The 288358-nt window shown below is 37.4% G+C and overlaps 3 protein-coding genes across 7 annotated transcripts in view; all 3 read right to left on the bottom strand.

The window, feature by feature from the left end:
• The window catches only part of LOC149844926 (5'-AMP-activated protein kinase beta-2 subunit protein), an 18700-nt gene extending 13944 nt beyond the window's left edge, over window positions 1-4756 (bottom strand). The window contains exon 1 of the mRNA XM_089997389.1: window positions 4601-4756. The gene's annotated coding sequence lies outside the window, so the exon portion shown is untranslated. The remainder of the gene's footprint in view (window positions 1-4600) is intronic.
• A 31296-nt stretch (window positions 4757-36052) lies between these two features.
• Window positions 36053-88911, bottom strand: ARA6 (Ras-related small GTP-binding family protein). The gene is made up of 8 exons (XM_089995380.1): window positions 88711-88911; window positions 87041-87117; window positions 81805-81888; window positions 81557-81651; window positions 81185-81290; window positions 78887-78976; window positions 78590-78676; window positions 36053-36493 (listed from the first exon to the last, which is right to left on the bottom strand). The coding sequence occupies exons 1-8, from the start codon at window positions 88733-88735 to the stop codon at window positions 36464-36466; spliced, it is 594 nt and encodes a 197-aa protein (XP_089851506.1). The 5' UTR covers window positions 88736-88911; the 3' UTR covers window positions 36053-36463.
• A 28681-nt stretch (window positions 88912-117592) lies between these two features.
• LOC149844924 (phosphoglycerate kinase, cytosolic-like) lies at window positions 117593-256245 on the bottom strand. 5 transcript variants are annotated; one of them, XM_089995374.1, is made up of 13 exons: window positions 255732-256245; window positions 255535-255623; window positions 250913-251180; window positions 250296-250639; window positions 243970-244255; window positions 239893-239960; window positions 221443-221694; window positions 205294-205369; window positions 190752-190828; window positions 190609-190658; window positions 159561-159645; window positions 119629-119727; window positions 117593-117980 (listed from the first exon to the last, which is right to left on the bottom strand). In XM_089995374.1, exons 1-13 carry the CDS (start codon window positions 255829-255831, stop codon window positions 117753-117755), a joined length of 2022 nt encoding a protein of 673 aa, XP_089851500.1. In that variant the 5' UTR covers window positions 255832-256245; the 3' UTR covers window positions 117593-117752. The 5 variants fall into 5 exon arrangements, with proteins under 5 accessions (XP_089851500.1, XP_089851503.1, XP_089851501.1 ...); XM_089995377.1 differs by having other exon boundaries at window positions 119637-119727; XM_089995375.1 differs by having other exon boundaries at window positions 221443-221652.
• Between the last annotated feature and the right edge of the window lie 32113 nt (window positions 256246-288358).

Here is a 288358-nt window from a genome sequence, read left to right as displayed (position 1 = left end):
CTCGCAGAGTTACAAGTCAGGATTTGGATCCGAAACGGTTTTTTCCAAGTCACCGAGCAGGCCAACCATTCTCCAGCTTACATTGTCAAATGCCTTGTTAAGATCAACCTTCAATACGGAGAATAGCTGCTTGTTCGAACAAATGGAATTTATTGCCTCGTGTAATAATGGTCCACTCTAGAATTCTTTGACCCCAAATGGTTGTGAAATGCACCTTTCATCACACCGCTTAGGCAGCTAGCAAGTACCTTAGTCAAAATCTTATAAATACTGACCAAAAGCAAAATAGGCCAAAACCTGTTTGTCTTCCGCCCACCCTCTTTAGAAATGAAAATGGCAACTGATCTATTGATTTCCTTTCGATATGGATTCTTCTAGGAAGTAAACAATGTCTTCCTTGCATATCAGACAGAACTTCTTACATATGTCCATAGGGAAGCCACCCAGTCCAGGAGCTTTCCCCTTTGTGAGTGACCATATAGCTCCTTTGCCTCGGCCTTAGAGAAAGTCATTTCTAATGAGCCCACCTATTGGGGATATAGGTTTGAGTAGGGTAAAAGAAGACACAAAACGAGAGAAAAGAAAATATTTTTAGGGTAAATGAAAACCTAAACCAAGAAAGTAGATTTTAAGGAACAAAAATGAATATTGTGGGTTTTAGGAGAGAATATCAAGAGAAAGAACAAGAGAAATAAGAAAAGGAAAGATAGAAGAAGATAGAACAGAGAAAAGAAGCAGAGAAGCCTTTGATCTCACCCGGATAAACAATCCAAAATCAAACGCGCTCTGATAGCATGTTAATCGGGCAATGCCACCAGCATAGAAGGGGACGAGAGGAAAAGAGGAGAAAGGGAGAGAGGCTGCAGCAACTCAAAATGTCAACCGGCCTTGACGTGTGGGATTCTTTCTCTTATTATAATGAATAATAACTGATTTCGTTAAAGAACAACATTACCCCTACCTCTAATGTGTAACACAATATATGAATAGGGGTAAAGAAGGAATGTAAAATACAATACAAATAATGCCTTTCATGAAGGGACATGGATCTGGTTCCAGTTATAAATCTGGATCTATATCCATAACACATCACGTCTAAATAGTCCCCTTGTCTGATACCTCTAGAGCTAACAAATTTCTTCCCAAGAATACCATTAACAACTCGAAAAGAGGCCGTAGACACACAAAACATAATCCGCTGGACCCAGACTGCATTGAACCCAAGAATAATAAGTGAGCTTTCCAAGAACTTCCAATTAACACGGTCATATGCCTTAGATAAATCAAGTTTGACACATAAAGCTGAAGTATGTAATCTCATGATGGAATGCACAACTTCATGAGCAAGAAGAATACTATCCCTGATATCTTTTTCTTTCAAAAAAGCTCCCTGGTTATAAGATATGATCCTCGTAAGAATACCTCTTATCCTAATGGCTATCACCTTAGAAATGATTTTATACAAGAAATTACATAAGGAGATTGGTCTAAAATACCTGAGACTTTAGGAATAAGCACCACATGAGTAGAATTGATATTTCTAACAAAATTATCTTTCTAGAAGAATCTTCCAATTGTCAAACACAATTCTAAAACGAAGAATCTTTAGTAAGCCACATAGAGTAAAATTTAAATGGAGAAGCTTTCTTTCGCAAGACACAAGAATCAATGTAACAAATAAGAAGACTGTGATCTGCTATGGTTCTCGGCAAAATCTTAAGAGAACTACCCATACCAATATCCTCCAACCACTGGTAGTTAACAAAGCATCTATCAAGTTTACATTGGACATTGTAAACACCCTTCTGGATATTGGTCCAGGTAAACTTATGTTGAGGATCCAAAATTTCAAATAGGCCACCTGCTAAAATAAAATTGAGAAAGTGGGAACAACAATGCACGATAGGAGGAAGACCCATTTTTCAGACACATTAAGGGCACAATTAAAGTCACAAATCACCACCCAGTGGTCCTTAAATGCATCCATTGTAGCTAACAAAGAATTGAATTGCGGCAGACAAAAGCCATAATGGACACTTAAATAAACTCCACCCAACATGAAGCAACGGTTTTTTAACTAAATCTAACGTTGAGAACCAAATATAGCCATCATTCACATGAATATCATTGCATGACACTCTAGCTGGATTCCAAAAGCAAAGAATACGCATTTGTTCCTCATGCAAAGCATCATGAGAAAATTTAAAACCCTTGTACCAGTGACTAAAAAACTTGAATCTAGCTGGCGAGATCATAGGCTGAAGAATGAAAAAAATGCCTGGTCTATGAGATCGAATAGCATTAGAAAGCTCCCTGTGAGCGGAATCCTTAGCAAACCCTCTAATGTTCCAAGAAAAGATCCTCATTAACGAAGGTTCAGTCCTAGAAATGTATCAGATCTTCTGACCCAAAATACCCCTTGTTAAAAAGTGATGTTTCAACTTCCCCTTATTTGTTGTCGCCATCCACCATGAAAGATCTTCCCCATGCAAAAATCCAATGATGGCAAGTTGGCGCCACCAAATCAATGCTTCCTTCCCTTAAAAGCGAGTGTAATCCAATGAAAGAGAAATCTGCATACACTTGAGACTCTTGACGAATGCTACAGCCACAACAAGCTTCTTCCTCATCCAAAGTCCATCGAGTGCATTCACAACATCGATCCAACTACAAGTTCATCCATAACAAGCCATAAAGGATGTTATCACTATCTAGATTTTAGACAACAGCCACGTGGGTCGAAACCACATCCTTGACACTTTTTTGTGCTATTGTTTTGCTTCTCTAGTGAGCCAACACAATTAGGCACATTGACACCCTCTGAAGGCACAAAATTTGACTCCTTATACGCAATAGAATTGACCAAAGTCCCCCTTTCGATGTCACTGATACCAAGAGCCACTCACTAATATCAATACCCATTCATCGTGAGACTATTTGATGATTTTTTGTGTTGTTCTTTGAATTTATAAGAATACAAATTGCAAGTTGTGATTTTCCAGAAACATTGTGTGCCACCAGGCAAAATAAAGCTTTCCACTATACTTAGATCGTCCCCAAAATAAGAGGTTGAAGCATATTGCTACTTCAAATTCTAAAGGTTTCTCTATAGTATCATCACATACTTCTTCAAGATCAGATTGACTAACTAATGGAGATTTTGCAGCTAGAGGTCACTCTATATCTCAAATAGTGGATGCTTGCAAAAGCTACTTCATGTGCAATCTGGTATTGTTGCTCGTGTTGCCACCTTAGCCTTGCCTTTGTTTATGTTTCTAGATACATTTGCTTGTTTTACATTCAAGAACATCATTCAATAAAACCTCTAATGTTTCCTTGTTATGCTATTGTGTAATGTACCATATTTTAACTTCTATTAATACCACTGATGCCACCACATTAGAAGTAAAAAAAGTTGGTAGCCTCAATTCATGTTTTTCATGTTCCAAAAATCAGATATATTGAAAAGCGAGGTTTGAATCTCTTAGTTTTGCAATTGATCATGAGCGTGAGATGTTCTTCGCTCCCAATAATTGTCAAATATAGGATCACCATGCAAGAAGGTAGACTATGATAGGTCATATAGTTAGAGACATATACCACTTGGGTTATTTTATCTGCTCTCAATCATATCTGCATTCATGGCATCAGATACACCTTTTAAATTATCTTCCTTTAGAGGGATTTTGTAAATCTAGTGGTGCAATACACCATTTTTCCATAATGACAGCATGAAAGGAAAAATTAATGCATGTTTGTTTAGAGATTCTTTTGCTACATGTTATTTTGCCATTGTTCATACCTCATAGACATTTGCAGACTGCTTTAACTGCATTGGAGATGGCCTCATATGTAGTAAGTTACACTTGTGAAAAATTATTAAGTCAATCAAAAATTACATAATAATTATTATGTTTCTTAAAGCATAAGCGTATCCTCCATGTTCTTTTTCTTGTCCCTCATCCCTATTTTCGGAAACAACAAAGACTTCGTCCTAATTTTGAGGAAAAATAAAAGAATAGAAAAGATGGTTTTCCTTTTACTATGGGGAATAAGAAAAAATTGTCATTAATCTTAATTATTCTTGTAAGAAATTATTATTGCCTCCTCTCCCTTCGGGAATAGAGTTTCCCCCTCGTGTTTTTTCTATCAATGTTCTCTGCATGACTAGAAGAAAAAAGCAAAAAAAAAAGGTGTGGGGGAGATCTCACGACTAATTTTTCAAGCATGCATGCTTCAAAAATTAGCTTTGTTAAACTACTAAAACACACATAATCATGCATATCCGCACTTAATTACACGAACACAGAGAGCGATAATTTGACATACATTATCTTCATATACATACCCACACATACAGAGTGACATACGCTCGTACATAAATGCACTGTAACAAAATGACACAACAAATTGATATTTTCCGGAGAGAAATTAAAATTTATTGAACTAGCCAAAAGGAAACAAATGAAGAGAAATAGATGAAGGGGAAGAAAACAAATAAACACACACACCGTAAAAAACGCATGGGCAGTCAAACCGGGAAAGAAGAAGAAGAAGAAAGAACGAAAAAGAAAAATAAGAAGTGAAGAAGAATACATACCGGTGGTTCGAAGGAAGATGAATTGCTGGAGGTGGCTCGACGGTAGGTGAGTCAACGGTGGTAGCACGCCGGAAGATGGGTCGCCGACCGGTGGTGGAACTCCGGCAAGGTAGGGGGAAGAAAGGGCAAAGGGGAGGAGGAGCCGTGCCCTAACCCCAATCGTGACTCCCCTACCCTCCTTTATACTACGTCTTAAAAAAGAAAAAACTTTCTTTGCCAAGTGAAGGCTTTGACCCCTCATTTGACCAAACCAAATAAGGCGTGTGCTTTGACCTTGAGGCATCCACCTCGTAGCAAACCATGCACCACGTCAACCCAATTAATTGGGTTTGGTACGTGGGAGAGAAGATGAGGGTGGGCCCCACGCCGTGGGCTTCCTCGCGGGACACTTTTTCTTATCCCAGGTCTATTTCGCCCTCCCTATCGAAACAGCGTGGACGCCATGTCGTGGGCTATCAGCAGATAGGAGAGGACAGGGCACACTGTCCTAGTCCTCCCCTGTCCGCAAATGAAATGCCCCCCTGAGATGTCGATCCCACGCAAATGCATGACGCACAGACAACGTGTCCTACAGCATTCACGGGTCCGTACGTAGGAGCATCCTGTGGCATTTTTGGCCCCTATGGAGCGGTGCCGTCCAAATGGCGCAGGACACCCTTTTATGAAAACAAAAAAAGGGGGGGGGGGGGGGGGGGACCTCCCCTCTCAAAGGGGAACACCCTCGCCCCCGTGCTCCTCCATCCTCTTTCCCCCTCTCTGCTTATCTCAAACGGCGGTGTGGCCGATTGTGCATGCTCACTCTCCATGGCGGTGTGTTCTCTCTCTCTCTTTGTTGTTGAGTGAACCCTAACACAATGGTTAAGGAGTGTTAAATTCATTTTTTTATATGCTTCAGATTTTATGGATTTTGTAATTTAATATATATTTTTATAATCTATTGAGTGAATAATAATAATTTTTTTTAGCATGCTTCGTATTTTAAGAGTTTTGTATTTTAATTTTTATTTTTAAAATTTATTGAATGAATAACGTTAAATCTAAAAAAAAAAATTAGGTATGCTTTAGATTTTATGAATTTTGTATTTTAATCTTTATTTTTATAATTTATTGAGTGAATAATGTGAAATCTAATTTTCTTAAGATATATTTTAGATTTTAAGAATTTTACATTTTAATTCTTATATTTATAATTTATTGAGTGAATGATGTTAAATCAATTTTTTTTAAATATGCTTTAGATTTTAAAAGTTTTGTATTTTAATTCTTATTTTTGTAACTTATTGAGTGAATCATGCTAAATTTAATTTTTTTAAGTATGTTTTAGATTTTAAGAATTTTATATTTTAATCTCTTTTTCAACACCTATTGAGTGAATGCATACTATCTGACACATATTGTATATTTGTCAAAGTTGTCCTAGAAAATGAATCAAACACTATACACATGAATGGTAATATTCTAAGAGGGTTATCACAGCAAGACCAGGTTAAGATAAAAGTTAACAAAACAAGATGTCCATGTCTGGCATTGTCCACTAATCAAACGGGCCATACATGAAAATTTTAGGTTTAGCCCCTCACATAGCCATGTAGGGTGGCTTTCAAAAAAACAATATAATGATTGACCTCTACTAAGGGACAACACTAAATGGTATTTCATTAAAAAAATATATAATTTATAAAATGGTGCCTAACTTAATCAGCTCTTTACAAATATTCACCTAACGTTTCAATTATTACATTTAATTTCTTGCTTTTAAAAGTTAATATTTCAAAGACAGCCCTGACCTTGACTTAGTAAAGAAAAAACCAAAAACACCCTCATTTTTTAAAATCATTTATGAGAGAAATAGATAAGGGTTGCTCCCATCTGATTTCTAAACCCACCTGAGTATGGTGGTGGGCGACTCTTTCTGCTTCGTCATGGAAGAGGGTTTAAGCGGGAAGAGGAGACATCATATACATTGTTCCTAACAACAGGAGAAGGTACGTTTGCTTTCTTTCTCAATGCCCACAAATTTGTTTTCCTTTCTCTCACTTCTCCTTCATTCTCTAGACATACTTGATTTGTAGTTGTACGTGTAAAGATGGATAGAATAGATGGTGTCTCTCAAGAGGAAAAGAATTTGACCTCGCGACCCATCTTGCATTTATCATCCTTATTCAGTTATTTGTCGTCTTCATTTGGGTCATCTTTGATTTTGCACCACTCTCTGGACCACTTTCTTGATAAGGATAATGGTAATTCGGTAGTTAAGGATAACACTATCCTAGATCAATCTAGAAGAGATTCAAGAAAACCTAATTCTAGTATCAATAAGAATTTGGTTTTCGCTAAAGTCAAAGGTATTCTAGAAGATAGTAGAAGTTCAGAAGATACAAGAAGTTCTAAATCTGGTATAACGTAGAAGAGTTTATAATATTAGAAGTGTTTGAAATATCAAGTTGAACCAATTTTTTATTTTATGATAAAATGATAATCATTATCGTTGAGCATTAGCATTTTGTAAGAGTGTTCATTCTCGGTATTGTAATGTATTTTTTCATATATAAAAATACGCTCGACCTCTTGATGTATAAGAGAGAAAGTTGAGCTTCTTGCAGTGTTTTAGAATTCTTTTATGGTATCAGAGCCTGCAACCTTAAATGAGTCATCAATAGCCTCTTCGTCGTCCCTCCCATCTCCCATGACCCAATGGAATGCCATCGCCAGTTTAGTCTCGATAAAACCGAGTTGAGACAATTACTTGTTGTGGAGATCTCAACTTTAATCTGTCATGATCAGCCAGGACCTCCTCAAGTTCGTTGATGGCTCTTGTCTTCAACCAGAACCATTCATTATTACAGTCGATGGAGGTAAGACCCAAAATCCAAATTACCCTATTTAGATTCGTTCTGATCAATTAGCTCTCAGTTGGATTAAAGCCACTGTGATTAAAGTTGTTCTTGGACAAATCATGAGAACAAAAATGGCTCGTGAAGCCTAGCTTGCTTTGGAAAAAGCATATGGATCTCGAACCCCTTTGAGACTCATGCTTCTAAAAAAGGATCTGACCTTTATTAAGAAAGAGAGTATGGGCTTGTTGTCATATCCTGACCGCATAAAGTTTTTTGCCAACTCTCTTGCCGCTGCCAACCATCCTGTTGAAGATGAAGAATTAGTCCAAATTACTCTGAATGACCTCCTCCTTGGGTACGAAAGCTTTGTGACTTCTGTCACTACTAATCCGGACCTGTATACTTTCACAAATCTATATGATTTGCTGCTTAACCAAGAAAAATGTGTGCTTCTAATTCATGTCAAGCCCCTTGAAACCCCTGAACTGCAGCAAACCGCCTTCACAACATCTAGGGGTCGGGGTCGGGGTCGGGGTCGAGGTCGTGGCCGTGATTTTTATTGCAGTCGTGGCAGGCGACAAGAAAGAAACTTCTAGTCAAACTCTTCCACTAATATCCCTGACTACCAAAATCAAGGTGGTCGTACTATCAATATTATGGCAAACAAGGGCATATTTCTAAAAAATGTTGGAATATCCCTAAAGCTTTCTCAACCATGTCTCTTCAGCAATCCACTGATTCCTATTGGTACCCTGACACCGGTGCTACGAATCATCTCACCAGCATGGATGATTAATAACTCACCCATATATCTCAATATCATGGGGGGTGAGCATCATGGTTGATAATGGTAAGATGATTCTCATCTCTCACGCTAGTGATCTTACATTGACAACTCATGGATCTTCATTTGATTTAAAGGATGTTCTTCACGTTCCTTCTATTACAAAGAATCTTTTATTTGTAGGTTAGTTTATCGAAGATAATGATTCTATTCACTCCTTCTAAATTCCTTGTCGAGGATCGACAGACAGGCAAGATTCATCTCTAGAGATTAAAATCCAGTGTGGGACTATATCCAATCAAATTTGATGATAGTATGCAGGTGGCGGCATATGATAGCAGAACAACCTCTTTTGACAAATGGCATTGACGTCTTGGGCATGTTAATCAGGAAATTGTCTCTTACTTAAACTCTCATAATTCTATTTTTGTTCTTAAAAATAATAAAATAAAAGTACATGAGAGTTGTCTCATAGGCAAAGCTCACAAACTTCCTTTTGGTCACTCTTGCTCCTCTGCAACATCTCCTCTTGAACTTCTACATGTAGATGTCTGGGGCCTGCTCCAGTTGCTTCTCGTGAAGGCTTTCGCTTTTATCACCTTATAGTAGATGATTTTTTTTTCTCTTAGTTTTTTTCGTTGCACACTAAGTCACAAGTGTTTGAGTGCTTTAAGTCATTTAAGCAAGTCACCGAAAAACAATGCCATTTGGGATTTTCAAACTGACAATGGAGGTCAATTTATTAGTCGTGAATTTGAATGCTTTTTACGGGATCATGGTATACTTCATCATTTTTCATGTTTGTATACTCCTGAACAAAACAGGCTTATTGAGCGTAAACATCGGCATGTCATTGAAACCAGACTTAGTTTGTTACATACTGCCATTGCCTTATACCTTTTGAGTCATTGTCTTTCACATCGCTTTTTATATTATTAACCGTATTGTCACCCTTGTTCTTGATCGTAAAATCGCATATAAACTTCTTTTTCATAAAACTCTTACTATCATCATCTTCGGGTCTTTGGTGCCCGCTGCTACCCTCTGTTAACACTCTATCATACTTACAAGTTTCAGCTAAAGACCACTCCCTGTATTTTCCTTAGCTATGCCTCTCGTCATAAGGGTTACCTTTGTTTTGATCCCTCTTATCATCACACCTACATCTCTCAACATGTTTACTTTGATGAATCCATCTTTGGACCCATCATTCAGTTTTCCTGTTCCTCACTACCTAACCTTTCTCAGTGGGATCTTTCTTCATCGGTCATCCTACCTCCTCCTAAAACTATTTCACCGCCCCTTCCCCCACCGATGGCCCCGTTTGATATCGCTCTGCCTCCTGCTTTGCCATGTCCATCCTCTCCTATGAGCCCCACTCCTGCTCCTGATCCATCTAACTCATCATTGTCTATGAACGCCTTTCCTGAGCCTCTTGTGAGTCATTCCTCTCACCATACTCACCCCATGATTACTCAGTCCATGACCAACTCTCTTAAACCTCGCATCTTCACCACCACATGCTATCCCCTATCTCTTGCTTGCTTTAGTTTTGTCCTCCTCATACCCGAACCTTTCTCGTTTAAACAGGCTAGCCTTGACCCCAAATGATGCACTGCCATGACTGAAGAATTTCATGCTCTCCAACGTAACCACACTTGGCATCTTATTCCCCCTCTACCTCATTATAATGTTGATGGCTCTGTAGCTCGCTATAAAGTTGGATTAGTTGCAAAAGGTTTTCATTAAGAAGATGGCATTAATTACTTTGAGACCTTTAGTCTCGTAGTGAAGCCCACCACCATTCGTGTTGTTCTTGCTCTTGCCATTTCTTTAGACTGACCGATTCATCAGTTGGATTTTAATAATGTCTTTCTTAATGGTCTCTTGACTGAAGATATTTATATGGCACAATCTTAAGGTTTTGAAGATCCATCATGCCTTTGTAAACTTGATCGGGCATTGTATGGCCTCAAACAGGCTTCGCGTGCCTGGTACCAACATCTCAGTTCCTACCTTTTGACTTGCGGCTTTTGTATCTCGCTTTCGGATACTTCCTTATTTATTTTTCGGAATAGAGGCTTGGTTATTTATTTACTTGTCTATGTTGATAATATTATTATTAGTGGCAGCTCTTCAAGTGCTATTCAAGGGTTAAATTATTTCTTGGGTATTGAAGTTCTTTATGAATCCTTTGGGATTCTTCTTTGTTAGCATACATATGCCCTTCAATTACTCCAACGTGCCTCCATGATTGCAACTAAGCCGATCTCTACTTCATTAAGTTCTACTTCTTGGTTGGCCAAGGATGATGCTACTCCCTTTCATGATTATACTTTATATCGCAGTGTTGTGAGCAGTCTCCAATATCTCACCATCACTTAGCCAAACATTGCGTTTGTCGTCAATAAGGTTTGCCAGTTCATGCATAGTCTTACGGTCCTGCATTGGTCAGCGGTCAAACACATTCTTCAGTATGTTAAGGCGACTATTCATCATGGCTTGTTCCTTGCACATACTTCTTCTTTAAATCTTAGTGCTTTCTTTGATGCTGATTAGGCGGACAATATTAATGATTGCAAGTTCACAAGTGGTTTTGTAGTTTTTCTTGGCTCTAATCTGGTTTCTTGGTCCTCCCACAAGCAACGGACTATTGCCCAGTCCAGCACTGAGGCTGAGTACAAGTCCTTGGCTTGTGCAGTTGTTGATCTCCTTTGGCTCAAGTCACTTATCACCGAACTCAACTTCGACACTTTCTCTCCACCAACTCTTTGGTGCGACAATCTAAGAGTGTTATATCTCGCAGCGAATCTTGTCTTTCATGCACACATCAAAAACGTTGAAATTGACTTTCACTTTGTTCGGGACCATGTGCAAAAGGGACATCTTCAAGTGCAGTTTATTAATTCTTGACTAAACCTCTTCCCGTTTCACAGTTTACGTCCATTCGCGAAAAGCTCAATGTTGTTGAACCCACGCTGAGCTTGCAGAAGCATTATAAGGATAATGGTAATTCGGTGGTTAAGGATAACACTATCCTAGATCAATCTAGAAGAGATTCAAGAAAATCGAATTCTAGTATCAACAAGAATTTGGTTTTCCCTAAAGTCAAAGGTATTGTAGAATATAGTAGAAGTCCAGAAGATAAAAGAAGTTCTAAATCTGGTATAACGTAGAAGAGTTCATAATATTAGAAGTGTTCGAAATATCAAGCTGAACTGATTTTTGATTTTATGATAAAACGATAATCATTATCGTTGAGCATTATCGTTTTGTAAGAGTCTGTTTATTCTCGGTATTGTAATGTAGTTTTTCATATATAAATATATGCTCGACCTCTCAGTGTACAAGAGAGAAAATCGAGCTTCTTGGAGTGTTTTAGAATTCTTTCATTTCTAATTCAGCTTTATTTGCATTGAATCATGCCAACAGAAGCAACAATAAGCACAAGCACCCATCTCCCCGTCTATCCACCACCACCCACCCAGCTGATATAGTGCATCGACGATGACGCAGACGGGTGGAGGAGGGCCTGGGGCGGTGCGCTTAGCGAGGAGCTCGGCCAAGGGCTCCACCATGAGGTGCGAGCAGAGGAACATGTGCTGTCCCTGTGGGGCGGGGGGCAGCGAGAGCTTGAGTATGCGGACGAACCGGTGGTTGCAGGAGGTGGAGATGGAAGCGGTGGTGGAGCAAACCACTCACCTCTCTCTCTCGTAGATGGTTTTAAAAAATAAGGGTGTTTTGGTCTTTTCCTTAAGTCAATGTATCTTTGAAATATAACGACTAAAAGCATTCGGTTAAATGCAAAAATTGAACTGTCAGGCATCTCTTTGTAAATGGCTGTTTAGCCAGGCGCCTATTTGTAAATTATTTAAAACTATAATGAGTTGAAAAGGAGATCTAACCCTATATAAATAAGGCTGTTAAGAAATTGAGAAAGATCATTATCCATGGAGCCGTCGGTGAGCTATGTCGTAGGGACACGCCATTTTGGATGCGTGTCCCTGGTGACATGATTGGACACGTTGACTCCAACACTGACATGTATGACATTATTTTAACATTTTTAAATGATGCTTTATTATATTTTAAATTTATTTCAATAAAAAACCTCTCTTTAATGTTAAATATTCAAAAAATAGTTATCTATTAATTACATTTTTTTTTAAAAATTCAGCCCTTGTGTCCCGTTTTTTGAAAAAACAAACAAACTCTTCAGTTGAACCCGAATCCCGCATCCTCGAGTCCCCGAATCGTTGTGACATAGTGGGTGAGTATAAAAAATGGTAGATGGAGATGCCATCGATTATATGTATGAAGCGCTCAAAAGAGCAAAAGAATCCATCAGGGGAGCTCATAAAAACAATCCCAACAAGTATAAAGTTGTTATTTTTTTTTATAAAGTTTAGTTCTTAATTTTCATGGCGTAAGAAAGTAAAGATGGATGAGGAGATCCAAAAGGGGATTGACATTTCTACTTTGAAAATGATTCCAAAAGGAGAATGAAAAGGACTTGGCACTATGGTGAATCAAGTATCATGCTAGATCTAAAGTTCTTTTTTCCTTTTTATTTCACACGAGAAACCACACTCGAGATCAAAGATGTGCATGTGCTGGTTTCACCCTATCATACCTACAATCACTGTCTCGATAGTATAAAACTCCTGCTATGCACACCCAATTGTGTTGCTTTTATTATGTTTCCTTTTGTAATATAGGGATTACATTTGCTACCTTGGTGGGTAAGAAACCCTCTAGGTAGAAGTAGAACTCATAGGGGGAGATTGTTTTTGACCAAATCTGACCTCGTGAATGTGTTCAGCATTGTCAAAATATTTGAAAAGCTCTTTGAATCATATTTTTTGGACATAAAACAAATTTTTTCGAGGTTTAAATATTTGGTACATTGCAGGCCATTGATTTTTCAACCCTCGTAAAATCTGACATATATTAGAAAACCATGATCCACAGATCAGTTTCTACTAAGCTTAATATATAGATCACATTTGGAAGGTTAGATGTGAAAAAAACTGAAAAAAATAAAAAATATTACACTTTTAATTTGGTAGTACGATACTAGCTAAAAACATCTTCACCTTTTACAATGCTCGAATGAGGAATATTCAATGGATCTTTTCCAAAGTTGAAAAGCCCTAATAGTGAATTCAAATTGCGAGAGGAATGAGAGGGAACTTGAGGCAGCGAACACAAAGAAGAGAAGATATCAGATCTAGATTACATAAGAACTGCAAAGAGAAGTCTATTGTTCCTATAGAAATGAGACCTAGGTCATGTCTAAGGAAAAAAAAGACCGTGAACTCCAAGCTGGCTCTCCAACTTGAATTCGATCAGAATCGAAGTGAGAACAAGGTGGTTGGGTCAGTGCAGGGAATCGTGAAGGAGTGTATTATTGGTACAATTAAATCTGACAGAGGCTATGCTTGTCTTTTTCTTGAAAGAAAGATATTATTAAATCAGTAAACGGTGAAGCAAGCGATGAGGTATTGTTTGGGCCCAAATCAGTACAGGAGAACCAAGTAACCGGAAATTTCGGATACAGAAACACTAAATTGCAGAGAGACTCCCCTGCAAGTTCGCGGTTAGTGCAGAAGGCATAGCTTAATCAAGTGTCCGGCAACAGCTCAACCGTGCTGTCCCTGACCACAAAGGATGGCAGTGGACTGGGGGACAATGGGGCTCCGCCCCGCCTCGCCCCGTTTGGACCCGGGATGAAGGGCATGAAATGGGGATGGAGGTGGGGATGAAGGTTAAAATCTATCCCCGTGCGGAATGGAGGCGGGGATGGACTTACGCTTTCCCCCGCCTCGCCCCGTCCTCAATCCATTAAGGGATGACTATAGACTAAGGGGAAACGGGGCCCTACCCCGCCTCGCCCCCATTTGGACCGGGGATGGAGGATATGAAACGGGGATGAAGGCGGGGGTGGAGGTTAAAATCCATCCGTGCGGGGATGGAGGCGCGGGGATGAAGGTTCAGATTTTAAAACGGGGCAGGAGTGGAGACCTTGTCCCCCGCCCCAGTTCACTGCCATCCCTACTGACCACCACTCAACCGTGATGTCCCTAACCACAGCAACCTCTCAAACCATTGCCCGACTGTTGCCAATCCAGGCCAACATTGCATGAGATCATTTTCTAAGTGCCCTGTCTGCAACAGTCCATCGGAGTGACTCAAAGATTCTGCACGCCTCTAAAGATTCGATCATTCCTCTCGCACCAAATCAGCTGCCAGGCCGAAAGGATCCAGACACGCCAGATAAACCTCCAACGTTTGACAGAGGCCATGTTTGTCATGGCTTGGACAATGTCATCAGTTCTACCAGTTCTCCATGAAAGTTCTTTCATGGGACGTTCATGGTTTGGGCTGCTCTTGGAGAGAGAGAGAGAGAGAGAGAGAGAGAGAGAGAGAGAGAGAGAGAGAGAGAGAGAGATTCTGTTTTGAGTTAGTAACACGGAGTTCTGTGATCCGTGTCTATTATTTGTTTATGCGATACTAGACGTGTGAGTGTTGAACTCTTGTGGGCTTGTGATTAGGCGATGACTATTTTAGTGGAACAAGGTAAGGAGCTGTTTTGTGATCTCTGGTATTTAAACTGCAAATGCTTATATTGATAGAAGGCCTTTATGGAATTATTTGTCTGCTCTTGTATTATAGAGGTCCCTTGGCATGTGTTAGGGGACTGAAACACGGTTAGAACGACAGGAGAGGAATTTGCTCAGCAGCAACCACCTTGGGAGCTCATGAATTTAACTTGATTGATTGATTGATTCTTGTGAGTTGGTAGAAGTCCCTACTGAGAGCGGCCAATTTACTTGGACTAATGACCGACAAGGAACTAACTTGAGAGCCAGCAATTTAGATCATGTGTTTGTGAATAACAATTGGATCCAAACTTTCTCAAGTTCATCCTTAACTATTCTCTCAAGACCCATATCGGATCACAATGCTTTGGTATTCGAAATGCACAATGAGATACATCACATGGCTCCTATTTCAAGTTTTTAAAATGTGTCTCTTGAAAGTGAGGTGCATGGATGTCATTACAAATGCATGGAACACTCGGGTTCTCGGGTGCCCCATGTTTCAGGTTTGCAAAAAATTGCAGCAAGTGAGCATGCTCTAAGACAATGGAATTGAGATTATTTTGGAGATATTGAGATCATATTGAATCAAATCGAGGAAGATCTCAAAGTCTTACAAGCAGCAGTAGATGAAGGTGATATAGAGGCCCTCGATAAGGAGGTAGCCTTACATGATGAATTAAATAGACTCAGTATTGAAGAGGCTTTTTTGAAGTAGAAGGCTAGATGCAAATGACTTCAATAAGGGGACCCTAATTTGGCTTATTTGCAATATCAATTTAAAGCTAATAATCACGAGAATAATATCAAGTTTCTTTATAATGATAATCAGGAGAAAATCGACTCCCTAGAGGAAATGATTGGAGATGCCACCAAATATTTCGAGTTGTTTACAAAGAGCCAAACATGCAAGGTTAGATTCGAGGGTGTCAGTCTGAGGAGGAGATTAACAAGCCTCATGAACCAATCTCAAGGTTGGAGATCAAGCAGGTGGTGTTTGAGATGGATGGAGACAGTGACCCTACCCAGATGGTTTCTCGGAAGTGTTCTTTCACAGTTGCTAGAATTTTATTAGTAAGGATATTTGTGATGCTATTGCTGATTTCTTTAGATTAAGTAGCATCCTTAAAGTTGTTAACATGGCTAATACTGTCTTAATTTCCAAGTGTGTGGGTACAGCACGCTTGAGCGAATTTAAACCTATTAGTATGTAATTTTATCTACAAAATTGTCACTAAGATTATGGTTAATTAGATGAGGGCTTTCTTTTAGAGAATTATTTCTAATCATCAGAGGGCATTTTTACGAGGGGGATATATTCAGGACAGCATTATTTTGGCATATAAAATGGAGGAATGATTAGCCGGTAGTGCTAAAAAAGGTGTTCTTTAATTTTAAGTTGGATTATGCAAAGGCTTATAATTGAATCGACTAGGATTTTTTAGATAATTCTCTATATTTTTCTGGATTCAACAAGTGGCAGACGGAAAGGATCATGATTTGTGTCAAAAGCACATATTTCTCGATGGTGTTAAATAGCAAGGTGGGACCAAATTTTTCAGCAGATGGGGCATTCAACAAGGAAATCGATTTTTTCCTTAATTGTTATGGAACGCCTCTTAAGGAGGCTTTTTAGGGAAGAGATTAATGGTGGCACCATTCCATGTTCGATCGAGCATTTCAGATGGAGTCATTCATTTTTTAAAGATGATGCATTGTTCTTTATTAGATACCAGCATGACTTAGTGAATTTTTTTTTGGAGGTGATAGTGGGGTTTGAGGCCAAGTCTGAAGTGCTTATTAGTAAATAGAAGTCAGTTTTTGTGCCGTTTCATCACTTGAATATTCATGTGCAGTTGCTTAGACAAGAATCAGGTTGGTTGGTGGGAATCTCCCTTTCAGGTATCTTGGTGTACCATTATTTATGGGTGCACTAAGATCCAAGATGTGTGAGCCACTGCTGGTGAAGTTTAGGAAGAGTTGAAGAGCTAGAAAGGGCACCCATTATCCATGGTGGGTCAGCTAACTTTGATAAGGTCAGTCCTCTCATCTTTTCCAATTTATTGGATGATGAGTTTTGGTTTACCTGTAAAAGTCATTAAAGAGCTTCAGCAATTGATGTGTAAATTTCTTTGTTAAGATGCGGGGGAATATGTTCATCGCATTCGTTGGAATTCAATTTGTAAACCAAAGACAGGAGGGTTGGGCATCCGAAGTTTGGAGTTCAATCTGGCCTACCAAATTAAATCAGCTTGGGCACTGAGTATGGGAGAAACCTTGGGTCCAATTGATGAAACCCAAATACCTACAAAAAATCCAATATGGTTTCCTTTTAAAGTCTCTTCTGGTTCATGGATGTGGAAAGGAATCTTATGGGCAGTTCATGCGATGTAAGGGGAAGCATTATGGGAGGTGGGTAATGGTGATTCTGTCACTACAAGGATGAGGGTCAATAGCGGTGACTCTTTTTCAGCAAGAAAAAATCTTCTCGTTATTGATAAAGCAATAATGACATGAGTTTCATCCCCACTAATTGATAGGTAATAGCGGCGACATAAATATCACGTCGTTATTACTTTACCACAGTTATGAATCTTGCTCGTATTATTTCATCAATAATGGCGAGCTGGATTGGGCCTTGAATGCCTTGCCCCTGCACACATCTCTCCATTAAAGACATATCTATAACTGTGAGATTATCTGGCTGTTTTGCTATTATGGATTAATAACGGCGAGATCTGAGTCTCCCCGTGATAGGGTTTACTCTAACGCAAGAGTTATATCGCTGTTATAGACATATGTATAGTAACAAATTTCGCAGCCATTAAATATATATTGTCGTTAAAATACCTTAATGACAATATTTAATGGCCACGTAATGTTGTTGTTATAGATCAATAATGGCGAGATCTGGATTGAGCCGTTATAGGGTTTTACTGTACAATGGTGACAATTATGCCGGTGTTATAGTCGTATTTAAAAAGGGCCCGATGCATCCTTTTTATATTTTTCTCTTTCTCTCTCTGCGATCTATCCCTCTCCCTTTCCTTCCCTATGTTGGACCGTCGCCAAAGCTCTATCACCGCCGAAGGCCGGAGCATCGCCGAGCACCCCCTCAAATCAGGTGCACCCTTTCCCCTATACCCCCTCCTCTCTTGAGCATAGGGCCTCACCTGAGTCTCTCTCTCAATGGATTTCTCATGGGCTATTGAGATTGATTTGGTTTGTTGGTAATGCTTTTGATAATGGAAGATTTCAATGCTTTGAGATGATTCTCTTTTATGTTTCAGGGGATTTAAGGTTTTTATGTGAACCTTTTTTTTTTTTTTTGAGAATCTTGTGATTTGAGGAGTTGATAGTGGAGGGTTCTTTTTTTTAGAATGTCCATTCTGACGCCCTTCCAATGCATGTCCGATGCCCTTCCCTCCCTCGGTGTCTAACAACTTTCATCATCCTCTCTCATGTGTTATATGGCCTGTGTGTGTCACGCCGGATGGCTCCCATCTGACCCTCTTGATCGCTCTTCAGGTGCGTTTGTTTTGCTTCACAATCTCAAGAGCCCCCTTGCAATTCTGATTATCATGTAAATGAGAATACAACCCAATTTTTTAGGCAAATGAGGGTCATTCTCTCGTTTGCATGAGTCCAAATCTCATGATACGTTATCAAACATGACCTTCGTGTGATGCTGGAGCACCACTGACTATTGGGCATCTCTGTGTATCTCTTTGTACACTCGCAATTGGGATAAGTTGAGATCTAAACCGACTGAGTAGAATTGAGCTCTATTCTTTCCCAGCTTTCTTTGTTAAGAAATATCAACTTCAGCCTTGATTATCCCAGAACAAATATATTGAGTTCAAGCCTGTTGCAAGTTTGAGATTTGGTTTTATTTACTAGTTTTATATTAAATATAGTGCTTTATTAATTTTAATATGTCAGTTTTGTTTGGGGTGTCTATTCTAAGATACATCATTGGATAGACATGCTTGATTAATGAACTTAGTAACTATAATAGCATTATAAGAAAAACCACACAAAATTATGTCTAGTTAATGAGCTAAGCAGCTACTTTACAACTTATTCAGGACAACAAACAAAAGAAATAAACAATTTGCAATAATTAAGTGAAGAAAAAGTGAATGTGAAACAGTAAAAATTTACAACTTCCAAATTCTTTTCTAAAGAAAAAGGTTTATTAAATAAGCAAACAAAGACACGTACAGGGAAACACTTTATCTATCTATCTATCTATCTATCTATCTATCTATCTATCTATCTATCTATATATATATATATATATATATATATATATAATCTAACACTAGATAGATCCAACCTTATGAAAATGATTAAAATATCCTTAAAAGTAAGGTACTTTTAGAAATGCATGGTTACTTTTTTGCCATTACAAGTCTTTTAAACTTGAGTATAATTGAAAGGTCAAACAACAAATTGATTACAAAAAATGCAGCTGATAGACATGCTTTTGTTATTGGCAACTGAAAATATAAACTTAAAAAAGGTTTGCAATATGTAAAAAATATCGGTATATAAAAATATTATAAATACATGTGTGTTTGAATAATATAGAAAGCTTTGATTATATATATATATATATATATATATTTGAAAGGCAAGTCGAGGTTATTTTTTATATATACATGTTTATGCGGTCAGATCACCATATACTTTGAAACATCTATAAATGTTTGGATACATCTATGAAAGTGCATGCTAGCTTTTGAAAAAACAGCTAAACATAAAGTAATCATCTTATTAAAAAAACTTGGCATAAACTAATCTCCACCTCTACATTCTACAAATTTAAGAAATTACATAAAAAAAAAGAGAGAACATTTATCTAAGCAGTCTAAAAAACCCCCAAAAAGGTAGAATTTTTGAACCCATATCTATACGAGCATGTTTATTGACTCATCCCTAAATATCATCACTATATTATGTGTTTATTTACTCATGTGTTAATCATCTTGAGACACCTTGATTATTCTTCAAAATCCAATACCTTATAGATGATAATTATTGACTCATTCTGATAGAACTACATTATAAGAAATAGAACTAAATTCTAAGAATCATGAGAAACTGATATTGCCAAAAACGTCATAATTCATATTGACATAGTGAAACCCCTATAATTTAAAAGTAGACAACAAATTTAGGGCTATTTGATGAACATGACAAACATGAGAAGAAAGAAGGGAGGGGGTCGACCTCCTCACTCTTCCCACTTAACCTTGGGCGAGTCTGGATCTGGGATCCGACCTGTGTGGGATGAGTTAGGGCCTGAAAGTCCATTCTTAATTGGTTTGGACATGACTTGTATCCAAATCTTCACAAAGGGATCCACAACTTAAAAAGAAACTACCTTGATCCCGTATACACCCTTTGATGACCCAAATGAATCATAACGGGCCATCAGATCTAAACCTAGAAATAAAAATAAAAATAAAAATAAAAATAAAAAATTTACAAGGATTAAACTTTAAAATTTTAATTATGCAAAAAATCTAGTCTTTAACAAAATGTGTTTGAAAACATGCTAAAAAATGGAACTTCAAAAATTTCCAAAAATATGTGTTTTGGTCCTGCACTTTCATTTAAGCTGGGTGTGAGCCAAGCCGATGCGTTCAGATTCACTGATGTTCATTTCCTAAACAGGTCTTCATTGCATTTTCTTTGAGCTCACTTAGATGCACTGCATCAGGAATTAATGATTGTATGAACATGTTCATTTTTTAATGAATGAAAAGAATAAATGATTGTAAAAGCATGTTTATTTTTTAATGAATGAAATAAATATATGTATGAGCATATTTATTTTTTAATGAATGAAATGAAGTTATATGAACAAGTTATTTTCATATAGATCTCACAAGGTTTCAGAGGTTTCAGTTATATGAAGTTCGAAGATTTGGTTGTGTGAACTTCACACTATGTATGCAAAGTTAGTTTGCGAAGTTTTAACCATGAAAGAAGTCATAGAAATAGTTATGCAAACTTCAAACTATATGCAAATTTAGTAGAATATTTGCAAAGGTTCTATAGGTTTTAGTTATTGAAAGTTCACATATATAGTTATGCAAACTTTATATTATGTATTCGAATTTAGTGAAATATTTGCGACGTTTCGAGGTTTCGGTTTAACAGGAGGTTCACAAATATAGTTATGTGAACTTCGTGAAGTCTATAAAAAAATTGTGTGAATCTAACTTTTAGTATGATAGTATGATACCCAGAGGGCATATAATATATCGTGCGAACCTCAGGAGGTTCGCTATGCAAAGGTTAAAATGGTTATTTTAAATTCAGACATTTGCGATTTTGGATATCGGGTGGATTTCTAAAAACTTTTAAAAAGCACCCGCTTTGTTGTACAGTTTGGTCATTTTCCATAGAAAAAGCCACAAAACATGTGTGCAAACGCCACATAGAGACATGCATAATCTCCAAATATTGAGTATTTTAAAGTTAAACATGTTCTTTCACAATATTATAAAATGCACATTGCAACTTGTATCACAATTGACAAAAAATAGTATTGTATAAATCACAAATTTGATCTTTAAATTATAAGAAATTAATTTCATACCATAATAAATAAAGATACTAATAAAACCACAATATCACATAACAAAAACATCGAAAACTCGAGAATTACGATATAATTTGTTAATGACATTCATGACTAATAAGAAAATAAAACAAACTCACAAGTGACAATACAAAGTTAGTTAAGCAAATTTAAAATGGTATAGATCACCTTATTTGCCTCAATAACCGGAAGTCCAACCCCTATTCGCACTAAATTAGGCTCTGGAGTGAAGAACAGCCAAAACCTCCAAAATCTCAATGCTTGGGAACTCTAATTCCTCTAAAATGGAATAAGACTATGACTTTGTGTTTGATAGAAGAAAAAATGAGGGGTCTAGTGCGAGTTGTTCTACTCCATGTTGGGTCGTTTGAGGAAGAAATCAAACGACCCAACATGGGAGTGGGCATTTTACAAAGACAAGAATGATTTGAATTCTGTTAAAAAAACAAAAAAATTTGTATGATATAAAGAATCAAGAAAAATCTAATTGGCATAAAGACAATGTCAGGACATGTGAATTAAAAAAAAGTGCACCAAAATAATGTAGCAGTGATGGATTGAGAGGGCTGTCACTGGACGGAGGAGTGATATCTCATCACCTTTCTGTGTTCTGATACAATATTAATGCCATCATCTTTTCACTCTCAAAAAAAAAAAAAAGAGAGGGCTGTCACTGGTTTAACAACAGTAGTGATGACCTCATCCTTACTAGTGTTATGGAAAGAAGTCCATCATCAATAATTCGATACTGCTCCTTTCCATAATACGTTGAAACTCTCGCGCTAAAACTGCATAGAAACTGCCAACGGCCAAAAAAAAAAAAAGAATCTAGATGGAGCTTTCCTCTCCTGCCCTTTTTCTTTTCTCCCTCTCCTGATATTGTTCTCCCTCTCCTCACGGTATCCAAAGCTTCATCGGCTTCCCAATTTTCCTCCTGTTAGCATCAACAGCAAGCTTCAGTGCCATCCTGCTCGGCAACAAGCTCAGCCTCATCTGAGCTTGATTTGGGTGAATCAATCATCAGTGGAGAAGGCTTTGCTCTCTCTCTCTCTCTAACTTAATCATCGTCCACCTCTTTTGCATCTGTTTTTTTCTCAGTGGGCTACGTTTCTTTTCATAGATTTTTTATTCTCTTGTTGGTTTTTCGTATCTTGATGAATCAGTGTTTGGTGTTTTGTGTTTGTATTTTTTTATTTTCCTTTGGGCTTGTTCATTATATTGACTTGTCCATATTAAGAAGAAAAAACCAATAATGGATGTACTTTCTTGATGGTCTGGCTAGCAGATGTTGATGGTTTCTTATAAGATTTATTTCAGTTAAGCCAACTTGAAAGCAGAAGCATTGATATTCATTATTCATGAACTCAGTATCATCACCTTTCACCTGATGACATCCTAATTGTAGACTCAGATACTTCACGGTTTGAGCGGGGTAAATCTGCTAAGTCTTGACAAAATTTGGGTTTGTCAGAATTTATGATGAGCTGAATTGGGTTGGGTAGAATCTAACTTAGGTTTGGGTCAAGGGAATGATTACTCAGTTCAGAAACTCAGAGGAGGTCTTCTACAGAAGCCGATAAAGGTTGGATGCACCACAAGATCAGCTTAGAGAAGTGAAGACCGTCAGAAACTCAGTTTGACCGCGGTGGTTTGGATTGACCATGACAGCAACCTAAGTACATTGAGCTAGACTTACTAGAGGTTAGCACACCAAGAAAAGAGAGAGGGGCCCACCCTTAAGAGAAAAAGAGGTGAGAGGAGGAGAAAGAACCCAAGAGAGAGAAAGAGACATCCTTAAAGAGGACTAGAGAAGAGAGAGAAGTTTTAGAGAGATTTAATTCTATTTTTCATAATCCCTTCAAGCCAAAAAACAAAGCCTATATATAAGCCAAGAGGGGCTCATAAAACCTTACATAAATGCAAACCTATTTTTAGATAAAACCTTGTAAGGGTTAGGCTATTTTTAGTTAAGCCCTTCTTGGAGTCTATTTCTAGTCTCTTGCATCTCAAAAATAGACCAACTCTTAGGTCTACCATCTTTCTATCTTTAAGGGATCTTAAAACATATTGCATGTTTTTTCTTGAGCTCTAAAAATAGGAAAGACACCGTTTGCATGGATGCCACTAAGCCTTCAGTCCAAATTTAGGAGGGGGCATCCCATGAGTGGGCCCCATCGGCTCAAGCTCTTAGATAATTGGGTTTGGATCTGTATCATATATATGTCAAAATCCAAATTTAGTAACCTCTTGTTCTTATCTTTGATCCTCCTTTTCCTCTGGTCATGAAACCCGATAAATTTTTCACATCAACAAACACCCATCTTCCTGAAAATTAATTTTAGCTGGTCTGTTTGTTTAATCAACTATTCTATATGGCAATAGCTGCATCTTTTCAGATTTATAAGCAACACCCACCAGTTGTTGACAAATATGAGATTCTAGCTTTTCAATTAAACCTCTATGGAAGCATGTAACATATTACCCTCTAACAAAGCTTGTGCAATCTACTTTGCGCAAGGATTATGGAAGAAGCATGCGTACATTCTCTTGGAATTCCTCCTGAGAAGTCATTGAAAGAAGCCTTAGATATCTAGCGATCTAGCCAAAACCACCACAATGCCGACTTCAACACTAAAAGAAAACATTACAAGCAATTGTTTCTATACCTGAAAATACATGTTTGATAGAAAATTAATTATTTTTTACCTTTGTCTTCTTGGACACAGTACATTGGTTTCAGATGCATTATATTGTGTATTTGGGTCCATTGAGCCATTCAAACCTCACGTTAACAGATGATGAAGTAACTTGTGGATTGTTATCTGTCTTTTATGCCATTATATATATATATATATATATATATATATATATATATATATATATATATATATATATATATATATATATTTGCTTATTCCTTTCCTTTTTTAAGATTAAAATATTTTAATTGTTTAATCATGATACTTAGGCTTCACCGCCTCGATACTTTAAGTGTCACTTAAAAAATGTACGCTTCTCCTTGCTTCAAACACTTTTAACAAGTACATGTAACATTAAAGTAACAAACGGTGTTTGGTAGGAGCTGTTACTGCACATAATCACCTGCTGCTACAGAAAACAAAGCGCCAACAAGAAATACAATTATAATCCATTACAAAGCACCAAAAAAAAAAAACCCGGGTGCAGCCCATTCCAACGAACACATTTACTGCAGAAAAATGTTTAACTGCAGTAAAAACGCAGTAACCAGTGCTCCACCACCTTAGCTGAACTCAGCCAGCCCATGTAAAATATCAGTTCACTCTGTTTCTGTCAATCCAGTCCAATGCACAGCCTGGCCATTTGAAATGTACAATGTATGTGACTTCCCACCTTAGCTGATCCAATAAGCTACCGTTAATGCTCATACTTGCCATACTAATTTTCAGCATTTCCCTTTCCGATCCAGATGTGATGCCACCAAGATGTCTTGTGGAAAAATAACAGCATCCCAATTGATGTGCAAATCACCCCAAGCCCGATCAAACAGGTGCTTCAAGAGGTCACAATCCTAGAATAGGTGCAAGAGTAACTCCTCATGCAAATAAAGAATGCATCGACTTGCAAGAGAGTACCCAATCCCCCTCCACTCCCACCACGACTTTTGGGGGAGCCATTGAGGAGAAGGGTTACCTAAAGCCTTATAAAAAGAGGAGGTAGAGGAATTACCGTCACTTGTTAATGTCCACATTGGATAATCCACACACTGCGCAATTGAGAAGTGTGATATTTGACCCATAAGTACGGAGCACTAGAGGTGCACACGAGCTGATTTTGAGTCGATCCTAGGCTGTTCGAACTTGGCTTGCTTTAAAATGACTCTGTTCAAGCTCGGCTCGAGCCCGAGCTTGAATGGCATTGTCCAGGCTCAGCTCGGTTTCGAGCTCGAGCTCGAGCCGAGCTTAAATGGTATTTCAAAAAGTTGTATTCCGTGAAGGGTTTTTGAGAAGATGGGATTCAATCCCTGACATCCCTAAACGTTGCACAAATGACCCATTATTACTATATATCATTTGAATGACCCATTATTACTTTAGATCATTTGTTTTGTTTACTGTGACCCAGAAGAAGATTACAAATAATAAAACTCCCTTGGATTATAATACAGTGAAAAGGTATAGGGCGCAATATTCAAACTCAGCACCTTTTGAATAACCTTGACTTTATTTTGAAAACTTGTCATATATATATATATATATATATATATATATATATATATATATATATATATATATATATATATATATATATACACACACACACATTTACACGAGCTTAGTTGAGCTTTTTGACCCTAACCAAGTTCAGCAGATTGATCAAGCTTGGCTCGTTTATGCACAAGTCTAGACTTGTGTTAAAACTTGACTCATTTATGTTCATAGGCGAGTTTGAGTCGAGCCCAAGCCAAACTTGAGCTAGCTCGGTTCGTTGTGCATCCCTTCTGACCACTCTTGAAAAGCCAAATCCGATGGGTTTCTTCGGAATACAATGTCCCATGTGCCAACTTCATGCGACCAAAACAAGGTGGTGTTACCATCCCCAACCCCCACGCGAACAAAAGGAGAAATATAAGCAAGAGTCATAACTCATCCCTTTCAAATGAGAGGGTGGTGTATGTTCCCCCCCCCCGATGATTCACTGAGTCCCACGTCTGTGTTCGGGGCTTTGAATGAGCACCACGTATACAAGCACATGGGGCTCGTATTCCCGTGTATGTTGACATAACTTTGCATTGGACTCTGGTGTTGTTACAAAGACTTAAGTACCCTTTCTTGCTATTCTTCTCATAAAGTGATGGTTTGAGAAAATGACAAAAATACCCTTCATTCAAAAAAGAAAAAACAAACAGTTCAAAAAAAGGACAAACATGTCCTTCATCCAGAAAGTCGAGGATGATGTTGACTCTTCAAAGTCTTCTTCTTCTTTCTCGGTTCAAAAAAAGGACAAACATGTCCTCCATCCAGAAAGTCGAGGATGATGTTGACTCTTCAAATTCTTCTTCTTCTCCGTAAAACACTGTAAAACCCTCCCTTTCTCTCTCTAGAGAAGAAATCAAGGGAGGCAAAGAGTTCTCTCTGGAGAAGGCCATGAACATCAACCCTCTCACTCTCTCTCTCTCCCTTCTCTCTCTACTTTTGTGCACATCCAACAGACGATCCTACATTGCTCTATCAAACACCGACTAACCTGCACACTGACTGTAGCATCGTTCAACTTAAAGACTTGATATGTATAGAACAATACAAAGATGTTTCTCGGATTCATTGGAACCTGTTATTTCTTTTTCAATGTGCAGTTGGCTCTTATCATTTTCAGTTGCTTTTTAGATTGTACTTTCAATTCTAGTGTATTTTAAATCCATTGATTTGTATGTAATCGGAGCTCATTTCAATCTAAATTTTTACTACAACTTTATGCATATGTCTTCATGCTCTCCACCAAAAATCAGATCATTATGAGTTTGTTTGTCTTACTTTAAAAATTGAGGTTCAGAACCTGTTATTTTGCACCGTCAGGATTTTAGCAGAATCAGGCCCAACTTGCGGAAGTGATTTCTCCCTAATCAGGGTTGATCTTTTCAATCCGTAAAAAGGGTTGTTTTCTAAATTGAATCTAATTTGTCTATACCAAATTCCAGCGATTTCTATGGTGTTTTCATACCAGTTTTTGGTCAAAAACCACAACCCTGACACCCTGTGTTATTTTAACAACTTAGATTTTGATCCATTTTGTCAGAATTTTATTTCCCTAATGAGAGATCATTTTTCAATTTTGTAAAACGGGTTCTCTTTGTTTATTTGTCTAGTTCATCTTTGTAAAATTTCAAAATTTTTCATGATCAATTGTTATTTTATTTTGATTTAATACCAGAACCCTGTATCCAGATTTTGTAAATGTTCTGATTTTGGCCCCCATATCATGACTGTTGTAGCCCTCCTTCAACAAATCGCTATTTGATTGACAATATTCTTCAGCAAATCATTGTTATGATTTTTTGGGGTCTCTAATGTGTCCCTACTACGATTTGTAGTATTTTCGGGTCTCCAACGACCCCTATAATGATTTATAGTGTTGTCCGGTCTTTTAACAACAATTTATAGTATTTTCAGGTCTCCAACGACCCCTACAACGATTTATAGTGTTGTCCAATCTTTTAACTACGATTTGTAGTATTTTTGGGTCTCCAACGACCCCTACAATGATTTATAGTGTTGCCCAGTCTTTTAACTATGATTTATAGTATTTTCGAGTCTCCAACGACCCCTACAACGATTTATAGTGTTGTCTGGTCTTTTAACTATAATTTATAGTGTTTTCGGGTCTCTAACGAGACCCACACTGATTTATAGTGTTGTTGGACCTCGCTATAGTGATTTGTAGTATTTTACGCTAAACACTTCAGCGATTTGCGATACAAATCGTTGTATATTGCTACCAAAATTAGGACCAACTTGTCAGGGCCATATCTCCCTAACCAGAGATTGGATTTCAAATCCGTAAAAAATGGTGTCTTTGTTATGAAGTCTAGTTTATTTCTATAAATTTTCAGTGATTTTTATGGTCATTTGTATCCCATTTGGATAAAAAACTATACCCCTATCAGTTTGCCTTATTTGAATGACAGTTTTTAGTTCATTTTATAAGAGTCATATCTCTCTAACGAGAGATCATTTTCCAAATTCGTAAAAAGGGTTTTCTTCCTTTATGTGTCTAGTTTATATCTGAAAAATTTCATAACTTTTTATGCTCATTTGATATTTCAAATCTGTTAAAAACCGAGACTGGTTACAAAATTTTAAATTTTGTAACAGGTTCATTTCATGTTTGGAAACAGTGATTCTCGAAGTCGCCATTTTCAAACCAAAATCGATTTTTCAATTCTGTAAATTGGGTTGGTTTTTTTATTGAGTTAAGCAACTTCTCCCTCAAATTTGGAAGAAATCGGGTCTATTTAGTCTCTGCAATATCCAGTTTACTGAAACCTGTCTGTTAAAATCCAATTTTCTGTTTCTGAAATTAATGCTCTGATGTTTTGATTATAACTCTAGTTTCAGAAATGATTTTGATATTTTGTAAAAAGGGAGTGCTTCCTTGCTGAGCTGTGAGTCCATGAATTCATTTTAAGCTAAACTTCGGTTGTTTAAGACTCCCATCTATCTAAAAATGATCTTTCAAATGCTTTCACAAAATCATGCATCATATATGTTTATTTTGTTTAATTTTCTTTATCTCTGAGGCATGAAAGGCTAATTTTGGATGTATTCTTCAATTTTTCAATAATTGAGGACTAATCCATAAAGGCCTACACTTATTTCTAACAAGTTTGCTCATTTTGCAGGATTTTCTATTTTTGTTATTTCTTTTTCAATTGTTGTAATAAATCAATTAATGAGAAGTTTACTTTATGCTTAGATTAGAATGAATGAACATTTCATAATCAATATGTTGCATTTTTATTTTCATTTTCAATAACACTATGGTGAAACACGAATGACACAAGCACCATTCTAATAAAAGGTGATTAAATCCTAAGTTGACGATACCAAATTTTAAGTAAAAAACCATAACCCTGTTACCACAACAAGGTGACAAGTTGGTCTTCCGCAAATCGCTATAACGATTTATAGTGTTTTTGAATCTCACTATAGCGATTTGTAGTGTCTTCCGCAAATCGCTATAGCGATTTATAGTGTTATTCAGTAAGCAAATCGCTGTAAATCGCTACCCGAATTAGGACCAACTTGTTAAAATTTATAACTGATTATACATATTTGATATTTTAAATTTTTTAAAATTCAAGACTGGTTACAGATTAATCTTATTTAACCATAATTAAACAAAATAGTTCTGGTTTTTTATATATTTGAAATATCAAATAAATATATAAAGTTATAAAAATTTCCAGATATAAACTAGACAAATAAAGCAAAAAAACGCTTTTTACAAATTTAAAAAATGATCTTCCGTTGGAGAGATATGACTCTTGCAAAATGAACTAAAAATCGCTATAGTCGTCACGCGTAAATCGCTATTTGAATCAAGACCAACTTGTCGGGGGCGTATCTCTCTAACTGGAGATCGGATTTCAAATCTGTAAAAAACGGTGTCTTTCTTATTGAGTCTAGTTTATTCCTATCAATTTTCAGCAATTTTTATGGTCATTTCATACCTATTTTTGGTCGAAAACCAAGACCTTATCGCACTCTATATCGTTTGAGTTACTCATGTTTTTAGTTCATTTTGCAAGAGTCATATCTCCCCAACGGAAGATCATTTTTCAAATCTGTAAAAAAGGTTTTTTTGCTTCATTTGTCTAGTTTATATCTGGAAATTTTTATAACTTTATATATTTATTTGATATTTTAAATATATAAAAAACCAAAACTATTTTGTTTAATCATGGTTAAATAAGATTAATTTGTAACCAGTCCTGAATTTTAACAAATTTAAAATATCAAATATGAATAAACAGTTATAAAAAATTTTAGATATAAACTAGACACATAAAAAAAGAAAACCCTTTTTACAGATTTGGAAAATGATATTTCATTGGGGAGATATGACTCTCGCAAAATAAACTAAAAATATGTGCAACTTAAATAATATAGAATAATAGGGGTCTGGTTTTTAATCAAAATGGGAAAACAAATGACCATAAAAATTGCTGAAAATTAACAAGAATAAACTAGACTCAATAAGAAAGACACTGCTTTTTACGGATTTGAAATCCAATCTCTAGTTAGAGAGATACGCCACCGACAAGTTGGTCTTGATTCAAATAGCGATTTACGCGTGACGGCTTACTGAATAACTCTACAAATCGCTATAGCCGTCACGCGTAAATCGTTATTTGAATCAAGACCAATTTGTCGGTGGAGTATCTCTCTAACTAGAGATCGGATTTCAAATCCGTAAAAAGCGGTGTATTTCTTATTCAGTCTAGTTTATTCTTATAAATTTTCAGCAATTTTTATGGTCATTTCATACCTATTTTTGGTCGAAAACCAAGACCCTATCACACTCTATATCGTTTGAGTTACTCATGTTTTTAGTTCATTTTGCAAGAGTCATATCTCCCCAACGGGAGATCATTTTTCAAATATGTAAAGAGGGTTTTTTTTATTCATTTATCTAGTTTATATCTGGAAATTTTTATAACTTTATATATTTATTTGATATTTCAAATATATAAAAAACCGAAACTATTTTGTTTAATCATGGTTAAATAAGATTAATTTGTAACCAGTCCTAAATTTTAACAAATTTAAAATATCAAATATGTATAAACAGTTATAAAAAAATCTAGATATAAACTAGACACATAAAAAAAGAAAACCCTTTTTACAGATTTGAAAAATGATATTTCATTGGGAAGATATGACTCTCGCAAAATGAACTAAAAATATGTGCAACTTAAATAATGCAGAATAACAGGGGTCGACTTTTTAATCAAAACGGGAAAACAAATGACCATAAAAATTACTAAAAATTGACAAGAATAAACTAGACTCAATAATAAAGACACCGTTTTTTATGGATTTGAAATCCGTTCTCCGGTTAGGGAGATATGCCCCCGACAAGTTGGTCCTAATTCAGGTAGCGATTTACGTCGTAAATCGCACAGCGATTTACTGAAAATATTATAAGTCACAATAGCGATTTACACATAATGATTTACTGAACAACACCACAAATCACTTTAGTGACTCATGAAATACACTACAAATCGCTATATGTAGTGTTATTCAGTAAGCCGTCACGCGTAAATCGTTATTTGAATTAAATCCAACTTGTCGGTGGTGTATCTCCCTAACCAGAGATCGGATTTTCAATCCGTAAAAAGCGGCATCTTCGTTATTGAGTCTAGTTTATTTCTGTCAATTTTCACAAATTTTTATGGTCATTTCATACATGTTTTTGGTCAATAACCAAGACCCTATCACACTCTATATCGTTTGAGTTACTCAGGTTTTTTGTTCATTTTGCAAGAGTCATATCTCCCCAACGGAGATCATTTTTCAAATCTGTAAAAAGGGTTTTCTTTCTTTACTTGGCTAGTTTATATTTGGAAATTTTTATAACTTTATAAACTCATTTGATATTTCAAATCTATTAAAAACCGGAACTGGTTACAGAATTTCAGGTTCTGTAATAGGTTCATTTCCTGAAATTGAACGGTAACTTTCAGAAGTCACCATCTTCAAACCAGAAAAAAAAAAGAAAAATCGTGAGAAAGGGTGTTACAAAAACCTTTAGCAAGAAACAACCGAAGGAAACATGAGCACCATGATTAAACAAAACACTTTATTGCGTCGGGGGAAGCCCCCAAACCCCCCTCATGTAAGGGCAAAATCTCTGAATCAGGCTCCACAACTCATCAAGTTGAACCATGCTACAGTCAGTGTGCAGGTCAGTCGATGCTTGATGAAGCAATGTAGGATTGTCTGCTAGATGTGCACAGAAGTAGAAAGAGAAGGGAGAGAGAGAGGGTTTATGTTCATGGCCTTCTCCAGGGGGGATTCCTTTCTCGGATAATCCTGCAGTGCATCAAGTTGAATGATGCTACCCATGCTGGGAAGAGCCCCCATACCCCCCTCTTGTAAGGGAAAAAACTCTGAATCAGGCTCCACATTTCATCAAATTGAATGATGCTACCCATGTTGGGAAGAGCCCCCAAACCCCCCTCCTGTAAGGGCAAAAACTATGCTACCCACGCTGGGAGAAACCCCCAAACCCCCCTCCTGTAAGGGCAAATACTCTGAATCAGGTTCCACAACTCATTAAGTTGAATGATGCTACCCACGCTGGGAGGAACCCTCAGACCCCCCTTCTATAAGGGTAAAAACTCTGAATCAGGCTCCACAACTCTTCAAGTTGAATGATGCTACTCACGCTGGGAGGAGCCCCCAGACCTCTCTCTTGTAAGAATAAAAACTCTGAATCATGATCCACAACTCATTTAGTTGAATGATGCTACCCACGCTGGGAGGAGCCCCCAAACCCTCCTCCTGTAAGGGTAAAAACTCTGAATCAGGCTCCACAACAGTCAATGTGCAGGTCAGTCGGTGCTTGATGGAGCAATGTAGGATCTTCTGCTGGATGTGCACAAAAGCAGAAAGAGAAGGGAGAGAGAGGGTTGATGTTCATGGCCTTCTCCAGGGGCGATTTCTTTCTCGGATAATCTTACAGTGCAGAGACTGTGTCTTAAATAATCATCTTCGGGGCACTTAAGTCTTTACAACCACTCCTTTTCTAGAATCACCATTTTTTTTTTGCACCAATGGAGGAGAGGGTACTTAAGTCTTTGCAATCGCATCAAACTCCAACGCTAATTAATGCTGACAAACATGGGGATACGAGACGCACATGCTTACATATGTGGTGCTCTTTGGCCCCCCCGAACATGAGATGTAGCTAACTACCTTGTTAGGGGGGGGAACATATAACCTGCTTCGATTTCAAATCCATGAACCCCTCTTCAATTTTTAGTTTTCGGTCCAATTTGAAGGCCAACCACAAAGCTCTTGTTTTTCAATAAAACTGTGATCATACTTCCCATTTTGCAGATCATCCACAATCATTTAGCAATCAACGCCTTATTAAAAGTATGAAGGTTACAGACCCCCTAAGATCGAAAAGTTTAGAAATAGTGGACCAAGGTGTGAGAACCCTCAATTTTCCTTGACCATATGAAGCATTGAAAGATAGTTGTGAATTGTTTTTCATCTTTTTTTGTAACCAAAAAATTTGCATAAAATGAAGCACCATAGGAGATATGTTGAATCTAATCAAATTTATGTGGCCCACCCATGATAACAAACGTGATGTTTGGATCTTCCCCCTCACTTGATCCTCCAATGTTCTCCAACATAACTCCCTAGAGAGACCCAAATGTAAGGGCATGTCCAAGTATTTCATAGGGAGGTAATACCTTCACAGTCAAAGATGCCAGAAACCAACTGTTGCATCTCTTTCGTGGGATCATTTAGCACTAGCACCTGACTTTTACCTTTGTCCATGTGCAATCCCAATATCTTGGCGAAGCATCTAAGAATCAACCACAACGACAACATTTTTTGTTTTGATGCTTCCCCAAACACCAAAAGATCATCAACAAAGAGGAGATGAGACATAGTCACACTTCGCAAAATCCGACAACCATGAAACTTCTCCATAGTCTTCGCAGAAGATAACATAATCGAAAGAGCCTCCATTGTCATAATGAAGGGTAAGGGTGAGAGAGAGTTCCCTTGGCCTAACCCCCTCCTAGGCTTGAAAAAATCACCCTTCCTTCTATTAATTGACACCGCAATAGATGCCACACTAAGAAGACCCTTTATCCAAGAGTGTCATTTTTCACCCCACCCCCAATAACTTCATACATTGTAATAGAAAGCACCAATCAAGAGAGTCAAACCCTTTGTAAGATCAAAACACAATGATATGTTGTATAACTGCTGGGGTATGCCCAACCCCAGCTTGCCTATAAAAAAAATAATAATAATAAAGTGACACACACCAACCAGGGCTTCGTTCATCAGTTAGGGTTAACATGTGAACATCTCCAAGCTGATGTAATTAGGGGTGGCAATCGGGTCGGGTCGGTGGGTCGGGTTAATAGGTTGGCGGGTCATAATACATCAACACGAACACGACCCGTTTATTAAACGGGTCGGATGTGGCAAACACAAACACGACCCATTTATTAAACGAGTAACCCGACACGACACGATTAACCCGTTTAATAAACGTGTGGGGTCGACACTACACAATTACATGACACGGTGACCCGTTTATTAAACGGGTCGACCCGATAACATAGACACGATAACCGACCCGAGTAACCCGAATAACACAATTAACAAAAAAAATACATATACTTTTTTTTGCAAATCTCAATATGGAATTCAAGCATATAAACGGGTTGCGGGTTGACGAGTTCGTGTAAACGGGTTGACCTGCCCGCCTAACCCGTTTATTAAATGGGTCAAACGGGTTGGCGGGTTGGCATACCCCTAACATGAACATGACCCGTTTAATAAACGGGTTAGGTGGGTCAACCTGTTTACGACACGAACCCGTTTAAGCCAAACCCTAACCCGGCTAAGAAGCGGGTTGGTGGGTCGGGTCAGATTTTGCCACCCCTAGATGTAATGTGACGAGTTCAAAACCCACTAGTATATGTCCTTTGTCATGAGTTGAAGCTGAGTGTACTCTCCAGTGGGCAGGGGACATGGGTTTTACCTTAATGAACTCGATGAGATGAGGACAGAGCAGTCGCCAAAGAAGTTGAAGCAACAAAAGTGTTAAGGAGACGAGCCAAACGTCTGAAAATTGGCGAGGAAGATGAATGTGTTCCCCGGATGCGCTTACAATGAATACGTGGAATAGAGAGCCTTAATTTGCACTTGGGACTAATCGCACACCGGTGCATGGATCATTTTGATCAACGGACACGATGCAACCTTTCGATATTGTTTATTGGATTATGCTGTCACAGGGATACAACACAACACAGACGTCGTTTGACACCATTTATATTTTTTTACCTTTTATTGTACCGTATTATTCAAAAATGTCTTATTTTTCATAAAGATCTTGCATTCATGTCTCGGGTCCATATCGCATCCGTATCGGCATCCATGTGACATAGGACTTCTGTCACCTTTAGAGCGAGGAATTTATCCCAGCAAGAACTAACGGGTTCTTCTCAGTTCTCACCAATCTTACGGAACCAACTTGTGCAATACTTTTAAAGGCCCCCACACAACTGGTCCATTTCTCACCTCCTGCAGTTCTCTGCAATCTTACGATATAACGTCGACTTTGTTCACAGGCGGGATGAACAATCACATCCCAAGGCTAGTCTGGTAACCAACTCAAGGAAGAAGCATTCTCAAGTGAGGATCACAATCACAACTTGCACTTTCTCATGTTTTTACTAAACTTGAGAAAGTGTTGTGATCATGATCTGCAATCACAGGAAGCTGAGAATCCAAAAAGCACAAGATGTTTTTTTGAGAATGAAGAATCACAGCATGTTGCAAACATGGTTTACTCGGACGTATGCACCAGACAGTTTAAAAATTTTGCACGAAAATACGAGCAGCCAAAGAATGGCCAGCTCAAAAGGGGTTGAGATCAGGTAATATTGAAAATCGCCACCAGTGGTGATTTTTCCAATATCCACCCTCATTATGGTGGTATGGAGCACCACATGGGGAGTCCTTTTAGGCTCCTCTCAAGGGCATTTTCGTACCATTAGGGTTTTGGGTGGTACGGACATGCCATGCCTCCGTACAGGATGTGTGGTGGATATGGAAAATCACTAGTAGTGATTTTCAATATCGCCTGATCCCAACCCGCTCAAAAGTAAGTTCTCCTTGGAACAAAAAGTAAAAAGAGGAGTCCCAAATTATTTGCCCCTTTTAGTTAGTAATCCTAAGCATATAAATTTCCATTGGTGATGTCAGAATTTCCCAAAAAAGTTCCCAAATATTTTAAGCCGCACTTACAGTAACACAATCCTTCATCCCCTCACCATAATTCATGCACTTACAAAACCATATAATAGCATTCAATTATGCAGACTATTATTAATCAAAATGATAAAAGAACAGCTTTTCTTATTTTGATTGCAAGTCAAACTAACCCGTTGAAAACAAACTGAAAAAGGACACATACATCATGAAGAGATCTTGGTAAAACAACAAGTCCTAGACTGATTTGACTGCCACCATCTCATTCGAACTGCAACATCCTTCCAAGAGTTTACATATTTTCAAGGACCTTTTCTCAATATACAGTAGTGAATGACCAATTTGCATAGCAGTTCCGTCTTTAATTATGTATACAGATGAAATTACACAAGTAGCCCCATTAAACACCACAGGAACAGCAGGCATCCTGCAAGTTTGTATGAACTATGACAGAGAGTGAACTAGTCGGTATTTGATGCTACCTTCAAATGACAAGTCATGCTGATCATGTGCGGGGCAATCGCTTTGCAATTTCCTGAAACAAATGGCAATTGGAGGTTATCATAACAAAAGCTTAGTGATCAGTTCTATCCTTCCCACAAGTTTTATCAAATGCTAATGACTATGCTATTTTGAGTATTTTAAGAATATGGAAAGTGTTCCAATAATACAACGTAGAACATCTTGAATATGATAAATATATATGATGTACAAGGTCACCAATAACCTACACAATTTTAAGGCTTGAACAGAAATTATCTGTTTGGAACTTGGCATACTGAAATATAAGACGGAAAGAGTGTGTATGGTGCAAACCAACTTCTACAGAACCTAGTCTTTAAAGGACAATTACACGTTACATACATTTCAGTTACAAACAAAAAGATCAGCATCATCTTCATGCATGCTTCACAGAAATCAGATTAACCTGGAAAATTACATCATGGGTTGCAAAATGGTTATATACAGATTCAGATCAATTTTCTCAACTGTACCTGTAACAGAAGCAAAAACAATTGAAGAAAACCAAAAATATTATAAAGGAATTATAAATACAGAAAAAGGAACTAGATGTGCTACCGATGGTTAACCTCAGCTCCTTGCTATTGCCAGCAATTCAGGCAAGCCGTGAAGAATGCATGGAAGCACATAGGGAAAACAAATAAATGTACAGCAAAGTGAGTCTTATTCCTTTCCATCAAATGTTCAGTTGGTAGCATCTAAAATATAACCCTTCCAGTCTCCATATTATATGCCCAGCCACATTAAACGACATTAGTTGATCTTTTCTTCTTTAAAGCAACTATTAGGTTTAAGGCATACTGTGGCTGACTTTGGAAGTAGTGGTTGATATTAATTTTCAACTACAGGCTACTGTATATTTCTTGGTGACCTTGATTTTATAGCCCAGCAAGAAACAGCGAGAATTGCATTGTCTACTACAGAGGCCAAGTATCAAGCCATGGCACCGGCTACAGCTGAGATAGTGTAGTTACTGATGGCTCCTCAAAGACATGGGAGTAGTAGACATCTACAACATTATATTGTGATAATCAAAGTATCATTTACATTGCCAAGAATCAAGAGTTTATTGAGTGTTCCAAACACATTGAGTTAGACTGCCAATTTATGCACCAGGAGCACTTTAATGGCACTATTACTTTGCCGTATGTTCATTCTGGACATATTGCTGATCAGTTTATTAAGTCACAATTGATGGCCCAATTTCGCACTCTTGTTTTGAAACAAAGGTTTCCCATACACCATCTTGAGTTTGAGTGAAAATTACAGCCAGATTGTAGGGATACAGTTGACATTTTGGGTTTCTTTAGTACCATATTTTAAATGGTAGTTAGGACATTTTAGTCATTTTTTGAGTTCTTTGTGTTAGCTACACTAATAAAGAGGTTGATATGCATGTATTAGTATCTCTTCTTTTTGTGAATAATTTTTTTACATTGATTGGCCTCCACTCTTGTTTCCCTCTAACCTCTCCTCTCACCTTCCCTTATTGTAGACCTGGAAACAGATTAGGATATCCCTAATGTATTATGACCTTTACAAAATGAGGCTTCTTATGCATGACAAATTACAATTATTCCCCTAGGGCTTATAATTAATAATAAAGCATCATATAACGATTATAATACAATACAATCAGCATTTATATGAACTAGAACTGATACAAAACAAATACAAAACAGACGTTCACTTATGCACCAGTGCAAAAGGACAAAACCGTCTTTGCATGTGTAAAATGATGATTCTGCCCCATTATGTCTAATAATTATCTGCCACTTATGCATGACAGAATTGATGCACAAGAAAAAAAGAGATTCATAAGATAGAACATCATATTGCAGACATAATTTCAAAGGGGCCATCAAAGGAAACACACACATTTAATGAGTTGTGCATGTTTAATAATTATCTGTCTTTGCATGTAATTTTTTTTTTGTAGTTTTTTATTTTTATTTGATTTGTAATAGGTCTGCCCATTAGGGGCATTTTTGTCTCTTTTTTATAGCCATTGGGACTAGCCCAACTAGTTGTTGAGCTAGTAGCTTCCTTCTCCCATTCTTTGTATATTTATATGGGATTAGCCCAACTAGTTGTTGGGCTAGTAGCTTCCTTCTCCCATATTTTTTTAAATGCTTCTCTTAAGTATTTTGAGATAAATAAAATATTATTTTTTATGTTGGTTGTGCTCTTTTGAGTGATTGTATTGTGACTGCCCATAATGGCTTGTGTATTTCCCTTTGTGGTTTGTGTATTGCCCATAGTAGCCTGGTGCTTGTGCATTCTCTTGTTTGCCTATTAAGACTTTGTTATTGTGATACTCTTTGATATTTCGTTACAGATAACCCTATCAATTTGAACAGGGATGCAAGAGAGGTTTCTCATAAGCTTCTTTATTTTGTAGGACCAATTCTCCTTTATTCATGTAGTCTTAGATTATGCATTTCAAAAGAATGAAATTCTTAACATCATAACCCAATGTATGGCAACACTTTGGATGGATTACTTCTAGAAGTTCAAGATAACTACTTTATAATAGACTCCATACCTTGAAACTGAGTTTATTGGATCTTCATGAACTTTCTATCTCTGAACCATCTGCAACTTTAGTTTTGATTATTACCATTTTTCAATCATTAGGCTTCCAACTAACATGTTCTTGAGCAGCAGCACTTCTTGACATATTGTGTTAAACAATGCTTCAGCAACATTTGCTGGATGACTTATTTTCAGTGTTTGGGTGATTTTTTGTCGCTCTTCTCCTTTTCCTGTATATAACTTCTCTTTTCCCTCCAAAGAAAAGGCATACGAAAAAGGAACACCTCTCATAGTGTCCATTTGTGTCAAACTAGCCCCTTTGACAAGCTCACCAAAATCAAAACCTGAATTATCAGGCTCTTCAATGGTTGTGCAAAGCTGTCCACGATGATGGTGAGGCATGGGCTTCTTTAATAGGTTTTATCACTTGACAGCATGGTCCTCGCTAAAGAATGATAAGGTCATGAGTACTTTCATCCTTTGCTTCAAGTATATGAATGACTAATTATTGGCAATACACAAATGTTGTACCTAAACCTCTCTATAAACATGTTACTTCCATTCAACATTTGAACTTATAAGTTCAAGGTTGAAACTTTTGAAGTCGACTCCCAAAAAGTGATTATCATATTAGGTTTAATCTCTTCTTAAATAGAGATTAAACATCTGCGTCAAATTACAAAAAGACCCACAGTATAAAAGACAATAACAAATAAGGGACAATAATACACAAACCCCAAACTGCCCTTATAAACATGTCTCAACACTCCCCCTCAAGCTGGAGCATAGATATAAATCATGCTCAGCTTGTCACAACAACGAGAAAAACTAGACCTCACCAGAGCCTTGGTGAAGACATCAGCTACTTGAACTTTGGAAGATATATGATCTGTGCAAATATAACCAGTCTGAACCAAGTCACATACATAGTGACAGTCAACTTCAATATGTTTAGTCCTTTCATGAAATACTGGATTGTTGGCAATATATGTAGCGGCTCTGTTGTCATACATCATCAACATAGGTAGGGATACTCATCTGAAGGTCGGTTAGAACTGATTTTACCCACATCATCTCAGCTGCAGTTTGAGTCATAGCTCGATATTCATATTCAACACTCGACCTGGCTACAACAAATTGTTTCTTACTCTTCCAGGTAATTAGATTTCCTCCCACAAAAACACAAAATCCAGTTGTTGACTTTCTATCTTCAATGGACCCCGCATAATCTGCATTAGAACAACATCCAAGGAGAAATTTTGGTTAAACAAGAGTCATTTACCAGGAGATGACTTTAAGTACTTGAGAACCATCATAGCTGCATCCCAGTGAACTTTAGTAGGTTTATCCATGAATTGAATAATTTTACTCATTGCTAATTTTACTCCATGAAATGTCAGGTCTAGTAACAGTCACATATAACAACTTACCCACCAAGGGCCTAAAACTGGCACTATCCACATATTTAGACTTCTCATCAAACAAATGAGTTTTAGGATCCATAAGAATGCTAGCTGGCTTCGCTCCTAGCATTCCAGTCTCTTTTAATAAATCCAAAACATACTTCATTTGGGACAAAACTAAGCCCTCCTTGTTTCTTGCCAACTCGATACTCAGAAAATATCTCAGGGGACCATGATCTTTAGTAACAAAATATTTCTGAAGATGAGCCTTTGTTGCATAAATATCTTGGGCACTGCTCCCTGTCAATATGATATCATCAACATGTACCACCATAACAACAATTCTAGCACTAGTTTTCTTAATAAACAATGAGTGGTCTGAAGCTGACCTGACAAAGCCAAAAACCGACATTACCTCATATAATTTGTGAAACCATGCTTGAGGACTCTACTTCAGGCCATAAATAGCCTTCTTCCACTTGCACACCTTCTGATACTCCCCCTGAACCTCAAAGTCCGGGGGTTGCTGCATGTAGACTGTTTCGTGCAAATCCTCGTACAAGAAGGCATTCTTTACATCCAACTGACATAAGTGCCATCCATAGTGAACAACGACAGAAAGGACGAGGTGAATAGTGCCATGACGAGTAACTGGGGAAGAAGTTTCAAAGAGACGCCATAAGTCTGAGTATAGCCTTTGGCAACCAACCAGGCTTTGTACCGTTCAAGTGACCCATCTGAGTTAATTTTAATGGTATATACCCATTTGCAACCAACAATATCGGCATCAGCAGGGGGATCAACCAAGTCTCATGTGCCCCAAGAGCAAAGGGCATTCATCTCATCTTGCATAGCTTGCAACAATTTGGGGTCTAAAAGAGCTTGACTGTGATGGAGCGGAACAGAGGAGGCAGACATAGCGGAAATGAAATTCTTCATGAATGCACCAAGATTAACTTATGAAACAAACTGAGAAATGGGATGAAGGGTGCATTGTCTCTTTCCTTTGCGCAAAGCAACAGGAAGATCATCATCAAGAACAGGAACTTCAGTATGTTCAGGGATACTCACCTCAGGAGAAGTAGATAATGGGGGCATTGAGGTAGTGATGCAGGGCAGGACCCGATTGGGCCCATCGTGCCACCCGATCCGCCACAAAGGACAGATGATCGGCTTCGCGTGTATGACCCCCTTGCAGGGACGGAGCCACGACGCAGGGAGGTACCCCTGCGCATCTACTCCAGGCGTGGTGGAGTTCGCACGTCACAGAACCAACAACAGATGGAAGTTGACCCGGATCGCGGTTCGGATCAGAGTCTGGACCCGCGACCCGGGTTCAGTAACTAGCCTTAAAAGGTCCACGCCTAGGGTTGCGTGGGCAAATGATTTTTTGGAAAAGCTTCAACCGTCTCTTCTTTTTATTCTTTTGCTTATTCCTTGTTATTTTTTTATTCTGTTTTCCTTCATTCCTTTACTATTGGCTGTTTGCCCCATTGATTATTGGAACTTATTGAGAATAATAAAGAGTTTGTTTGGGCCACACTGATTCACGGTGGGCTTCTGATTTCATTCCTCCTCCGACATGGACTGCATCAAAGTGGTATCAGAGCTCCGGCGTCCACCTTCATCAGCGAGATGACTCTTGAAGCGGGGACCGATCCGGCACGAGGCGAAGAGCGTGAGGAGAGTGGCAACGAAGATCCAATGCTGCGTGTGATGGATGTGCTGACGAGAATCCAAGAGAACATGCTGCGAATGAATAGGGACATCGTCGGCCTGTCAAAACGGCTAGATGGGTTTGATGAGCGCTTGGTGGGCCTCGAATCACTCATAGAACAACCCGCAGCAGCAGGCGCAGACCTGGTGGACGACGTTACTGCAGGCGTGACCCCCAATCTCTCTGAATCATGTCACCCGACACAACTTCAGCATGGCCGTGCCATCTCGTCCTCATCGGCCCTGATGCCCACCACAGGTCTGGGTATTTCCAGCTACACTCGTTAAGTGACCTCTCCCCTACGGGAGTATCACAACCAAGACAGCTCAACCATGGGGCTGCGTCGTAGGTTGGACAGGCCTTGCAGGGTCCCAGCGTTCCCCTGGGTCCACCTGCAGGGTCGGGTCTGAGGTATCAACACCCTACGATCACTTCACAGGTTGGCCTGGGTCAGCGGGACCCCAACATTACGTTGGGTCCACCGATAGACCCGAGCTCGTGGCAACCGGTCGCACTACAGGCCGGGTCGGACCAACAGGGTCCCAGTGCCTCGTTGGTGGCTCGGCCAGGGAAGGAGATCCTGTACCCCCCTGGCCCCGTGCGTGGGGGCCCAGTGACAGCGTACCCACGCACTGGAGCAGGAGGGCCCTTGTTGAGTGGATCGAACCCAAGAGGGTCCGGTCCAGCCTTCATATCTACAGGGCACAGGCCCGATTCACTGGGACCGTCCGTTGGGTCTCAAGGAGCGGATCTGAGTCCAGAACCCCTTCACCCAGCTTACCCAGTTGGGTCCAGTTCGCGGGCTGCCCCGAACCAGATTCAACCCGTTAGTTTTTGTCCCCATAATGGATCTACTGTCGACCCAAACCCATATCGGACCCGGACGGAGCTCCAGTTTGGATTTGAGCCAGGTCAAAACCAGACTCATAATCTTATGGATCGGGGATCGAGTTCAAACCAAGCCTATTATCCCCACAACTCGAACCTCGATCCAGCCCATCTATATCTGCGTCCGACAAGTAGTGTAGGAACGGGCCCGATCCATATCCCATCGGGCGAGTCAACCTATCAAGATAACCACCAGAACCTGTACCCAAACCCACTACAGCACCCAACCCAACACCATATTCCTAACCCACAACCATATTATACCAACCATACCCTCCAGGAACCCGAACCCTCCACCCTACCTTGGACTTCCCATCATCCCAGTACCCCAATACCGGCCGCAGATGGTGCCCGCCCACGGGCAAGCCAGACCGAGGCAATGTCAGCAGGAACCGGCGCGCCCTGACCGCCGACCCCTCATCGGTAGAGTTCGACAACACCAACATCCCGGCGAGCAGTACCGCACTACGGACAATGAAGCAGTATGGAACGACGACATCTTCTGGAACGAGCATCCTGCAGGAATGGTGGAGCCGCGACAACAGAGAGCACCAGAACACTCCTCCACTTACGGGGTGAAACTGGATCTTCCGAAGTTTGCAGGGCGATTCGACGCAGAGCAGTTCTTTGACTGGTCTTATGCCGTGCAGTTCTTCTTCGACTATCACACTGTCGTGTCTCGCTAGTGTCTACTCGATTGAGAGGCCTAGCACAAACATGGTGGGTGGAGCTACAACGATTGAGGGAGCGGCAGGGATTAGAGCGCGTACAGACATGGGAGGAAATGCAAAGATTGATGCAGTCAAAATTCGTGCCTTTGGATCACGCCGAGCGAGCCTACAAGGAATACCTAACCCTGCGCCAAGGCTCCCGAACTGTAGCAGAGTACACTGCGGAGTTCCATCATCTTTCCCTGAGTGTGCAGATCGAGGAAACAGCCCGCCAGCAGGTCACGAGGTACATTTCGGGTCTCCGTCCTGCTATCTCTGATGATTTTAGTTGTGTCACAGTTGAGACATTAGATCAGGCCAGCAGTTACGCCATGAATATCGAGGACAAGCTGAAAAGGAGGCAAGAATATAGGACTTCCCGTAGTGAACCCATGAAATGAAATGGGGATCTTCGAAACACGAGCTTAGATTAACAAGGGCAAGTGTCAAGAATGACACTAAAGCATAACCCTTAAAAAGGGTATAACTGGAAAGAAAATAAAAATAAGAATGTATTCTTTATTGATATGAAAAACCAATTGCTTAAGAAGCATTGGAATAAAATACAAGAGGGGCTGCTGAAAGAGGACTCAATAGAGCTGTTGGACACAGTCCAACAGCTCTATTTAGAGCTGTTGGAATGTGTCAGTCCAACAGCTCTATTGCCAGTCAAGTCTGGACAGGACTTGACTAGCAACAGTCATTCTAGTTCAAACTGAACTAGATGACATAAAGACAAAAAATAAAAATAAAGAAAAAAAATTACAGAAAAGAAAGAAATGAAAAATGTATTTATATATATAATAATATAATATTATTATATATACATATATGTACAGTTTTACATTTTAACAACCCACCAGTCGACCTAAGTCGGGTTTCCCAACCAGGGGAGCAAGCTCCCCTAGTGATTCAAAGCCTAGAGCAGACTTTAGCAAACCTGACCAGTCAGGCCCAGCTTTCCACACCCGGTCCAAAGCCAAACCTAGTGAGTCGACCCTTTGTTGTTTTAGATGTCAGGAGTTAGGGCATGTCGAGTCTAAGTGTCCCACCGTGAGCAAGAACACCCATCTTGTTGAAGGAATTGTTGAGTCCGCATCTGCAAGTGAGAGTGATAGTGACAACAAGTCATTAGTTGAAGACGAGGATGAGAGGGAAGTTATAGAGTTCGACGGTAACGTCGAAAGTTTGATGTCCATTCGTCATGTGTTGACCACACCCCGAGAACCGGCCCCATCGAAATGGTTAAGGAATAACATTTTTAGGACCCGGTGCAACTGTGAGGGTCACGCTTGTGATGTTGTCATTGACACCGGAGCATGCGAGAACATGGTGTCTGAGAGTGTGGTTTCTACCTTGAAACTCAACACCGAGAAGTTGTCCCATCCCAATAAGTTCAAGAAAGGAAACGAGGTTCCCATCACTCAGCGATGCCTAGTCCGGTTTTCCATGGGGGAACACTACCACGACGAGGTGTGGTGTGATGTAGCCCCTATGCACGCGTGTCACATCCTTTTGGGACGTCCCTGGCAGTTTGATCGCCAGACAACTCACGATGGCCGCAAAAACACACTCTTTTATCTTTAATGGCCATAAGATAGTCCTTCTACCTATCAAGGAGACCGGTTTTCCCACCGTGGACAAACCTGAGCGAGTCCCCCGACTAGCAGGCCTCTCGTACCGACTTTTCTTCAACCATTGTCAGGAAGATGGCTATTGTTATGCCCTGGTGGCAAAGCCCGTGATGAGTTCGTCAGTGTCCATTCCCGCGGACGTTGCCCCTCTTCTAGAGGAGTTCCGCGACATTATGTCGGATGACCTACTTGATGGATTACCTTCGACGAGGGTAGTCCAGCATGCCATTGACTTTGTGCCAGGGTCGAGTCTACCCAACCTCCCCGCATATCGCATGAACCCCTCCGAGCATACAGAGTTATTAAGACAGGTTCAAGAATTACTGCAAAAGGGTTTCATTTGCGAGAGTGTTAGCCCTTGTGCAGTACCCGCCTTATTCACTCCTAAGAAAGATGGGTCCATGCGCATGTGTGTGGATAGTCGCGCGATCAATCGCATCACAGTCAAATACCGTTTTCCCATTCCCCGTTTGGACGCTATGTTTGATATGTTATCTGGTGCCTCCATTTTCTCTAAAATATATTTAAAAAGCGGGTATCACCAGATTCGTATACGGGAAGGAGATGAGTGGAAAACGGCATTCAAGACACATGATGGATTGTACGAGTGGTTAGTCATGCCATTTGGGTTATCTAATGCCCCAAGTACCTTCATGAACATGATGACCCAAGTCTTACGTTCGTGTATTGGGAAGTTTTTGTTGTCTACTTTGACGATATTTTGATTTATAGTTCATCATTGTCCGATCATTTGAGTCACCTGCGTCAAGTCTTAGAAATTTTGAGGAAGGAAAAATTGTATGCCAATGCAAAAAAGTGTGAGTTTATGACGTCCAGTGTTGTGTTCTTAGGTTTTATTGTGTCATCCGATGGAGTCAAGGCCGACCCCGCAAAAATCCGCGCGATTGTCGATTGGCCTACCCCAAAGACTATAGGAGAGATCCGTAGCTTCCACGGGTTAGCCACTTTTTACCGACGTTTCGTGAGAAATTTTAGCACCCTCATGGCCCCCATCACGGAGTGCCTAAAGGGTACTAGCTTTCATTGGACGCCCACGGCTGGAAAGGCCTTTACGATCATCAAAGAAAAAATGACCAGTGCTCCTGTCTTAGCCCTCCCTGATTTTAGTGCAGTCTTTGAGGTTCAGTGTGATGCCTCCAAAGTGGGGATTGGCGCAGTCTTGAGTCAGAATCGTAGACCCATTGCCTTCTTTAGTGAGAAGCTGACTCATGCCAGGTGCTAGTATTCCACTTACGATGTTGAGTTTTATGTCGTGGTACAAGCCCTTCGTTATTGGAGACATTATCTCATTTATAAGGAATTTGTCTTGTACACGGACCATGAGGCATTGAAGTATCTGAATAGTCAAAAGAAGTTGAGTGCTCGTCATGCCAAGTGGGTCAGCTTCTTGCAAGAGTACACCTTTTCGCTTCGCCATCAATCTGGTACCCTGAACAAGGTGGCTGACGCTCTTAGTAGGAAGAACAACCTTCTGATGACTATGTCAGTGCAGGTCATTGGCTTCGAACAATGCAAGGAATTATACCCCACGGACCCTGATTTTCACCAAGTCTGGGAAGGGTGCATCTCTTCATATCGCACCCTCGACCCCCGTTTTTGTATTCATAATGGTTACCTCTTCCGTGGGAACAAATTATGTGTGCCCGATTTCTCCCTTAGGCTTCAGTTGATTTCTGAATTACATGAAGGAGGGTTAGCAGGGCATTTCGGGCATGATAAGACGTTCGCTCTCTTAGATGAATGATACTTTTGGCCCAAAATGCGCAAAGATGTTGTCAAGTTCATCCAAGGGTGTCATGTGTGTCAAGTGTCCAAGGGTCATCGTCAGAATAGTGGTCTGTATACTCCGTTACCCATTCCTGAACGGCCGTGGGAGCACGTATCCATGGATTTTATCGTGGGCCTCCCCAGAACACCACGTCGTTTTGATTCAATTTTAGTAGTTGTTGACCGGTTCTCCAAAATGGCTATCTTTGTCCCGTGTAAGCGAACCACCGATGCCTCTTTAGTCGCGTCCTATTATTTCAAGGACGTTGCTCGTTTCCATGGTCTACCCCACACAATCACTTCTGATCGTGACACGCGTTTTATGAGTCACTTTTGAAAATCGTTATGGGCCCTGTTGAAGACTAAGCTTCAGTTCAGTAGTGCGTATCACCCCCAGACTGATGGCCAAACCAAAGTTGTGAACCGCACCTTAGGAAATTTGTTACGGAGCCTAGTGGGGGAAAATGTCAAAACTTGGGACCTCATATTGCCCCAAGCCGAATTCGCATATAACAACTCCATTAACCGTTCTACTGGTAAATCTCCGTTCCAAGTAGTGTATGGTCGGTCACCCACCCATGTCGTTGACCTAGCCCCTATGTCAGATCTTTCAGCTCCAGCTCCGGATGCTTTTGATGTCGTCGAATATATGCGTGACATTCACAGACAAGTCCGTGCCAAACTTGTCGAAAGCTACGAGGCCTACAAAGCTTTCGTAGATCAGGGTCGTCGTGATGTCCACTTCCAGGTCGGTCAACTCGTCTGGGTGTATCTGCGTCCAGAGCGTTTTCCTGTAGGCACCTATAGCAAATTAAGTCCTAAGAAGTATGGCCCTTTTAGGATACTTCAGCGATTGGATTCGAATGCCTACCTCCTTGAGCTGCCCGATGATTGGCATATTTCCCCTATTTTCAACGTGGCTGATCTATATGCTTACTGTGGCAACAACAAGTCGTCAGAGTCGACTTCTTCCCAACCAGGGGAGAATGATGCAGGGCAGGACCCGATTGGGCCCATCGTGCCACCCGATCCGCCACAAAGGACAGATGATCGGCTTCGTGTGTATGACCCCCTTGCAGGGACGGAGCCATGACGCAGGGAGGTACCCCTGCGCACCTACTCCAGGCGTGGTGGAGTTCGCACGTCACAGAACCAGCAGCAGATGGAAGTTGACCCGAATCGCGGTTCGGATCCAAGTCTGGACCCGCGACCCGGGTCCAGTAACTAGCCTTAAAAGGCCCACGCCTAGGGTTGTGTGGGCAGATGATTTTTTGGAAAAGCTTCAGCCGTCTCTTCTTTTTATTCTTTTGCTTATTCCTTGTTATTTTTTTATTCTGTTTTCCTTCATTCCTTTACTATTGGCTGTTTGCCCCATTGATTATTGGAACTTATTGAGAATAATAAAGAGTTTGGGCCACACCGATTCACGGTGGGCTTCTGATTTCATTCCTCCTCCGACGTGGACTGCATCAGGTAGGTGGCAACCTGTGAGTGTATACTATAGGAGGGTTTTGGTAGCGAGACACAATAGAGGATGGAGCCAAAAGTTGAGGAGGAAAAGACTCTAACGGAAAAGGAGGGTTTTATGATCAGAAACAGGTTTTAAACTTAAAAAATTATACGAATTTCCACACAAGTGTCTAGATACCCCTGAATCAATGATCCACCTTGGCCAGATAGGCCATCACCTGCAGAGCATACAACATCATCTACTGGAGAGCTCGAAGTAGGTGGACGTAAGGCCAGAAGCTAAGAGTCACTGGATCATTGGTAGAATTAATATTGGAAGAATCTACATCTGATTTGACCACTTGAGCCTTGAGAGCAGTTTTAGTCGTCGAAGGAGGAGACCTGCCATGTTTGTCAAAGCATCTATCTTCTAAATTACCAAATCTGCCACAGAAGGAGCACTGAAACTTGCCCCTGCTTTTGGTACCACTACCTCTTCCTCTGAAATTCGGGACAATTCCTCGACCACGACCAAATGAAACAGATAGAGCAGAGGATTGGGTTTCCGATTGAGAATTAGGAAGAGACATAGCAAGCATGCTCAATCGATTATATGCATCAGCAAGTGTAGGAATGTCTAATTCTGTCAACATTTGAACTTTAGCCACCGAATACTCTGATGATAGCCCAGTAAGAAATCGAGCCACCATGGTCTGCTCCTGATGAATCTTCTGTTTGTTGCAGCACAAAGGTCTATGTGCATTCAGCCGCTCAAACGCAGCCTTTACTGATGCGTAGTATTATGCCAATGTATGACCCCCTTGCTGCAGTTGATAGATTTCCTGTTCTACCTGAAGAATACGACTCACATTAGTTTCTTGTGAGTATGTATCCCTCAAGTTATCCCACATCTGCTTGGTTGAAGAATAATAAATAAGACTATCGGCAATATGTGGCTGCACACTATTCATAATCAAGGACATAACTATATCATTGTCCTCTTCCCACGTTGCATATTTTCCAATTTTTTTTTTTTAGGTTCAGACTCCAACAAAATATGCTTCCTGCGATGACCTGAAACTGATATCACAAATGTTCGAGACCATCTTGCATAGTTGGTCTCATCTAATTTTACTGATGTACCATACGAAAAAGGATTTGCGAAGGCTTTATAATTTGTCGAAGCCTCTATTTTCTGCTCCCCTTTTTGTGAATCAGCCATTACAACAATAGTTAAAATATCACAGCAGCCACTGGACCTTCACACGGTCTGAGATCATATTTCAGATCAGATATAACTCCAAAAAAATATTACTATAGTCAGATGTCACCAAAAAAAATCCTAATGCACTAATAAAATCTGATGGAACAGATTAGGCAGACGCAACTTTCAATGATCGGCTACTAATAAAAGGATACAGCACGTCCAAACTGATAAAATTCAACCGTCTTTAAAAAAAAATCATCCACAACACAGCCCTTCCTGACCTCACAAATTGATCCACCAACGGATATGATCTTAGATCTCAGATCAGACAAAAAAAACTGATCTGCTACACACCACAATCATGCGGAACTTAATCCACCGACCTCTATTCATCTGATCTCTTTCAACTTTTAACAACCTTCGCAACTTTCAACATCAACATCAACATCAATGATCAGATCTGATCCAGATTCCTGTCACGACACCATACCTATTTTAATGGTGCTTCGGCTGACAGAGACCCAACATCAGATCTGACTCTTCCTTGACAGACGTCCTCCACCCAAAATAAGCAAACCTAATCGATGATGTAGAAGGCTAGGGCACCGCCCAAATCTGCTGCTGCTGAAGAAGATGAGCAGACGTCAATAGGCTTCAGGTGGGAAGGACCTCACCATGCTCTGATACCATGTTGAAGTCGACTCCCATAGAGACTCCCAAAAAGTGATTATCGTATTAGGTTTAATCTCTTCTTAAATAGAGATTAAACATCTGCGTCAAATTACAAAAAGACCCATAGTATAAAAGACAATAACAAATAAGGGACAATAATACACAAACCCCAAACTGCCCTTATAAACACGTCTCAACAGAAACCATGTAGAAGATTCTCCTTCCAAGCAACCAAGTAATGAACATGGGCTTAGAGATCAAAACATTAAAATATATGAATTTCAAAGGAGCCTCAGCAGAGATGCCATCAGTCACTTGACAGGAAATCCCCAATGGTATAGATTATTTCTCACTCATTGGTGTTAATTGAGAACTTAGCCCCTTGACCATGTTTTCAAAGTTCATCTTACTATTAGTCACATACTTTTGCCATTGTTTAAAACCAGCCTCTACAGTGATCTTGGAAAGTCTAGTATTTTTTATTAGGTCCCTTCATATACCAATACTAAGATATGAACTTAGAACATATACATAATCAAATCCAGCCAGTCATGTGTAATAATTTTGAAACCATCTAAAGGTACACTAAAGCATAACTTATAGCATGAAAAACTAAAGCTTGCAAGTAGACTCATCCTTAGTTTTTTCGCCTATTTATTCAAATTATGATATTAACTCTTCACTTGGACAGTATTGCTGATACACGATATTATGCATTTTCTAATTTAATTTCCATATGTTGTTGATTAGAAATACAACAATCAATAACTCATGAACTAAATATGTTATACTTGTGATCATACTCATCTTTGAGACAAAATCTTATTTTTGAAATAATGCATTTTGCCCGTATGCAAGTTGGCTACACAAAATCCTTCCCTAGAACGGAAAAAAAATTATGACACGAGACTGTTAAGTTGTGTGTGTGTGTGTGTGTGTGTATATATATATATATATAAACACCTATTAAAAGCATTTTGGTCATTTCAGTCCTTGTAATAGGTTGTGCACATTAGGGGCACATTAGTACTTTTATTTAATTTTGTTTTTTTGTCCTGTTTTATAGGGACTATTTGTGTAAAACCTGTAATTTTTAAGGATTATTAATAAATAAAGAACTCATTTTTATCCCCAAATTAGAAATGTGTTTCTAGCTTTTGAATTTCATTTATTGATATATTACATGTTCATTTGTTCATTTCTGGCCAATCAGGGCATAATTTGCATTTATAGAACTATTTCGGGCTATAAATCACTATTTATATATAAATTATATTTAAATTTATGTCACATGGGTGCGGGTGCGAAGCAATTTCAAAATTTTTGGACAAGGAGACATGGCTATATATATATATATATATATAACAATAATAAGATTATAAATTTTAAAGCAATAAGTTGACCAGTCAAAGTTGACAAAATATATATATAACAATAATAACAATAAATATATATATATAACAATCACAACAACAACAACAACAACTACGCCTTCATCCCAAAACAATTGGGGTCGGCGATATGAACCAACAAAGAAAATCATTATGGGTCTTCCACATGAATCCTTCTCCTCCATTCATTTCTATCCAATGCCATGTCCTCGGTGAGGTTCCAAGCATTCATATCCTTTCTTATCACCTCCATCCATGTCTTCCTAGGCCTACCCCGACCTCTTTTAACTAATATATTTTCCCATTTCTCCATCCTTCTAACTTGAGCATCATTAGGCCTTCGTCGAATATGTCCAAACCACCGTGAACGATTCTCTCTCATCTTATTTTCAATGGGTGCAACGCCTACCTTCTTACGTATCTCCTCGTTCCGAATCTTATCTTTTATTGTATTTCCACACATCCATCTCAGCATACGCATCTCAACTACACTTATTTTTTGAATATGATGTCTCTTGGCAGCCCAACATTCTGTACTATATAGTAAAGCGGGCCTAATAGTCGTCCTATAAAACTTTCCCTTCAACCGCAATGGCATTCTACGATCGCACAACACTCCAGTTGCACTCTTCCATTTCATCCACCCAACCTTTATCCTATGATTTACATCTCCATCAATTTCTCCATACTTTTGAATGATAGATCCGAAATATTTGAAAGAATCATCCACCGGTATTTCGTGCTCATCAAGCTTCACTACACTCCCATCACTACTTCGTTGCTTACTAAATCGACATTCCATGTATTCTGTCTTACTCTTACTCAACTTAAAACCTCTTGCTTCCAATGTCTGTCTCCATAATTCTAACTTAGCATTAACCCCAGCTCTAGACTCATCAATCAAAACAATATCATCAGCAAACAACATACACCACGGCACATTTTCTTGAATTGATCTCGTAAGCTCATCCATCACTATAGCAAATAGGAAAGGGCTTAAAGCAGATCCTTGATGTAACCCAACCGTTATAGGAAAATTGGTTGTCACTCCTCCACAAGTGCGGGCATTGGTTACTACTCCTTCATACATATCTTTAATTATACTAATGTACTTGAGAGAAACACCTTTCTTCATCATTGTCCACCAGAGAACGTCCCTAGGTACTCTATCGTAAGCCTTCTCCAAATCAATAAAAACCATATGCAAATCTTTGTTCCTCTCTCTGTTTCTCTCAATAAGTTGTCTAAGAAAATGTATAGCTTCCATAATTGATCTTCCAAACATAAAACCAAATTGATTCTCCGATATCATGACAATCTTCCTCAACCTAGACTCAATCACCCTCTCCTAAAGTTTCATAATATGACTCATGAGTTTTATACCACGATAGTTTGTGCAATCTTGTATATCACCCTTATTCTTATATAGAGGCACCAAAGTACTCTTCCTCCACTCATTAGGCATCTTATTTGTCCGCCAAATCTTGTTAAAAAGATTTGTCAACCATTCTAAACCTTTCTCTCCCAAGCATTTCCAAGCCTCGATAGGTATACCATCTGGGACAACTGCCCTTCTTGATTTCATTTTCTTCAAAGCCTCTGCAATTTCTTTCTTTTGAATCTTGCGCATGAAGTCACGATTCATCTCATGAAAAGGAATTGAAAAGTCTCCAAGATCCTGAGCATGACTTTCATTAAATAGCTTATCAAAATAATCTTTCCATCTCTCCTTAATCTCCTTATCTTTGACTAAAACCCTTTGCGTTTCATCTTTGATACATCTAACCATACCCAGATCCCTCGATTTCCTATCTCTCATCTTTGCAAGCCTATAAATATCCTTCTCACCCTCTTTGGTATCCAACTTGTCATAAACCTCCTTATATACCTTATCCCTCGCGTTCCGAACTACTTTTTTAGCTTCCTTCTTTGCTATCATGTACTTCTCCAAATTTTCATTATCACGATTTTTACTTAGATATATATATAACAATCACAAATGAAGAAAAATAGACTCGATCAAAGTTGACTGAGTCCAAAATTAATTTTAATAAATGGACAAAAATAGACTCGATCAAAGTTGATCAACTCTAAAATGTAGACGGACTCGGCCCCGATGCGTTGACCGAGTCCGACACTTCGTTGACCATGTCCGCCTCGTGTCCACACCCGTGTCGGGTACAGGCGATGCGGGTGCGTCGACCTTTTAGCCGAGTCTGTGTGACTTAGATTTAAATATATTTTTATAGTGTTTGTAAACTATTGGAGTGTATTTGTGCGTTACGTGGTTCTTGGTAATGGTTTATAGGGTAATTTGTCATTTTTGGCTAATCTTGGTATAATTGATATTTTTTTATTTATTTTGGTATTTACGATCGCACACGAATGGTTCGTTGTATTGCTTGGGTAGCGGTCTTTGCAGACTTCGAATCCCCTCGATCTTTTGGGTTTCGATTCATAGTTCATCACATTATTAAGGTAAGATACCTTAACTAAACTTGTAGAAAGCATGTTTATGCATTTATCTTATAAGCATGATGTGTGGCGTTAAATTCTTAACTTAATTGCAAATATAAATTATGCGCAGACACCACACGTAGTTGTAGATATCTAAGGGTGCTATGGTTGCCTATATGTTTAACTGATTTAAGTGCAGGACATACTAAAAATACGGTACTTATGCTAAGTATCAAAATGACTATAAGCCAGTGTGCATTAAATGCAATTGAAATGCAAATCGGGTAAATGCCTGTGGTAAGTATACGTGATGCAAATGCATTGCACAATAACTTATTTTATTGTATGCAACACTTTCATGCTCACACTTCACTTAGTTGTTGTATCTAGGACTCTTATGTTTGTAGTTCGGAGATCATGTTTGTCATGATTGTTGTTAGTGGAATATAGAGTGTATTTGTTGCAGGTACACCTGTGTGTGGATTTGAATGCTCGTACACTTATGAACGCATAATATGTACGCAATGTGTGTCATCATACTTTGAATTGTACACACTATATTGTTTTTTGTGTTTGTATGAATTTGAAACATGTTGCACATATAACTGTAAGAAAGTATGCGGAAAGGTATAACAAGAATGCTTAATGCATTCACACGGTCCAATGAATGGACAATCACAAACCCACGATGGGGAATATAGAAATAGTCCACTAAGAGACAACACAAGAAGTCTTCAAAGAGGCAACACATAAAAAAATATATGAAATTTATTGAATAAGGGCTTGAAAACCCTAAAATACAAGAGAGTGGAACCCCCTATTTATACAAAAGGAGAAGTGGAAGCCATTGGGGGCTCCCACATATGGTCATTGGAGCCCCCAACGGTCATATTTATGACCGTTGGGGTCCAACGACTACATGTGGGACCCCCCAATGCTTTGATAAAAAAGCAATTACAAAAATAAAAAATAAAAAATTAAGTAAAGAAAAATATCTTATTTAATGAAAATAGTTGTTTCTAAAACAACTATGTGAAATGACTAAAATACCCCTGTCGAGTATTTCACACACACACACACACACACACACACACACACACATATATATATATATATATATATATATATATATATATATATATATATATATATATATATATATATATATTAACACCCCCCCCCTCAAACTTTACGGGGAGATGACCGAAAGTTTGCGAAGTAGGAAAATAATACGGAGAGCTTTAGTGAAGAAGTCCCAGTCTTCAAAGAAAAACTTCATCTTTATGGTATTTCAGAAAAAATCGTGCAACTCTAAGTCTTCAAAAAAGCCTTTATTGGTGATCATCCCCAAGTCTCTTCATTGGTTATCTCTATGATGAGGGCATCACATCTTAAAGATCCTGCAGAGAAAGAACAAACCAAAAGAAGACTCAAAGTATACAAGAAAATATATATATATAAAACCCAAGAGTTGCAACAATAATATATTGAAAAGCAAGAGTGGTTTAAACAAGATAGTAACAATTTTTCAAATCATTAGATAAAAGACAGTATTCCTCAAGGACGATGGTAAATCATAATTATCTTATTTAAATGACATGATCCATTAAGATGAAATAAACACTTATGCATAAAAATTATTTTAGAAGAAATAGTGGTCTTCTAAAAAACATACTAATTTCTAAAAAAAAAGTGTCTATTAAGAGACATTTCAAACAAATCCCATAAAAGGGATATCTAAATGGAAGATCATAATAGGATAATGAATCTTTATTTATCAAAAACTACTTAAGCATTTCAATATTATGTGAAAAAGTCTTCAAATAAAGCAATGTATAATGTCTACAAAGAGACAATGCATACGAAGAGCACCAACTTCCACAAAGGGATATGTGCACAAAAGCAATGAATCTTTATTAAAAGAAGAAGAGCAAAAAGCTCCATGCATTAGAAAGAGCTACTTAACTTCATGTTAATACATACATTATACATAACTTTTATGCATAATTGTGAAAATGTCATCAAGACTAAAAGAACATCAAGTTCGAAAGATGACTTTAATGTGAAAATATCTTCAATAAGATCCAGTCAGAAGATGACTTGATTAACCCCCAAGAATCACAAGGAGGCTAAGTGCATGCAAGCACTAATTTCTCATAAAAGGATGTGCACAAGGGTATATGAAAGAGTCCACACATTATATAGTTAAAGTATGTTCAAATCAATAATGAAGAGACAATTAATTTTATCAATAATGAGACACATTGTGTTTCCTCATAAAGGCATGCAATCAATAATTTAACAAGTGTGCACAAAGGCACATTGCATAAATGGAAACACACATGCTCAAAGGTATAAAAAATAAGAACTTTTATTGAAGTGAATAGGAGCTTTGCTCGAAAGCTTAACACCACAAGCACTTAGTGTGCAAAATTCACAAATCCATTATAGGGTAAATGCCAAAAGGTAACAGTGATTTCCAAATATGCATATTATTAATGAACTTTTATTGATAAATAAGGATCAAAAAATCATTACCGAATTCAAAAGAAATTTCACGTGACAAACGCAAATCAAAACCAAATTATAAATTCTCATAAATATGGAATTTTGCAAATCTCAACAATTCATCCTACTACAAGCAATCACCTCATTAGACCTCCAAAACCCACAAATCAAATGTATAAGCAACTAGAGCAAGAATATAAATATAATGTCACTAAAGGGCCAAAGGCACGCATGAAGGTGTGGATAAACACCTCTTGTCTACATATAATGATACTTGAAATGAATGCATCAACGACTAGAACAAGAATACAAAAGTCAACCATGGGCTAAAAATCACACATAAAAGTGTGAATAAACATCTCTTGTCTACATATAATGACACTCAAAATCAAGTATGTTCAGCGACTAGAACAAGAGTACAAAGTCAACAATGTGTTAAAAGTACACACGAAGGTGTGACTAAACATCTCTTGTCTACATATAATGACACTTAAAACAAGTGTATCAGCTACTAGAACAAGAGCAAACAACCAACAATGGGCTAAAAACACATACAAAGGTGTGAACAAACAATTCTTGTCAACATATAATGACACTTAGATGAGAGGCATAAAAGGAGAGACAATCGAGGCAAGAAGGCTTGTAAAAAATATCAATTTTTCAATATATCAAGAAACACTATAGTTTCAAAAGTTAGACATCCATCACAAGTACATATAATTAAGAGCATCCATAATAAAATCAATCGCCAAAGAACAAACGAGTGATACCATGCACTCACAATCAGAGATCATATAACATGTCTTTTAGAGTCAAACTACAAGTTGACAATCTAAAAAGACATAACACAAGGTACACATAACTCACCCCAACAAACATCTCTATAATAATAATAAGACCAAGAAAATTGATGCATTATATCAAGTTTGTGATGGACAATACAAATGCCATAAGAAGGCAATAAGCATTTGCGAAAATCATTTTTCAAATAGGTGATTTTATAAAGAGAGTCGATTTGAAAAAGTTAAATCAAAGATTCAATAATGGTAGATAATCAATTTTAGATAAAGCGCAATCATATGCACAACAATATGCCTTATGACAACAATTTTGCATAAACATGGATCATGCTTAACATAATCAATTCTTCAAAATGAAGTTAAAAAAGTATATTATGAGACAAACACAACAAGAAATATTAAGCAAATAATACATATAAAGTTTTTAGAAGGACCTCTTATAACATAATTATTTCTAATCATGAATACTTGAAAGATAATCCAACAATTTATATAGAGGCTACGAAATTATGCCAATCATTTATTCATAATGCAATCTATTTTATGTGAGTATGACACATTTTTAGAGAAAATTGAGTTTTATAAAATGTATTCAAGACATCCAAAAATCAAACTAGAGATGAACAAAAATCTAGGATCATTCTCAAGCATTATTAATCTAAGAATTAGTTTTGTATTATAAAAAAACATCTTAAAATTATCAATTGTAATGAAATATACAAAAATACTCATTACAAAAGATAACACAAGAGAGTTTAACCGAAGCATATGAATAGATAAAAGAAACCATATGAGAGACCAAATGCATACATTCTCATAGAGAGATCAAAAGCACTCATGCAAAAATTAAAGTCACATGTCTCATTCAAAAGACATGCTTCCAATCAAGTTTAAGTATATATGCAAGTTTAAGCATGTATATATTTTATGAAATAAACATCATTATCAAATTATTTTAAGATAAGAATACGATTGACGAACCATCTAGAATTAATAATTCATGATTATATATATACATATATATATTAGAGTTATTTTCGAAAAAGCTTTGAGATTCAAACATAATATATATATATATATATATATATATATATATATTTTTTGTTTCCTTAAAACAAGTTCAACGATGATTAAAATACTAAAAATTTCAAAAACATACATTTTGTTTTTTATTTTAATCATACAAAATATATATATGATTACATATATATATATATACAATGATAAAGAAAAACAAGTGTTTTTCTCATGCGTAATGCATGGGCTAATACTTGAAAAATATAAAAATACATGCCAAGTAACTCCAAGGAGAAGAGAGAGAATACAATACAAGGATGTTGCTCAAGTCCTTTCCAACCAAATCCCCTTGTAGCTGATAGAGACGTGATAAAACACTCTTTTGGCAAGTGATGAAACACACCTAGCCAAGTAAGGAAACACTCCTTGCAAGAACAAGGTGATAACACACCTTTGCAAATGAAGCACGAAAATCGAAGCAAAAGCTTTTCAAAATCTAAAAAAAATCGTAGCTTTGATACCATGTAAGAAAGTACGCGGAAAGGTATAACAAGAATGCTTAATGCATTCACACGGTCCAATGAATGGACAAGCACAAATCCACGATGGGGAATATAGAAATAGTCCACTAAGGGACAACACAAGAAGCCTTCAAAGAGGCAACACATAAAAAAATATATGAAATTTATTGAATAAAGGCTTGAAAAGCCATATACAAGAGAGGGGAACCCCCTATTTATACAAAAAGGAGAAGAAGTGGGAGCCATTGAGGGGCTCCCACATATGGTCGTTGGAGCCCCCAACGGTCATATTTATGACCGTTGGGGGTCCAACGACTATATGTGGAACCCCCAATGCTTTAATAAAAAAGCAATTACAAAAAGAAAAAATTAAATAAAAAAAATATCTTATTTAATGAAAATAGTTGTTTCTAAAAAACTATGTGAAATGACTAAAATACCCCTATCGGGTATTTCACATATATATACTTATATGTGTGTGTGTGTAACGACCCCAATCCATACCCTTTAAAAATGCAGAATATTTTTTTTTTCAATGCGGAAACCTTCCCAGAGATCTGGGGTCCTCACAGTTCCAATTTCCATTGGATAGCCCAACCACCACAAACGAAGTTGCAACCATCATCCATAAGAACCAAACAAATTCCTTTATTTATGAGTAAGAGAAAATTTCAAAGACAAGGTTTTATCCAACTGAAAATAAAGCAACAGCTGGAAAGAAGCAAGAAGAATTTAAGAAAGAGTCACTATGTCCTCTGTTGAAGCGGTCAAGCTCAAGTATGACTCTCATCCATCCTCAGATGCATGTCCAACTTCACTGTTCACCGTATCCTGTGAAAAACCAACAAAGTAGGGTGTCAGAACCGAAATTCTGAGCACAGCTACTTCTAAAGAAACCAGGTGAGACAAAGAACATGGATAAGATTTTATGCAGTGATTTGAGTGAGTGCAGATATAACATTTGCAACATTCAAATATCCATAACTACCAACAATTGCATATGCTCACCAGTCAAGAACAATAAAACAGTACCATATATCAGGAACTAAATAACCAAACCTTGCAGCATGATTTCAAGAAGTAAATCATATGCTACCACCAAATCATGTCATGATATCAAGAATGATTCAAACATGCATGATCTAATGCATAACAGAAAAATGCATGATTATGTGCAGTGCATGATTTCTTCTGTTATCTTTTATTTAAGTTTCATCTTTCTATATGCATGCCCTATTAAATGCACGCAGCTTTAAGTTCTTCTTTTTAATTACTGTTGCCCGCGGATACACCAAACGGGTACAAACCCCGAGGTCAAGTAAGTTCTCAGGGTAGCTTAACACACAATTTGTATTTTATTACTGGGTTCCAACTTAGTCCTCGACCGAATTACCTTCGGAACATTAGACCTCCACATCTAATGTCGGGGACACAAAGGACACTCCACGCCCACAAGTGTCACTTCCTTGGTACCATAAACAACAGCTGTGTCAAACACACCACTCCCGGGTAAAGTGACGGACTCTCCCTAAAACCGTGGTCAGGAGAAAGAACCTCAATATCGGGTTCAGGGGACCAAATTACAGCACACGGAGTTTTTGTATCCTCACAGTTTCCCCAAGACCGGATATCTAAGATTCTCATACTCCAGATGAGATATCCCAGAATGTATATTACACTGTTCTTATTCTTTTTATTAAAGTTAATTCTTTAAGTTTGCAACACCATATGCAAAAGTAAAGTGAAAACCCTGCATCCTCCCTTGCAGGGACCCTTACGGATCTCCAGCCCGTATAATCAACTAGAACAGTGTAGTAATGTACCAAACCATCTTATGTGGTTTAAGTGATGCAGTTAAAAACATATGTGAAAGAAAACCAAACCCACGGCTCTCCAGGCCGATGATGGTCCATTTAGGCCATCGATGCATCACACAATAAAACCGAAGTAGTGTTTATTCATACACTAAGCCAAAGTGCCAAAAACATATGCACTCATGCAAATATAACTCAACCATATGCATGTCATTTATCAATCATATGCATTTCCACTATATGTGTGTTACTTATATCACATACGGGTATTAACCAATCCATGTCTTCTTTGAGGGTGTGAGTGTTCATGTACCATTTCACATATCCATCAAGCATACATGCTCAAGAAGAAACATCAATATCCGAGACATGAGCACATTCCAGATTTCACAACTAGTATTATGAAATGCAAACAACGTTTACCCAATTACCGGGCAGAAGTGTAAGCTTTGCCATATACTAAGTTCCAAAAATTTTCCTTTATTCAGATCAGTATTTTGATCATACACAAAAATCCATTAAATCCAGACCAGTTTCAGGACTGGTACAAACTGATTCATATCAGTCAACATGAAATCACACACCTCCTGTTAAACCAATACGCAGCAATTTAAATGACTACCTGGACTCCTATTCAAGAATACAATGCCCAAAAAAGGAAACAGCAAAAGCAAACCTCATCTGGAAGTCATGTATTGGATTTCAGATTTCACGTCCTTCCTTCTTAAGCAGGTTATATTGAACACTATTAGATATAACTGGCAACTCAAGTTATGATTCAAGAATCCCATACTGTATCCTACAGTTACGAGTTTAAGCTGCACACAAGAGCAAGCATGTGCCACTTAATGAAACCGTGTGCATAGTCAGCATGTCACGGTATAACAGTGGATTCCAGACAGGCCACAAGAAGAAAACAAGTAATATATATCTACGTTCTTGATGTGCATCCCTAACACGAATCCAATCCAGATCCAAGGTCATTCAATTATTCCAAGAATACACTACCCCCAAATAAAAGCAGTAAAAGTAAATGGGAATCAGAAATCAAGATTTCCAACAAAAGTACAGAAAATTTCATGCGGTTATAGAAACAGACTTGAAATCAAAAATTTCGGTTTGACTGTATTCGTCAGGGAACAACATGCTCTTGCTAAACATCAAAGATCAAAATACTCAACAGGGATACGACAAGAGAACTTCAAAAGGGGCGAATATCAGTCACTCTGCCCTTCACTTTTTTTTCATCATAAGCATATACCACGATTCACAATCAAGAAAACCCCAAATCGGGCTGATTTGGGAACTCGGCAGATTGGGGTAAAAATAAATAAATCGAGAACCCCCAAATTCAGATTTCACCTTTCTTGTTCTCATCCTATGCATAATCATGATAAAGAAACCTCATGCCCTAAGTTGTATACCTAAACAGAATTAAAAAACAACCTAGATTTGAGTTATCGGTTCCAAAATAGAAATCCCCCAAACTTGGGGTTATCCATTTCAAGAAATCGGAAACCCCACGACTGGGGCTAATCCGATACCACAATCGAACCCCAAATCGGTTTGAGTTAGGGATTTTGTAGGGTAGGGTTAGGCAAGAAAATCCCCAAATCGATTTGGGCTGGATTTGTTTCGGTTTAGGGTTAGGCACAGTAAATCCCCAAATCGTTTGGGTTTTCGAAATGGGGTAAATAGCCAAATCCCCAAATCCTCCCCTCAATCCACTCATGGAATCGAACCCACGTTTGATTCCTCACCCCGATTCCAAGAAGGAGCACCGTACATTATTTCGTTGGTTTTCCGGCGATCAGGGGCTGCCGTGGCGGGAGTACCGAGCTGGCTGGAGTCGCCCTTCCCTGCTGCCGTGACAGGGAGTGTGGCTGTTGTTTGTCGCGGCCTTCGGTGGTTGCTGGTGGCCAAAACTCGCTGGCGACAAGACCCTCCCCCTGCGTGTGTACACTGACAGAGATAGAGAGAGATGGGGGAAGAGAGAGAGCCAGAGAGAAGAGGCTGAGTGAAGAGGGCGAGACCCCTCTCCACTCCACCCTTTATCGACCCCAAGACCCCCTTCCTTGTCGAGGGGCGCTGGGTTGGTTACGCCCTGCGTAAACCCCCCCCCCCCCCCCTGCCCCCTTCTTGTTCTGTTACAGACCTATCGGGCAACCCTTATCGGGTTGCCCTTTTTCTTTAAAAGGCTGTACAGGATGCGGCTCGGGTCTGGACCCGAGACCCGTAACCCGACCCCCAACGAGACGGATCCACAAGTTGGATCCCAATGGATCCAACTGTGGATCCTCGGATTAATAAAAATAAATAAATTTTAAAATTAAAATTTTATCTATTTATTATTATTAATGTTATTAAATCATGTTTTCCTAATTACCCCTTTATGGGTCCTAGATCCGAAATGTGGATCTAGGCCCAATTTGCATATTTTAAAATATTTTGTAACAAAAATTTTCGGGTTTTACAGTGTGTGTGTGTGTGTGTATATATATATATATATATATATATATATATATATATATATTAACAATAACTACTATGGATACGTGTAAGTCGTGTTCGATGCACTCCGAATGTTAGAAATTATTTTGAACTTGTATGTCTTATTTGCTTGAGAAACGTGTGTATGATGTATGGTGGGATGGTCAAAAGTGATTTTGACCTACCTTTCTTACGCAATTATATCTAAGGTGATATATCGATTCATGTGGTGAAAAATATGAATATGACTTAAATCCTGTGTGCATAACTCGAACTATGTAGGAGTTACGTATGTTGAAGTTTAGTTGCTTCATATTATAAAATGTGCATGTTCATGTATGCATACATAGAATTCATGTTTGTTTACGCATGCATTGAGGTTCAATTTATTAAATACAATGTTCCCTGTGGCGATGACATAATGTGTAGGATCATATTCTTCTGTATGATATGATTTATATGTCACATGATGTGAAATTATGAATGCATGCAATAAATGTTTAAGTTCAATAGTGGACTATAGTTCATGGAACCTTATTGGTTAAATGTATAATTTTATGATTTAAATATCATATGAAGTGATGTATGATGTGATGCATATTGATTTTATACATGCTTGTACCTGTGTTGTTGGCTATCGACCCTGACAGTGGTCAATTGTATTGATTCATGTATGACAATAGTTTTTACTGGATATGGTACCCATTGAAGAATTGTTCTCAAAGGATTCTCTGTGAGGGTGTTTATGACCAGATCAGGTAATCTGGCAAGAGCGGTAAGTCTTTGTGAAGAAGTGCGTTATTCAAGAGTGGGTAGCCTGCGAAGACGGCATATTCCTGTGAAGAAGTGCATTATCCAAGACCAGGCAGACCATCCATATAGGGCGCTAACTCCTTGTAAAGTTGTATATCTCCTAGACCAAGTGATCCGGCGTGGATCTTGTAAATTTTTATTATAATTAAATGAAGTGTTATGATGAATTATGATGATCTTCTGAGTTGATTGGGATAGCCAATCATAGATCTATAGATTAGGTTTTTTTTGTAGCATGATTATAAGCTGAACTCAGATGTGAGAATCAGATCCTTATTGATTTTAGATCTTGATTGCGGTTATGATTGTGATGTTTATGTTAGCATATAGGTGAATAACACATCACACCTACAAATGACTAGGTTGACTTATTAGGTGAATGATACATCATGCCAAAATAGTTTTATTGCAAATGATTGCATTATGATTGTCTCATTTGAATATATCACACCTATGTATCATGATTGATGTGTATCATGAATATCTAACTGATTTATTTAAGAAGTATGTGCATGTGTTTCACGCTGGCATGGTTAAATATGATTTGCCCTATTGTTTATAAGAGTTATGAATGCATGTGAAAATGATGCAATGACCAGAATGTCTTAGATGCATGTATATATTCAAAAACGATGACTTGTATGTCTTGAATGCATATGAATTATGCTTTATGATGTGACTTCATGTTGAATAAAACATTAAGTGATGAAATGCTTTTAAATACCTTATATTTAAATGCTTGAATGGATGACTTATGGGATATTGTCCCCTTGTCTGTCACTTGATGATAGATGAATAATATATCATGTCTTAAGTTTTAAATGCTTGATACATTTTTCTTTAAGTTTGAGTTTGGGTTGTTCCTCCAGATTTTAGCGAGTTTGACCTCATTTTATGGCAGACAGGTAATACAAGTAAAGTATGATGACTACCTGAAGCGAAGGACTGGTCGAGTTGCATCCTCGAAGGTCCACTCTTATCCTACAATCTTGGTAGACATGATCTTTTTGTTTTAAGTACTTGATCATGTATAGACTGAAATGTTGTTTTTATACTCTAATTGAAAATGAAATTAAAACTCTTCATATTTCAGTCTTATATTGTACGTGAATTAAAATGTTGTTTTTATACATGATCTTTTTGTTTTAATTTGATTGTTATCTTTAGTGTAACCTCGCCCAAAGTCTTAACCATTTTTTAAAATTGTTTTCGCATTATAAGATCTGATTTACTTATACTTATCAAAAAAAAGAAAAAATTTGTCTCAAAATTTCAATATTTGAACAATAATTAAGGTTAAAATTTTGGGGGCATTCCAATTTGCTTAAAGACCAAATAGAATTGTTGGGTTCTTTTTGTACTAGTCAAAATAGAGTTGACTAGTCAATAGAGTTGTTGGAATAGTCCAAGAGCTCAATTTGAGACTACCACTTGTGTATAAATAGGAGGGAACCCCCTATTGTTCTCCAATGCTCTTCTAAAGCACTCTAACTCATTTTATGAGTATATTATGAATAAAATGTCATTTATTTTTAATCTTGCTTTTGTGACTTAATGCATGGTATTGCCCTTAGTGGTTGTTTGTATTGCCTATGTTGGCACCTTGTATTGTCCCTTGGTGGACTTGTGCATGTGCACTTTGTATTTATGTTATTGTTAGCCCCTTAAGGCTCTTGTTTTGTTTTTTCGCATATTTCATTACATGGTATCAGAGCGAGGGATTTTTTATCTTGGTATCTTGTCCGAGTTCGTGATTCGAAAGGAAAATTTGGATTGATATATGGCTTGAACTAGAGGCTTTCGTATTTTGGTATGTATCTCTTGTTTAATCTTTAAAAGGTATTTATGATATATTTTTTAAAATTTGTTTAAAACATTATGGTTATTTTTTAGATATATAAAATGTGTTTTTTAAATCAATTGGAATTAGAGTTTTTATGAAATGTCTTTTAATGAAATATTATTTTAATGGCTCTTTAACTCATACGTAGTCTAATCTTAAGCTCCTTATGATAAATTCTCTACGTTATTATTATTTTTAAAACAAATATATATAATTGTATGCTCTATGGTACGTGTTCATTCAAAGTATACATATTTATTTTGGGTTTCTTAACGCCATTATGAGTATTGGTGACTTTATGCACGTGTCAAAGCATGTTCTTTGAATTCTATGTGGTGCTTTCATTGAGATGTACTCCTTAAGAATTTTTAAATTCTTGTAGGTTTTGTATCTTGAGTCATCATTCATGGATGTTTTGTATGCTCTCATGAGATTGTTCTAATGGTATATAATCTTCATATTTATGTGTCATGGACATATGTCTATGCATGTTTTTATGTGTCATTAATGATTATGTGTCATTTCAAAATTCTTTTTGGTATTTTGGATTAAAAAAATAGATGTGTTCTCAAATTAAATTAAAATTAGAGTTTTTTCTTAAAATCTCTTTTTAAGTGAGTTATTGTTTTATTGGCTCTTGCGTAAGCATGATAATTCAAAATATATTTTAGGTATGTTAGTATCTTATGTGAAACAACGGTGTTCCTATGCATATCTTATGTGATTCTTTATAGCTTTTGTATAGGATATGTGGCTTTAAAGTTATTAGATTATTACATATACATGAATTTTGATCTCTTTGTAAGTATCCACGATTAGTTGTACCTGTGCATACTCTTGGTTTTCTATATGGTTCCTTGAGAATCTCTATATGCGTTTTGGACCTTTTTCATGTTATATGACATTATTGTCTCGTAATGGCTCTTGATTTTTAATCTATATTGAGATATTTCTCTATGTAGCATGCTTATATTGGCCATGCTCATTGTTATTGATGTGATCTTGATTGCCCTTGCTTACACAAGGTTTATGAAAAATTAGCAATTGACATCTTGTTTGCATATGATTACTCTATATTCTATCTACCTTTATTGGTTTTGATTTAAAACTTTGTTTTTCAAATCGGTTCTTTTATATGAACTCACTCATTTGAAATTTGTTTTTCGTAAGCCCATATCACCTTTTTATAGCATTTGATTTGTATATCACAGAATTTTATATGATGTATCATTTTATTTTTGGCCTTGTTATTGGGTTAGGATTAGCCGTTGAAGTGAGTTATGTGTACACCTTATGTCATCTTATTAGCCTAGATTCCCAAGGGTTATGAGCAAGGTGCTTTTCGAGATCGATCTTCGTTCAGAGTACCATCAGTTGCAGATCAGGGCTGAGGATATCCCAAAGACTGCGTTTAGGTCCAGATACAGGCACTATGAGTTCTTGGTGATGTCTTTTTGAATCACTAATGCCCCTGCAGCGTCTATAGACTTGATAAATTGAGCTTTCAGGTTGTGGCTAGATCAGTTTGTTGTAGTGTTTATTGATGGCATCCTGATTTATTCTGAAAACGTGAAGGAGCACTGAGAGCACTTGTGAATCGTGTTGTAGATACTAAGAGAACATAAGTTGTATGCTAAGTTCTCTAAGTGTGAGTTATGCTCGATAGAGTGATGTTTCTTAGTCACGTGATCTCAAAAAAAGGGAGTAGAAGTGGATTTAGCCAAAGGTTAAGGCAGTGTTGTCTTGGGAGCAACTTAAGACAATGTCAGAGATCAGGAGTTTCTTAGGATTGGCGAGCTACTACCGCCAATTCATACAGGACTTCTCTTGTATAGCTACTCCGATGACTAGGCTTTTATAGAAAACGGTGAAGTTTGTTTGGTCACCTCGGTGCGAGGAGAGTTTCCAGGATCTAAAGAGGAGGTTGACCTCAGTCCTAGTATTGTCTTTGCCTTCTGGGACGAGACGGTTCATAATGTACAACGATACTTCGAGTACCGGCCTGAGTTGTGTCTTGATGCAGCACAAGAAGGTCATCGCGCACGCTTTTCAACAGTTGAAGGTGAACGAGAAAAACTACCTCACGCATGACTTGAAGTTAGCAGTTGTCTTCGCATTGAAGATCTATGCGCCACTAGTATGGGGAGCAATTTAAGGTTCTATCTGACCACAAGAGACTCAAGTATATTTTCACACAACAGGATTTGAATTTGAGGCAGCGCAGGTGGTTAGAGTTCCTCAAGGACTATGAGTTCACCATCGCCTACCATCTTGGTAAGGCGAATATAGTGGTAGATGCGCTTAGCAGGAAGACCTCAGTCATGACAGCCAGCTTGATTGGTCAGAGTTGGAACTTGCTTGAAGAGTTCGTCAAGTGGCAGTCGTTTGCATACGAATCCGGACACATCCTATGTGTTGGGATGAAGGCACGACCTAAGATTATAGATTGTATTGAGGAGCTTCAGTTGGCCGATCCGAACTTCGAGAGGTTATACGTGAGTGCCCAGAAATCAGGTGTGCAGTTACATCACGAGGAGAATGGGACTATTATGTTCAAGGACTGATGGTGGGTTCCGAAGGCACTGTAGGAGGAGTTGATGAGCAAGGCCCACAGGTCGAAGTATTATGTCCATCTTGGTTCTACCAGAATGAGATATTCAAGGATCTCTAGAGGACATATTGGTAGAATGAGATAAAACAAGATATTGCAGAGTTTGTGTCTCGGTGTCTCACTTGCCAGCAGGTAAAGATCGAGCATTAGAAACCTGATGGACTTCTTCAGCCTTTGGACATCCTTGAGTAGAAGTGGGACGACATATCGATGAACTTCATCGTGGGTTTGCCAAGAACCCATCGTCAGCATGATGTCATTTGGGTGATTGTAGACCGATTGATGAAGAGCACTCATTTTTGTTTATCAGGGTGAGTCAGAGCTTGTAGAGCCTAGCATATTTATGTGGATAAGATAGTTAGACTTCACAGGGTACCACGTTCGATTGTGTCAGACCGAAACCCCCTCTTCACGTCTCGTTTCTGGCGCCAGTAGCAGAAAGCCCAAGGTACCACGTTGAAGTTTAGCACGACTTTTCACCCACAGACTGACGGGTAGACAGAGCGCACGATACATACACTTGAGGATATGCTTAGACCGCGTGCGCAGAATTGGGCAGGGGATTGGGATAGGCATGTATTATGCCTCTTATTTAAATGTTATTTTATATAGACAAGAGATGTTTTTCAATATGGTGAGTTATGTGCATTGGTTATTCACAATTTTTGTGTGTTTGTTTAGCCCATAAGTGACATTGTGATTGTGCTCTTGTTCTAGTAACTAATCCACTTGAATTTTGAGTGTCATTTTATGTAGACAAGAGATGTTTTTTTAACGTGGTAAGTTATGTGCACTCGGTTATTTACATTTTTTGTGTGTTTGTTTAGCCTATAAGTGGCATTGTGATTGTGCACTTGTTCTAGTAGTTGATACACTTGAATTTTGAGGTTTACTGAGGTAATGGCTTGTGGTGGTCGAACTATTGTTGAGGTTTGCAAAATATCACTTCTTGATATTTGTGTGATTTTAAATCTCTTCATATTTTCTCAAATTAGTGTTGATTTGCAAATATCATTCCCTTTGTTATGTGAAATTTTTAAAATCTCTTCATGAAATTTCTAAACTTTTATTACTTGTTTTTCCTTGTATGGAAAAATATTTATTAATAAAATTCCATGCATTTCATTGATAACACACACACACACACAAGATTGTTATTTGATCCTTTGTACTTAAACCTATTCTAGGTTGTGTGAGTGAATTCTAATGGGTTGTGATTTATGAGATTGCTCTCATTTATTACTATGTGCATTAAAAATATTACATATATATATATGTTTCGTATTAATTATCTTGTTCACATTGTTGTATGCATAAATTTAATTAATTCCTCTTTTCTTGAGGGTTCTTTTTTGAAGTGTTATACTTTATATGCATGTTGTTTTTAGTATAAATTGATGATTTGTTTTATTTGAAGTATTTTTCTAAAAATTTAGGATATTATTAATATATGATTGTTTATCTCTTCTTGATAATTTATACGTTCTTTATTGATTAAATTCTCTTATGATCAATGTCTATATTTTCTTGAAAAATATGTTGATTTTGGGTTTATGATTGTCGAAATTTGATTTCATAAAATTTCTCTGCGAGGTATGGTCTTCTTATCTTTCTTAATGATTGTCTAATATTTCTAGAATTATTGCTTAAGGTGCATATCTCACTCGTTTTTAAAAATTGTGTAGTTTATAGTACCTTTATATTTTGTTGGGAATCTTAACCATCCTCATATATATATATATATATATATATATATATATATATCCATCTACTTTAATCTGTGTTATTCTTGTTTAAAATATATTTTGAAACTATTTTTTAACTATTTTGTTAAAACGTTTTCTTTTAAAACTATTTAGTTAGGATATCTTCCCTTGTGTAGTTGGAACATTTGTTTTTGTTCTCTTTGCATGTTCTTAAAAATGATATGAGAAATAAATTTTATTTTGGATGCATCATTTTATGAATATGGAGATAGCCGATGAAGGCATTTGGTGAAGATTATCAATGAGGACTTGTATTTAATAAAGATCTTCGAAGACTTGTATTTTATTAAGACCTTCGAGGACTTGTATTTTCAAACTTTTGGTTATCACACTGTAAGTTTAAGGGAGAGTATTAAGTTGTATGTATATATACACATACGTCTATATATGTATTTATAACGATGTAATAGGTAAATACTAGGGGTGGCAATTTCTGACACGAGCCGCCAACCTGCTTCTTAGGAGGGTTCGGGTTCGGCTTAAACGGGTTCGTGTCGTAAACGGGTCGACCCGCCTAACCCATTTATTAAACGGGTCGGGTTCGTGTTAGGAGTATGCCAACCCGACTGACCCGTTTAATAAACGGGTTAGGCGGGTGGGTCAACCCGTTTACCCAAACCCGACCCACCAACCCTTTTACCCATTTACCTTTGGATCATTTTTTCTTTTGAATACTTGATTAGGGATTTAGGGTTTCTCTCAGAGAACGGAGGCTAATTTGGAGACGATCTTGCCTTCCTTATGGGCACTCTTCGGCTTGATCGCCGGCAGCATCCACTCTGTCACCACCACTCTCATCTGACCACCACCACCGGTGGCGTCCTTTCCCTGACCGAGATTGTTGCTAAAGCGCAACTCAAACTCGTCAAAAAATCTGGTGGTAGAGAGACCAGAGGGTTTCACGACGATGGTGGTGGCGGCCTTCTCCTCTTTGCCCTGGGGCTCAGCTTCGTCCGCTCATAGGGGGGAGAGCCATTTGGCGTGCATGTACTCAGGCTTCCGCCAGGGTGGGAAGTGGAGCCCCTTCCTCTTCAGCGACTGCTTCGCGGCCTCGGAGATGATGGTGACGATCTGGTGGAGCCGGTCGGCTTTCCCGACGAAGATGGGCGGCAGGGACTGGAGCACTGCCCGGTAGTGGCTCGTCGACCCGTTTACCCATTTACCTGAACCCGAACCCGCCAACCCGTTTACCTGACCCCGACCCACCTGCCAACCCGCCTGCCAACCCGTTTACCCGACCCCGACCCACCCGCCAACCTGCCCACCAACCATTTTACCTACTTACCCGAAACCGACCCGCCAACCCGTTTATTAAATGGGTTAACCGTGTCGTGTCGGGTTACCCGTTTAATAAATGGGTCGGGTTCATGTTTGCCACAGCCGACCCGTTTAATAAACGGGTCGGGTTCGTGTTGAGGTATGCTGACCCGCCAACCTGTCGTGTTGACTGGCCAACCCGACCCGATTGCCACCCCTAGTAAGTACCCATTAGGGGTATTTTGGTTATTTCAATGCTTGTAACAAGTTGTGCCCATTGGTACTTTTACTTTATTTTGTTCTTTTTATCCTTCTTTGTTTTTATCGAGACTATTTGGTCAAAGACCAAATAGAGCACTTGGGTTCTTTTCGGACTAGTCAACATAGAGTTGACTAGTCAATAGAGCTGTTGAAATAGTCCAACAACTCTATTTGAGACTACCGCTTGTATATAAATAGGGATAAACCCCCCTCTTGTTATTCAATGCTCTTCTAAAGCATTCTAACTCATTTTATGAGTATATTATAAATAAAATGTTATTTATTTTTAATCTTGCTTTTGTGACTTAATGCATGGTATTGCCCTTAGTGGTTGTTTGTATCGCCTATGTTAGCACCTTGTATTGTCCCTTGATGGACTTGTGCATGTGCCCATTGTGTTTGTGTTATTGGAAGCCCCTTGAGGCTCTTGTTTTATTTTTCCGCATATTTCATTACTGGTTAAGAAATTAGTCAAAACTTCTTTTATTATTGTCTGCCCAAACCCATAGAAAATCTTCATGGCAACCTTGCAGTAACAAAAATAATAATTGCTTTCTAGCTTGAGTTCAACTGCCATGAGAGAAATACATAGTTTCTGCAACAAGATATGGAGTTTCAGTATTTTTAGGCTCTCAAGTCTCAACTGATAGATAAAAACTGGTGCAAAGTCGCACATGATTAACTGAACATGATTAACTGAAAATTCGACCATCCTATGCCACTTGGACACTTCAGTTGGCACGCATGTCCTGTATCAACCCCACATAACACCAAACACTATGACACTTCATGGACACAAACAAACATATGCCAAACATGATCAACACCATGTCTGTAACTTAAATCTTTTTTTTTTCTTATGATCTTAATTGCTGATTTTGTATTACTTGCATACAATAACAACAACAACTACGCCTTCATCCCAAAACAATTGGGGTCGGCGATATGAACAAAAAAAGAAAATCATTTTGGGTCTTCCACATGAATCATTTTCCTCCAATTCTATCCAATGTCATGTCCTCGGTGAGGTTCAAAGCATACATATTCTTTCCTATTATCTCCATCCAAGTCTTCTTAGGCCTACCCCGAGCTCTTTTAACTAATATATTTTCCCATTTCTCCATCCTTTTAACTGAAGCATTATTAGGCCTTCGCCGAATATGTCCAAACCACCGTAAACGATTCTCTCTCATCTTACTTTCAATGGATGCAACGCCTACCTTCTTATGTATCTCCTCGTTTCGAATCTTATCTTTTATTTCATTTCCACACATCCATCTAAGCATACGCATCTCAGCTACACTTATTTTTTGAATATGATGTCTCTTGGCAGCCCAACATTCCATACCATATAGTAAAGCGGGCCTAATTGTCGTCCTATAAAACTTTTCCTTCAACCGCAATGACATTCTACGATCGCACAACACTCCAGTTGCACTTTTCCATTTCATCCACCTAACCTTTATCCTATGATTTACATCTCCATCAATTTTTTCATACTTTTAAATGATAGATCCCAAATATTTGAAACAGTCATCCACCGGTATTTCTTGCTCACCAAGCTTCACTACACTCCCATCACTACTTCGTTGCTTACTAAACCGACATTCCATATATTCTATTTTACTCTTACTCAACTTAAAACCTCTTGCTTCCAATGTTTGTCTCCATAATTCCAACTTAGTATTAACTCCAGCTCTAGACTCGTCAATCAAAACAATATCATCAGTAAATAACATACACCACAACACATTTTCACGAATTGATCTCGTAAGCTCATCCATCACTATAGCAAATAGGAAAGGCCTTAATGCAGATCCTTGATGTAACCCAACCGTTATAGGAAAATAGGTTGTCACCCCTCCACAAGTGTAAAACCCAGTTTTATCAAAAAAAAATATTTATCGGACACGGGTCGGGTCCAAACCCAACCCGGATCCAACCCGTGCCCAGCCCCTCGAAAACCCTTTTCAGAGGGGCTAGCAGCCCACAGGGGGGGGGGGGGGGGGGATCTCCGGCGACATCGGGGGCGGGCCCTGTGTTCGCCCCCCTCCTTATAAAAAGGCAAGAGGGGAGGGCTTACGAGCCTCCCCCGACCCCCGACTCTCGCTCTCACCTCTCGTCTTTCCCCTCTGTCTCTGCTACGACCCCCCCCCCCCCCCCCGACTCCATCTCCCCCTCGTTTCCCTCACTCTCCCTCTCCGGTGAACTCCCTTCACGGCGATCCCCCCCTTCACGACACCACTCCTCGGCAGCCCAGGTAAACCCCCCTTTTCTTCCTCTGGTTCGCCGGAAGGCCGGCGGCCCCTGCCGAGCCTTCCTCCTCCCTTTTCCGTCAGGCAAGGGGCTCTGCCCCCCTTGCCTTCCTCTTTTTAGCAAGCAGAGGGCTCCGCCCCCCTTGCCCTCATCTTTTTAGCAGGCAGGGGGCCCCCTGCCCTTTTTACTTTTCCGGCAAGGGCCATGGCCCCTGCCCTTCCCTTACATGTAGGGGCCGATGGCCCCTACCCTTCCCTTAAGAAAGGAAGCAGGAGCCTTCGGCTCCTGCCTCACCCCTTGGAAACCCAGCAGGGGCTGATGGCCCCTGCCCCTCTCTTGACCGACAGGGGCCTCTGACCCTGTCGCTTTTTTCTGTTGAGCAAAGGCTCGACAGGGGCCTTTGGCCCCTGCGCTCCCTCTCCCTACTCGTTTCCTTGGCAGGGGCCATCGGCCCCTGCCCCTTTCTTTTAAAACCTAGCAGGAGTCGAAGGCTCCTACCCCTCCTTTCTTTAAAACCCAGTAGGGGCCGAAGGCCCCTGCCCCTCTTACTTATATTCGGCAGGGGCCGATGGCCCCTGCACCTATCTCCTTTAACGACATGGGTCATTGGACCCTACCCCGTTCTTTTTCATCACTCTAGGGGCCAATGACCCCTGCATTTAATTGCGGAGAAATCGAGTTTTCTCCCTATCCTTATTCGTTTTATGCATGCTAAACAACATACTTTTGCAGTATTACGCAACGGAGCTCATTCGCGCCCCGCGAACTAAACCAACGATCACCTACGCTCGTAGACGACTTCTTCCTCGCAATACCCCAAGGTAGGAGAAGTTGCACAAGGACTTAAACAATTAAATCAAGCTTAAATAATTGAAGATTGAAAGGACTTAATTACATATTTATATGTATATACGTAGATAAGTACACTTTCAATTCAAGGACGCGGTTTCGCGATCCTTGTCCTTTGTTTTCGCATTTCCTATTTTTGTTTGCCGTCGCGCTTTGCGCCTAGGCTTTTGCTTTCGTATTTACTGCTTACTGTCTTTTAATTCAAGGACGCGGTTTCGCGATCCTTGTCCTTTGCGTTCGCATTTTCTGTTTCTGTTTGTCGTCGCGCTTTGCGCCCAGGCTTTTGCTTTCGTATTTACTACTTACTGTCTTTTAATTCAAGGACGCGGGTTCGCGATCCTTGTCCTTTGCTTTCGCATTTCCTGTTTCTGTTTGCCATCGCGCTTCGCGCCCAGGCTCTTGCTTTTCGCATTATTGTCTTTTGTTTTTGCCTTGCCATCGACTCAGCGTATTTCAGGAGGAATACATTTTCCACTATTTTACCCGATATATTTTGGGAAAATCCTTGATCTGGGACAAGATCAAGTTGTTTGGTGATGGGTTCTTTTGCGAAGCCCATTTACCAAAGACCAGTGTCGAAACGTGCATAGCACCCAGACACTGCATCATCGGATGCGAGATTCGAGAAAATCACATGCCATATATAGGCAAGTTGTTGATCATTTCGAAAGATTTAGAATGTTAAAAATAACTTTTAAAAACATTATATCTTTGCGAAACACACACTTGAGGCTCCTATTAAGGACCTATATCCCTTTCCTCGTAGTGTACTCTTGATCATGCGAGGCATGCTAGTACTACGATGGTTGGATGAGATGGTCTTATGACATCGATTTATGTTTTGTGCACGTTGTTGGAAAACACATATAAAAAAAGATGGGATCGCCTTCATAGGCAAGATGCTCGTTTTGGTCTAATGGACCAGAGCATGAAGAATGAGGCGACGGCTAAAAAACCCCGTCACGCTCAATTCATCCTGGCTTCGTCAAGAGAGAGGACGAAGGGTACCAACTCCGATGGACAGACCATTTATGGCTTTTTACGGGCAAAAGACCCGTCTTCCCCAGTCATCGGAGGTTAGGGGGGATTGAGGCTACAATAGTTAGCCTAACACTTCTGCAGAAGTTGGATGCATCCCTATCAGGCCTTGGGGACTTACTCTCTCGACCATCGGTCGTCTCCATAGGAGTAGGATTCAGTCAGACAACCGAGGTATCTTAAAATACTCAACATAATGAGCACTCGGCTATTTCGACTCACGTGCCATGTATGTACCCGCATGGCCGGTTAACAAGTAATAACTAAATTAAGCATGCTCACCTTTCAGTTTGTTGTACTTATCTTGTTTCTCCAGTTTATCTGCTTAGTTTGCACGTTACTACCTGCTGCATAAATTATTTATGTCTAATTTAGTTCTTTCTGTTTTTGTGTTCACCTACTAGTTTTTCGCAAAACTAACCCATTTCATGGGTACAGGTGACGAATAGGTGCATCACAGGCGATGACGCGACTGCGAGATGACTTCAAGATCCACTGTTTCTGCTCGTAGTTCTTCTCCTGGACATTTTGGTTTTTGTTACAGTTTTCCTGGAGGGAATCCAAATTTTGTACAAATCTGACACTCTCTTTTAATAGAAGAAATGATTTCCTAAGTATTATTGCAAATCGTCCATAGTAAATCTTTGTTCTCCCGCTAACGTGCCCAAAGTTGTCAAACTTGTTCCCTTTTCTTTTAAAGAAATTGTTTCCGCTGATTTTAAAAAAATTAACTCTGTAAAGAAAAAGAATTTCTCAACTACTTTAAAGGAATTATAAAGTTCGAAATTTTGGGGCGTTACAACAAGTGCGGACATTGGTTACTACTCCTTCGTACATATCTTTAATTATACTAATGTACTTGAGAGAAACACATTTCGTCATCATTGTCCACCAGAGAACATCCCTAAGTACTCTATCATATGCCTTCTCCAAATCAATAAAAACCATATGCAAATCTTTATTCTTCTCTCTATATCTCTCAATAAGTTGTCTAAGAAGAAGTATAGCTTTCATAGTTGATCTACAAGGCACAAAACCAAATTGATTCTCCGAGATCATGACAACCTTCCTCAACCTATACTCGATCATATGCAAATCTTTGTATTACTTGCGTATTGTCATTAACTGCATTACATTTCAATTTTTAATTTGGATTTATTATTTAATGTTTGTAATCATAATAATTTAAAATTTTTGTTAAAGAATTTAAGCCTAGGATGATATTCATGTTTTCTTGCTTTTACATTAAGAGTTTTGAATCAGGTTCTTATGTGAACTTTTACCTGATATACACTGAGGAAGACTCCTTAGTCATATAGACACGATTCTGGTACAAGACATGACAAAGACACGCTTTTACAACATGAGAGTTATGTACAATTAACAGAGACAAGATACAAATACATACATAATAAAGAGTATGTAGCATCAAAGTTCCTTGCACAGTATAGAGTATGCAGCTTTAGAGAAAATGGAGCATTAACCAGGTCCTTAATATAATAAGTAGGACCAGGTTGGGTTGAATAAGATAGCTGGAAGGAATGATACTGAGCCAAGCATGATGTGCATCCATAGCCTATGTAGAGTCAAGCAAGCTCCAGTTCTCCAGGCAGCTCAACCTTGCGGGTGTAACCCAACTGAAGTCTGGCTTTCCCCATTTATCTCATGAAGTTGCTAACTAAAAGGAGGTGGTCTGATTCTATTTTCCCTGAGTCCCACTACACAAAAGAAGTAAAAAGAAGTGCAAACTAAATATAAGCACTTTCAGATGGGCGGCTTGTGTTTTCTGCGTTGTTGCATAGCTTACATACTAATTCAACTCATGATCCATGGAGCTCCAATGCATTGCCCACCTCTTGATAATTACGAGTTATAACTATTGGTCTGCCTTTTTTTGTGTAGGTTGCTTCTTGTTCTGTCTTTGTAACCGTTTTGGCCAGCAATGTCTCACCCTCACGGCTCTTTCCCATGTCTGACATTTTTGCCTTTCAATTTTAAAAAGCTTTATTTTGGTCTCAAAAAATTAAAAAAAGGAAGGAAAAGCAAGTAGCAATAAGTATAGAGCTGATAGTATGATAGCTTCCTGCGTCAACAAATATGGTAGAAAACTAAGATAGTTCGGGTTACAACATGCTCTACAGAGTTTGGTTCATTGCTTGAGCATATTGCTTTCTGGAGAGAACATTTGAATGGAATTTGCATCTAATTGACTTCATTGACACATCTATTCAAAGATTCATGAAAATGATAGCTTTACAATAATCAAATCATCACAGACAAGTACAGTTATAGTGAGAAAATATTAACCTAACAAGTCTATCACAAGATCAATAGCGATAACCTTTCCTGTATGATATGTTTCATACATCCACTTGAATCAACAAGAGATAAAACATAAGAGACTGAAACTTTACCTCAAAAAGCTGATTAATATTATCAGCAGTTTTTGCAGATGTTTCAATAAAGAACATTCCATTCTTTTCTGCATACTCTACAGCATCCTTCAATTGCAAACACAACTCATATGTGTTAAGAAACAAGTAAAAAATGAACACACACACATGCACCTGCGTGGACACACAGACGCATGCATGTGTGCTCACACCCGCACATGCACATGCACATGCACATGCACATGCACATCTTGCACAACCACATGCACGTGTGCACACACACAGAGAAAAGAAAACTCTACAAATAATGATGCGTACTTGAACCAAAACAGCTCTATTTTCATGAAGATCAGCCTTGTTCCCCACCAAAGCCATAATGATATCAGAACTTCCGTGTTTCTGTAGTTCCTGTTAAATAAAAGGATCCTTCAATTTCAGAAAGAGTATGGAAAATTTCCTGCAACATGAATTATTAGGATGCACCTTTTTACGGGAAGAGATTACGCGGTGAAGTTTATCAGATAAAGAACCATAGAACCCAAAAAAAAATGGTACCACATAAAATTTCATTTGAATTTTATGAATATGGGTACATGGTCATCTTGGAAATTCATATATAAAGGACTGCCTCTTTACCCATCAAGGAGACTGAAATTCATGAAAAATAGAGTGTTTTCTTTCCCCATAAAATTCTAAGTTTTATCTTGATTTAACTGTAACTCTGACAACATCAAGCTGATCAATCTACACTCATGATATTAAGGTTCATTCTCTTGAGATGTGAGCAGCACTAACAAGATGATCCGAGCCGTAAATACCGATAACTTTCGGCTAGAAAATTTGGAATGTAGGATCAAGCACAGGGAAGCAGCAGATAGTACCGTGTTTAGATTTGGTTCAAACTTTCCTTGTGTTTGTGCATTGCCTCCAGATTGGTATCGGAGAACTTAAAAAGCATTATTCTTTTCGTCAAGAACATAACAGGAAAGTAAAAGAAAGGCACAGCTAACATATGTAGAATCATTGAATCAATGAAATCAAGTGAGATCAGCTTGGGCTTTCTCAAGCACAGTCAATTACTCATCAAGCCCTAGAGTCAGATATTAGATTTGGCTCGCAAACCTAATTCAAATAAGGGATAAGACTAAGAAAATGTTTACCTCCAGCTATTAGGAAGCAGCTCACGTAGTTTTCAATCCCACATACCCTTTAAATACACTTGAAAGAAATCTCTAGCCCCAGAAAAGGAAATATTCTACATCCATCTTATATCAAGCCACTAAATGGTCGTCCAAATCAGGGTTACCGGAAACGCTATAGCAGTAGGGGAAGCGTGCTTCCCCGAGAGGCGTTTCGGAAGTGTGAAACGTGTCACTTTCGAAACGTGTGAGGAAGAGCCCCTTTTAAATGGGAAGCATGTTTCCCATTTTGCTTCCCACTCGCTTCTCCGATCGCTTCCCAATATCAGGACGTCAAATTTCTTTTTTTCTTTTTCCTTTTTTTTGGGGGGGGGGAGCCTTTAACAATTTTTCTTTTGCCCAATATTGGAAAATTTTGATTCTTATTCACTTCCCACTCGAATCTTAGGTTGCTTCACTTCTCGCTTCCGAGAGGATTCTCGGTTCGCTTCTAAGTAGTCCTGTGTTTCCGGGTTTGCTTCTAAGTCATCCCGCACTTCCCGCTTCCTAAAATTTTAGAAGTGTCTCGCTTCCCGAAACACTTACCACTCCCACTTCCTCGACTGGCAACTCTAGTCCAAATAGACACTTGGAAGAAGTCAAATGTCTTTTTCTTCATTAACATTTAGATGCTCTCATAAGGCTTTCAAACCCTTTTTTTTAAGCAAAAGAGAAGTGAATTAATGATAAAAATCTGTCACACAAACACTTCACTTAGCATGTGTATCCTGTGTCGATGCGATACAACATTCAGGCACTCAAGGACATTTCATGGACACAGTCAAATCAGTTTTGTACCCAGTCAACATTGTGTCATTAACTGTATCCATTTTCTTTATGATCTTATTTTGAATTCACTTCCATTCTTTTTCTTTCGAAGTTTGTCATCAATTACATTACATTTCAATTCACCATGGTTTCATTATTTAATGTTCCTAGTTATAATACATATATCTGTGTGTGTACGGCCATGTCCCCATGTCCTAATTTTTGAGAATTATCATATGATATCAAGTGTATCTGCATCATGTCTCGTTCCCACATCCAGGAAGAAGTTGCAAGAAGAAAACAAGAGAAACAAAATTGTCAAAAACTGAAAGTGAGCAAAACAAATGACAATGTCCCAGCCAAGACAGATCAGTTTTTGGCCATCTCAGTCATGCCCAGGTCAATACTTCACACTGCACTAACAGATGGATTAACTGAATCGGACTCTCAATATCATTATCAACTCCATTGCTTTCCATAGGAGTTGAACCTCATAAAGGTTCACTAGTTCAAGGATGACAAATAGTGACAAAAAAGAACACTAAAATAGCTATAGCTGTAAAGCTCCACATTTAATTGAAGCATTTTACAAGATTCAAAATATTTTTCAGACTTTCTTGGCTCTTAAGCAGCACATGTAATGAATGGTTTAAGGTTGTCTTGCATATACCTTGACCCAATATTGTGCTTTATGGAAAGTATCCATGCTTGTTATGTCATACACTATAATTGCAACAGCTGCTCCACGGTAGTATAGAGGGGCCAATGCCGCATACCTGATAAAGGAACATCAATTATCTGTACAAACAACAATTTTCGAAAGGCTTGCATAAAGCTGCAGTTCATGAAGCAAAAATAAAAAGTCATGAAGATGCCCAAATAAAACATTTGTATCATTTTTTTCCAAATACAATACCTAATTGACTCCAATTGATAAAAAGAAAAGGAAATTAATTACTATTCTAAGGAACTATAAGACTTTCTTTCTAAGCTAAAAGAGTACAAAGACTGCAGTATCAGGAAAAGTTGCAGATCATACTACCTCTCCTGACCAGCAGTGTCCCATATCTCAAATTTCACTGTTGTAGAGTCTTCAAGAGCAACGGTTTGTGACAGGAACGATGCACCAACAGTAACCTGAAACTCAAGTAAATAACATAATCAAACAGGCAAACAACCATATGCAAATCTATAACAAAACATTAAAGAAAACACATTCTGATCTTGAATTTAACTATAAGCAATAAGGCACTAACAAAAGGCCTGAATTCTGTGAACATAATTCTTTACCTTGGATGTTGGGTCAAATTGACCACGAACAAAGCGCAAAACAATACAGCTTTTGCCAACTCCAGAGTCCCCCAAAAGTACCAGCTGTATGTAGGGAAAAACTGTCAGCTGACTAGAAAAAAGAGAACATGCAAAAGTATAAAGGAGTAAGCTTCACAAAAATTAACAAAAATACATGCACGCATGTAAGTTCACACACACACACAAACGTGTACCCAGTCACTATATAAAGAAACTGGGCAGCCACCAAGCAAGACTATCTGACAAGACTAACCACATGCGCAAGCACAAAAGAAATATGAAAACCTTGACAAGAATATGAGCAAGACATATATGAATATGAATTAGAGAACTAGTAAGAAACATTAAGCAATGCATCAAGAAAAATAAAAAAGACAAACTAAGCATGTGGCATAAAGAATCAAGGGATGCAGTGAACCATCACGTTCTCGTGATGAGAGGTGTAATCTTGCTTTTGAGGGTAATGAAATTATCCATGAAACTACCCAATGGAGTCTGTGTTGGGTTTTGGCACCAGTGTAATGCACGCTTAGATACCAAACATAACGCATAGTAGAAAGGATAATAATTTTTTTTTTAAATATGATAAGCTCATGCTAGTGGCCTACATGTATGAGGAAGTTCCTATAAGACTAGCACTTGCCTAATACATTAGCACACTAAGCACATAACTCACACACTTAAGCTCTCACATACTCAAGTGAAGAGACCTTAAAGGCACTCTGACGTTGGGCACACTCACTTAGACACTCAAAAAGACTTCTTCATTTCACTGCATGAGGATGGAAAGAATGTTACATCTAGGGGGTACATAGAGTCTTTCCAATGACTAAAAGAAGGAATAGAAACAAAGGAGAGTGGCTGTAAAAACCATTTTAAAAAAAAAAAAAATATATATATATATATATATATATATATATATATATATATATATATATATATATATATATCTGTTTGGACCCGGGTCGGGTCGGGTCCGGACCCGACCCGGGCCCCTTTTTATTTTAGGGTTTTCAAAAACCCGAGCAGTCGGGCGCCGCAACCCCCCCCCCCCTTTTTCTTTCCCCTTCGCGTGCGGGCAAGTTTGGGAAACCCACCAGGGGTTTCCCCTTTCGATTGCCCCCTGCGCCTTTATGAGAGAGGTTGGAGGGCGAGGGGAGTCACGCCTCCCTCTCGCAGCCCTCGCTCCCCCCTCCGCGCCGGTCTCCTCCCTGCTGCGCACACCGCCGACGCCGGCCACCACTCCCAGGTACGCCATTCTCTTCTCCTCCCTCTTCTCTTCTGCTCCCTCTTCTTTTCCTCACCCCCCTCTCTGTCACCTCGCCGGGAGGCCGGCAGGCGGCGCACAGCCCTGCCGTGCCCTCCTGCCTCTCCGGTAATCACCGGAGGGCCGACAGGTGGCCTGCAAGGCCCCTGTCGTCCCCTCTTCCCTCTGGGGGTGCGCCGGAGTGCCGACAGGGGACCAATGGCCCCTGCGACACTCCCTCACCTCTGTGGGTGACAGGGAAACTGACGGGAGGTCGGTTTCCCTCCCTGTCACCCCCACCCCGGTCTCTCTTTCGACAGGGGTCAGCTCCCCTGCCACCTTTCGACCACCTTTAGGCAGGGGCAATGCCCCTGCCGCTTCTTGTTTTTTCCGGCAGGCGGGGGCTCGCCCGCTGCCTCTTGTGTTCTGGCGCGCAGGGGTAGTGCCCCTGCCGCCTTCCTGTCTCGGCTGGCAGGGGCAATGCCCCTGCCGCCCTTTATTTTGTTGGGCTGGCAGGGGCTCACCCCCTGCCGCCCCCTGGCTTCTGGGAGGGCAGGGAATACCCCCTGCCGCTCTTGACCCTCGGCACGCAGGGGGGCCGGACACCCCCCCCCCCCCTGCGGCTCCGCGATTTTTGACTGGCAGGGGTCGAGGCCCCTGCCGTCTCTTGATTCGTCAGGCAGGGGCTGGGGCCCCTGCCATTCCTCATTTTCGACAGGCAGGGGCTGGGGCCCTTGCCATTTCTTCATTTTTGTCAGGCAAGGGCCAGGGCCCTTGCCATTCTGTTTGTACCAGGCAGGGGCCGAGGTCCTGCCTTTCCCTGTTCTTGAGGTAGGGGCAGAGACCCCTGCCATGTGTGACCTGTTTGGCTGGGGCCGAGGGCCCTGCCTTTTGTTGTTCTGTCTGGAAGGGGCCGGTATCCCCGGTCACTTAATCCTACCCTTGCTCCCGTCGCACCATTTAATTAAATTATCATAATTGAATACTCACCCTGTTGCAGACCTCGCATCGGACCCCCCGCTCTGGCTCCGCGGCCCGAGCCTCGTATCATCTACACGCGTAAACGCACGCAGCTGCACGACATCCCGAGGTAGGGGAAAGTCGCACGAATAGTGTGTATGAACAAAATAAAATAAGACTTCTGAGATAGAATAATTATTTTTGCATATTTGCGTATCTGAAGAAGTATTGGTTGATCAATGTTTTACTCTTTGTGATTCTTTTGAAATTGCATAATGTAAATTCTTTGGGTAGACTCATTCTAGAAAGAATCAAGTAGTTTACTTGGCATGCCTGTTTACGTGTACGATTACTTAACTCATAATTGTCTATTATGCATGCTTATTCCTTTGAAACTGCATACTTAAGATAGACTTTGTGAAGAGACTCAAAACCACTGCAATTGCTATTATAACCGAACCTTAAGGCAGGTACGGTATGAATTTTATGTAAGATCATGGAGGGTATTGAAGTGTGAAATCTATACTTTACTGATTTTGATGTGGTAATATCGGCCTCCACAGGCCAATTGCTTAGAAAAGCAAAACATGTCATGTAGGAACCGAAAGAATCATAAACCATTATGTTGCCCTCTCATCGTAGTTGTACCTCTAGGAAGGTACGATCATACTTTTGGACAAGTACGTCCCATGTGGGTTACGATGGTGGGATGATGAGGTTGTGGCAACCTCGATGAGTGCAAATTAGCAAGATGCTGAGATCACATAAAAAGGTGACCATTCGCCTTCACAGGCAAGATGCTCGAGTGGGTCTAATGGACCAGAGCATGTAGGATGGGGCGGCGGTTAAGAAACCCCCGTCGTACCCATCCGATCTTCACGGTTCATCAAGGGAGAGGATGGATGGTACAAAAACTCCGATGGACAGGTTGTTAACAACCACCCCACGGGCAAAAGACTCGGTTTTCCCCAGTCATCGGAGTTAGGGGAATTGGGATTACCATAAATTATCCTAGGTGGTAACTCCCAGGCACTTCTGCAGAAGTTGGATGCATCCATGGGCCACGAATGCCTTTGGGGATTTACTCTCTTGGTCACTGACCGTCCCCTTAGGAGCGGACTCAGTCAGCCATCCGGGTTAATGAAAACACCTGACATAATAAACCCCCGGATCGGTCTCGGCAGTTTCTACGTTTCGCGTCTGTGCGTACCCACAGGCCAGTTAATATCAGAACTTAAAGAATATATTCATGAATAGATGCAGATGACTGAGACTTACACTGCTTCAACTAACCACTCTTTGCACTTATTACATTTGTTAGAATAGACTACAACTGCTTTAATTGCTTAAATATGATAATTGCCTATCTCATGAATGTCCTGTTTTATTTTCATTCTACCTATCTGTTCGTGCACCTACTGGTTTGTTATGGAACTGACCCATTTCATGGGCAGGTGAGGAGTAGGACTTCACTGGCGGCCGATGGCGTGGTGCAACGTGGATCAAGATTTATCTTCTTTCTGCTGGCGGCTTGGCTCTGGGACTTTTTGGAGTTTTCTTAGATTTATTGAACTTTGGAATAAAATGCTCATTTTGTAATAAACTGCATATTTTAATCGATTGCCTTATTTCTTAAATTCCTTTAAGTTGTTGTACATGTGAATGATGGTTTTTCAGCTAACGTACCCAGAATTGTTGACTTGTGTTCCTTTCTAAATGTCTTCCGCTGTCATTTTTAAAAGTTAAAACTTTAAATCTTTGAAAGGTTTTTCGATAAAGTTTTCGAAATCACAAGTCGAAATTTTGGGGCGTTACAGTGGCACAACTAACTAGGAAACTCTCATTTTTCACTAAGAGGTCTCTCCAAGAATGGAATAAAGACAAGAAATAGGATAAGCTTACTAGAGACTTCATCCTGTTTTTGCCAATGACCACAACCACCTCATTAATGACTACCTTATCTTGGCTACAAGAGTAGCCAACTTACTTTTTTTTTAAGGAAAAGGTAATTAATTAATGATTGGAGAAATTAAGCACAGTCCAACAAATGGAGTGATGACGACAGGTCACCACAGAAGGAAACTGAAATAAGAAATCTAAGAAAGATAAATACAAATATCAGTAGAAAAAAGAAGAAGGTGAATAGAAGAGCGAATGTTGATGAGGCAGGACACCATTCTGGATGCCAATAAAGCCAAAACTTGCTTCACGAGTGGAGCCGTGAAGTCTACTGGAATATTAAATTGAGAATAAATCAGCTCAGTTGACACCAAAAGCCGCAGCCTGAAGTGGCCAAGGAAATGGGCATGCAAATTCCCACGGCATGATATCGCCACAGCCCTGCAACAGCAATCTGAATACACATTCGCTGTTGTGAAGAGGTCTCCAGTTTCAGTTTGTGGGAATATGTGTGTGAGCCTGAAGTTGCAGCTTGAAGAGGTCAAAGTGGTGGGCATGTGTACTCCAACAACTTGACGGCATCCACATAGTAACTCTTCATGATCGTTGGCTGCCCTACTATTGAGACCAATTAAGATGATCAAATGAAGCTATTTGTTACCCTAATTCAGTATGGACACCATTCAAAATCATGAATGCAAGAGGAACCTACCATTTCAACAGAACTCATTTCGGGAATATAACATTGTTGTGTTAAATGGTACTATATACCAAAAACTAAAGACTGAATAAGATGAAATTATTTTCATCAAAATATGACAATAAATAGATGTTACAGAAAAGAAGTACTGATTTCATTATAACAGATGAGAAAAATCATGAGAAAAAAAAAATAATAGGAGATCCTTTTAATACATTTGTAGTTTGCATCTTAGTTACCAGGATGCTTCCGGTTTGCATAATAGAGAAAATACTTCGGGTGATTAAAATCTGAGAATTTAATATAACATACAGTAGAAACTGAAGGTAATGCTTCTGACCAAAAGTACAACTCATTTAACATAACTTGCACCATTTTGTTTCAATTAAATGAACTAGAATGTAGCATACCTTAACTCGCAAGTTCCTTGCATCTGTTGTAGAAGTGTTCTCTGAATTTAATGCATTTGTCCCTCCAGTGGATTTACCTATTATTAGCATGTGGATTAAAGGAAATTCAATCATTCAAACAAACATAAAGGATAAAAGATATGCATTGAATGTTGTACTCAATTAAACAAACTATCAAATATTTCTTGCTGATATATTTGCCTCCTTCGACACTATCCTCCGGTCCTTTGCTAAAATAAGATAGAAGACAGAAGGGCAAGTAGCAAATAAATTCCAATTATCATGGTGACCAGAACACTGCTTAAATTGCAAAAGACTAGATCTTCATTAGAGGGTAAAACTTATTGCCATATTAGATAGGATTAAAGGGCACCATTTCACTTATTTATGCTTGTTTTGGAGCATCGTGTGAATTTCTTCACCAAGGGCACATTTGCTTGCACTTTTCTTGTGTGAAAATGAATTCAAATTTGCAAATGAGTCATTTACACATCTGAAAATGAGAATGTAATTCCAATTTAGTGGATTTCCCATGAGAAATGGAATAACACCAGTTATGTGTAAATGAATCAGACATGAATCATTTACACAAAAAAAAATATTTTCACACATCTGCAAACCCTTGTGAAGGAAACATTTACACATGCCAAATATCGGCATGTTTGCAAAAGAATGTGAAAATGACCAAATGTGAAACAGACTCACAATTTTGAGAGTCTGATTCACATTTGGGGGCGAAGCAAATATACCCCAACCTTCATCATATGCTAGTCTTTCTCTCTTATCCCAAGCCCTCTGTGGCCACAACGTAAGGAGTATGAAATTACGTCGCTGTGTATATTTCGTATATGTTGCATATTATTTTTATTGAGCATTTTTTGATCCCGCTGGAGGGGGAGACCCCATACTATACCAGCATCTCTTTAGATTCTTCGGTCATCCAGAGGCGTACATTCCCATTCCGCCTGAATTCGGTATCAAAAGTCATATCGTGTCAACTTTTTGGGGAAGACTGATCTAGGATGCAAAAAGGATATAAACAATGTGCAGTTCTGATCTCTTGATGAAGGTTCTAATTTGAGCAAAAAGGTATGCATGAGAATCACGTTTCCCTTGAACAATTGAGTACATGTCTAAGGAGACGTCTTTCCCGCCCAAAACTAACGGAGAAAAAAACGAAAGCGAGAACCGAGAGATACGCTAAAGAAAGGTTATGGCCCCATTCGAGAAACAAAGTTGATTTGTTTGGTTCTGTGGCTTGAAGCACCAATCATTTTTGTTTCAGCTCAAACTCATCCAGAAACCAGGTGATTTGGCAACATTCAGCATAATCGAACGATCGAAATTCGAAATTGCATCAATCGGTGGAAACTATACAAAACGGGGGAAGCCTAAAAATTCGAGGCGCCCACGTCGGCGAAGCAGATGACAATTATGCCAAAATGCATCCAATCGATGAAGGTGCAACCCAATTAATAAAAACCCACGCCATAACCATAGCAACACCTTCCCCTGATACCCTAACACCTTCCGGAATCCCAAAAAGGATTTGAATTGCAATTTTTTCTAGAAGATGAGCTAGAATAAAGAAGAAGAGGAGGAGGAGGGAAAACGATCAAATTGATGGCGGGTGGAGGAATAAGGACTAAGGAGAGAAAAGCGGGACTTACCCGGCACGGATACAGAGCATCCCATCTGAAATGGCGTAATTTAATATGCCCAACGAGGAAGATGACGAGATGCGTAGAATAAATCCTCTCTCTCTCTCTCTCTGATGGTTTTGCTGGAAAGGAAGTATCTGCCGTGGGTTGTCCTTCCTCTCTGCTTTTCTCGGCTTCTTCGCCTCCAAAATTGTTTGACAGGTCGCCCCAATTTCAGCGGTTTACACGTTTCACAATTATGCCTTCGGCAGGGAGAGGATTGGGTGCAATATGATTGTACAAAAATTATGCCTTAAGCACCCGATCGCCATCCATCATGGGTTGGGCCCCACACCTGACAGGGCTGTCCCCAAGATGGAGGGTGATTAGATGCTTAATGCACAAATATTGTGCAATCATATTGCACCTGATCTTTTCACCTTCTGTGCAGGGCTACTCATGCACAGGTTCATGTTTGTCCTTGTGCGTGTTTGAATTCATGGAATTAGGTGGAATCGGAAATTAAGCCCTTACGCATTCTTTTTTTTCTCCTATTGTGGCTATGAGAATTTTCATGGAATTGGTTTCCAATTCCATGAAACTAATGACACGAGATTTGATCACTTTCATCGCATGTGTGGAGCGTAATATCCGTGTATATTCCACTTTTCTGGACAATTCTACTTTTTCTGGTTTTTCTTTTAGAGGCTGTTTGTTTCACAAGGGGTCTCTTTCACACGAAAGGTTCAAACATTAAGAACAAGCAGGCTCCGACAGCCCCCACATTTTTCTATGGGAAAATATCTCCCAAAAAAGTCTCGTGAAAAGGTTTTCATACAAAAACCCCACCTTTTCAAAGGAAAATGTGGGTCCTCCGTGGGGCCCATCACAAGCCACATGGGCCGAGCTTTGTTGCTGAGCACGTTTGGTTTCACGTCGCATGGGAAAACAATTACTTTCATATAAAAATGGCTATAATTCCCGTGACTAATTTGTTTCGTAGAAAAGCTACCCATTTCATTATGAAAGTAAGTCGTTTTCCCACGCACGTCCCATGGGAAAATAATTATTTTCATATAAAAATGGCTATAATTCTCGTGACTCATTTGTTTCGTAGAAAAGCTACCCATTTCATTATGAAAGTAAGTCGTTTTCCCACGCTGATTAAAAAGCACTTCCAGGGGGAAATGAGCAATCCCACGTGAATTGTTGTGGGACCTACATGGGACAGAGTGCCGACATTTTAGCAAGGTTTTTATATGAAAACCCTTAGGCCCCGCTTGTGGAAACATTTATCCATGCAAAAATGTGGGGTCCCTAGTGGCCCCGTTGTTTCTCAAGAAGAGTGCCCTTTCATACGAAAGGCACTTCCCTCTCCACCCCCATAAGACAAACCAACCCTTAGGACCCGTGATAGAGGAGGGGTCATCCCATGTGTGAAAAAAATCTATACCTAAATTCATTAACAAAGGGAGAGTGGTTCCAGAGTGGCATATAGCCTCTCGCTTCGTGTCCAAAACTTTGAGAGTAAGGAAATAAGGGGAATGCCTCCCCATTTTACCCTTTCAAATTAAAAAAAAAAATGTAAAATAGAAGCCTCTACCAAGCTGTCATTCTTATCGTCATCGACGGCGTTGCCTTGGACTCTGGATCTTTGACTTGTCACCCATTAAACAAGCCATGTCATCAACCTAGGACCCACACTATGCTAGTCGACCCCATGGGGCTTTGGATGTAGTGTTTGGATCTTGGGCACTAGATTCACACCTTCTTAAATTTGGGTCGTAATAGACTACCACGCTTCACACCACTCTACTCTCAAAATAGAAAGTAAGAAGATCAAACTTAAGGTTATTGGCCTTCTGAGGCTGGGCTAGACTCGTCTAGGGTGTAGACCTCCATTGAACACGATGGGGCAGTGGTCTAAGGGTAACCATGGTGAAGGTTTTGAGAGGTTTTAGAAAAAGACCTATAAAAAAGGTAAGAGGTCAATCAAGAGAGGGTTTCAGTTCAGATCTAATATGGAAGGGTTTGATGGTCACTTAAGAATGTGTGTCAAAGTTATGACAGACTACTATAGGTCATGAAATAGTAAGATAGGTTGTTGGAAGGCTAAGAAGGTCAAACAGTGAAAACATGGATTTTAGAGTTAATCAGGTAGATGTGATTTTAATTCTAAGGCTATGAAAAACAAAAAACAATCTAATGCAACCTAAGGTTTGATTAGAGGTCTAAAAAACTAATATCAGAGGGTTAGAGGGTTGAGTACCTAAGTTAGGCTTCGAAAAGGGTAGTACAGTATAGAGGCTTCTGAATCGCTTTTCCAAATAGTGTAGCTTTCTTGAATCTTTGAAAGAAAACACATAAAGGGCTTAGGCTCTTTGCATAAGCTAGATGTACCACCACACACATGGTGCTAGGTGAGACCAAAGGGAGAGAAGAAAAGAAGATGTCAGAGAGGTAGGGACATCCAAGAGGGAGGAGAGTGAAAAGAGGGCATCAAAGGGTAGGGATGCCAGAGAAACTGGAGAAATAGAGGGGGATGGATAGGCCTTATGAGAAAACTCAATGCATTAATCAATGATTCATATGTCTTTCCAAGACCTCCTTATATAAATGGAGCTTGGGTTGAGTCTTACATATATAAAGAAACCAACTAAACTATGACTCGTTCTTAGCAAAGAACTCTTTAAAAGAACAAACCAACTAAAAGACTATATCATAATTAATTAACTTAATTAACTCTAATTATTATTTTAGAACTAGGAGTCGTCCCCTAGGACTCCCCAACATGGCATGCCCCTAGGTGGAACCCACTCTTTAATTGGCTTGCTTCTTATGCTTGACACATGTACTGCTTCTCCTTCTCTTGCTTTCGACTCTTGATCTTTAACTTGTCACCCATTAAAGAAGCCATGTCAGCTGCCATGTCATCAACCTAGGACTACATTGTGTTGGCCAACCTCCATGGGGCTCTAGAGGTAGCATTTGGATCTGTACCATCTTCTAACATTCGAGCCATAACACTCTCCACCTTGAAGTTGATCTTCTCTCATCTTTATACTCTCCTCCACCCCAACCTTAGCATCCTCTCCTTGTTGAGGTTTCTCCTCCACCTTCTCTACCCTAATAGTGTCCACCCTCTCTCTCTCTCTCTCTCTTCATGTTGTCACTGCAGGTGGCTATGTCTCCTACTTCCGCTAGTCGAGCTTGTAGGTTAGCAACTATTAAGGAATCTAAATTCAATGACTCATTTCACTTCTTAACCATTGAAAGCTTACTAACATCTTCCTCTTTATATGCTTCTTGGATGGGAGACATGATTGTGGACACAAACACACCAACCTTTTTGCGGCAATAATTTTTTATACTGAAAACTCGTTTTTTAATGAATATGTCTAAGGCTTCTTATTTGATCACAATAATCTCGACCTTATCTTACTAATACTATATTTTTGTGAATTATATCGAAAACTCATAGTCTTGGTTATGGAGTAGGATCCTTGTCTATCTACGTATCAAGCATCTTTCATACCTTATAGTATCAACCATTAGCCAATGGGTATTATTTCTGAAAAAATAGTATTCAAGAGAGAGAAACTTCAGTATATTACACAAGGTTTATGGTAGAGAGAGCAAATTCAAACAAACTTTTTGTAACATGTACATGTCTTATATGTTTCTCTTATTCACCTGTAGGTATTTGTGCTTCCATGGTAATTTCTTCACTGTTCATCTTTATAATAAAGGATGAATAATTTCTTACCCAACTAAATTCGAGGATAGAGGTAAACAGGCGGGCAAAGGAGACTTACATGAAATCGAATTACAAAAAAAAAATGTAACAGCCTATTAAAAATGCAAAAATAACTTAAAAATTATGTTGTTGTTCCCTAGTTATCTTTATAATACATAATAAATAAAAGATAAACAACCAAATTCGATGACAGAGTCATACCAAATTAAGAATAAAAAGTGGGCAAATGAGACTCACATGACATTGAATTAAATAAAAAATAGAATAGGCTATTAAATATGCAAAAATAACTTGAGAACCATGCCATTATTTTACAAAATAACTTATTCATGCCACTATCTCAAAATATAACTTATTCAACTATGAAATGAGCAAAAATTGTGCTTACCAGAATATCTCGGCGTTGATGATGTGTTGTCGTGTGACAAAGATAAGGCAAGAAAATGACACCTTGCTGAAAATACTCACTGGAAAAACATGTCTAGGGAAACAAGTTGGAAACCATAAAACCATTGCTAAGAAACCTTAATTTTATGAAAAAATGGTCCTTAAATGTGAAATAAAGCTTTTATACATACAAAGCATTGTATTTAATGCTCATACAAAGGTTCGCAAATGTTACATGCCAGGATAAAGAGATTCGAAGAAACGTCATGAGAATATTTGAGTATCACATGTTGAATACGCGAATGTTTGCAATTAAGGTCAGAAGTTCACATGTATGAAGGATGCTCACGAGTCTTCTCGTGAACGTCAAGAAGACATCCACAAATGTGTGGAGGACATTCACATGCGAAGGTAAGGATATTTATATCTTAATTATATTTGTTTTGCATTAATAGGAGCCCCACATATAATGCTCATGAATGTGGGACTTTTGTGAATGTTTGACTTTTGTAAGTGTATGTTTAGAATTTATGCAATTTTACAAAGATCGGGACATACGTAAATTCAAGATGTGAACCAGTTGTGCTTGAATTAGACAATATGCAAAGGCAAGGATGTTCACAACATATGTTTGTGAATGTCATGACACACATTTGTGGATGTATGTCTAGACTTTATGCGAGTTTTACTTAAAGGAGGTTCACATAGTATCTGCGCTAAGGTCATGACATCTGCAAATGTGTGACGTGAACCTGTTAAGCTCAAATAAGAAAAATTTGTCAAGCTTGAATAAGAAAATATGCAAAATTTAGGGACATTTGCAACACAGATTTGCGAAGGTCAAACATATATTTGCAAACGTGCTTCTTGACTTTAAGCGAGTTTTTAGTTAAAGGAGGTTTGCATGACGTTTATAAGAATATTAGGACTCCCATAAATGTATGGAGTGAACCTGCTGATCTAGAACTTCTTTTCAATTCTAGAAGGTTCTCATAGGGCTTGTGAACCTCAGAAGATGCATGCATTTGATATGCAAATCTTTTTTGTTAGGATTTAACTTAGCCAGGTTCGTAAATGTGAATTTCATCAAGTCTACAAAATATTCATGTAAATCTTCCTTTTATTGAGATGTTGCAACCTTTCGATGATGTATGTATCCATTGCATGAATAGTAACAAGTTTGCTTGTATAAAAGCTAAAAATGTCTTAAAAAGTCAAGAATTATACAATTTGGACATGGGGAGGATTTCAGAAAATTGTAAGGCATTTTAGAAATTGTACCATTTTACAAGGACAGTACGATTATTTTCTATAAAAAATTTGGTTAAAGTCATTCGAACATCTTATCATATCAAACCCATAAAGCTTTTTTAAAGCTTTAGCTGAGCCATTGAGAGGATGGACTTGGTCAAGGCCTGGTAGCGATCTAGCCCAAGCCTTTGCCCAATTTAGGTTAGGGCAAGGGCCAAAACCTACACAAGGTTCCTACAACCAGTTCGGGTTGAGATGGATACTAGAAAAGTGGTCCAGGCCTGAGCCAATGACCACGTTTACTTGATGTTATGATTTATCTACTTCAATTTAGACATGGGGTTAAATTTATTATAAAAAAAAACATAATTTTTTTGTTGCTAAATCATTCATATATATAAATACGAACAATAGAGTTGGATTGAGTCTCAATATGAGACTAGCGCATCCAATTTTTTTTTAGATCCTTTTATCCATCTCAATCAAGTTTGATGTTGTTTTTATCTTTTTGGATACCCCTAATGCTAGTTGGTTTTGAGTAGTGATATGTAGATTCTGACCAATGTGTAACTGTTTTAGTTGAACGCAAAGCATTGTGGTCCTGCTACAAATAGGGGAATTAATAATAAAAAGGATCAAAACTTTGCGGATGGCACACGAAATTGGAGCAACTTTTCTTGTCTGAAACAATTTTTGTTGGCTTTGGCTTTTGTTTTTTGTTTTTAAAGCAAATTTTTATCGAAAAATGATCATACTATCCTTGTAAAATGACAGGATTTCAAAAATGCCTCACAATTTGTCAAAATCCTTCTCATGCCCAAAATTTCAATTTTCAACTTTTTAAGAAGTTTTTACCCTTTGCAACATATTTGTGCAAATCTCTTGACATTCACATAAATATGTTGTAAAAATTCTGACGTTTGCACAAATATGTTGCAAACTTTCTGACGTTTACACAAATATATTGTGAACCTCCTGACATTTGCACAAATATATTGTAAACCTACTAACGTTTACATAAGAACCTTATGACATTTGCACAAATATTTTGTGAACCTCCTAGTGCTTGCATAAATATATTGTGAACATTCTGATGTTCGCACAAAAAAATGAAAAATGATCGTACTGTACGACAAAAATGATATGTTCTCCTAAAAAACCCATAATTTGCCAAAATTCCCCCGATGACTAAAACCTCAAATAGTCAACTTTGTTAGGACCTTTTTACCTTTTGCATGTGTGAAACTCACAAATTCTGCATAATGTGTCGCAAACTCCTACTTAAAAGGAAATTTGCATGGATGTTTTGGAAGACATCACAAAGTTTGCATAATAATATTTGTGAACATCCTTTTATACCCAAACCTTGAAACATCGCAAATACCTAACTAAGTGGGCATATATATGCGAAGTTACTTCAAATATGTAGAGTTCTTCCCAAATATGTGAATTTCCTCCCAAATATATGAATTTCCTAAGAGATTCGTAAATATATATCAATCTGCATAAATTTTTACCATGCAAAGCTATGTAGCTTTGCATGCTTTGCTTAATCATATATAAAGACATTTTTGTTTCTCTTTTTCGATTGTTTCTAGAAAGAACCGTAACCCTTTTCCGTCTTGAACCCTATGCATTTTTTATTTCCCCTTGCAGTGAGTCCTATGAATTTTTTGTTGTATTTTAACGAGATTGCGGTGTCATCCTTTTCATCAACTTTCTCTGTTAGGTCGAAAGCTGAGTCTCATACAAACAATATATATGATATTGTTATATTTTATTTCAAATTTTTTTTTTAGATATGAGCATTTAATAGCCTCATGCATATCTTGTTTGGTTGTTATTGTGGATGTTTTTTTATATGTTTCCTATGTTTTATTTAATATTTATCACCGGATTTACAGTTGAAGGTCTTTTTTATAGATATATTTTTTGGTTTTTGTAATAAAGATGATTTATGTTTGTTTGCTTGTCCTTTAGTTAATATTTGATATTTTTATGCTAGTATAATGGGGCTAGGGTTTACTATGCATAACCATTAAATATGAGTTAAGGGGTTAAGGAGTTATTGTGGGTAGTTGGTTTTCAGAATAGTTGTTGTAGGTAGTTATGTTAATTAAATATATAAAGTATATATGGATGATCTTTTCTCAATGCTATTTTTATTAGATAAATGATATATTGTATAGTTGGTGTAGGCAGCTAATGATGAACTCTTAAATGGTTAGAGTACATTACCATCACACTATTCACCCTACTTAGAGATCTATAATTGCCTAAAAAAATAGTAGCTATAAGAAATTTATGGCTTTGATATCTCGTAAAGTCGGATATGTGAAAGAGTCATTGACCCTCGGATATAGTTTTCTCTGAACATAAATAGCCAACATGTATAGATAGATGTGTTGGATGATGGTGTTGTGAAATTGATGTTATTTCATGGTGATGTTTACTTATTAACTTGCAAAACTAAAGAAGAAGTGGAAAATGTGTATCTATCTGAGGTACCATCTATCAAGTTCAGTCCTTTGATGATCATCCAACTGTCTTAAACAATGAACGATATTGATGTCTTGAACGTTCTGCTTAGGCACGCAGAGAGCATGCAATTGCCCGAACCGATTGAGGATATAGATGTTCGACGTGCAGGCAATGAAGAATGAATAATTAATGTTGTATATGATCAAAGGATCACTATAGAGGATGTGGAACCACGTGGGCAGACCAGTCTCAGTGTTCTTCAATGTAATAATTTGAATGACATCCAACCTTCCTGGTCATATGACAAAGCTAGGTACAAGCTATTGGACTTTGTAATTTATGCTTGTAATTTAGGATGAATGTAAAGTTTTTATGGTTAATCTTGGATGTTAAAAATGCAAAAATGTTGAATGCATAAAAGCAATATAAGCGATAGATAAAATAAATTTCGATTTAGATTGTGCAACTAAACAATCAATTAGTGGTAGCCATTATCATGACGATAATGGAGAATTCGATGTATCGATGATGATAACTATATCATGTCGATGGGAGAGGAGGAAGACAATGATGACATGGGACAAATAACATTTGAGAAGTCAAACTCTTAGTATGTTGTATAACCATATAAACATTTGTTATGCAGTATAACTATTTTATGTTATTACACTATTGAGACATAGTTTGAATATGTTCTCATTCGATGGATTCTTCTACAATGAAGATCAATTAAAAATCTGTAATACCCACAAATTTTTTATAATTAATAAAATGAATTTTTATGTTTAAATTTAGTTTACTTGGCAATCATGAGTAAAATTGGTTTTCAATTGAATTTAATCAAAATTTAATTCAACAAAAATCAAGAATTTAAAATAATTTAAATTGAATTTAATATAGATTTGAAATTTTATATAATTAAAATATGGGTTTGAATTTGGATCTGATTGAGTGTCAATTAGGATGCAACATGTAGATTTGATCCAAATTAGAATTTAATTAATTAATAAAAAATTAAGTTAATTAAGTAGAAAATCAATAGGGTGGGACGTCTTGGATTATTAAGTCTCTTAGTTATCTTGGTTACTTAATTATTTTAAAGTCCTAGTGGTTTAAGAGAAATTATTAACTAGATATAAAATATATTTGAATTAGGAGTCTTTAGGGAAGAGACTACATATGATTAAGAGGGAGACCCTCCACTTGACCCCCCTTGGATTTAACATTCTCTCTCCCTCTAAAACACTCTTTTTCACTCTAAATTCTCTCTTCTCTTCTCTTCTTCTTCTCTCTCTTTTTTCTTCTTCTTCCTCCCTATCTCCCGCCCATAGGAGGTCTGGTCCAGGGCTGGTTTAGCTTTTATTGAAGTTGTACACGTTGGTGTATGGTGTGTAATAAGGAGAGTTCTTTTACAACATCAGAATCTTGTTTCAGTGTTCGGTTTTGCATTTTTTGCATTTTTGAGGTAGGTACACTTATTATAGTGTATGCACATGATATTTAGTTGCATGTGCACGTTGTGGATGGTCCATATATGTTCAGAAACATGTGTATCAATCAATCATATGGATAGGGCTGATTCCATAGAGTTCTTATCAAAAATGATTTATGGGAAAATCCTTAAACCTTGTTTGTTGTTCATAAAGATCACATTTGATATTTCTAAAGCACATTGGTTGTGTATTTGATATGATCAACATGAATAAACCCGATTGAAATTGATACTTATGGTTTAAATCAAAATAAAATCCAAAAAAGAAAATAAGGACCTGAATAGTGAAAATTGGATTTGGGGATTCAAGGTTTCTTTTTGAAAAAATGGGTTTTAAAGGTTTATTGTTGTTATGTTTCATATTGAGATTCTTGTATTATATGATCTGAACCATATTCACGTTAGATTCATAGTATTTATGTATGGCTAAATTTAAGTATCATAAATAAATTCATGTAGGTCATACCGATTAGGGTTTATGAAAACCTTTTTTGGAAGAATGATTTATATAACTTTATTTGTAGTTTATGTTTGATTAATTCATGATCAACTTATGTTTTGTTTATTCATGTTAGATCTGATATACTTGTGTATGATTTATTTGTTATTCAAAAATAGATCTTATTTTTCCAATATATGTTTCGGTGTACGAGTGCTTATTTTGGAGAAAACCATTCTGGTATGTTTCGAGGTTGATTATATACATTGGATTAAATTATATGCAACATGAATTTATGTTGTTTCATACCTGGACTGATATTGATTATATTATGTTGAATCAAACCATGCAAAATCATGTTTATGTGAATTATTTAGTAAAAAATATGGATTTAATATGATTTTTGTGTGAAAAACATGTCATGTTTTCATAGGCCCAAACACTTTTCAAGAACTTTATCGTACACATGAATGGTTAGGCCAATTTTTTTTAAATTTTAGAAAAACATTTCAGACACAGAGGAAGTTCTAGAAGAAAATTTGGCCTTATTCGAGTTCAGATGAAAAAACTATGACCTCCAGAATTTAGAAGAAATTTTTTGTCCTAACAAAAAATCTGTATACAAGTGCACTATCGTATGGTGTTTGTTTCTATTAATCTGTTTTATGGTTTTGAATGAAAATTTTACATGTGTTAGATTACATATCAAAGAACTTTCAATAAAAATTTATATGCAAATTCATTATGGTATGTGAATTAAAAATCAAGGAAGATTTCAAAATATGATTTTTTTTTTAACATTGCCTGTTCAAGAACCTGAGCATGTTGGGGTCTGTGAATTTTAATTCATTGCTGAGATGGATCTTGGACCTGATCTCTATGGGAGATTCTTCTAAACATGTTCATTTAATTATAGTAGATTTTATAGATTTTTTTCTCTTTTGTAAATTTGCTGGTAGAGGCTTCTTCGGAGGGACTGAACAGAACAGTTCTATTCACGAAATAGAAAAACCAGTTTTGGTAAATTATTTATTTATCCTTACTTCATATTCTAATTGAGACAAAGTTTATAGCTATATTTAGCTAACACATCTACGTATTTATTGTAAAAATTTTAAATTTTTACTCAGTTTTATTGTGAAAGAATTTACACTAATTGCTAAAATTTTGTCCTTACACTTTCGAGTTGAAACTTCTGTGATTTCGATGTCTTGCTTTTAAAAGTGGACTAGTTTGACATGGTTTGGTTTTAGAACTAAACCAAATGAGTGTACTAATTGTTAGAAACCAATGTGTGTTCCCAATAATGTTTATATGACAATTATGCATGCTTTCATGTTATGTCATATTTTTAAACTTATTTATAAAAGGGTTTTGTCAATTGGATGTCATTTCCCAAACTATATTCTAATGAGCTATTAAATGTTGATGCTTGCACAAACTGACTCTTTAGAACTTAATTCGGTTAGGGTGATGCCATAGATAAGATCTTGTTTAAAAAAATCCATACTTTTAGGTTAAAATTTTGACATGTTACAATCTTGGTATCAGAGCCCATGAATTTAATTATTGGTTCACGATCATCTAGCAACCCAACATCACTTTGTAAGTATGTTCTAATTGAAATTGTTTGATTTTGATATTTGTATTTATGTAAAAAATCTTTTTTATGCAAATTGAGAACATATAAATAAAGATGCTAGGTACATTACATAATAGGCTTACCCATATCATATATTTGGATTTAATTATAGATGACACATCGTGGTAACACAAATGTGAACACCACTGGTGATTGGCAGTCACAGAGGGGTTTTGTCTTGAACACTCAACAATCTGGCACAAGCAATAAATACACACGTTCAAAACCAGAATGGGGCAGGCGACACCAGTAGTAGTAAATCATAATCCCAGTCCAATTATGTATAAAAAAATTCTGAAGCTGGATCTATCTATGTACTCAAGAAAAGATGACCCTGAGATTGTTGAAAGTTGGGTCGAGGTGACTGAGAGATCCTTTCGAGTTCTGCCAATGTCCAAAGATCGACATATAGATTTTGGTACCTATCGACTGAAGGAAGATGCCCAGAAGTGGTGGGACACGATTTGAGAGGTTCGGTTCATTGGGACAAGTCAGATTACTTAGGGAGATTTTTGAGAAGTTTTCCTAGAGACATACTTCCTTCAGCATGTCGAGGATCGAAAGCAGCAAGAGTTCTTAGAGCTCACGCAGGGAAGCATGAGTTTGGTAGGCTACACCACCAAATTTTAGAGCCTAGAGCATTTTGCCCAAACCTTTTCACCAACGATAAGGCTAGGGCTACCAAGTTCATTCAAAGATTGAAGGATAGACCTAGATACTAGGTGATGACTGATAGGCTATCAACCTTTAGTGAAGCAATTGAGGGAGCCAGCACTCTGTCTCAAGAATAAGGGAGATCTAAGAAAAATCAATCCAAGAGGCCAGTAGGTAATATAGAGACTTGCAAGCAATAGTTTTTGGGTGAAAAGAAGTTCACCCCACCTGCCAAGAAGCATAAGCAGGATGGAGGATCTGAGGAATAACAAAGGCTTAACAAACTATACCCGAAGTGCAACCGTTCTCACGATGGACAATTGTGCCCTCATGACACAGACGCCTGTCTCTACTGCATGGAGATGGGCCATTACATCCCGCAATATCTAAAAAAGGAGGCCCATGAATGAAAGCGGGCAATTGGTAGAGCTCAGCTCCAACAACGACCACGACGGCAACAACAACAGTAGGCCGTGCAAAACAAGGTAGCGAGTTATGTCCATGCCACCACAACTGACCAACTTTAAAAGTGAAGCTTGATGCAAGGTACTGTGTCAGTCCTTGGTCAAGTTGCTTATGTTCTATTCGACCGTGGTGCGACTCATTCTTTTATGTCTGTAGATTTTGTTAAACAATTGAGGTTGAATATTGAGTCCATAAACCATGGATTGAATGTATATAACCCTGTTGGTTATAATTCTTTATTTACAAGTCACGCTTCAGACGTATATATAAAGTTAGATAGGCAAAACCTACCTGCTTGTTATAAATGTACTCGATATAACTCAGTATGATGTCATTTGGGCATGGACTGGTTGTTTAAGCACAATGCAAGTGTAATATGATGGAAAGAGTTGTATTATTTCGACCTGATTTTTCAAAAATTAAGTTCAGAGTGACTAGATCGTTTTAAAGGATCGTAAATGAATGTACATGGGAACTAGAGTCTAGTGTGTGAGAAAATACTTTAACTTGTTTGAGTAGTACTTGCATTAAATTCTGGGCATGAAATTCTTTTAAGGGTGGAAGGATGTAATACTTGTGAATTTTTAATAATTAATAAATAAATAAAAATTATGTTTTAATTCAGTTTGCATGTCAATCATGAGTTAAATTGGTTTTTAATTGAATTTAATCAAAAATTTAATTCAACAAAAAATGAGAATTTAAAATAATTTAAATTGAATTTAACATGAATTAGGAATTTTATGTAATTAGAATATGGGTTTGAATTTGGATCTAATTGAGTGTCAATTAGGATTCAATATGCGGATTTGCATTTAGAAATGTAGATTTAATCCAAATTGAAATATAATTAATTAATTAATAAAAAATTAAGTTAATTAAGTAGGAAATCAATAGGGTGGAGGCCTCTTCTATCCTTCTAGATGATCCAGGATTATTAAGTCTCCTAATTATCTATGTTACTTAATTATCTTAGAGTCCTAGTGGTTTAGGGAAAATTATTAACTAGATAGAAAATATATTTGAATTAGGAGTCTTTAGGGAAGAGTCTACATAGGGATTAATATATCTCCTGTGAATATTATAAGAGGGAGACCCTCCCACTCGACCCCCCTAATTTAGCATGTTCTCTCCCTCTAAAACACTCCTTTTCTCTCTCTAAATTCTCTCTCTTTTCTTCTTCTTCTTTTTCTCTCTCCTTTTCCTACTTGTTTCTCTCTAGCCCATGCCCCTAGGATGTCTAGTCTAGGGCTGGTTTAGCCTCCATTGAAATTCTACATGTCAGTGTACGGTGTGTAAAACGGAGGAGAGATCCTCTATAGTGTTAGAATCTCGTTTTTGTGTTTAGTTTTGCATTTTTTTTCTTTTTGAGGTAGGTACACTTATTCTAGTGTATGTACATGATATTTAGTTGTATGTTCATGATTCACATATGCTCAACATGTGTATCAGCCAATCATATAGATGGGGCTAATTCCATAGGGTTTTTACCAAAAATGAGTTATAGAAAAATTGTAAACCTTGTTTTTCGTAAAGATCATGTTTGATATTTCTAAATCATGTTGGTTGTGTATTTGATATGATCAATATGCATAAACTCTATTAAAACTGATATTTATGATTTAAAATCAAAATAAAATCTGAAAAATAAGGACCTGAATAGTAAAAATCAAATTTGGGGATTCAAGGTTTCTTTTTGGAGAAATGGGTTTTAAGGGTTTAATGCAATTATATTTCATGTTGAGATTCTTGTACTATTTGAGCTTAACTATATTGTTGAGATTCTTGTACTATTTGAGCTTAACTATATTTATATTAGAGTCATGATATTTATGTATGGCTGAATTTAAATATTATAAATAAATTTATGTAGGTCATACTTATTAGGGTTTATGGGAACCTTTTTGAAAGAACGACTTATATGGCTTTATTTATAGCTTGTGTTTGATTAATTCATGATTATCCTATATTTTGTTTATTCATGTTAGATCTGATATACATGTGTATGATTCATATGTTATTCTGAAATAAATCATATTTTTCCAATACATGTTTCGGTGTACGAGTGCTTGTTTTGGAGAAAACTATTTTGATGTATTTTAGAGTTGATTATATACGTTAGATTAAATTGTATGCAACATGAATTTACATTGTTTAATACCTGATATTGATTATGTTATGTTGAATCAAACCATATAAAATCATGTTTATATGAATTATTTTGTGAAAACATGGATTTAATATGATTTTTGTGTGAAAAACATGTCCTATTTTCACGAGCCCAAACATTTTTTAAGAACATTATCGTACACCCAAACAGTTAGTCCAAAAATTCTCAAATTTTAGAAAAATGTTCCCAACAAATAGAGGAAGTCCCAGAATAAAATTTGGCCTTGTTCGAGTCCAGATAAAAAAATATGACACTTGGATTTCAAAACAAGATAAAAATTCTTTATATGACTACACTATCTTGTAGATTTTATTTCTATTAATCTGTTTCATGGTTATGGTTGAAAATTTTATATTTTTAGATTACATATTTAAAAACCTTCAATAAAAATTTGATGAACAAATTCATTACAGTTTGTAAATCAAAAATCATGGAAGATAGTTTTGAAATCTAAAAATTTCTTAAACACTATCTGTCTAAGAACCTCAATAAGTTGCGGTCCATGAATTTTAATTCACAACTAGAATGGATTTTGAACCTGATATCTATGAAAGATTATTTTAAACATGTCCATCTAGCTATAGTAAATTTTATAAAAAAAATTCCCTTCTATAAATTTGTTAGTAGAGGCTTCTTCAGAGGGATTGAATCAGACAAGTCTGCTCAAGGAATAGAAAAACTAGTTTTGATAAATTATTTATTTATTCTTGCTTTAGACTCCAATTGAGGCAAGGTTTATGGTTATGTTTATCTAACACCTTTGTTCATCTACTATAAAAATTTCACATTTTTACTGTTTGTAGTTTCACCATGACAGAATTTACAGTGACTGCTAAAATTTTGTCCTTGCTATTCTGAATTGAAACTCTTGTAATTTCGATGTCTTGGTTCTGAAAATGGACCAGTGGAACATAGTTTGGTTCCAAAACTGAACCAAAATGAACACACTTAATTGTTATATACCCGTGTGTATTTCCTATGATGTTCATGTAACAATTATGCATACTTTCATGTTATGTTGTTCAACATGTGTTGATGCTATACTGTACGTGGTTATGTATGCATGCTCATTTAATGTTCAACATATGTTCTACTGCCTGTGTTTATAATGAATAGCATGTTTATGATGTACATATATTGCCATGATGCATTTAATATATGTCATGCAGTATGTGTATGAGATGCATACAATGTTATAAAGGTACATTGTATCATGTGTGCAACTTAGGGCCATAATATCATCATGATAAATGTTTGCATAGTAAGTCATGTGCATTAAACAGTAAAAACCACAAGTGCATACAAGTTTGCTCATAATTAAATGTGAGTTGAGTTTTAAATGAGTATCGAGACATACTTGATACAATGGGTTATCTCTGTGTGATAGCTACATTGACCCATAACCTAATAAATATAACCTTTTTGGGATTTTGGGTATGCCTCACAAGGGTATGCGGAATCGGAAGGCCCAGGTCTACCTTGAAGAGGATAGGTGGTACAACCTTTGTGTAACCAAGTAGTGTATTTGGTGAGAGTATTGTTGAATCACAACTTACATGGTCTCCAATCCACGGGCTGTAGAGGACCAGGATTACCAAAAAGTTTTAGTCCTAGGTAGTTATATTCAGGCCTTTTGCTAAAGTATAGGATCAAGCCTTCTTTTCTTGGTCGTAGCCACTAAGAGAGTTTCTCTCGGTCTAGGACTGCTCCTAGTGGGTTCGATTGAATCAGTCACTCGAGAAAAAATAAAATAAAAAATATAGCATAGTAAACACCCGAGTGGTCTTGTCTGTTTTGTGTGACACCCTCCTATACCCGATAAGGTTGGTAATCAAGAGAAACCATGCATTAGATGATTTGGAAAACTTTTTATTTTTTAGTTGCATTCATATCATACTTATTAATGAAAGCATGCATATGTTATTGTTCCTATGTAAATTACTGATATGTTTTTTATGTTGTTTTAACATAGTTTATTTAGTATGATTATCATGTTCTTATTCTAAAATTGTATATGTATGCTTGATTAAAGTGTAACTTACTAAGACTTGTTAAAGTCTAACCTCCTACTTTAAATAAATACCAGTAATAAGTGCTGCAATTATAGAGTGGTTGTAGGATGTTGCGGAGGGTGCCGTGTGAATCAATGATTTGAAATTTTGGGGGCATGATTTGATTATTTGATATTTGGAATTATTAAATTTTCAGATTGGATATATGAACTCTTCACTTTTATTATGAACCATTTAATTTATGGATAATTGTGAATTGTGTAAATATCTGTATTTCGCCCAGAATGTTTAACCAATTTTAATTTAGAATTTTTCGACGTGTTTTCATACTTATTTGAAAACGTTTTATCATTTGGATGCCCTTTTCTGAACTTTGTTCTAAGGAGCTATTAAACGCTGGTGATTGCACAGGTTGACTCCTTAGAGCTTAATTCCGTTAGCGTGATGCCATAGATAAGACCTCATTTAAAAAATCTATATTTTTTAGGTTAAAATTTGAGGCATTATAAAATCATTGAAACATAGGCATCTTGTTTGTATGATGACTTGCATAAGGAACAACTTAATGATTGTGAACAATTTCAGTAGCTAACAACAAACTGAAATGATCAAGAAATTGCTTTTGACAAAAGGTTTAATGAACTCTAACATTATCGTGTTTTTTAAAGATCGTGTGATTAAGCATAACTATAAAGAAAAAATCCTAAAGAGTTGCAATAACCAAGTCATTGTCATATGCATGAGAAAGAACCCACAAATAATGATTGATTGCCCCTGAAAGATCCATTGCACAAAAGTGTGAGAGCAAGGTTCTTTCAAGTGAAGAAGTATTAAAGTGAATATACTTGTGGTGGATCACTAGGCAACCTTGTAGCGGAAAAAGTGTTTTCCAAGTGAATTTCAGGTGTTATTTACAAACGTATGCATGACAACCTAAAGATAACTCCAAGAGAAATCATGAATGACATCATTTGCAAGGAAGTTGTAGAGGTTACTTACAAACAAATATGGCATTGACAAAAACAAACTAAGAATGCGCGATGTGGTTCATTTGAAGAGTCCTTCAAGATGCTTCCTCCTTATTTGGATTATTTGATAAAGGCTAACCAATGACCATTAGAGTACATTCAGACCGATAAGAAAGATTGAATTCACTACCAATTCATATACTTTCGTCCAAACATGGATGAGTTTTTTAAAAGATACCCTCCAATTTTAATGGTAGATGATATGTTCATAAAGGGAAGATACACAAGTATATTATTGTTAGCCATAATATTGATCCTTATGGTGAGATGTTTTCGGTAACATTTGTTGTTGATAAGGAGTTGAAGAATTCATGAGCATGGTTTTTGAAGCATCTATGGAAAAAACTCATATGCTTTGATGAATATATTGAAGGAATATAACTTACAGTTATCTCAGATAGATATGAATGCCAAAAGTATGTTGTCCCTTACACATGGCCTACATATCATATTGGATATTGCATAAAATATTTAACAAAGAACTTTTTTGAGAAATTTGGTTTATCACTTAGTGCACTTTGATGCAATTATTTTCTTTTATTTTTTTTGAAGCAAGATGAAGCCACATATAATTATGTGGTCACTGAAATAAAATCGAAACATTGGGCTAACTTTCACTTTTGAGTGAAAAGATATGGGTGTTTAATGTCTAATATTTAGAGAGCTTCAATTCATGTATTCTTGTCATAAGTGACAAGCCCCTAATTTCTCTTATTGAAAGGCCTCATCTCATGCCAATGAAACTTTATGCGAAAAGAAAAAATACCAAGAAATATATGTCAGTCGTTGTGATGCCAAAAGTAAAAGAAAACCCAGATGAATTGAAGAGAAAAGTACAACTATGTGTGCAAGTAGTGTATTGCCATCAACGTTGGTATGAAGCCCACAACCGATCTCACAGTTAAAATATTGATCTTGATAAATAAACATGCTCTTGTCAGGATTCTATGTGAACATGTGATCACATGCATTTTTTATAAGGGCAAGCTACCAGAGAACTACTACGACAAGTTATTTACAATTGGATCATGTCAAACTGCATATAATGCATATCCAATTCTTTTTGTTGGCGGATAATGTCTCACATATCGCTCCACCGACTCTTATACTTATCTATCCACCACAAGTAGTTTGTAAGGTGACCTAAGGTGAAAAGACAAAGAATATAATACAAGGATATTTTGTCATACAAGTGCAATGTATGTGGTAAAGTTAGCTACAATAGGCGAAAGCACAAATAATAGTGAATGCAATGTATGAGCAGATTTAGTTTTAAATGAATGCAATATATGAGTAAGTTCATTTTTTTTAAATGAATGCAATGTATGAGCATGTTCATTTTTCTAAACAAATGAAATGAATGCAATGTATGAGCAAGTTTATTTTTTTAATGAATGAAACAAATGCAATGTATGAGCTGGTTCATTTTTTTAATGAATGAAATAAATGCAATATATGAGCAAGTTCATTTTTTAAATGAATTGAATAAATGTAATGCATGAGCATGTTTATTTTTGAACAGACTAGAATGAATACAATGTATGAGCATATTTTTTTTTAAAGAATGCAATGTATGAGCATGTTCATTTTTTCGAATGAATAAAATGAATGCAATCTGTAACACCAAAAAATTTTAACCTAAAAATACATGATTTTTTAAGGCATTAATTCTAATACGTAATGTTGCAATGGGCTTACCAATGACTACACTCCAACCATACCAAGTACTAGACGACTCGCCTGAGTGCAAGCATGAGCATGTCTTAGCCTCCTAGTTCCAGGTCCAGTTCAGAACTACTAAAGACAAAACTGACTTGACTACATTACATAAAAGAACTTCTTTAATAAACAACAAAAATATCATTTTACTTTTGATTAAAATATTAGGTGAGTTACAGGTCATTCAATTAAAACAAGACTGAATCAAAGAATCATAAAATCTACCATTCAAATTAATTCAGTTCTTAATAAATAATAAATTCATCAGAGTCGATCAAGTCAATAAATTATAAATAATTTTCAAAACACAATCCTGGGGATTGAAAATAATTGGCTCTTGACACCCCCTGCAGCATCCTTCCATCACTTCGGCTTTTCAATCTATAACTACATGTTGCATATTTGGGGATAGACTCATCGAGTCTTAGTAGGAAACATAATAACAAAGTATATATGAATAAAACCATATATACATAGAAATATGCATCCACTTTACAATTATCTCATTAAGAACATGATTCAAATACAAGTAACATGTCACAATTCAACTCATGTGCATATATCATATCTGTGCATGAACAATTAATTAATGCATGTACTTACCAGTATAGGCGGAGCATCTCTTTCATGTATGAGTGGTTTAATTTCTTTTATTGAGATTTTCTTGCTTAAATGATGCATGCAATGTTTAAACTATATGCACTATACAAAATTGTTTCTTTATCCAATCATTTGTGGGTACTAACACATATCAATCTCGCATCAAGGGCAATGGCTCAGAAGTATGCTCAATCAATTTGTGACTTATTAATCTAACATTGCAACCATCACTGGTGTTGGGTGATGGATGACTATAGTTGAGAAAGAGCTCTCAATACCTCTAACTTGATATATCAGACTTCGTTTAGCTGAAATACATGTATACCATCCCGCGATTGCTATGGTAGCATTGTCCCATATCTCCGTAGTGGGAAAAAAGCAACCTTACATGTTTGAGATAAATTTTTCACAGAGCCAAAAGTATCATTTACCCTCTCATTATAAACCCCAAGATAATTAATATACATGTCATTGTTTATTTAATTAATTCTCTTGTCATATATACATAAACACAATTAACCATTTTTAAGGTCTATAGCCTATATAGGGCATAAGCACATATGATTTCAATTAACCAGTCACAAGATTTGTAGCCTCCATTGACATAATCATGCATAATTTCAATTAACCATTCACACGATTATCAACCTCCAATTTAGGCACATGCATGCATGAATCCATACATTATCACTCTGCATGTGAAGTTATCATGCATAAGCATATTTTAATGTCATGCATAAGAATATCCCAATGTCATGCATAAGCATATTACATTATCATAAATGCATGATACCACAACCATTCAATATAAGCCATATAGTTATAATTTACTTCATGTATGTAAATCATTTTAACCTTATAAAAAAATTTACTGTATAGGAGCCAGTGTATGTCCTCAGGTACAAACATAACCATCTAGCCCCATTAAGCCCACACACTCTACTTTAATGACTTGTGTGTCCATCTGGTCCAGCTTTGGGACCCATTTATGTCCAATTGGTCTCTTTTTTTATTAAGACATAAATGCAAACAATAGTTGCAATTCATAACTGCATGTACAAAATTTATCAATCAGTGTAAATTCTTTAATGACCAGAATACAATGAAATAAAATCTGGCATTTTTATAGTAGATGCACATATGTGTACATCCAAAAACTTGGGTTCAATCTCATTTTGGATAAGGGATAAATAAATCTTTTACTGAAATTGATGTTTTCTTCATAGAACAAACTTGTCCAATTTGACTTTACTGAAGAATCATCAGTCCAAGAATTTATAAAATAAAATAAATTATACAAATTTTACTGTAGTTAGTTGAGAATGTATGACATAATCTAGAAAAAAAATTAGGTCTAAACTTCATCCTAGTTGAGAATTAAAATTCATGCAGCAAAGTCTGTTTCAAAAATTTCAAGTTTCTAGAACTAACTTTCATGATTTTTAATTGTCAAACCATAATGAATATGCGCACAAATGTTTACTATGTTATCTTTAATGTATAAAATAACACTGATAAAAATGTTGGCCAAGAGCATAGCACAAATTGAGAGAAATAAAATCAACAAAAACGTACATTCATTATAGAATTTCTGTCAGAACATAAATTTTGTTCTGACTTGCAGAAGTCGTATCTTACAAGCCGAACCTCAAACAAATCTAAATTTTTTTCTGTAACTGCTCCTATATGTCTAGAACATCTCTTTAAATTTTTAGATTCATCGTATTGGATAACCATGACTTTCTTTTAGACTGGTCAAAATATAAATCATAGGACAAAATGCATTTTTAACAAACATAATCAAATACATGTTTTTCATAAAGAAAACACCCTAAACAAGCATTTCATGATTTTTATTCAATATAAATGTCATACACATGCATGTGCACATCCTAGCATGCTGTAATTATAAAGATCAATTTTATAATATGAATGACATGCAAGATTTGACGTACTTTCATAATAAAACCATTTTTTCTCAAATGCATCAAAAGTAAATTTTACAATAAAAACTTTGAATTTAAAAGTATTCATGCATATGTACTAATATATTTAACATAGATTTAATATATTACATACAGTCCGATCAACAATATAATTCCATATAAAAAAATGTTCTTAAGAAAACAAATTCTTAGTTTCTTCAAAACTAATTTTCACCAAAAATCATTTTAGAGTTTTGATCCATTATAATCGATATCATATCAATTTTATGTATTATATATGACTGATATATATATATATATATATATATATATATATATATATATATATATATGTGTGTGTGTGTGTGTGTGTGTGTGTGTGTGTGTGTGTGGATCCTCATGCATATGTATATTGGTACTATACACACACAAGTTTAGTATACCCATACCACGAAAACTGTAGGGTCTATGAATCTTTGATCTACAATGGTTTAGACATCTCCTCAAGGTGCACCTCCCAAGGATATACAACACACCAACACCAACTTCTTCAATGGAGGTTCTCAACCCTAAGGATGTGAGGAAGAAGATGGTAGAGAGAGAGAGGTTTAAAATTAAGGTGAGAGGACCAAGGGAGGGGCATGTGGAAGGAGGGGGTCAACACCCCTTTTTATAGGCTCTCTCTAGAGAGTCCCTACCACATGAGACTCCATCTCATGTGGCCTACCCCAACTCACCCTCGAAAAATAGTGATTTTTTTAAAATAATTGTGGAAACTCACCCTTGAATCCGAGGCCTCACAAATTTAATATACCAAACCATAAACCAAATCGTGTATTGAATCAAATAAAGAATAATCAATTTTATTAAATCAATAAATAGTATCAAATAGTCTAGACACAAAAAACATCTGTATAAGTAGAGTCACTCTGTCATGAACCAGAAACTAGTCACTAGGTTCGCAGTCTCTAACCAGCTAGTCCAGACATCACTGAACATCCGAATCTGTAAAAATAGTTTTAAGAAAATGGGTAAGAACCAAAGTCCTTTGTACAAATTTCTCTAAAAATTCAAACAGTAATGAAATAACATAAACCAAATTCATGCATAAATTTTAGAGGAATATCACAATTAACAACTTACCATAATCAACTTACCATTTAGGCATTTAAACAAAATATTACGCAGAAACATGTATTGTGCAAAGCCAAATATGCTCAAATGCATGAACTAATGCTGAACAATAAATATGCATGATTCAATGCACATGCATGAATAACTTATTAAGTTATTTATCAGAGTTATTTTTGCTTGCATATCCTTATTAAATGCATATAAATTTAGTTTTTACTTTTTCTTAAACTCGTGGATACTCAAAATGGGTACAAAATTTTTGAAGTCCAAGTTAGGTTCATAGTTGTAAATTAACACATAATTTGTATTTTATTATTAGGTTTTGCACTTGTTCCTCAACCGATATAAAAAATCCTCACATAATGGCGATACATCAATGAAAAACCTCAATAATTGATGTCACTTTCTTGGTATACCAAAACTATAGCTAAGTCAACAACAACACCCAAAGACAAAGTGACTGAAATCTCCTTAAAACTGTGGCCGAGAGGTGAACCACGCATCGAGTTCAGGAGCACAATCACACAGAGTTTTAGTATTCTCACAATCCCCCATGATCGTCATCCAAGATTTTCACACTGTGAAAGGAACATCAAGGAAGTGATTAATTACACTGTTTAATTTCTTTTACCTTTTGAAATAAATTCAAGTTCTTTACACAAGATCTGTTTTACAAATCCACATGCAAAACCAAATTCATGCCCTGACCCGTATAATTTAATAATGCAATTAGTTTTGAAAAACCATTAACTTTTCAAAAATAATTTTTGCAATGCATAATTAAAATCAATAATAAGTGGAACAATACATGCTACTAGCCTACACAACCCGCAATGGTTCACATCTCAAAAGTAATTTATGCATATTTGCAAAATTTTAGTGAACATGCAACACACTGACTATTTCAAAACATGTTCACAATGCACATTTAAACACACAAAATGAATGCATATGAAACCAAACGCATACACATGCCAATTGATTCTCGCAGAACACACTAACATGATCAATTCTATGCACAATCAATCAATCATGCATATGATCATATTTATGCAAACATCAAATAAATTTCATATTCATGCGTATGATATGCACAACTGCAATCCAATCAAATCAAAATCATGTTTATGTATCATTTCAAAAAAATACATACATCAATCTTAAACATGTATATGATCAAATTCATGTACTAATTCAACTATGCAAAAATTTCTTATTGAGCCAACAACTGAGCATATCTGAATTCACAAATCAAAAAATCATCTATTCGGTAGATATGGATCAGATCCGCCTAATGCATACACTCGGCAAAATCTAATCCATAATAGTTCACCTAAACTTGGAAAAACTGATCAAATTTATGTACCCATAAAACTTGGCATATTTGAACCAGATTTGCATATAAAGAACTCAACAAGTATGATTAGATTCGTTTGTATATAAAGCTAAGCAAGTTTGATGAGATTGCACACATATAAAAATCGACTAGTCTGATTAGATTTACACCCATATAAAAATCAAAATTTTGATCAAATCTGCACCCATATAAAAATTGACAAGTCTGATAAGATTTGCATACTCAAGAAATTTGGCAAGTCTGATCAGATTTGCATACAAACAAAACTTGGCAAGTCTGATCAGATTTGCACACATGCAAAACTCGATAAGTCTGATCATATTTGCTTACATATAAAAATCGACAAGTCTGATCAGATTTGTACACCTATGCAACTCAACAATTTGATCAGATTTGTTGAATACTGAAACTCTGCAAGTCTGATCAAATTTGCATACTTGTCCAATTCAGCAAGTCTGATCAAATTTGCTGACTATTGAAACTTAGTAAGTCTGATCAGATTTGCACACTTGTGCAACTTAGCAAGTCTGATCAGATTTGCTGACTACTAAAACTTAGCAAGTCTGATCAAATTTGCACACATGTCAAATATGATCCAAGAAGTATATTCAGAACATGATAAAAAAAATCATCATATTATAAGGTTGACAAGACTAATAATGTATATATGTGCGTGTATATATATATATATATATATATATATATATATGAATAAATATGAAACACAATGTTCAATAATATCTCACACATGATTATGCCACACCACAAAACTAATCGACAGGTACATCTAGATGCATGCACAGTAAACAAGAATAAGTCTAATATAAATTCTTTTTGATGTGTGAACAAAGAAATACTCGTATCTAAAATTATTCAGCATCTGTTTGCATAATCATGAAGCCCAAAAAATCCAAAAATTTATAAATATATCTATATACATATATATTCAGGTTGCGTGAGCAAGAGAGCTCTACAAACCTAAATATATATATAGGGGTATCTCATAAGATTTGCATGAGCATAGAATCTCATGAAAGATTAATCTATATATACATATTCATATGCATAACAAGGGAAAATCGTTAACTCATATAGCATACTTACATCAAATCAAGAAAATCAACATCTATGAAAATAAAAAACAAAAATGTTCAAGATTTGATACTCTAGGGAAATCAACAATCTTAAGAAATAAACATATATATATATATATATATATATATATATATATATATCATCACTTTATATATGTATGTATATTCTTTTGAATCAGATTTTTCTTTTTCATCTAAAACTTATACATAAAATCAGATTTATACCTATTTTTTCTTGTAAGAACTTAGAGAGAAACCCTTACCTTGATCGAAAAGCTAAAAAGGATCGGAAAATCGATGAATATATGAAAAAACTGATTTTTTCTTCTCTTCTTTTTCCTCTTCGCATTTTCTTTGTTTCTTCATTTTCTTTTTTCTCTTTCCTCACACGATTTTGGTTCTCTCCTCTTTTCTCTATCTCACACACTCTCTCTCTCTCTCTAGAACACAAGTTCTAGAGAGAGGGAGAGATTCACCCTCTTTTATATTTCTAATATCTTATTTTTTTTCTTTAAGATATTCTAATCTAGAAGGGGTGACACCCCCTCCAGATAGTCCTAATTAAGTAGAGTTCTACTTCAAGTAAAAAATTATATTATCTTCTAGACATTATCCATTAAATTAATTAATTAATTATTATTTTTATTAATTATTGTATTTAATATAATATTTTAAAGAATGTTTAAGAGGGTGTCGCCCCCTCTCTAGAAGACTTTATAGGGTAGAGTTCTGCCCAAGGTAGAACTCTACCTCATCCTCTTTTAAATTAAAGTTGCTTTTAAAGTTTTAAATTGGCTATGGATGGATTATAGATTCAGATCTAGATCCAAGATCTAATATGGATCCTAAACTAAATCTAGATGTATATTCATTTGGATAAAAAAGAACGGATCCAATCCAATTTAGAAAAAAATAAAAATAAAGATGGGTCATTTTTGAAAAACGCAATTTTTAGGTCAAATGTAATCCGAATTTGAAATAACAAGCCACCAACATTCTTAGTATTACGAGACGCATCTAGTGGTGTACATAACTAATTTTTGCCTTTGAATTTTGCCTAAATTTAACTTGAATTTCGCTCAAATTTAAAGGTTAAAAACAAAAATTTTCTCTTAGCTCAACTAGGTCTTGTCAGTGGGCTCTGGGCCACACCCAGACCCAATTGGTCACCTATAAAATGGTATATTTTTCATAATTTTGTCAATTTAATTTAATATATAATTTAAAATTTATATTTTTTAAATTTAAAAATCATGAAAAATACACGATATTACATTTGGTCATGGGACGGATTCAACAAATTGTGGGATTTTTAGAAAAACAAATCATTTTTGTCATACAATACAATAATTTTCAACAAAAAAATGGTTGAAGTCATTCGAACATCTTATCATATCAAACTCGTAAAGCTTTGGCTGAACCATTGATAGGATGACTTGGTCAAGCCTAGCCCGGCAGCCAGCTGGCCCAAGCCTATACCCAATTCAGGTCAGGGCAAGGGCCAAAACTTATACACGGTTCTTAAAACCAGTTCGGGTTGAGATGTATACTAGAAAGGTGGTCCAGGCCTGGGCCAATGACCACGCTTACTTGAGGTTATGATTCATCTGATTCAATTTAGATACACAAGTTGGCTTGTGCAAATTTAGCTACAATTTCATATAAATACATGCATACACATATATGCATACATAAAGCGGATACAATTTTTATTATCATTGTAATGATGGTGAAATGCTTATTTATGGTATAATCGACTATATATTTGTTACAATTGAAGAACCTGTTTTGAGTCCAAAAAATTCCAAGCAATTACGACCATTGATTTTTCAGTCATCAAAAAACCCTGCTTTGGTGTTGGAATTCAGTGATCAAAATGTCATTTCCCCTCAAACAGAGCATGTACGTCACATCCATGGGGTTAAATTTATTATAAAAAAAAAATATTTTTTTTTGCTAAATCATTCACATATAAACAGGAACATGAGAATTGGATTGAGTCTCAATGAGACTAGCGTATCTAATTTTTTTTGTAGATCCTTTCATCCATTTCAATCAAGTTGATGTTTTTCTCCTTTTGAATACCCCTATTGCTAGTTGGTTTTGAGTATCCTGCCACAAATAGGAAAATTAACAGAAAAAAGGGATCAAAACTTTCCGGATGGCACACAAAATTGGAGAAACCTTTATTCCAGAGCCTGAATCAATTTTCTTTGGCTTTGGCTTTTTTGTTTTTAAAGCAATTTTTTTATCAAAAAATGATTGTATTGTTTTTGTAAAATGACAGGATTTCAAAATTGCCTCACAATTTACCAAAATTCTCTCCATAACCAAAATTTAAATTTTCTAACTTTTAAAAACTTTTTACCCTTCACAACATATTTGTACAAACCTCCTAACGTTCACACAAATATATTGTGATCCTAACATTTGCACAAATATATTGCAGACTTCCTAACATTTACATAAATGTGTTGTAAACCTCCTAACATTTGCACAAATATGTTGAGAACTTCATGACGTTTGCACAAATATTTTGTAAACCTCTTGATGTTTCCACAAATATGTTGTAAACCTCCTCACATTTGCACAAATATATTATGAACCTCACAAATATGTTGCGAATTTGTTCACATGCAAACGAACCTCCTGACGTTTGCAAAAATATATTGCAAACCTCTTAAGGTTTGCACAAATATATTGCAAATCTCCTCTGTCATTTTAACCATATTCAAAGGTTCACAATATATTTGTGTGATTGTCAAGAGATCTGCAAAAATATATTCCAAAGTTCACAATATATTTGTACAAACGTCAAAAGGATTAGAACGTATTTGTGCAAACATAAAAAAGTTTGCATGTCAATGTCATGAGGTTCACAATATATTTATACAAACTTTAGAAGGTTCGCAATATATTTGTGCTCAAGGGGTTCACATGCGAATGTCAGGAAGTTCACAACATATTTGTACAAACATCTAAAGGTTCATGTATGAACATCAAGAGGTCTGCACCAGTGTTGTGAGAGGCGTACGCCTCAGTACCTGAAGCGTACGCCTCAGAGGAGAGGCGCACGCTGAAGGTACTGAGGCGAAGCGAGGCGTTCTGCAGGTTCAAACTCGGTTTTATTGAGACTTATGTTGTGAGAGAAGTACACCTCAGTACCTGAGGCGTACGCCTCATAGGCGAAGCGCAGGCTCAACGCCTCGCTTCGCCTCCTCATCGCATTTAACAACCTTGGTCTGCACAATTATGGTACAAAATAAAGATCTCCTAAGGAATCAAAATTTTGAGCATGAAAAGGATTTCGTCAAAATGTGAGGCATTACCGAAATAGCATCATTTTACAAAGACAGTAAAGCCATTTTCTGTTTTTATGTTCCTATTTTTATTGCCTGAGTCTCTCTCACACAATGCATGTAACACATGGCTAGTTACATGCAAAAAGAATAAGGGACTCATTTTTTATGCACTGATTTTGGAAAGCATAATTCTGTACATGGGATCCCCTCTATCAATAACATGTTGTTCCCAATCTGACCGAATGTCAAACGGATTCTCTTGGAGCCAACCGTGAGAATCAACATCCACACCAATTATATCATAGCAAACTGCTAGCCTGCCCTTACTGTAGGCTATAAATTGTTCCTTCATTCTTGTTGCAACTCTCTCAATGTCAGATTGCAGAAACACCTGCATTAAGATAAAATCCATGAATCACTATCAACATGCCGTTGTGCCAAACATGATAATCTTTAGGCAATCTGACATATTCAAACCTGAACAGTAATTAATGGTAAACCCTTTTATGCATTCTTCTGATAACATACACGAGTAGGAAGTAACAGTGGACGACTTGTCATTCACTGTTACCGGACATGCACCCGCTGCTGATCAGGCGCTGTTTTAAACAAAAAAATCTTTAGAAGCGGTTCTTGACCACCGCTAAAGAGCAATTTTTGGCCAGGTCTTTAGCGGCTGGTCGTGAACACCGCTAAAGACCCCAAATCCCCCAAAAAATGACAAACGAGTGCTGCTCGATGCTCATTTGACAATTGACATACACACCCCATCTATATTCCTATCTTTAAACAAAATGTGTCATAAACTACATTACATGGATATAGACAGACGTGATGCATGATATTGCAATTTTGTGGAAAGCCACACACACACATACACCAGGGAAAAAGAAAAGAAAACAAAAATGCTAACCAATTAAAGATGGGTGTTGGACATAAACAAGCTACAAAAATTGTAGTAGTCAATGTCTAACTACAAGAGAACAGAAAACATATGAAAACATGAGAAGTTATGAGAGCCAGCCCCTTTCCTATGCTTCTTTCAATTGAAATACACATATTGCTTGTCTTGCCGTTTCTTAAAAAGGACATCAATCAGACTGCCACACAGAGATAAGCATGGACATGGATGAGCACATCGATCTGACACAACATATATTCGAACTTGGCAACTTTTTGAAACAGATCATACGTATACACATGCAGTCTTAGGACTCCAAATTTGTACCATTACACCTAAGAATCCATGTATGTAATGTAGGTACTTACTAAATGGTCCAAGTGCCCATGTGGACATAGTGCAATATAGCCTGAGTACAAGTTCCGCATGTGTACAGTTAAGTATAGTAAACTATGTTCTGGGTGCAACCTCTGTATGTCCAAAATTTAGATCAATAATATCCAAATTTTACTTGAGTTTTGGCCATCTTTTTGCCCATCTTGCTACAATTGACATGTTTGTGGATCTAATTTACTATTTACTGTTCAGCAAGTACTAGTTAACTGTACATTGCTTACTTCAAAACCAATCATATTTAGATGTAGTTTGAAAGGTTTAGGTTTAGCTTAATGAGAGAGAGAGAGATGTTGAACCAAACATCAAACTTTTGGATGTAAAGGCACCATGGAGACCCACATTAGACAGGTGATGTCCCATACATTATATCCAGTTTCAATTTTAATCCATAGTGAAGCCCAGCAAAATAAAGATTCATCTCCGGTGCCCCTAGGCAAGGGGCAAATGTGTTATTTATGTTTAGAGTCTGAACACATCCTGGTGGGTCGCAATATCATCTTGAGCTACAACTTGGAAGGTTTTAAACCATTCCTAATGGGTATTGATGTTTTAGTAGGATTTATACCATAGCAAATATGCAGTATAGCAAGAATAATGAAATATATGAATTTCTCTTTAGAGAAGTCAAACTTAAGTATCTAAGAAATGAAAATATAGACCTTTCAAATAAATATAAAAGCATTAATGCATTTAGTACACATCTAATTGAAAAGGCAACATTGTGCATCACATAGAAGAATACCGTTGCACCTAATGGAAGCAAGTCTGCAATGGCCTCCACCAATGGACGTTGTAGGATTTTCCATCTATCGGGAATGCTGTGAAAATCAGGGTTTGGACACTGCAAGAAGAAAATACATCACGATCAGCTGTCTCAAAACATAATAACTCTCAATATTTAGGTGATTCCGTGTAAGAACAGACAATAAACATGGAATATACTGAAAACTATGACTTTTCATACAATACATCTCAACAAAGACTTCCATGAAGTATTGGCAATGATCAATCAGATTACTAATTTTTGTCTGTATAAGGACCAATTAGCAAAGAAGAAAAAGTTCAAGGAAGCAATGATAACATGCAGTTGTCAGATCTTAGAGATCTTTAATGGTGCTGCAGCTTCTTGAATGGCAGCATCCACATAAGCATTATAATCGTTGAAGGAGAGCAAGAAGAGAGAGATAGATCACATGTTTGAGAAGAGTCCCAAGATGATTTGTTTTGGGAATTGAAATTCCATTTATAATAAACCTCCTTAATGCCCCCTGAACTGATTATACAAATACTCCCATGGGTATAAATAAAGTGCCCACAAGGGCTGCACTCATTTGGTAAGGATAACTCGTGAATGTCAGCAAGATGATGGGATGTCACGAGTTTGAAACCCACAGGTGCATGGCCTTGGTCACAAGGCTAAAGATGGTTGTACTTCCTAGTGGGCAAAGGGGACCTGGGTTTTATGCTAACAAACTTGTTGAGCGAGGCAGTTTTTCTCCTGGTTATCCAAAAGAAAAAGGAACGAGAATACATAAATAATGTCTAAAAAACATGTGAAAAAGATACAAATTACTCTTATCTCCCTGGTAGAACTTGAATACTTCTCACATCTCCCTCAAATTGAGCATATGGTCCAAGGCCATTGAGAGTTTGCCATTAATCACATTATGCCTAATTGAATAAAAGGTTTAGTCATGATGTTGGCCACTTGTAACTCAATCCTGAATTGAGGCTCAATATATTGGTGTTCTACTATTTTCCTGAATAAAATGGTTATATATTTTAATATGCCTTATGGAGATTGCACTGTAGTTATCACAATACAATATGGACTTACCAGGCCTTTTACCAGAGAGTAGGAAAATTGTAGAATCCATTTCATAGATGTCATGGCATGGTACTAAGCTTTCATACTGGATCTTCCCATAGTTCTTTGATCTCTTAGAGTCTCCTGCTTAGTCCAACATAGAGTATGCCATCATAACAAGGGTTGATCTGGGTTAAATGACAGAGGCAATCACCCATACATGAGTCCTTCAATGGAAGAACTGGGCAAAATCCTCTTAACTGAGTATGGATGGGAATATCTGGCAAATACATAAATTGCAATACTTGATTAAAAGAGTATATCATATATCAGGTCTTGTGAAAGTCAAGAACTAGAGAGTGCACACTGTGCTTTTGTATTGCCAGTATGAGGTCCAAACCAGTCAACCTTGTTTCCAAAGCCATGAAATGTTCTCAAGAGCATACAATCAATCATACCTGTAATTTAGTGAATCAGTTACATAACTCCGCTGCATGTCATTAAATCAGGCATCTTGTCAGAATCAATCCACAAGAAATAGTTCAACACATCCAAATCTTTCATCTAGAACAGTTCGCATAGTGTCTTCACTAATGATAATGCAAGTCTCATTGCTGCGAGCAGTTCCCATATCATCTATATAAAACAAGATGACTCTCACCCCATATTCACTAGTAGAAATAAACAGGGAGAAAGCAACATCAGTACGGATGAAACCATGAGATCAACAAGGTTGAATTAGGTGAAGTTAAAGGAAAGTTTATTGGCTTCGAGTATCAAGTTGCCAATATCTCCACCAAAGACCTATCCAGAGCTAGACATCAGTTTTTGGAAGACAAGTGTACATGTTCAAACATGACGTACACTTCAAGGGAGCATGTTAGGACAACTAGGGGTAGTTTTGTCATTTTATTCTTCAGGCACATTTTGGGCACATTTACAGGTGTCACCCTCATTGGACTACGTTGTAAAAAATGTCGGGTAGAGTCCATGTTGAGTTAATGATGAATAGAAGAATTGTAACATTAACTTGTAGACCAAGTAATCCCATCTATAAATAAGACTATGAGGCACCCAATTGGGTACTCTCTCTCTCTCTCTCTAACACATCTTGTGTACATCTACTAGATGGCAATTACAGTAATCTATTTGATGGCCACATGGAAATTAAGGCATAGTTGGCAAACCCGGCGAGTTGACTCGGGAATCGCCCGAGTCGACTCGGATCGGACCCCAACTAGGACACAGATTTAGGACTGCTGATCCACATGCCTCTTATGTGTTTTTTCCATGCATTTTGTGATTTTAATGCATATTTCCCGTAAAAAAATACTTGTTACAAAGAATTATATGTTTTTAAATCACAAATATTAACAATTATGTATAGTTGAATACTTATATACATGGTTGTCTGTATCATGTCGTGTCATACGATACGACATGATATGTATCATTACTTTTGAATCTTTGATATAACGATACGATACACACTCGTATCTCAATACGGTGTATTGACCCGTATCACATGATACAGGTCTGGCGCACTAAAAAAGAAGACTTGAAACTCGGTCTTTTTCATTTTGGGTTTAAAAGCCCTCTTAAGGGCCGACTTCTACTCATGAGTAGAGGTTGTTGGAAGGGAACCCACACACCTTAGGTTTTGTGAGATCGATTTGGGGGGGGTGATTTGTGCACAAGGGAGAGGGCTTTTACAATTTTCTCAAATAAGAGTGCATTTTCACTCATTTTTTCACCCAAAGAAGTGAGTTAAGGTAAAAAATTCATATTTTTTGCTTGTTATTAAATGTTTTGGGGGAAAGATTGCATTGGGAGATCCGACATGGCAATGGTGCACTTAAATAATGAGTGAAAACCGATTGAGAAACAAATGCAACTATTGCAAAAACAGTTTTTCGGGTGGTATCTCTCGATTAAAACATTATTTATCCGAGACACATCATAATGTGCAAGTATGCACGTCAAGCGAATTGCCGGATGTCGTAAAATGACAATGCAAGCAATTACTTGATGATTTGAGAGGGAAAAGACAAGAAAGACAGATGAATGAGGTAGAAATAGGGTATGGAGTGTAAAACCCACGTTAAAAAAAAAAATTATCGGACCTGGGTCGGGACTCGACCCAAGCCCACCCTCGTTCGGGTTTTAAAACCCGACGCAGGGTGAGGGCAAAACCCTCCCCTGTGCGCCGCTCCTCACCCGCGCCGCTCCACCCTTTCGGCAGGATAAGGAAACCCCTTGAGGGTTTCCCCAGATCTCGCCCCTCCCCGAGCTCTTTAAGAGCGTTGCGAGAGGAGGATCGATGCACCGCCCCCCTTCTCGTTTCCTACGGGCAACAGCCTCGCCTGCAACCCCGACGCCCCTGCGAACCGCGACGCCACCTCCGTCTCTCCCCCTCTGTATCTCTTCTCTCCCCGACTCCATCTCTCTCGTTGCCGACACCTCCTCCTCCTCTCCTCCCAACGCTGCTACCTCTCTCCAATCGCCGCCACCGACGACCTCGCAAGGGAGCCGACATCGACGACAGTGCCCCCCTTCCAGGTACGCCCTATATCTCCTGAGTCTTCTCCTCCTCCGCCTCTCCCACCTCTTCTTCTACCTTCTCCTCTCCCGACAACCGCAGGCAGGGGCCTTTGGCCCCTGCGTCTCTCTCTCTGCTTACCTTCCGGCAGGGGCCATCGGCCCCTGCCCCTCTTCTTTTAAAACCCAGCAGGGGCCGATGGCCCCTGCCATTTCTTTTTCCCAAGACCGACAGGGGCCTTTGGCCCCTGCCCTCCTCCTTTTCTAAAGACCAGCAGAGGCCGATGGCCCCTGCCCTTTTTCTCCCTGAACGACAGGGGCCGATGGCCCCTGCCATTTCTTTTTCCCAAGACCGACAGGGGCCTTTGGCCCCTGCCCTCCTCCTTTTTTAAAGACCAGCAGAGGCCGATGGCCCCTGCCCTTTTTCTCCCTGAACGACAGGGGCCATTGGCCCCTGCCTCAGCTTTGAAAGCCGCAGGGGGCCTTTGGCCCCTGCGCTCCCCTCTCTCTGCTCATTTTTTCGGCAGGGGCCATCGGCCCCTGCCATTTCTCTTTCTGGTAGGGGCCGATGTCCCCTGCCCTTCCTTTAAAGCCAGCAGGAGCCTTCGGAAACCCAGCAGAGGCCGATGGCCCCTGCCCCTCTCTTAGTCGTCTGGCAGGGGCCGATGGCCCCTGCCCTTCTTTAAATATTCGGCAGGGGCCGATGGCCCCTGCACCTGTTTCCTTTGGCGGCATGGGTCATTAAACCCTACCCCCATTCCGTTTCAGGTCAGCAGGGACCGTTGATCCCGACCTTATTTTGCAGAGAAGCCGAGACCCCAGTCCTTTGTTGTCGTTTTCCCTATTCATTCAAATGCATACTGATAACGTACCTTTGCAGCTTACGCAATAGGCCCCGTTCGTGCTCCGCGGCCTGACCCTCGTATTATCATCACGCGTACGCGTACACAGCTACACAACATTCCGAGGTAGGGTAAAGTCGGACAAAGGGCAATAAATGAACCTATTTAAGTTGAAATAATTAAGATGCCCATGCTAGATATGCTTGGATTTATATTGCTTCTGCATTGCATATTTTCTTGTCTGCACATTTATGAGTCGAGGCAAGATTTTATTCTTTGAGTATTAATTTGCGTATCTGCTTATGTGGTTGAAGGTGGTTTCGTACTTTTTGCAATACTTATGCCCTTAATTGCTTGCATATATACTTGTCTGTACGTTCCTATGGGTCGATGTACAATTTCATTCTTCGATCATTATTTTGCATAGTTGCTTATGAGTTGAGGTGTGGTTTTGTATTTCTTGAAATACATATGCCCTTGTTTGCTTGCATCCATTTTTGCCTGCATGTTTCCTTTGAGTGAGGTACGACTTCGTGTCTCGTGTATTACTTATGACCTTATGTGTTTGCCTATCTAAGTGGTCAATGTATGGTTTTGGTACCTCGTGTGTTACTTATGTGTTGCAAGTCGAGAGTTGTTTGTTGTCATGTTATAATCTGCATATGCTCACACTTATGGTAAATATGTACTTACATAAATGTAGTCTTGTGCTTAACCTGATTTCAGTTGTTTTCAAAACACTAGAAGTTGCGCTTGTGCGCTATAGTTTTTTTTAAAGAGGATTTCCTTCTGCAAACCCAGTGCTCTTCAAAATGCACAACTTTTGCAAAGTTAAGTTTTAAGTCCTGTCGGATTGCGAAGTCACATTTGGGTCCTCCCAGGTCCACACACTTGGGAGAAGTATTTTATAACCCCGATTCGAGTTGCGACCCAATTCGAATAACCCCGATCAGGGGCATGAGCCTTATGAATGAGTGGGGTTCTGTTAAAGGACCCATTCTTCATTTATCAATCTAGTGTCGCATGTCGATACAAAGATAAATTTTGGATGCAAGATTGATAGTGTTGTGCCTTGTGTGAATGATTTAATGTGGCATTGTGGCTTTTAAGGATGAATCGTGCCAAATGAGCACTCCTATATTCTTTGGATCGTTATGAAGTTGTGTGTTGGGTGTTCCTTTTGAGAATCCTACGCACCTCCCTTTTTCAGTGTTGCGTACTTTTAGACATGCACGACATGTTAAGTACTTTGTTGATCGAAGATCCAAGACGACCTTGTATCATGAAATATGCAAAATATTGTTGAAACGAATTCAAGACTTATCTTGTCAAATTGTGTTGTGTTACTTCTTATGCAGATAATATCTGTTGGGGTTTCTTTGGTGAAACCATATCCCTTTTATCGTAGTCGTACTTTTGACAAGTACGTCCATACTTTTTTACAAGTACGTCTTCTTAATTTGCGATGATTGGATGAGTAGGTTGTGGCAACCTTGATGAGTGCAAATAACAAAATGCTGAGATCACCTAAATAAGTGATGATTTCCGCCTTCACCGGCAAGATACTCGAGTTGGGTCGAAAGACCAGAGTATGTAGAATGGGTCTTCAGTTAACTACCCCTGATGTACTCATTTGAACCGCTGACTCCTGTCAGGAGAGAGGACGAGAAGGTACAAAAACTACGATGGACAAGCCATTAAAGGCAGTGATGAGCAAAAGACTCGGCTTCCCCAGTCATCGGAGTTAGGGGAAGGGGACTACCATAATTATCCTAGGTGGTAGCTCTCCATGTTCGGGATGCATCCATTGTCTATGCTGCTTTGGGGATTTCTCTCTTGGTCACTGACCGTCCCCTTAGGTGCGGACTCAGTCAGCTATCCGGGTTATCATAAAATACATAGCATAATAAACCCCCGGATTAGTCTAGGCTATTTCTAGAGTCGTGCCTTGTGCGTACCCACTTGGCCAATTAATATCGAAACATAATTTAAATCCGATCACACAATTTGTTGAGTTATGCACGTATGAAAGCTATAGCATGCAACGGGTTTCAATACTTATGAAATTGTGTGTGTGGTTGATGTAGCATCGTATTTTGCTTGCTTATGCAGTGCTTTGCTTATAAATATTAGCCTACTTGTGCCAGTGAAATGCTTGTAATAGTTTTATCATTTTGCTCATGATAGTTACTCCATGAATCTGTTGAAATTAAATTGCTATATAATTGTCTGTCTACTTGACATATTAAATTATTTTGCTTAACTATGTTCTATATCGTCTTGTATGTGCACCTACCAGTTTTTAGTGAAACTGACCTATTTTATGGGCAGGAAATTGATAGGTAATACAGTCTGCGATGACACGATGACGTGATGAGATCAAGATAGAGCTCTTTCCCTGACGTTTCGCTCTTGAGGACATGTTGGTAAATTTGGTATAAAGTGTATTTCAAAATTTCTCTTTTTATTAAACCTTGAGTTACTAAAACTGTTTTAGTAAACTTCTTCTTGGTTTCAACAAACAAATTCTCAATCATTGAAATTGCATTTTAAAACCATTTGATTTCAATAGTTGTGCGAAATTCGGTAAATGAAAGTTTACGCTGTAATGCGCTCAAGGTCCATTGACTTTTTGTTTTAAAAATATCATTTTCCGTTGAAGTACTATTTAGACTCTGATAATTGTATGATTTCAAAGCTTTCTAAACTATTCTAAAAGTTACAAGTCCTGGATTTTTGGGGCGTTACATGAAGAGCCCTGGGAGGATGTATATTACGAAGATGAGCTACCTACTTTTGATCCTATAGCCCATAGCATAGGATAAGAAGTAAGAAGTTTTGCAGTGAAGGGAAAAGATGTAGTTGGTACCAGTAGTAGTGTCGCGATTGCCACCACGAGCACAAAAAGAAGAGGAGGAGAAAGAAGAGAAGCAGGAGGGAGTTCTTCGAGAGGAGGACCAAGAGGTAGAGCTAGAGGCTCTATTAGGAGCTTTTTTCCTCCTAGGACTGCCTCTGAGGCGCAACCTGACATTCATACTGCTATAACTCCTCAGCATTTAGTCGAGCAAGCGAATGCCACGGTTGGGAGATAGTTCTATGATGCCTGCATTTCTTTCAATGTGGTAAATTCTTTTTATTTTCAAGCCATGGCAAATACCACAACCAATATCGGGCCTAGATACAAGATGCCTTCGTATCATTCTTTAAGAGGAAAGATTTTAGATACTAATATGAAAGAAGTGAAGGCATATTGTAATGAGATGAGACAGTCATAGAGAGAAATTGGGTGTACCATCATGGCAAATGGATGAAAAGATAGAAAGTTGAGGACCTTGATCAATTTTCTTGTCTATTGCCCCCAAAGAAACCATGTTTGTGAAATCAATTGATCTGTTTGATACGCCCAAGACATCATATGTATTGCTTAAATTTTTTTATCAGGTTGTTGTAGAGGTTGAACCTCAAAATATGATGCAATTTATTACTGATAATGCAACAAATTATAGGGCAGTAGGTAAAGAATTGGCAGAATTTTTTTTGTCATTCTTTTGAACCCCGTGTACTAGCTGTTTCATAGACCTCATGCTTGAAGACATTGACAACATGGATGAGATACAACAAACAATTGAATGCTGCCAAGAAATTACTAAATTTATTTGTAATCATGCATAGGTTTTGAGCTTAATAAGAAAGTACACTAGTGGTGCTGAGTTGATTTGTAGTGCAGTTACTAGATTTGCTATGAATTTTTTGACAGTGCAAAGTTTAGTAAAGAATAAAACTGCAGTAAAAAAAATTGTGCTCATCGTTAAAGTGAAATGTATATCCCTATGCACACAAAAGAAAGCCCAAAGAAATTGTAGATATTGTATTCACAAGTAAATTCTGAGTTTCATGCATGAAGTTATTAAGAATAACTATACCTTTGGTGAAGGTGTTTCGATTGGTTGACAGTGAAGACAGACCAGCTATGAGTTATCTATATGAGGCCATGGATAAGGCAAAAGAGGCCATTAAAGATAATTTGAAGGGAAAGAAAAAATTCTACACACCTATATGGAACATCATTGATGATAGAAGAATTGGGTAACTTCATCAGCCTCTTCATGCTACAACATACTATTTAAATCCTGCATTTAGATACTCCCCTACTTTGACAAGTCAACAAGAGACTTTTGGATTGCATCGAAAGGTTGAACCCTGATTATAATATTTAAGATCAAATTCATAAGAAAATGAAAACTTATGATAATGCACTGTATGATATGGAGATACCTGCAGCAGTGTGAAACCATGCCATAATGCGTTCAGGTAATTTATTTTGTCTATTTAAATTTTAATTTCAAATTGTTATTTAGTTATGATGTTTTGTATGATTGTATATTTGTTATTGTCTTATAATTGATTTCTTAATTTCTTGTTTTTTTTTCAGGCTTGTGGTGGGTCAGGTTTGAAAGTGATGTTCCAAATATAAGAGCTTTTGCCATTCACATTTTAAGTCAAACATGTAGTGCAAGTGGATGTGAGAGAAACTAGAGTGTCTTCAAGCAAATCCATACCAAAAGAAGAAACAAATTGGAGTACAAAAGGCTCAATGACCTCGTCTACGTTCACTACAACTTACGACTGAGGCAGAGGTATATAAAATTGTAAAGTTTATTTGTCATTTTCATTCAAAACTCAACTAATTTTATTTTTTTTATGTCATCTTTTTAAGCAAATCAAAATTTTATCCGCAAGGAAGTACAAAGAGCAATTTGAACTCATAAGTTTGAAACATTTTGATGAATTGGATGTGCATGGGTTGAAGAAGATGCGAAGGCTCTTTTGAATAAAGAGAACATTGAATGGATTAACATAGAAGGAGCACAAGAGGTAGATGATGAAGACCCCACGTATCTTGGGGACGATGTGGATGTAGGAGAAGAAGAAGATGATAATGGAGATGATTATGATTATTGATGTATCATGTATTCATGTTTTATTAAAAAACTTGTTCTTGTGAGATGTTTTTGTTTATGCAATATGAAAGTACGACTCTTGTGGTATGTAATAGAGACATAAATACTTTATAATGTGATTTTATGTATGTAGCAATTCATCATTATTTCATGCCATATGAATTTTTTAGAATTTTTACTGAATTTTCTTATTTTTCTTCATTTTTTGAATTTTTTATCAAAAATTTACGATACGTTTACGATACAATACAATGTTAATATTGGATCGAGCAATACGAGTAACGATATGCTACTTACAACCTTGCTTATATAGCTTAGTCATTGATATCATGTGCTAAATTTAATGATTATACAATATGAATTTTGATTTTTTTCATATATTAACACTAGAAAATGCATAGTCCTAACTCGTCTAAGTTACCGAGTCAACCCGCTGACTCACGAGTCAAGGGTTAGGCAATCCGACTCCGAGTCATGAGTTAGACAACTATGAATTAAGGTACTCTATTTAATGCCCACTTATAGAGGATGAACCACAAGCTATCCACTACTTCCTATGTTAGGATTGAGAATCAATTGCCAAAAATCTACGGTTATTTCAGTTATTATATATTTATATAGGCGTATTTTTATCATTTTGAACTTGATCTCCTCTTAAAGCCATTGATATTACCTTCATTTTCTTAAGAAACCATCCACTTATGAGATTTTAGTCTCAACTCTTTCCTTTTCTCATACATTTTTTTATTTTTCTTGCATCACAAGTTTCTTGATTTGTTCAATTCAACCAAAGGTGCAGTGTCCATCTTAAACGTGTCACAAGAGTTTCTATTCGAAACTAGTTAAAGCCAATGATTAGGAAAACTCGCGAGGTGACTCGATGACTATAACGAGTGAATTCGGATCAGTAATATACATATATATATATATATATATTATATTTTATCATATATAATTACTGATGTATTTATATAAAACATTGTACGTAAGATTCTGTAATATATATAATATTAATAATATAGTATATAACAAATATCTTTATATATATATATATATATATATATATATATATATATTGTGATTACCCTGCTGTCCAATAAGATGATCGGGCCCAATCACAAGTCAACCCCTAGCAAGGTCACAAGTCATTGAGCTTTAAATTAATGCTTAAAGCTGAAGTTCCCACTAAACATCTCTTGACCATGGTTACATATGTCATGGCATGCATACTAAGATGTTATGACCAATAAGCACATTTTCCTTTTAACCAAGAAAAGTTTGTATTAGTACTTCTACCAATAATTTCTGCTAGAGGGTAGTATAAAAAGCAACACCTCAGATCAATGTTGTAATTATCATATCCGAACCCATATCGGAAGGGCTGGTGATATGGGTGTATCTTACAGTATCGTATCATAAGATACTGAAGAAAACCCATTTTAAAAATCACAAAAAATAATAAAAATTCCAAAAATCTAGAAAAAAATCAAATTTAAGCATGATAAACGATTAAACACACACTGTACTACCATAACATGTGAATAAATATTGTAACAAACTAAAAACTAAATAAACAAAAGGTTTACTATTAACAAACAAAAGAAAAAAGATTGAGTAAACAAATTATAACAATCAGATGATAAAAAAACAAAATAAAATTTAACGTAACTATAAAAATGTTAGAAACCTGACCCTAGGAGGGACAATTTCTATAAATCCGGCATCAGGAAGGCTCTGGAGCAAGCAAAAGCCAAAAAAAAGAGAAATTTGTTCTCGATCTAGTTAAGCTCTGTGTCCAATAGGGTCAGCAACAAGGCATGGGGAGAATATTGATCCCTCTGAGTAGGCTGCTACTGAGAAAAAATATGAAAGAGTAGAGGGAGAAAAGACTTTCCCTCTAAGGAACAAGAATTCTGAAATAGGGTGAATGAAAAATACCTTAGGGGCCAAAATACTTCATTGAAAAAATGCATAGACTGAGCACCTCTATTTATAGACTACAAGAGGGACAAAAGAGTAAATGTACAAACACAGTCCCACCCTAGATGAAATTCTGAGGGGGAGGGGCGTCACACCAGAGTCTCAACCTTTCCCTTGAATGGATCCTGGGGTTGGGTGGCACCTCCAGATCAGATAGTGGATCCTCTGTGTCAGACCTGGAGCAGGAAAGGGTCCGTAACAATCCACCCCTCTCAAACACACCTTGTCCTAAAGGCAGGAACTCCAAGCACTGATGAAGCCATCTAGTCTTTCTCTCCTCCTATATCAAACACCAAGGTAGGATATTCCTCCGTCGTGAGCCAACCATCTAAGTGGCAACTCTTTTGGTGTGCAAGAAATTGCGTGTCAATTGTACCAAGTGTCACCTTGAACACATAACATGCATCGGGTTGCTGTAGCCTCACCAGTGACTTGTTGTAATATCATGTGTTTTTATACTTAGTTAAATTTAAAAATTTCTGAAATTTGGCTAAGTGTTGTAGAAATATAGGTAGAACACTCAATGTTAGGGTATGATAATTTAGTTTGGGCTTGACCCAAGTCTCATTTACAAGACCTAAACGAGCCAACTAAAGTGTGATAAAAAGTTTTATTTTCAACCTTTAAAATCAAGCGAAATTCGGGTTAAATTCAGGTGAATTTTAAAGGCGAAATTCGAATTATATACTGTTAGATGCGACTCAAAATTCAAAGTCCAACGGTAGTTTACTTTTTTGAATCCGGGCCACGGTTGGCCCGAAAATCACATTTTTTTCAAAAAAGGCCCGTCTCGATGGGACCGAGTCTAGATTGGATCGGACCGTATCCAATCCATATGATTCAAATTAATATGGATATGGACTCAGTCCAAGAACTATATTAATTAAGAACCGGTCCAGCTTAGGATCCAAATGGATTTTAGATATGGATTTGGATCTTAAATCTGGATCCAAATTTAACGAAAATAATTCTTTAAATTTAAAATATAGGTTTAAATTAAGGAAATGTAAGGTTTAAAAGACTCTCAGAGGGATAAGGTACTGTAACGACCCCAACTCCTACTTTTGAAAAATGCGGATTTTTTTTTTTTTTTTTTTTTGAGTTGCGGAAAACTTCCCAGAGACCCGGGGTCCTCACAGTTCCAATTCCAACTGGACAGCCACAAACCACAAAAGAACTTGCAATTATCATCCATAAACTAACCAATACCTTTATTTATGATTTAAGAATTAATCTCCAAATAAAGTGTTTGATTCAACAGAAAGTAAAGTTACGATTTCAGAAATTAAAAGAACTAAAAGGCAAAAGATAGAGCCACTAAGTCCTCTACTGAAGCTGACAAGTCCAAGTATAACTCATCCATCCCAGATGCATGTCCAACTTCACTGTTCACCATTTCCTGTGAAAAACCAACAAAGTAGGGTGTCAGAACCAAAATTCTGAGCACAGCTACTTCTAAAGAAACCAGGTGAGAGAAAGAACATGGATAAGATTTCATGCAGTGATTCGAGTGAGTGCTTAAGTAAAATTTGCAACATCTAAATATCCATAACTATCAATATTTGTATTTACTCACTAGTCAAGAACAGTAAACAGTGTCATATATTGATAACTAAATGATCAAACCTTTCAGCATGATTTCACAAAGTAAATCATATGCTACCACCAAATGATGTCATGATATCAAGAATAATTCAATCATGCATGATCTAATGCATAACAGAAAAATGCATGATTATGTGCAATGCATGATTTCTTCTGTTATCTTTCATTTAAGTTTCATCTTTCCACATGCATGCCCTATTAGATGCACATATCTTTAGGTTCCTCTTTTTAATTACCGTGGCCCGCGGATACACCAAACGGGTACAAACCCCGAGGTCAAGTAGGTTCCCAGGGTAGCTTAACACACAATTTGTATTTTATTACTGGGTTCCAACTTAGCCCTCGACCGATATCAGGAAACAACACCATCCATCGGAACATTAGACCTCCACATCTAATGTCGGGGACACAAGGGACACCCCACGCCCACAAGTGCCACTTCCTTGGTACCATAAACTCACAGCTGTGACTAACACACCACTCCCGGGTAAAGTGGCGGGTTCTCCCTAAAACCGTGGCCAGGAGAAGAACCTCAATATCGGGTTCAGGGGCAACAACGCACACGGAGTTTTTGTATCCTTACAGTCTCCCCAAGACCGGATATCCAAGATTCTCATACTCCAGATGAGATATCCCAGAAAGTAAATTTACACTGTTCTTATTCATTATATTTTTAATTAAGTCAATTTCTTTAAGTTTGCAACACCCTATGCAAAAGTAAAGTGAAAACCCCGCATCCTCCCTTGAGGGGACCCATTCGGGACTCCAGCCCGTAACCACCACTAGAGCAGTGTAGTAATGTGTCAAGTGATGTATTTAGAAACATAACTAAAAGAAAACCAACCCACGGCACTCCAGGCCGCTGATGGTCCAATTTGGCCATCGGAGCATCACATAATAAAACCATAACAGTTAGTGAAAGCATAACCTTCACGGCAAGTGTTTTCTCTCAATCCAATACACAAGCTTTTAAATAACACATGGATTCTAGCCAAAAATATAATGTTCATCTAGGGGCATACAAGCAAGATCCATTCCATATGTACAATTTCAGTTTCATGTATCCATTCTCCCTAAACAGTGTAACATGAGCACTGTTATACACAACTGACCCATTACTAATTACTAAAAAGTATACTAGTTAGTCATGCTTCATTTTATTCATATATTGCCTAACAGTAAATACTAATGAACCCATTCTCCAATGATAACAGTTGTGCCCAGTTTACCGAATATGAATGGGGAACTGTTCAAAAGAGTGGAGGTCGGCTATGTGTACCTAATAATGCTGTCCTCCGATTTGGCACATCACAATGTGACATTACAAGACATTCAAGAGAAACTATATCACTCATTCATAAGGAAAAGTAAACGATCTGGTGTAACCTAATACAAAATCCAATAGTCAATGTTATTTAAATCAAGTGAAGTCAATTCCTACTGTTTCAAGAAAATCAAAGCTATGAAAAAATTTCATAATGGTGCAATAAAAGTCAGTATGGCGAAAGCAGGCCCTACTATTGCAATATTGTTCCACTGCAGAGGATAACAGGGTATGCTAGAAAAATGGGGTATGATAATCAGAATGTAACAGGGTATACAATTCCTTTAACTGGTCAGCATACACCAAGGTATTCCATTGACACAACTGTATAGAGGCATGCTGTTAACATTAAAAGACTGTTCGATTAACACAAATTGATCATAACATAATAGTGTGGGCAATTATCACTAACCGATATTTATTTTATCAAAATATACCTCTAATGATTACTCAAATTGGTGAACCTAATACTATACCTGAGGAGGTCCCAGATGGTCATACCTTTGCATTAAGAGTTTCCAACCCATACCCATTGAGTAATTTCATAAACAGGTAGTACAAAGTTCAAATGTGCAGATTAAATGTTTTTCATATTAAACCTATATTCAGTATATAAGTTTTAAAGCCCCCTTGGTGCTCTAAAATGAAAACAAAGTGTGAATCACACACCAAGCAACGAGGAACTAGTGTCGTTCATACTGTCTTGCCCCAGCCTGGGACATGGCCAGGGTTCCCTTTTTTTTTTTTTTTTTTTTTTCAATCGAGTTAGAGGCCAGCTCCCAGCTAACTGGGTCAGATGGGCCTGCTATGGCCTGGTTCAAAAGATGCACAGCACCCAGCCGATTGGGTCGGCTGGGCCGGTCACCCCTCAATGCACATTATATTTATATTGAATTCGCCAGAACGATAACCCCAAACAGAATTTAACACATATCATGCCTCAATTCCAAATCAAGAGAAGGAATAGTAGGTCTAAATATTGACATCCACCCAAATAAAATAACTATCTTAAATCTGAACTAAGTTTAGGAGATAACCAATATACAATCCAACCAAAACAAAGGAAAAACACCCCACACCTGGAAAGATCCGAAACCCCCAAATCACCGAATTGGGGTTTTAGGTTTAGGGTTGATGTAAACCCCAAATCCTACTCTCAAATCCCCCACATGGAATCGAACCTATGTTCGATCCCTCACCCGAAATCCGAGAAGCACCGTACCTTATTGAAGATTTCTCCGGCGATCCCCGGCGGCAATCGCGAAAGCAGGGTCGCGGCTGATGCTCCTCACTGCTGCCGTGGCCTTCGGTGGTGGCTGACCGCAGCTCGTCGGCGAGATTCGAACTCCACCGGCGCGCGCACCGACTGAGAGAGACGCGAGGGAGATGAGGGAAGAGGGTGAGACCCCCTCTTCTGCCTCCCCTTTTTATCGCCGAGATGGGGGAGGTCGGTTACGCCCTGCGTAACCCCCCCCTTTTTCCCCTTTCCTTTTCCTGTTACAACAGGATCGGGCAACCCTTATCGGGTGCCCTTTCCTCTTATTTTTTTTTAAAAAAAAACTGTCATGGGGTGGGGCTCGGGTCCGAACTCGGGACCTGTAACCCGGCCCCAAAACAAATATGGATCCACAAGTGGATCCAAATGGATCCACTGTGGATCCTTGGATAAAATTTTAAAAACATAAAAATTTTATTCATTTTGAATCTCACATTTTATAAAATCTTAACCCCCACCAAAATGGATCCGCAAGTTGGATCCAAGTGGATCCAACTGTGGATCCTCGAATCCGCTTAATATATATATATATATATATATATATATATATATTTCTATAGTATTACCCATATTAATATTATTTATTTATGATTATACACACACATATATATATATATTTAGATATATATAAATATATATATATGTACATGGATCCAGTATATGGATCCCATACCCATCTACGCACCCTAATTGAATGATCATTCTCTGAATTATTAAATAAATTAAAAATTATTGTACTTATACGTATATATCAAATTTACGAGGTAAATGTACGCGAAAAAACCCCTTTATGGGTCCTGGATCTGTAATTTGGATCCAGGCCCAATTTGCAAAATTTTATAAAATTTTCAAGTTTTACATCCCTACCCCCTTAAAAGAATTTCGTCCTCGAAATTAGAACGTACCAAATAAAAGAGGATAGTGTTGACGCATATCCGCCTCAGGCTCCCAAGTGCATTCATCTAGTCCATGATGCTGCCATCGCACCTTTACAAATGGAATCGTCCTACTGCGTAGTACCCTTTCCTGGCGTTCCACAATCTCTATCGGCTTCTCGTCCGTAGTTAAGTCAGGTTGTACCTCGATCGCCTCATAGTGAATTACGTGTGAGGGGTCAGGCACGTACTTTCTCAGCATCGAGACATGAAAAACATCGTGAATCTGCGAAAACTGAGGAGGAAGGGCTACTCGATACGCAGTCTCTCCGACCCGCCCAAGGACTTCGAAGGGTCCGACATACCTAGGACTCAACTTGCCTTTCTTCCCAAACCGGAAGATACTTTTCGTAGGCGAGATTCGAACAAACACGTGATTGCCTACCTCAAAACTGAGCTCTCTACGCCGCTGATCGGCATAACTCTTTTGCCTACTTTGAGCTGCAATCAACCTTTGTCGAATTAAACGTACCTGATCCGCATAGTGCTGGACGATTTCTGGAGACTCTATTGCTCTTACTCCAACTTCATCCCAACAAACCGGAGATCTACACGGTCGGCCATACAGTGCTTCATACGGGGCCATACCAATACTAGCATGAAAGCTATTGTTATAGGAAAACTCTGCAAGCTTCACATGTTTGTCCCAATCACCGGCCCAATCCAAAGCGCACGCTCTCAACATGTCCTCGAGCGTCTGAATCGTTCGCTCTGACTGCCCGTCTGTCTGCGGATGGAAAGCAGTACTAAACTTCAAAGTAGTGCCAAGAGCTTTCTGAATCTGGCGCCAAAATCGAGATGTGAACCTCGGATCCCGATCTGACACTATCGAACGAGGTACTCCGTGAAGCCTAATAATCTCTTCTACGTAGAGCTCGGCCAAGCTTTCCAAGCTTTGACTAATCCTGATCGGAAGAAAATGAGCACTCTTCGTCAAACGATCCACAATCACCCATATGGCATCTCGTTGTCGTCGGGTCTTAGGCAGCCCTACAATGAAGTCCATTGAGATATCATCCCACTTCCATTCTGGAATCTCAAGAGGCTGCAAAAGTCCACCCGGTCTCTGGTGTTCAATCTTCACTTGTTGGCACGTAAGACACCGGGATACGAACTCCGCGATGTCCCGTTTCATCCCATTCCACCAGTACGTCCTCTGAAGATCTTTGAACATCTTGGTGGCACCAGGGTGAACGGAATACTTCGACCTGTGAGCTTCACTCATCAGCTCTTCACGCAACGCTTTTGGGACCCACCATCGGTCCCCGAACATGATGGTTCCGCTCTCCTCCCGGCGAAACTGCGCTTCTGGCTTCTGAGCACTTTCGCACAACTTTTCAAAGTCCGGATCTTTTGATTGGAGTTCCTCAATTCGATCTATGATCTCTGGTCGTGCCTGCATCCCAGCACAAAGGATGCGTTCAGAGTCATCAGAAAAAGGTTGCCATCGTACGAACTCCTCGACCAGATTCCAACCGTGTCCAATCAAGCTAGCTGCTGTGACTGACGCCTTTCTGCTAAGTGCATCAGCCACCACATTCGCCTTACCCGGATGGTAAGCGATGGAGAAGTCGTAATCCTTTAGGAATTCCAACCACCTACGTTGCCTCAAATTCAAGTCCCTCTGGGTGAAGATATACTTGAGGCTCTTGTGGTCAGACATGACCTCAAACGTTTCTCCATAAAGGTAGTGGCGCCAAATCTTCAGCGCGTATACTACTGCCGCTAACTCCAAGTCGTGTGTGGGATAATTCTTCTCATGCACCTTTAGCTGTCGGGAAGCGTATGCTATGACATTTCCATGTTGCATAAGGACACAACCCAGTCCGGTCCCTGACGCATCACTATATACCACAAAACCACCCGCCCCGGAAGGCAATGTCAACACCGGCGCTGTGGTCAACCTTCTTTTTAACTCTTGGAAACTGCCTTCGCAGCGAGAGGACCATTCGAACTTTACTCCTTTCTGCAACAACCGAGTCATCGGAGCCGCTATACGCGAGAAATCTTGAATGAAACGACGATAATAACCCGCCAATCCCAAGAAACTCCTAATGTCTGTCACCGTCTTTGGTTGTCCCCATGACAAAACGGCTTCCACCTTGGCTGGATCAACCTCCACACCCCTCTCAGATATTACGTGACCCAGAAACATTACTCTATCGATCCAAAACTCACACTTTGAGAATTTAGCGTAAAGATGATGTTCTCTCAGTGTCTGTAGCACGAGTCGCAAATGCCCTCGGTGATCTTCCACATTCTCCGAATATATCAGGATGTCATCTATGAACACGATGACAAAAGAATCCAACCACAACTTGAAAACCCGGTTCATCAGATCCATAAATGCCGCAGGGGCATTCGTAAGTCCAAAGGACATCACTAGAAATTCATAATGCCCATATCTGGACCTGAACGCTGTCTTAGGAATATCTTCGGTTTTAATCCTCAGCTGATGATATCCCGAACGAAGATCGATTTTCGAGAACACCTTGGCCCTTCTCAACTGATCAAACAAATCATCGATCCTAGGCAAAGGGTATTTGTTCTTCACCGTTACTTGATTCAGCATGCGGTAGTCAATACAAAGTCGCATTGAACCATCCTTCTTCTTAACAAAGAGGACCGGGGCACCCCAAGGGGATACACTCGGTCTAATAAATCCTTTGTCAAGAAGCTCCTGTAACTGCTTTTTCAGTTCCCCTAACTCAGCAGGTGCCATGCGATACGGAGCGCGAGAAACTGGGGCTGTACCAGGCACTAGCTCGATCGAGAACTCAATTTCTCGATGCGGAGGCAAACCCGGCAAATCCTCGGGAAAAACATCCGGGAATTCGCGGACAACGTCTAACTGCTCCAACGACGGCGCCTGACTGTCTTGAGCAGAAACACAGGCCAAGAATACCATGTAACCCTTCTTGTGGTACTTGGAGACCTTCAAAGCTGACACGATCTTCACCCCATCGGTTGGTCTCGTTGAATGGCACAACAATACAGACAAATTGGGGTGCTCCAAGATCACCTTCCTGCCCCGGCACTGGAGGGTCGCATTATGCTTGGACAACCAGTCCATGCCCAAGATGACATCATAGAATGTCATATCCAAAATGACCAAATCGGCCGACAACTCATGGCCTTCTATCACCACGCATACGGACGGAAAATACTTCCCGCAGGAAGAGGATGCACCCATAGGTGACATCACATCAAGAGCCCTTTCGAGGCTAGATGGAACCACATCAAGCAACTTTGCAAACGAAGAGGAAATAAAACTGTGAGTTGCACCCGAATCAAACATAACACGTGCAAAGTGTTTGGCGACTAAGAATATACCTTCGATCAGATCAGCCTGATCATCCTGGGAGGTTGCTGTCGCTGCGTAGACCCGTCCATTGGTCTTGCGCTGACCCTGCTGCTGTTGAGGTCTTTGCTGCTGTGGTTGTTGCGGCTGTCCACCCGGAACCGCAGGCTTGTTCGGACAGAAGGGGGCAATGTGCCCTGGCTGTTGGCACTGATAGCATACCCCCTTAAACGATGGGCAAAAACCTAATGGATGATTCTTGCCACATCTGCGACATGCCGGTTGGGCCTTCCCCTGTTGTCTCCGCGGCTGAGGTCGGCCCTGTTGCGCGCCCTGCTGTCGCCCTTCCCAGGTCCGCTGCTTCTTCCCGTTCTGCACTCCCCCTCCTGCTGGAGGATTCTTCCTGATCCCGCCTGAAGGACCTCCTCCGCTGCCACCCTTCTTCTGAAAACTACCTTTGGATCGTTCCCAATCCTCGGTCAGTACGGTGGCCGACTCGATCGCCTCGGCCAGGGTAGAAGGACGACCCCCGAGCACACGAGTCCTTAACCCGTCTTTCAGTCCACGCACGAATCTAGCCGCCCTTGCCTTCTCATTCTTGAAGAGGTTTGGGCTATACTTCTCAAGACTCCGGAACTTAGTAGTGTATTCCACTAGACTCATGGTCCCCTGAGTCAGATCGAGAAACCTTTGTTGCATCTGCTCCTCGGCGTAAGGGGGAAAGTAGGCGTCCAGAAACTCCTCCCTGAACGTCTCCCAAGGAATCTCATCCCAATCAGCAAATTTCACCCTTCGCAGGGTGTCCCACCAGTTCATGGCATCGCCCTTTAAGCGGTACGAGCCAAAGGGTGTCTTTCTCTCCTCAGGGACAAGCAAGACGTCAAACACCCGCTCAATCTCCTCGACCCATCTCTCGGCAGCCTCTGGGTCTGCCTTTCCTGAAAAGGAAGGCGGGTCCAACTTCAGAAACCTCTCGAACGAAACGCCACCTGCGTTGGGAATGATGTTGACCGGAGGGTCACGAGTCGCTGCCTGCACGGCTGCCTGTGCAGCTGCCTGTGCAGCCTGTGCTGCTTGGGCCGTTTGTGCAGCTTGTGCCGCCATAGTCTCTGTCAGGGTATGGATGGTCTCCATCATGAAATCTCTTTCCTCCTGCCAGTTCGTGGGAGCAGCAGCAGAAGACGAAGCGCCTCTACGGGTATAGTGCGACATCTACAATGCACCAATTTTTTTTTTTTTCAAAATTAGGCTATTATTGATACTACCCCTTTAGGGCTGATCACGAACAGTATTCGTTCCCGAATCGCGTCAGATTTTTAATCCTCACCAAATAACATCAAATTTTTTTTTTTTTTTTAAGTAACATATCACACAGGACTTATATAAAGTAAGCAAAAGTATTAAGCAACATACCAGTGAAGAAGACTGCTCTGGAGGACGAGTCACAACTTGTCGACGCTTCAGGACAGGACTCACATACCATTTATGAAAATTAAACATTAAAAGACGATAAAATTGCAAGTATTCGTGGTAGCTTTGATACCAAACCTGTAACGACCCCAACTCCTACTTTTGAAAAATGCGGATTTTTTTTTTTTTTTTTTAGTTGCGGAAAACTTCCCAGAGACCCGGGGTCCTCACAGTTCCAATTCCAACTGGACAGCCACAAAAGAACTTGCAATTATCATCCATAAACTAACCAATACCTTTATTTATGATTTAAGAATTAATCTCCAAATAAAGTGTTTGATTCAACAGAAAGTAAAGTTACGATTTCAGAAATTAAAAGAACTAAAAGGCAAAAGATAGAGCCACTAAGTCCTCTACTGAAGCTGACAAGTCCAAGTATAACTCATCCATCCCAGATGCATGTCCAACTTCACTGTTCACCATTTCCTGTGAAAAACCAACAAAGTAGGGTGTCAGAACCAAAATTCTGAGCACAGCTACTTCTAAAGAAACCAGGTGAGAGAAAGAACATGGATAAGATTTCATGCAGTGATTCGAGTGAGTGCTTAAGTAAAATTTGCAACATCTAAATATCCATAACTATCAATATTTGTATTTACTCACTAGTCAAGAACAGTAAACAGTGTCATATATTGATAACTAAATGATCAAACCTTTCAGCATGATTTCACAAAGTAAATCATATGCTACCACCAAATGATGTCATGATATCAAGAATGATTCAATCATGCATGATCTAATGCATAACAGAAAAATGCATGATTATGTGCAATGCATGATTTCTTCTGTTATCTTTCATTTAAGTTTCATCTTTCCACATGCATGCCCTATTAGATGCACATATCTTTAGGTTCCTCTTTTTAATTACCGTGGCCCGCGGATACACCAAACGGGTACAAACCCCGAGGTCAAGTAGGTTCCCAGGGTAGCTTAACACACAATTTGTATTTTATTACTGGGTTCCAACTTAGCCCTCGACCGATATCAGGAAACAACACCATCCATCGGAACATTAGACCTCCACATCTAATGTCGGGGACACAAGGGACACCCCACGCCCACAAGTGCCACTTCCTTGGTACCATAAACTCACAGCTGTGACTAACACACCACTCCCGGGTAAAGTGGCGGGTTCTCCCTAAAACCGTGGCCAGGAGAAGAACCTCAATATCGGGTTCAGGGGCAACAACGCACACGGAGTTTTTGTATCCTTACAGTCTCCCCAAGACCGGATATCCAAGATTCTCATACTCCAGATGAGATATCCCAGAAAGTAAATTTACACTGTTCTTATTCATTATATTTTTAATTAAGTCAATTTCTTTAAGTTTGCAACACCCTATGCAAAAGTAAAGTGAAAACCCCGCATCCTCCCTTGAGGGGACCCATTCGGGACTCCAGCCCGTAACCACCACTAGAGCAGTGTAGTAATGTGTCAAGTGATGTATTTAGAAACATAACTAAAAGAAAACCAACCCACGGCACTCCAGGCCGCTGATGGTCCAATTTGGCCATCGGAGCATCACATAATAAAACCATAACAGTTAGTGAAAGCATAACCTTCACGGCAAGTGTTTTCTCTCAATCCAATACACAAGCTTTTAAATAACACATGGATTCTAGCCAAAAATATAATGTTCATCTAGGGGCATACAAGCAAGATCCATTCCATATGTACAATTTCAGTTTCATGTATCCATTCTCCCTAAACAGTGTAACATGAGCACTGTTATACACAACTGACCCATTACTAATTACTAAAAAGTATACTAGTTAGTCATGCTTCATTTTATTCATATATTGCCTAACAGTAAATACTAATGAACCCATTCTCCAATGATAACAGTTGTGCCCAGTTTACCGAATATGAATGGGGAACTGTTCAAAAGAGTGGAGGTCGGCTATGTGTACCTAATAATGCTGTCCTCCGATTTGGCACATCACAATGTGACATTACAAGACATTCAAGAGAAACTATATCACTCATTCATAAGGAAAAGTAAACGATCTGGTGTAACCTAATACAAAATCCAATAGTCAATGTTATTTAAATCAAGTGAAGTCAATTCCTACTGTTTCAAGAAAATCAAAGCTATGAAAAAATTTCATAATGGTGCAATAAAAGTCAGTATGGCGAAAGCAGGCCCTACTATTGCAATATTGTTCCACTGCAGAGGATAACAGGGTATGCTAGAAAAATGGGGTATGATAATCAGAATGTAACAGGGTATACAATTCCTTTAACTGGTCAGCATACACCAAGGTATTCCATTGACACAACTGTATAGAGGCATGCTGTTAACATTAAAAGACTGTTCGATTAACACAAATTGATCATAACATAATAGTGTGGGCAATTATCACTAACCGATATTTATTTTATCAAAATATACCTCTAATGATTACTCAAATTGGTGAACCTAATACTATACCTGAGGAGGTCCCAGATGGTCATACCTTTGCATTAAGAGTTTCCAACCCATACCCATTGAGTAATTTCATAAACAGGTAGTACAAAGTTCAAATGTGCAGATTAAATGTTTTTCATATTAAACCTATATTCAGTATATAAGTTTTAAAGCCCCCTTGGTGCTCTAAAATGAAAACAAAGTGTGAATCACACACCAAGCAACGAGGAACTAGTGTCGTTCATACTGTCTTGCCCCAGCCTGGGACATGGCCAGGGTTCCCTTTTTTTTTTTTTTTTTTTTTTCAATCGAGTTAGAGGCCAGCTCCCAGCTAACTGGGTCAGATGGGCCTGCTATGGCCTGGTTCAAAAGATGCACAGCACCCAGCCGATTGGGTCGGCTGGGCCGGTCACCCCTCAATGCACATTATATTTATATTGAATTCGCCAGAACGATAACCCCAAACAGAATTTAACACATATCATGCCTCAATTCCAAATCAAGAGAAGGAATAGTAGGTCTAAATATTGACATCCACCCAAATAAAATAACTATCTTAAATCTGAACTAAGTTTAGGAGATAACCAATATACAATCCAACCAAAACAAAGGAAAAACACCCCACACCTGGAAAGATCCGAAACCCCCAAATCACCGAATTGGGGTTTTAGGTTTAGGGTTGATGTAAACCCCAAATCCTACTCTCAAATCCCCCACATGGAATCGAACCTATGTTCGATCCCTCACCCGAAATCCGAGAAGCACCGTACCTTATTGAAGATTTCTCCGGCGATCCCCGGCGGCAATCGCGAAAGCAGGGTCGCGGCTGATGCTCCTCACTGCTGCCGTGGCCTTCGGTGGTGGCTGACCGCAGCTCGTCGGCGAGATTCGAACTCCACCGGCGCGCGCACCGACTGAGAGAGACGCGAGGGAGATGAGGGAAGAGGGTGAGACCCCCTCTTCTGCCTCCCCTTTTTATCGCCGAGATGGGGGAGGTCGGTTACGCCCTGCGTAACCCCCCCCTTTTTCCCCTTTCCTTTTCCTGTTACAACAGGATCGGGCAACCCTTATCGGGTGCCCTTTCCTCTTATTTTTTTTTAAAAAAAAACTGTCATGGGGTGGGGCTCGGGTCCGAACTCGGGACCCGTAACCCGGCCCCAAAACAAATATGGATCCACAAGTGGATCCAAATGGATCCACTGTGGATCCTTGGATAAAATTTTAAAAACATAAAAATTTTATTCATTTTGAATCTCACATTTTATAAAATCTTAACCCCCACCAAAATGGATCCGCAAGTTGGATCCAAGTGGATCCAACTGTGGATCCTCGAATCCGCTTAATATATATATATATATATATATATATATATATATATATTTCTATAGTATTACCCATATTAATATTATTTATTTATGATTATACACACACATATATATATATATATTTAGATATATATAAATATATATATATGTACATGGATCCGGTATATGGATCCCATACCCATCTACGCACCCTAATTGAATGATCATTCTCTGAATTATTAAATAAATTAAAAATTATTGTACTTATACGTATATATCAAATTTACGAGGTAAATGTACGCGAAAAAACCCCTTTATGGGTCCTGGATCTGTAATTTGGATCCAGGCCCAATTTGCAAAATTTTATAAAATTTTCAAGTTTTACAGGTACCCTCTATTTTTTTTTGAGAATTTAATAAATAATTATTATTTAATTATTTTAATATTAAAATAAGCATATTCTGAAATTTATTGGGTGAGATAATGAGCTGATTAGGGTTTCTAGAAGGACCCAATGGCTAATTAAAAAGAAGTAAAAAAAATAAAAATAAAAAGAAAAAGTAAGAATTAAGGAATAAGGAAAGAGGTTTGAAAAGTCAACATGGAAAATCTAGAGGATTAGGAAAGGGCATTGGAAGATGGACTCCCATATGGGAAGTCCTATCTCCAGCCCCTATTAGAGAGCCCTACAAGAGGGGGGGGGGGGGGGGGGATCTCATTATAAAAGCATCACCCTCTGGGCTGGAATTAAACCTTTGTTGTTCAGATCTGATATTTAACAGCATCTTTTTAATTTGCTTTCATTTCTACCAAGTGTCTCATCTTTTTGGCATATTTTCTTCTCGTTGTCACAACTGGTACTCAATTAACAGTTGTCTGTCAACGTTATCTTCATCTGTTTTTGTCCATATCTGAAAACACAATTAGTTTTCAACTTTTGTTCAACGTGTGAGGAATCTCAGTTTTCAATTAGTTTTCAATTCCTATTGCGTCAATCTCAGTTTTATAAAAAAAAAGGAGGGAAGGAAGGGAAAATTCAGATCTGATTCTCTTTTGAATCTACGCTAGTTCCTCGAAGGTTGCTCAGCCAAAAAAAAAAGGTGCGACAAGCCATTTTTTTTGGCAGCAAACTGGGCACTCCGTGAACACTCGAATATCCTTGTTCAATTCCTCTTCCTCCATGGATTCTCATTCTTCTCAATCGAGTCTCTCTTCAAGTTTCCTCAATCAACTTGTTTCTAAAAAGTTAACCACCTCAAACTTCTTAATTTGGAAGAGACAAATGATACTTTTTATAAGGATCCAAGGTCTCTTAGGTCACCTGGATGGAACCACTCCAGTCCCACCAGAATTTGTTACGAGAGAAGAGAAAGATGATATAAAGGTGAGTTCAATTGTGTATGTCAAATATGCAGAATATCTCACCTGGGAAAGGAAAGATCAATCAGTAGTTGCATACATCACTTCTACATTGTCTCAAGAGGTTCTTGTTGCAATCCCCGACAACTGTACAACCCTGCAACTTTGAGAGAAGTTGGTCTAGACGTTTTCACAAGTTTCACAGGCGAGGATGGTTTTTCTCAAGAGGGAATTTCAGCAATTGAGAAAAGATTTCACGACCATCATGGAATATCTCAACAAGATGAAGACTATCACAGATCAACTTGCAATCATAGGATGTGCCGTGAGTGACAGTGATATGGTGCAACAAACTCTCAGTGGATTGGGACCCGACTACAATATGATCGTCACTTCACTATTGTGTCTGCCTACTCTTCCTACTTTTGATGAGTTGCGAGCTAAATTGATTTAGTATGAAATGACTTTGAAGGGATTTTCTGAAGAAACGCATGCTCATGCAAATTCCTAAGAAGTTTTTGCCACAGAAGTGACTTATTGTAATAACCACATTTTTTTTCCATTAAAAATTTTAATATTTTAGGCGTAATATGGGCAGATTTGGGCACAAATCCAAGTTTCGGATCCAGAACCCAAACCTAAGTGCTACCTCTTATACATATAAACCTATTAAATATATATACGTAAATAGAAAATAAAAATAAAAATATATCATTAGGTAGGGATTTGGATCTAATTATGGATCCACATTTTTAAACAAGACCCGGATCCAACACACGGTTGGATCCTGAGTGCGGGTCGCGGGTTTCAGACCCGAACACGGGTCGCGTTATGAGTAGCGATAAAGAGGGAAAATCAGGGTTAGGCTTCTGAAAGAACCCTAACACGATTTTGGCAAAGGGGGGCTGCGGCGTGAAGCCGCCAAAGGGAAAAGCTCGCCCTCCTTCCTTTTCGGAAGGAGGGGGAAGGGGTCACTCCTCTTCAAAAGGGGGGGGGGGGGTCCCACCCCTCGTCCGCCCTCTGCATCTCCCTCTGCCTCTCATCTCTCTGTACCTCTCCCACTCGATCTTCACCTCCCCCTCGACTCCTCTCTACCATTCGGATCGATCTCCAAGCTCCGGCCTGCAGCTCGAAGCCCTTGCCAGGAGACGCCGATCTTCTCTCGTGGTTGCCGCAACCTCTTCGCCGGAAAATGGTAGGATTTCTATTTCTTTTTTTTTTGGGTATGCTATGGGTCGAGCATGAGATGAGGGTTGTCGGGACACCCTAATCGCGAGAAAAGGGGGAAAATCCCCAAATTGGGGTTTTCTGTCAACCCCAAATCTACAATTTGGGGGTTTCGGATTGTTATGGTAAAGGGGACTATTGCGTTTCACATTTCTGTAAAATGGAGAGAGGTTTTTCGATGCCTGCTATAGGGTTCGTTTCGGTTAAAAAAAAAGGGAAAAAAATTCTGTTGGGCATGCGTAGGTGATCCGACTTAGTAGGTTTATATGAATGTATGTTGTGCTGATAAAATTTTCTCAACTTGCAAGCTCTTTGGATCCAATAAGTGTAATCAGACATACTTATAGCATTGGTTAAAATGTGGAATATTGGGTCTTAGTATCTCCATTAGCCATTGTACCGTTTATCATAAAATGAAATTTCTATTGGATGTCGATTTCCCTGTAGGAACATTGAATTTTGTTGAATTAGCTAGTATTATTACTTTCGTGGTTGTAGCAGCACCCTGTGGTCAAAAGGTAGCATATTGATGCAAAACAGAAATTTTGTTTGTCGACTTTCATGAAATCATGATTTTCTTTCGTTACGCTATGGCTTATTCCTTCTCAGTTGCCAAGGAAAACATAGAGCAAGAATGTTTCTTTAGGTCTGTTTGTTGAAGTGAGGTTTCACCGTAACATGCTTAAGATTCATGTTTTTAATGAGATAGTACAATATTCGGGATCTCTAGACTGAAAATTTATGCGCAGATTCATAGACTCAAACAATCAAGCTAGAATATATATCAACAAACGTATGCATGTATAGGTCAAGGGCTTCTCAAATTCGACTGAAAATGATGAAATATACAACTAAATCAATAAACACAGTACTCTGAATCCTGAAAGTAGAAAACTACCAATGTTGGAGCTTACATGGTGGGATATACCCAACTGCTTTAATGAGCCATGGACCTTACAGAATGTACTAGATATGCCTATATTGTGACATACATCAAAATACTATGTTTTTGCATGTGGTATATAAAGACAACATATGCTAGTTTCAACAAATTGTAAACATTTCAAGATAGTTATGAGATGCCTGCTTCGCATGTAACATTTTGTAAACAGTATGCATGAAAATTCAATCTAGCATTAATGAATTATCAATAGTGGGTTTGTGAATGTGGCAATTATCATTTTACTAAATTTTATATTTCCATTGATGCTTATAAAGGACAGAGCCAAGTTAATGATGGTTCGTGACAGAGAAAGTTTTGACTACTCTTTTAGTTTAAGTAAACCATGGTAGTGATAGATGAATAAGGATAATTTTCTCTTACGTGTAATTATTATGGTTTAATGCTGGCACGTGAATCACCAAACCTTTTACTTAAAGGTTTCACCGTGGCACTCGAGTTTAAAAGGTTAATACCCACATAAATATTAACTTTTGTGCTTGACTGGTTTAAAGGCACCGGAGCACTTTGAGTGGGTTTGTCAATAAAAAGAAAGAAAGAAGGGGGCAGAATGTGTTATACCTTATTAACATGACTAAGGTTGGGAATCTACTAATATGGTAGTAGAAGGTTTGGGGAAATGCCCCGATACCTTGGGAAGTTAATTAAATGAAAAGATTAACCCACTTAGTTCTTGGACTTACCTTTGAGAGGGTAGGTGGCACAAAACTCCGGGGACATATGTTTATCTGTTTTAAGCTAAAGTGACTCGTTGGTCCCCAGTCCTCGGAGTTGGGGGACCCGGACTACCAATATGTCCTAGGTGGTAGCTTTTTGTTCTTCTGCAGAAGTTAGGGATGCATTCTGTTTTGGTTTTGGCCTTTGGGAGATTCTCTCGGTCACTGGCTGCTCCCTTGGAATTTCAGTCTCAGTTAGAATGTTCGGGTTAATAAAACAACCTTGAATAATATACCCCCGAACGTTCTATTCTGTGATGGTTGCCTCGGCCCGTGTGTACCCGCGAGATAAGATAATATAAACACTATTTAGAACAGTTAGGTATCACAGTGAGTGGAGTTACTAGAGAGACAATTTCATAATCTTTCAACATGTTTTGAGCTTGTGATGAAACGAAATCCTAAAATGTGTAGATATGAGATAATTGAATTCATAATGTGATTGTTACATGAATGTTATGCATGCTACTGTTATTGTTGTTGCAGAATATGCCTTATTTGCTTAATGCCTTACCTGCTATATTATTGTTATTGCATAACTGCTTACTTGCTCATGTACATGACCACTGTTGTTGTTGCATAACTGCTTACTTGGTCATGTACATAACTATTGTTATTGTTGCATAATCTACTTACTTGCTTATGTATATGCTGAAAATCACACAGGACATCCACATCACATACTAGATTCATGATATACCTGCATCAAAAGTTATAGATTTCCTACTTAGACAGATGTAGTCTAATTCTTTTAAATTTACAAATTTCAGGTGAAGAGTAGAGCTATGAGCAACGCAGGATGAGGCGTTGACCAAGATTTGACCTACTTGTTCCCTGGTTGTCCTACTTTCTTTCAGATTGGAATCTTTGTTTTGAGACTCATAATGTGAAAACTCTGATGTTTAATTTCATAAGTTTTTTTTTCTGAAATGAAAATAAATGGTGTGGTTTGCCTTACTTCCTTGTATCGTTCCAGAATGCTTAACCTTGAAATTATTAATTGTTTCCGCTGTTATAAAAAAAAATCCTTAAAATATGAGTTAAATTTTGGGGCGTTACACTTATGGTCGAGGACGAAGGCGAGGGGGACAAGGGCGAAATGAACACGAAGGACGCGGATTGCTTCCCACTCCAAATATCTTGACTCACACTCAGGGACAAAAGCCAATCCCCACTTGCTTCCTTTGTAACAAAAGGGGGCATATCAAGGCAAATTGTTGGCACAACCCTGAAAATAAAGGAAAGACTCCACAAACAGAACAAAAAAGAAAGCCCACTAATATCAGAGACAATGGAGAGATTAGAGATTTGTTAATATCTGCCCTGTCAGAATTGAAATTAAAGCAGAATGATCAAGGCACATGGTTCGTTGATTCAGGGGCAGCAACTCACGTGACTGGTGATGCATGTAAACTTTCTAAACCTATCCCTTATTTTGGCAAAAGTAAAATTGTCACTGGAGATGGATCCTATCATCCTGTTTCTCATGTTGGAAAATCTGTCATTCTTATGTCATATTCTACTCTTGAACTTACTGATGTCCTTCATGCTCCAAATATCAAGAAAAATAGTCTCTGCTTCTAAGCTTGTTGATGATAATCATGATTCAGTCGAATTCACTCCCTTCTCTGTGCAGGTCAAGGACCTTCGCTTGAGGAAAACATTCGCTGAAGGAAATAGACGAGGCAATATGTATGTCTTTGAAGAAGCTCCATGTCATCCCGTCCACCCTATTCATCTGGATTCGAAGCCTTCATTAGAGTCATGTTCCTTCTCTTCAGCAAATGTTTTTAGTATTTCTGAATGTAATAAGCCTTCCTTATGGCATAGTCGATTAGGACATTGTGGTAGTCATTTTATTGAAAAACTTGTTTCTAATAACCTCATTCCAAAAGAAAGTCTCAATGTGGATGAGAAAAGTCAGAAGTGTTCCAGTTGTCTTTTATGCAAAAGTCATGTATTGCCTTTCCATTCTATTAATAAGAGAGCTTCAAAGCCTTTTAAGGTAATATATTCTGATGTATGGGGACCTGCCCCAACTGCCTTTGGATCTGGGAGCAGATACTACCTAATCTTTATTGATAGCTACTCTCGATACACCTGGATATATTTCATAAAAAATAAGTCAGAAATTTTCCTTTTGTTCCAAAACTTTCTTTCCTTAGTTAAAAATCAATTCTCCGAGTCCATCAAATTCTTCCAATGTGATGGAGGTGGAGAGTTCTCATCTAGTGACTTTATTTCTTTTCTTCAAAATAATGGGATAAGAAGAAGGGTGTCCTGCCTGCACACCCTTCAACAAAATGGAATTGTTGAGCGAAAACACAGGCATATCGTTGAAAGTGCTATGAGTATGATCCATGATAGCAATCTTCCCATTAATCTATGGACATAAGCTTTTCATTATGCCGTACATGTGATAAATAGATTGCCTATGGTTGATCTAGAAAATAAGTCTCTCTATTACTGTCTTTTTGGAGCTCATCCTAGTTATCATGATTTGCGTGCTTTCGGATGTTTTTGTTATGTGCATATTGATCGGTCCCTAAGAAACAAGTTTCAGGATAAGGCTCAAAAGTGTAGATTTGTAGGATATGCCGAAGACTACAAAGGATATAGATGTTATGATCCCGTCAACCGACGTATCAAAATCTCAAGAAATGTCATCTTTGATGAACACAATTTTGATCACAAAACTGGCACAACGGATATACCCTCTACCACCACCGAAGTTTATCATCCTTGGCTGAATTCAGAACTTTTTGCTAGTTCCAATGAAGTTTGCTCTCCAGATTGTGGACAACAAGAAGAAGAAATATCTGAGACTATTGGCACATCGAGATTACAGGATGGGGAAGAAATTTCATCTGTATCGGGCAGATACAAGGGCATTTGCTATTCTAGACAGAGAACAATAGCGCCAAATCTTTCAAATGACACCTCAACAGCTGCACCTACTTCCTCTCATACTCTTGAGGTCAGAAGATCCAATCGCATGCGACATCCTATTGATAGGTGGGTCAGTTATAACAATTTCTCCTTGGACTTTCAACTCTTCTTAATCTGCTTGGAATAAGGAAGATGAACCTATCATGTACTATCAGGCAGCTACTTCTACCAAATAGGTAGAAGCCATGAATGATGAAATGCAAACCTTACATGAACGTGGAACCTGAGAAATCGTCCCCAGACCACCTGACAGAAATGTTGTTGGATGTAAATGGGTCTACAAAATAAAGTATAAATCAGATGGAACCATTGAATGATATAAGGCGAGACTGGTTGCAAAAGGATTCACTCAAGAAGCAGGACAAGACTATGATGAGACATTCAGTCCAGTGATGAGAATGGGAACAATTCAAATTGTTCTTTCACTGGCCGTTGAATATGGATGGAAGCTGAGTCAAGTTGATGTTAAGAATGCCTTCTTACATGGGGATTTGAAGGAGGAAGTCTACATGGAACAATCCCGTGGATAGCAAGAGAAAAATTGTAAAACACATGTGTGCAGGCTAAAAAGAGCTATCTATGGCGTAAAACAAACATCTCGCTCTTGGTTTGACAGCTTCTCCCTTGAGATTCAGAAGCATGGATTATCACGCTCCCTACTGGATCACTCATTATTTATTTTTAGAAGAAAGAATGTGATCACTCTATTGTTAACTTATGTTGATGATATAGTTATCACAGGAAACTCTGAGGATAACATCAAAGAAGTAAAAGACCTATTAGGACAGGTTCAAAATGAAAGATCTCAAAGTCTTGCGCTATTTTCTTGGTGTAGAAGTCGATAGCCAGGCTCATGGCTTGACTCTCACTCAGCACAAGTATACGATAGATGTTCTCAGCAAGGCAGGTATGAAAGATTACAAACCTTTAGCAACTCCTAGTGTGCTCCACCAAAAATTAAGTACTCATGATGGAGACCTGTATGAGGATCCCACCAGATACCGCAGTCTAATAGGAATGTTGCAGTATCTCACATTTACTCGACCTGATATTGTTTATTCAGTCAATCAAGTGTCTCAATTTATGCATGCACCACGTACTAGACATATGGAGGCAGTTAAGAGGATAATCAGATATCTGAAAGGGACCATTGGAGATGGCTTGGTATATTCTCCACAGTCGTCTAGTAAGAATGTGCGTGAACTTACTGTATATTGTGATGCAGACTGGGCAGGAGATCCTGATGAGCGAAGGTCTACGTCGGGATATTGTGTTTTTATTGGGAGAAACCTAGTCTCTTGGAGTAGTAGAAAACAAAAGGTTGTTGCTAGATCAAGCACTGAAGCTGAGTATAGATCCATAGCTACCGCTACTGCTGAAGTCACATGGGTTAGGCATTTACTAACTGAAGTGGAAAAAACGATCTCTCCTTCAACCTTGCTGTGTGACAATCAAAGTGCTCTCAATGTCATTTAAACCATTACACCACAGTCACACTAAGCATAGTGAGATCGACCAACATTTTGTGAGACAAAAGGTTGAAGAAATAGATATTGAGCCTGAATTTGTTAACACCGAAAGACAAGTTGAGACATTTTGGATTCTTAAAGGCAAGTTGTTCATGGTTCAGAACCATGATCAACTTGAGAGGGGGTGAAAAAAGTGTGTGTGTTTCAAGTCTGGATCTTATACCAGACCCGAGTCCATTAATGTATAGCTTTGTATTTTTTTATTCCAGGTCTGGATATTATACTAGATCTGAATCCACAATGTACACTCAAATATTAATACAATCCTTAGGTCACGATTTCATTACCGCAGTCTCTTCCTCTTCTATTCCTTTCTATTTCTCTCAATGCAGGCTGAAGAGGAGATTCTAAGACATACTACAACAGAAAAGCCAAATCTATAGATTCATAACTGACTATCTCAATCAGCTCAAAAGATCATCACAATTTATCATAACATTTTATTTAATCATATAAATATTCACAAGATCCACGCTGGATCACCTGGTCTAAGAAATGTACAATTTCACAAAGAGTTACCGCCCTAGACAGATGGTCTGTCTGGTTTTACACAATGCACTTCCTCACAAGAATATATCGTCTTCGCGGGCTACCCGCTTTTGGACAATGGACTTCCTCACAAAAACTTATCGCTCTAGCTGGATTACCTGATCTGGTTATGCACACCCTCACAGAGAATCCCTTGGGAACAATTCCTCAACGACCATATCCAGTGAAAACTATTGTGATACATGCATCAATACAATTAACCACTCTAATGGTTGATAGCCACCAACACGGGCACAAGCATGTATACAATCAATATACATCACTTCATATAACATTTAAATCATAAAATCACACATTTAACCAATAAGGTTCCATGAACCATAACTCACTATTGAACTTAAACATTTATTGCATGCATTCATAATTTCATATCACGTGACATTTAAATCATATCATACAGAAGCATATTATCCTACGCATCATATCATCACCACAAGGAACATTGCATTTCATAAATTGAACCTCGAAGCATGCATATACAAAACATGAGTTCTATGCATGTATACGTAAACATGCACATTTCATAATACGAAGCAACTAAACCTCAACATACGTAATTCCTACGTAGTTCGAGTTATGCACATAGGATTCAAGTCATATATGCATTGTTTCACCACATGAATCAATATGCAAAGCAAGCATTTCATGCACAATGTGTCTCAAATATAGTATATATATATATATATTGATAGCATTCACACAAATCATGGTTCGTTCATGAGAGCACGGGACGTATCAGTCCATGCATAACGGTGTTTGCATAATCCTATCATGAACATGATTTTATCGCTCATGCTTTCGTACATGATTATACAATTATTATTTTACACTATCATTCAATATGATCATGTCAAACACATCAATTTGTGCAACATTCATTCACACAAATGCATGCTCAAACATGTACCTGCAACAAACACACTCCATATTCCGCTATCTAAAATCATAACGAGCATGATCTCTGAACTACGACAAGAAAATCACTTCTATTCACATACATTCAAATCATGTTCAGCATGATCTCCGAACTACAATCACAACAGTCCTAGATATCCACAACTAAGTGGTATGTCTGAGCAGAAAAGTGTTGCATACAATAAAAATAAATTTATTGAGTGATGCATTTGCATTACATACTTACCACGAGCATTTACCCGATTTACATTTGGCATTGTATTGCATTCAATACACATTGGCTTATAACTGTTTTGATACTTATCGTAAGTATCACATTTTTAGTATATCTTGCACTCAAATCAGTTAAACATATAGCCAACCATAGCACCTCTAGATATCCACAGCTGCATGTGGTGTGTGCGCATAACTTGTATTTGCAATTCAATAAAGTATTTAGCACAACAACATCATGCTTATGCAAAATGATGCTCCGGTTAGAAGGATGGAGAAATGAAAAAATATATTAGCTAAAAGAGGTCAGGGTAGGCCTAAGAAGACTTGGATGAAGATGATATGAAAGGATATGAATGCTTTGAACCTCACCGAGGACATGACATTGGATAGAAATGAGTGGAGGAGAAGGATTCATGTGGAGGACCCAAAATGATTTTCTTTTTGGTTCATATCGCTGACCCCAATTGTTTGGGATGAAGGCGTTGTTGTTGTTGTTGTGTTGTAACCTATGTCACAGGGATTCGGCTAGCAGGGTGCCGCACCCGCGTCGACGCGACTCGACGCGGGTGCGGGTTCGGGTGCGGCACCGGGTGCGGTCAACCCGATCCTGGGTGCGTTGACCGCACCCAGGATCATTTAGGTCCATTTGTTTTTTGGATTTTTTTTAAAAAAAAATTGCCCTGTGAAATGGGCTGCGAATTTGAATTTTTTTTTTAAAAAAATCTGTTGTCAGGGCCCTAACAGACAGCTGTCTGTCTTTAAAAAAAATCTGCATGTCAGGGCTGTGTCTGTCAGGGCTGACACAGCTGACAGCAGCTGACAGACACCTGCTGTCAGCTGCTGACAGCAGCTGACAGCAGAAAAACCCCGATCCCCTTATATATATATTTACATTTTTGCCCCTGCCGCACCCCCGCACCCGGGTTTTTTGGAAGTGCCGAATCCCCGCACCCGCACCCGCACCCGCACCCATGTGACATAGGTTGTAACATCATGCTTACACAATTAGTGCCTAAACATGCTCTCTACAAGTTCAATTAAGGAAACTTTAATAATGTGAAGAACAATGAATCGAAACCCAAAAGATCGAGGATTTCAAAGTCTGTAAAGACCGTTACCCAAGTAATACAACGAACCCTTTGTTTGCGATCGCAAATATCAAAAACTCCAAAAATGTCAATTATACTAAGATTAGCCAAAAATGACAAATTATCCTATAAAACATTACCAAGAGTCACATAACACACAAATACACTCTAATAATTTACAAACACCATGAAAAATATATTTAAATATAATTTATATATAAATAGTGATATATAGCCCAAAATAGTTCTATAAATGCAAATTATACCTTGATTGGCCATAAATGAACAAATAAACATGTAATATATCAATAAATGAAATTCAAAAGCTAGAAACACATTTTTACTTTGGAGATAAAAAAATGAGTTTCTTATTTATTAATAATCCTTAAAAATTATGGGTTTTACAAGGTCAGATCAACACTCATGTTGACTATAACTGAATCGATCTCTTGCCGTATTTCAGTGCACTCGCAACAAGCATTGGGATGTTGTGCTTCAGTTATGCCTCTTCAAAGAATAATGCAAGATTCGCATCATGGAAAACAAGATTCATTTTCTGACAATCTTCACATGGTCCCATGAAGAACGATAGAAGATCTGCAAAATAAATGATGTAATTCATATCCATTCTTGCTTTTTGCTTGGCAAATTCACGCTGCCACTTCGCCAAATTTATCTTGCACCTGTTTTGCTCTAATGTAATCAATGAGTTTGAGTAATTTGGCATCTATGTTATGGGGTCCTGACCAAGGTTGCCAGACTAGGAAGCAGAAGCAGAAGCAGAAAACGATACGGGAAACAGTTTCGAGAAGCAATGCATTTTAAAATGTATAGGAATCCGGAAGCGAGTATTAAAAAAAGAAATATAATAATTGAATGTCAATAAAAATGAAACACAAATAAAAACTAAAATAAAAGTAACTCATTAAATTTCATGATTTTTAGTGTAAGAATTAAATTTTTATCAAAATCTAAAAATGATGGCTACCAATTTAGAGAAAGCACATGGAAGTGAGTGAGAAGAGTGAGAAAAAATACATAAAAGCATGAAAATTTGAGTAAGAGAACATATAAGAAGAATAGATGAAGTGTGTACAAAGCATAGGAGAAGCGTGGGGGAATCGAGGTTCTCATGAAGTTTCGGAAGCGAGGAGTATCGCGCTTTTGAAGTGACTTTCCGAGAAGCGAGCTTCCCACCTATCTAAGAAGCTTCTGGTAACTCTGGTCCTGACACCATTACTAGTGCTCCTTGATCACTACGAGTCACCATGGCTCCAAGTAATGTCTTGTCTGCTTGTTGGACAGACTTATGCCACTTCGGGTTTCGGTTTGTGCAAAGGGTTAGGCTAGGGTTTAGGGCTGGCTCCGAATTTGGTCTTCTAGTTAGAGTTATCAAGTATGTAATTTTTTTTTTGAGATTTTTCAGGGTTTTTATAAGGTCAAAACTAATTTAGTTCTAAGTTGAATTAGGGCATTATAGGTCCAATTCGATTTTTTGGGTTCGTACTGTTAAGATTATGTACCGAATATATATGTATTTATATATGTATATATATGTGTGTATTTAAATGTATGTAAACTGAAATGCCCACTAGGGGTATTTCGATCTTTTCACATTGTAATAGTAGTCATCCCATTAGGGGCTGACTTTATTCTTTTATTTTTTGTATTTTATTTTGTCTTTAAATTAGGTGTCGATGGGACAACTCCAACTAGTTGTTGGAACTGCCCCCAACGGTCACAAATTACGAGACATTACAAGATTTGTCATGTGGAGCCATGAAGGGCTTGGGCCCTTCTTGCCAACGGTCCTTCTGGTTGGCTGATCGACATGGTTCCCAGGAACGGTGCTCTGATACCACTATTAGAAACCCGACCCTAGGGAGGGGCAGTTTCTACAAATCCGGCCTCGAGAAAGCTTTGGGGCAAGGAAAAGCTGACAAAGAGAGAAATTTGTTCTCGATCTAGCTAGGCATTGCATTAAATAGGGCCAACAACATGGCAGAGGGAGAATATTGATTCCTCAAGGTGGGCTACTGCTGAGGGAAAATATGAAAGAGTAGAGGGAGAAAGGGTTTTCCTCTCAGAAACAGGAATTCTAAAATAGGGTGCAGGAGCCAAAATACTTCATTGAAAAAATACATAGACTGGGCACATCTATTTATAGACTACAAGAGGGCCAAAAGGGTAAATGTACAAACACAACCCATCCTAGATGGGATTCTATGGGGGCGTCCCACTAGAGTCTCAGAATGGGTAGGACTCCAAGCCGGGCAGATTTCTATGGAATGGATCCTGCGGTTGGGCGACTCCTCCAGATTGGATCCTGACTAGGGCAGATCCACTATCGACCTAGAGCAAGAAAGGATCCATAACAAAAAAAATTAAAAATATGACCACAAAGAGAAACAAAACACAATTAAGAAGCCAAACAACAATACTAAGTAAACTTAATTATGGAAAATAAGCATGAATAAATATGTAACAATTATTAAATATAAAAGCTATAATTATAATGTTATGACAATGTATCAATTGCACATATCAAAAGAGTCTGAAATTAAACATTAAAGAGTAAAAAAAAGAAAGTAATATGTCATTTCTAAGTAGTAAGCATAAAAATAAAGTTTTATAATGTATTTATTAATTGGTTTCATTAATTATAATATGCACAAGAGTTTAATAATGTGTGTTCTTTCATAATAATACCTTTTTTACTTCTCTTCCATTTTGCCTTTACTAATCATAATAAATTAAGAAGAAAATTCTATTTTTTTATTCACATAGCTTATGAAATAAGTGAATATGACTCCACTAAAGTCATTTATGCAAAAAGTTGTCACTAAAAGTGAAAAAGGATCCAAAATAAATCACTTGAAAATTTTCAACACAAAAAGTGAAAAAGTAGTTGTATCTTATGATACATGTATCGTACAATGCGGTCTGATATACTGCATTTTCACATTCAAGGGGGTCTATCGTATCACATGGGCTAGCGATACTACAATACACCATATCGTATCATACAATACGATATGATATTTATAACACCGCTTCAGATACACTACATAGGCATGGTTAAGTTATCTCCACAGAATTGTGATCTGCTAAAACAAGCTGGTGTGGCTTTCCTGTAGATTGTCACTGTTGCTAAGGGCTTATGATACTAACTATTCTCTGTATGGGCCATATGAACCCATTTACATGGATCAGGTGTGCAACCTGAATAGGGTTTTATGCTCCAAATTTGCCCAGCCATGTCCCCTAATTAGTTGCAGAAATTAAACAACTACCAGTCAGCTTTCACAAGACGAGAACAGGTGGAGACTTGATTGTGTGATACTGACAGAATCTAACTAGACCATATATCTTCAAGAAAAGGCAGAAAATGAAAGTACAAGCGAGATGGTTTACCTGTATTGAGACGCATGTTAACATCCCCTTGTATCTTGAAACTACATAGCGAAATGTGGTTGTAGCATTTGTATTGACAAAGTACCTAAACGAAGGAGAGACACCCAATATAAAAAGTGGGTATAAGAAGAAAGAGTGGTGAACGACAAAATTAGTTCTCACACAATCAGTATGCCCTTTTTCCCAACCTTATGTGCAGATAATAAACAACTCCAAAAGCCAAAAAAGAAGCAGCAGAGAAACTAAAGAAGCATGTTTTCATAAAGAACAAGCCAACACAAAAGAACAGATAAAAAGCAATACAGCCATGACTTTTTTCTAGAAGAAGATAAAACCACAGAACTAAGTTTTTGCAGGACAAAAGATGAAATTAAGAAACTTCTACAATGATGGTTCTAAATAAAACTAGATAATTGTTTCACAACTAGCAGTTTAATCAATATAGGTGTCTAAAAGGAACTCAAAACTAGCATCCTTGAGTTGAAGTGGTCTAATGGTTTAACATATTATATTAATAAAAACTACAGGAAAATTCCACCACAACATGAAATTTCAAGAGTGGAAAACAAACAAATTGTATCAAATATGCCACTCAATTGGTGAAAAGGCATATGTAACAACCAAAACTGAACAATGTTAAAGTTATTCCAAAATCCAATCATTTTTTAGGTTGCTTCACTTTGTTTGGATTGTTGTTCTTTAAGAGAACTGGATTCCAATTATCATTTCCAGCTCCACCCATTCCTTTTATATTTTGTGTAATTTTTTTTTTGTGAAGAGTCTGTTCTCAAAGTGAATAATTGAATACCCAAAATGAAGGTGTTTCCAAGAAATTGAACTTCTCACCAATCGTGTGTTAAAATGTATACATACATATATATGTATTCCTTTCCTTTTCATTATTTGACCAAGGGCATTTTGGTCATTGGGACTCATCCCAACGGTCATAAATATGACCGTTGAGGAGCTCCCAATGGCTCTATGGGAGAACCCCCCCCCCCGTTGGTCCTCTTTGGTCTATAAATAGGGACTGTTAGCCCCTCTTCCTTAATGCTTTTAGCATATTATCAATACAGTTATTTGTATTTTTTATGGCTCTTTACATCTTGCCTATTAGTAGCTTCTTATGTAGTTGTTGCATCTCACTTGTGCACTTGGATTTTATTACAGGGTATTAAAGCCCTTTGGGTTCTTTTTGATCTTGGAGGCCTTGTTCGTGGTGAAAGAGGATCGTGTTCTCATGATTAAAGTGTTTGGCTTCATCTTCTTCTTTATCCTCCTTTTTTTTTAGTCATGGAGCATGAATCAAGAGTGAAGCTCTCTTTTAAACTCAACGGATGCAACTACATGATGTGGGCTTTGGCCACAGAAAATCACCTCAAATGCAAAAAACTTTGGGGATTCATGATGGACACTAGTCTTGAACAGAGTTACCGGAAGCTTCTTAGATAGGTGGGAAGCTTGCTTCTCGGAAAGTCGCTTCGGAAGCGCAATACTCCTCGCTTCCGAAACTTGATGAGAACCTCGATTCCCCCACGCTTCTCATATTTTTTCCACACACTTCATTTATTCATCTTATATGTTCTCTTACTCAACTTTTCATGTTTTTTATGCGTTTTCTCTCAGTCTTCTCACTCATTTCCATGTGCTTTCTCTAAATTGGTAATCATCATTTTTAGATTTTGTTAAAAATTTAATTCTTACACTAAAAAATCATGAAATTTAATATTAGTCACTTTTACTTTAGTTTTTATTTGTGTTTCATTGTGATTCACATTCAAGTTTTATATTTCTTTTTTTTATTCCTCGCTTCCGGCTTCCTATACATTTTAAAATGCATCGCTTCTCGCTTTCGTTTCCCGCTTCCTAGTCTGGCAACCTTGGTCTTGAACACTCTTTGAAGCTTACCAAAATCGAAGGTGTTCAGAAGGTCCTTGAAGGAGATGACCAAGTTAAAGCTATCTATGAACACTAATCATAGGTAGAAGATTGACAAAGAAATCATGCTAAGATTTTAGCATGATTCATGAACAATGTTGACATAAAAATACATGCTAACATTGCTAAATTTAGAAAAGCCAATGAGGCATAGTTCTTTCTTAAGGGTATATATACCCAAAAAGATCTTGCTAGACAATATTTTCTACAAGACAAGATTAGAACCACTAAACAAAGGGAAATGAATGTCCATAATTTCTTTAGTATTTTGTCTCCTATTTGGGACGAATTGACTCTCTTTAAACAAAAATGGGTGGTCACCAAAGACACTGAGCTTAGAAAGATATTGAGCTTAGAAGAGAGCAAGTTGAGAGAAAACACTTCTTTCAATTCCTTCATGGCCTAAGGCTAGAATTTGAACAAGTAAGGTCCTCTCTCCTTCATAGGATTTTGGCTTTGCCTCTTTAAAATGTTCTTGCTGAAGTATGCTAAGAGGAGACTCGTCATGGTATGACTACTAAGGGAGAAGATGTTTTGGTCATTACTAATGTAAAACCCACGTAAAAAAAAAAATTATCGGACCCGAGTCGGGTTGGGTCAGGACCCGACCCGGGCCTGTTATCGGCAGGGTTTTAAAACCCGACACAGAGGGAGGATTTGTTCTCCCCTGTGCGCCGCACCTCACCCGCGCCACTCCACCCCTCGGCAGAATAAGGAAACCCCTTGAGGGTTTCCTCGTTTATCGCCCCTCCCCGAACTCTTTAAGAGCGTTACAGGAGGAGAGGATCGATACACCGCCCTCCCCCTCCTCGTTCCCTAAGGGCGACAGCCTCGCCAGCAGCCCCGACCGACACCTCCTCTCGCTCCTTCTTCTCTCGTCTGCCTGTCGACGCCTCCTCCTGCTGGTCCGATCGCCGCCGCTGCTGCAACCACCGCCGGCGATCCTCTCACCAGGTACGTCGTCTCCTCCCTTCACCTCTCTCTTTGTCATCTCGCCGGAAGGCACAACAGGAGGCCGGTGGCCCCTGCCGTGCCCTCCCTTTTCACCTCCCTCTTTTTCCCCCTTCTTAGAGGTTCGCAGGGAGGCCGGCAGGCGGCGCACGACCCCTGCCGCACCCTGCGTATCCATCTGAGGCCGACAGGGGGTCTACGGGGCCCCTGTCTACTCCTTCTCTTCCCTGTGAGAGATCGGGCGACCGACAGGAGGTCGGTCGTCCCCCTATCTCCCTACCCCTCTTCTTTTAAAACCCAGCAAGGGCCGATGGCCCCTGCCATTTTCTTTCTCAAGCCCGACAGGGGCCTTTGGCCCCTGCCCTCCTCTTTTAAAGACCAACAGGGGCCGATGGCCCCTACCTTTTTTCTCCATGAACGACAGGGGCCATTGGCCCCTGCCTCCTCTTTTGGAAGCCGCAGGGGGCCTTTGGCCCCTGCGCTCCCCTCCCTCGACTCATTTTTTCAGCAGGGGCCATCGGCCCCTGCCATTTCTCTTTCTGGTAGGAGCCGATGGCCCCTGCCCTTCCTTTAAAGCCAGCAGGAGCCTTCGGCTCCTGCCTCCCTTTTCGGAAAACCAGCAGAGGCCGATGGCCCCTGCCCCTCTCTTAGTCGTCTGGCAGGGGCCGATGGCCCATGCACCTGTTTCCTTTGGCGGCATGGGTCATTAAACCCTACCCCCATTTCGTTTCAGCAGGGACCGTTGATCCCTGCCTTATTTTGCAGAGAAGCCGAGACCCCAGTCCTTTGTTGTCGTTTTCCCTATTCATTCAAATGCATACTGATAACGTACCTTTGCAGCTTACGCAATAGGCCCCGTTCGTGCTCCACGACCCGACCCTCGTATTATCCTCACGCGTAGGCGTACGCAGCTACACAACATTCCGAGGTAGGGTAAAGTCGCACAAAGGACAATAAATGAACCTATTTAAGTTGAAATAATTAAGATGCCCATGCTAGATATGCTTAGATTTATATTGCTTCTGCATTGCATATTTCACATTTATGAGTCGAGGCATGATTTTATTCTTTGAGTATTAATTTGCGTATCTGCTTATGTGGTTGAAGGTGGTTTCGTACTTTTTACAATACTTATGCCCTTAATTGCTTGCATATATACTTGCTTGTACGTTCCTATGGGTCGATGTACAATTTCATTCTTCGATCATTATTTTGCATAGTTGCTTATGAGTTGAGGTGTGGTTTTGTATTTCTTGAAATACATATGCCCTTGTTTGCTTGCATCCATTTTTGCCTGCACGTTTCCTTTGAGTGGGGTACGACTTCGTGTCTCGTGTATTACTTATGACCTTATGTGTTTGCCTATCTAAGTGGTCAAGGTATGGTTTTGGTACCTCGTGTGTTACTTATGTGCTTTTCGCTCGATGTGCGGCATTGCAAGTCAAGAGTTGTTTGTTGTCATGTTCTAATCTGCATATGCTCACACTTATGGTAAATATGTACTTACATAAATGTAGTCTTGTGCTTAACCTGATTTCAGTTGTTTTCAAAACACTAGAAGTTGTTCTTGTGCGCTATAGTTCTTTTAAAGAGGATTTCCTTCTGCAAACCCAGTGCTCTTCAAAATGCACAACTTTTGCAAAGTTAAGTTTTAAGTCCTGTCGGATTGCGAAGTCACATTTGGGTCCTCCCAGGTCCACACACTTGGGAGAAGTATTTTATAACCCCGATTCGAGTTGCGACCCAATTCGAATAACCCCGATCAGGGGCATGAGCCTTATGAATGAGTGGGGTTCTGTTAAAGGACCCATTCTTCATTTATCAATCTAGTGTCGCATGTCGATACAAAGATAAATTTTGGATGCAAGATTGATAGTGTTGTGCCTTGTGTGAATGATTTAATGTGGCATTGTGGCTTTTAAGGATGAATCGTGCCAAATGAGCACTCCTATATTCTTTGGATCGTTATGAAGTTGTGTGTTGGGTGTTCCTTTTGAGAATCCTACGCACCTCCCTTTTTCAGTGTTGCGTACTTTTAGACATGCACGACATGTTAAGTACTTTGTTGATCGAAGATCCAAGACGACCTTGTATCATGAAATATGCAAAATATTGTTGAAACGAATTCAAGACTTATCTTGTCAAATTGTGTTGTGTTACTTCTTATGCAGATAATATCTGTTGGGGTTTCTTTGGTGAAACCATATCCCTTTTATCGTAGTCGTACTTTTGACAAGTACGTCCATACTTTTTTACAAGTACGTCTTCTTACGTTGCGATGATTGGATGAGTAGGTTGTGGCAACCTTGATGAGTGCAAATAACAAAATGCTGAGATCACCTAAATAAGTGATGATTTCCGCCTTCACCGGCAAGATACTCGAGTTGGGTCGAAAGACCAGAGTATGTAGAATGGGTCTTCAGTTAACTACCCCTGATGTACTCATTTGAACCGCTGACTCCTGTCAAGAGAGAGGACGGGAAGGTACAAAAACTACGATGGATAAGCCATTAAAGGCAGTGATGAGCAAAAGACTCGGCTTCCCCAGTCATCGGAGTTAGGGGAAGGGGACTACCATAATTATCCTAGGTGGTAGCTCTCCATGTTCGGGATGCATCCATTGTCTATGCTGCTTTGGGGATTTCTCTCTTGGTCACTGACCGTCCCCTTAGGTGCGGACTCAGTCAGCTATCCGGGTTATCATAAAATACATAGCATAATAAACCCCCAGATTAGTCTAGGCTGTTTCTAGAGTCGTGCCTTGTGCGTACCCACTTGGCCAATTAATATCGAAACATAATTTAAATCTGATCACACAATTTGTTGAGTTATGCACGTATGAAAGTTATAGTGTACAACAGGTTCAATACTTATGGAATTGTGTGTGTGTGGTTGATGAAGCCTTGTATTTTGCTAGTTAAATTTCTTATGCAGTTCTTTGCTTGTAATAGTTAGCCTACTTGTGCCAGTAAAATGCTTGTACTAATTTTAGCATTGTGCTCATGATAGTTGCTCCGTGAATCTGGTGGAATTAAATTGCTATATAATTGTCTGTCTACTTGACATATTAAATTATTTTGCTTAATTATGTTCAATATTGTCCTGTATGTGCACCTACCAGTTTTTAGTGAAACTGACCTATTTTATGTGCAAGTGATGTATAGGTGATACACTCTGCGATGGCACGATGGCGTGATGAGATCAAGATAGAGCTCTTTCCCTAACGTTTCGCTCCTGAGGACATGTTGGTAAATTTGGTATAAAGTGTATTTCAAAATTTCTCTTTTTATTATACCTTGAGTTACTAAAACTGTTTTAGTAAACTTCTTCTGGTTTCAACAAATATAACGAGTTGTAAAATCCCATGAACAAATTCTCAATTATTGAAAATACATTTCAAAACCATTTGATTTCAATAGTTGTGCGGAATTTGACAAAGCAAAGTTTACGCTGTAATGCGCTCAAGGTCCATCGACTTGTTGTTTTAAAAATATCATTTTCCGCTGAAGTACTATTTGAACTTTGATTATTGTATGATTTCAAAGCTTTCTAAACTATTCAAAAAGTTACAAGTCCTGGATTTTTGGGGCGTTACAACTAAGCTGGATATCAATGTAAGGGACTATAGCCCCCCTTACTTTGTAAGGCAAAATAACTATAATAGTAGATATAGGAAGAGTGATATTTGACATTTTTATAATGAAGCAGGACATATTAAACCGGTTAGCCCAAAGCTTAAAGGCAAAATTGCTTACGTTGGAGAAATCACACCCAAGAAGGAAGAATCAAGCAAAAACGAAAGAGATATTAAAGACACACTTAGTCAAATATCGGAGGCACTACAACTTCTTAAATCATCCTCAACTTCGGTGCTGCCATTGCATTTTCTTCATCTCCTCTAGGGATGTGGATTCTTGATTCGGGTGCTTTCTTTCATATGACCCCTCATAAGAATGCCTTTTCTGAAGTTTGCATTAATTTTATGTCATCTTATGTGTCAACGGCCGATGGAACCTCTTTAAAAATAAATAATATTGGAACTCTTGATTCAAAAATTTCTTGTTCCAAAAATAAGGGTTGTTCTAAAATTAAATTTAAATCTTTTCTCCGTCTCTCAAATTTCCAACAATGGTTGCAAAATTTCTTTCTCATCTAAAGATTGCACCGTGTAGGCTCTCCAGTCAGGGAAGCTGATTGGACAAGGCCATAGAAGAGGCGATATTTACTTTATGGACTTTTTCACACTTCCGCCCAAGTCATTTTATAATTATGTACAAGACAAAAGTATTGATACTTGGCATAAGAGACTTGGACATCCTAGTTTTTCGAAGATGTACCTTTTTACTTTTTTGAAAAATATTTGTAATGAAAAGGATATATCTTATAAAGATTGCATTTTTGAAAAAATGAATGATATTCCTGATCTTTCATTTTTACTCATCATTTTGAATTAGTGCATTTGGATGTATGAGGCCCTTCACCAGCTATATCGAAAGGAGGTTACTCCTATTATGTTATTTTTGTTGATGATTTCACTAGAAACGCATGGATTTACTTTCTAAATTTTAAATCCGATGTGTTCTCTTTTTTAAGAAATTCCATATAATGATTAAAAATCAATTTCTTAGTAACATATCTATTCTTAGGTCCGATTCGAGAGAAAAATATATGTCAAATGATTTTCAAAATTACTTGCAATGTTGTGAAAAGCATTGAGGCGTAGCGAGGCGCTCCACCAAAATCTGAGGCGAGGCGTAAAGCGTAAGCCTAAAAAAAAAACTAAACTTAAAAAAACTATAAAAAATATCTAAAATTATAAATAAATAACAAATTCTTTATTGATGAAACTATAACCAACAAGAAATAAAAAATCTCAAATAAATACTGAAAAATATGAGATCAACATGTAAAGTGGCTAGAACATAATAACAATAGTGCCCCTAAGGGGCACTACTTATTACAAAAATAAGAAACATAAAAAACAAAAGAAAATATAAAAATTACATAAATACCTAATATATATTAACACATATATACACATTTAATGTATATATGTTAATATATTAACATATATATTTACAAATATACTATAATTTAACACTAGTATGCTAACGTGAAGAAAAGTATCTTCTATAACAGAAAAAAGATTTTGCTGCATTTTATGATTCAATAATTCAATAGTCAACAAATGCACAAACAAACAATAAACTAATAGCAATTGCAATATGAATAATGAATGCATACATGCTTGTGTATATGAGAAACCAATAAGTGCACAAGATCTTCTTTAACCAAAAATTGTGAACTAAGCCAAGCCAAAAGAGTTAAATGTACCAAGGCTAATCGATTCAAACTTTTGAAGCATAATACCAAAAAAGAAACAAATCCACGTAAATACATGCAAGTGTACCCCATAAAACCTTAGAATAGAAAAGAAACAATAGTTTTGGAAGGATGACATACACTGCCATGCCCAACAGCTTCATCTAGTGGCAACAAGTATTTCAGGGCAAATTCATAGTGCACAAGGCTCATCATAGCATCAGCAACTTCACATAGTAAGTCAGCACAATCATCAACATGTGTGTGAAAAAAAAAATGAGAGAAGTTCACATGTTATCATATGAATGCAGCCTTAGAAAAGTTCATTTTTTTTTCACGCGCAGACTCTGAACATTTAAAATTGTAAAAAAAGCTTCTCTACAAAGTTTCTGAAATCATCAACTTACGCTGAAGTAGGACTTCAAATCAAACTATGCTAAACACTCAACACAATCATCAACATGTGAACTTTTCTTTATAAGACTGCGTGTGACAAAAAAAATGAGAGATGAGAGAGAGACAATACTAGTTTTCGATGAGAGACGAGAGAGAGAGGCTGCGTGAAAGACGAGAGAGAGAAGCTGAGCGAGAGACGAGAGAGGCTGCATGAGAGACGAGAGAGAGAGGCTGAGTGAGAGACGAGAGAGAGATAGGCTGTGTGAGAGATCTATCAAAAAATAAAAGGGTTTAAGCCCTAAATTTTGGTCAAATAAGGGTTTTGACCCTTATTTGATAAAAAACAATGAGACATATGCGCCTCATCTTGAGGCACGCCTCGCCTCGAGGCGTGCACCTCAAGGCCTATGAGACGCACGCCTCAGAGCTTTTACACCTTATACTTGCGCCTCAAGGCATAAAGCCCCTCGCCTTAAGGCGAGGCGCGCTTTTTGCCCCTTGAGGCGCGTTTTTAATAACACTGATTACTTGAAACAAAATGACATTTGTCATCAAAGGTCTTGCCCTATAACACCTCAACAAAATGGATTAGTGGAAAGAAAACATAGACATATAGTAGAAACCGCTAGGACTCTTATCATTTCTAAGGATATTAAAAAAAAAATTTGGGGGAAGCCGTTTTAACTTCAATTTACTTAATAAATAGAATACCTTCATCATCTTTACAAAATGTCTCCCATTTAAAAAACTTTTTAAAATGACTCCCAATTTTAAAAGACTAAGAATCTTTGGTTGTAAGTGTTATGTGATTACTAATAAAAATGATAAACTATCTCCAAAAGCTATTGAGTGTGTTTTAAAAAGGGTTTGATTGTTTTGATTCAAAGAACAACAAACTTTATTTTTCTAAAGATGTCACTTTCCTAGAAAATGAAAATGGATTTGTTAACAAAGTAACTAAAGAAGAAGGTGACTACACATCTTTATTTGATCTATTACCAAGACATGATGAGTTTGACTCTATTGATGTTTTTTATTCTTGTTTAAATGATGATTCTAGTAATGAACATCTGGTTGTTGATGAAGTATGCTATCAAAATGAAAGTTTAAGTGAAGACGCATCCAATAATATGCATATTTATACTCGGCATGGACAAGGTGATCATCCATGTGCCCTTGACAAGTTCTCTCAAAACATACCCTTAGAGGAATCCCAATTTAGAAGATCTAATCGAATCTCTAATGCTCCTAGTAGATTTGTATCCTACGATTCTTTTTCCCCCAACTTAGAGCATGTTTAATAACTCTTCACTCTTATTATGAATCATCTCATTATAAAGATTTCAAAGAATACTCTCATTAGAATGAAGCAATGAAAATGGAGCTTAATGCCCTTAGGAAAGACAACACTTGAAAAATAATTGATCTTCCTTTAGGCAAGAAACCTATAAGATATAGATGGGTGTTTAAAGTCAAAACCAAAAGTGACAGATCTTTAAAAAAGTATAAAGCAAGATTAGTTACAAAAAGATATGCTCAAGAATATGAAATAGATTATAAGCAAACCTTTGCTCCCGTCGCTAGGATGACTAGTGTTCGAACCTTAATTGTCGTTGCCTCTATCCAACAATGGGAGTGCCTTTAAATGGAGAACTGTGTGAGGAAGTCTACATGGACCCTCCTCAAGGAGTTGACATTAATGGTAAAATTTTAAAGCTTAAAAATGCCTTATATAGTCTTAAACAAGCTCATATGGCTTGGTATGATAAATTTAGTAATGTTTTGATTGGTTTGGGATTTATTTCTTGTTATACTGACACTGCCCACTTTGTCAAAAAAACATGTACTAAGATTGTGATTCTTCTATTATATGTTGATGACATGATCATCACAAGAAATAACAAAAGAGTTATTAAAATTAAATTTGTTTTAAAGAAAAAATTTGATATGTCTGACTTGGGGTTTTTGAGATATTTTTTAAGAATTGAAGCTGCCTACTTACCTAGACAATATATTCTCTCCCACATGAAATTGGTTGCCGACATATGTGCTAGGTAAGGAGTTTTTGATGAAAAGAAGGTGGAGACCCTAGAACTCATAAATGCCAAATTAAGACTTGAAGATGGTGTATTGCTCGAAGATCCTATTCTATATCGCCAATTGATTAGATATTTCACCTATCTTTCTATCACCCGACCTGATATAGCACATATGGTCCATGCAGCAAGTCAATTCCAGCATGCCCCTACCATAGTGCACATGAGTGCAGTTATGAGAATTGTTTGATACATTAAAAACACAATCTCAAAAGGGATTTTTGTATCCTCCTCGTAGTCCTTAGATTTAATTGCTTACACTAATGCTGACTAAGGTGGTAATCCAAATGATAGAATATCAACTACTGGTTTTTGTGTTTTCTTACGAGACTCCTTAATTTCTTGGAGATGCAAGAAACAAAAGAAGGTCTCGTTGTTTTCAACTGAGGCAGAATATCGAGCAATGGCTATGACAACCATGAAGCCTGTATGACTAAAGACTCATTTCCATACATGAGAGTTTCCATCTCCACACCTTCGAAGATGTGTTGTGACATCAAAAGTACAATTTATATTGGAAGCAACCATACCTTCCATGAAAGAACAAAGCACATTGACATGGACTGTCACTAAGTACATGATGAGTATCTAAAAGAAACTATTGAGTTACCGTATGTCACATCGAAGTACCAACTTACGAATTTTTTCACCAAAGCTCTTCTTACACCTCGGTTTATTTTTCTCCTTAACATACTTTTGGTGATCTCATCGTAAGTTTAAGGGAGGGTGTTAAAATGTATCTTTTTATCCTATGTAATTAGAATAGTCCACTAGGGACTACTTTGCATTTTTTTCTTTCCTTTTCATTATTTGATCAAGGGCATTTTGGTCTCTTGCAATAGAGTCGTTGGGACACATCCCAGGCTCCCAACGGCTCTATGGAAGAGCCCCCCCCCCCCCCCCCCCCCCCCCCTTGGTCTTATTTGGTGTATAAATAGGGGTTGTTAGCCCCTCTCTTCCTTAATGCTTTTAGCATATTATCAATACAATTATTTGTATTTTTTATGTGTTCTTATTTGTGAACATTGTGCTTAGCCCTTTGTGGCTCTTTGTGTCTTGCCCATTAGTGGCTTATTGCATCTCTTATGCACTTGGATTTCATTTCATCGTGTGTAACACCTCGAAATCTTAACCCAAATTTTGAGGATTTTTTTTTTCTTTTTGAAGCAACGGAAACAAGCAATACTATAAGGTTAAGTATTCTGGAACATTACAGTGGAAAGCAAGACCAAAATATTTATTTCATTTCATTATCAATGAATAATAATATCAGAGTTTCTCAAACTATCCCTGGAACAGTAAATCCAAAATCTCGATCCGAAGCTTCATCCCGCAGTCGCTCATAAGTTCTACTCTTCACTTGGAAAATGATAAATTTATAGGAATTAGACTACAACTGTCTAAGTAGGAATTACTGTAATTTTTATTGCAGGTATATCATGTGTTATGTATGTGATGCGGGTGTCGAGTGTGATTTTCAACATATACAAGAATAAGTAAAGATTTACGCTACGACAGTCAACAATTTATCAGAAGCTAACTGGCAGGTAACATCAATAGCAACATTTAAATGTCTCATAACCACAGATACGAATTCATGCAATAATTCAGAGGAATGTGATTATGATAATTACATAATTTAGTAAGCATTCATGCAACATGAAACAATTATTAAGAATGCAGAACATACATCAATAACAAGAATCATAACGTAAGCAATATATTTAACATGCATTAGAACTTAAACAACATGCATTCCCCAACATGTAACAATTAAAGGAATAGATAAAAGATGTATGTCCTAATGCATAGCAAAAATATGCATGATTTATGTGCAATGCATGGACACTTTATTATCTTTCCTTAAGGTTTTCCTTTTCTATATACATGCCCTATTAAATGCATACAATTTAAGTTCCTCTTTTTAATTATCGTTGCCCGCAGATACACCAAACTGATAGAATCTCCGAGGTCAACTTAGGTTCCTAGGGTAGCTTAACACACAATTTGTATTTTATTACTAGATTTTAAACCTAGCCCTCGACTGATATAAGGAAACAACACTATTCATCAGAACATTAGACCTCCACATCTAATGTCGGGGACACTAGGGACACCTCACATCCACAAGTGTCACTTCCTTGGTACCAAAACAACAGTTGTATCAAACACACTGTTAGTTTGGATCATGGATCCGACCCGATCCACCTCAAGATACAGCGGTGGCATGTTTGTAATTAGTTCTTATTACCTGTGTAAAGTTATGCCCTGTATTGTACCACTTTAAATATTAAGTAAAAGTGACAACCCTATTTGTCGCTGACTACTCTTCTCTTTCTTTACCTCATCTCTAACACCTGCAGGCTGATATTTCTGATATTTCTGACATGGTATCAAAGCACAGGCGCAAAAATCGATCATCTGGAAGGCCTATAAGGACCAGTGCGTGAAAGGACATAGGCTTTCTCTATCCCTTTTCCTTAAATCTATTTTTGATCTTCTGATCTTTTCTCTGTTTTTTTTTTCTCAAATCAGATTTCTCCAGTTTTCTTTTTAATCTGATTTCACGCATCATCCCAGTTTCACATATCCCTATTTCTCTGTTTCTTTTCCTTAATCAGATTTCTCCAGTTTCTCCTTTTCCTAATCTGATTTCACGTATCCCAGTTTTGTGCATCCTTATTTCTATTTCGATTTTTTTTCTTTTCCAATTCTTTTTCCTGGTTCACACGTTACACAGCATTGCAAAAATATTTTTTTTGAATAACGTGTGTGTGTGAAGATTATTTTCTGGGTTACACGTCACTATATTTCTGTGCAATGTGTTGCTGATATCATTTTCAGCATACAGTATTGTTGTTCTTCTTCTCTTAATACACTGTTAAATACGGTTTGTTCTCTCATTCTTCATAAAATCTATGGATTCCAAATTGAACCCTAGTTTTCTTACTCACGTCATGACCCACAAGTTATCACATGATAACTATTTGCTTTGGAAATGCCAAATTGTGCCTTTTATTCGCAGTCACGGTCTTTATGGGCATCTAGATGGGCGATCACCCGCCCCACCTACACATATCATGCAGGAAATAACAGGTGAAGATGGGAAGGTGAGTCAACTTCGAAGCACCAATCCAGCTTATGACATATGGGTACAACGGGATCAGACATTAGTTGCTTACATAACCTCCACACTTTCTGATCGTGTTTTACAAACTATCTCTGATGACCAATCCGCTGCCGAGTTATGGAATGGACTAGCTCATTCTTTTTCTCAGGTTTCCGAATCTCGGGCTTTGCAACTCAAGTGGAAATTCCAATCCATGCGAAAAGAAAACAAATCCATTACAGAGTTCATGGGGGATGTCAGAGTGATTACAGATCAGTTAGCTGCCATTGGAAGTCCTGTATCAGATAAGGATATGGTACAACAGGTATTAGGTAGTCTTGGACCTGAATATCGCATGTTTTGCACGACACTTCAGGTTGTCTCAGTCCTTCCATGTTTTGATGATCTTCAATCTAAGCTTTTGCAATATGAGGTCAGTTTAAATCAGGAACACGCATCAGAGGATGCTCATCCTGTGATGATGACACATACGCCTATTCAAACAGGAGTTTCATTTACTCCCCCTCGCCCCAAATGGAACACCTATGAACAAAGGAGGATTACTGCCTACACCAGGTGGAGGAGGTATTGGTTCAAGCAGTGTACCACGAGGAGGACGTGTTCCTACTTGTTTTCTATGCAACAAACGGGGACATGTTAAAGCAAACTGCTGGTACAATCCTCAGAACCGGAACAAATCAGGGAGGCCAGATAGTAGGCCAGGGCAGAAGGCAACTCATCAGTTTGCCCGTACTCCTCAGGGACAGGTTCTTCCACAGGACGTACAAAATATCCTTATGACTACTTTCAATCAGATGAATTTGCGCCAAAATGAGGAAGGTATATGGTATATTGATTCAGGGGCAGCATCACATGTTACTTCTGATGCAGGTAAATTTTCTCACTTGACTCCTTACACTGGAAATGGCACTATAGTCATAGGAGATGGATCTCACCACCCCATCTCTCACACTGGAAATGTCTCCCTTTCTTTGCCTGAATCTCAATTACCCTTGTCAAATGTCTTACTCACACCTGCTATTCAAAAGAATATTCTATCTGTGTCTAAATTAGTTGATGAAACAAATTCTTCCGTTGAATTTACTCCTGTTTATCTTAAGGATCTTCACACCAAGAAGACGCTCGCTAAAGGTGAACGGCGCGGGAACATGTACGTCTTTGAAGAATCTCATGTGCCTTTGAAGACGTCGTCTTCCGTAGCGGTGGCTTCTTCAGCTCCTTCCTTTCCAACATTTTTGAGTCGATCCACAGATCATACTTCTTCATCTAGAGTCTTGAAACTTAATAAGCCAAACTTATGGCATCTTCGTTTGGGTCATTGTAGTCAAGTTTTTCTTGACAAATTGTCTGCTAAAGGTCTAATACCCGCAGTCAGTTTAGAGTCAAAATGTCCAAGTTGTCATTTATGCAAAAGTCATGTACTTCCTTTTCATAGTATCAATAAAAGAGCAACAAAGCCTTTTGAGATTATATGCTTAGATGTTTGGGGTCCTGCGCCCACTGCCTCTCTTTCTGGATCTCGATACTATGTACTCTTTCTTGATTCTTACACTCGTTTTAGTTGGATTTACTTCATGAAAAACAAACATGAATTTTCAAGTTGTTCAAACAGTTTCATGCACTAGTCCAAAACCAATTCAATACCAATGTTGTAAATTTCCAGTGTGATGGGGGGTGGAGAGAATACATATCCCATGATTTTAGTGAATATTTGAAGGAGCATGGCATTACACGTAACATTTCTTGCCCTCATACCCCTCAACAAAATGGAGTTGCTGAGAGAAAGCACAGGCATATTGTTGAAACAGCCTTGAGCATGATGCATACTGTGGGCATTTCTTTTTCCCTTTGGACCGAGGCTTTCCACACAGCTGTTTACGTTATCAGGTTGCCCATGACCATCCTTGAAGATAATTCTCCGTATTTTGTTATTTATAATTGTCATCCATCATATGAAGAACTACATCCTTTTGGTTGTGTATGTTATGTTCATATTGATCATTCATTGAGGAATAAGTTTCAAGACAGAGCTGTACAGTGCAAGTTTCTTGGGTATGCAGATGACTATAAGGGATACAGGTGTTATGATCCTCATACAGGCAAAATTCGGGTATCCAGAAATGTTGTTTTTGATGATGAAAATTTTGACACTCTGGGTTCATCTTCCACAGATACACAGGACAGTTATGATCCTTGGCTCAGTGACTCACTTTTATATGACTCGTTGCCTCATGAGTATTCATCTTTATTGACAGACAATGAACCCTATACTTTTGATGTGGAACCACATATGGAAGACATTCCTCCTACAACAACATCCTCACGTTTTTCTGGTCTTGTTTATTCTCGTAGAACTCACCCAGTCAATACTGAGACTCCTCTATGACATTCCACTCGGGTTAGACATCCTATAGATCGTTGGGTAAGTTATAACAATTTCTCTTTGGATTTTCAAACATTGCTAACCAGAGTGTCCAAAGAAACAGAACCTTCCTCCTTTCATGATGCTGTAAATTCTCGTGTCTGGGTAGAGGCGATGAATGAGGAAATGGAAGCATTGCATGAATGCAACACATGGGAAATTGTGCCAAGGCTAGATAACAAGAATGTTGTAGGATCCAAATGGGTGTACAAGATCAAGCACAAACCAGATGGCAGTGTTGAGCGCTATAAGGCTCGTCTGGTTGCACGAGGCTTCACACAGCAATATGGGCAAGACTATGATGAAACGTTCAGCCCAGTAGTAAAACTGGGCACAGTCAGGATTATCATTGCGTTGGCATTACAACATGGATGGTCACTCAGTCAACTTGATGTTAAAAATGCTTTTCTTCATGGTGAACTAAAGGAAGAAGTTTACATGGAGCAGCCACCTGGATATAGCATGCATGATTCATCAAATTGGGTATGTAAACTTCGACGCTCTCTTTATGGATTAAAACAAGCTTCTCGATCTTGGTTTGAAAGTTTTTCCACAGAGATCCAGCGTCATGGGTTCAATAAAAGTGTTCTAGACCATTCATTGTTCATCTTCAAAAGTGGTTCAGCTATTGTTTGGGTGCTTATATATGTTGATGATATCATTATTACCGAGAGTGATGAGGATCACATATCTTGGGTTAAGTCTATGCTGATGGCTAAATTCAAGATGAAAGACTTGGGTTCCTTGAGATATTTTTTGGGTGTGGAAGTTGATAGTCGACATGAGACTATTACATTGAGCCAACATAAGTACACTATTGATATTCTACTCGCTACAGGGATGGAGAATTGTAAACCAATTAGCACACCTTGTCTTCTAAATCATAAGTTAAGTGCTAAAGAAGGCACTACTTATCATGATCCAACTTAATATCGTCGAGTTGTAGGGATGTTACAATACTTAACATTCACTAGGCCTGACATAGCATACTCTGTCAATCAGGCCTCTCAGTTTATGCATGCTCCTACAGATGCACATATGGAAGCGGTAAAAAGAATCCTTCGGTATTTAAAGGGTACGATTGGAGATGGTTTGATGTATAACAAAGACACAGCTTATACGTCAGGACATCGACTATTCACCTACACAGATGCGGACTGGGCTGGTGATCCTGATGAGCGCAAATCAGTTTTAGGATATTGCATCCTTATCGGCAATAATGTTGTAACATGGAGTAGCAAGAAGCAAAAGGCAGTGGCGCGATCTAGTACTGAAGCCGAGTATCGTGCAATGGCAGCAGGAACAGCCGATGTTACGTGGGTGAGACATCTACTGCAAGAATTACAAGAACCAATCTCGTCCTCTATGCTTCTTTGTGATAATCAGAGTGCTATTAATATTGCCTTCAATCCCATTCTTCATTGTCGCACGAAGCATATTGAAATCGATCAACACTTTGTTAGACAAAAGGTGGAAGAAAAAGAAATTGAACCTGCATATGTTAGGTCAGATATGCAAGTTGTTACATTTTTACCAAGGGATTATCCACTCATCAGTTTTGGGCACTCAAAGACAAGTTGAGCATGATCAAAGACCATACTCAACTTGAGGGAGGCTGTTAGTTTGGATCATGGATCCGACCCGATCCACCTCAAGATATAGCGGTAGCATGTTTGTAATTAGTTCTTATTACCTGTGTAAAGTTATGCCCTGTATTGTACCACTTTAAATATTAAGTAAAAGGGAAAACCCTATTTGCCGCCGACTACTCTTCTCTCTCTTCTCTTTCTTTACCTCATCTCTAACACCTACAGGCTGATATTTCTGATATTTCTGACACACACCACCCCTAAGTAAAGTAACGGACTCTCCCTAAAATTGTGGCCAGGAGAAGGAACCTCAATATCGGATTCAAGAGACAAAATAAAGCACACGTAGTTTTTGTATCATCATAGTCTCCCCAAGACCGGATCTCTAAGATTCCCATACTCCAGATAGATATCCCAGAACGTATATTGCATTGTTCTTATTCATTATCTTTTCATTAAAAGCCAATTATTGAGTTTTGCAATTCAACATGCAAAAACAAGGTAAAAGCTCGCATTTACCCCTGTGAGAACCATCACAGGACTCCCGCCCGTGGAACCACATAAAACAATGCAATATAAAGCAATAAAATTACATCTGCAAATCAACATGCAAAATTAATAACATAGGCTTGCAAATCAACATGCAACCATAAGCTCGCAAATCAGCATGCGCAGCTCTTCACGGTCTACCACCCGTGACAACAATAAAATAGCACAATTAAAACCATGGTATAAATGTGATTTATGCGATGCAATTAAAGAAAGAGCAAACCAAAGCTCAAGGCTCTCCAGGCAATCGATGCATCGTATGCAAAAATCATAACAATATGCAATTTATGCAATGATACCAACATGATTCCAAATGCACATTCATTCATACCAATTTAACAAGGTGCATGAGCTACCACAGTCATATGCATGTGTTCACCATCCATGTGAAATTGCTTTCATGTAATCACCTAATACACATGCATTCATTCATGATTCATAAGTACATGAAAACATTTATGCAAGATTGTGCATGCCAAACACACAGATTTCATGTATGCACATGCACTTGAAACCAATTCATAAATGCGCGATAATTAAACATGTCCTATAAATGTAGGCACATGAAACATTTCATTCATAACATATGTTAACATCCACACACATGAACATAACCTAGACCTAGGAATTGAATTTCAGGGTTGCACACATTCATATCATGTATGCACCTGTACCAAAAAAACTTTGCAATAACCTATTTGCAGAAATCAAATATCTCACATGTTACAAACTATAAAGCATGCTAACACGTGCCATTAAATATTCAAAAACTCAACTTTATGTATATAATAACATATAGAGTTATCAACACAAATTTGTTAACATTGAATTAACTCATGTATGTCCTGTACATCTTAGACACTGGCCTGTGCCAAAACCCAAAGTTTCTCAACATACACTGTGATCTGAGTATTAACCTGTCAGAACATATGGTAGTGTGACCATGGAACCATACTCCGAACATGGCATCTCTTGAGCATTCATATATCATGATCCACGATGTTTTAACAGAATGTACTTAAGCTGCAAGAGAAATAATTATACTAATCTCTATGCATAATACACTCGTATTGTTGGCATCCACATTCAGATAGATCAAATACCTATTAAACTATGTCACAGGGATTCGGCTAGCAGGGTGCCGCACCCGCGTCGACGCGGGTGCGTGTGCGGGTGCGGCACCGGGTGCGGTCAACCCTATCATGGGTGCGTTGACCGCACCCAGGATCATTTAGGTCCATTCTTGTTTTGGACTTTTTTTTTTTAAAATTTGCCCAAATGGGCTGCAAATTTTTTTTAAAAAAAAGTAATGCTGACAGCAGCTGCTGCTGACAGCAGCTGTCAGAACAGCTGCAGCAGTCTGCTGACAGCAGCTGTCTGTCAGCTGCTGACCCCCTTATATATATATATATATATATATATATATATATATATATATATATATATATATATATATATATATATATATATTTACATTTTTGCCCCTGCCGCACCCTCGCATCCGGGTTTGTTGGAAGTGCCGAATCCCCGCACACGCACCCGCACCCATGTGACATAGCTATTAAATCGACTAGGTCGTTGGTATTCATAAGTGTAACAACCGCATAACAAAACAGCAGGTTACACGTATGAGATGGGTGTTCACACGTCAAAATTTTGCTGGGTGTCCTATCAATACACACCAGCTGGACACTTTCTCAACAAAACAAATTTCGCCCTTCTGTCTCAAACAGACTGCCACACAGTTCTGATCAAGTGCATATATTATCGTTCATACATCAGTTGACGATTTTAAAAGGCATTTTGATTTCCAAACAAGACACATATTCTCAAAAAACTACAAATCATGATTTTCATCAGGGAATAAACAGTAACAGTTAAATGATTGAGTAAAGCATGATTTTCATAACCTAAAAGAAAAAATGGAAAATCATCTAATACTATCCACCTAATAATGTCACCTAATGATGTAGCCATACAAACACTTTCAACCATATATATATATATATATATATAGAGAGAGAGAGAGAGAGAGAGAGATGTTAAAGGATGATACATAATTGGCCATATGTCCTGTTTTGATACAACTGAACCATCATCTTTATGCTATTTACAATACAATAGCTATTTAACAAAAAGAAGACAAGCAGCATACCGATTGCAAGCATATCCAAAAAAATCATACCAAAATAACAGGAGCATTCTAAACGCGAATAGCATGTGCCATATCCAACATAACCAAGCAAACAAGCACCATGACTGGTAGTCGTGGATGAAACAGTTAGCATAAATCAAGCATTGTGTGTATATTTTCTTTGTTGAGCTTTAGCATTACATGTGTGGTTGTAAAGGAAAACATAGATCTAAACGTCACTACCTATGTGTAAACATGACATGAGACGGGTAAAGTACAACAATGCATAGACAACCATTGCATGTAAGTTTCTTAAATGTAATGTTATGCCCAGCCAGTAATACTCTCGTTATGCCACCACATATTGAACAACATATTAAAAAGCATATAACCCCATCAGCTATTCATATGATAACCAAATGAATATAGCTTAGTCAAATCATGCATCTAATATTGAATAACGAGAATTTTCACTAGAATTATACAGAATTCAAGTATATTGATTAACGAGAATTTTCACTAGATTTATACAGAATTCAAGTATGGCCCTAAGTTCTGTTTAGGTTTAACTAAATCCTCATCTTCCTGTGAATTACTATATCATGACTCATTGATAAATACAGCCACAACTACAAGTGCATAAAAACTGAGAATCCCTTTTTTTTCACTTAGCCATCTAATTATACAGAATACAACGAAATATCCATTTAAAACTAGGTTCAACAGCCATAGATGCTGATTTCAGATGAACGGGTTCACAACTAGGTATGACAAGTAAAGCGTTCCGTTTTAATTTCATTGTCTAACTATATTATGTACTGTTTTTACTTGTCATTTATTCTTACATTCTCAAATTCAATTAACAGAAAGTTAATCTTGGTTTTCCGAACATCAGCAGATGCAAGACATGTCAGATTACAACATAGCTACTTAAAGTTTACACTGAGAGGCATATCCACAAGGAAAGGACAGATTCAGTCCTTTAACAGATCAAACGTAAAGAGGCAGTAAGAAAATATGCCGTAAATACACAAGTAAATAAATCGTGACTGATTTCACAAGAATCACAAGTTCGACCTTATTGAGATACCCCCCTCCTATATATATATATATATATATATATATATATATATATATATATATATATATATATATATATATATATATATATATATATATATATATATATATATATATATATATAGGTTCATAACAGGAACAAAACCCTTCTAATAGGAAAATCCGAAATCCACCTCTTTTTTTTTGGCAATAGGTTTCTGGCAGTCAGAATCCCCAAATCGCGCGATTTGGGGTTTCTGGCAACCCTTGCAGTACCCCCCATTACTGACTGAAAATCAGAAAACCCCAACTTCATGTTTGATTTGATATTCCTTTCACAACCACCGAAATCCCATCCATATCCTTCTTTCAGGGTTCCGAAATCCCCAAACTCTAAGGGTTAGGGATTTTCGGCACCATGAGCCCGAGAATCCCCGTCTCCATTCGGGACTCTCGGTCTCCCACACACACACACGAGCAAATGCTATAACCACAGAAAAATCACAGTGAACCTACTTGTTCCGGCGAGGAGGAAGAGACTGCTGCAGTTGGGAGGTTGCCGGCACCGGTGGTCCCGTCGCCGCGCACGAAAATGAGAAATCGGGGTGAGAGACAGAGAGAGAAGGACGAGAGGGTGGAAGAGAGGGAGAAAGCCAGCAAGAGTGGGAGAGGAGACGAGAGCAGAGTGAAGAGGGCGAGACCCTCTCCAACCCCCTTTTATCGAACGAAGGCCCTCCCTTCCTCCGCGAAAGGCGAAGGGAGTCGGTTACGGCCCTCCGTAACCTTCCCCTCTTCTTGAGTTTGGCAAGAATCGTGCCCTAGGCACAATTCTTGTAATCGAGGTTTTATTAACATGGGGCCAGGGTCGGGTTCGGGTCTGAACTCTGTGACCTGCAACTCGGGATCCAAATCCCAATTTGGATCCAGGCTGGTTATAAGAGTGGATCCGGGTTGGTTCTCTAGTGCTGGATCTACAAGGAACGTGAATCCGGGTCCGGTTATGAATGTGGATCCGCCTAAAACTATTTACTGCTTTAATTATTTTATTATGATTTTATATATATTAAAATATATATATATGGATATATGGATCCAGAAAGTGGATCCCAGACCCATCTACGCACTATTTTAGATAGTTATCACTTGAATAATTTAATTAGTTAAAATTATTGCACTTATATAAGTTTATATGAGATAAATATATACGTAAAGATTCCTTTATGGGTCCTAGATCTGAAACTTGGATCCTAGGCCCAAATCACAATATTATGAAATTTGTATATAATTTTTCTAAATAAATGCCTAAAAATTGCGGTTATTACATCGTGACCATAACCACCCATCTTCCTCTTATTTTACTCAAAATCTCTCAGCAGCTCTGTTTCCCTAGTCCCAAGGTGGCCAGAAAATGGACAGGATTTCATTGTGCATGTCCAAAGGCACTGGTATAGCTGGATCCTGGTGATAGGATACTCTTTCTTTGATAACCCCACTTTCTAAAATCATTGAATTTTAGGCCACATTATAGGCATGGATTGGCCAGAATTTAGCCAAAAAGGTGCCACCTGTTGGTCTATATCTTATAGTGAAGGCTAATTCTGTAATATTGCTATTTGTCACATGCACTATTGTGATATGGTGTAATAGCACACCTGTAATATATGTACACATTAGGGTATTTCTCATATTTTAACATCAGAACCATGATATAGTAATGAAAACTACTGACCAGAAGGGGATTGGTCACCTATTGTTCCTACTAGGGGAGGGTGACGGGTTGGGCAGCCCGATGGGCCAAGCCAACCTATCCCACCATGGGCCGGGTTTGGGTCAAGGTTTTAGGAATTTAGGCTCTGAACCATTAGCTACCGGGCCAAAACTTGGCTCCTTATATAATGGGTTGGGCCTTGGCCAGCCCACAGGCTACCGAGCCGACCCAGCAGGCACCTATTTTTCTTTTTAAGGTTATGTTTCATAGTGGGTGAAACTATATGGACTGAAAAACCTATGTTGCATGTATTGTGTAGCTACAAGAATTAGGATTCTACATTGTATTTATGATGGTTTGGACAATTGATATTGACTTAGGCCCCTCTTTAGATTTATCTATTGTTTACAAACATAGATGAAAATACATTTTTTAAGAAAAAGACTCGACCTTATTGATAATGAAGTGAATGATTGGATGTGTTTGGATCAGAGTTACCGGAAGCGCCTAGGCAAAAGAGGAAGCGCGCTTCGGAAGCGCGAAACGTCGCGCTTCCGAAGCGTGAGGGGAAGCGTCCCCCTTTTTTGGGAAGCGCGCTTCCCTTTTATGGGAAGCGCATCCCCCTTTTATGGGAAACACGCTTCCCATAAATGGGAAGCGCGCTTCCCCCACGCTTCCCCCTCGCTTCCCCATTTTTTCCATTTTTTTCGCTTCCCCTCGCTTCCGGTTCGCTTCCTAGGTCGCTTCCTGTTCGCTTCCTAGGTCGTTTCCGAGACAGTTCGGAATTTTCTTCTAAGTGGTCCCACGCTTCCCCGCTTCCTAAATTTTTGAAAGTGCCTCGCTTCCCGCTCCCGCTTCCCGTATCGCTTCCCGCTCCCGCTTCCTCGACTGGTAACTCTGGTTTGGATAGACCCAAGGACCAACCCACATGACCTTTCAAACCCAATCCTAGTAACAACCAGGCCAAAACCTGGCTCATTAATAAATGAGACGTGTCACTTCCGGGCAGGGTCATGCTCAAAACCTAATGGGCTGAGCTCAAACAGGATGGGCTCAGGCCAGCCCAGTGCCCACTGCTAGTTGCTACTCTCTCTCTCTCTCTCTCTCTCTCTCTCTCTCTCTCTCTCTCTCTCTCTCTCTATCTCTCTCTCTCTCTCACACACACACACACATATATTAGAACATGGAACGGATATGGGGATATGGATCCAGTAGAGGATCCATATCCGATACAGCACATACATGTTTTCTATTTTAATGTAATATGTATTACTAATACAGGGCAGTTTTGTCCATGTAAAATATTGTAACCCTATTAAGTTAATGATGTATTAGTGCTGCATCTATCAAGAAAGAGTGTGGCTGCCGATTTCTCAAGAAGAGCCTGTTCTCTCTCCTCACTCCATCGTTTCCTTCACCAAATATGACTGCTCAAAGCAGTTTTTACATGGTATCAGAGCAACAGCATCTCTGGGCGTAAAAGAGGATCTTCATCAGGAACGTGACAAGCCGAGTCCCTCTTCTCTTCTTCAGGTCACTTCTATAATTTTGTCCTTTCGTTTCCTTTTGAAAAAACCGAGTTTCTTCTCCTCATCAATCTTTCTCCTCATTTCCTGTATTGCTTCTTGTTTCATGCACGACAGACTTTCTTTTTCTCTTCTCTTCTTTTCTTGTTTCACGCATAGCAGATCCTCCCTTTTCTCTTCTATTTTCACGCAAAAGTTGAGTTCTTCGTATTTCACCTAGTCACGTGAATCTGATTCAGCAACTGCTGGTCACGCCTTCTTCTTCCCTATTCATTCACAGATCTGAATACATTCAAATCTGTTGTGCATCTTACACAGATCTGAAACGATATCTAAAAGTCCAGTTGTTCACCTCTTCCCTTCATTTCTGTCGTGTTCTCAAATTTTTTTTTGGTACCGATTTCTGTCATAAATCATAAGCTGCGTCATTTTATGATAGCAGTCCAGATCGTTTCGGTCATAAGTTGTGTCATTTTATGATAGCAGTCCAAATCCAGCCACTCTTATACATCATAAAGCTACATCATTTTTTATTCTTTATTTTCAGCCACAGTTCTTTTTTTCATAAGTCTACAAATGGATACTTTAGGCAATTCTCGTCTTTCTTCCAATTTCCTGGGGCAGCTAGTTTTGGAAAAACTGAATACAAATAACTATTTAACTTGGAAAAGGCAGATTACCCCTTTTATTCGAAGTCAAGATCTTTCAGGTCACTTGGATGGCTCTACTCCAATGCCTTCGGAATTTATCACAACTGAAGCAAAAGAGGATGGAGGATTGTCAAGCATCATTCACAACCCTGCATTTGTTGCTTGGATGAAGCGCGATCAGGCTCTCATCGCGTACATCACTTCCACACTGTCGCAAGAAGTTTTGGCTTTTATTCCTGATGATTGCACATCTAAAGTACTGTGAGAGACTCTAGCTCAGACCTACTCTCAGATATCAGAGGCTAAGGTATTGTTTCTCAAGCATAAATTTCAGCTTTTAAAGAAGGGGGCAATGACCATTATTGAATTTCTAAACCAAGTCAAAAGCATCACAGATCAATTAGCCATTGTTGGATATCCAGTGTCAGAAAAAGAAAAGGTGCAACAAATACTGAATGCCCTGAGATCAAAGTATCATGTACTTGTCACTTCTTTATTATGCTTGCCTTCGTTGCCCAGTTTTGAGGAATTACGTGCTAAACTCTTCCAGCACGGGATGTCTTTGAAAAACATATCTGATGCTTCAGCAAGGCAATCATCTACGCATGAGGTTCTTGTCACAGGAACGTTTGTTGATCGTGCACGAGGAGGGCGCGGTAGAGGCAGAGGAGCCCAAATCCAGGGAGGACGTGGGTTGCTACCTAATCCAAATTTCACTGTCAGCTTTTCAAAGAATGTTCTCACATGCTACCAGTGTAATAAACGAGGTCACATCAAAGTCAAATGCCGGTTCAACCCACAAAATCGTAATAGAACACAAAACAATAGAAATGTTGCTACATTAGGAACTGTCAGTACCTTTCGGGTCAGTGATGATGCTAAGGATCTTCTCTTATCTGCTATGGCCAACATGAATCTGAAACGGAATGATGATGGAATATGGTAATGTAGACTCTAGGGCAGCAGCTCATGTCACTGACAATGCAGGTAAGTTTTCTACTTTGACTCCCTATTTTGGAAAATCTAATATTGTAACTGGAGATGGGACTCACCACCCTATTTCAAACGTAAGCAACGTCCTCATCCCTTTGTCCGAGTCTTCATACATTCCTTTATCTAATGTTGTTCATGCACCAAACATTAAGAAAAATATTGTCTCTGTTTCTAAGCTTGCTGACTCTACCAATTCTTCTGTGGAATTTACTCCTACTTCTGTCTTTGTCAAGAATCTTCAAACGAAAGAGATGTTCGCTAAATGAGAGCGACATGACAACATGTATATCTTCAATGAAGATTCAGCCGCCAGTATCCTGAAGCCCATGTCCGATCATGTCTCTAAAAGCATTCTAAGTATATCCAAATGTAATAAGTCAGATCTTTGGCATTCTCGTCTCGGTCATTGTAGTCAAGTCTTTATTGAAAAATTAGTGTCCAACGGTTTCCTTTCAGAGTATGTTTCACCTTCGTTGAAAGACAAAGTGTGTCCCAGTTGTCAGGTCTGCAAAAGTCATGTACTCCCTTTTCATCAAATAAATAAAACAGCTTCCATGCCTTTCGAGATAATATGTTCCGATGTTTGCGGCCCAACTCCCAATCCTTCTTTTCTGGAAGTAAATATTATGTATCCTTTATTGACAGTTTCTCTCGTTTTACCTGGATATTCTTTATGAAGCACAAATCGAAGGTTTTCCTCACTTTCCGTCATTTTTATGCCTACGTTAAAACCCAACAACAACAACAACAACAACAACTACGCCTTCATCCCAAAACAATTGGGGTCAGCGATATGAACCAAAAAAGAAATTCATTTTGGGTCTTCCACATCCAATTCTGCTAAAATATTCGAACTCTCCAATATGATGGAGGCGGTGAGTATTCCTCCAGAGAATTTTTAGATTTTCTCCAAGATAATGGGATACATCGTAGAATTTCTTGCCCGTACACTCCATAACAAAATGGAATTGCTGAACGCAAACACAGACACATTGTGGAAAGTGCAATGAGTATGATGCATGGTTGTAACTTGCCTATTGGACTTTGGACAGAAGTCTTTCATATTGTCACTCATGTGATAAATCATCTTCCTATGCCTATCCTTGAAAATCAGTCTCCCTATTATGTTCTCTTTGGTGTACATCCTGATTATGATGAATTACGAGTTTTTGGATGCACATGTTATGTACATATCGATAAATCCATGATAACTAAATTTCAGGACAAAGCCACTATATGCCAATTTGTAGGCTATGCAGATGAACACAAGGGTTACAGGTGCTATGATCCTGCCAGTAAGAAGATCAGAATCTCCAGAAATGTTTTTGATGAAAATAGTTTTCTGGAAAATAAAGTTGATCACAATCGTGATCATATTGATGCAACTGCTAATTGGTATGATCCATGGCTCAGTGCTGAACTTATTTCACACGCTGCCGAACATACTACTCTGGCTCTTGAAAGCATACATGATGAGACAGCTTCAGATAAGGTATCAGAAATAGAATGTCTGAGATACAAAAGAAATGTCTATACCAGAAGATCCAAAGAGCAGATAGATATACCTGCTGGAGAACATATGGCATTGGCCAACAACAAAGAGGCACTTAGAAGATCAGGCAAGATAAGGCATCCTATTGAAAAATGGGTAAGTTATGACAACTTTTCTATGGATTTTCAAATCTTTCTATGCAAGATTGAAAAACACGAGGAACCACTTGGGTTTTGTCAAGCTATTCAATCTAATAAATGGATTGAAGAGATGAATGAGAAGATCGAGGCACTTCATGAGTGTCAAACATGGGAGATAGTTGGTCGTCCTCCATATAAGAATGTTGTTGGCTTAAAATGGGTATATAAGATTAAATATAAACTGGATGGTAGCATTGAACGATACAAGGCACGTCTTGTTGCCAAAGGTTTCACTCAAGAATATGGCCAAGATTATGATGAGACATTCAACCCAGTGGTAAAAATAGGAACTATTCGTATTATTCTTGGCCTCGCAATTGAACATGGATGGACCCTTAGTCAGCTTGATGTTAAAAATGCATTCCTTCATGGGGATTTAAAAGAAGAGCTCTACATTGAGCAACCTCAAGGTTATGCAGAAGGGGACCCAAAAGAATATGTATGCAAATTAACCAAAGCATTTTATGGTTTAAAGCAAGCCTCCAGGTCATGGTTTGAAAGCTTCTCCTTAGAGATTCAGAACCACGGTTTCTTCCGCTCCCAACTAGATCATTCTCTATTCATATACAGGGATGGAACCACTATGGTTTTCTTACTTATATATGTTGATGATATTGTGATCACTAGTAATGCTCCAGACCATATTCAACGAATCAAAATTTTACTATGTGATTTAAGATGAAAAATCTTGGGGAACTGAGATATTTTCTTGGTGTAGAGGTGGACAGACAGGATGGAAAAATGCTATTAACTCAACACAAATACACTCTTAACCTTCTGGCCAAAGCAAGAATGACAGATTGCAAACATCTGCCCACAATCAGTGTAGTCAATCAAAAATTCAGTCTTTGTGATGGTGAGTTATATCCTGATGTAGGCAAGTATCGCAGTTTAGTGAGCATGCTACAATACCTCACTTTTACTAGACCAGACATTGTCTATTCTGTAAATCAAGTATCTCAATTCATGCATGAACCGAAAATTGGTCATGTAGATGTCGTCAAACGCATTCTTCGTTACTTAAAAGGCACGGTGGGTGATGGACTCACATATATACAATCTTCATGGGGAACACCAAAACATGACATGTTAGCCTATACAGATGCAAACTGGGTAGGGGACCCAGATGAGAGGAGGCTTGTTTCAAGATACTGTGTTTTTATTGGAGGAAATCTTGTTTCATGGAGTAGCAGAAAACAGAACTCAGTGGCAAGATCTAGCACAGAGGCAGAGTATAGATCCATGGCAGCCACCACAGCAGAAGTGACCAGGATTAGGCATTTACTTACAGAGATGGAAGAGAATATCTCAAGTTTGACTTTTATATGTGATAATAAAAGTGCTATACAAATTGCGCTCAATCTTGTTCATCACAGTCGGACTAAGCATATTGAAATTGACCAACATTTCGTCAGACAAAAAATAGCAGACAAAGAAATTGAACCGATTTATGTGTCTTCAGAAGACCAAGTCGCTGATATGTTCACAAAAGGTCTCACAAGTAATTGTTTCTGGTATCTGAAGAACAAGTTACACATGGTTCACTCCCATGCGCAACTTGAGGGAGGGTATTAGAACATGGAACGGATATGGGGATATGGATCCAGTAGATGATCCATATCCGACACAGCACATACATGTTTTGTATTTTAATGTAATATGTATTACTAATTCAGGGCAGTTTTGTCCATGTAAAATATTGTAACCCTATTAAGTTAACGATGTATTAGTGCTGCAGCTATCAAGAAGAGTGTGGCTGCCGATTTCTCAAGAAGAGCATGTTCTCTCTCCTCACTCCTTCATCGTTTCTTTCACCAAATACGACTGCTCAAAGCAATTTTTACAACACACATTAATTCACTAGGTATCAGAGCAGCATTACAAGGACCTCGATGAACCAAAACCCAGGTCTAAAGGCTGTATGTTTCTTTCCCTTTCGCCTATTCCTCATTGTTTTGCTTTATTTCTTTTAATCAGACTTCAATCATCTTTTTTTTTGCCTTTCTACACAAGTTCATTTGTTTTATCCTATCTGAGATATCAGTCTGATATGTATCTATTTCAGACCCATCTAGAACCTCAGGGCTGATTTAGCATTAAAACCATGTCGATATCAGCACCATTAGTACCATATTTGGATTTATAAGACCAATATGTGAAAAAAAGCTCATAAAATTGAGATTTGATTTAATTCAAACTCCTTTCAGATGTGACAGATGGATCTAAGTGTTGACATCAGCACCCTGCCTTGCTGCCCTCAGCATGATCAGTGCCGTACATGGTGCAATCAGACCAACACTTGTATAAACTGATTTTCTGGTTTTCTTATTCTTAAGCTCTTGTCTATATCAGTCACCCATTTGTTGTCGAAGTTTGCACTATGGATGACATCATCATCTTGCCAAACCCCAGCAATGCCTATCAAAAAAAGAAAAAAAGGAAAAGAAAAAGAAAAATTGACACCACATCCAATTTGCTTATGGTAAGTCACTCAAAAAAAAATCTGATTTCAACATACTGCTGCCACATAAACAATGCAAAACAATGTGCTTTGTAATAATCTGCAAATTGGAGATAAAATATAATCCAAGGCACTGACATTTGATAAAGAATATTGATAGTTAAAAAGTCTAGAGACATAAATCAAGTAAGGAAAACAGAAACTTAACAGCTGGATGACCACAAATTATTAAGAAGCAACTTTTAGACCACAACAATGACTATGGATCATTGAAATTGCATTTCATAGTACCAAATGCAAAACTGGCAGTACTAGGAATGATCATTTTATCGTGTAATCAGCAAGTTTCTCTTGGACTTCAAGCATGTCAACAAACGGACAAAACTTGGTCAAAACCTTAAGTTATCAAAATTTTTTGATAGCATCACTTACAGATTTTTTGAACCAGACTGCTTGATGGAGTCTAGACACCGGTTGACAAGCTGACCAAAAATAAAAAAAATAAAAAGTCCAAGTACACAGCAAAACATGACTTCTAAAAGTAAACTGCTAAAAAGTGGAGCTATTAATTATACCTTTTTATTTATCTCAAGTCCCAGAAAGTTTTTGTCATTCCATGCTGTAGACATCCTAAAAAGAAATAGACCATTACCTGCACATACAATGAACAGAGCTGCCAAAATTTAGCTATGGAAGTAAACAAAGTGCCACAGAAATAAAAAGACTACAGATAAACTATGCTAAAACGAAAAATAATAGCATAAACTTTCATTCAGCAGAACCACATATTACTAGTCTACTCATAGGGTTCTGTAACCCAAAAAAAAAACTCTATGGGACGAGAAATTAAGTCTGACTCATTTTCACATACTAAGAGTCAATGGAATTAGAACATTCCAAAGCATAAACCTTTCAGAAAACTACTATATTTATATTCCCAACCATGTTTTAGTTTGCCATTAGAAATATGAAAAGGCTTCATACTGTCCTTTATACCATCACATTTCTTATCTATAAAACCCATATTGATAATCCAACCATATTTCACATGGCGCCCTTTGCAAAATGAAAGGGCTTCATACTGACACTTTTATCTATCTTATGGATCAATAGAGCATTCGAGGACATCTGCAATCCAATTCCAATTAAAAAATGTGGTGGTGTGAAAACTATATGATATTTCATGCTTTTCTAACTCGAGCAATTGAAAACTAATTTGTTGTTACCAATTGTTAATTGTGAACATTTATTTGAATTTTACTAGTATATTGCATGCATGAAAAAAACTGTTATGAATATTTACATTTGCTTTATGTTGAATATGTTCATGCATAGGAACAGGACAATGAATGAAAAACTCAAGGGTGTGTTTGATGAGCTCAGGTTTGAGATCTGAGGATCTGATATGGTGTGGGGAGGCACTAATGTGGTAAATCATGACAAATCTGATTTAGCAGAGATAATTCCACCTCCAATTTCATTTCTGTGATGCCTATGACGTTGAAATGTTCTTTAATTCAGTAACTAAGGAGCAATTGGTTGTTCTTACCACACTCCTCCGATATTCTAGCAGCAGATCTTCACCCTCTAGAGATCAATCTTGTGTGAACCCTCCCCAAACTTTATAACTCAAACTAGTCATACTATTGAAATACTACCGGAGTTGGAAGTAGGTTTTATCATGCAAGTAACTTAATACATGGAACTATATTTTTTGTTTTTCAGAAAGAAAATAAAACTTACTCAAAAAACTAGTCCCCTACACTGGATTATAACAGTCATCAGGAGATCAACAAGAAATAGACCCTTAGACTGAGCCTAGACATTCTCTTCACCATATTACACATGACCACAAGTTTCCAATGAGTTAAGCATTGTTAACAATGAGCGGAGAACTCCAAATATTCATCTCAACATGATTGGTCATTTTCTAAATTATGACCCTCCCAAATGAATTACATCACACCCAGCAGCTCTACTCATGACCTGTTAGCTACCAGCTAACATATGTCCACATTATCCCACTTGAGGGAAGTAAAACAAAGATGACCACCATTCTGCCTACAATAAATGTAAAATATATGAATACATTCTCAAACAAAAATATCATAAAAACAAAGATGCCTACCACTTTACCCACATTATATGTCAAAATATAAACATACTTTAATATTGTGTGCTTTTCCATGATTTATAACTTCAAAAATTATGAAATTTGGCTAAGTATTTAATGAACATGATAAAAATCGTGGAAAATATCCTTAAATGTAGGTGACCTCTGCTGGGTCTGGGCATAGCCCAGGGCACACTGACAAGATCTAAATGAGATAGTTAATATTTATGAATTTTTTTATTTTTAACCTTTAAATTCAAAAAAAAAAAATTGAGCAAAATTTAGAGGCGAAAATCAAGTATACTGTTAGATGCGACTCGTGATTCTGAGAACGTTAGTACCTTGCTTTTCTGAAATCGGGTTACGATTATCCCAAAAATTGTGTTTTTCAAAAATGACATGCCTCTATTTTTACCTTTTCTGGATTGGATAGGACTGGATCTGATCCGTTTGATCCGAGTTGATATGGATCTGGACTCAGTCCAGGATCCATATTAACTAAAATCTGGTTCAGGTTGGATCCATATGGATTTGGATCTTGGAAACAAATCTAGTTCCGAAATCCATCCATGGCAATTTTAAAACTACTTTGAATTTAAAGTTTAAAAACATCTTTAAAATAAAATAAGGATGAGATATGGGCTTCCAGAACCCCCTTAGAATATTCTTTGAGAATATTAATTTAAATAAAATAAAAGAAATAAGATCTACATGGATAAAAAAAGGTAGAATGTAACGACCCCAACTCATCCCCATCGAAAAGTGTAAAACTTTTTTTTTTAAACAATTGCCGAAATCATACCCAAAGATTCGAGGCCTCATAGACATAACACAATCCAAACCATAAGACATCTTACATTAACCATCAACCAACTAAAATAGCTTTATTCATCAATAATTCAAGTTTAAGAACATTAATCAAATAAATATCAATAATAATGGAGTCACAGTGTCTCAAAGAAAATGTCAAAGCAATCACGCAGTCTGGTAAGCTCCCTATGGCAGTTGTTCTCATCACTGAGCTTTAGAGACTGTGAAAAACATAAAGATCATAGGGTTAGAATCATAGATCCTGAGTACGAATTCCTCTAACAATTTAAATGGGCAAGAAAAGCATGAATCAAATTCATGTAACATTTTTAGAAGAACATAACTACAACAATTTCATAATTCAAATAACAATTCATGCATTTAAGGACAATTATCATGCATCAACAATATATATCACATGTAAAAGAACATGTAAGGATGCATGACTAATGCAAAATAGTAAATATACATGAAATCAATACACATGCATGAATAACTTATTAAGTTATTATCAGAGTTTTCTTTCGTATGCATGTCCTTATTAAATGCATACAATTTTAGTTTCAGTTTTTATTGAAACCCACAGATAATAAAAAAATGGGCAAACACATTCCCGAAGTTCAAGATAAATTCTCAGTTGTATCTTAACACACAATTTGTATTTTATTATTGGGTTTCACACATGATCGTCAACTGATTTCAGGAATCAACACCATCCATCAGAACATTAGAAATCAACATCCAATGTCGGGACACCAGAGAAATCAACATCCACTGATGTCACTTTCTTGTTATACCAACAACAACAGTTGTATCTACACACCACCTCCAGGCAAAGTGGCGGAATCTCCCTAAAACCGTGGCTAAGAGGTGAACCATCATATCGAATTCAGAGGTATAATCGCAAACAGAGTTTTAGTATCCTCACAGTTCTCCAAAACCGCCATCTAGGATTTTCACACTATGAAAGTGACATCTAGGAAGAAAATAATTAATTACACGGTTTTATCTCTTTTATCTTTTTATCAAAAAACAGGTTCTTTACAAAAGCTTTGTTTTGCAAATCAACATGCAAAACACATGGAATTACAATTTTTAACAGTGTAAGTAATTGAGAAAACCAATAAATTTTATAGATTTTGTAATGCATTCAACAAAGCTTAGAACAACACCTGCTCGCAGCCCACATAGCCTACAGTGGTTCACATTAGAGCACTGATGCACCTTATGCAAAAACCACCATGAGCATGCAACTTATGCAATCATTCAACATGCTCACAAATACACATTAATACACACATAACAGGAATATACATATATAACAATTACATATGCATATGAACACATACTTGAAAAATACATTTCATTCTCATGTTTTGTCTCATGCATTTATTCAAGCATGCATTGAATATTGATGATGCAACAATAAGCATGTAATATCGTGTATTTTCATACTTAGTTGAATTCATAAACTGTTGAAATTTTGACTAGGTGTTGTAAAAATATCGGTAGAACACTCGATGTTAGGTTATGATATTTGAGTCTGGGCTTGGCCCAGGTCTCATTGATAAGACCTAAATGAGCCAAACAAGACATGATAAAAACTTTTATTTTTGACCTTTAAATTCAAGCAAAATTCGAGCGAAATTCGGGTTAAATTAAGACAAAATTCAAGTTATACACCGTTACATGCACCTCGAAATTATGAGTTCAATGGTATTTGATTTTTCTGAACCAAAGTTACGGTTGGCCCGAAAATCACAATTTTTTCAAAAAAGGATCACTTCGATGGAACCGAGTCTGAATTGGATCAAACCGGATCCAATCCATATGATCCAAGCTAATATGGATCTAGACTCAGTCCAAGACCCATATTAATTAGGATCCGATCCAGCTTAGGATCCATAAGGATTTTGGATATGATTTGGATCTTGGATCTGAATCCAGATAAAATGAAATTAAAGTTTTAAAATCAAAATAAAGATTTAATTTGAAGAGATTTAATATTAAAAAGACTCCCAGAGAGGTAAGGTTCCCTCTGGAAATTTTGAGTAATTATTAATTATTAATTATTAATTATTAATTATTTTAATATTAAAATTAATAAATTCCAAAATTTATTAGATGAGGTAGTTAACTGATTAGGGTCTCTAGAAGAATCCATAGTTACCATGAGATAAAAAGTAAAAAATACAAAGTAGGTAAGTAAACAAAAAGGTAAAAAAAGAAAGGAGTTTGAAAAGTCAACAAGGAAGATCTAATGGGATATGGAAAGGAAGTTGGAGATAGAATCCCATATGGGAACTTCTATCTCCAGCTCCTATTAGAAAACCCTAGAAGGTGTGTGTGTGTGTCCGGGGGGGGGGGGCACTCTCTAGAGATCCAATATAAAAACTCAAAAAAAAAAAGAGAAAAGAAAGAAAGAGAGAGGGAAAGAGAGAGGAGGAGGAAAAAAGAGAAGAAGTACAAGAAGAAAAAGAGGAAGAAGGAGGAGATCTACCTTTTTCCTCCGGTCATGTGACGATTTCTCCGATCTTTTCGAACTCCATACAAAGGTACGGGTTTCTATTTTGATTTGAATGGGGAAAAAGAGCCTAAATCAAATTTACGTGACATTTTTTGAAGGGATCCATGAATCTGATTTGGTTTCTCATATTTAACTTACAAAAACAAATCAACATATGCATGGTACCTGGATCCCTGAGATCTAATCCGTTTGTGGATCAGATCTGAACCTAAATCTTTAAATAGAAGCATACAAGTCCTATTTAGGGGCTGTGTCTGTTCAGCTTAGATGATTTGGTTCAACATTATAAAGAAAAACTGTTGTGCGTGGCTTCCAGGGCCTCATCCATTATGGATCAGACCAGAAACTGGACTTTGAAATAGATAGGACCAATCACTAATTGGGACTGGGTCTGTCTAGTCTCAGTAATCTGGTTTTGAACAAGAGCAATGTTGTGATACGTGTTTTGGTTGTAAGATTTCTACCCTTTTTGGTTGAGCATATTAATTTCTATGTTAGAGCAATCAAGATTGCATTGTATGGCTAGAGTCTATGTCACATGGGTGCGGATGCAGGTGCGGGCGCGGGCGCGGGTGCAGGGATTCGGCACTTCCAAAAAACCCGGGTGCGGGGGTGCGGCAGGGGCAAAAATGTAAAAAAATAATATATATATATATATATATATATATATATATGTATATAAAGGGGAGAGAGAAAATCCTTTACGAAAAAAAGGATTTGAAAAGGTAGGAGCTGTCAGCAGCTGACAGGAGCTGTCAGCAGAGAAAATCCTTTACGAAAAAAAGGATTTGAAAAGGCAGGAGCTGTCAGCAGAATTTTTTTTTCAAAAAATTTCGCAACCGACAGCAGCAGTCAGCAGAATATTTTTTTAAAAAATTTCACAGCCCATTTCATAGGGCAAATTTAAAAAAAAAAATCCAAAAAAAAAAATGGACCTAAATGATCTTGGGTGCGGTCAACGCACCCAAGATCGGGTTGACCGCACCAGGTGCCGCACCCGCGTCGAGTCGCGTTGACGCGGGTGCGGCACCCTGCTAGCCGAATCCCTGTGACATAGGCTAGAGTTAAATAAGAACTTAATTAGTTCTAGTAGTTTTTATGGAGGTTTTGAACCCAGATTTTGTTTATCTTAAAACCAAAACTATATGTTGCCACCCGTCTGTATCTCAGCTTTTGAATTGATGATTACTTCTTCACATAGATTTTCGTTGAATAATGCATGGCACCTTGGAATACTAACCAGTTATATGTTTGGTTATTATGATGGATTATATGTTTGGTTATTATGATGGATTAGCAACTTGTGACCTATGTCTTACAACAGCCTGGGGTAGAAGGTAGAGTTAAACATATGGCAGAACTCTACCCATATGAGAGGCCTCTAGAGGGGACGTCACCCCCTCTCTAGAAGACCTAAAAAAAATTATATAAGGGGTCTAACTAGTCTCTCTATCTAGATCTAGTTCGAGAGAGAGAGAGGGGGGGAGAGAGAGAAGGAAAAAAGGAAAAGAAAGAAAAGAAAGAAAGAGGAGAGGAGGAAGAGATCCTTCTCACCGATCATCCGCTTGTTTTTTTCGATCTTTCTACACATTCGAACTAAGGTGCAGGTTTTTCTCAAGATTCGTACAGGAAGAAAGGGTTTTAAATCAGGTTCATGTAAAATTTTAGAAAGAAAAATAACATCTGATTCCAAAAACATGTTTAAACCTATGTCATGATTCACGATTTCGCGTATGCTTGGTTTGATGCAACCATGCCAATGGGTTTTTCATGTTTAGAGCATGTGTTTGACATTCATAGATTCACATATTATAGAAATACATGTTGCCGATTTTCTACATCTAGTCTATTCATGCTGAATATATATATATATATATATATATATATATATATATATAAAGATATTTTTGGCCCTATCAATTTTGGGCATATGCTGCTTCTTTTTTTTATTCTTATTCAAAAGAATATCAGAATATTTATTTAGGAATCAGTTTTAGTCCTGCTCAAGACTCGTCAATTCCATCATTACGGCAGTTTGATCGGATCTCCCCTGTATGCCATATGGACAGACTGATCAGGCCTGCCGATCTGCCCATAAGTGATTTCTTATTAGGGCTGATCAAGTCGGCATTGTTGCCGTGTGTGCATAGCCTGATTTGTCCTGTTGTAAGTTCTTTTTTTTATGATGTTATCACACCTATTTACAGACTGATTTTGATTGGCTGTGATCAACATGCGTTTTTGTTAATTGTACACGGTCTTGATGACATGTTGTAGATAACTTTTACTTGATGTCATTGAATCTGATTTTTTTATGAGACCTTGTCAGCTGTTATAAATAGAATCTGTTTTCCTAAGAATACATGTTGCTTTTGGGTGCTGGTCAGACCCGAAACCATGTTGTTTTGGTTGCTGATCAGACCTGAAAATATATGATGTTTTCGAGTGCTGGTCAGAATCGAAAACAGACTGTTTTGGGTGCGGATCAGACCTAAAAATACATGTTTTTGAGTGTTGGTCAGACCTGAATATATGTTGTATTGGGTGTTGATCAGACTTGATTACACGTTGTTGATGCTGATCAGATTTGATTACACATGTTAATCTTGCTTATCATATTAACCATGTGATTGTTTTGATAAACTGTCATCAAATCTAAATTTATGTCGTCATACAAACTGCCATCAAATCTGATTATTTTTGTTACAAATGCGAACTGTTTTGGTTGCATAGATATCTATTTCTTACATGTTACCACTGCACAATTATGCAGCAATAGCTTGTTGTTCACAACACGATGTTGTGCACATTTACAACATTGTTATGTTGCTGTGCACATTTCACAGCATTGTCATGTTGCTGTGCACTTTTTGCAGCATTGACATACTGCTGACAGCATGTTGTCGCGCACTTTAGTGCAGCAACGACATATTGACAAATGTCGTTGGAGCATGGTAATGCAGTGTAATCGGACTGCCGAATTGGTGCACATAATAGTCAAAACGGGCACAAGTTTCCAAAGTCCAAGTTAGGCACTCAGTTGTACCTTAACACATAATTTGTATCTTATTACTGGGTTTCATACTTATTCCTCGACCGATATCAGGAACCCTCACCTTCTATCAAAACATTATGAATCTTCACCTAATGTCGGGACTTCAATGAAAATCCTCAACCATTGACGCAACTTTCTTGGTATACCAATAATTATAACTAAGTCAACACCACATCTAAGCAAAGTGGCTAAAATCTCTCTAAAACAATGTCTGAGGGGTGAACCTCCACATCAAATTTAAGGGCATAATCGTACACGGGGTTTTAGTATCCGCATGGTCCCCCATGACCGCTATCCAAGATTCTCACATTGTGAAAGAGACATCAAGAAATAGATTAATTACACTTTTGGTCTCTTTTACCTCTTTTTTTAATAAATTCAGGTTCTTTACACAAGAACCGTTTTGCAAATCAATATGCAAAACCACATTTCGGGCCCTGGCCCGCATAATATAACAGTGCAAATAATTTTGGAAAGCCAATAATTTCATAAACAAATTTTGCGATGCATAAATTTAAATCAACAATATAGAAGCAACACATGCTCTTGGCCCACATGGTCTGGAGTGGTTTACATATGACCACAACAACATCTCAAGGTGATTTATGCAATTTTTTTGTTGCAAAATCTCAGTGAACATGCATCACACTTGTTTCAAAGCATGTCCACAATGCACATTCAATCACACAACAAGAATGCACGTGAAACCAATTTGCATGCGCAGGAGAACAAATGCATGAAACACACATTATCATGATCCAATTTATGCATAAACTCTCAAACATGCACATTATCATGATCCAATTCATGCATAAACTCTCAAACATGCACATTATCATATTTATGCAAACATCAAAATAAATTCAAAATTTTCATGTATAAGATATGCACATTTACAACATAATAATTTAATGCATAACATGCACAATTAAGTCACACCTGATAGGTATCCCTGTAGCACGTATGATTACAGATCCGAACATAGCTCCATTGTTCAGAAGAGTAACATACATAACAATGCCAATCTGATCAAAATCCATGAGCCATAAACCATGGAAATCTGATTAGATTGCACAAAACTTACCATTCGGCAAATCTGGTCGGAATACACGTGATCAGTGTCAAATCCAATCAGATTGCATATGCACAAACAGTGCACAAATCTGGTCATATTGTACACCCGCAAAGAGTAGCCAAAACTGATTTATATAAATATGTATCATCCTGCACAATGGCATGTCAATCAACATGTCGCTGCCGCACTAAGACAAACAATGGCATGCTGCCAGCAGCATGCTGTTGCTGCCAACAGTGCACAGCAATGTGCTGTGAACAGCACATTATGGCTGCACACAGGTGCAGCTCGGCTGCCCATATCAGCTCACCAAAAACGAGATATATGCAACTGAAAACAGTTCAACATAGCAATAAATATCCAAATTTGATGCAAAGCTTCATGATGGCATACAATTTGGATTTATGACAATCAGCACAGCAGTGCTAAAAACAGATTTTTATAAAGCGAATTCGAGGCTGATGATAGTCACAATATAACCGAATAAAAATCATGTTTGCTAACAGTCTGCAACTTTCAAATATATTCAGATATGCTGCTAGTCAAAAAAACAAGTATATACCGGTATGATAACAGCCAACACTTTGAACAAAATATTCAGTTTTGGAATCAGTCATCAAGACATGCACATACAAATCTGATAACAGTCCTCGTTACCACATATATTCAGTTCTGATGGTGGACAGCATAACAACATAAAAAAAACAGTTTTGAGTCTTGACATGCATAGAAATAGCATCAAAACCAGTTTTGATATTAAAACAGTTTTGGATAACATCAAAACAGCTTTGAAATCAAATATAGCAACAGCAAAACAGTTGTAATAACCAACCACGCAACCACATCAAAACAGCCTTGATGTCAAAACATAATAATACAGGGAGTTAAAGCTGATATTCGTCGTAACAGAAATCATATTTTTCTTTTACAATAGCCAAGGATTTTAGCATATATATATATATATAATTTAATCACAGTTCACAAATATGAGTAGTATAACAGGTCTGATTATCAGTCTATGATATGAAAGATAAATGAGATCAATATCAGCCCGTAAACAGTTTGGAAACTTCTCAAAAAAAAAAAAACAGATTGTATAACCTGAATATAAACTGATGACAATCGGCCCAAAATCAGATTTGATATATTCTGATCAAATCTGATTTCAGTCAATGAAATGACCAAAAAATATGTTCAATAACAATCCACGGTAAAGCATACCAAATCTGATTCTTTTTATCACAGCCCATAAATTCGGCCTGTAAACAGTTATGATGATCATCAAGAAAAACATATTTACATCTGTCACTCGATTCAAATCTGGTCAGCATAATAACATGACACAAATTCATTAACAGTCATCAGTAATACTTAGTAAAATCTAATGACAGCCATCAAGACATAATCATATATATATATTCTCATGTGAATAAAATCATAAATCTCGACAAATCTGAAAATATGTTTACATGTATTTTCAGATTTGTACATACAGGAAAAACGACACTAAGAAATCGACATATATATATATATATATATATATATATATATATAATTTCAGATTTTCCTTTTTTCTCTAATATGTATACATCAAATCAGATTTACACCATTTTCTTCTAGTAAGACTTAGAGAGACACCCGTACCTTAGTTTGGAAGTGAAAAGGGACAGAAAAAATCGTCGAATGTTGGGTGAAAATGATGGATCTTCCTCCTTTCCTCTTCTTTTTCTTTCCTCTATTTCTCTTTTTTTTCTTTCTTTCTTCTCCTCTCTCTCTTTTCTCTCTCTCCCACGAGTTCGGCTCCCTCTCTCTCTAGAATAATGATTCTAGAGAGAGGGAGAATCCAGCCCTTATTTATATTGTTTGTAGAATTTTATTTTCCTTTTTTTATCTCCTTTTATCTAGAGGACTCCTCTAGAAGGTGATGCCCCCCTCTAGAGGTATCGCTTTCATAGAGGGTAGAGTTCTACTCTCTAAACACTCTCCTTTGTCCTCTTATTATTTTTATATTATTTAATTTTTTTAGAGGTTTATCTAGAGGGTGACACCCCTACTAGAGAACCCATTTGGGTATATTTCTACTTCATGTAGAACTCCACCTTATCTAATAAATAATTTCAAATTTATTTAATTATTATATTTTATTAATTATTAAATAATTTATTTAAAGAATATTCCAGAGGGTGTCACCCCCCCTCTCTGGAAGTCCTCTCGCCATTTTTAGACCAACCGTAACCCAATTTCAAGAAAATGAAACACCAATGTTCTCATAATTATGAGATGCATCTAACAGTATACTTACCTGTTTTTCACCTCCGAATTTCACCTGAATTTCACTCAAATTTCGCTTGATTTTAAACATTAATCATCTCATCTTGGTCTTGTCGGTGGGCTCTAGGCCACGCCCAGACCCAGCTGATGTTACCTATATTTAAGGATATTTTCCATGATCTTTATCATATTCATTACGATACTTAGACAAAATTTCATAGTTTTCGAATTTAAAAACCATGGAAAAAGCACACAATATTACACATGTTGCTCATGTGCAATCTGGACCAGATTTGCCACTTGTTGCTCACGTGCAATCCAATCATATTTGTTATAGTTTTTGGCGTGTGCAATCTGATCAGATTGATAGTGTGTTAGATGTTATTTCTGAACAGTTTGGCTATGTTCAAACCTGAATATGTGGACTGCAGGGTGTTATATATGTTTTGGATTTGATTGTGCATGTTTATGCATTCGATTACTATGTGCATATCAAACGCATGAAAATTTTGAATTTATTTTTATGTTTGCATAAATATGATCATATGCATGTTTAGGTGTTTATGCATGAAATGGATCATGATAATGTGTGTTACAAGCATCTATTCGCATGCTTACGCAATTGGCTTTATGTGCATTGTGGACATGTTTTGAAATAATGTGTGTTGCATGTTCACTAAAATTTTACAAAAAGATGCATAAATCACTTTAAGATGCTTTGGTGGTCAAATGTGAATCACTGCGACCGTGTGAATCAGGAGCATGTGTTGCACCAATGTTGTTTATTTTAATTTATGCATTGCAAAATTTATTTCTGAAAATTATTGGTTTTTCAAAATTAGTTGCAATGTTATATTCTGCGGGTCAAGGCCCGAGATGGGTTTCGCATGTTGATTTGCAAAACAGTTCTTGTGTAAAGTACCTGAATTTTATTTAAAAAGGTAAAAGAGACCATACAGTGTAATTAATTTCTTCCTTGATGTCCCTTACACAGTGTGAGAATCTTGGATGGCGGTTTTGAGAAAACCATGAATATACTAAAACTCTGTGTGCGATTGTGCCCCTGAATCCGATATAGTAGTTCACCTCACAACCACGGTTTTAGGGAGATTCAGCTACTTTGCCTAGAGGTGATCTTGTTGACTCAACTGTAGTTATTGGTATACCAAGAAAATGACGTTCTGATTTTCCTGATGTCCCTACATTAAATTTTGATTTCTAATGTTCCGATGAATGGTGTTGATTCCTGATATCGGTCGAAGAACAAGTGTGGAACCTACTAATAAAATACAAATTGTGTGTTAAGCTACGATTGAAAACCTAACTTGGACTTTAAAAATTTGTGCCTGTTTTGAGTATCCGCGGGTTTAAGAAAAAGTGAAAACTAAAATTATGTGCATTTAATAGGAACATGCATGTAAAAGCAATTCTGATAAATAACTTAATAAGTTATTCATGCACGTACATTAAATCATGCATATTTATTGTTCTGCATTAGTTCATGCATTCATGCTTATTTTGTTTTACAAGATATTTGTTGTAGCATGATACATGTTTAAATGCTTGAATGGTGTTAAGATAAGTCGACCACTTAAAGTTTTATTTACTATTAAGGTTGTTTTGGTATTTTCTAAATAATGAGAGACCCATATGTAAATTTATTCTTTTGGCTAATCTCTATTTAAACTAGAAGAGATTAGACCTAAAGGAGATTTTGATCTCTCTCTCTCTCTCTCTCTCTCTCTCTCTCTCTCTCTCTCTCTCTCTCTCTCTCTCTCTCTCTCTCTCTATATATATATATATATATATATATATATATATATATATATATATATCTCCCTTGGTTTCTGTCTCCCTTGGTTTCTGTGTATTCTATTATTTATTCTATATGGTATCAGAGCAGTCGACCTTGGGAGCGTGATCTCGTGTTCTGCACCAAAGCTCGAGTGAAGTATAGTAGATTGTGTGAAGGGGATTAGATAAAAAGGTGTGCCTGATCTATTTTTTTTTTTGAAGAACGAGTGGTACAGATCTGATAACAGATCTGAGGTCTGACAAGAGTCATGACTCAGATCTGTAATCAGATCTAAAGGTCACGGTGGATCTATATATTTTTGTCGACCAGGTCGGGTAGCGAGAGGTATGAGTATTGTGCAAAAGTCATGAAGTGGGTGACGGTTGATAGTTTTTTTTTTTTGGTTAAATGCAGTCCATTGTCGTGGATCTGTAGTTTTTTTTATAGTATACTCTCATTGGTTCAGAGATGATCACAGATCTGAGTGTGGTAAAGATTAAATATATTGTTCAATCATGGACCTGGATGTCGAAGAAAAAAATATTAAGTAGTTGTGGATCTGCATATTTTTTTTTGGTCTGATCATTATTCTGGTCAGTTCAGATCTGATCACAGATCTGGTGTCGTCGTGAGTTCTGCATCGTGTGGAGCAGTTTGTTTGAGATTTGTTCATATCAGATCATCGATCAAATGCATCTTTTATTCGGTCGTGGACCAGGATGTCGTGGAGGAATTTTTTTTTTTAATAGTCGTGAATCTACATGTTTCTTTTTTTCAGATCTGTTCTGATTAGTTCAGATCTGATCACAGATCTGGTGTCGTGGTTAGATTCATCACCGTCTTGGATCTGCATAGTGTGGAGCAGATCATGTGTTCTTGAAGCATTCAAATTCGATTTCTTAGTGGATTGGAGAGTAAATATTGCATGAAGACGGGGATTGGAGCTCTTTATGGCAAGAAATGGAGAAAGAGGAGCCAGAAGCCACCCTCATGTAGTTAAGACAAGGATTAATGACTGTTATGATGATGATGACGATTATTATTATTATTATTATTATTACTATGAAAGAAAATATGCACCCCATGGTAATGACAACAACAGCAAAGAAGTGAACAGACAAATGTAAAAAGCAATATTAATAAAGTCAATTCAAAAGCAGGAGAGGAATTTAATATACTGTATGAACTAAAGAAGACCTTCTAGATGCATTATTTCCACATCTTTTTCTATATTATTTGAAGTGTTCAAAGTATACACAGTTTATTTCCACATTTACAGATAGTCACTCATGCTGAGAACTTTCCCCAGCCTATTATATGTTGCTTATATTTCAAAGGAACATTTTTATTTGTTTTAACCCATCAATAATAGAAATGTGTCCAAGGTAGGATATACTTCCATTGTGAAATATACATAAATATAAAGTCTCCAAGAAATGGATTAACATAAACAAACGGAGTAGAAGGTTACCACTTCCAATGTCAACAAACAAAGGCAAAGATGGATTAGAAAAAATATTGCCCCAATCAGCGACAAGTGGGTATGCCTGGGAAAGAAACAAAAAAAAGGAAGCAAACAGTATGAATTATCTTCAATCTGGAAATAAATCAATTTTCTGAAGACTAAAGACAGATATCACCTATGTAACATGGATACTTCTATCAAACCCCGATACCGATATTGTGACTGGGTGGAGCGCTTGAAAGAATCCGCCTATTTCCCTTTTATGTACAGATCATCTAGGTTTTAAACTTAATTTGATCCATCTTAGCCATCTTTTTATCCAATCAATGTAACCTATGCCCAGCATCAAAAGTGTCAAACAATAACTATATATTTGTTCATCATTATTTGTTAGTTAACTACATAGCTTTGACATGCTTTAGACTTTTAGTTTGTAATTGACAGTTTATAACTCCACATCTAAGGCATCTTGAGAAATGTAGCACAATTCTGATTTTTTTGTGTGTGTACAACCTTCTCCAATACCCATCCTTTAAGAAATTTGTGTTATGCACTTCGTACCTGTATTGTAGCCCATAACCACACCTGTACCTATGTGACATAGGATATCTGATAACACTTTATGTCAATATATCAACTGGATAAGTTTTGAGCCGGAAATCTTGAAAGAGACAATTTTGTAAAGATTCAATGAAATTTATTACAGTAATTTGTTGATAGCCAGTGGTAGCACATGGTCACCAATGTAATATTGTGTGTTTTTCTCTAGTTTTAAATTCTGAATTTTTGAAATTTTGGTTAAGTGTTTTATGAAGTTGATAAAAATCATTGATAATATCCTCAGTTTTAGGTGACGTCAGCTGGGTCTGGGTGTGGCCCACTAACAAGACCAAAATGAGGCAAATAATATTTGAAAAACTTTCTGTTTTTTACCTTTAAAATCAAGTGAAAATCAAGTTAAATTCAGTCAAAATTCGAAGGCGAAAATCAGGTACTATATCATTAGATGTGTCTCGTAATTCTAAGAACATTATATTTCATTTTTCTGAATTCGGGCTACGGTTGGCCCAAAAATCGCATTTTTTCAAAAATGGCCTACCTATATTTTACCAGTTTCTAGGTTGGATTGGATCGGATCGGAACCGTTTGATCCACGTTGATATGGATCTGGACCCAATCCAAGACCCATATTAATTAAGATCTGATCTAGGTTGAGATCCATATGAATTTTGGATATGGATTTGGATCTTGGATCCAGATCTGAAATTCAAGTCCAGCCATTTTTCAAATTTTAAATTCAATCTAAAGGTTAAATTGAGTAAGAATTCCATGTTGAGAGGACTCCCAGAGGGAGAAGGCACCCTCTGAAATATTCTAAAAAATTAATTATTTAATAATTTAATATTAAATAATTAATAAATTTATTAATTAATTGAATTTCAAAATTTTATTTAACTGGATAAGGTGGAGTTCTACGTAGAGTAGGACTCTACCTAGATAGGTGTTCTAGATAGATCCCAAATTAGTTAATAGAAAAAAAACATAAGTGACAATAAGAGGATAAATAGGATTTGTTAGAGAGAGATAGTAGAACTCTATCGTCTATAAGAAAGGAATCTAGAGGGGACGTCACCCACTCTCTAGAAGACCCAAAAAATAAATAAATAAATATTATAAAAGGATTTAACTCGTTTCCCTCTCTCGATTTTGTTTTCTATATAGAGAGAGGGAGAGAGAGAAGGAAGAAAGGAAAAGAGAATAAAGAAAGAAAGGAAAAAGAGAAGGAAGGGAGGATCACCTTATGCTCCGATCATCCAACGAGTATTTTTCAGTCTTTTTCCGTTTTTGATTGAAGGTACGGGTTCCTCTCTTGATTCGAACGGGAAGAAATAGGCTAAATCAGGTTTAAGTGAGATTTTAGTTGAAAAATAAGAAATCTGATTTTTAAAGCTTATACAAACACATGCCTCGATGCACGGTTGCATGTATCTCGATTTTTTTTATTTAAGCATGTTTTGTTTATTGCTTATTCATGTATAAATCCATGTCTAAATTATTAATATAACAAAAGCATGTTAGGTACATATATATACGTATATACATATATACATATATATATATGGGGGTAAGCCATAAACATGGATGACCCATCAAGGGTGCTGGTTTGGGATCAGATCTGACCCCAAACTAGGCCTGCTGCAGGGACCTATATATATACATGTGGGGGTTTGACCGTGCGTTTGGCTGACCTATCGTGGTCTGGTTTGGATTACATCTGATCCAAACCAGACCTGTCGCAGATTCCAGCATGCTGCCTTTACTATTGCTGTATTGAATGTGGTTTTTTTAAACTGCCATTAAGGCATATGTACGTGCACAAAAATATGTTGGCTGTTAAAAATAATAGAAGAACAAAAATTCGGGTATGACTGTGCAACAAAATTATTTTTGCCAGCATTCTTTCACTTGATTGCTGATATGACTGTGTTTGATCGATTGCCAAACATATCTGCTTATGCTGAAAATACAAAAATATTTAGAGCCGATTTTCTGTTAGATATATAACAGAATTATTTTTCCAGCCTCATCAATGTTTGTTTTATACTAAAGATATTTGCAGGTTGTTGTAGTTGTTTTTATGTTTTAAACTGTATTCAGATGTAGTTAGGTTGATTCAAAATTAGTTTTTATTTTGGCTTAAAATCTGTTGTAGTGCAGTTTTTGTTTCATTTTAGAAATTGTTGACTGCATTTGGCAAATCTGGTCCAGATTTACTTTGTTTACACAGGTAAATCTAAATAGAACACAGTAAATCTGGACAGACTTGCAGGCCTTCGCTAGTTGACAGATTTGGATTAGATCTGCTGTGTTTACGCAGGCAGATCTGGATAGATCTGTCACTTTATTTTGCTTGGGCAGATCTGTCCGGGCTATTTTATTTGTACAGGCCGACTGTGAATAGGTGTCGATTCTCCAAAAATCAAGTTCGCATAATCATATTTTGACTTGGCCATTACATTGACCTATGTAAGGCCTATCCAAAAGTTTATTCTAGCCATCGGTTGGCTGTTGTGCAGAAAATGAAATATGATTATGCCCAATAGTGTTGATCTCCACTGATTGTTGTTTATTTTCTGCTTTACATAAATTGATCCTTGTGTGGACTTGATTAGGCTGCTCATGTTTGTTTTCAGCTACGATATAGCTGTCAATATATTGGTTGGATGCTGCCACATGAGTTAGCAGCAAACCAGCCTTGTAATCATGACTATCGATCTATGTTAGCACTTTGTTTATTTGTTCTCAATGCTGCCAAATGAGTTATCCTAATGTTGTTAAATGTATTTATTTATGATTTTGGTAGGCTGTTGTAGGGCAGAACAGTTTTGCACGCTTTTTGTCATGTGGCTGCATGTTTCTGCATGAGAAACATGCTGCCGCAGCATACCAATGCCCAGGGACAGCATGTTGTATTGAGCATGGGCTACGGCATAGGTATGACCCAGTTGGTACGATATGCTTCCTGAAATATGTAGTTATGTTCAGATCTGATTCGTGTAAATTTTTGAGTGCTTGTTGCATATGTTATTCATTGGATTATTATGTTGCAATGCTTATGTCATATACATGAAAAATTATGAAAATCATTGTATGCATGAATACGATCATGTGCATATTTGAGAGCTTACGCATAAAATGGATCATAAAAAATGTATGAAAATGTATGTTGCAAGCATTTGTTCATATGCATTGTGGACATGTTTTGAACAACTGTGTTTATGCATGTTCACAAAGGATTTTGCTTAAAATGCATTGGTGGTCAGATGTGAACCATTGTAGGCCATATGGGCCAGAAGTATGTATAGCTCCAAGACTTATTTTATGCATTGCAAAATTTATTCTGAAATTATTAGCTTTCTAATTTAATTACACTATCAAATTGTGTAGCGGGCCAGGTCCCATGTTGGGTTTTTGCATGTTGAATTGCAAAACAGTTCTTATGTAAAGAACTTGGTTTTTTGTTAAAAAGATAAAAGAGATAATCAGTATAATTAAATTTTTTTCATGGATGTCCCTTCTACAGTGTGAGAATCATGGATAGCGATTTTGGGAAAACCGTGAGAATACTAAAACTCCTTGTGTGTTTGTCCTCCTGAACCCGATATGGTGGTTCACCTCCCGACCACGATTTTAGAGAGTTTTTAGCCACTTTGCTTAGGAATGGTGTTGTGACACAACTGATGTTATTGGTATACCAAAAAGGTGACATCAGTGGATATTGATTTCCCTAATGTCCTGATATTAGATATTGATTTCTAATGTTCCAATGGATGGTGTTGATTCCTGATATTAGTTGATGAACAAGTGTGAAACCCAATAATAAAATACAAATTGTGTGTTAAGCTACAACTGAGAACCCATCTTAGACTTTAGGAATTGTTGTGCACGTTTTGAGCATTTGCAGGTTTAATGAAAAGTGAAACTAAAATTGTGTGCATTTAATAGAGATATGCATGCAAAAGAGAACTCTGATAATAACTTAATAATTTATTCATGCATGTGCATTGAATCATGCATCTTTACTGTTCATGCATTTATACTTGTTATGTTTCATGTGAAAATTTGTTATTATTGTTGGAATTTGTACTTTCAGCCCACGTCAACTTTCAGCAGAGAAAAAGGTAGAGAAGAAGAAGGGATTGATGCACACTGAAAAGGTCATTACGTGACCTAGAAAGGTAGTATTTATATACAGTGATTTACAAAACACTATGGACGATAATGTTCCTGATTATAAAAACAAAATACAAATATGTGCATATGTGCAAAATAGAAATACTAAACATAAAGTATGGAATTGGACCAGATGTAAGTCCAGACCCATATCACCTCTTCTTTAACAGCCTCCCTCAAGTTGTACATGATCTCGAATCATGGACAATTTGCTTTTTAAGAACCAAAAATTATATTTGGTCAACCCCTTTGTAAACATATCAGCCACTTGGTCTTCCGTGCGAACATAGTATGGCTCAATTTCTTTCTCTTCAACCTTTTGCCTGACAAAATGTTGATCTATCTCGATATGTTTAGTGTGACTATGATGAATGAGATTAAAAGAAATATTTATCACACTTTGATTGTCACACAATAATAATGCTCGTGAGATAGATTCTCCCAATTCGTTAGCAAGTGTCTAACCCACGTAGCTTCTACTGTGGCCGCTGCCATGGAACGATATTCAGCCTCAGTACTAGATCTGGCAACAACCTTCTATTTTCTACTACTCCAGGACACGATATTGCTGCCAAGAAATATACAATAGCCTGAAACTGACCTTCTCTCATCTAGATCTCCCGCCCAGTCCGCATCTGTATAAATAAAAATTTTATGAGCCTCATTATCTATAAGATTCCTCTTGTAAACAAGTCCATCTCCTATCGTAGCCTTTAAGTATCTCAATATCCGTTTAACTGCATCCATGTGCCCAATTCGAGGCTCATGCATAAATTGGGACACTTGATTTACAGAATAGACAATGTCAGGTCTAGTGAAGGAAAGATACTGAAGCATTCCGACTATACTTTGGTATCTGGTGGGATCATCATATAAGTTTCCATCGTGGGAACTCAATTTCTGTTGTAAAACACTCAGAGTAGCTAAAGGCTTGCAATCTTTAATTCTCGCTCTACTTAACAAGTCAAGAGTATATTTATGTTGTGTTAGGGTTAACACAGTGTCTTTCCTGTCAACTTCTATTCCAAGAAAGTACCTCAGTTCTCCAAGGTCCTTCGTTTTAAAATTCTGACTTAAGAATTCCTTGACCTCCTGGATATGACTACAAGAGTTGCCTGTGATAATCATGTCATCTACATAAATCAATAAGAATGTGATTGTATGCTCGGCCCCGAAGATAAAGAGTGAGTGATCAAGAGTGCATCTGCGGAAACCAAGATTTTGAATTTTAAGAGAAAAACTATCAAACCAGGATCGTGATGCTTGTTTTAAACCATAAAGAGCTCTCTTAAATTTGGAGACATACGCCTTAGGATCTCCTTCCGCATATCCAGGTGGTTGTTCCATATAAACTTCTTCTTTAAGGGCCCCATGAAGGAAAGCATTCTTCACATCCATCTGGCTCAATGTCCATTTGTGGTGGACGGCTAGAGATAATATGATACAAATTGTCCCCATCTTGACCACAGGACTAAAAGTCTCATCATAATCATGTCCATATTCTTGAGTAAAACCACGTGCAACAAGTCTTGCTTTGTGTCGTTTAATGCTCCCATCAGGTTTATACTTGATCTTATAAACCCACTTAGATCCTATAATATTTCTATCATTTGGTCAGGGAACAATTTCTCATGTTTGACATTCATGTAACGCTTCTATTTCTTCATTCATTACCTCTATCCACTTATGTGACTTGACTGCCTGATAGAAAGTAGGTTCATCTTGCTTTTCAACCTGTGACAGAAATAACTGAAAATCCAGAGTGAAATTATCATAACTAACCCATCTCTGAATTGGGTGTCGAATTCCTTCAGATCTCCTGCCAAAGGAATGGTTTTCAGGTTCATTAACAATCACATCAGTAATGGTGGGAATATTTTTTGCTGCTCTTCTCGTATAGACTGGTCCTGAAAACTTCTCAATCTCCTTGGGCGGCAAATTGTCAATCTCAATTTGAGTTGTGCAAGAGGTTTCATCTGGTACAAGAATAGGCATGGGAGCAACACTGCAATCAGGTGAACACTCTCCATTGATGTTAGCAAACAACTCGACATTCAACTATGGAGAATAAACTTCAACACTATGACGCATATTTTGTAAGGAATGCCCATCTTCAGAGTCCTGCTCATTAAAAACCACATTTTTGGAGATCTTAACACGCTTGGACAGAGGCTCATAACAACGATATCCCTTATAATCATCCGCATATCCCACAAATCACAAATTGAAGTATAATAAGGTGATTTATTTGCTAAAATGACCATCGGCAAATGATTTATAATATAAACCGCAGAGTGGAAAGCTTCTGTCCATAACTCAATAGGAATATGACTCTCATGCAACATGCTCATCGCACTCTCAACAATGTGGCGGTGTTTCCGTTCAGCCACACCATTCTGTTGCGGTGTGTGTGAGCAGAAAACTTTGCGACTTATACCATTGTTTCGAAGAAAAGCAATAACGTCATTTGAAGTGTACTCACCTCCCCCATCACACTGAAAATTCATAATATTTAACGAAAATTGAGTTTTGACAAAGGCATGAAACATTCTGAACAATTGAGGAACTTCAAATTTATGTTTCATGAAGTATACCCACGTATAACAAGAATAACTATCAATGAAAACAACGTAGTATCGACTACCCGAAGGAAAACAAGTAGGTGCAAGACCCCATACATCAGAGTAGATAATCTCAAAAGGTCTTGAAGCTCTTTTATTAATTGACTTGAAGAGAAGAACATGACTCTTGCACAATTGACAATTTGTACATTGCTCATTACCAAAAGTAGGACTCAAACTAGATGAGGAGATAAGATTATCTCTTACAATCTTTTCAACAAAAGAGGAACTACAGTGACCAAGTCGACTATGCCAAATATTTGACTTATTACATTCAAACAGACTAAGAAGACATTTAGAAGAGGATTCATCGGACTCCAACGAAGGCTTCAAGACGACAGGAGCAGAAACACGAACAAAAGGATCCTCCTTGAAGATATACATATTTTCTCGTCGCTCTCCTTTAATGAACGTAAGGTTCTTGACATACACAGAAGATGGAGTAAATTCGACAGAAGAATGTGTATCATCAACAAATTTGGAGATAGAGATAATGTTATTTTTTTTATTAGGAGCAAGTAGAACATTGGACAATTTTATGGATGAATTTAAGGAGGGTATTATGGCATTCCCAGTGTGAGAAATGGAATGATGAGTTCCATCTCCAGTGACAATACTGCCGTTATCGAAATAAGGAGATAAGTTCGAGAGTTTACCTGCATCTCCCGTGACATGGGTGGCTGCCCCAGAGTCTATATATCATACTCCCTGGTCATCTTGTGCTATTGTCATCTTTGAAAGAGCTGCCAATAAAAGTTGTTGCACATCTCCACTAGATTTACTCCCATCAGTCTGCCTTTTTGACTAAATAATAGAATTCTTGCCTTTGTTCTAAGGGTTGAACCATCAGTCAGCTTTAATGTGTCCCCTTTTATTACAGAGGAAGCATGTGGGAATATTTCTTGGATTTCCTGCATGAGCATTAGGAGACATGTTTGGGGTAGGAAGCAACCCACGTCCCCCTTGTCCACCATATCGTCCTCGAGCTCTACCTCCGCGATGATTATTTTCTCTACCACGACCTTGTCCACAAACCATCCCAGTAGCCAAAACATTTTGTGAGTCAAGTTTCCCACCATCACCATCAGAAAGGTTCTTCAAACTGATCTCATAATGTAAAAGCTTAGCCCGTAAGTCTTCAAAACTGGGTAAAACAGGCAAACATGTGATAGACGTGACAAGAACATGATAGTCTGCCCCCAGTCCCCTTAAAACTTGTTGCACCTTATCTCTCTCTGAGATCGCATAGCCAACAAGAGCCAACTGATCTGTGATGCTTTTTACCTTGTTCAGATATTCCATAACAGACATAGTTCTCTTCTTTAATGACTGAAATTCTCGCTTGAGATACAAAACTTTTGCCTCCGACATTTGAGAATAGGTTTGAGCCAACATATTCCATAGTTCAGCCGCTGAACAATCATCTGGAATTGCAATCAGTATTTCCTGTGATAAAGTAGAAGTAATGTACGCGACTAGTGCTTGGTCTCTTTTCATCCAAGCTGTGAAGTCAGGATTTTGAATAATCTGAGATGAGACAACCCCTTTATCATCTTGTATTTCCAGGGTGATAAATTAAAGCGAGGCTATAGTAGATCCATCTAGATGCCCAGAAAGATCTTGGCTTCGTATGAAGGGAATTATTCGTCTTTTCCAGGTCAAGAAATTTGAATGATTGAGTTTTTCAGAAACAAGTTGACTCAGAAAGCTAGAGGAAAGACCAGAACGAGTAGATGACGAATCCATATTTTTCAAATATGGATTGAAAACTTTTCGATGCGTTTTTTTTTTTTTGAAATATCAGTTCTAGTTATGTACCAAAACCACAGCACAGCCTATGACGCCCAGTATGTCAGAACAATGGATTACATGATTCCAAAGAAAAAGGCTATCTTTTATGAGAAAAATAAAACAATCGACCCAACAGCAACGAAATGGAGAAAACAGAACTTCTGTTGTAGAAAACACAAAACTTTTGTTGTAGAAAACAGAGATGTAGTACAACAGTCTGACACCACTATTAAAGAAGAGAGAGATTGTAGAAGAAAAATGAAAAGATTTTAGAAGAAAAGAATATTTAAACTAAAACGATTGTAGAGAAAAGGATGATTGAGGCAATAGAAGAAAAAACATATCAGTTTTGACGTGATCTGGGTTTGTGAGAACAGATCAGTCTTAACGTGATCCAAAAAAATTAGAATAAAAAAATACGATCATAAAAGAGAACAAACCATTTCAACGTGATCTGTTTTTGTTTTTTTTTTAAGAAATAAGAAGTCACAGATCTTAAGATATAGATCCAAAAAGAAAACAATACCAGATCTGATATGATCAGATCTGTCTTAGACTACAACAACAACAACTACGCCTTCATCCCAAAACAATTGGGGTCGGCGATACGAACCAAAAAAGAAAATCATTCTGGGTCTTCCACATGAATCCTTCTCCTCCAATCATTTCTATCCAATGTCATGTCCTCGGTGAGGTTCAAAGCATTCATATCCTTTCCTATCATCTCCATCCAAGTCTTCCTAGGCCTACCGCGACCTCTTTTAACTAATATATTTTCTCATTTCTCCATCCTTCTAACTAGAGCATCATTAGGCCTTCGCCGAATATTTCCAAACCACCATAAACAATTTTCTATCATCTTATTTTCATTGGGTGCAACGCCTACCTTCTTACGTATCTTCTCGTTTCAAATCTTATCTTTTATTGTATTTTCACACATCCATCTAAGCATACGCATCTCAATTACACTCATTTTTTGAATATGATGTCTCTTGGCAGCCCAACAATCCGTACCATATAGTAAAGCGGGTCTAATAGTCGTTCTATAAAACTTTCCCTTCAACCGCAATGGCATTCTACGATCGCGCAACACTCCAGTTGCACTTTTCCATTTCATCCACCCAACCTTTATCCTATGATTTACATCTCCATCAATTTCTCCATACTTTTGAATGATAGATCCCAAATATTTGAAACAATCATCCACCGGTATTTCTTGCTCACCAAGCTTCACTACACTCACATCACTACTTCGTTGCTTACTAAACCGACATTCCATATATTCTGTCTTACTCTTACTCAACTTAAAACCTCTTGCTTCCAATGTTCGTCTCCATAATTCTAACGTAGCATAAACCCCAGCTCTAGACTCATCAATCAAAACAATATCATCAACAAACAACATACACCACGACACATTTTCTTGAATTGATCTCGTAAGCTCATCCATCACTATAGCAAATAGGAAAGGGCTTAAAGCAGATCCTTAATGTAACCCAACCGTTATAGGAAAATTGGTTGTCACCCCCTCCACAAGTACGGACATTGGTTACTACTCCTTCATACATATCTTTAATTATACTCATGTACTTGAGAGAAACACATTTCTTCATCATTGTCCACCAGAGAACGTCCCTAGGTACTCTATCATATGCCTTCTCCAAATCAATAAAAACCATATGCAAATCTTTGTTCCTCTCTCTATATCTCTCAATAAGTTGTCTAAGAAGATGTATAGCTTCCATAGTTGATCTTCCAGGCATAAAACTAAATTGATTCTCCGATATCATGACAACTTTCCTCAACCTAGACTCAATCAGCCTCTCCCAAAGTTTCATAGTATGACTCATGAGTTTTATACCACGATAGTTTCTGCAATCTTGTATATCACCCTTATTCTTATATAGAGGCACCAAAGTACTCTTCCTCCACTCATTAGGCATCTTATTTGTCCGCCAAATCTTGTTAAAAAGATTTGTCAACCATTCTAAACCTTTCTCTCCCAAGCATTTCCAAACCTCGATAGGTATACCATCTGGGCCAACTGCCCTTCTTGATTTCATTTTCTTCAAAGCCTCTGCAATTTCTTTCTTTTGAATCTTGCGCATGAAGTCACGATTCATCTCATGAAAAGGAATGGAGAAGTCTCCAAGATCCTGAGCATGACTTCCATTAAATAGCTTATCAAAATAATCTTTTCATCTCTACTTAATCTCCGCATCTTTGACTAAAACCCTTTGTGTTTCATCTTTGATACATCTAACCATACCCAGATCCCTCGATTTCCTATCTCTCATCGTTGCAAGCATATAAATATCCTTCTCGCCCTCTTTGGTATCCAACTTGTCATAAACCTCCTTATATACCTTCTCCCTCGCGTTTCGAACTACTTTTTTAGCTTCCTTCCTTGCTATCATATACTTCTCCAAATTCTTATTATCACGACTCTTACTTAGATTTCTATAACACTCTCTTTTAACCTTAATAGCTAATTTGACATCCTCGTTCCACCATGATGTATCCTTACCTAGCGGTGCACCGCCTTTAGACTCACCCAATACCTCCTTAGCCACCTTTCTCATGCCACCCGCTATCTTGCTCCACATTGATTCGGTCTCATCCTCGAGACACCAATCAGCTTCCTTAACTACCTGCTCTACAAACATTCCTTGTTTAGCTTCTTTCAGTGCCCACCACTTAATTCTAGGATTTATCCTATGTCTATCCCTTTTGCAGCATTGTCTAATTCTAAGATCTAAAATTAAGACTCTATGTTGTGTAGTCACACTTTCTCCCGGTATAACCTTACAATCGATGCAACAACCCCAATCTCTCTTTCTAAGTAAGAAAAAATCCATCTGACTCGTATTAACCCCACTTTTAAAAGCAACTAGGTGAGACTCCCTCTTCCTAAACCAAGTGTTTGCTAAGATCATATCATAGGACAAACCAAAATCTAAAATCCTTTCTCCACTTTCGTTTCTTTCTCCTATACCATAGCCTCCATGAATACTCTCAAATACATCCCTACATTAGCCTACATGTCCATTAAGGTCACCGCCGATGAAAAGCTTTTATCCATAAGATATCCCTTGTACTACTCCATCTAAATCTTTCCAAAATTGACGCTTAATGGAATCATCTAAACCTACTTGAGGTGCATAAATACTAATAATATTAATAATATCCATACCTAATACTAATTTAATAAGTAAAATCCTATCACCCTTCCTACGGACCTCAACTACATTATCTATAAACTCACGACTCATAACAATCCCCACTCCATTCCTATTCCTATTCCTATTTATTCCTGTATACCAAATCTTATATCCCCAAGGTTCTATCACAGATCTGTCTTAGACTGAATAAAGAAAACGATAGAATATAGAGAAAACCGAGAAAACCCAGATCTGAAATTGAGATATGAGGTAAAACCGAAGAGAAAAGGAAAAAAAAATCAGATCTGAACAGAAGAAGAGAGGGAAGAAAGATGAAACCAACCTTAGTGAGTGTGGATCGGTTCAACTTGCTCTGATACCATGTTGGAATTTGTACTTCCAGCCCACGTCAACTTTCAACAAAGAAAAAAATAGAGAAGAAGAAGGGATTGCTACACACTGAAAATGTCATTACATAACCTAGAAAGGTTGTATTTATATACAGGTGATTTACAAAACACTGTGAATGATAATGTCCTGATTATAAAAACAAAATACAAATATGTGCACATGTGCAAAATAGAAATACTAAACATAAAGTATGGATCTGGACCAGACGTAAGTCTGGACCCATATCACCTCTTCTTTAACAATTATATGGTACTTGCTTTTAAATGTTTGAATGATAAATTAATTATGAAATTGTTGTTGTTGTTACATTCCTCATAATCTTTGCATAAATTTGGTTTATACTCTTTGTTTTATGCTTGGATTATTAGAGGAATTCATACAAAGAATCTTTGGTTCTTACCCGGTGTTTCAAAATATTTTTCTTAGGACCTGAAGATCAGTGATGGGGTGACAGACACATGGAAACTACGATTTCGTGTGACTTGTTTTTGATATTCTTGATTGTGTGGCTCTGTGATACATTATTTATTCTTGTTCTATGACATTTATTTATTAATTAATAAAGTTGGTTATTCATTGGTTGATTCTATGTAAGATCACTTATGGTTTGGTAGTTGTTAAGTCTCTGAAGCCCTAGATACTTGGGTTTGGTTTCCGCAATTGTTTTTAAAAAAAATCACTTTTCACGAGGATAAGTTGGGATCATTACAACCAAGGTTGCATTTTATCAACCGGCTGGTTAGAGCTTACAAGGTAACTAAAGATCCTAGTACAATAAAGTATCTTATTTCAACGCATGCACACACACACACATATAGGGCCACTAGAACATGTAGTGTGAACTAGGCAACACCTTTTCCCCAAGTCAGACCTTGAAGATGTGTTCGATATGGTCCATTTTCTAGGAATCGACTGTTGGATCGTGCTTTCTTGACAAAGAAACATGAATTTTGAATGCTTGAATATATATATATATATATGTGTGTGTGTGTGTGTGTGGAGAGAGAGAGGGAGAGGGCCACTAAATATGAGAACTAGCGTGTGAACTATGCATTTCTGACACTTTTCTGCAAATCTGACCCTGCAGATATATGTTTGATATGGTCCATTTGCTAGGAATCGACTGTTGGATCATGCTTTCTCGACAAAGAAACACGAAATTTAGATGCTGATTTTCAAGCCTTAAAGAACCGAATGATCCAAGATCCAGCGATATTAAACCAAGCATGTAGATTACATCTGTATGATCATATTTAAAAAAGAAACAAAAACACCGATGAAAATCTCGGTTCACAATCTAGTTCTCATATTCTAGTGGCCCTATATATATGTCTTTGGTACGCATGTCCATATGGTATCAATGAGTTGAAACTCATAGGTGCAGATTTTTTTAACTCAATCTGACATTGTAGATGTGATCTACATGTTTGATTTAGTAAAGATCGGCCCTTGGATCACCGGATTATGATGTATGAACAGGTTTTTCTGGCAAATAAAAAATTTGATGGTTAGAATTTTTTCGGCTCAACTTATATTTTTTTGTCAAAAAAAAAATGATCCATGGACCCATCTGTACTAAATCAAACATGTAAATCACATCTAGGTGTCAAATAAAGTCAAAACAACCTGCACCTATGAGTTTCAACTTTCAACCATAGTTACTGTGGGAATCGTGATGCTTCCTATGCATGGGAATCGCAATTCCCCAACAAGGGAATCCCGATTCCCATGGCTGTGTTTTTATTTTTATTGGAATTATAACTCCCAAGTTGAGAAATTCAATTCCTCATATATAGGAATTCTAATTCCACATTAATTGTATTTTGATTTTGTTTAGTGCAGCAACAGGCCCCTCTTTCTCTTGTTCAACTCAAATAAATGCACGGATTTACATAGTATATAGAATATAAATGCACATGGCTTTTGACTCCTTTTATTTTTTTGAATTACCATATCTAGTTTGGTATGTTTTTCTATATGCATGTTGGACTATCGTTCCCTCTCTTAATTGCAGCAGTTTGTTCTTTGTTTCATAATATAGCTATATCTGTTCAAAACTTCAATTTGTGAAATTTTGAATAGATTATAAATAACTTATCAGCCTAATTTGTATTACTTTTTGCACAACTCGGTAGCTTTTATGTATCTTATATGCAGCTTTAGAATATTACAATTACTATATTCATACCTATATTAATATGAAATTATTAGCAATATGTTGTTAGATATTTGTTTTGTTAAGACACACACACACACAAATATATATATATATATATAACATTGTTCACTCTTGTACATTTCTTGTTGTTTAAAAGTATCATATAACAGCTGATTATATTGTTAGGCTAAGTTGAAGTTTCTTAAAATTATAATATGTATGATGAACTGCACGTCAATTGCTGCACAATTTTTTTAATATAGCAATGTTTTGTATCCAAACACCGAAATAAACTTATGAACTTGTAGTTTTCAAAGGTTTTGCATTTGTATTGATTGTATGTGTTATTTAATTATCCTATTAAATGATCTTAGGTAGTTTTTCTAATAAGATGATATAATTGTCAATTGTGGACGTCATTTCTTAATTATTGATTTTGACATACTTCTTTTTCTTCAAAGAACTTCATTCTTTAAAAGTTTTTTTACAGCAATCATTTTATCATTATTTCTCATAATTTCTTATATTGTGCTTCCTGAACGATTGGATTTACCGCTTCCTATTCACTTCCCGCTTCCCAAATCCTCCAAAAAATTTGGATTAACCGCTTCCCGATTCCGATTCCCGTACCGCTTACCATTTTTTATTCCTGTTCTAGCAACTATGGTTTCAACTCATTGGTACCATATGGACGTGCATACCTGAAACTTTATATATAAATTATATATATAGTGATTGGTTGAGGGAATGGATGGTTTTGATTTCCTATTTTTTTCCTTTTTTGTTCCTTTTTCTATTATGATCTTACAAATGTGATCTACATTGTTCATTTAGCAGGAATTGGCTCTTGGATCATATGATTACGTTATTTAACATGTTTTTATAAGGCTTTAAAAATCAACAGCTTAAAATTTTCATAAACTTCAAGGCTCATAAAATCATAATTTTTCATCAAAAATTATGATCCAGCATCCAATTCCTAGCAAATAAATCATGTTGAACACATCTATGGGGTCAGATTTTGCCAACAAAAAAAAACTTGAAACATCGAAAATCATAACTGTCCACATTGTATGGAGTAGGAGGAACCACTTCTCCTACACACACATGCCCCAGACCCACACTTTAAAACCCGTGGCATACCCTTCATACCTGTATCCATACCTATGTGGCATACGTTATGCTTATGAATTTACAAAAGCATAACAATCCGGAATTCTCATATACAAAAAGCAAAATAGCTACACAAAAGTCAGACAATCTGAAAAGATTACCATACCTTATCTAATGCAGCAACACCAGGAAGACTTCTACCTTTAAGAAGCTCCCACATAACCGAGGCACCATCAAGTATATGATGAACAGACTGTGAATTTGTTGCATCACCAACTGCTCTGCATGCTGCCGGTCCAACCATAATTGCATCACAACCACTATAAACAACTTTATTCAAGAGAGAAGCCACGCTCAATTCTCCACCCGTCTCTTTCTGCAATAAACCAAATTTTGCAGGACCAATCCAAAAGACCATCTATACTTCACAAAAATTGGTCAAAATAATCTGTATCAGCTCAAGTATGGGACTTCACAATGCCTATATACAAACGAAACTATTTAAAATTTACCACCGTTTATAGTCATAAAGAGTGGCATGCCAGTTAGATAGGTCATACGCTACAGATGAACATTTCAGCCATTTAATACTAGCATAACATGATGGATAAAAAGAATCAGAGCAAACACATAAGGGCATTGAAAACTAATCATAATGAAGAAATTTTTTTCAATCCCGTGGTTGGAAAAAGAGATAAACTAGTGCCACATGGATAAAACAATGTACATGTTAGTTTACAAGTTTTTACCATAACTATTTCAATAAGCTGCTTTATTTGTCATATAACATATAAATTGTATCCTTCTAAAATTAAGCAGTTACCAGCTGTGTGTGAATGCTTGAGTCAATGGTATACAGTATACACGTCTTTAAATTACAAGTCTTTTCAAATCGGCCATCTTACAAGATGGCCGATTTGAAGAGTGTGTGAATGCTTGAGTCAATGGTATACAGTATACACGTCTTTAAATTACAAGTCTCTTCAAATCGGCCATCTTACAAGATCCTTTAACACACCCAACCAAATTTACCTATATCACATGATGAGTTGTCAGCTTTTCAGAAACTGTTATTTAAGAAATATAGGGAACAAACAACCCATAGTAAATGTTCACTATAATTCTTTGTGGCAGTTTGATGCATGTTTTTGAAGATGGAGACAGTGATAATCTTATTCAAGAAACTTTGCTCATGATGTTTTGAGCATTTTTTCTTTGCTGTTCTTGAATTATATGGTTTATTGATCACTAAAATTAGATTACTGCATCCACATTAAAGAGATGGTATCCAAGCCAAACTTTATGGTCTAAGAAGGTTAAATATTAAAGATTTTTGGTACTACAATATTAATCCAAAGCAATCACATGAAAAGAAGAAAGGCGAAGAGATGACAAGAGGTGTGTTCTTGTTGCATGATCCCAATGTGGGATCATGTGGTAACCTCTGTTGATACTCTTGATATATGCTAGAGTACAAAAATGCCCCACACCACTAATACATGAGAATACAACTAAAGAGAGATAAAAGTGTAAAAGAATAAAAAGGAAAAATACAAACAATAACAATGATTGATGCAAGGGCTCTAGACACAACAACCCAATCCACATAAGAATTGGATCCAGAACTAGATGCAAATCCAAATATGGATCCAATCATCATATCATAAATAGCCTTCCTCAAGTTGTACATGAGCTTTACCATAGACAACTTGTTCTTTAAGGGTGTGTTTGATCGCACATCGCGAGAGACGCTGCGGTGATCAAACATTGATCACAGTGGAACGTGCATCCGCCGCATCCATGGAATGGTGATTCACCGTTTCACACCCCCTCCCCCCGCTCATTACAGTGAGAATGAGGACGGGGTGAATGCGGATTAAAAAAAACATTGGGGGGAGGGGAGTCTACCCCCGACTCTCTCTCTCTCTCTCTCTCTCTCTCTCTCTCTCTCTCTCTCTCTCTCTCTCTCTCTCTCTCTCCAGTGCAACGGCTGGGCAGCGAGGCCGCCAGCAACGGCACCCTCTGTTAAAATGTAAAACTGTACATATATGTATATATAATAATATTATATTATTATATATATATATAAATACATTTTTAATTTCTTTCTTTTCTGTATTTTTTTCCTTTATTTTTATTTTTTGTCTTTATGTCATCTAGTTCAGTTTGAACTAGAATGACTGTTGCTAGTCAAGTCCTGTCCAGACTTGACTAGCAATAGAGCTGTTGGACTGTGCCCAACAGCTCTATTGAGTCCTCTTTCAGCCCCTGTGTATATAAAGGGGTGCAGCCCCTCTTGTATTTTACTCCAATGCTTCTTAAGCAATTGGTTTTTCATATCAATAAAGAATACATTTTTATTTTTATTTTGTTTCCAGTTATACCCTTTTTAAGGGTTATGCTTTAGTGTCATTCTTGACACTTGCTCTTGTTAATCAAAGCTCGTGTTTCGAAGATCCCATTTCATTTCATGGTATCAGAGCCGCGGAAGTACTAAATCTTGAGGAAAAGCTGCCTCGGTTTCCGTGCCCGTTTGCAAAAGTGTTCGCCACTTGAAGAGAAGTGTTTTATCACTTCATTGGAGAAGATTTCACATCTTGTTGTATTGTTTTTTTTTCTTTCTTTCTCATTTTCCTTCTTGTTTCTCTTCTATCCCTATTCTTTCTCTCCTTGTAATCGATGGATGACAATGATAAAGTCACCATCATGCCTATGAAACTAAGCGATACGAACTATGTAACATGGGCTTCAATCATGAAGCACCATATATGGGGAAAAGGCTTATGGGGGATTGTGGATGGTTCCGATTCGGAACCTAAGCTATCTCTTACTAAAAAGGAGGGAGATAAATACGTCCCTCTATCGGAAGAAGAGAAAATCAAGGCTATTGCCTCATACGAGAAGAAATGGAAAGAATGGAGAATATCTCATGCGAAGATAATGTCATGGCTTATCAATAGCGTTGACATTAAAAAATGCTCAAGTCTTGCCAAATTTGATCATGCCGATAAGGCATGGGAATACCTTAAGAATATGTATTCCCTTAAAAGATATTGCACACGTGTGCAACCTCCAAGAAAAAGTTCGAATGATGACACAAGAAGACAAAACTATTCGTGAATATTACAATGGGTTGTCCGAACTTTGGGAAGAACTTTCCCTTTTAGAACCAAAGTGGCATTGTGCCGAAGACATCGAGCTTCGTCAGAAACAACTCGATGTTGAACATTTTTACCAGTTTATCACTGGATTAAGGCCGGAATTTGAAACCACTAAATCGGCCCTACTTCACCGGAGAAAAATTCCTTCTATTGTTGAAACTATTGAAGAGTTAACAATGGAAGAAAATCGTCTCAGGAAAGGTTCTTTAAAAATTGAAGATGATTCTGTTTTAGCCGTGTCTAGACCAGGGAATCATGTTCGATCATATAGGTCTCCTCACTTTAACCGACAAAATGGTGACTATGATAAGAAGAAAGTTATTTGTCATCACTGTCATGAACCGGGACACTACAGGCCACAATGTCCCAAACTTAAGGAGCTGAGAGAAAAAAGAGCTGCAATTGCTGGATCGGAGCCTAAAGATCAGGATGCACCAGTTTCCCTGGCCCAACTAATGGAGATCCTTCAGCCTCTCATCAAAGGTGCCTCTTCCTCATCTGAAGCTTCAACCGGCGCAGCAGCCTCATCTTTTTCTGATCTAGGTAAAATTTCTTGGCTTCTTGACTCTGGTGCATCTTTTCATATGACCCCAAATAATCAAAGTATATCCAAATGTGTTAAAAATAAAACAAGTGTGTCAAAGGTCTTTACTGCTGATGGGACTTCTCTTGAAATAGAAGGAATAGGAAATTTTGAAAAAATTTATAAAACAAAAAAAAAAATTATTCCAGAAATTAGACATGTTCCCAAATTAAATTTAAATCTTTTATCTGTATCTCAAATTTCTGATTATGGGTGTAATATTTCTTTTTCTTCTCATGGTTGTTGGGTACAGGATCGCCAGTCAGGCAAGCTGATTGGGGAAGGCCATAGAGAAGGAGGACTCTATTACATGGATTTTTTGGAAATGCCGAAAAAAGCTTTTTGTTATAATATTCAAAAAATAGAGTTGGAACTGTGGCATAAGAGACTTGGTCACCCACATATAGCCAAAATCCAACATTTTCCAAATCTAGGGAAATTTTGTAACTCTGAATCATTTGATTGTAAAGATTGTATTCTCGGCAAAATGAAAAGATTACCATTTCAGAACAGAACCTTTTTCTCTTCAAGACCACTTGAATTAATACACTCGGATGTTTGGGGTCCTGCACCAGTAATTTCTAAAGGAGGATTTGTTTACTATGTTATTTTTGTCGATGATTTCTCCCGACATACGTGGATGTACTTTCCCAAACATAAGTCTGAAGTATTTTCATACTTTCAAACTTTTCATAATATGGTTAAAAACAAATTTCAAAATGATATTACTATTTTTCGCACAGATTCAGGGGGAGAGTTTTTATCCACAGATTTTCAAAATTATCTTAAATTGCATGGCATCACACATCAAAGATCTTGTCCTTATACACCTCAACAAAATGGACTGGCAGAACGAAAACATCGCCATATTATAGAAACCACTAGAACTTTATTAATAGCAAATCAAGTCCCTAAAGACTTTTGGGCAGAAGCTGCCTTAACTGTCACCTATCTCATTAATAGGATGTCATCTTCTTCGTAACAAAATATCACTCCCATTGAAAAACTTATGAACATTTCTCCAGACTACTCTAGATTAAGAATATTTGGGTGCAAATGTTTCATATTTACTGACAAAAATGATAAACTTTCCCCTCGTGCGATTCCCTGTGCCTTTTTAGGATATGCTGAAAACCAGAAAGGTTATAGATGTTTTGACTTCAAAAATAATAAACTATATGTGTCTAGAAATGTTTCCTTTCTTGAAAAGGAGAGCTTCTTTGATTTTAGAAAATTAAAAGACGTCACTGAGTACTCCTTTTTGCTAGATCTAACATCAACATCTGATGAATATGACCTTGATTGTAACTTTGATGATGATCCAAGAATTATTGATCTTAATGTTGAAAATGAAGAAGTTCATAGAGATACTAGTATTCAATATTCCAGGCGACAAGAGTCTAATACTCCATGTGCACTTGAGAAATATTCTAACATTCCAACTAGACAATCATCCCGAATCTCGAGGCCTCCAGAAAAGTTTGTATCATACGAGTCTTTCTCACCCACATATAGGGCAGTTATTGCATTAATTCACTCATATGAAAAACCATCCACATATTTTCAAGCAAAAAATGATATCAAATGGATAGAAGCCATGAAAGTTGAATTAGATGCACTTGAAAAGGCTTCTACATGGAATATTCAAGATCTTCCTCCAGGGAAGAAAACTATAGGATGTCGATGGGTTTATAAAATTAAAACCAAGAGTGATGGTACTCTTGAAAGATATAAAGCCCGTTTAGTAGCCAAAGGTTATAACCAAGAATATGGGATTGATTATGAAGAAACCTTTGCTCCGGTGGCTCGTATGACTACTGTCCGAACCTTAATTGCCTTAGCTTCTATCAAAAAATGGACTATTTTTCAAATGGATGTCAAAAATGCTTTTTTAAATGGAAAGCTAGTTGAAGAAGTATATATGGAACCCCCTCCTGGTCTAAGTATTCCTAAGGGTAAAGTCCTTCGCTTAGAAAAAGCTCTTTATGGACTTAAACAAGCACCAAAAGCTTGGTATGATAGCTTTAGTCGTGTTATGATTGATATTGGTTTACTGACACTGCTTTGTTTATTAAGAATTCTGATGCAGGGATCATTGTGCTTCTTCTCTATGTGGATGATATGATCATCACCGGAAGCGATAAACAAGGAGTTGAAACAATCAAAACACTTCTTAAATCTCATTTTGAAATGACTGATTTGGGCTTGTTGAGATATTTTTTAGGCATTGAAGTTGCTTATTCTCCTAGAGGATATTTATTATCTCAGACTAAATTTGCTTTTGATATTGTTTTCAGGTCTGGTATTACTGATGATAAGAAAGTTGACACTCCAGAAGTTGTTAATGTTAAAATGAAGATTGATGATGGAGAACTTCTTGTAGACCCTACTCCTTCCAGACAGCTTGTCGGGGCACTTTCCTATCTATCCATTACCAGACCAGATATAGCACATGCTGTTCATACAGCAAGTCAATTTCAACATGCTCCTACTTCTGTTCATATGGGAGCAGTCATGCGTATTATCAGATACATCAAGTCCTCTCTTTCACGAGGACTTTTCTTATCTTCCTCCTCTTCTCTTGATTTAATTGCATATACTGATGCTAATTGGGGAGGTGATCCCAATAACAGACACTCAACCACTGGCTTTTGTGTCTTTTTAGGGGAATCATTAATCTCGTGGAGGTGTAAAAAGCAGCAGAAGGTATCTCTCTCATCCACCGAAGCTGAATACAGAGCCATGGCAACCACGACCATGGAAGTAGTTTGGCTCCGACGACTGCTTGCTGACATGGGAGTTGAAGCAACAAAGGCTTTACAAATGTGTTGTGACAACAAAAGTGCGATCTACATTGCCAGTAACAGAACATTCCACGAACGCACCAAACACATCGAAATGGATTGTCACTACGTCAGAGAGGAATATCTACACGGGATAATTGATCTGCCATATGTCACTTCAGAATATCAGTTAGCAGACCTCTTTACAAAGCCTCTCGCTGCTCCCCGATTTCACTTTCTCTTAGACAAACTTTCGCTCTTTATGTAAAGGCATTGTTGTATATGCCTCCACATAGTTGTTGGGAGCCTCCTAATGTCTATTTTGGAGACTCCCTCTTGGGCTCCTCTTGTCTATAAATAAGGGCTTAAGGCCCCTTGTATTAAAAGCTTCTTTGAAGCTTCTTGATGAATAAATTTATTATTTTTAACTGTTGTCTCTCTTTTGATATTGTATGCAGTCTTTGTTAAAATGTAAAACTGTACATATATGTATATATAATAATATTATATTATTATTATATATATATATAAATATATTTTTAATTTCTTTCTTTTCTGTATTTTTTTTCCTTTATTTTTATTTTGTCTTTATGTCATCTAGTTCAGTTTGAACTAGAATGACTGTTGCTAGTCAAGTCCTGTCCAGACTTGACTAGCAATAGAGCTGTTGGACTGACACAGTCCAACAGCTCTTAATAGAGCTGTTGGACTGACACATTCCAACAGGGATTGTGCCCAACAGCTCTATTGAGTCCTCTTTCAGCTGTGTATATAAAGGGGTGCAGCCCTTCTTGTATTTTACTCCAATGCTTCTTAAGCAATTGGTTTTTCATATCAATAAAGAATACATTTTTATTTTTATTTTGTTTCCAGTTATACCCTTTTTAAGGGTTATGCTTTAGTGTCATTCTTGACACTTGCTCTTGTTAATCAAAGCTCGTGTTTCGAAGATCCCCATTTCATTTCACCCTCTCCCTCTCCCTCTCCCTCTCTCTCTCCCCCTTCTTCTCTTTGATTAGGATTCTGGATAAAAAAAAAATTATTAGGGCGTTGAATCAAAAAATTTTAATTAGGGCTTTTTATATTTAGTTTGATTAGGTTTTTCCTTTGATTTTCTTTGATCAGGACTTTGAATCATATATCTTTAATTAGGGATTTTGATATTTAATTTGATTAGGGTTTGTTTCTTTGATTAGCGCTTTTCTTTTATTTGATTAGGGTTTTTTCATTAATTTTTTTTATTAGGGCTTTGAATCAAATATTTTTAATTAGGGATTTTTATAGTTAATCTGATTAGGTCTTTTCTTGTATTTAATTAGGGGTTGTTTTTCTTTTATTTTCTTTGATTAGGGTTTCAATTAGGGATTTTTATATTTAATTTTATGGTTTATTTATGGTTTCTTTGATTTTATGATTTATTTTTCTTGTAGTTTAGGGTTTTTGGTTTATTTATGATTTGTTTTCTTGCATTTTAGGGTTTTTGGTTTATTTATGATTTGTTTTCTTGCATTTTAGGGTTTTATGATTTATTTATGGCTTTTTCATTTGTATATAAAAAAATATGAATTCTTTTTTTTCTCAAATTACCCAACTTTTAAACATTTTTTGGTACTTGGATCCAGTTTGAGATCCATATTTAGGAATAAAATCCATTAATTTTTTTATAAACTTTCATAATTAGATCCAATATGACACCGATTAAAGTATTTATATATAAAAAAAATCAAATCTTATATTTTCACAAATTATTCAAATTTTAAACATTTTTTGGTATTTAGATCCAATTCAAGATCCATATCCAGAGCAAGAATCCATAATAAACATGTTCGGATTGAGTCGTACCATCCAAAACGAAGTTATCCAACCCATTATCCATGTGTCCAAGTTGTCTATACAATGTAAAAATCAAACGCCGGACATAAGAAAGCTTCATGTTCAGTCGAAAAAAACGTTGGACGTAGTATAGTTGTTACAGAATAAACATCACATGTGATGTCTGATACGTTTTGTTGTTTAGTCTTCATAGACAAGCAATCAAACACACCCTAAATACATGTTAGCCCTTTAGTGAACAAATCTACTATTGCTTGAGCATGCAATTGCCCTTTGTTTTTTACTACTCCAGGAGACTAGATTCTTTCTAATGAAAACACAATAGCCAAAGATAGACCTCCTCCATCTCCATTGCCTACCTAATCATCCAAAAAGACCATTTTAATTAAGGTATCTTCTTGAAATCTCTTCCTTCTCTAATTGTTCCCTTCAAGTATCTTAAGATCTTTTAACTGCCTCCATGTGACACCCTTGGCTCTTGCACAGGTTACCGAAAGTGCAAAACGTGGCGCTTCCCCGAAGTGCCTTTCGGAAGCACAAAACACGATGCTTTCGAAATGCACTGGGAAGCGACTATTTTGAATGGAAAGCACGCTTCCTATTCCCCATGAATAGGAAGTTCATTTCTCATTGACAGGGAAGCTTGCTTCCCAATATCGGGAAGGGAGTTCCCTTTTTTACCCTTTGATTTATTTTTTTTACCAAAAAAATAAAAGAGACTATTTTTAAAAGGGTAAAATAGTAATTTTTTTTAAATATCAAAACCAATTCCCAAACCCCTCTCTCTCTCTCTCTCTCTCTCTCTCTCTCTCTCTCTCTCTCTCTCTCTCTCTCTCTCTCTCTCTCTCACACACACACACACGTAATTTTTAAGGACTATTAATATATAAAGAACTCATTTTTTTATCTTCAAATTAGAAATGTGTTTCTAGCTTTTGAATTTTATTTATTTATTTATTACATATTCATTTGTTCATTCAAGCCAATCAGGGTATAATTTGCATTAATAGAACTATTTTGGGCTATAAATCACTATTTATATATATATATTATATTTAAATATATTTTTGATGAAGTTTATAAATTATTGGAGTGTATTTGTGTGTTATTTGGCTTTTCAGAATGATTTATAGGGTAATTTGTTATTTTTGGCTAATCTTGTTATAATTGCATTTTTTGAGTTTTTGTCATTTGCGATCGCACATGAATGGTTCGTTGTATTGCTTGGGTAGCGGTCTTTGCGGACTTCGAAATTCCTCGGTCTTTTAAGTTTCAATTCATTGTTCTTCACATTATTAAGGTAAGATAGCTTAACCGAACTTGTAGAGAGCATGTTTAGGCACTAATTGTGTAAGCATAATGTCGTTGCATTGAATATTTAAATGAATTGCAAATATAAGTTATGCTTACGCACTTCACTTAGCTATAGATATCTAGGACTCTTGTGATTGTAATTCGGAGATCATGCTTGTCATGATTGTAGTTAGCGGAATATGGAGTGTGTTTGTTGCAGGTACACCTGTGTGTGGGTTTGAATGCCAGTGAACTTATGAATGTATAATATATACGCAATGTGTGTCATCATACTTTGGTTTGAGCATACTATGTTGCTTTGTATGTTTGTATGAATTTGATACATAGTGCACATATAACTATTATGGATATGTATAAGTCGTGCTCGATGCATAATGTGAATGTTATATATATTATCTTGTCATATAATGAACTCATTTATTCTTGTATGGAAGAATGCATGCGAATGTTATAAATTGTTTTGAACTTGTATGTCTTGTTTGCTTGAGAAATATATGCGTATGATGTACGGTAGGATGGTCAATGAGATTTTGACCAACCCTTACACAATTATATCTAAGGTGATATATCGATTCATGTGGTGAAAAATGCATGACCTTTATTGTGTGTGCAAATCTCGAACTGCGTAGAAGTTATGTATGTTGAGGTTTAGTTGCTTCGTATTATTAAATGTGCATATTCATGTATGCATGCATAGAACTCATGTTTTGTTTACGCATGCTTCGAGGTTCAATTTACGAAGTGCAATGTTCTTTGTGACGATGATATGATGCGTAGGATAATATGCTTCTATATGATATGATTTAAATGCCACATGAAATGAAATTATGAAGACATGCGATAAATGTTTAAGTTCAATAGTGAACTTTGGTTCATGAAGCCTTATTGGTTAAATGTGTGATTTTATAATTTTAATGTCATATGAAGTGATGTATGATGTGATGTTTTGATTGTATGCATGTTTATGCCCGTGTTGATGGCTATCGATCCTGAGAGTGGTCAATTGTATTGATGCATGTATCACAATAGCTTTCACTGGATATGGTACCCGTTGAGGAACTATTCCCAAAGGATTCTCTGTGAGGGTGTGCATGACCAGATCAGGTAATCCGGCTAGAGCAGTAAGTCTTTGTGAGGAAGTGCATTGTCCAAGAGCGGGTAGCCCGTGAAGACAGTATATTCCTGTGAGGAAGTTCATTGTCTAAGACCAAACAGACCATCCATCTAGGGCAGTAACTCCTTGTGAGGTTGTACATTTCTCAGACCAGGTGATCCGGTGTGGATTTTGTAAATCTTTATTATGAATAAATGAAATGTTAAGATGAATTGTGATGATCTTCTAAGTTGATTGAGATAGCCAGTTATGAATCTATAGATTTGGCTTTTCTATTATAGCATGATTATATATTGAACTTAAATATGATAATCAGATCCTTATTGATTTTAGATCTTGATATGAGGTTATGATTGTGACGTTTATATTAGCGTACAGGTGAATGACACATCACGCCTACAAATGACTAGTTTTGACTTATTAGGTGAATGATACATCACGCCTACATAGTTTCATTGCAAAGGATTGCATTATGATTGTCTGAGTAAATATATCACACCTATGTATCATGATTGATGTGTATCATGAATATCTAACTAAATTACTTATAAGGTGTGTGTGTTACACGTTGAAATGGCCAAATGTGATTTAACTTATTGTTTATAAGAATTATGAATGCATATGAAAATGATGCAATGATCTGAATGTCTTAGATATATATATATATATATATATATATATATATATATATATATATATATATATATATATATATATATATATATACATATATATATATTTATTTATTTATTTATTTATTTATTTATTTATTTATTTATGCGATGAGTTGAATGCATATAGATATTGCTTTATTACGTGAGTTAAGGTTGAATAGAATATTAAGTGAAGAAATGCTTTTAAATGTTTTATGTCCGAATGCTTGAAATGAATGACTCATAGGACGTTGTTCCTTTGTCTATCACTTGACGATGGATGAATAATATATTGTTACCTTCAAATGCTTGATATGTTTTCTTTAAGTTTGAGTTTGGGTTGCTTTACCAGACTTTAAAGAGTCTAACCCCGTTTTATGGGGGACAAGTAATGCAGGTAAAGTATGATCAGTAGTTGGAGCGAAGGGTTGGTCGAGCTGCATCCTCGAGGGTCCACTCTTACCATGCGATCTTGGTATTCATGATCTTTTCGTTTTAAGTACTTGATCATGTAGAGACTGAAATATTTTTTCATACTCTAATTTGAAATGAAATTAAAATTCTTCATATTTCAATCTTATATTGTACGTGGTTTGAAATGTGTATATCCGTACATTTTGATTTGATTGTTATCTCTAGTGTAACCGCGCCCAAAGTCTTAACCGTTTTTAAAAATTGTTTCCGCATTATAAGATCTGATTTACTTATACAACAACAACTACGCCTTCATCCCAAAACAATTGAGGTCGGTGATATGAACCAAAAAAGAAAATCATTCTGGGACTTACACATGAATCCTTCTCCTTCAATCATTTATATCCAATGCCATGTCCTCGGTGAGGTTCAAAGCATTCATATCCTTTCCTATCATCTCCATCCAAGTCTTCCTAGGCCTACCCCGACCTCTTTTAACTAATATATTTTCTCATTTCTCCATCCTTCTAACTGGAGCATCATTAGGCCTTCGCCGAATATGTCCAAACCACCGTAAACGATTCTCTCTCATCTTATTTTCAATGAGTGCAATGCCTACCTTCTTACGTATCTCCTCGTTCCGAATCTTATCTTTTATTGTATTTCCACACATCCATTTAAGCATACGCATCTCAGCTACACTCATTTTTTGAACATGATGTCTCTTGGCAGCCCAACAATCCGTACCATATAGTAAAGCGGGTCTAATAGTCGTCCTATAAAACTTTCCCTTCAACCGCAATGGCATTCTACGATCGCACAACACTCAAGTTGCACTTTTCCATTTCATTCACCCAACCTTTATCCTATGATTTACATCTCCATCAATTTCTCCATACTTTTGAATGATAGATCCCAAATATTTGAAACAATCATCCACCGGTATTTCTTACTCACCAAGCTTCACTACACTCCCATCACTACTTCGTTACTTACTAAACCGACATTCCATATATTCTGTCTTACTCTTACTCAACTTAAAACCTCTTGCTTCCAATGTCCGTCTCCATAATTCTAACTTAGCATTAACCCCAGCTCTAGACTCATCAATCAAAACAATATCATCAGCAAACAACATACACCACGACACATTTTCTTGAATTGATCTCGTAAGCTCATCCATCACTATAGCAAATAGGAAAGGGCTTAAAGCAGATCCTTGATATAACCCAACCGTTATAGGAAAATGGGTTGTCACCCCTCCACAAGTGCGGACATTGGTTACTACTCCTTCATACATATCTTTAATTATACTAATGTACTTGAGAGAAACACCTTTCTTCATCATTGTCCACCAAAGAACGTCCCTAGGTACTCTATCATATGCCTTCTCCAAATCAATAAAAACCATATGCAAATCTTTGTTCCTCTCTCTATATCTCTCAATAAGTTGTCTAAGAAGATGTATAGCTTCCATAGTTGATCTTCCAGGCATAAAACCAAATTGATTCTCCGATATCATGACAACTTTCCTCAACCTAGACTCAATCAGCCTCTCCCAAAGTTTCATAGTATGACTCATGAGTTTTATACCACGATAGTTTCTGCAATCTTGTATATCACCCTTATTCTTATATAGAGGCACCAAAGTACTCTTCCTCCACTCATTAGGCATCTTATTTGTCCGCCAAATCTTGTTAAAAAGATTTGTCAACCATTCTAAACCTTTCTCTCCCAAGCATTTCCAAACCTCGATAGGTATACCATCTGGGCCAACTGCCCTTCTTGATTTCATTTTCTTCAAAGTCTCTGCAATTTCTTTCTTTTGAATTTGATTTACTTATACTTATCAAAAAAAATTGGTCTTAAAATTTCAATATTTGAACTATAATTAAGGTTAAAAATTTTGGGGTGTTACTCTCTCTTTCTCTCTTAGCATTGTTCTACTTCTATTTTTCTTTTTCTGTTTTTTTAATTTGGCTAAAATTGTTGGTCTAGTTTATGCTAGGTATTGATGCGCTCTTTCTAGCTTAGTTATGTCTACTTATGCTCTGATTAGGTCGTCATATTAGATCATAAAAAATACCAAGTTGTATGGATCATTTTCGTTTCCATCTGTTATTTTTCTGCATTTTGAGATAAAATCCAACAAATTTGACAGTGTGTACTGTGTGTATAATTGTATATTGTATAATGATTGTACTATAAGTTGATTTAATGTTCTAAGGATTTAGTAACATCTTTGGCAAATTATAATTTGAGTGGTTATTTGCCTCCAAGCACAGAAAAACTATGAACCACACTTCTTGCAGAAGAGAGGGCAAATATGAAGAGGTTGCTGGAGATTAAAAAATATTCATGAGAGCAAAATAGAGTTTCTATTGTTTATGATGGATGGGCAGATATTCAAAGGTGTCTACTAATCAATTTCATTGCTTGTTCGCTTAGTGACCCAGTATTCTTGAAAGTAGTTGATGCATCTGGGCAATATAAAAATGCAGAGTATTTGAAGAAGTTGTTTATAGAAGTCATAAAAGAAGTGAGTGATCAGAAAATAGTACAAATTATTACAAACAATGCTCCAGTTTATAAAAGTGCAGCGTTGAGTTTGGAAAGTGAGTAACCTCATATTTTTTGGACTCCCTCTGTAGCACACAGCTTGAATCCGGCCCTAAAGAGCATCTGCAACCCCAAAGAAGAAGAAAATTCACAAGCATATGTTTTATGTTCATGGATTGAAGATTTAGAAAGAAATGTCAAAAGCATTAGGAATTTTTTTGTTAACCACCATCGTGCTAATGTTATATTTAATAGGCATTCTGACCTGAAATTGTTGAAGGTCACTTAAACACGTTTTGCATCCATCATTGTGATGGTGAAGAGGATTCAAAAAGTGAAGAATGCTTTGGTTAGCATGGTGACTGATGAAAATTGGACATTCTATCGTGTTCATGATGATGTTAAGGCTCAAGAAATTAAGAAATTCATTATTGATGATGAGTTTTAAGATAGAGTGGTATACTTCCTTCAATTTACGCAACCTATTTGGGAAATATTAAGAGAAGTTGATAAGAATGAGTCCATGTTTCACAGAGTTTATGAAATGTGGGATAATATAATTGAAAAAATACAATTTATAGTTTTAAAGCATAAAAAAAAAATCCTGCATTGGATGATTCAGAATTTTTTAACCATATTCATTCAGTTTTAGTCAGAAGATGGGATAAGAACAACACTCTTTTGCAATGCATGGCACATTCTCTTAGTCCAAAATATTATGCAAAAAAGTGGCAGGCAGGTGGTATTTGTCGTGTCCCTCCAAATTTAAACTAAGAGCTATCAAGACATAGAAATATGTGTATGATAAGACTTTTTCCAGAAACATATCTTCTAAATCAAGGACACAAGAGTTTGAAAACTTTTCATCTTCGAGATTATATGGACAAGCATTATTCGCTAGAGAAAGGATAATATAGATCCTATAACATAGTGGTCAACATTTGGATCAGAAACACCTCTTCCCCAACGTCTTGCATTAAGATTGTTATCGCAACCTGCTAGTTCATCTTGTTGTGAAAGAAATTAGAGCACATATTCTCAAATCCACAACATGAAGAGAAACAAACTCACCAGCAAGCGTGCAAAGGATTGAGTATATGTTCATTCAAATCATCCACTACTTTCGCGAACCAATGATGAATAAAGGTACTAATTTGCTCTCTTAGTTATTTGATTATTTCTTAGTTTTTTATTTAAATATACTTGTATTGTATTTAACATTTTCAAATTGGGTTTGTAATGCAAACAAAAAACATCCAAATTTTAGGATGTAAACCCAAAAGAGTGTGACTTCGAGGGAGAGCATGATTTCAATATGACAAACATAGATTTATCTGAGCCGAGTCTTACTTCTAATGATGCATTTGATGATGAAGAAGAAAATTATTAAGATCCATTACTTCATCGTCATATACATTGTAGGATATACTTTTGGTATGTAATTTAGTTCTTTTCTGCTTTACTTATTTGAATGATATTTAGGTTGATTTATGTAATTGCTTTACTTATTTGATTGATATTTAGGTTGATATATTGCATGCATGATGAATGATATTATGACAATGTTAACTGTTAAAACTTTAAAATTATATATATATATATATATATATATATAATTTTTTACATTTTTGCCCTGCCGCACCCCCACACCCGCACCCATGTGACATAGGTTATGTCTAACTCTACTCCCAAAAAATATTTTATCCTCTCTAAATCCTTCATTTGAAACTTCTTGTTGAGCAAGATCTTAAGCTCCCTGATGTGTTCACCAAGTCTCCTATGATAATAATATCATCAAAATAAATGAGCAAAAGCGTAATAGGACCTTTCCCTTTGTGATAAAAATAGTGATTGAGAGGAGACCAGTAGAATCCATGTTTTTAAATCTATAGAGAAAACTTCCTCCTTGAGATCTCTATGCAAAATGTTCACATCTAACTAGTTTAGGAACCAACCATGATTTGTTGCAAGAAACAAAATGACTGTGATGGTTTACCTCTTGGCTACTAGCTAAATGCTTCCTCATAATCAAGTTCATACTCTTGTGTATATTCTTTTACAACAAGCTTAGCCTTAAGCTAGATTGGCTGATGATAAGAAGCAGGTCGATACTCCCATGGAAGCAAATTGTAAGTTAAGGCATTCAGATGGAGAGCAACTTCAGGATCCTACGGTGTACAGACTAGTTGAGTTTGATTTACTTGACCATTTCTCGACCTGAAATCACTTTTGTGTTTATGAGTGCTCCTAGATCCTCACATCTTGAAGTTGTATCATGTAGCATCGGATACATCAGTGGCAGCATGAATTATGCATTGTTCTTCTCTTCATCTGCAAGGCTTGAGTTGAGAGCTTATTGTGATGTAGACTTTGGGGGGATTTCACAAGATAGTCATTTGAGCACTAGATTTTGCATGTTCTAGGGAGATTCCCTAATATCTTAGAAAAGTAAGAAGCAACAAAGAGTTGCCCTTTCCACTGCAAAGGCCTATGGCCCAAGTTACTACTGAGATAATTTGGTTAAGGTGGTTGCTTGGAGATATGGGAGTCAAATTATGTGAGAGTACTCCATTGCATTATGATAATCAAAGTGCAATTCAAATTGCTAAGAATCCAGAGTTTCACGAGAGGATCAAGCACATTGAAATTGATTGTCACTTTACCTGAAAGCATATCAAAAAGGGGTGATTTCTCTCTTTTATGTCAGTACAGCTCATTAGATTGTAGATGGTTTTACTAAAAGTTTGTCATGCAAAACTTTTCAGTCATTCCTTCACAAGCTTGGTATGATGGTGTTTACATCATCTCAAGCTTGAGAGGGAGTGTTGAGGATTTAAGTGTACAATATGTATTTTACATTTGCTTTGTGCTACCCTCCTCTTATTGTATATATAATTATTCTTGAGGGTAAAACTGTAAAGTAGGAATAAGAGCAAAGTAAAAGAAATTTGTCTTGTAGTAAGACTAGAGGGGTCGTGCCCTATAAGGGTTGTAATGCTTTTGTTTTCTTGTTAATGAAGCTTCTAGTCATCTTCTAACCTTAGCCTCTCTTGTGTTCATGGCTTTCTCTTGAATGTGCCATGTATTACTGAATTTGTACAAGTTTGAACTGACCTCTTCTGCAGTTTCATAACAGTAAAATCATTAGGAATGCTTATAAACACATGTTTGATTCTTTTTTATCTAGATAACCAGAGTTCCTTACAAAAGTAGAGCATGTTACAACTCACTGTTCATCTTTCTTCTCGCACATGATATACTCTGTTGGGATGGACCCATAAAAATGTCCCGATTTGTTGACTTTTTTAAAAACCAGTTGAGGCAGGATGCAGAGGATAAGAATGATGGAGAATTAGAAATCCCTATCTGTCATTATGCTGCAGTTTTTTTCTTTGTATTGGCCTTTAGACTTGCTTCCAAATTGCGATGCTCATAAATGTAGCATCAGTCATTGACTCCAATAAATGAAATGGAGGGAGCCTTAATCCTTTGACTTGCTTATCCCCAAAAAAAGGAAAATTCTCAAAATGGTACCTAACTTTTTAACATAATTAAAAAACAGACCTACCAGTTAGAAATTCTAAAAAGGTACAAAATATTTGTTTATGTAGATAAAACAAACTTTTCTAAAATTAAATGCAGTAACTACTAACTTATCTTTCAATTAGTACAAAGATATTCCTATTTGACCTGACAATAATTAGAATATATGATTGGTCTTATATGCCAACCTAGATTTGAAACACTTATGAATTAGGTGAGTTTTAATATTATATATTCTTTTCCTTAATTTTTTATATTCATTTTCCTAATGTATTAATATTCAGATTATCATTGTCCCCATGCCACAAAAAAATGGTTCAATTTATACAAAAGAAAAGCTGAAGTATGAAAAAGAGAGAAAAGTGAATAGTAAATCTTTAAAGATCATATTTAAGATTTTGCCACAAATTTAATGCCAAAACTATAAAATTCTTTTTTGTTAATCATAACAAAGTGCAGGTGTATTCTTTAAATGTTTTGAAACATGGATGCATATTAGAATTATGCTAAGAACGTAGGTTCAAATTTGGAAAATACCCAAATAGCAATAACAATGCAACAAGATTAATATTGAAATGCACATCAATGATGATATTAATTGGAAAAGAAAATACCAGAGCATGAACCCTCTCTAGTACTTGTGCACTAATAGTGCTCACCTTGCCTTTCAAAAGCAATGATGACAATTGACGTAATGACATAGGTCCAAGATCAACAGGCTTCCAACCTTAAAGTTGTAGACAAGAGAAACTGAGATACTAATCTTGTAGAAAATGAAAACCGAGACTGCCATTTATGTTATAAAGAAAGAAACTACCAAGTAGAAAACTTAATTAATGCACTTGAGATACTATAATGAAAAAATAATATCAATCAAACTTCAAGAACAGTATCTAGGATCAATATTTATATTAAGTAGGATAGGAAAATATCAAAAAAGAAAAAACCCGCACCATAGACATGTATAGGCAAAAAATTATGAAATGAAAACTAGAGAATGGATTTTATGGATAGAAAACTAGCATAACACAGCTTCAGAAATGTAGCAGGCTGCAACAATATAAATCCTGGTGCATTACACATTTTCAGAAAGTGAAATGCTTTTTTCATTTTTTTAGGCTTCAAATGACTTTTATATTTTCAATGTTTGATTGTTTAGAGGAATTTTTTTTGCCTTCCCAACCATAAGAGGGTGTTCGCAACACGTAATAAGTTTCTCTGGTGGAGAAACTTATCACGGAGAATAATTTGCTGGGTCCCCCCAGAGGCTTTTTCTCTCTGTTTTTTGGGGAGAAGTACTCCTCAAAACAGCAGAAAGGTAGGAGAATTTTATCATGTGTTTAATGGTGCACGTAGGCCCCACAAAAAACCAAAATTTTTTTCTGAGGGGAGAAAAAATCGGCACCATCAAATGCACTCTAAAAGCATAAAATTTTCCTCTAAACATAGAAATAAATAACACCCATGGGAAGCTGCTGATAGGAATTAACACCCAAGGGCATAATTTTCTTTCAAGTTAAAGGGGATTCATTAAGAGCAGATTTGTGTAGACATGTTCTCTCTTTTCTGATTTGTGCCTTCTTCGATGGTTAAGTGTGTATAGTACCTGGCTCAACTGCTGTGCCAAATGATTCAAATCCATTAACTGTGTTTGAGGTGCCTTGTTCTCATTTTTCTATCCTCGATCTGTTTTATGTCTGCATCTCCCCCCATGCATTTTTGTGATCTCGACCTATGCTCTTCATCTATCTAAAAATCCCTCACTGCTTTTCTTCTTATGTTGTTATCCTTCTCCTCTTTCTTGCTTTCTTATTTATTGGCTTCTTCTTATGCTGTTTTTTCTGCTATTATGTGTATGCCTCTCTGATTTGTCTATCAACAGACAGATCAGAGTTTTGCTAAATCATACCATGTGATTTTATTCTAAATCCCAATGTTGTAAGTATTATACCATATCGTACGATACAATATGTATCATTACTAAAGGCAAAAGCAATATGATACACTCGTATTATGAGTGTGTATCATATCTGTAATGTATGTATCATACGGTACAACCTTTTATTGTGTTGTATCGTACAATACAGAGTGTATCATACGATACACCTTTAGCAGACTTTAAAAATGGCCGAAACTTGTTTTTTATTTGTTGGGTTTTAAAGGCCTCTTGAGGGCCAACTTCTTCGTTTGTATAGAAGCCATTAGAGGGGTATTCACACACCTTAGGAGTTGTGAGAGCAATTTGAGAGCCGATCTGTGCGCAAGGGAGAGGACTTTTGCAGTTTGCTCAAGTAAGAATGCATTTCCACCATTTTTTCAATAAAGTGGGTTAAGGTAAAAAAATCTCTATTATGATACACCTTCTTTAAGGGGTATCCATGCACCCTAGTGCCAATTGAAGACTTCAAGTTTGAATTTACATGAAATAAATATTTAAGTGAATGAAAGGTTCCAATCCAAAGTCCAAAACATCCATTTCAAGCAGTGTATGCCAAGGTCTAGACATATCACACAGAAAAAAGGGATTCTCATTACCAGACCATACGACCTGGACAACCTTGGTGAAAGACTAGAGTCAGCTCTGTGAGAGAAGTCGTTAGTTTCTAATACTTGGGGTATTTATGTCACTTATGTATTAACGTGTTGTATTGTATTACCCTTTTGTATGCAAGGATAGTTGATGTTTGATGATGTCTTATGCAGATCATATACATATAAAGGATTCATATGTGTTTTTATGGCTGTATTTTGTGAAATTCATCATTGTTTCATGTGTTATGATTTTTGTTCATTTTTTCTGATTTTTCATGATTTTTTAAAAATTTAAAAAAAAATTATTCAATACGATATGATATGATACATATCTTATTTTAGGGCCGACCAATATGGGTAACGATACGATACTTACAACCTTGCTAAATCCTGTTCGCCTTATCCAATTTGTTTCTTTGTTAAACCTTTATATATTTTGTTCCATTAATTTTTGCTGTTATGTCTGTTGGTTTCTATAATTACAGAACAGATTATCTCAGCCTAGAATCAGATCTGTAACAATTGTGACATTACTCTTGAGTGAAACTAGCAGCGTTCAAGCAGCAATCTTCTTTGCTATGGCTGATGCACTATAAATAGGGATGCTCCAGCAATTTACTGCAATATAACCTTGCTTTTGTAAGACTGACAAAATGCTTGATTCTAGACAACATTATTAAACTGAGGATGGGCATTTTGAGGTAGATGAAGTAAACTGTGATCATTCATGTCTGTGTTTCTTTCACGGCTTCTTATTCCTTTACTTTGTCTAACCCTCAATTGTCTGAGCAGGATAAGTTAGACCATTCATTAATGGCAATTATTGTAATTTGGTTTACTTTTAGTGTTTGTTTACTTGTACACTAATGGGGTCTTTGTTGCAATGAGGAGCCTAAGAGCCACCTCTCTCATTGAGAACTTTTGGGGCTTGCCTTTTCCTCTCATTTTCTCCTTCCCCCTTCACTCGTTTTTACTCATCTTCATTATAAAATGTCATGGCATCAGAGCTATAGGGCGTCTTGAGATGTGATTGACCATCGTGTCTCTCCTATTCCTCTTATCCTTTATGTATTTTCTACCCTTCCTTTCTCTCTCTCTTGCCAAAACCCTTTTCGTATTCTATTTCTTGCTATTTTACAAATGATTTTGCTCCAGATGTATTTTCTTTGTCTAGTCTGCATCATTTCACACACCTAAAGCCTTGTTGAAGACTTAAGCAAGATTAACTCATTTTCATCAAATTTCCTTGCAAAATCTGCATAGTTCAGCCTTTTTTCACTAATCTTTACTACGATTAGGGGTGGGCATCGGGCCAACCCAGGCCCATTTAGACCTCACCCCCGGGCTTTAAGTGCGGCCCGGTCCGGCCCGGAGATGGCCAGCGGCCCATTTACTAACGGGCCGGTTTTTGGCCCAGTTCTTAACAGGTTCGGATTTGAAGAGCAGACCATGGCCCAGCCCAACGGGCCAATGTGAAGCCGGTCGGGTCTGATCTGTCCCTACCCAAATCCATTTGTAAATAATAATAATTAACAAGTTCCCAACTTCCCATGTACCCAACTAATTATCTTTCTAGTTTCCATAAAATTAATGCAACTAATTAAGTAAATAGTAATAGTTACCAAGTTACTATGGAATAGTTAATTTTTTAAAATTTTCAATTATTAAAAAATTAATAAATAACTCAGGCTCATCGGGCCGGGCCGGGCCGGGCCGGGTTTCGGCCTGGTACCTAACGGGTCTGGGCCTAAAATCTTGGCCCAAACCGGCCCATGGCGGGCTGGGTCGAATTGGCCCATCGGGGCCGCCCATCCCGTTCCCACCCCTAACTACGACACTACTATAATAGGTCATAAGCTGCAAGACTCATACAAGGAATCATGCCAATGCTGACATGATCACTCGTTCTGTCATTACAGATTGCGAGACTGAGCAATCTTGTTTGTCTTGATTTATGCTTGGCAATGAGATGAGTAAAGCAAAAGGCTTAATATTTGGCACTAATATGATGTAGAGGATACCGTGCCTATAATAGTTTCATATCTGAATTGACTGGAGCATCATATAATTCATGATGTCTGCAAACAGAGCCATACTTTAACTTATAGATTTGAAATACTGGTATAAGCACAAAAGACAAGTCATGAGCACCAAAAGAACATAAAAAGAGGCTATGAAACAAGAAAATTCATAAGTCAGCTTACCATTCATTAAACAATTGGAGGAAATCACAGTGAACAAATTTGGATTGGACTCTTTAGTGCACAGAAAATCTTTTGGAACCTGAATAGATACATTCATTTCTTGAGCAAGACGAATTAAGGTTGATGCCTCTCCGATTGAACCAGATTCAACAAGATCTGGAGGAACCCACATTCCTAATGCATTCATAAATTGGAACACCATCCTACCAACAAAGACCACCGCATCACACTTTGAGATGAGATGACGTAGAGCATTTTTCTTCTCTACAAGATTACCACCACCAATCTGCATCATTTTTTTGAACAGATATGAAATCATACGTTATTCCAAATTGCATCAAAGAACAGCGTAAGTGAAGTAGATATAAAATTAAACAAGAGATCTCAAGATTTTTCTTGCAGGTCTAGAATGTAGTAATGGTTAAGACCACATCATGGAACCATAAGAGAAGATTAAGCAAATAAGGGTGGAAATTGTGTTGATGGTAACCAAGGGATGATAGATATGAGGAAAATGAAAGAGTTGAATCCTGACATGAATTTGCCTTCCCTGCAAAACCTCCAAATCATCTGTGGAGATGACATACAACAGCATCAGATTGATAGGTCACTGGATGGAATATTCTTTTCAACCAATGACAATGTTTGCATAGGTAAGAATTAAGAGACATACTAGTTATTCATACTTTTGGTAGTATCAAAGATCCATTAGTATGGGCAGATGAATTTAGACTGCAAGATTTGAGTACAGCAGCACCATGCATGGGACCCACTCAATCTCAAGAGGAAGATGAGAGTTTACAAGCTGCACCAGCTAGCACAACTGACAGCAGAAATGAAATAGGATCCATGGAAGATATTTATGAAGCCAAGCTTATCCTATTAGCTGAAGGGATTGATATTTGTAGAAAAATTAGATCCTGCTGACAGAATTAATTTTACCATTGATGATACATGGGAGGAGGATCTGTGTGTATTTGATGTGAGCAGTATGTTTAAATCATATTGAAATTGATATTTATGGTGTTTAATTAAATAAATCTGAAAAAAAATAAAACCCTAAATATGAAAAATCGATTTTAGGGATTTCAGGTTTCTTTATGAAAAATCGGGTTTAAATTTTATTTGTTATTATGATTCATGTTAATATGCATGTATTGAATGATCTGAACCATATTCATGTGTGATTCATGATTTTATACACGGCTGAAATTAAATATCATAAATAAAATTATTAGTTTATACCGATTAGGGTTTATGAGGGCATTTTTTCGAAAAATACGAGTTATGTCATTTTATTTGTGATATGTACTTGATTTATTCATGATCAGCCTATGTTTTGTTCATTGTGTTAGATATGATATACATATATATGATTCGTATTTGATTCAGAATTTATTTTTATTTATCTGATGTTTATTTTAGTACATGAGAGCTTGTTTTTTAAATAAATGGTTTCTTGTGTGCTTCATATTCGATTCCATGCATTAGATTAATTTGTTTACAGTATAAAATCATGATGATGCATGTGTAAGTTGTTATTGATCGTATTATGATGAATCGAATCATGAAAATCATGTTTATATGGTTTATTTTATAAAATTATAAATTATATATGATTTTTCATGAAAAAGCATACTATCTTGTTTTTCATAAGCACAAACAATTTCCAAGAACTTTATCGTACGCTCAAACGACTTGGCCAAAAATTCTCAAATTTTAGAGAGATGTTCCAAACTCATAGAGGAAGTCCTAGGAGAAATTTTGGCTTTGTTCAAGTTTCAGATGAAAAGTTACAGTTTTCGAAAGTCAAAAAAGGATTTTGGTCCAGACAAACATCCTATATTTTGACTGTAGTGTCTTGCCGATTTTATTTCTCTAAATACGTTCTATGGTTATGGATGAAAAAATTATCTGTGTTAGATTACATATCGAGGAAGTCCCAATAAAAATTTGGTGCACATATTCATTACGGTTTGTGAATCAAAAATCACGGAAGTTGGCTTCAAAACCAAAAAAAAATCTAAAGCACAGCATGTCCAAGAACCTGAACAGGCTGCGATCCGTGAATTTTAATTCACAGCTCCGATGGAGTTTGGACCTGATCTCTGTGGAAGATTATTCTAAATATGTTCATCTGTTTATAGTAATTTTTATAGATTTTTTCTGATTCTGTAAAGATACATTAACAAAAAATAATTGGTTCTGTAAAGATACTGAATTAATGCTTCTTAAGAGGGGTTGAACCGAACAGGTCAGTCCAAGAGCAGAAAAATCAGTTTTAGTAAAATAATTATTTCTTCCTACTCCGAACTCGGATTGAGGCAAGGCTTATGGCTATGTTTAACTAACACATTTGTGCATATACTGCAAAAAATTTAGATTTTTCATCACTGTAATAAGATCAAGACAGAATTTATATCGACTTATAAAATTTAATCTCTGCAGTTCCAAGTTGGAACTCTTGTGCTCATGTTGTCTGGGTTCTGAAAGTGGACCAATTAGGACACGATTGAGCTCAAGAATTGAACCCAACAAGTACATGAATGATTCAATATCAATATGTGTTCTTTTGATGTTTATTATATGCACTTTGTCGTTGTGTATGCTTTTATGAATTAATGTATTACATGTGCTTGTATTGAATAGCATGCTTATGGGTATGCATGTGATATGACACGTAGTATGTGTGCGTATAGTGCATATAGGGTTCTATTTGCATAAAGTGTTTGAAATATAGCATGTGGCCATGTGATTCTTGCATATGATACATTAATGTGCTTGTGATAATGGTTAAGTGCAGCATGCTATGATTGTACATAGAAGGACTATAAAATGTGTCATGTGTGAGATGCATAATAACAACCATCCGGTTCTAAAAGTATGGACTAGAGACACAATGTGAGTGGACAACTCAGTTGCACTGACATATAGCTTTAATAAAAAGAACCCTGTTGGCAATTTCTGAGTGAAATTAGTCGTTGAAATCTCAGGATAATGGATCAGATTAGCAGTTCCAAGCGAAATTAGTCGTTGAACCCGCATGGTCAGACTTCCCTGGCCTGCCTTGGAGAGGGCAACAGGACAACTTGCATAGACCATGTTTTTCTTTGTGGGTGAAAGGTCTCACTGGTCTCCAGTCCATGGAGTTAGGGGGATAAACTACCTAAACGAGTCGTAGGCGGTATGTCCATGTGTTTGCAGAATTCGGATCGATCCTGTTTGTAACCACTACTGAGCTTTTCTTGGCGTTGGACCACTCCCAGGTGGGTTTAGCTCGGTCAGTTATTCGGTTTTAATTAAAATACATTGAATAATATATCCCAAGTAGTTTGGATTGGGTTATGGGGCTCTTTGGCATACCCATTGAGTTGTTAAAAAGTGAAACAATGCATTAGTTGAGTAGGGACACTATAAATATTGCATGCATATTCATAATTGATTTTGTATTTAAAGCATGCTCTTGCTTATGTGATATTTAACTGACATATTTGGATATCATTTTCTCTGAAATTGACTGTTTGATTGAATGCTTATGATTATCAATTGCATGTACATATATGCGTTGTGTTATGTATATGTCTTCTTGATGTGTTTTCTATTGAAATTGTGGAAGTCTAGGCCTGTATTTTAAAATCAACAAATACATATAGTTACGTTGGAGCAGTTGCGGGATGTTGCGGGATGTTGCAGGGGTGCCATGCGAACCAACTATTGATCCCTCGAACACTTTTTGGATTTTTATATTTGTTTAATTCATTTAATTTAAACTTATAAACAATTGCTTTATGGAATAAATAGATTGGATTTATTATGGTTTGGTGGTGACATGTTTTTACCTACCTTTAACTCACTTAAAATGTTTAACCGGTTTCAAAATAATATTTTTGCTGTGATTTTGAAACAATTGGTCGTCTTATTTCGAATGTTGTTCTATAAAACTAGTAAATATTGGTACTTGCATAGGCTGACTCCTTAGAGCTTGATTTGATTAAGGCAATACCATAAATAAGACTTTGTTTAAATATATATATATATATATATATTTAGGTTAAGATTCTGAGGCGTTACACCCATTACATGGGAATTGGAATTCCTGAGTATGAGAATTGTGAATCCCTTATTGAGGAATTGTGATTCCCATGTATAGAAAGCATGATTCCGGAGTGCTTCTGGTAACTATGGTAAGAACAGGTATCGAGTAGATGAAAAAGGATAACCCTTTGGCTGGTTCTAGTTGGCTGGGACCAGTTTAGCCATGCATTTTGAGCATTGTACATTTTGTACTTTTCTCCTTATTAGAAATATTTGCTCTTGCAGGTAAAACATTGCTGCCTCTGCCTTTCCTAATAAAAATTTTCTTTATGGACTCCTAGGGAACAGGAAGAAAAAGATCTTACCACAATCCCCTAGAGTAATACATATTTCACATGCACATATCAGGATGTACCCCTATCCTGTTTCAGCTTGCAAACTGATCATTTGCCACCATATGCTAATGAAATGCTTATCCAAGTGATGGCTGCATGTGCATGACCAATTTGTGCTGTCTTACAGCATAAGGTAACAAAATGGATACCCCAAGTCAAACATGGAAGAGGTGTGTTGCTAAACCTGATATATTACTATAGAATTCAGATGCAAGTCTACACAAAATGATTCAAACCTTTTATTCTTCAACACTTCCTACAAATAGTTTCTTAGCAGTCAATGAATTTTCTGTAGCAAATATTGCATGTTCTTTGCACAGGGAGCTTGATCAGAACAATGATTTATTCAACAGTCATTTATCACTTTTTCTTTTGACCACAAGGCTACCTTGATCTGGTAGGAGCGGCCCATGAATGTCACCAAGGTGAAGGGCCATCACAGGTCCGAGACTCATGGGATGTGCATCCCTGCCACATGGTTGAAGCAGGACATACTCCATGCTCAGCGAGAGGGACCTCAGGTTTTACACCAATGAGCTCAAATATAGTACAGTGAGGTGGCCTCTCCCCCCAGCTTAGCCAAAAAAAAGTCTTACTTTTATAATCAACTAATGCATGACAATTCAACATTTATGGACCATGCTAATGATATTGCTAACAAATAAAGAACAAGAAAATAGAAGAAAAAAGATTACCATTTTTCTCTTGGCAAACAAGACATATCACTGAGATCCAATAGCAAAATGGAATATCCTTCCAAATCTCATGATAGTGACCTTTTGAAAACTTTGGCATCTCCATCTGGCATTGTATCATTTTGGAATAAAGATGGTAACAATTTTAATGGTCAAAATGTGAATTTGGACCTATACAGTTGTATTCTTTTAAATTAGAGGACGGAAGTGCGTCCCACAAGAAGCTATTCCCCAGGTTGAAAAGGAAAAAGGAGTGCCGACTGAAATAAAACAAGTGGAGTTCCATAGATAGACCAGATAGATAATGATTGATTGCAACCACAGGATTCAAAAGCCATCCAAATGTGAATTAGTCTTTATAAGTTTTTGTTAATAAACTAAAGATTTCAAGCTCCACAATGACTTTTGTTAAAATACATGTAATCTATATATATATATATATATATATATATATATATTGTCTAATATACCCAATAGGGGTATTTTAGTCATTTCACAAGTACCCAATAGGGGTACTTGTTATTTTCCTTTTATTTTTGTAATTATTTTTGCACTTTTTTTTCTTTTTATTTTTTGCTTTTTTGTTCACATATGGGGCCCCACCATGGAGTCGATGGGGCCCCCAACGGTCACATTTGTGACTGTTGGGGGCTCCCAACGACTCCATGGGGAGACCCCTAGGTGGCTCTTCTTTTAAGGCCTTAAGGCCATCCCTCCTCTCCTTCTTTGTGTATATATAGGGGTGAACCCCTCTTGTATTTTCACTCTTGAGAGCTCTCTCTCTTTTCAATAAGAGACATTTATATTTTTATGTTGTGTTGTCTCTTTGTGGGTCTGGGTGTTACCCCTTTTGTTTGTTCATTGGTGGATATTGTAAGTGCTTATCGCACTCTTTGGTTTTCCGCATATTTCATTACAACTTTATCATCTCAAAGTGTTGGTTGAGTCAGAACAGCTATTGCAGATTCAGCAGTCACTGCCAAGCTAGTGCTTTGGATGAGACATGCTTGAACACAGCCAAATAGTCAAGTAAATGAGTCCGCTAACAAACAGTTGACAAAGGCCAGTCATATCATCTAAGATACAAATATAATGCAGATGTCAAAGCAAGTGAGATAGAAACTCACGTTAACCAAACATCAAGACATACAGAACAGCAAAAAAAAGGTTTAAAGATATCCAGTTGCTTTTTGTTCCGTACAATTGCAATATATGGTCGTTTACGTGGCATCATGGCCTTCATCAGTACAGATAGTTCTTCCTCGAAGTGAAAACCCGCTATTGAAGCATAAGTGAAGCGTGTCACACCAACTGTTGATGCTAGCATCCTATGAGACTGGGATAAAGCATCATTCACAAAGATGTCAACTCCCATCGATAATCTTCTAGCAAATTTGGAACAATTGGCAAATTCTTCTTTATGATTTTTAAGGTTCTCAATTAGAAGAACATCAGCAATTACTTGCTCATCCATCTTCGATTGAATGTCCCCATACATGCTGCTAGCCACTGTAACTTTAAGTTGCAAAACCTCAGATAAATAATCTGAAAAGAAAATTCCATTTTTTTAGCCTATGGAAACATTATATATCTTAAAATCAAAACTAATGTAAGAATTTTTGTTTAATGTGTAATATTCTGCTTCCTTTTATAAATATTCAAGCTTCAATAGTATGTGATTTATAGGTTCTCTATAAAACATGCATCTTTACAAGCAAGCAAACAAGAAAACAAGAGAACGTTATACGTCATTCCTCAAGGTGATTTGATAGGAAATAACAACTAATGATGTCCACATGATTGTTCATAGTTACTAACCTGCAACATATTTCGTAGAGAAAGTCTCTGAATCACTACAATGGTTCCAAGAACTGGCAAGTATCACCTTAGCGCCAGAGTTATATAAATATTTGATGGTAAAGCAGGCATTGTCTGCTCCAATGTTAAAAGTTTGTGATTCCTTCAACAGAAGGCTGGAATCAAATCGTACCAATACAACTTTCCCATGAAGTTGTTCCTTTGGGAAATTTCTAAGCATCTGCACTTGCAGATTGAAAGCACTTTCTCCTGCATCGCATGCCTTGTCCTAAGTTTAAGAAACAATAGGACAGAAATTGATTTAGAGTTCATAAATATCCAAGATATATAAATTTCAAAAAAATAGATAGTAGAGACAATGAGCAGCTCTTAAGGAAAATACATTTTTTTATTCCAAAGAATACACAAAGTAATTTTGTGTAAAGTAGTCATAAATGCGTAGGAGAAGCTAAACAACATGTAATAGTCTTGACATGTAACATAAGAAATGTCAAAAAGGTCCTATAATATTGCTGAACGTAAATCTAAAGCTGAAAAATGCCCATCTCATCGAAGAAGATATTTTTGAATTCAACAATATAAATGAGTCAAATATATAATAATCATGACTGGTTATCCAAATCCTCCTATAGTTGATCAGAAGCTTAGATAGATTTTGACTTTAAGCTAACATAGAAACTCTACAATCTTGCAAACTAAATCTCTTTAAAAAATGTGGATTGATATCTCAATGTATAATACATCCTGGCTGCTAGTTGTGGTTTTTTGCTCCTTTTTTTTAGATAAGCTCCATGCTGAAGCAAGAGAGGGCACAATTCAGCAAAGGTAGGATAAGGATGACTAGACATAATGCTTACAGCAAAGCATTTGCACTCCTCTCTAAGACCTTGCAAGGGATAATAAGCCTTGTCAGAATCTAATATGGCTTATTTTACCATCATAGTGAGCTGATCACATTTATGTTTTATAGACGGGCTTCTCATCTTTCCTGCAACTCAGCAATTTTTTACACAAATTCATCACAATAGCCTAGGATAACTATACTTGGGGATTATGCAATTCCTTCCATAACTCTGATGCTGTGGCCATCTCAATGACTTTTGCTAGGATCTCATCAGACAAAGTGGAATTAACCCAGTTTATGACACCTTGGTCCTTAGCAAGCCAGTCATTCTTAGGAACCACAAAAGTTACAAAAGACTTGTACTTATTAGTTTGAGAAACATACTCCAAATGTGGTGATATTCCAAGTGATGGGACAACTTCATATAGTGGATAAAGGGTACAATATCCCCCTTTGACACCAGAAAATGATCTAGAGTCAACTTAGGATGGACTTTCATAAAGTTTATACTTTATATTAGAAGATAAAGAGACATCTTTGATCCAATCAAAGAAACAAATATAGAATCAATTAAAATAGGGGTCAACCGGTCAAGCTGTTCAGAAAGAATGATCAGAAAATGAGGTCTCAGGCTGCAGAGAATGATGTTAGCAGGTTGTGCGGCTGACTTCAGCAGTCGGACGATGGATGAGAAGGAATGTCTGGTCAGTGGCCAAAAACCAACGACACACCAAGGAAGAGAAAGGGTGAGGGAATGAAGAGGGACACAGAAATAAGGAGAAAAGAAAGAAAGAAAGGCAAGAAGAAAGAAAAAGGAAAAAGAAGAAAATAAAGTAGAAAAGAAGATAAGAAAGAAAGGAAGAAGAGGAGAGGAAAAGAATAGCAAAGGAAGATGAGGAAAAGAAGAAAAGTAGTAGAAACTATCCAAAAAGGAGGGAAGGATCGACATCAACGAATGCTCTATGGCTCTAATACTATGTAAATCTGGTATAGAGAAGAAAGAGAAAAGAAACTGTTGCATCACTTGATCCCTTGTTCTCATGCAAGTGAAGGGAAAATATGTAAAAATAAATTATTTATATTCAAAAACATACAAAAAGAATAGAAAAAGTATTTTCAAAGAATAAAGTGTATAAGCTAGAAATGAAGCTAAAGAGATTGTAGCACCAAACATAAAGCACCTACAATTTTGCTAAGATTACAAAAAGAGAAAACTAGAGATGTAGATCAAGTTAACCATACTGAAGATGAAGATGAAAAGGTTCTTGTGAAAGATAAGTTCGAAGATAGATGAGAACAAAAATGAAAGCATAATCAAGGAATGACATATAGATTGAGTATTAAAGAACTTGAAACTGTAATCGGACAAATGAAAAACAATGCACTCGGACCAAATGAGGTTGGTATAGAAGTTTGTCATGTGAAATATGATTAACATAGCTGATTGGACCATCATCGAATAAACCTTGCTTATAATGTTACTAGACAACATCTGTAAGACCTACCTACAAGAATGAATGGGATTTACAAAATCATGCCAACTATCAAGCCATTAAACTTACAAGTCCTACCATGGAACCTTGAGAGAATAGCGAAGCAATCTTAGAATAAATATTTTTGAGAAGCAAGTAGATTCATTCCAAGAAGATCAATAATGTTAAGTATCTTTCCCTATTAAGGCAATTTACGGATGAAAATTTTAAAGGAAAAGACATATAGTTTTGTTGAACAAGATAAAGCATATGATAGAATCTTAGGACAATTAATTTTGTTAACATAAAAGAGAAAATGCATTCCGGATGGTTACACAAAGTATTAAAGGCATGTAGTGTGGAACTAAAACTAACATGATAATTATGATTAATGACCCCAGAGCTTTTCGGATAAGCTTGGTTACATCAAGGATCTGCATTAAGCCCATGACTATTTGGAGTTATGGAGAAAGTGGCATCATCTATAGAATAAAATGTCACATGGTGAGTGCTGTTTGCAGATGATATAGTACAGAAAATAATGCAACAAAAAATTAGAATTGTGGTGAGTACTTTGCAGTAGGGCAACAAATAATCGAGTTAAAGCCTAGGTCTCTTGAGCTTGGCTCATGTAGTTTGTATTGTAATTGTCTTAAAATTATGCACCTAGCTAGCATAAGCCCACATTTGACTTTGACTAGGATATGTTTGCTAACAGTTAGGGGAAACTTAATTGAGTTAGCTGTTATCTGACCATTCGACACTTAATTGAGTTAGCCGTCTCTGGTTGTTGGACACTAGTCATTGGAATATGACCATTAGACATTTATTCTTGACTTTAGACATTCATTTTTCATCATTGTACCTAAATCTATATATACAGATATTCTTTTGAGAGTCCTCATTTTCTTCATTTCCCTTATGTCTCTCCTCTCATGTTTATCATCTAAAGCTACACAAAGGTGATTTTGTTGTGGTAGGCAACCTCCAGAGTGCAAGTTGGGGTCTATTTAATGAAAAAAAATTGGTTGTACATGGAAGAAAAGTTGTGATCTACCCCATTGTTGAGCTTGTCTAAAGCTCTGGCTGAGCTTGAAACATAGTGTTCAAGCTTGGCTTAGCTCAAGGTTATATTGCCATTCTCACGCCCCATTTTACTTGAAAAAAAGATTATCTATGTTCTTTCAATAAAAGCAACAAAAGGCACTGATTTTTACTTTAATTTTGTTCTTTAAGTAAAACCAGTAGAGGGCCTCATATGTGTGTTCAAGTAACATAATCAACGGTCAAATGCAATTTTTTTCTGTTCAAAATATACTGACCTTATACGCATACAGAATCAGTTTTCAAACTTATCATTGCACAAGCTTATCAAGCCTCTCACAAGCCCAAGTTCCAGGACAAGATTGACACTTATTTGTCAAATAAGACTAAAGGGCTCAAGCCATTTGTTAAAGGAGCCCACATTCAGGCTTGACTCACATAATTTATAATGTAAACTAGCCTGAGCTGAACTTTCACTCGTCTGGTCTAGCAGTCACAGTTGCACCGAGTCAGTTGGCTTCTAGCCGCTAGTCCCAGGCCATGCGACAAGCACACGAAGGACTCAATAAGAGCAATGCAATGATTTAGCATGATATTTTGAAAATGTTCTAGAAAATGGAATATTTCAGGTTGTTTTAAACTCCAGAATATCGTGATATTTGTGTTAAACTGTTTGCATTTTTATCAGCTATTTTTTTTTCTGAAAACAACTAGTGAATTTGTTCATATATTTTTATTTCATCTTGCAAATATATTTTTGTATTTTAGTTTATCTCCTTTTGCGGATAGAAATGAAATAAATATGAATATACTCAATTTCGTACGAGGATTTGACTGCCTTTGTTTTGTCGTTTCAACGTTTATCGCTATGGATATGAGTTCTAGACGCAAAATCGCAACTCTTTTAAAAACTAAGTTACGAGGACACGGCTTCTAATTTCAATTGATAAAATGATACCCATGGGTTTAATATGTAAAAAACTATTTATTGTTGAGAATATTATTAAAACATTTAACATAGCAATTTGCCGTTAGTTATGCCACGGTGTCTCACTCACATAGCTCTACCGTATCGTGGTGTGTCGTGTCCCACAGACACACGGCTTATAACGCGTCCCTGTGATCCAGGACCCGTGCGTCCTAGCCGTCAGACCCGTCCCAGCCGGGCAGACTAGGCTGGCTAGCCGTCAACTGGGCTGTTTGGCACCACCAAGAAGCAATGAAAAAGAAGAAGAAGGGAAATGGCGAAGCAAAGGAAGGACCTCTTGATGGTCTGGTGCTGTCCCCCGGCGTCCCGCCCGCAGACGACAACGCGGCACACAGGATCGATCACACCTGAGCCTCTTTCTCACTGTACCGTCAAAAGCCACAAGGTAGTCCGTCCATCAACTCGAGAAAGCAGGCAGATACAAATGCTCAATGAAAAACCAAAAGGGAGAGGAAGAAGAGGCGCCCTGACCTGGGAATCGAGCACGGGACGACGTCGGGAACCCGCCAAGCCGCACGGCGAAGCTCGAACGGCAGTTGCTGCTGCTGCACGATAGGAGCTGGGGCGTCATAGCAATTGGCCCGGCCCACTCCAGAGGAAAGAGAAACCCTAAGAGCAATCAGAGGTGTGCAGGACCCACGAGGGCTCCAATCATCTGCTGAAAGTTTCTCACCAAGTTGACGGGACGTCACGAGTTCAGAAACCCACAGGTGTGCGGCAAGGAAGACCTCTGATTTTATGCCAATGAACTCAGTGAGCGAGGGCGACTTTTCTCTGGTTATCAAAGAAGAATGAGAACTGTGCAGGAAGTGTTATCAACAACTGGAAGAGGGCCCGAAGGCACCAGCGACTCCCAAAGCGGAAACCTCGCCGCTGCCTCTCAGCTGGTAGGAGAACGCCTCAAATGGACACAAAAAAGGGGGAAAAGGGCTGTGATGGGGGGAAGTGCGTTTGTATAGCGCGGGAGAAGAAAGAAAAATGTCCCAACTTTCGCCGCGGCCTCCCTGACTTTAGATCAGATGACGTGCCGCCGCCACCGTCCATCTGCACCAATCGGTGGGCCCACCCTCGGCCTCTGCGAATGACGGCATTTGGACGGTCGTGATGGATCATCCGAGATATTGAGAACATAGCGTTTCCCAGATATTTTCTCGAAGGACAGATATCCGCATAAACAAATATAACATACTAAGAATATATAAAAATATGAACAAATCAATAAAGTCCTAAAACATTAATCAAGTATGCTTACCACATTAATGCAACAATAAATTGATTCTTTCAAAAAGGTGATATTTTGAAAATACATATGTTCTTAGCAATATATCGCCTTCTGCAAATGCTCATAATTAAAAGTGAACATTGCTGATATTTATAACACAGTGGCTTATACGGATGTCATGATCCAATCCAAATCATGTGTGTCATCATCCCCTATTTCTCGGACATGTCACCTGTCCTTTCAGGAAATTCCTTTCGGGTCCACAAACCCAACCCACAGAGGTGGACTTGGCATCAGGCGTCCATCATCGTTGAACATTATGTGGCTGGTGGTGGAGATTGGCCACTCTGGACCCTCCCTGAGCGGGCTTCATCAAGTACAAATTACAGGTTGTGCGACTCGCCTGACGAATGGCGGAGAAATACTTCCTGGAAAAAAGAGTCTCTGCATTATGGAAGGGCTTTGCAAAGGTTTTTTGACGTTTTGAAGCTTCATATGATGCCCAACAGCTCGTCGACAGCGATTTCATGGTCCCTCTCTAAGGACTCTTCCTTCACTGTTCCTCAGCATTTTTGGCTTCCATCGAACCCGGCATGTCCTGGTTTCCCAATGACGTGTTATGAACTGTTGGCCCTTCTCCCGTGCTCGCTTTTTCTTATCCCGATATAAATGGAAGGCAACCCATGCATATCGTTAATTTCAGTTGTTAACGTGAATCACTCAAATAAGTTTTATCTCAAGTGTAGTTTTTTCATTTCCTTTTATCGTGTACATTTTCCTTTTATCTTGTATTGCAATCCCTATAATCAAGGGATTTACAATTTGTATCCTATATTATGCTGATACTAAATCAAGAAGGAAGTTTTTTCTTCCCTATCTACATTTCCTTATGGTATCAGAGCGCACCCTAATCTGTTGAGCTTTTCATCCGGAGTTCTTTCTATAACTCAATTCCTATCTTTGATATTGTTGGTGCTGCTATTGAAGTCATTTGCACTATCGTATTCTACTAATTTTGTTATCACGGTGTGCTTGTACCTATATTATCGCAAATCAACAACATCGTCCACTTCAATGGCCAACCATAATTATAATACCCCAGATTTTCAAAACAATACTTAGTAAAAAATTCATAGATTTTTTTTTCAACAAAATTTAGAAAAGGTTTTTAGCAACAGAAATAAACAATAATGAATTGTTGGTTTTAGAAAACATCAAACAAGTTACAGGTATGTGGTCAAGCACGCACAGACCACCAAAGTGTTTCATCTATCAAAACGAGTTGCTTATTACAAACATCACTGCTTGAAAAAGCAGTATTCTATAAAACAGGTTTTATAAATGAAACAGTTCAACACTGAGTAGAGAAACCTTAGAACTCGATGTCACCTTGCTCTGCATATCCCAACACAGTTTCAGTGCCTGTATTGTAACACCTCGAAATTTTAACCCAAATTTTTCAAGAAAAAAAATTTATAACAACGAAAACAAGTAATACTATAAGGTTAAGCATTCCGGAACATTACAGTGGAGAGTCAGCAAAAATATTTATTTCATTTCATTATCAATGAATAATAACATCAAAGTTTTAATGACATGTTCAATTAAATAAAAATGAACTCAAACAATCTCGGAAACAGTAAATCCAAAATCTTGATCCAAGCCTCATCCTGCAGCCGCTCATAAACTTTATTTTTCACCTGAAAAATGATAAATTTAAAAGAATTATACTACAACTGTCTAAGTAGGAATTACTGTAATTTTTCTTACAGGTACATCATGTGTCAAGTATGTGAGGTGAGTGTAGTGTGTGATTTCCAACATATACAAAAGAAGAGTAAAGTTTTATGCTAGGACAGTCAACAATTTATAAAAAGCTAACTAGTAAGTAATATCGTTAGCAGAATTTAAATATCACATAGACACAAATTTCATTACATGCTGGAATTAAATATTCACATGTCACAAGTAATTGTATATGTATAAAATTGTAAATTTATCACTACCTACTCAGATGTGATACCTAAGATGATCTAAATCAAATGTTTATCTTTAATTATCCCACGGGTACACGCGGGCTGAATCACCCGTAACAGAAGAGAACATTCGAAGTTTATTATTCATGGGTGTTTTATTAACCTGAATGTTTGAACCGAAACTGTAAATTCTAAAAGAGCGACCAGTAGCCGAGAGAACCTCACAAAGGCCAAAACCAAAATAGGATGCATCCCTAACTTCTGCAGAAGAACAACGAGCTACCACCTAGGATACATTGGTAGTTCGGGTCCCCCAACTCCGAGGACTGGAGACCAACGAACCATTTTTGCTCGAAACAATTAAACACATCTCTTCAGAGTTTTATATCACTACCCTCTCTAAGGTAAGCCCAAATTTGAGTGGGTTAATCTTTTCATTTATTTAAGTTACCCAAAGTACAGGGGCATTTCCTAAAAAAAAAAATTTACTACTATAGTAGTAGATCCCCAACCTTCGTTATATTACAAATATATACAACCCAAACTTTTCACTATTTGATTTTAAAGACCCACTCAGAGTGCAATGATACCTTTAAACCAGTCAAGCACGGATGCTTCGGTACCTTTAAACCAGTCAGGCTCACAAAATTTAAATTTAAGTTTTTCACCGGTGGTATTGACATTGAGTGCAAGAGAAAAAAAATTTATAATAGCGAAAACAAGTAATACTATAAGGTTAAGCATTCTGAAACATTATAGTGGAGAGCCAGCCAAAATATTTATTTCATTTTATTATCAATGAATAATAACATCAAAGTTTTAATGACATATTCAACTAAATAAAAATGGACTCAAACTATCCCGGGAACAGTAAATCCAAAATCTTGATCCAAGCCTCATCCACTACAAGAAATCTGTGTATTAGCGATGACCTAAATTTGTCGCTAATTCGTCGCTAAACTATTTAGCGATCGATTAGCATCAGCTTAGCGATGGATAGCTTCCATCACAAAATTATAGTCGCTAACTAGCGATAGAAACTATTTGTCGAACATTCTGTCGCTAATTTGCAATGAATTAGTGAATGCCATGATTCGTCGCAAGGCCGTCATTAATATACAAAGATTTTAGTTTTGCGACAGATTAAAATCCGTTGCAAAAATATTGACCGATTTGCATTTGCAACAGATTAATATGCGTCGCTAATCTATCGCTAAATTGGACGCCGGTAGTAAATAGCAATGAAAAATATCTGCCGCAAACAAGAAAAAAAATAATAAATTGTTCAAAACATAAATATCAAGAAAAAATTCTCGTGATACAATTTATATTTTTTGTGTATAAAAAACAAAGTAAACATAAAAAACACATATAAAAAACAACTAAAACAATTTATCGAACCACTATAATTTTTGCCATGTTCTAATTATTTACAAGTGAACATTTATATTTTTGAAACAACAAGAAGGTATAACAAATTCAACACATGAATTTAATCATCACCAAGATTCTGTGCATCATCTTTTTCATTGTCTCGATCTGCCCCTTCAGCTCCTCTACGCTGATTATCTTCAGCAACCTATAAGAGAAAAGAAAGGTTAATATTGATAAATAAAATATAATGAAATAAATTATATGTAATGCACCTAAGTTAAGGCAATCAAAGTAACATGAAATCTAACAACATGCAATACATCACATGAAACTTTTATACTTGAGAGGCACTTGCAGACGAAGTTCTTTTGTCAAAAAAAAAAAAACTGCACAACTCGTTACAGACAATGTCAAAAACTACTTTATGTAAATAGTTACGCATTGTGTCTTTAACGAGCTGGCGTACACCATCCCAAGAATTAGGCGGGTCAGTCGGATGCTTAGAGTTGATGCTAACAGAAGAACTCTGTGAGCCGTGACTGGAGGAAGCAACGACTGGTGAGGTGTTCATATTACTCCCAAACCCAAATACATGACCTTTTTTGGGTTCACGTGTTGTAGTCACCCATGCTGTAGGATCAAAAGGTGGATGCTGAGTGGAATCATCGTCATATCGCTCTACCTTCTGTTGCTCATATGACTCCTACAAAGTAATGATTACAATATGAATTAATAATTAAGAATTACAATGTTTATGATAACTTGTATACTACAATGTTTATTAATACAATAAATGCATATCGTTGTCGTTCTCACCTTCTTTGATACAAACTCTCTCATGGTCTTACGTTTATGTGTTTCAACAAATACATCCTTGTATGACACAATGCCTCTTTTTTCTGCTTCCTTCGAAGCTAAATGATAAAAGAATTATTTAACAGGTTTGCAACAATACTTATAAAATTAACAATATATAGATTGATGAGTTACCATTTTCTTCAGGTGGCTCCCAAAAGTCCTAGATCCACCTGTGCGTAGATGGGCATCGGGCATTTTCGCTTAGTTTTGTGCAGCCTTTGTTGAGCGGTTTCGAAATTTATACTCCGCCCACTTGTCGCACATTGCATCCCAGACATTTGACCTGATAGTAGGAGGTTTATGGCCCTTCCATTGCAGTGGATCATTTATCCCGCCAGATACTTTTCTTGTTGCAGTCTTCATATTGGACAGCATGTCTGCAAATCGTTTGGCAACCACCTTCTGTCACACCTTCCTCGCATCTTGCTTCTCTATTGTAGTCGCGAAGCAATTCGAAACTTATAAATATTTTCAGAAAGTTAGTAGACACGACTATAACAAAAAATTAAATATGAAACACATTAACTATGAGAAACGATTGTATATAATGAATGAAGACCACAATCTATCCAACACCTCCTTTGGGTACTCTTTTCATTGAGCGACTGGTCCTATTAGATGTTGGACTAGTGAATTCCTAATCTCTCGTATTACTTCTTGTGGCTCGAACCTCACACTGCATATGAATTGGTACACATTAACTATCAATATACAATATTTATAAGATAAGTATATGATAAGTGAAAATGAAATACTTATGGTCGATTATCGATATACACTATTTAAATGAGTCTTCTTGTGTCAGACTGAGAAGACCCTACATTCAACGTTATCTCGTGACTTGTATGAACAACTGGTGTAGGTAGGACATGTGCAGGCGAAACATCATCTATAGAAAAATGAGTTAGAAATTCACACAATGTGTATTTAAATTAATCAAGTATACAATTAGTTAAATGATATACCTATCGAAGTTGCCCATGAAGATGAAGGTTGAGACTGGCTACCACTGAGTGATCGACCACTGTAACCTCCACGAACCATATTTTAACAAATAAAAAATGTCATGAAATACATTCAAACATTGCAATACTTTCAAATCATTCAAACACATTACAATATATTCAAATCATAACTCTATACGTATCGAAAATACATTCTAACAAATAAAAAATGTCATGCAATACATTCAAACATTGCAATACCTTCAAATCATTCAAATCATTACAATACATTCAAATAATTCAAATAATTCAAATCATTCACATCAAATATTGCAATATATTCAAATCATTCAAATACGTTACAATACATTCAAATCATAACTCTATACATATCGAAGATACATAATCAAAGAATAAAAAATATCATGCAATACATTCAAACATTGCAATACCTTCTATTCATAACACGATACATTCATTTGAAGCATGTTTTCATGATACAATTTCACATGGAAGTCATAATCAAATTGAAAGTAACTTCATGCAAGCATAGATACAATCACATCAAACATTGCAATACATTCAAATCATTCATATAAAAAAAATGTCAAACATATACATGTAGCAAACACACTCCAATATCCCGCTAACTACTACCATGACTAGCATAGAATCCGAACTTCAAAAATAAGAACACTTCTATTCTCATACATTAAAATCATGCTGAACATGATCTCTGAATTCCATTAAAGCAGTCTCAGATATCCACAACTAAGTGAGTGTGTGAACAGAAAAGTGTGTCATCCAAGAAACTAAATAACCTGTGATGCACATGCATCACTTACTCACCGCAGGTATTTACCCGATTTGCATTGCTTTTGTCACTTACTTACCACGGGTGGCAGGGCACAAGCGGGAGTCATTGAAAAATCTGCAAGAGACACTGTGTTAAAATGAAGTTTATTACCCGATAACAAGGAGGGTGACGCTCCCTGTCAAAAATGAGCTCGGATAAGGAGACACAACCCTCTGGTGAAAGCGAGATAGACAGGGGCGCTGCCCCTACCGGCAGTAAGGTCAAGGCAGGGAGGTCTCGCCCCCTCTCGTATCAATCATGAGGCAGGGGTGTCTCGCCCCCTATAGAGGCTAAATTTTCTGATAGGGGGATTCGCCCCTTGTCGAGCAAAATCGCAGGAGGATTCGCCCCCTACCGGGCAAAACAGATAAGGGACAGGGGGCTTCAACCCACTGCCAAAATTATCGAGGAGAGGGGGCGAACCACCCTCTGCCAGGGAAAATAAAAGGGCATGGGGCTTCTCCTCCTATCGATCATTCTTTGACAACAAACAAGGGGAGAGGCCCTGTCGGCAAAGTCAAGAGGACAGTGGGGCCTCTGTCGGTAAAAGTGTTCCATTTATCAAAATGAGTTGTTTATTATAAACATCATTGCTTAAAAAAGTAATATTCTATGAAATTAGTTTTATAAATAAAATAATTCAACACTATCTGGAGAAACCTAGAAACTTGATGCTGCCTTGCTCCACATATCGCAACGCAAGTTCAGTACCTGTATCCCCCATTAAACGTAGTCAGAATCATCGTTGGTCTGGTAGAAAAGCATTTAAACTCAAAGCAAGTATAAACTTATGAAAATACATGGAGCCACTTAGAGCCACAATTCAGAACAACGACGCTCAAGTTTCCACGACTTAATATATATCGCAAAAGCCTCATCCGGGCCACCATTGAAATATCCAAGCTTATGTCTCCATGACTTGGCATATATCACGAAAGCCTCCTCTGGGTCATGATTGAAACATCAAAGCTCAAGTCTCAATGACTTGACAGTTCCGTATCTCACGAATCCAAGCGAGAGCTTCTCGAGCTTAGCTTAGTCGTGTAGATAACATGAGTCTTTGCCCTATCAGTCTAATAGTATACTGATATCAATACCTTCCACAAGGTTATGCAAGAATCATAAGACTAATGCAAATTCACTCAAACATTCATACATTACTGAACCTAGAACTAATGCATTGTTTCATTATTAACCGTTCACCCCCTAGTACACTGGAGAAGCTTGAACTTCAGCATCAATGCGACATTCTGAGGGTTTATTATTCTATGTATTTTAGATACATAGAGACATGATGGCCCTATCTATGATGGGGTAGTAGAACTCATATTGGGATAACCCCACCATGCCATTTTGGATGCATGTTACTATTGTTTAATCCTTAGATCTTAAGGACAACCCGACCTCCAAACATCCTGAGTGACGAGAGGTCCCTTGAACTCTTTAGTTCATAATAAATTTGTGTCACTCACGATTGTAACATCACCGTTTGCTACGGTGAGTAATATTCCTGAAGGGGTTCGGCAGTTTAACCATAATTATTTGAATGCCACTTGGGTAAACTAATGTGTTCTGCATTAAGGAACATACATACCCCAACCCCATTCAATATTCTGAAGCACGGGCCACCCGTGTGGTCAAGGGACCATCATTAAGTTTTATTCATATGCATGCATGACTCTGCTCTTAGCATCTATGACCTTTATGAGCGCTTTACCCCTTTCGGGTGGACAACCAACTCTGACACACTGGCCCTTACGAGTTTTGTTGTTTAATAGTATTTCATATGAGCATGCATATACAACGATTACCTTGGATTGACTGCTCAACGTATGTAGTCGCAACAAGCACTGGCCTAGTTAAATTGCAAAAACTACTCTGGCGCACCGACCCTTACGAGTGTGGTGCCCTTACAGAAGGAGATGAAATGAGTCATTTCAGCAGAGTTTTTGAAAACTGGGGCATTATCATGTCATTCAAACATGCTCACGTAAGTATTTTGCCAAATATTTCTGTAACACTTTCTCTGTTTTATGAATGAAGCGTGACGACCATTTCTACTTATAGAAAGTAATTTGTCAGAATTTTGGCAGCACCTCCTATGTTTAATAGAGGATGACTACACCCTTTCTATGCTCGATGAGCTTATTTCAGAAAATTTGAAAGTACATCTCTTTGACGGAGAAAGCGTTGCGTTCTTTTAAGCTCGGTGAACATCTTTTAAGAAATTCAGCAACATTTTCTCTCTTTGATGAAGAAAGCGCTATGCTTAAATCGAGGATAGATGTGCACCATTATGCGTACTTTTTATCTATCATGGTTCGTTGAAACCTAGGCCTTAATTAGGCCATGCATAAGTAATTTAGGTGTTTATGAAAAATAATTTTGCATAAAGAGTGAAACCTTTTTAATAGAGGTTTCTTTCGTCAATCAAAGTCTTGATTGATGATGGCATATGAAATCACATTTGGCGATAGGAGTTGATTGCCGTTTGTACGCTTACTTATGCGTGACTTTATATAGTATAAGCAAGAGTCTGTGCACGATTTAACACGATGGCGTAAGTGAAAGCATATTTAAGGTTCAGCTGGTGAAAATGAACTAAATAACTTGCAGAAATCAAATACGTATATACTTGCAGAAACCAGGAGTCTTGGCATCATTCGACGCGACGACAATTTTAAATGCATAAACAATATATATATATATATATATATATATATATATATATATAAGTATATTACAATTACTAGCTTGAGCAAAACTGTGTCCCCGAGAATTGAACCGTTGGTTTTCTCATTGCTTTCGTTGATTCTGTTCACTATAATATGCCATTTGTGGCTGATTGGAGAGTTCAAAATTGTTACGAGTTTCATAACTTTGTAGGATGGGAACAATGTCCTTATAGGGAAGGATATGAGGCCTGAGCATAGAATAAACAAATAGCTCTCATACCCTTGTTCGAGCCCTAGTAACAACAAGAAAACCTTCTCTTGGTCTTCAACGGTCTTGACGATGACAACAAGATAACCACAAACACCTTTAAATTTTTGGATATACTCGATGAGAGCATCTGACCCCTTTTTGAGAGCTGTCATTTGTTGGGTAAGGTAAAAACCCCTTTCTTTCTTGTGAATCCTGAGCAAAGGCATCCACAAGGGCTGTCTAAATCTCCTTGGACGTTTCTAACGACAATGCCGAGCACACTTTCAAAGAGTGTCCCGGTGATCCAGCCCTTTAACAACCTGATCGATGCCAAGCGACATACGTCGGATTTGGAACCTTCTTGGCAACATCGATGTTGTTTGAAACGAGTTTTGTAGGACTTGGCATGGGTGTATCTCCGATGAGAAGACCCTGCATGTCCTGACTTTCGACAAGGGTCAGGATTTGGGTCCTCCACAGCAGAAAATTTGAATAGTTCAACTTTAGAGAAACAAAATTTGAAACATTCAATGATGAAAGGATATTGGTAAGGGGATGATGAGGAAGAGGAACTCGAGTTTTCAGAAGCCATGACCGAAATGAATGAGTGAAGCTGAAAATCCTCACTCAATGCTCTAATACCATAAAACAAAAATGAAAGACTCAAGATGTAATACGTGGTTCGGCTATTGAGAAGCCTACATCCACGGCAGGTAAACACTCTTTCTTCTCTCTTTTATTCAAAGCACCACCTCTCTATAAATAAAAAAAGAAGAGATCAACAAAAGATAAGGAATACAATGAGAGTGTTTATCCGGAACCCCATCATCTTGGGAATTCGATTTTAGTAGAAGAGCTATCTCTCCTGATTTTCAGCTCCTGTAGATATCGATTCCCATCCATTAGCTCTTTCCTTGATTATCTGAAAGACCTTTCCAGATGACTGTCTTCCTTATCACTACTAGGATGGCTTCTTTCCTTATCGTCCATTTCCTTATCATCGTTTCTTTTCTTATCATTACCTCTGTCACCTCTGTCAATTTCCTTTTTATTAAGCAGCATAAAGTACAATTTATTGGGCAAAATGCAAGCCAAGGGACTGTAAATAGCACTTCCAAGTGTCACTAGAAATGCCTAAAATCTTCTTTTTCAAAAGGTAGATGCATCCCTAGTTTCATCATACTTGCATATGAAGTACAATAAGTTGCCCTCAACAATAATTATCATGTGTAAAACTTTATCTCAAGTTAACATTTAATATGGTCAATTTGAACTTCTTAGACCTCTCTATCTGATGAGGTTGGATCAAGGAGCATCATAGTTCTTTCATGATTGGTGAGTTTAGACTTCTCTCTATCATGATTTAAGGCCTTATGCAAAGGAATCCTATAGTCGTTCTTACTATGTGTTCATTAGTCACTAGGGCTCTGTTTGAATAACACAGAACAAATTTCATATTTTATAAAACTTGGTCCAGCCTTGTGAGACTGTTTGGGTGACCAAAGCCTTAGTTTTCGGCTTTTTGGTCACCAAAAACTAAAAAAAATATGGTCAACCATTTTCCGGCCAGCCACTATTCAACAAACGGCCTGGCCGGTGTTGCCCAAAATGCCAGGCCATTTCTCGGATGGTGGCTGGCCATGCCCCCCCCCCCCCCCAAAAAAAAAACTTCTTTAACCAACAACTGATTGAGAAATAGCTGGGCGAGTGCTACCTGGCAAGGCAGCACCAGTCCGACCATTTCTCAGCCAATGGGTGGTCGAAAAATAGTTAACCAATTTAAAATAAAAAAAGAGTAAAATCCCCGGCTAGTCACCAGCTGGTAAATGGCCGGGGTGGTGTCGCTTGGTGATTTTTTTTTTTGGGGGGCGGGGGTGGAGACTATTTTCCAAAACTATGTTAAAATCTCAGTTTTGACCCCAAACCAGGTTTACCAAATGCTGGTTCGATGGCATCCAAACAGCCAGGTTTTCGGTGCAAATTCAAGTTTGGCACCCAAAACCAGTTTTTTAACGTGGTCTTGGTTGTCATCCAAACAGTACCTAAGCATTACACCAAACTAGATTGTATCTATAGTGGTCATAAGAAGCCAAAATTCCAAGTATTTATGAGCTAACATATTTGTAATTTGCAGAATATATTTTGACCTTTGGCAAGGCTGCCCCCACCCAGACCTTTGGAACTTGGCTAATGCTCCAGTATCTTGAGGAAATCATGGTTTTGTTAAGGAAATTCAATAAGGACCTAATAGTAATTCTTTTGATAATGAAGCATTTTATAGGAATTAGAGTTGTTCTTGCTTAGTCTTGCAATTATTCATTCAGTACTAGAGTTTGGTGTATGGGCTTGTGAAAAACGATTTTAACAATTTTCTAGTTATAACAGAATTATAGAAATATATGCGTGAGCCATTTATGAAGTTCTTTCTCATAGATAAATGTATCTTTTAGATTTGAATCTAATCTTAACTTTTTTGAGTAAATCTATCAGGCATAAAGTGAATAAACCTTGAACTAAAGAGCTAATAATGCCATTTCGAATGCAATCACAAACACAAAAGTTTTAACACACACACACACACACACACACACACACACACAAATTTGTAACATGATGCCTAAGCCAAGCCAACAAATCAACATGCCTAAACAGCCAATTCAGGCTGACACTATATCATCCATGGCTTCTTAAGCATAAGAATCCCTTTAAAGCCCCAATTAAAATACTCATTTCTATGGCGCATAACAAGTGTTTAGCAGTGATGGGCTTCATGCACCTGTTTCCTCTCTAGATGCTTGCATTGGACTACCAATACCAAAGAACAAGAAGACTAGATTCACTAAAAACAGGAGGATCTGTCACAGGAAGTGTATATAAAACAACAGTAGGTGGCTGAAAAATGGATGGCTGATCGACCTAACATAAAAAAAAAGAAAAAGAGCAAAATCACCGGTCATTTTCTGGTCAGCCACTAGCTGGGATGGTGTCGCCCGAGGGCTATGCCTATTTTGCAAAACCAGATTTGCCTCCAAACCAGGTTTTGAGTGCAAAACCTGGTTTAACACCCAAACCAAACTTTTCAACCTGGTTTCGGGTGTCATCCAAACAATTCCTAAGCATTACACTAAACTAGATTGTATCTATAGTGGTCATAATAAATCAAAATTCCAAGTAATTATGAGCTAACAAATGTATAATTTGCAGAATATATTTTGACCTTTGGAACTTAGCTAATTCTCCAGTATTTTGAAGAAGTCATGATCTTGTTAAGGATTTTCAATAAGAACTTGATCGTACTTCTTGTGGTAATGAAATATTTCATATGAATTAGAGCTATTCAATTGCTTAGTCTTTCAATTATTCATTAAGTACTTGGGTTTATCATTTAGAATAGCATATGTCTAGTTCATCACACCAAACATGACAACTAAAAGAGTGAAGTTTATGCACTATCTATATGCGATACTCGATCATTAACAATAATCTCATAGATGCAATGGGTTTATTGCAGCTCTATTTTTAAGATACAATACATCACCATTCTCACATAATTTGGTCTGTATCTTGCACTACCATGACTGTCACTCTTCCAAAATCACTTTGAATAGTCCATGGTTAAAAGACAAAAAAAAGAAGAAGAAATGAAAAGTTATAATCGCCTTGAGAATAATACTATCACCAACATTTATTGTTTTTCTTTTTATTTTGAATCTACTCTTTGTTTTTTGAGTAAATCTGTCGAGGACAATGAATATCCTTGAACGAAAGAGAAAATAATGACATTTAGAATGCAATCATAAACACAATAATTTTAAGACACACACACACACACACACATTTGTAACGTGATGCCTAAGCCAAGCCAACAAATTAGCATGCCTATACAGTCAAATCAGGCTGACAATATATCATCCATGGCTTCTTAAGCCTAATAAGTAATAACCCCTCTAAAGCCCCAATCAAAATTCTCAATCGACTGCGTTATTTGCCAAAATACTCATTTCTATGCCCCATAATTAACAAGTGTTTAGCAGTGATGGCCTTCATGCATCCTGTTTCCTCTACATATGCTTGAATTGGGCTACCAATACCAAAGAACAAGAAGGATATAGATTCACTAAAGACTGGAAGATTTGTCACAGGAAGGGCACCTCCAAATTTGGAAGAGGGAGATGACATGTGAGCCACAGCTAAAGGAATAAAAACTAAATTCATCATAAGCCATCCACCGAACAGGGTCGGTCCTTGCATTGTTTTGGGTTACTATACCTAGAACTCGTTTTAAGCTGAGTAGACCAGCTGGGGGCATTTTTTTTTATGACTAAGTTCTCTGCAGAAGCAAGGTGGGGTTATCGACACCCAAGTCCATACAGAGACCACCAGTGAAAGGCACCCGCACACCCAGTGGGAGTCGATCCTGGAACGAAGAGGTCAGCACCTTCTTTCCAAACCCGCTGTGGGCAATGTTATAAGCTTAATATGATAAGTTTTTAAGTATACTCAACCTAGCTATATCGTCTAAGTTCAAAGTTACAGTTGCTGGCCATGGCGTATGAGAACTAATTAAGTTATAAAAGTATCAATCGACAAAAAATGAAATGATCAGTGACTAGTTTTTTTTTATTCACTGGAAAGTACTTGCTGCTACGTTAACATGGTATGGAGAATGCTTACTGTGAGATTGTGAATAAAATTAGTCCCCTAAGGTAGACAGTTTTGTTCAAGATTTGTAAAGGAGGTATAACATATACACAAAATGTAAGTACTATCCTTGTAAAATGGTGCAATTTCAGAAATGCCTTACAATTTGCCGAAATCCTCCGCATGCCCAAAATTATGATTCCCGACTTTTTTAGAACATTTTTACCCTTTACAACATATTTGTGCAGACCTCCTGACATTCACACAAAAATGTTGTGAACCTCATGACGTTTGCACAAATATGTTGCGAACCTTTTGACATTCGCATGTGAACCTCTTGACGTTCGCACAAATATGTTGTGAACCTCCTGGCGTTTGCACATATATATTGTGAACTTCCTGACGTTCGCATGCGAACCTCGAGGTTCACAATTTATTTGTGCAAATATTAGGTGGTTTACAACATATTTGTGAAAACGTGATAAGGTTCACAATATATTTATGCAAACACAAACGTCGAAATGTTCACAATATATTTGTGCAAATGTCATGAGGTTTACAACATAATTATACGAACGTTAAGAGGTTCACATGCGCAGGAGGTTCACAACATATTTTTGTGAACATTAAGAGGTTCACAATATAGTTGTGCAACCATCAAGAGCTTCACAACATATTTGTGCGAACGTTAGGAGGTTCGCAATATAATTGTGCAAACGTTAGGAGGTTCTCTACATATTTGTGCGACGTCAAGAGGTTTGCATGCGAATGCCATGAGGTTCATGGCATGTCAGAAGGTTCGTTACAAAATATTTGTATGAACATCAGGAGGTTCACATGCTAACCTCAGGAGGTCTAAACAAATATATTGTGAAGGGTACAAATGTATTACAAAAATTGAGAATCAGAATTTTGGGCATGAAAACGTTTCCGCAAATTGTGAGATATTTTTGAAATTGTGACATTTTACAAGGACTGTAGGGGGGGGGGGGGGGGGGAGAGGGGCTTAAGGCTTTGATGTTGAAGGAGGTTGAGAGTTTGATACCCTGGGTGCATGTTCTTTGGCACCTCATGGCCTAAGCTAGATAAGAAACTGTCCCTGAAGGGTAGGGAGGAGTACTCATTGAGTTTTGCACTGCAGACATCGACTTAGGTCTACAATCAATGTGATAACTCTTGGCCTGTAACGGGATGCATGTCCAAACCATAGCCGTGGTTTCTCCATGCAAAATAAAAAAAAAGGATAGCAGGTGGATGACAAGTTCAACTTTCATGGTCAGTGGTGCTAGAGGAACTTGGTTAATGAGAGAGATAACACGCTATTTTCCCTTTTTTCGGTTTTTTTGACAGAAGATGAAGATAGTATTTAAAAAAAAAAGAGATATGAAGATGGATCAGCAAGATTGGAGAGGGGAGGGTTAAGCCAACGAGGCACTCACACAATAACTTCACCATAAAGAATCCAGTTGTACAAAATGATTCAGCTTTGAAACTTAAGCCTTTCTTTGAAACTTACAAAATGATTCAGCTACTTGTCATGTTTCCAAGTGAAGTCCATCACGTTAAAGCTAGCATTCTTTGGATAGAGGGCATACCGTCAGGATGGTTCTGGTAGAAGAGGAGAGTATTCTACAATTTGAAGGCCTTTGTTGCCCGTTGTCTGCAAATTGAGTCTTAACTTTTCTCAACTGTTAAATGGTAAAAGAGCGTTCCCAAGAAAACAACAAAGACAAATAAAAAACGAAGGTGAAATAATCAAGCAATCTTTCCTTCAAAAAAAAAAAAGGAATTAATCAAGCAATCCAAAAGAATCCATATTAATTTAATTACTAGTGCTAAAAGGCCAACAGCAGTGTGCAATAATGAAGGTAATCAGGGCAACTGTACATTCTAAATTAAATTGGGCAGAAGACTTAGAATGGCAGGCTAATAGTAGTTTTTTGAAGGAATAATATTATTGAAATAGCAATTGGCGAACCAAACGATGAGATATCATTTGGATGCCAGAACAGTACAACCAGTGGAAATACAGGAGATTACACTGCAAAGAAAAAGATTTGCCGAATAAATATTCAGATACAGAAAAAGCTAAAGACACCCCTGCAGAAATGACGCTACAGCATACCAAATATCCCATGCCACCTGAGACAACCTGTTGGTCGCAGCAGGAGGGAAAAACAATCCGGAGAACAGGAAGGGCAGCAGCAGGTGAAATCAGGCAAGTGTCCGGCGACAATGGCAGGCTAATAGTAAATACATCAAGAATGTAATGAATGAACTTCATCAAATGGGATGCCGAAACAAACTAATGTCTACTTTGCGTACTAGTCATAAAATACACGAGAAGTTGACGGTAACTATTGCGCTCTAGCTAAATCTATATCCATGCAAAAGAACCAAAAAAAAAAAAATTAAAATACAGTTCACCAATGTCTCTTTTCCCTTTTTCTATATCACAAAATGGGGCAATCTTTTGCCCGTTACTGCTTTTCTCACTGTCATTTACCCTGAAACGATTTTCAAATAAATTAAGTCTAAAATAATTAGAAAAATCTACAGAATCACAACGAGAGAGAGAGGCAACAGCAAAAGGATAGTTTTTTATATTGGCAATATTTTTTTTTATTGGCAAAAGGCTAAGGTTGGTATGGCATAAAAGAGATCTTCAGAAAGGATTCAGTTTGAACTGGAAGCAACAAAATGGAATGAAACCACAATCCTGTGCTCTCTATCTCTAGATCTCTAGGACAGATGCATCGTATCTATAGCATAAAATACAGAATGTGCTGATTCAAGTAAAAAGCAGAGCTGATCTTTACATGCAATAACTTCTTATAGCCTTCCACGCTTTTGTGGTCACCCCGATTTAATGCCATCTTGCCCTCGCTTGCGATCCATGCAATGTACTGTTCAGAACATGTAAATTTTGGTTCCCTACTTTAATTGAATACATAAATCTAATATTAAATACATGTATATATATATCTTTGGTACTAGTAGCCCCACTCAATATCTATTATTGCATCCATTTCCTCAGAGAGAGAGAGAGAGAGATGCCACCTTCACGAGTGGTAGACGATGAAAATCGGAAGGGGAAAACAAAAAAACAAAAAAGGCTGAGAGGCTGAACAATGGCATGTTTTTGAAAGGACCAACAAAGAAATCTTTTTAGGTATCAAGAATATCTCGTATCATGAGCAATGCCATTACAAAAGTTCAGTATGATCATACTACCTTTTCTAGCAGCATGTTCACCTTTTTACTGTGCCCTCAAATTTGATCGAGATAGCATATTTGTTGATGCTAGCATAAGGGAATACTTTAGCAATTTTTTATTTGGGGAATCCCACCGTTAATGCGGGTGTATCCCTCTCCACTAATGCAAATTTCCATTTGTCCCAAACTGTAGAGGCATAATGATTACATTAAGAGATAATAAGCCCATGTCAAATCAATTTATTGGTCATTAAGGATTTATCAAATCCCGTCAGTATAACGTAAGCAGCAACTTGCATTTAAAAGTGATCTTATCAAATGGCTTAAATCTTTCGTGTTCCATTTCGGTAATTTCCTTATGAAGGGAACCAATTTGCTATTTTAGATCCTTTTCAATTGAATGATGCTACAACAACAACAACGCCTTCATCCCAAAAATTGAATGATGCTGCAGTTTGAAATTTCTATCATGGGGGATTTCTATTTAAACATACCAATTAAGAAACCAACGACTAATATAGAACAATAAGAATTGATGTTTTAATGGTAGACAAAATGTGAAACCATAGTTACGCTCCAGAACCCTAGCCCCTTTCCCGATACAAAATGGAAATGAACATTTGTGAATTCTAAGAAATATAAAACAAGAAGCAGTTGGAGATTAATGCTGTTTTCCTTTTCTTTGCTCTTAGATACCAAGCTAATATAAAACAAGAAGCAGTTGGAGATTAATGTTGTTTTCCTTTTCTTTATTCTTGACCAAGCTAATGCAACATATACATCAAGAACCTAGAATAACTGAATTTCAGTTTCAAATCTGATCAACAAAAACAAGTCTCCTTTTATCTGTAATACTCCAACCTTTGGTAAATAATATTTTTTGTTTTTCATTTTGTTGAAAGAAGGAAAACAAATAGTGATTAAATCTAAAGAGATGCACCATTTCAAAAGCATCAGCAAAATCTCTTCTTTTCCCTGCTATTTAATGGTGGTTTTTCACCTGAATACAAATTTATAAAAAAAAACATCGATTACCAACTGACATTAGAAAACTTGCTCCCACCTTATTGAACCTTCTAATAAGCTTATAGAAGAAACCGCATAAATCACAAATATAGTTGTTAAAAATCACAATGCTTCTGTCATTCTTTAAACTGATGCATCTCCGACACTGCAGGAGCTTTGACCTTAATAAAATTAAGGGTACTAGTCCTTTTAGGCCCTACTAACACCTAATACAAATTAACTCTCAAGAAGAAGAAGGGGTACCTTTTTTTCTTCCCAACTGTCACCAAAACGAATCCAGCGAGAAATAAACATTAGTCAGTAATTGCCGATGCAGCATCATCAAGATTCTCACTTCAGCCCCTTCCATTGTATGTGCACATGTGCATTTATACGTAATTGTGCACACACACACACAGGTGGCGAGGGGGGAAACCTCCTCAGAATTGTGAATCTTGATGATGCTACATCTGCAAACAACGACTGCAACACACGAGAGGAAAGAAAAGGGCCAACCCGTTTGATGAGTTGGTGCATGCATCACAGCTTCCTGGAAAACAACTGCACTCTTGTTCCGTCCACCCCGTATGCCAATATTGCAGGGCTGGGCCTTCTTTTTAGAGAGAGAGAGAGAGAGAGAGAGAGAGAGAGAGAGAGAGAGAGAGAGAGAGAGAGAGAGAGAGAGATTCCATCGTTAGGCTAAAAAGGTTAAAAAATGAGCTTTCCAGAAATTAACTTGACACTTAGCTCCGTGCAACCCTGATGCCAATATATGTTGCAGGTATGAGAGAGAGAGTACCACTCTTCATACACTTAACCTAAATGGTGAGGTAAAAATATGAGAGAGACAGAGAGAGAACCGCCCATTATGCTATACACTGGTAAGCTAAAGTGGTAAAAATATGAGAGAGAGAACCACCCATCGTGTACTAGACACTGTTAACCTAAAAAGGGTTAAAAATATGATCCTATTCCTGGGAATCCACCATGCCACCATGTTAACATTCACACCGAGCCATGACAATAAAGTAAAGATACCAATGATAAGAATATTACTAATACAAATAATATCGCATTTCTTAATATTAATTTTCATTAGTAGCCATAAAAATTTACTGAATGTAATTAGTATATATTTTATAACTCAGATTATTTTGATTGTGAAACTTGGGGAACCGCCGCTTGGCCGGATTTGAAAACGAGATCCCTTGGCTAAAATCTTGATCTCTCCATAAGGACTGTCCATTTGAACCTTATTTTTTATACTTTAAAAACATCCAAGAAGGTTAAAAAAATAAAGATTGGCTATTAATTCACAAAGCTGATCATGGTTCTCTTTTTTATGCTAATTTTTTTTTGGCTTGAACACTAGAATCTCTAATTTTTCTATAAACCATCTTGAGAAAAATAGCATCAAAATACCACAGCAATAAAAGAGTTGTTTCTTGTTCTTTTTCTCTTAAAATAAATCAACAACAACAACAGCAGTTAGAATTAGAAAAATACAAAAAGAAGGAGATGGATCAATACCACTCACGGTTTTAGGTAGGAAATAGAAATAAATAAACATAGATTCAAAGCTTGATATGGGGGAGGTGCATATAAGGAAAAACCAAAAAGCCACTCACGGTTTTTTTGAAATAAAGGGCTCATAGTAGGATCCCTGATCCTAGATTATCTTCGACTGTATCCCTGATTCAATTTAATGGTTGTTTAGGCCGACTAGGACGACTGCACACCATACAAAAACTGAGAAACCAATGATGCCTCTAGTGGTTTTCCGGCTAAGAGAAACATGTCCCCTGGCTTTCTTCTCAAGGTGGCACAGAACCAGAGAATTTGATGCACCTAGTTCAGGTGGAAGAGAACCCATCGGACACACCAGAAACCCACGAGACAGAGAGGTAAGAAGACAGGCACATCGACCAACAAAAGAGAGAGAGACTCGAGGCACAATGGAAAGGCTCAATACTTCAATTATACAAGAAGGATCAGAGAATAGCCCTCGCCTATTTCCGTTATTACAAGCGATGCCATCAATTTCTGACATTGGATTCGTATGAAGATGAAGACAGTTACAGCTCAATCTTTATTGATTGATACTCTGATTCGTATGTACATAAAGCAATTAATAGATATTTTATTGAAGGCAGTTGTAATTTTTCTACGCCACAATAACTAGAGAACTCACTTAAATTACACAAATAAAAAGTTTTTTTTGTTTACCAAGACCGTCTGTTTGGTAGGAGCAGTTTGTTCAAGTCACCACCTGATGGGATTGCAAGTTCAAACCCCACTGGTATGGGTGGTTGAATAATTGGCTGGTTGTATAGCCACTAGTAAGAAAAAATCTTTTTTGTTGGCTTATAAGATCTTCATTCATTTGATTGAAGCGGCTTGTAATATCACCAAGTTGACAGGATGTCACGAGTTTGGAACCTAAGCTAAGTATCCCTTACAGCAAGATTGAAGTTGGGTGTACTCCTAGTGAGCATAAGGGTCTTACCAGTCAAAGACCTACTAAGGGTTTTCCAAAAGCCTAGACTAAAAATAAAAAGTGGTTTTTAGTTTGCTGTCTTGGTTATTTTTCTTGGATAAATTAACAAGACACTAGTTTTCACTTTTTATTTTCCTCTATAGAAAAAACCATTGCTCGCCCTCCTTATTAAAGATCACAGATGAAACCCCATGACAAATAAAAAAGAAGAAAGAAATGCGAATAACATGAACCTACTTCAAGGGCTAAAACCTAATTAGCTAACAACACACTTCTTACATAAGGAGGGGAAGGTATCGTAGTTTTGTAAGATTTAAGTGACCTTTTGATCGTGGTTTACAAAGCCTAAGCCTAAGCCTAAGCCTAAGCCTAAGCCTAGACACTTGTTCTGAGTTGTAAAATGCGGTTCTTTATCCTTTTCTTATTCCCAAACTCTTCACACGTCTGCACTCTAACCCTAATTTTTTCTTCTGCTGACACGCATGCCCATGTGACGTCAGGCAGTTGCATAGCCACGCTTATTAAATATTTCTGAATCAGCTTCTTCGGGGAACGAACTCCTGTTTCATGCGATTATGAATCTGCACGTCATGTGATTCACCAAGAGGAGGAACTAGGGGCAGACGGCTACTGTCTACTGTACCATACTGTCTAGTTACAAATTGAATTTGTGTCATTTTGACCTAAAAGGGTGTTTTTTTTTTATGAAACGAAAATTTCGTTGATTCGTAAAATTGTCACAGAATCAGGTTGAAGAAAGATCAACCACTAAGGGAATCAAAGAGAGGTGGGTCGAAGGCAAACGAAGGGAAACATGTTTTTTTCTTTGAGGCGTGAAAATTTTAATGCAATTGTGAGTCACCGGTTTTGCTTAGGGTACGTAATTTTCAAATAACCACCAAAGTTTTCCCTCTATTTAATATAACCACCAGAGGTTTTCAACTTTTCAAATGTCCACCAAACATAACTATATCACTTGCTGCTTGTTTTCATGCAATTTCTTATTTGCTAGCCTCTCATGAGACTCAGGATCTCATGCGAATGAGAGAATGAATCTCATTTGGGCAACTAACCAAACATGAGAAAATGACAATGAGAAACAAAAGGTGATTTGAAGGCACATTTGGAATGGATCTCGTAAATCATATGACTTTAATTTCATATTTCTCGTGTTTGTTTTTTGGTTTTTTAATATGCTTTTACAATTGTTTAAAAAACACATCTTTGTGCTTTATACTAGTTTGTAACACTCGATTCTCCATTTTCACTTTACACATGCCCACTTTCAATTTTGGTAACTATTGGTAGATATATTGAACATGGACTTGCAACGACGAGAAATCAGATCGGCTAGGATTTACCAATGCCATTTCATGCCCCTCCAAATTGGTTTCCTACTGTTTGAGTAGTGTTCTTCACGCAAACATGTGACACCCCCACGTATCCAAGTTCAATCAAACCTCTTTAAACTCTCCCTAGCGGAGAAAACCAAACAAGACTTCACCCACTTTTTGAGCCTACAACCTCTTCCTAGGCTACTTTAAAAGATAAATACAAAACTGGTCACTTGTCATTTTATCAGTTCTTTTCATCTTGTCATTTCCTAGGCTAAAATCTAGTTCTTGTTTTACTATATAGAGAAATTTCATTTACGGGTCAATCTTTTACCCTAATTTGAAAAAAAGGCCTCAAGTTTCTGATTTTTTTGATCTGGGCCATTGCTTTTTGGAAATCAGAGATTTGACCATTAACTCAGGTTAAATCTCTTGTTGATAACATACCAATAATGGCGACAATTTTGTGTCGCCTTTATAACCTATAACGAGTATAATTAACTCGTCATTATAGTCGATAATAGTAAGAAGTAAGTCATCATTTTAAGCTATGAAGGTGATAATTAAGTTGCCATTATAGGTCCTAACAGTGACATAGGGTTAAGGCCGAATCGATAACGATGGCACAAGAATGTCGTCATTATAGGCCTTAAACCTGTAAAAAGAATTTTTTTTATATTAGTTTATTTATTTTTTACATTACATTAAACAAAATGATAAATATAATTCAAACATACACTTCAAACATTCTTAAATATACATCCATTCAAATATAAACATACATTAGTGTTTATACATAATACATCATGAAACATACATTCAAATATTAACATATACTACTCCAACCCCCTCAAACATACATCCATTCAAATATAAACATACACTAGTGTTTATACATCATGAAATATACATTCAAATATAAACATACACTTCTCCAACCTCCTCAAACATTTAATTTTAAACCTACATTCAAATATAAACATACACTTAAAAAAATAAGCACACTTCAAAAAACAAACATACGTAACCTCCTCCCCTATATCCTCTCCAAACCTGCAACAAACACAATTAAAAAATGAGTACAATCTAACAATTTAAATAAAATAAAATAAAATAAAATAAAATAAAATAAAATAAAATAAAATGAAACAATTATGACAATGTTAATGATGATGATATCAGTATAAGAATTCAGTCTGATAACTTACAGATATTTTAATCACATTACAATTGAAGATTCGATAATGTTTTTGCCTCTTCTTGCACTTTCATGAGAATATGAAAAAATATAAAGCTAACATTAACAAAACAATTTTTCACATTAAAGAGGATATCAACTCTAATTCAATTATATATATATATAAAAAATCAATTTTACTTTAACTATAATATCTCATTATGGTAAAAAATAATACAGGCCAAACAAAAAAAAAGATATAAATAAACACGCGTCCTTAGAACATAACATGACATAAAACTATGACATGTTCATCCAACAAATAGACATATGACAGTCTTATCTACAAGAAAATAAGAGAGATCTAGAATGAGGGGTTCTATCAGAGAGAATCTATAAAGGTCTGCATCTGCTCTCTGAGCTTCTTAGTTTCTTCTCTCTCGCTCTAGTTACTGAAGGAGTCACTCCCATTCTCCTCTCTCTCGCTCTCATTAAACTCATCCCATCCTTTTTTCTTCATTTAATTATTGGAACTCTGATTGCATCACCTCCAACTGAGAAGATAGCTCTGAAACACGAGCTTTGCTTTTTAATAGAATGACAAATGTATCAATTCCTCTTACATGTCTAGACCATTCTCTGAGGACTTTGGCAAAGATGTTTCCCTATAACATCGATGGGCCTCCTTGTGAAGAACATGTTTCATCACTTTCAATTTCCGTATAGTGTATATTGTTCTGCATGACATTAATATTTGGTTATCAATAACTAATGATAATGTATAAAATAAAATGAATGAATGTGGTTTCTGCTTCGCTGCTATAAAGTGTGAGTTACTTACAAAGGTGTCTTTTGTTTCGCTGTAGATGAATGTCGTGTAATCTGAATGGGTATGCATCTCTTTATAGAACTCAGTCGCAATTGGTTCATGTCCTTCCATTTCAGTCTGCAAATAGCAAATTTAAAAAATATTAAATCAAACATATTTAACACTATACTACTATATAAAAAGAAAAACTTAGAGAATAAGAAACTTATCATCGTATAAAACCTCTGAATGTACGAAAATGATCCACTGGTATATTGGACCGTCTGTTTTGCTCTATTCGCAGATTTTTTTTTGACATCCTCTATAAACCAAAAGAAGATAAATTAGTTTACGAGAATATAAAAATTTGAACATTTATTTACTTATGAATATATATTCATTATTTACCATCTAATAGTCTCTGATGAAAAAGTTGCAAATCACTTTCCATACTTCAGAGTCGACTTGCTCCAGAGGATTCTTCATCATGGTTTTCAAACCTCTTGTAATGCTTTTTAAAACCTTCTCGCATTCTTGAGTATGATAGTTGAAGCGGCTTATCCACAGTAGCATGATGTTCATCTATATTTTTGTTTAAATCAAACTCGGCCTGCACCAAATTATCAAAATATAGTTAGTAACAAATTTTTTATGGATTAATATGTTTATCAAACTATAGTTAGACAATATACTTATATAAACTATCTCACATAATGCCATCTTCTCATCCCTTGATACATTTATCCATGACTTGTGAGATGTTGGACCGCTCTCTCACAATGCACAAAAGCCTCCAAGAGAATATGGAGGCACCCTCGCCTATGATTCATTGTGTTTCATGCTTGATAGTTACTAAATCCTTTCATTATTTGATTTGCTTTTGATAGGCTATACATTTGTTCTTCTCACGTTTGTGCTGAGAAGATTCTGCAGTTGCTAATTTATTATAAGAAACAAATATTAATAGGAACAACAATAATAAAATTTTAATTATATTAAAGAAATATTAGATTAATATTTACTCGAGGCCATCATAGATAGCTCTAGAGCTGCAGTGGCGTGTGGTGTGCGAAGGGTCTCCTCTTTCTCAATTGAAGTACCACCCACCTATGATATGAAGTCGATCCCGTCTAAGTATTTATCTTGACTGACTGATGGTTTATTGATCCACATGAATAAAGAATGTCCACCTCCTCCTCGTGAACGATACATCAACATTTATTAATTTTATGCAAACAATATTAGTTCAGTTTACACTATATAGAATTGAATCATAATAAGAACATTATTAAATAAAAAAAAACGACAACAACAAGATCATGGGAGACTACATATTTGAGCACTATTTATGTGTATATATGAAATCAAACAATTAGTATGCATGATAAAACCTATGAAATTAAACCTTGATTATATTGGTCAAAAATGCCCCAAAAAACCCAGTGAAGCAATTAAGCTAGAAATTGAAATGCATGCAAAGAAAAGCCGATAAAAATAATCGATAAACATAAACACAATAAAGAGAGACTACATATTTGAGCACTATTTGTGTGTGTGTGTATATATATATATATATATATATATATATATATATATATATATATATATATATATATATATATATATATAGAGAGAGAGAGAGAGAGAGAGAGAGAGAGAGAGTAGTTGAAGTACTAAGGAAATCTCTTCTGAATAAGGTCGAATAAAGTAAAAGCCATAAAAAGATGCATTTACTATAGGTCAGTTCATATGGCTAGGTCTAGAATGTTGTTCTTCATAATGACCAACAACATCCTAAAACCTTTGGTTTTCTGCACTTTTCGCTTTCTTTAGGGTTCTTTGCAAAATAGTCCCTGCACCCAATAGCATGATGCCATACATAGGTAATTTCTGTTGTTCCTTGTTCACTCATTTCTCTTGTTGTTCGTTCTCCCATTGTTGCTAAAATCGGTAATTAAGTGAATCATTTTCTTAAACAAAAGAGACAATCAGTCTGAATAAAATCAAATGACAATGCTTTTGAATTAGAACTTTTGAGAGGTTGATATCTGTTGACGCTTATTCTTTACAAAATAAAATCTATGAGAACCGATTAGGGCATAGGCTGATTCAATCTGAGTTGGCGATTTTGGTAACATTGCATTCTTATATGTGCGTTTATTCTTTACAAAAGAAAATCTATGAGAACCGATTAGGGCATAGGCTGATTCAATCTGAGTTGGCGATTTTGGTAACATTGCATTCATATATGTTGTTATGTTTTTTTTATTTTAGCATAGTAAGATGCGAAAATTGATCAACACTTATCCTAATAGGTCAATGGTACACATTAGGTCCATTCAATAACTTTAAAAAACACTTGCCCTTTCTATGTAGGTTTTTCAGATCATGTGACACGATTCTTTCATAGTATTTGCTGTCAAGCTAAAAAATAAAAGGGCTTTAAAAAGTTTATGTATCTATAAGCCTTTTCCTATACTAAAAAGGACTACTCGTATTAGGTTATTCGTTTTAACAATGTCCATTACCATCAATTGAAAACAACTGACCAAAATGAACAAAGCTAACATGAATATTGAGGCCAATATGTGTAGATTGAAAATAGAGCCCCAGAAGTCAAGTTCTATCTCGGCCGGATGTACAAAATAAAGGGTGTTCTTCGATTTAACAGAAACGGTGGAGATTGTTTGGAGAAAATTTCTATGGATTTAGAGATGAAAGAAGTCATGCCATGATTAATTTTTACCTGTCATCCTTACAGATGAACTTTCAGAACTGCACCATAGCCTAGTATTAACTTCATTTTTTATTTCCAGTTTATGATATATAAGCTTTCCACTAGCTTATCATTGCACTGGTAAAAGTGTAGCTATGCTTTCACTTGGAATGTGACCCGCAGAATAACCCTACTCGACCTCCAAAAGATGGGAGCTAGAGATGGGAAACCCCAAAACACCCAACTATTTGCACTTGAGCTAACAATTGCAATGCAGGTAAAGAAAAGCCGATTAAAATAATTGAGAAACATAAACACTATGAAGAGACTAAATATTTATGCACTATATATATATATATATATATATATATATATATATAGAGAGAGAGAGAGAGAGAGAGAGAGAGAGAGAGAGAGACCCAGCCCACACTCCTGCGGCAATGAGGGGAGGAGGAAGGAGGATAATAAAGAAGAAGAAGAACTAACAAAGATAAGAGAAGGAGAGAGAGAGAGAGCATGCAGTCGGAGGAGAGGAGGTGCCTCCGTCCTTCGGAGGAGAGGAGGGCTCGAGAGCTCGAGAAAGAGAGCTCGAGAGAGAGAGAGAATCTTTTTAAAAAGGGCCCGTCTGGCCCTAATTTATATGAACTCTATAACGGTGACATTTATGTCATCATTATAAGTAACCTATAATGGCGACATAAATGTTACCGAGAATGTCACCATTATTGATTTATAACAGGTATATCATTAACGGAGATATACAAGGTCGCCATTACAGAGTAAATCCTATAAAAACAATATTTATATATCACCGTTGTTTATTTATAATAGCGAGATTATCGATGATTAAATATTATTGTTAAAGTATTTTAATGACAATATTTAACAGATAATGTCGCTGTTAAAGACATCTTTAATGGTGATATATTTATGTCGTTGCTAGTACCTAGCAAGTAGCGGGGACCAAAAAATGCACCGTTATTGCAGCACTCTCTAGCGGCAACTTTTGTTGTGGCTGTTAAAGCGTCACCGCTATTGACCCTGATTCTTGTAGTGTGCATTGTAAAAGTTGGATTTTCCCAAGATATTCTAATTGCAAACCGCCATGATAGTATTTTCTCAAGCTTTTACAAATATGAGAAAATGCAAGTTGTAATTGTAATTTCGAATTGAGAATGCACCTCCCTTGAGACCAGAGAAAGTTGGTCACAAGACTTTCTGAAGTGTGATGGTTGATCCCCACTTGTGACCAAAGCAAAGATGCCTGATTCTAATAATTGCTATGGTTAATAATATGAGCAAGACACTTCCCCTAATTATTTTTTGTGAACACTTAAGCCAAATTGGCATACCATAAAGCACTCCAATCTTGATTTCTTTGCTAAAAGAAGCGAGGCACCCTTATACAGGTTCTTTAATATTGCTGTTGTCTATAAAAAAAAAAGGCAACATCACATGGACAGAGACACATACGTGAACTTGATTATCGATATGAGATACAAATACAGTTTTTTTCTTTAATTAGAAGAGGGGGACATTGATTTTGCGTCATTTTCAAAAGAAATTTTGATAGTTTAATATATAATTGTTATTGAAAATATTAAAATATTATTAAAAACATGTTATAGCGTGTCACATTGAATCTCCATCTGTTGTGAATTTTGATGATCTTCGCACCACCTGCTGTATACCATTAGACCAACCAATAACATAATAGGGAGTTCAAGAAAACGTTAGATGTATATATAGTCGGCCAACCAAACTAGCACAAATTGCTCTATTATAACTGATGTAGGTTGAGGGCATAGAGGGGTGCGATAATATCAGCACTAATACATTAGATCTTATTAGAACTTCGAAGTTAAGTATAGTTTTGTGAGAGTATCATTGAGACGAGTAACCTCCTAAGTAAAAGGTCCTCATGTTGCATGCATTTTTTTTTCAAGCAGTTGGTTAGTTTTTTTTTCTTTTTTTAGGATAAGTGGGAAACAACCACCTTATTCACTGAGTTCATTTGCATCAAACCCCAAGTCCCCCTTATACCCACCGGCTCTCCACACAGGACCTCAGTGAATGTCTTTTTTTTCTTTTGAAGGAAACTTTAAATTAATTCAGAAGAGTGATAAGAGACCGAGTGAGAATGGGTCACTCGGAACCCCGTAATATACAGTAATTATAGAAAGCAAGGTTCTAGATGGTGGGATTTACGTGAACGGTGTTAGAATCGTATAAGTGAGACTGTGCAAAGCCAAGCATCCTTTAAGTGAACCAGTTGAGTTCCACGTCAAGCCATCTAATAAGCTTCAACCTTTCATTGAGTAGGCCAACAATCTCATGCAGCAGAGGCTGGGTGAACTTGCTGGAACCTCTGAAAACACGGTTGTTCCATTCCAGCCATAATGTGTGCCAAACGAGCAGCAACCAGCATATCCAAAGGAAGATATAACGCGAGCCCAGAGGTGCTTCACCTCGTCAGCCACGATGAGGAACCCGACGGGGGTGCTGTTGTCCCAAGCAAATCTGTACCCCCCCACATGTGGGTGTACAGTCTCTGCAAGAATGAACAACCCCAGAAAATGTGCTAGATGGATTCCTCCTTGCTATGGTAGAAGTGGCACCTATTGGTTAACACGAAGCCATGCTTCTTGAGGTTAGAATTTGTTAGAATGGGCTCTGAAAGGATGAGCCACCCGGCAAAGGACGCATAGATCGGCAGTCCATTACCCCATAGAGCATGCTTGGGGGAACAAATGACCCCAGGCTCGGAAATGAACCGGTAACCGTCCGCTGCAAGGAGATCGGGCTTGTTGGACGGTTTCCATCAAAGCCTGTCATGCTAGTCGTTGAGGCTGATTGGTTGCAGCAGGTCCATTAAAGCGAATCACTCACGTAAGGCCTGGTGCAAGGGGTCTCTACGAAGAATAACATCCCAAACATCGTTGTTGAACCAGCAACCAGCAACGGAGATGCCCTTGTGTCGAGCCACATTGTACAGTACGGGGAAGACGTTCATGAGTGGGGAATCGACAACCCAAGGGTCTTTCCAAAAGCGCGTGAGAGTACCATTGCCCATTGTCATCTTTATGCCATCCAAAATGTGTTCAAGCTCTGCCCAAAAATCGCTTTTCAGATCGCTCGTCATCGGCCCGTAAACCGATGTATGGCGGAACCAACTAGGTATCGCCGTTCCCTACAACGTAAACCGTTATCGAAAACCTCCCAATGTAGACGTCATCTGCAACCCAAACCCTCCTTCCATAAGAGTAACATGCCACTGGAAGATGGCAAAAAGGTGAAATTCGCGTCGCGCCAAAGGTGGTAAATAAAAAAACTTGATGGATATCTGGCGATTTCGTCTCGGAAATACAGAACACATCAAACCGATGCTAACGAATATAGTTGGAGATGAAGTGCTTCTTGTCACTCGATCCCAAACCCCTGATATTCCACATACAAACTAGCATTTTAACGATGGTTTCAGAGATCAAGGCGTTCCAGCCCTACCACGATCCGAGAGGTGCGGTCGTCCATAGACTGCAGGACCGTGCATCTATCATGTCCCAACAAGCGAACACCTGTAGCTGCTTCGACAGAGCTCAACATCGCATTGCAGGAGGTAACGATTCCAGCCTGAGAAAGGTTCACCCTGGATGAACCAGCTGAAGGAGGAGGTGGGCCGTCCAACTGGAGTTCCACTCACAACACAGAGATGGGAGTCGACACCAGGGCAGCATTTGAGGAGCGCAGGCCGAGTGACGAGGCAGTGCATCCGAGCAGGGCATGGGATCGACGACATCCATATCAGACCATGTTCCCATGGAGGAGATGATGCTGGTCACGATGTCCAACTGTTGATCTGCGAGTGAGCCATATTGGATCTGGGTGAGGCACTTTAAACCAGATCCAGACCCGCTTCATGAACCCAGAATGGCAAGGGACAATGAGTGGAGTGGAGTCCCATGGCCAGCAAGGATCGTTTGAAAGACCTTAACCCAATGATGATGGGTGGGGACCACGAGGAGTTGATGAGGGACATGCAACGTCTCCACACTTCCCAACAAAGAAGGCTCATCATGAACTGCATGGGAACCGTTACCATGCAGTCCAAGATCTCCAAAACCAACGCAGATGATCAACAGTGGCCTGTGTCGAATCCTCTACCAGACCGAAAGGGTAGAAGAAGGGTGGACAAAGGTTGCTATCCACCTTGTGGACAAAGGGAACCCTGCATGAGATAGTCCTTTAGTGTGGTTGAAAGTTCACCAAAGAAGTAATTTAGTAGGAGCTGTCCTATTCCACGAGCAAAGTCGGACCCCTTTGCGACCAGAAAGTCACGGAGACGTCTAAGGTAGGCAGATCAGGTTCACATGACGTGAGTTGCGAACATTGATGCCCCAAAATACCGCATGCCTTGGGCGAGACCCGTCCTCCTCCTTTAGGTCGTTGAGGAGGATATCAGCAGGCTGTCTGTAATACTCCCCAACGCTGAGAGCCACCCACGAAAGCAAGACGACTCTAAAGCCTCTCCTCATCGTCACCATTGAATTGATTAGCCTGCGCATGATTTGGTACCTCGATGAACGTCGTTGTTTCTTTCCCTTCTCCCCCTGTTGCATCATTTTTAATATGTTAAAAAAATACATTACACCGCACCCACTTAATTCATAAATTGGTTGGTGAAACCCAAATCTTTTAGAGCCTTGGTGGTCTCTCTCTCTCTCTCTAAGAATTTGCTACAATGCAGCTCCGTAGTGCCTGCAAGTGGAAGGCAATGCCAAGGACTGTTTATTTTAATTAGATTACGAAAATATTAAGGAACTTTTCCTTTCTAGTGTATGTGAGGACTCTCTCTCTCATGTGCACTCATGAACACAGACATGGACATGCATGCATGCGCATGCCGACATACACACACATACACACTTGCAGTTAGCGATTAAAATTGTGTAAAACTTGCATTTTGTACAATATAAGTGAAAGAAAATTAGAGGGGTTCTCAATCTCACATACAAGAACACTCAAGCGAGATAATGATGCAGATCAATTGCCTGATTAATAGGAATCTATGCTACAATCTACAAACTATTCTTAATCTATGATCTAATATAATGAAAATAAAGTTATTTAAACGAAAGTAATCAACAATTCATTCATTTATCTCTGAAAAAATAACTCTCAACAATAAATATTTATAGATGAAAGCAGAACCCTAATCTAATATGGAACCAAGATGGATCAAAACTATAAGACAAAAGCCAATCCAATATCCAATATTCAATTTAGATCTAATAAAAATCCTAAAAGAAATAAATAGATCCAAATGGATCTTGGACCCGATTGGCCATACTCTACTTCTTGCATCATTCTCTCCAGGTTGGATAAGACTTGGCCTCAAGTCGGTTTTGCTTGTATTCAACTTTCAAAAATTAATGAGTGAAATCAGCTCTTTGCTGATGCAGATCCACATCTTCACACATGACCATGATAGAAGAAATATGTAGACCCTATTGTTTATTGATAGACATAGAAAGGTCCCAAATGGATCCACA

Source organism: Nuphar pumila, chromosome 2, assembly GCF_984573655.1.
Source record: "Nuphar pumila chromosome 2, dmNupPumi1.hap1.1, whole genome shotgun sequence".
NCBI lineage: Eukaryota > Viridiplantae > Streptophyta > Magnoliopsida > Nymphaeales > Nymphaeaceae > Nuphar > Nuphar pumila.
Note: the sequence above shows the minus strand (reverse complement) of the source record. Positions and strands in the feature narration are given on the sequence as shown.

Excerpts from the sequence above, each read along its gene's own strand:
- ARA6 (XM_089995380.1), bottom strand. The coding sequence starts at position 88,735 with ATGGGATGCTCTGTATCCGTGCCGG. Across the intron at positions 87,118-88,710 it reads ATGCTCTGTATCCGTGCCGG|GTAAATCCACTGGAGGGACA; the intron begins GTAAGTCCCGCT and ends TGCTAATAATAG. Across the intron at positions 81,291-81,556 it reads GACACTGCTGGTCAGGAGAG|GTATGCGGCATTGGCCCCTC; the intron begins GTAGTATGATCT and ends TTCCTTTATCAG.
- LOC149844924 (XM_089995374.1), bottom strand. The coding sequence starts at position 255,831 with ATGACGCCCCAGCTCCTATCGTGCAGCAGCAGCAACTGCCGTTCGAGC. Across the intron at positions 244,256-250,295 it reads AACGACCATATATTGCAATT|ATTGGTGGTGGTAATCTTGT; the intron begins GTACGGAACAAA and ends AAAATGATGCAG. Across the intron at positions 190,829-205,293 it reads GTTTGTTGACATTGGAAGTG|GTAATGGTCTATTTCTTTTT; the intron begins GTAACCTTCTAC and ends TTGTATGTGCAG.